The sequence below is a fragment of the Lissotriton vulgaris genome, chromosome 7, assembly GCF_964263255.1.
Source record: "Lissotriton vulgaris chromosome 7, aLisVul1.2, whole genome shotgun sequence".
In the NCBI taxonomy this organism is placed as follows: domain Eukaryota; kingdom Metazoa; phylum Chordata; class Amphibia; order Caudata; family Salamandridae; genus Lissotriton; species Lissotriton vulgaris.
Window position 1 is genome coordinate 575,751,209 of NC_141695.1, and position 288,358 is coordinate 576,039,566.

Below are 288,358 nucleotides of genomic sequence, written 5' to 3' on the forward strand. Positions count from 1 at the left end.
TTGAAGGATGATTCTGTTCTGTAGATTGCCCTGTGAAAATGCAGATGGCAGCCAGTGGAGTGCTTGATGGTTTGTGGTGATGTTGGGGCACATGTTGTAATTGTCTGGCTGCATGCATTTTGCTTTCTCTGAATTCTACCTTGTATGTAGAGGTGTGCTCCTAGGCAGAGGTGATGCAACATTGCTTTGGCGATGGCAGCCTGGAGGCACTGTGGGACAATATGAGAGTAGATGACTGTCAGGATTCGCATGTTAAAAAGGGAGTACTGGTGACTTGATTCACTTGAGTGTTGATGTATAGGTTGGAGTCCATGATGTCTTCCAGATTTCTTACTTCTGTAGATGTCACTGGGAAGGAACTAGTTCCTTGTGCAAAATAGACATGTTGTTTAGTTCTTCCATTCTGGGTGGTGTGCTTCATAAATGTCTGGCCAAAGTGCTCTCCAATTACCATGTGGTGTGTGTCATGGTTGCCTGGGTTTGTGCTCCAAAATGAATAATATTCTGTCCTAAATATCTTGGTGGAAGGCTTCCCAATTACTATGTGACTGGCTCATTTATTTATGGCCTGAGTACATGGGTGGTGTACTCTTTATCTGCCTTCGTGGTCCACTCCTTAATTACCTATGTAGTATCCTTCCTAATTATCTGTGTTGAATGATCTTTAGTTACAAGTGGTGTTGCCTGCGATATTGCCTAAGCAGATTGCCTCTTATTAGGTCAGAGATTTCCAAGACCCAAGGGGCCTCATTTATGACACATGATGGATCGCTGCGTGAAAGCAGCGACGCGTCACTTCTCAGTGCGTACTCCTTGCGACATTCCTGATGCGTCATATTTAATGTATGACGCATCATGTCGCAAGGAGTTACAGATACGTCAGTATTTCTGATGTATCAGTAAGCGCAAAAGTGACGCATTGCTGGAGGGTGTCACAAAAGTGACGCAACTCCAGCAATGCGTCCTTTCACATGGGGCAAGTCCCATGTGAAAGGGCCTGCGTCAGTCTTACGCCTGCTGTGAGGCAGGTGCAAGATTTTGACGCAACGGCGTCCTAAAAGTGACACAGTGAAATCTCATAGATTTCACTGCGTCACATCTACGACCCTTCCTTGCGTCACTACGCCCCCCTTGCATACATTATACCTGGCGCAGGTATAATGTGGTGCAGGGGTTTACAAAGTGACGCATCTACCTCGATGCGTTACTTTTAAAATACGGCACAAAAAGGTGCATTTTTTACGCCACTGGGGAGTCACAAAAAGTGATGCCCCAACAGCGTAAAAGTGACGCACAGCCTCATAAATGAGGCTCAAGGAGCTTCCAGATTCTCCCCAACTATCTGTGTTTAATGTTCCCTAATTACCTTGGTAACAGGAGCCCTCATTTAACTGTAAGAATGGATTTCCTTCCTTGATTATGAAATGGACCCCCAAGTTACCTTGGTGGCCTGCTTCACGACTATCTTCAAGAAAGGCTTCTTAATTTTTAGGATGTCCAGTTACCCACATGCAAAACTGCCAAGTGGTCACATTTCAGGTGTGTTGGAAATCTGCCTTTTCTGTTTGAAAACCACGGATTTTTCACTTTTTGCAGGACCCTATATTTTGGCTTGTTTTATATCTCGGTGCACGTTACCCCTGATAACTAGTACTGATGTGCTTTTACTACCCTTTAACCATTGTTCGAATTGAATACTCCTAATTGAAACATTTAACTTGCCTTTAAGTTGCTAATATATGGCACAAAATGTCCCTAGGCCTGGAAGCTAAATGCACCTATTGTGCCATCATCTATAGTGGCAGTGCAAACGTGTTCAGGCCTACCACTGTAGCCTAACTGTAACAGTGCAAAGCAAGTATTGCGATCAATCAAAAAAACAACATTTAGCGGGTAAAGATCCCCCATTTAAATATTAGTAAATCAGGTGTATGTAATCCTTGTAGCCTATAAGGTAGGGTGCATGATTTCTAAAAGTGGGACATGTAGAAAATATATTATCATGTAACTACAGTGACAAGGCCCATAAAAGCTATTTCACTGTAGAAAGGCTTCGCTGTTCTATGTAGAAAACCACTGAATAGCTTAAAATACTAATACTGTATCTCAGAAATGAGACCAGCTAGAATAATAATTAGTCAAACATTCTGAATAGCTATTATAGTTATCTTCTGGATCTGCAGAAGACCAGAAGTGGACTGGACTTGCTATCTGTGATATGAGAGGAGCCCAGGTTGATTGGACCAGTTCCATCTTGTACCCAAGAAAAAAAAAGACTCCACGGGTCAGTTGGCTGACCTCTTGTGTGGCCACAGGGAGACAATAGGCTGCAAGATGCATTTTCCTGGAAGTACCTAGCTGACAAATGGCAACTGGACCAGGATTGGATCCTACTGTTAGCCTGTGTCTGGCACCCTGTGAGTCTCTAAATGCCTTGTTTGAGGTCTTGTGGGGCTTTAGGAATGTACTCCTGTAGTGGATTGGGTTTAAAAGACTGAATCAAAAGGTGCAATCTTTGGCCAGGACAATCCTGGTTGGTGTGTCTGACCTGCAATCCATTGCGATCTGCCTCAAATTGTGTCCATGTCCCGGTCTGCTGTGACAATTGACTATCTTTGGCACTTTGTGCTTTTTGGTGCTACTTCCAGTTAAAACTTTTAAAAATCATAGCTCTGGTTCCACTATTGGATTTTGGTGTGATTTTGTTTATTACATATCTCTATGTTTCTAATTTGGTTTGAGTCTTTTATTATTTTACATTTTGGGTCTATTACTGATTTAGTACTGAATAAATACTTTCCATATTGCACTATCCTATTCCTAAGCCTGCCTGCTCTGTCCCATAGCTACCAGGGGTTGCACTCAGGTTAATTTACTAACTATGAGAGTTCACCCAGACAAGGGTTGTAATTATTCGCTATGGTGGGTAATGTCTGAACCCAAATAATAGAGCCTCTTACTATGTGCGACACAGTGCTTTTAACTTAAAGTCAGGACTGGTTGTAGGTATCACGGGCAACCTCAGCTAACTGGCAGCAATGTACTTGTGTATTGTGCTCCCTGTATTCTGTGGGCAACTAATTAAGCAATTCATTACAAAATAATGAGTACACTTTCTTTAAAAAAGTAGTGCGCTTATTGTGCACATTACAACCACAATTTTGTCTTGGCACATTCATTGTCTTTTGGAGATATTAGTCATTGTTGCACCTGAATACCCAGGGGCATAGCATGCTCAGTAAGACATGGAGGTTGAGCTTCAGAATTTCCGACAATCACGCTGGCATATTATTTCGATCATTATATGAGAAGCAGTGAGTGGGGGGGATCAAGTCCAGTGTAAAGGGAAAGGAGTGTGGATTGCAATGGTGGTACTTAAAACACACCATTATGAAAATGTATAATGTTTTAAGATCTTCAAAACAGAGACGAGAGAGGGAGAGAGAGAGAGAGAGAGTGAGTGTGTGTTTTTATCTGAGTATTTAGAAATCCCAGGTGAAATCTGACAGACACCTCACCATACCCGGCTGAAAGCTCCTGTACCCATCTATTTATTAAATGATACATTTATTAGGGGGATGTAACACCCCCTCCCCCGAAGCTACGCCCTTTTGAATACCACATGAATATGTATTGGCTCCGAAATGCATATGGAATACATGTGCTAATCCAAACAGCAGTTACATATGGACATGCGTAAAAATGCTTTTGCATTGATAACATGTTTAAATCCCTATTTTTGTGATTATAATTCTTTGGTATGGAACCCAAAGACCATGAAACGCTAATAAACTGCTGACCCACACTTCACCTGGCTGCTCTCAGTGACTACAACATCCACTGTTGATCCGGTGTGGAAAGAGATCCTTTCTATTCACTCCACCCGCCAGTATCTACCAACCCAATGTTTCCCTGCTGGGAATTTTTTTTTCACTAGTTGCATATGGTTTCTGCTGGATCCAGTAGCAACATATGGGCTTTGTGGAACTGGGCTAAATGGGCACAGTGAAAAAAGAGAGGAGTTCTACTGGTTGGATGAAAATGCCAAATGAGACCAATAGGTACCACTGCACACTGATGACCAGTTCCAAGATGCAAACAAAGTGAACTGAAATGTTTCTAATTATCATGCCTGGAGGGTGTGTATGAGCACTGTTGAGGAGGGGGTGGGAGGGAGGTGGGAAGCAACTGGAGTATTTAAACAGATAATAATCCATAGGCAGATAGAAGTGATGAGTTTTCAGTGTCGTTTTGAATGTCACAGTTGGTGGGGAGCAGGGCAGTAGGGATTTTCCAAGGGGTTCAGACAGGGGTGCTAAATTTGCATCCAGATGCTATTCAGGATCATAGTAAACAGATGATGCATGTACTATTTTTCTCTGTTTCTTTTTATGGCAGTCAGTATTGTTTGACTGTAGCAAATGGCTTCAAATGGCTTTTTAGCAGACAAAATACAGTCACTTATGTTTTAGGTCTCACCTAGGCAGCACATGTGCAATCTCTTTCAGGCATGCTATTCCTACAATATGAGCTTTGAGCACTCCCCATGTTTTTAAATGTCTCCTCTTACTGTCCTTTACTAATGCTGGCTTTTGATTGGTGAATAGGCTTAGTAGTCGCTCCTTTTGGACTTTTGTATCTTCCCACGAGGATTGGCCCTGGTACATGTGCTCATACTCTTCAGGTTATTTAGGTTCCTCAGAGAGCATTCTTTTTTTTTGTTGATGGCCTCTGAATGTTTAGTGTTCTGTTTACTTCGTGCAAAGGCTTCATGAAATGCTTGTGGCAGCTGCTTCATTTGCCATGCCGTTTGCCCGTCTTCAGTGTTTATGAAGCTTCGCCACCATTTAATCTCCCCGTACCACCCTTCTACCCACCCACTCACACAACACTGCTTTTTAGTATTTGTACCTGTCTACGGTGTTTCAGCTTTGCCCTCACTGAAAATCCCCCTGCTGCCCAACCGAACCACCCCACCTCACCCCTCCCACAGTACTGCTTTTTTTTTTTTAAATGTGTTTTCTTTTTTTTCAGTATTATATAAGGCGGACTCGACTCAAATGTATAAGAGCTCTTTAAAGAACCACCAGTTGCATTACAGACAGACACAATTAATTTTCTGGCAGGGGAGATTAAGTGATTTATGCAGACTCATAGTGTTGTGTAGTTCCTAAAAAACTACATAGGATCTGCATGTTTAGACAACATAAACTGTGGGAATGGTGTCCAGACTGATTCCTGAAACCCCCACCGGAAATGTTCTCCTGTATAACAACTAGCTCACAGTGCCAATATAAGCCCCTTTTACCAAGGAGCAAATAGTTGCTGGCAACTATGGAACATGACAACCCTGACTCCTCCTGGATCGTGGAAACAAAACAGCACTTTTCGCACAGTCACTTGTGCTCACTTTGTGTCAGAGAGATACACAGAATAAACAATGGGGACGTTTTAAATGAGCATTTATTGAGCCAGCGTCATTCTAGAGTAAAATATGTGTGCTGCAACAACAATAGGACAGAAACAGATATAAACGATTATAAGCACAAAGAGAATAAATGGATGGTGGATTTCTACCATAATGCTAAAACAATAGATATGAGCAGGTATATGGATACATGACAGTAATAATAAGTACTCCTACGATGCTAACCCTAACTAGATGTACCGAAATGTAACTAGCATGTATGTAGGTGTAGAGACAAGAATCCTTCAAGGAAAGAACCAACTCAATTACCTGGAATGAAGGACCCCATCTTGGACTCGAACGGACACCCCGCAAGGGATGTCAGACCACTGCGTGCTTGAGTATCTGTGTGTAGGAACCTCAGCATCTCGTGTCAGCATGGAAGTCTTTTTCCTCTGCCCGCCCCAGCAAAGAAATTGCGTTTATATACCTAAAAAGTACCCTTAGGGGTTTTACCTTGCTGTGTCATGTCGGCTGAGGATGACAAAAGGGATGACCCTAATGCATAGTTGTCATGCAGACGATGTAGAAGATGGTAGTCCTGCTGTGATTCTGAGAATCATAATAAATGAGGCTAGTTTCAGGAGAAATCCAGAGGACGTTTATGCAGCACCTAACTAGGTAAAAGGTCAGCACAAACCCTTTTTGTAGTTTAATTGCACCGTAAATGTAGGTGAAAGGTTAGGTGACTTCCCAACCCTATATTGGGGTATATTATAAATCATAACAACAGAATGCTTGAGCTGACACCGAGACTCGGACATGGTTCCCCAGCTTCAAGCTTGGCCTCTCTGGCCATTACACCACATTTGACTGCTGCTCCCTCCACTCCTGTACTACCCTCTTTGATCCTCCACACATAGTCACTCCTTCTATACACACCTCGCTCAAGATTTCTCCCCTCCAGGCTCCTGCCCTCCTCTCCGGTTTCTCCCTCTTCTCTCCTCCTCAGGTCTTGCCTCTTTCCAACCCCTCCTGGCTCAGTCTTTCACCCCTCCCTTCTTTCCGGTTCCTCCCCCTTCCCTCCACCAGTTTAGCCCCTGCTCATGATGCTTGGTGCCTCTGAACTCAGTATTAGACACCTGTCCTCCTACATTGCTTCCTGCTCAGGGGTCCCTTCCTCCAATGTGCCCCCACAACTTTTTCCTGGCATGCCCCCCTCCAGCCTGCTCACAAAGCTTAGGGTACGCCTGCCCCTGTTTTCATAAATACCTGTTATGGCCTAATCGCCTAAGGATTCCCAGAGCTGGCCGCCTGCTGGGTTTGTATTATCCATATTCACTGTGATAAAGGTGCAAATACTCATTTGAGGACTACATGTACCAAGGACATGTTGCTTACAAAACCTTGTGAGTGTAACTGGCCCCTCCACAGGAAGCTGGACTCAGCCTTAGGTCTGCATTGTTAAAATGATGGTATTGTTAGGTGACTTCAAAATAAGCACAGTTTTATTCTCATGGCCTCTGCATTTGGAAAACTGGACATTCAAACTTCCACTCCAGGGTTTATGAAGTATTCACGTTGGTGATGCAGTGGATAGTGCACAGGCAGCACGTAGCGTCAAGCGCTGACTTAACGCATAGAACACCAGTAACTACTAGGCCTGATAGTTAAAAGAGGCGAAATGGCACCGCCGTGGGTTGAGGGATCTCTGCCTCTATGATGAGCTCAGGTTTGCGATGGTGTTTCATGTACTCCCATTTAATGTTACTGCGAGCAAGCAGGCCCTTTCATCCCAGTGTTTTGCATCTGGTAAGCTTGTATATTTCCTCACTATCTGTTCTGCTTGTGAGGAAAGTTGAGATGCTGCTTATCCATGCTGTATCAGGCTGTTGTGTGCGATGGAAGCTTGCACTTCTCTTTTCAGTTCTGGATCTGTTTCCTGTAAGAGGGAAGCTTGATCTGCTGCAGGTCCTGGTGTATCAGGCGTTGTATGTGAAGCCTGTCCTTCTTTCTATGTAGAATCCAGTGATAGAATGGTGGAGCAACCGTCCTGATTCCGCTTGCAACCGTTATTGATCAGGAACCAGGTTCTGGGCTGCTCCCAGCAGCTTCCCCTGCCTGTGTCCATGGACAGAGCCTATCCTGGGCAAAGGCAGTAGCTCTCTAACACTCATTGAGTGGACCACTGGCGAGCAGCTGCCTGCAGGGGTCTGATGCAACCGCGGTCGGTAGTGGGAGTAGCTGCCAGGTGGTGTCGTGGGGAGGGGGAGGTGCAGTGTGGGGGTAGTAAACTATGGATTAAGGAGGTTTACAGGTAAGTAAACATATAAATAAATAAAATGAATTTTGCTGTGCGCACTGCATCCCTGAATGCGATGCAGTGCACAAAACGAAATTCGTTTTATTTATGTATATGTTTACTTACCAGTAAACCTCCGTAATCCATAGTTTACTACTCCCCACCCTGCCCCTCCCCCTCCATACGTCACCGCCCGGCAGCTACTTCTACTACCGGCCGCGGCTGCTGAGCAATAAAGATCACTTTTGAGACGAACACACGTGAGTGAATATCAGACATTCATCCCTCACACGTGGTGTTGGTGATGGTAGTTTTTAGTTGTATAGTTGACAGGTAATGGCTTTGTGCGACGCATACTTTAATATGGCATTTAATTTCATTTTCAGGTTACAATTCATTTACCCAGCACTGGTGAGTGACTATGACTTGGTTATTTCTCACATGTGGTGTTGGTGATGGTAGAGATTAGCTGCAATAACGCCCACTAAACACTTATGTTGGTTTTTTGCACACCGTTTCACAGATGGCTGATTGGTTGGTCTATCTTACATAGAGTGATTCAGTTGACATTTGAAATTTGAAAGTATTTGTCGATTTATTGATTAATAATTAAATTTATATGACCTTATATTCATGGTCATTTTTATCTATGGTCTATGTAGTGTTGTATAGTTCATTATTGTCCTTCTAGTGTGAGCACACTGTACAGTCTTTTCTTTGTGTCACAGGTTTTGTAGTACTGACATTTTGTATTGTTGTGTTTGCATTTTAGATGTTATTGTGCAACTATTTGTCCTAAAGATGGTCCCAAGGATCCGTGTGACCACCAGGGACCGAAACGTCGACGTGTGAACACCGTTTTTGCTCAAATCTTGTAGTCCGATTTTTGTTGATCCTTTGAAGATGTGCAATGCCCATTTTTGAACATGGCTATTTGTAAAACCCATGTATAATGCGAAAGATGTTCCCCCTACCACTCTATATTGTTTGAAATGATTGGTAGTTTTTGTTGCCAACAATAAATTGACATAAAATTCATGTATTATTAAAGAACTTGATCTTTTGATAATCTGGTGTTATCATTCAAGCTCCTGTGACCATCACTAATTAAGTGTTCATGGATATGACACGATCAAATACTAAAGTTATTGTATGAATGACTCCTTTAGGGATACTCTTTGATATTGTTATTGACGATACCCAGTCCCTAGGGGATTATTGGGTGGCTCTATTGTTTTTGAAGAACAATAAACCCTGCGTACACTAGAACATCCATCACCAATTTCATATTTAGCCGCAGCAGGTGCTTTAACCTCCTGAACTTTATATGCAGGACACAGGGGGACGCAGACATTCACATATACACACTAAGAGACAGACAGACATATACAGGTACATGGTGGCTTTACACACACAGATAAACATGGGCGTACACAAACTGACAGATACATACAGACACAATCATACAGAGACTCGCAGAGATGGACAAAGGCACACACAAACATACACAGATGTACAGGCACAGGAAGATACAAGCACACAATACAAGCACACATTAAAAAAGACACATGGTTGCACGTACTGCACACATGGATAGACATACATACAGATTAAACTCATATTAGACACACTCAATTAAAGACAAAGACATCTACACACACACACACGTACACACACATACACAACCCAACACATATAGATGCATACAGACACAGCCATACAACAGTACACACAATAACACACAAATACAGATACAGGAACACAATTGCGCACCCACTGTTATACAAAGAGGCAACTGCTATACAAATGCTATAATACAGCTGAACACACCCACACATAGAGACCTACACATTGATTCATTCAAAGAGGCCCATGCACAGACTCATAAAGACACATACACTCAATCTTAAACACATATAAAGTCTGGGTTTTGCTAAAATCTATATTTTGGGCGCACCATTTTATCCTAAACATTTTTGTACATTTTATAGAAGTCTATAGTATACGGTGAGTGGTGAAAATTTTACATGATAATGTACATCTTCACACAGGCTCTGACCTCATAGCACTAAAAATACACAAGTCGCTATTTTCTACTGCACCAACCAAGATTTAATTTGGTTTCCTAAGGCAAACATTTATTCCAGAATCCGACTGCATGATCCAGTGTGTAGTAATTGTATAGCTTATTTTTTTTGTGTGGGGGAAGCGGGGGGGAGGGGGGGAGTTATATAGCACAAACTCGACCCGAAGGTATTAGAGCTCTTTACATGAGCACCAGTTGCATTACAGACGGACACATTCATTTTGTTAGGCACTGGGAGATTAAGAGATTTGCCCAGAATCACATGATTTTGACATTCCCTGCCACGACATGAACCCAGTTTCCCAGCTTCGACGTAGATCACTCTAGCTGTTAGATCACATGCTCTCTCCATCCATCTTCAATCCCTGACAGCACAGCACCCAGGGTAATATGCTGTATGGCTAAACACTTATACGCAGGGCAATATGCCGCATGGCTAAGCAGTTATGAATCAAACTGCATGACCCAACGTGGATTAATTTAATAGCTCTTCAGTTCCTGGCGGCACAGCACCCAGGGTAATATGCTGCATGGTTAAACAATTATATGCATTGTAATATTCTGCATGGCTAAAGACTTATAAGGTCCAAAAAGCTAGACATATTGGCTATGCTAATGCTTGTTTTTCTCTGCTGCCAAACACCACTGATAGGTACAAAGCGGAAATGAAACCCAAATAGTAGAGAAGTCTTATTTATAAGCATATGGTGCTTGGAAAGGGTTTGTAGCAAAGCTCTATACATTTTTAGAGTGGTTTGTGTTATTTTGATGAAGCAGTGAAACACAAGACCTATGATTTTTTACTGCCAACCCCAATTATGAAACAGCAGAAATGAAGAACAAAATAGACCAGCTGGTCGGGTACAACTGAGGAGCTGCAGATAAAGATTTACACTCACATTAATCCCGTCCCCCCAAAGCCGACCCAAGGGTGGGCCCTGCTGCCAGTCATTGGATGATCAAAGATTTAATTAAGTACGTTAAGTTCGCCCACGTAACTAGATTGGAGGAACGTAGCGCGGGTTTATTTCAATGTGCATGTAATCTGCATACTTCAAGAGGAAAAGTAAGCAGTACCAGCAGGAAGCGGGAGGGTGGCAGCAGTGAGTCTCAAATGTAGTAGACACAACACCGCGATGGGAAGTATTGGCATTAACACCAGCCTGTTGAGGGTTAACATGGAGTGGCTCGTAATTATTAATAAAGCTCTTTGCAAACACACTACCACAGTGGTAAATAACGGCCAATGTAACCAGTTTGTTGTATCAGAGTTAGCATGTGGTGATTGGTAACTAGCAATAGAACCTGATTAGCTGAATAAAAAAGCTCAATTGTAAATATGCTCACCGGTATTACTAGCATTGCTAGGTAGATTGAAATACAATATAGGTCCAGAAACGTACAGGGTCCACAATAAAGTAGTACAGAAATGTGCTCTTACCGCTGAGGTCCTGCATTTTCACCTGATGTGCATGATGCGCTCTGGTACTTACCTTGGAACCATCTTGTTTAGAGGACACAGTATGGAAACAATTTACGGAATGCATGATATGCATACATTAACCGTGAGTTTCAGATGTATCAGGAGCACCTATGCTGGGTGCGAAATGTTGCGTGAAAATGACTGCACTGAGACAACCTGGAAGTGTAAGCTGCTTGAAACGTAATTCTGCTTAAATCACACCTGTTATATGTTTGGGACTCTCGGGTGATGTTCTCATAGTCCATTGTTTACGCCTAGTTTCAATTTGTGGTAGGATTTCATGCAAAGCCTGGTCATGGTATTTTAGTTGTCTGGCCTACTCTCAAATGCTAGGGCTGTTTGCGCTTGCCTCTCTCTGTTATGCCCCCTTTGCTTGCATTATCGGCTTATTTGTTCCTGAGCAATAGAAAGTGTTTGGCACTACGGCTGCGTCAGCTTGCAGTGCAAAGTTTATTTCTGCAAGACAGATCATTGGCGCGGCCCCTTGTGCTGCTTTACATGCCACACCAAGGCTTAGTGTTGCACGAGGACCCATGCTAAGCAGCAGTAAATCTGGGCCTACGAGCTCACAATTTTCCACTGCTGATAGTCGTGCAAAAGTGTTAGTTATTGAAAAAAGATATAATGAAGTAACTATGGTGCTATACAGGGAAAACGTAAAGAACTAATGGTGTCAATGATTTGAAATGATTTGACCTTCTAGGTGGGAAGGGTGCTTCTATGTGAACCATAGATAAACTGTAGGCACAAGTGTACAGTGTGAACTACTTGTAAGTATCGATGTCTATAATCTGAACTTCGACCTTTGTCTCACAGACATCAGAAATTGAGTTTCTCATTGATTCTAGTATCAATTGTGTTGATAGAAGTGCGAGTTAGGTGGTCATATATACATTTACCAGAGTGGAAAATTGAAGTAAATTCGCGGTGGTCCCAACCCATCAAACTCCTGCTGTCTCCATTATCTTTAGAGTCATGGGGAAGCGCTTGGTTTATTGCTCAGGTTTTTCTTTAACCTTTTCTTTCCCTTCCTTTTCCAACATAGGATATGCTCCTCCAGCTTCAATAACCCTGGCGTCAGGACCAGACAACAGAGAACATGACAGCCCTCAAGAACGCCACCCGCAAGCACCACCAACTGATCCGTACCACCAAGAGAACTACCTACAGACAGCGCCTGGACAACAACACACACAACAGCAAGGAACTCTTCAGCATCGTTAAAGAGCTCTCCAACCCCAGTGCCTACAACAACAACATCACACCATCGCAAGACCTCTGCAACGCACTCGCCTCCTTCTTCCACAGCAAGATCGGCGACATACATGACAGCTTTGGCGCACAGACCAACCACCCATCCACCGAACCAGTGCACTCAACCGCCACCCTCTGCACCTGGAACCCGGTCAACACCGAAGACACCACCCGCACGATGAGCACCATACACTCCGGCTCCCCCACCGACCCATGCCCACACTACATCTTTAACAAAGCCTACGCCATCATCGCACCCCAACTCTGCGACGTCATCAACAGCTCCTTTGCATCTGCCACCTTCCCGGAGAGCTGGAAGCATGTCAAACTCAGCGCCCTCCTGAAAAAACCCACCGCGGACCCCACAGACCTCAAGAACTTCCGACCCATCTCACTCCTCCCGTTTCCTGCCAAAGTCATCGAGAAGACGGTCAACAAGCAACTCTCTGCCTTCCTCGAGACCAACGGAACCCTCGACCCGTCACAGTCCGGCTTCCGAGCAAACCACAGCACAGAGACCGCCCTCATCGCGGCCACCGACGACATCAGGTCGATGCTCGACAACGGGGAAACCACCGCACTCATCCTCCTGGATCTCTCAGCGGCCTTCAACACGGTATGCTACCACACCCTAATACAGCGTCTCAGCGACACCGGAATCCAAGGCACGGCCTTAGACTGGATCATCTCGTTCCTCGCCGGTAGAACTCAGAGAGTCCGCCTCACCCCGTTCCGGTCCGAGGCTACCGAAGTCATCTGCAGCGTCCCACAAGGATCCTCGCTCAGCCCCACCCTCTTCAACGTCTACATGAGCCCCCTCACGGCCATCGCACGCAAACACAACCTCAACATCATCTCCTACGCCGACGACACACAGCTGATCCTCTCCCTCACCAATGACCCGGACACCGCCAGAGCCAGCCTCCAGGAAGGAATGAAGGACGTCGCGGAATGGATGAAGCTCAGTCATCTGAAACTGAACTCAGACAAGACAGAAGTCCTCATCCTGGGACCGTCCCCCTCGGCCTGGAACAACTCCTGGTGGCCACCTGCCCTGGGCACCGCCCCCAAACCCACCGACCACGCACGCAACCTGGGTTTCATCCTGGACTCCTCCCTCACGAGACCAAGCAAGTCAACGCAGTATCATCGTCCTGTATCACCACCCTGCGCATGCTCAGAAAGATCTTACGATGGATCCCCACCGCGACCAGGAAGACGGTCACCCAGGCCCTCGTCACCAGCCGCCTAGACTACGGAAACACCCTCTACGCCGGAACCACAGTCAAGCTCCAGAAAAGACTACAGCGCATACAGAACGCTTCGGCAAGATTCATCCTGGACATCCCCCGCCACAGCCACATCTCCGCCCATCTGAAGAATCTGCACTGGCTCCCCATCAGCAAGAGAATCACATTCCGACTCCTCACCCACGCACACAAGGCCCTCCACGACGCGGGCCCCAAGTACCTCAACAACCGCCTCGCATTCTACACACCAACCCGCCAACTCCGCTCCGCCAGCCTCGCCCTGGCCACCATCCCACGCATTTGCAAAGCCACCGCCGGAGGAAGATCCTTCACCTACCTGGCAGCCAAGACATGGAACTCCCTCCCCACCCACCTCCGGCTAACACAGGACCACCTCGTCTTCTGGAAGCAACTCAAGACCTGGCAGTTCGAGGAGTAGCAACCCCCCGCCCCAGCGCCTTGAGACCCTAACGGGTGAGTAGCACGCTCTACAAATTCCTTGATTGATTGATTGATTGATTGATAACGTCCTCTCTCTATTTTTCTGCCTTTCCCCATCTTTCTTCTTTTGCTATGACTGGGCCCTACTTCAAATTTTGAATTCAAACTTCTTTCTGCTTTTCTCATTTGCCATCTGCTCCCAAAGATTTAAAGCCTCAAATTGAGTGGGTCTTGGTTGCGGGTTTCACTCCTAATTTTTTCTTCTCAAACTTCTATTAGTGGGATGTGGAAGATGCCACTTATGGGAAATCGTAATACCCCAACTTTAGATGTATATTCGTCCCACTGGGTAACCCAGTACATGGTTTGGATGAGTGGTCAGTTGGAATGAGTGGGGCTGAGCAGCAGGATACTGTTCGCTATAGGGCAACTTCATTACCATCTTACTTGTAACTGAATAAACCTACTTAAATAATCTACCCTATTGGCTACTGGACTGACTACATACAAGGGTCTTACTTTGTTTACAAAAGAAACCTTAGCTGACTTTCTGTCAGACACCACTGATGCTGTAGGGCCATTGTGGCAGTCACCGCACCCTATTTTGTGGTGGCGACAGTCGCCATATTTGTCTTCCTTGAACTCCTATGAAAGATATGTGGATCCGAGATAGAGAAATCTCCCCCATCACACCATGCGCTTGGCAAAGACTCCATGTGCATTGCGGTAATTCTTTTAGGTCGAGTCTAGTGGCAGCACACATGCACTGCTCACTCCGCGAGGCATGTTATAATAGAGTATGCTGTGGAAACCCCGCCCACTCTCCACCCATATTTTTAATTGGCTGATATCATTGTCGGTGATAAATGCTGGCTTCCAGTCCATTATGAGACTTAATAGTCCCTCCTTGTTACCGTCATGTCGCCATTTGTTACCACCCACAAGGACTGGACCTTTTACCTGGCACTTTACACAGACTGCTTTATCTAGTAAGTGCACCAACCAGAAAACAATTGCCAATACTAAAAATAAAAACCAACTCATGAGCTTTATGATATAGGGATGGTCAGTTCTTATATCATTTTTGATTCAGTATAGTAATCTGTAGCAGTATTGGCAATTGTTTTCTGGTTGGTGTTCAATTATGCTCAGCCTTGCTGCTTAAGAGCCAGACCCTTTTTAGGTCTCGCCTGCCGATGCGCTTGCGCATTCGAGCTGGCGAGAGATATAGGGGCTTATCCAGAGTTTAACCAAACTGGCGATTTGATGCAGTGCCCGTGAAAAGCGCGTGCACGCATCAAAGCCATCTGCTTCCCTCCCACAGCTTCCCCCAGTGTGCGCTCTGCCCTCAGGCATTTCTGTAATGTAATGTAATGTCATTTTATTTTTATAAAGCGCGACTTACACTCCACGGAGCATCTTGGCGCTGACCACTCGTGTCCAAGAGGTGTTAAACCAGTGAGCCAGTGAGGTCTCAGTGGGATAGTGTCTGGTGTCTCTGGGGGTAGGGTTTAGACTAGGGCTAAACAGGCTGTATCTGTGAGTTTAAAAATCCATGTTTTTAGAGCCTTCCGAAAGAGGTTCTCTGATGGGATCTGACGCAGTTGGAGTGGGAGTTTATTTCAGGCTCTGGCACCTAGTACTCCAAGGGATTTGCCTCCTTTCGTAGCTAGTCTGAATTTGGGAGTCACCAGTAGGTTCAGGTTGGAGGATCTGAGTGAGCGAGAGTGCGCATATCTTCCAAACCTTTCTGACAGGTAGGTGGGGCCCAGCTGATGGTAGGCCCTGAACGTGATTACTAGGATTTTAAACAACACCCTCTTGTGGATGGGCAGCCAGTGCAAGATCTTAAGTGCTGCTGATGCAGATGACTTCCTGGGCCATCTCAGCACGAGGCGGGCGGTGGCGTTCTGGACCATCTGCAGTCTATGCAGTACTGCTTTACTGGAGCCTGCATATAGACTGTTGCAGTAGTCCAGACGGGAAGCAATGAGAGCCACCGCTACCATCTTTCTGGCTGTCAGAGGGAGAAGGTCAAAGAACCTTCTGAGGCCCTTGATTATACTAAAGCAGGACCCTGCCACAGTGCCTGCTTGTTGTCTGAATGACAAAGCCTCGTCAAACCTAATCCCAAGGTTGCGGGCCGTCGTAATGGTGTTTGGGGGGACTTCTGCATCTTGAGGCCACCATGATTTGGGGGAAAAAAGGTTTTGTTGTCCAAATGGAAGGATTTCAGTCTTGCCCGAGTTGCATTTGATATGGTGTTTTCTCATCCAGTCAAATGTGGAGGTAAGACAATCTCTCAGATTTTCCTCTGCCTTTGTTGTGTTGTTGTCCAATACGAGGATAAGCTGTGTATCATCAGCATAAGATATAGTGCTGATGTGGAATGATGTGATGAGTTCTATCAGAGGGGTCATATAAAGATTAAAGAGTAGTGGGCTCAAACTGGAGCCTGTGGTGCCCCTCTTTTCAATGCTTTTTCCTCTGAGCAGTGGTTCCCTAGTATCGTGACTTGCTTCCTGTGGCTGAGAAAGTTTTTCAGCCATTCTAGAGCAACTCCTGCTATTCCTGATTCTAGTAGGCGGCCAATTAATACAGGGTGTGAAACCATATCAAAGGCCGCCGATAGATCGAGCAGAACCAGAACAGCCTTTTTACCTTGGTCTATAGCAGCCTTCAGTGTCTCCACCGTGTGTAATAGTGCTGACTCCGTGGAGTGTTTGGCTCTGAAAGCCCGCTTGGTTGGGATGTAGGATGTCGTTTTCCTCTAAATACCTAGTCAATTGTTTGTTCACTGCTGCTTCCGTAAGTTTGAAAAGAATTGGGAGCAGCGAAATAGGGCGGAGGTTTGAAAGCGTAGTGGGGTCTGCTAGGGGTTTCTTTTGCAGAGGTTTGACAGCGGCTAGCTTCCATTCGGATGGAATGGCGGCAGTGGCCAGGGATGAATTAATGATGGCATTTATACTCGGGTTTACGGTGTCCACAAGAGCATGTAGCAGCAGAGGGGGGCAGGGATCGAATGGGGAACCGGATTTGCTGGATAGGATACCCTGATGGGTTTCTTCCAGACTAACAGGAGTAAATTCCTCCCCTAATTATTCCCTGCCGGCCGGCCGTAATTTCACTTTCACGGCCGCCAGGCCGAGTCTCGCGTTTCTCCTCCCCCCGCCTAGTGTACTTTTATTTTTTTTAACTTGTCATTCTAGGAGCATATCAGAGCTCATCCTTTCTTCATTTGACAACGCAGTACGGTAATACTTTCTTATAAATCAATGTGTTTCTCAAGTTTAAATAATGGTCTGGAGACACAGGCTAAATGCGCGCCAGCATTTTTGCTTGATCACGCTGTTACGCGTTAGACTCACTGGCACTTTTTCACCCGATGCTAAATGGGCACCAGTTTTCCCTTTAAACCACACGCTTCAAGCAGCGCTCTGCACTGGTTAAGTGGACTAGTTCTTTTACTGGATGTTAAATGGCACTGAGAATCTGTGTTAAATGCGCGCCAGCATTTCTGCTTGATCACGCTGTTACTCGTTTCTATCCGGCGTGTTTCTAGACTCACTGGCACCTTTCACCCCATGTAAAATGCGCGCCAGGGTTCTCTTTAAACCACATGCTTTAAGCAGCGATCTGCACTGGTTAAGCGGACGTGTGTGGGTACTACCACTACTGTTAGGCTCACCAGCTTCCTCGTAACCCTTGGATGCCTGGCATACCTCATGAGTTTAACATGTTTATTGCTTAGTTTAACAATTGAAGCCTCACTGCATTCGGTGTTGGCACGCAAATTAGACACAGGTACTCTATCCAGGCGTCTAAGTGCCGTTCTCCAGATGCTGTTAATATCTTTTTAAAGATGCCGAACAAAGATTAATTGCAGCGTTAAAGAAGTGAAGAGTTTTTAGAGGAAAGATGTTTTTTCCCGTGCATGATCGTCCCCCGATGAAACTCTCTTTACCTGTTTGTGTGTTGATTTAACTCGGTTCTCTTGTTGTATCAAAAGGTGGAATCGCGCCAAATATTGTTGCCTCTCTATTTAACTACCGGAGTGAGTTACTATCTTCGATGCAACATTAAATATTAGATTTATTGCATCTCTATTCAAGCATTTTCTGGGACTTGTAGAAAGAAGGCTTGCATATATATATTTTAGTAATGGGACAATCAATTAACTTGATGTACACCAGCAATCCTGTGAGATTCTCTATTTGAGGGTGCTTAATTAGAAAGTAAATGAGCTGCTGGCTTTCACACCCCCTCACCTCACATCCCCACACCCTCACACCCCCTCACCCCCCTCACCCTCACACCCCCTCACCCTCACACACCCTCACCCTCTCACCATCACCCTCACACCCTCTCACCATCACCCTCACACCCCTTCACCCTCACACACCCTCACCCTCACACCCCCCACCCTCACCCTCACACCCCCTCTCATCCTCACACACCCTCACTACCGTCACACGCCCTTACCCTCACACACCCTCACTCTCACACACCCTCACTCTCATTCACCCTCACTCTCACTCACCCTCACTCACCCTCACTCTCACTCACCCTCACTCACCCTCACACACCCTCACCAGCATAGCATAACAAAACAAAGCATAGATTAGCAATACACAGCATAGCATAACAACAAAAAAGCATAGGATAGCAAAACATAGTATAACAAAACAAAGCATAGGATAACAAAACAAAGCATAGGATAGCAAAACAAAACATAGCATAACAAAACAAAACATAGCATAGCAAAACACAACAAAGCATAGCATAGCATAACAAAACACAACACAACAAAACATAGCATAACATAACAAAACATAACAAAACATAGTATAACATAACAAAGCATAGCATAACATAACAAAACATAGCATAACAAAACACAACAAAACATAGCATAGCATAACAAAACACAACAAAACATAGATTAGCATAACAAATCAAAGCATAGGATAGCCAAACCTAACATAGCATAGCATAACAAAACATAGCATAACAAAACATAGCATAGCATAACAAAACATAGCATAACAAAACACAACACAGCATAACAAAACATAGCAAAACACAACAAAACATAGCATAGCTTAACAAAACACAACAAAACATAGCATAGCATAACAAAACACAACAAAACATAGCGTAGCATAAAAAAATCAAAGCATAGGACAGCAAAACAACATAGCATAGCATAACAAAACATAGCATAGCATAACAAAACATAGCATAGCATAACAAAACACACAACACAGCATAACAAAACATAGCAAAACACAACAAAACATAGCATAGCTTAACAAAACACAACAAAGCATAGCAAAACATATAATAGCATAGCAAAGCATAGCATACCAAACACAACAAAGCATAGCATAGCATAACAAAACATAAAATAGCAAAACAATGCATAGCATAATAAAACACAACATAACATAGCAAAGCATAGAATAGCAAAACATAGCATAGCATAACAAAACATAGCATAGCATAACAAAACACAGCGTAGCATAACAAATCAAAAGCATAGGATAGCAAAACATAGCATAGCATAACAAAACAAAACATAGGAAAGCAAAACAAAACATAGCGTCACTCAGCACCACCACAGCAGTACTCAGGGGCACCACAACATCACTCTGCGCTACCACAGCATCACTGAACGCCACAGCATCACTCGTTCGCCATCACAACATCACTCAGCGCCACAACAGCATCAATCTGTGCAACCATTCAACAACAACTGGTTCAAATATGTTCTCTCAATGTTTCAAGCTTTATTACAAATATAACAAAAAGATGTTAATATTTCACTTCTGTTCTTGGATTTTCGTCACAATAAAATACACTGAACATAATCTTAACAAAAGTTATTTTAAAAAGTTTAAGCTATTGCCATTAGAAATTACAATAACTTTTATTTAAGTATTAATTAATTTAAAAAAATTAAAAGCCATTGTTATTTGTGATATCAATACATGTAAGTCACGTAAATACAACACATATTGCATTACAAATGCTATCGGTGTCACATTTGCGAAAGTTATAACTTTTGGCATTGTAAATGACAAAGCTATTAATTTAGCTATTTTCAAAACCAACCAAATATAAAAATTGTCATTTACAAGACAAATAACTCAAACTTTCCTAATGCGAGACCTATTGCATTTCCAATGCTTGCTTGGTATTTAGGATTATGTAGTAAGTGAGCACTATTTTTTGTTATTGACACTGAGGGAGACAATGGCGGCTGCTTTTTTTTTTGTTGTATTTGCATGTTGAGGGCATCGCTCGCTTCAGGGACACTGGTCTCTGTTTCTTTTTAAATTTCAAACTTTAATACTGAGCACAGCGCCCACTTCAGGGACACCAGGCTCAGTTTATTATTATTATTATTTTTTTATTTAATACCGTGCACGGCTCCCACTTCAGTGACACCACGCTCGGTTTATTTATTTATTTTTAGTTAATACCTAGCGCAACAAACGCTTCAGGGAAACCGCGCTCGGTTTCTTTATTTTTTTATTAACTTTAGTAATGAGCGCGGCGCCCGCTTTCTTCTTTCTTTTTTTAACTTTAATGAGCGCGTCACCCGCTTCCCAGACACTACGCTCCACAATGCAATAGGTGTTGCTTTTGGTATTGTAAATGACAATGTCTTTTAATTTTTTTAAAACTGGATTACCATTTACAATGCCAATACCTCAAAAACTCACAGTTGCCAGACCTATTGCATTGTAAATGCTTGTTTCTATTCATTGCAGGAATTAAGTCAGGCTTTGGGAGTTTATATTTGAAAACAAAAATCTTTGCAGAGCTAGTGAATCAAGCCTGGCGCCCTGCCTTCAATGGTAAGGACGCAGTGGTGGCGCCGCAAGGGGCAGAGAATTGCTGCCAGTGGGGTGGAGACACCTCTAAGTACGGCGGGGGGACATCAACCGGAACTATAGAGGCTACTGCTTCCGCCGACCTGCCAGCCTGGCGGAACACCCATCATATTGTGAATGACCACCTTAATCACGCACAGCGCGAGGTGTGATTTAATTTGAGCAGTCTGATCTTTTTATTAGCACGCCTTTGCAATGGGTAAGATTGATGGTAATAAATTGCACCTTGGTGGTAATTAGCATCCGCCTCAGTAACTGAAACTGGATCCAGTTGGCACCATTCGCAACCGGTCACATAAAATGCTCACCTCGGGTATACACACTTAAGTGGTCTGAGTTGACCACAAGTCTGCGCATCCGGCGCTACAGACAACCAATGTAAATACTCGTCTACAGGCGGTGGGGGAGGGGCGAGGCAAGCAGGTCCCGGCGATAGCTCGGTCTCGAGGACAAAACCAGGAGCCACCGCTGCCTTTAATTGGCAGAGAGGGGAAATCTAAAGTGGCACCGCATTCCGCAGGGCCCGCAATCAATCTGTCAGGCCGGCCCGTTCCGTGCCCCTGCCTATCTCATTTGCGGCAGCTGTGTGCCCCGTCCGCCCTGATAACGCGCGGCATTGTGCTGCCGTGTTTATGAACTGTGCAGGCGCCGAGATGATGGAAATTCGGAGCGATATGCAAAAAAGGTAGAAGACCGGAGGAAGGGGGTGAGAGAGGAATAAGTGCCGGTTGCCAAGGCAACGCTGGGGCTATTTCAGGCATTCTGTTTTGCAGACGATGCAATCGGATCCCTGTGATGGGTTTTTTGCCTTGCCGTGAAGGGTAGGGTGCACTAAATCGAGAAGATAATAGGAATTCTCTGTTCATTTGTGGGCGTTTTTATTAGCTTTTGGTGTTACATATGGAGAAAGGATTGTTATCCGCACCTCACTCCCCGTCTTGACAGACCACGCTGTGCTCTGCCAGCTCCCAAAGGAGCATGGCACTCAAGAATGGGTACACATGTCACATTACTCCAAGGCTGGCCTCGTGGTGTTCGTCTTACCAGACACTGTTTTCATGTGTCTTAGGGTCCATGGGGGGAAAAAAAGCAACACCAAAAATGCATTCACTTGTCAAATGTAAGCACAGATTCGGAAGCATCAGTGTTTGCAGACACCTTTATTGCCAGTCACCCGGTTGAGCAGAGCGTCGCTGCTTCCCCGTTGCGTGCTTTAAATCTATGGCTTCAGGTAGCTGGAGGCAGTATGGTGGTGGTTGCTGGTAGGGGCGGGGGTATTGTTCATCATTATTCCGCCCACATTCACTCCTTTCATTCTTGGCCTGGGACAGCCTTGGGTGCTGCATCATTGTTTGTACATTTCAATGTGTGGAGGCCTCGACAGAACTCAACTAGTTGTATTTATTTTGTTTTTATTTAATGCATTCTTATAAAGCGCAGACTTTACCCGAAGGTGTCAGAGCACTGTACAATAGAACCAGTTACGTTACATGAGAGAACTGTCACAGGAATAGAACAAATAAAAATACCATGCCATTTAATCAAAGCGACGCAGGCACAAGGCACACAATCTTAAGCACAGCAAGCACAGACTGTACAAGCAAAAATATGAATATAAATGACAAATTATACAATGACTAAAGTACTTCCTGGCGAAAAATAGCAGGCCACAGAATCAAAACAACGCAGGCAAAAGGAACACAATATCAAAAGCAATAAACACAGGATGTACAAACAAAAATTTAAATATATGTGACAAATTTACAATGACTAAAGAACTTCCTGGCGGGATTCGAGAAGGAGGGAATTAGTTCTGAAAGTGTCTTTGGAATAAAAGAGATTTGAGGTCCGCTTTGAAGATCCGGATGGAGGTGATGGCACGGAGCAAAGGCGGAAGCGAGTTCCAGATTCTCACCGCATTACCTGAGAACGTTAGTGCCATCAATTTTTCCCTTTTGAAGGAGGGGGGCTCAAGAATGAACTTTTCCGCATTCCGAGAAGGCCTTGAGCCTCCAGACAATTATAGTTTATTTGCCAGATAGCGAGGGGAGGAAGGGTGCAAAGCTTTGTGGGTGATGCACGCCGTTTTGTAGATAGCTCTAGCCTCAATGGGAAGCCATCGGAGAGAAGAAAGGATAGGAGTTCTGTGGTCACTTCGTTTGGACCCTGAAATGAAGCGAGCTGCTGAATGGAGGACGGATTTGAGGGGAGAGAGGTGAGATTTGGGAAGGCCAGTCGGAAGAGAATTACAATAATCCAATCTAGAGAGAACTAGCGATTGAACCAAGGGTTTTAGGTAATTCTCAGAGAAGAACCGACGAATCCCCCATAAAAGGCGCAGCTGATAACGTGCGCTCTTGGCCATGGAATTGATGTGTGAGATTAGGTTGAGTCTTTTGTCAACTATGACACCTAAGGATTTAGTGCAGTCCACAATGATGGGTTTAGTGTTGAATAGATTCAACTGATCCATCCAGGATTGAACAGGAGGCGGGGAGAGAGAGCTAGATAAGAGGAGGAATTCCATTTTGGAGGAATTGAGAATGAGTTGGTGCAGTAACATTCAGTTGTGAGTAGCGTTGAGAGTAGAGCTGAGTAGTGCAAGATCATGAGGGGAAGACATCTTGAGGTATATTTGGGTGTCATCCGCATAGAGGTGGTAGAGGATTCCAGATTTGCTTAGGAGGTTCCCTAATGGTTCCAGATAAAGATTAAACAGAGTGGGAGGAAGGATAGAACCTTGAGGAACACCTTGACCAACCACCAGTGGAGACGAGAGACTGTTCGCAATCTTCAACATTTGGGATCTGTCCGAGAGGAAAGAGGCAAACCATTTGAGTACTGTGCCTTCCACGCCCATTCTCTGTTGAAAAATGTTAAGGAGGGTGTTGTGGTTAACAGTGTCAAAAGCTGCAGAGAGGTCAAGAAGAATCAGAAGGCACGATTCCCCCGACTCGAGAATATGCAGCGCATCATCGATCACTTGCAGCAGGGCTGTTTCAGTGCTGCAATTTTGAATAAAGCCCGACTTGAACATGTCAAGGAGATTATTGTCCATAATGTGTTTGGACAGTTGTTTTGCAACACATTTTTCTGTGATCTTTGAAAGAAAAGGGAGATTGGTGATGGGGCGGAAGTTATTGGGGTCATTTGCATCTACAGAGGTTTTTTATAGAAGGGGGGTAAGCTGTCTTGTTTTGAGGACAACTGGGAGGCATCCTTGACTGAGGAAGAGATTGACTAGCCTGGTCCAGTAGGAGAGAGTGTTAGTATAGAAATCAATGGCGATGCCACTGGGTATGGGGTCAGAAGAATGGTTGGAGGGTTTGGTTTTGCGAATGCTTTTGAGGAGATCATCCTCAGAGATGGCGGCAAAGTTCTGCCAGGTGACTAAGGATTTTCGCTCTTCGATGGGGGTGGGGTGGGTGACCTGTTCCGCCAGAAATTTTACCTTTTGATCGAAGAACATAGCGAACTCAGTGGCTTTCTTTGAAGCATCCTCAGGCTTGATGGTTTGGGGAGAACAGTTTGGGTTTTTGATGAGGTCGAAAAGTTTTTTGGGTCTGTTTTTAGCTGAATCGAGCTTCTCCAAAATTCTAAGGTTTTTCCTTTCGTCATAGAGAGCTTTGTTGAACCAAGGAACTGATGGGGTGGGTCTTTTCCTTTTGCTTTGGAGTGGAGCAACCTTGTCAATTTCGACTGCAAGGATTGAGAGGCAAAGAGGAGTGAGATCGTTGACATCCGTATTGGGGTCTAGACTAGAAAGTGAACGCATAGCAGAATCACATAGAGTCTCAAGATCAATGTTTTTTGTGTTGCAGAACCACGTAGAGGCTCTTTTAGGTTGGCCGAGAGTTAAAATGTGAGAGAGGTGAAAACAGAAGGGAATGAAGAAATGGTGAGACCAGTCAACACGGATGGGTGAAGCTGTGGTAATCTGGTCTGATTTGGATATCACAAGGTCCAGAATTGAGCCCTTGCTGTGTGTAATTTTCGAGCAGTGTTGGGCAAGATCGTTAGCTGAGAGAAAGGTTGCAAGCTTGTTGGCAGCCGAGTCTTCCACGGAGCCCCAGTGGAGATTGAAATCACCTAGGAAGATCTGCTTGTCGCTTTGTGAATATTGGTCACTAATGAAGTCGATAAATTCCTCCATGAAGGAAGAGCAATTACCAGGCAGGTGGCAGATGGTATGGAACCTAAAGGGCGAGCCATGATGAACTTGGAGTTCTAGGGAAAGGCATTCAAAGGTGTGAAAGAGGATGGTGGAAAAGGTTTTGATTTGGAGGGCGTTTCTGTAGATTATCGCAACACCTCCCCCGATCTTGCCTGTTCTGTCGTTTCTGAGGATAGAGTAGTCAGTAGGTAACAAAAGATCAAATGACGTGTGAGAGGAGTCATTAAACCAGGTCTCAGTGAGAAAGAGCATGTCGAGATTGTGGTGTGTGATAGTGTCAGAGATTTCCAGTTTGTATTTGGTTGCAGATCTGCAGTTATGGAGCATACAGTGTAGCTCTGACGCAACTGTTTTGGTGATGTGAGTGTCTGGACTGATGAGGGGGATAGGGATTAGATTCTTGAATGAGGGTGCCCCTTGAGGGGGGGGGGGCTGGTAAGTTCTGAAGGAAGAGATGGTCTGAATGGCAAATTGAGTAGAGTTGTTAGGAGAGGCGAGAGGAGGGGAATTGACATTGATTGTTTTGTAGGTAGCCAATAAGTTGGTGATGTCTGTGGAGGAGAGATTGTGGTTGGTTCTATTGGGGCGCGGGAGCAAGGAACTCCTCAGGAGATTATTAGGAGGGGGGATATCTTAGCACATAAGAGTGAAATGGACACTTCAAGCTGGGATATGGAAGAGATGAGAGAATCAAGTTTAGTTTCCAGAGAGAAGTGTGCTGTGCAAGGAGTGAAGGGTGGCTCAATGGTTAAGGGAGAGAGTGGCCTAGGTGAAGGAGGACAGGAGGAAGTGGGGGACCGGGGAGAGTTTTGGGGTGCGAGGGTCGAAGGTGGGGGAGGAAGCAAAGTAGGCGAAGGAGGACAGTGGGCTGTGGGGGACTGGGGAGAGGGTTGTGATACAAGGGTCTGAGGTGGGAAAGAAGGTGGTAGAAAGGAGTGAATGGAGTTACTGTGATGTTTTTACTGGTGTTGAGCAGAGGTGAAGAATAGAGATCATACATAGGAGGAGAAAGTTGAGAAGTAGAAATGGATGGCTGGAGGAGGAGGGGGGAAGGAGTGGGGTTATGAGAAGGCCAAGGATACGGTGAGATGAGAGGAGAAGGGGCTGAACAGGTAGAGGAGGGAGGGAGGTCAAAGGGAGGCCTTAGGAGTGGGGAGAAGAGAGAGGGTGCAGGCCATGTGCCATGGGTAATGAAAGGTGAATGTAGGGGTAAAGGCGCCAGGCAGAGTGAGGGGTCGAGCAAAATTGAAGTTGTGGGAGGAGTGAGGGACTGTGCAGTCAAAGGGAGGGAAGAGGGAAGAATTACCAAGAGGGGAAACAGGGTTGTGAAGCATAGTGGGGAATGTAAGATGAGGAGAGAAGGGGGGTGAGATCAGTGGGAGGGAAGATGATGGGATTACCAATAGGGGAGGCAGGGATGTGAGGCATGGAAGGGGGGAGAGAAGGTTGAAGAGAGATGGGAGAAGTAAAAACAGAAATGAGGGTACGAGGAAAGGGGAAGAGCGGAGAGGGGTGAGAAGAAGAGGGGAGGGAGGGGGGAGGGTAAGGCGAGTTGATCGGTAGTTCAGATTGTAGGAAAGGTGGATTAAATAGGGGGAAATGGGAAGGAATAGGGGAGTAAGGGGGTGGGAGAAGGCAGTGGAATAATGAGGAGGTGCAGGATGTAGAGGTGAAGTGCGATGTAAAGCAGATGAGGTAAAGAGGAGGTCCAGTTGGGAAGGTGGTAGAATGGGAGGGGAGGGTTCTCGAGAAAAACGGGGATAAAGGGTCGGCCTGTGACTCCCTGGGGAGCGGTCTGAAGGAATGTGTGGGGGTCAAGGGGGGAGGAAGGGAGAAAGTAGACGAGCTAGAAGAAGAAGAAGAGGAAGAACCTAGAGCAGAGGTCTTCAAACTTTTGTTGGTTGAGCCCCCCCCAGCTAAATTTTTTTGGATGTTGGGCCCCCCCACCACCTGACAGAAATTTTAAGCGCGTAATCGACACCAATAGGCCGTGGGAGGAGCTAGGATTGTGCCCACAGAGGCGTGACGTGCGCACTACTTGTTTTATTTGGCAGCGCGTGACCGCATGCCTTTATTTTCTTCAGACCTTGCCCCTTTTATATGTATTGTTTATTTATATATTTTGCAAGCACAGCACGCTTTTACTATAGTGGCCTTGCACTTTTTCCCCCCTGGAGAAGCAGACAATGGCAGCCCCATGCCTTTCTTTCCAACAACAAGAACCCCCCCATCCCCTTCTTTCTAAAATAGCCGTTGGAACCAGAAGAAGGTCCCTCCGTGGAAACCAGCAGCTGTGAGCAGCCACATTCTGAGGTAATATTTCACTTCTATTGGTAAGTAGAAATCCTCGTTGTACAAAGAGGCGTGGAGCTCTTACTACCATGGCTTCCCCTCAGTTCAAACACATCTTCAAAGAGTTTATGAATTTTGTTTAAATCAACAAAAAGCACATGGTAACTGGGCTAAGTCGGCGCTAACACATCTGATGTACAGAGTGGGACGAAGCGGTCTGATTTTAATGGTTTTCACACATACATATATGCATTTACAGCCCACAGATGATATAGACTCGATATTAAATGACAACCTCCCACCTACGTGCAATCCATACCATGAAAATAAAGGGACAGAATCCAGGTGAATTAGGCTCCTTAAGATGCTTCCTGAAATAGTTACACAAAGAGCCAGAAACATCTGCTTGGAATGACTTAAATGTGCATTTTTATACAGAACATGAAATGATAGCGGTCTCCTTGATTTCCTGCCTGCCACTGCTCAACACTTACCAAGGAAGCAGTTTATATACCACGATTAGGACTATAAAATCCATTCAATTCATTATATAAATTTGTTACAGGAACCGGACATCATTTATCTGCACTACTACAAATCTGTCCAAAAAGCTTGTCGGATCGTAATAATAATAATTGCTTTGCATGAGTGCTTGCTGGGAACAATATCCCCACTTAAAACAAACACGCCCTCAAAGTATGAACTACCTTGAAACATCAGCATCCCACCCTCTCACTTAAACTCCAAGCAGGCAACTACCACACGCACTCAAACACATACACATTTCATCGCACCATATGCTGGCAGCCGAGCTTTACTTCTCTCAAATCAAAAAGACCGACAAGAAGAGCTAATAGCAACAATGTATTTGTAAGGAAGCAACATTTAGTGCACATAAATATTTGACAGTTATGTCCGCTGCTTGGCAGATGTTCAATGCATGTTTTAAAATGTTTATTCAAGTTATTCATACTGCTTAAAGGGCCCCTTGCGGAATTGGGAGATTTTAAATATAAGCAGCACAGTTTCATGATAGTTGGACTGTTTTGTTAGGCACGGGGAGATTGTGATTTGCCCAGAATCACAGGATGTTCAGCTTTATTGCCGAGACTCTAACTCTGGAAACTTTGTCTTTCTACCAAGAGCTAACTATCCAAGGAAGGGGTTACTTCACGGAGATGAAATGCTTCAGCTGCAGTGGGAGGCGAGGTGTCTCCACTGCTAAAACCGAAAGTCTGTTTGTTTGTTTGTTTTCTTTCGGTTTTAGCAGAGGAGGCTCCGTGCCTCCCACTGCAGCTGAAGCTGTCAGCTCTGCGAATTAACCCCCTCCTGGGAGAGTTAACATGTCAAAAGAATGGGCACGTCCTGCCCCATCGATCTCCCCTCCCTCCCCCTTAGACATACCAGAATCCTACAAGAAGAATGGAGCGACGCCGGGAACAAAGGTCAGATTTAAGTGGAGTTCGCGCCCCCCCTGGGAAGGTGTCACGCCCCCCCAGGGGGGCGCGCCCCACAGATTGAAGAACACTGACCTAGAGAGATAGTAGTCGCAGGGGTGGGATGAAGGGAGTGGAAGATGTGGTTAAAGAGAGAGAGACAGGAGTCAGAAGCTTGGATCATGACAGTGCCATTGTTATAAAGAGTAATGAGGAGATAGCTATTAAAGCGAGCTGAGGGAAACATTTTTAACTGCTTCCCATGCAGGAAAGAAGAGGAGGAGGAGGTTTTGAAGGGACTAGTCCATTGGGAGGAGGAGATTCTCTAACAGGCCAGCGATTCTATGAGGATGGAAGGGCTGGGGCGGGTCAGTACACCTGAATGCGAAAACTTGCATGCCAGTTTCTCTGAAATGCAAATGTCTTTTCACTCACATGCGAAGAATGGGTTGAGACATGATTAACTGCGCACCTTCTTTAGGATCTCAATAGCATCAATATTTCAGGAGGACTTCCCCTCTGTCGCAAATAATGCTAAGATGCTATAATCCATATAGTGTATGATCCAGCACAGGACTAAAAGTAGCAGGTGCCACTATTACCCAACTCCATGGTAACCTTTTTTCAACTTCTGGAGGGTGGAGTGGTGCAGCTCTTTTGGGTTTCAAACATATGATTTTCGAGTTTCATCTATGCACACAAGGGATCTATTGGGAGTCAATAATCCAACCAGAAGTGTACTGCTCCCTATCAATAGAAAACACATAGAAGTATGTCTAGTTATTGAAAGATTGTTTGTGTACGTGATTGCCCGGCTAGGCTCCTTTCCTCTCGCCGATCACTCCGTTTGCAGGATGTGTTTGTTTGAAACAGGTATTTCCATGTCTATTTCACCCCACAGTTTCTCTGTCATTAACAGGCCATGTCACCTCAGTATCAATGGACTAGGCCGGGGACTGCAGCAAGATTTCTACCCACCTTGTGCACTATGATATGCATTACGAGACAAGCATTGCTCCAACTGAGCGATGTGCAAGGTCAAGTTGAGCGATTTGCATTGACAAGTGTTCATGCAACACTGATATGCTAATAAACAACTTTGTACCGAGTGATACTCCAGATAATACTGCCACTGACATTGACAGAGAGTAATGGGGAACAAAAGGAATTCTACTCAACAAGACACAACACATAGATTGTGCGGTGTGTGTGTTGGTATTTCACAATGACCGTACTCCAAAATACATGTCTGTTAGATGCAGCCCAAATAACAGCTAATACCCTGTTTGTTGTAAATTATGTTATAGAGCTTTGCGATCTAGGTGGCCTATTTATTCTTGAGAATGAGCAGACATCCCACTCTGAGGGTAAGAATTCTCACGACTTGGTTATCACTAATACTTACATTAGTGGTGAGCACACTCATTCAGTTCTACTCTCATTAGTTTGGTAGTGCTTCTATTGCTTACTGGTAATTACATTACTCTGAGCCCTGCTCTCGCTTAACTCCATTGTGCAAAAACCTGGCTTTTTAATCAATGAACCTCGGCCCCCCTTGTTGGTTAAACATTGCAGTAACTTTAGCGCCGAGATGCCCAAGGGCCTTCGTTCGCGCTTTACAAATGTTGTTATAAATAAATAAATAAATAAATAAATGAGGCCTCTGTGCTTCGTAGACACACCCCCTAGCCAGGTTAAAAAACGTCCACCTCCACTACGCCTCCTATATGTCCCAAGCCACCAGAGACACAGTTGGACTGTCAACCATGGAGGGAGGGAGGGCCGTAATGGAGATATGCGAAAGTAGGACTCGGAGTAATATATTTACTGGTAAGTAACAGAAGCAGTACATCCTCGTCCCCCTTGCATATCTCTATTATGCAATGAGACATACTAAGTCAAAAAAAGACCAGGCAAACTGTCCAAGCATCAGCTTAGGAACCCACAAACAAGATGCACAGTTATGGACAAACAAACAGGAAAGGTAGCCCATCTCCAACACAGCAGACAGAACCACGGAGTCAAAACCAGCCCCAAACACAGGAAAGAAGGGAGTCACACAAGAGGAGTTGAGGTCCCCCTGCCCGCAATCAGACATTACTGCTACCAGAAAAAAAATACCTGCAAAGCTAGAAGGAGGCGATAGAGAGTTAAACGGGGGCACTGGAGAGACCACACAACCAGATGGAAAGCACAAGAGGGAGTCACCATCTAGGGGAATGGTCGGAGAATGGACCACCCCACAAAGAATCTGGAGATCAGACCCAGACCGATCATCAGACCCCCTCAAGGGGAACGTAAAGCCTCATAAGGCCATCCAAGAGTACCAGCAGCACTTGAGGCACAGAAACAGAAGACTGAACCACAAGCGTATGATCACACCAAGCCCCAAACAACAGCCAATACAGAGTATAAGAAGACCAGGCAAACACCCCCTCGCCCCCTCCTCGACCCAAACCAGCAGAACCAGAATGGCCCACCTTGGGATGAGAGCAGGGAGGCACCTGTAACATGAGAAAGGAAGAATACGTTGATGAGAAGGCAGCTCTGAAGCTCTGAATGGCCACTACACTCACTAGATAGAAAGGCAAACGCCCATTCAGGAAGGAACAGCGCAATATACAATCCGCAGGTCATGCACCTCCCGGACAACCCAAGCCAGGAGCTCCGCCAGAGGGAGCGGCATCAGGATGGATGACCTGTCCCCAAACCACCTGGGCCGAAATCCGCTCCTACAGAAGGACTAGGAATGGGAAACCTCAAGTGGAAAAGCCCTGGGCACCCAGGTAGCCAAGCAATACAAAATGCTGAAAGTGGACCATCAGGATCAGGCATGCAACTAATCCCAGCTACAAAGCCTGGTACACCAAATAACGGTTTACCAAACAGCTAAGCACCTCCAACAGCAATCTAAGAAGGAAGAAGGGACTGCCATAGCCCCCTACCAAGCCTGCAACCAAATGAACCATCAGGCCATGACAGCAAAGGAGGACGCCACAGATGTGACAGAGCGCCATGTTATTTTGAAAAATTGTAGGGGTGCATCATATCTCCCGTAGTCAGCACCCGCATATTTAGATGGTATACTAACGTGTGCTTTTAGAAATATAAGAGTAGGTTGGGAATTAGTGCAATGTGTAAACGATATATTCATAACGTTGCAGATTAGTGTAGAGCCTTAACAGGAGTGTGATGATTTGTATAAGGTAGAAATGCTACTAAGCCTGTGGATTGTAGGATTAGTGAACGTGCCATATTAAGAGGTGCACGTGTAGGAGACAGAATGTAATGCTTTAACATTGAAAAGAGCTTGCGTTTAGAGATGAAATGTAATGTTGTTTTGAAATGGAATAGAGTGCATTGCTTATAATGTAGAATCATTTAGAAATGCATTTAAACGTGTAAAGGCCTGGGACATGAAGAAAAGCCAGTAGAGGCCTAACTGTAGTTTCTTTGGTTAGCATTGGTTTTTCTTGTGAAATAGCTTCTTGCTGGGAAGGGTGCTGTTCTCAGAGAGTATTGAATTATAACTTTGGATGTGCACAAGGTTGCTTCTCACGTATTTCAGTTGCAGGTGCAAAGCCACAGAGCTTGTTAGGTAGAATAATCCATTGTTTAGAAGTTAGGCCGGTAGGAGTGAGGACGAGTAGGTGCCTGAGGAATGTCTATCTGCAACATTTGGCGGAGAAGGTGCCTGGGATCTAAGGACACCTCAATGGATGCTGAATGGAAGAATGCCATGCTGGAAAAATCCGAAAACCAACACCTTCCCAGAGGGGTGTGCGTTGGGGCATACCTACGATTTTGGGAGTTTTGTATTAGGGACAGACCCCGAGCATTTAAGGGAACTTAGGGCAGAGTGGGATGTAGGAAGGAGCATCTTAGAATGAGCTCAGTAGTTTAGGCTACTTACCTAAGAAATGTGAATGCACTTCTCAGGGAGTCTTCATGGCTGACACCTTTACACTTGCCTAAAGGGAATTGTTAAGCAGGGATGTCACCTTAGAGTCAGCGTAGGGACAGGTTAACCTTTTCTTTCCTTTGTAAATACAGTCCAGACATCAAATAGGGACGGTAATTGGATGCCTGATGTTCCTAGAATTGACTTTCCTTTTTATTCTGAGTCGTCTGAGACTCCTTCGTAGGATTATGTTTGTATTAGTGCCAGTTTATCTCATGAACCTCTTGCTGAGGCGCTTGTATGTCCAGCTATTTTTGGCTTTGTAATCAATTCTTAACTTCAGATCGTGGTCAGTGGTTCTTTAAATTGGATTTGATTGCTGATTTACAAAGTTGTTAATTACGAGTTTTGAAACCTCCCCTCTACACTTCTTATGGGAATGGGAGAAAGCATCTTTGACGTAAGGAGCAGTTTAGTGAGTGGGTTGAGCCAAATGCCAAGGTCTGTGGAATCGAGTACTCCGTTGCCGGCTACTGCAGATTCATCCAGGAGATTGATGGATTTGAGGGGGCCGAGACCAAAATCTCTTGGCAAATTGAGGCCAGATTTAAGGACATGGGAGACTGTTGAAGGGGCTCAAAGAGAGGGACCAAGAGAGGGTTGGGACCATCAGAGTGCGGGGAACAGTACGAATTTTAGAGAAACACCCGGAGCTAATAGGTGCCGAGAACAGGACAGTGCTTGCAGTGAATTGAGTGGTATAACTAGCAGAAGTACCCTGTCAGCAGCCATAAAAGCAAAAAGACTGGACATAATGAGACTCAAAGCAGAAGTGGACGAGATCATTGAGGGAAACTTACCCTTAGAGAGAGTGGAACTCTATGAGTCAGATAAGTTGCTGTTTGTAGCGAAGGATGTGACCCGCAAAGCGAGGTCGACACATGAGAAACTGACTGAATTGGCAAATAAATATTATGTGGAGTTGTTCAGGACGAAAATGTTGCAGAGAAGTCATAGGTTGCCATATACCGATCAAGACCTAGAGGAGAAGAGGGTAATTGGCTTAAAGACTCACATTAAAGAGCTGATTATAGGGATATGAGCCTGGAGCAGACTCGACAAATGGGAAGAACGGTGGTCAAAGAAAAAGAGTGTCAGAAGAAGTGTGGTAGAGACACCCAATCCAGGAGGGGGAAATAGCAGGAGTTGGGGCATACACTTTACGGAAGTGGCCAATGGAGAATACGTGCATGTGCCTTGGAATCGAGGAGATTTGGCTGCACTCACAAACGATTTTCCCAAGTTGAGAGAGAACCCAGTTGAGTGGTACAAGCAGTTTGAGAGGTTCATTAAGATCTCCAAGGTGTTGTGGATCAATTTGAACACCTTATTCGACATTGTAGTCCAAGGAGATTTGTGGGTTGCATGTAAGGTTGCGATTGAGTGGCCCACTGCTGAACCAGACCGAGACGTTGTCACAAAGGTGCCATCGCCTTTGGTCATGAAAAAATATGAGCAGGTGATCACATGGCTAAAATCTAAGGAATCCCCACAGGATGTTGACTGGGTGAAGATAAATCAGACGTTTCAGGAACCAAAGGAGACAGTGCATGAATATTACGAAAGACTGTTGCAGGTCTTTAAGCAGTACAGTGGGTTGGATGTAATGGATCCTAACGGCATGGGACAGTTGGTTTCGAAGTTTGTTTTGGGATTTAGGCCTTATATCTGCCTTATGATCCAGCAGCATTTGATTTGTTGGCAGAACAAGCCACTGGATGAAATCTTGAAGTATGCAAGGTACTGTAGTGATGAAATAGACTCGAAAAACAAAAAGGTTAAGGACAAGTTAATGCTGGTCCAGATGCAGGTGGCTGACAAAGGTCTGGTACCAAAGGTCTGGTACAGTCGGGAGGAGGTACGCTGGGAAGGAAACAGAATGGTCAAACGACGGGAATGTAGAAGATTCCAAGCCAAGAGTAGACTTAGCCACGTTGAAAAGGACTACTGCCTGCCGCCAGTGTCATCAGATTGGACACTGGAGACGCGAGTGTCCCTAGAAACCTGCAAATCCAGTTCAGCAGGAGGAAGAGGTAGAGCAGGTACAGGTGTCACAGGTGACAACAACTGTGTCAAAGCCCAAAACTGTCAAAGGGGGACTTTTGCTCCGCGAGTACAGGTTCCCCAGCCACCGAGGATCTCGTCAGGGTCTCGGACATACAAGAAGATGTCTCTTTTTGATAAGAGTGATAATTATTACTTAGACCCGTTGGCATGACGGTGCCTGAGAGGGAAGAAGGACTGCACTCTTGGGGCAGTCTTGGAGGTAGACCAGAGGGGACAATTTGTGGAAACGGATGTTGATGGTCGCCCCACCACCTTTCTTTTTGATACTGGTGCTACCCATTCTACTGTGAGATCTGCAGTAGTCCCTAACCTACCCCTCTGGGGACAGACAATTCAAGTTGTAGGTGTTGCAAATAGAAAGATGACGAATCCTTTGACATAACCGATTCCTGTGAAAATAGGATTGTTCTGTAACAGACACCAGTTTGTCGTGTGCGACTCGAGTCCTGTTTGTTTACTAGGGAGGGATCTCCTGTGTAAACTTAATTGTACCCTTTATTCTACCCCCAAAGGAGTGGAACTGCAAACGAATGATGATGATGCTACCTTTAAGGTCGCGAATCAGCATGTTTGCATAGAGATGTATCCTGTTTTGACAGTGGAGGAGCTTTCACTTGACTTGAGAGATTCAGTCTTGCGGGAAGTGTTGTACTTTACTGGAGAGGACATAGGATTGATCAAAGGAGTTGAACCAGTTAAGATTCAGGTTAAGCAGAATGCTGAATTCCCAAGAACGCCTCAGTACAATTTGACTCCAGAAACAATTGCAGGGATAAAGCTTGTGATTGAGTCCATGGTTAAGCAGGGAATCCTGAAAGAAGTAAGGACAGTCCATTTAACTCGCCTATTATGGGATTGCAGAAACCGAGCGGGAAGTTCAGAATTGTGCAGGACCTGCACAGGTAAACAACATAGTTGTTCCTTGTTGTCCAGGGGTACCGAATCCATCTGTGATATTGTTTCAGATTCCGTGTCAAGCAGAGTGGTTTACCATGATTGATCTGTGTCAGGCTTTCTTTTCAATCCCTCTGCATGAAGAGAGCCAATTTCTTTTTGCTTTTAAGCTGGAAAGCTGTGTCTTAACATGGTGTTGTATCCCTCAGCGGTACACAGAGAGTCCATCAATCTTTAATCAGATCTTGAAGAAGAATCTTGTGAGTCTTGTACTACTGCAGAACTCTGTTCTCGTACAGTACATTGACGACCTCCTTGTAGCGTCAGAGACTGAGGATGCATGCAGGATTGATACCATTGCCTTACTGAATCATTTGGCAGAGAATGGACACAAGGTGTTGCCAAACAAGTTACAGTACTGTTTGAATGAGGTGCAGTACTTGGGTCATCGAATAGAAAATATCAGGAGGAAGGTGTCACCTGACATGATAGAGGCGATCATGGGTATGATGGTGCCTCCTACTCAGAGAGAGGTGAGAATGTTCCTAGGGATGGTTGGCTACTGTCGCAAGTGGATTGCCAGCTTTTCTTTGAAGTCCCAGCTTTTGCAGATACTGACGCACAAGGATGTGAGTGATCCGGTACCATGGGACAACAAATGTATGAAGGCTTTCCTTGAGCTGCGAGAGGATCTTTGTCGTGCTCCGGCACTGGGAATGCCTGACTAAAATAAGCCTTTTTCACTATTCTGCTGTGAACGAGAAGATTGCGCTTTAGCAGTGCTAGTACAAGATCATGGAGGTGTCTGTAGACCAGTTGCCTATTTCTGGGCTACTTTAGATCCAGTAGCTTCAGCGTTGCCCGGATGTCTCAAATCTGTTGCTGCAACAGGTTTCAGCATTGAAAAGTGTGAGAGTATTGTTATGGGTCATCCTTTGATTGTACATGTTCCACATTCTGTTGAACTTTTGATTACCAGGACCAAGACACAGCACCTGACGAAGATTGTGCGGACCACGATTGTTTTGATGTGACTGAACTTTGCACCAAACCCAGACCTGACATTGTCGATGAACCATTGGTTGACCCTGATGAAATTTTGTTCGTTGATGGTTCATGTTTAAGAGACAGTGTTGGTCAATTGAGAGCAGCGTGTGCTGTGTGTACCATTACCAGAGTAGTACAAGCTGCATGCCTGGAAGGAGTATACTCCACTCAGGTGGCTGAGATTATTGCTTTGACCCGCACCTGCTTAGCAGCAGATCAGATTCGGATTACCATCTACACTGACAGCCAATATGGGTTTGGTGTGGTGCATGACTTTGGACAGTTATGGTCCCAGAAAGGTTAAATTACATTGTCAGGATCGTCCATCCGCAATGGAGAGTTTGTGAGGTTGCTTCTAGAGGGGGCTTACAACGTCCCAGAGAAATCGCTGTTGTAAAGTGCACGCCTCATGGTAAGGGGACAGATTTTGTATCACTTGGAAACCGCTATGCGGACGAAGTTGCACGATTCTGTGCCGAACAAGGTTATATCTTCACTGAGAACCATGTTGTAGGGGGCGAAGAAACAACCGATTTTAACATGATGCTGGCCATGGCAGATACTTGGGATGAGCTCAAGTGTTTGCAAGAACAGGTGTCAGACCACAAGAAAAATGTGTGGATCAATTCAGGTTGTGTGAAAGGGGAGGTGGACATTTGGGTCCCTGGTGAAGGAAGAGCAGTGTTGCCGGATGAGTTGCTGAGTCCGATGGCAAGACAGATCTATGGTGCAGTGCATTTAGGAAGAGATGCAAGGGTACGAGTGTTCCACAGACATGGTACAACCCACGGTTTCATTCGGTGGCAGAAGCTGTGTGTCAGAGATGTGTTACGTGTCAACAAATGAATGTCGGAAAGAGGACCGCAGTTACCATGATTCACATTGGGAGGTCAGAGGGGCCCTTCAACAGTATGCAATTGGATTTCGTTGAGATGCCTAGGTGCAACCACTTGAGGTACGTCTTGGTGGTGGTGGTGTGTGTGTTTTCAAGGTGGGTGGAGGCATACCCGACTCACAGGTGCGATACACTCACAGTAGCTAAGCTGTTGTGAGGGAGCTTGTCCCTCGATTCGGGATTCTGACCTCTTTGGAATCGGACAGAGGAACGTATTTTCATAGTGAAATCATAAAGATGCTTTGCACTGCACTGAATATTGATCAGAGACTCCATTGTAGTTATCGTCCAGAGGCTTTTGGAATAGTGAAGCAGATCAATGGTACTCTGAAAGCTCGAATGGCGAAAGTGGTTTCATCTACGTCTCTGAAGTGGCCAGATGCTTTACCCTTGGTGTTGATGAGTATGTGCAGTACCCCAGACAGGAGAACAGGTCTTTCACCTCATGAAGTGCTGATAGGAAGGGTTAAGAGGTTACCTGCGGTGCCAGCAGTGGCCCAGATTAATATCACAGATGATCTGATCCTCGAATATTGCAAGGGACTCGCTGATGTCGTCCGTTCTGTGTCTCATCAGGTGCAGGCTGCTGTGGTCCCGGCATCCAGTGATCTCTGTCATTACCTGAGTCCGGGAGGCTGGGTGTTGGTTCAGAAGCACGTGCGAAAGAGCTGCTTGGATGTTCGGTGGAGAGGCCCTTACCAAGTCATCCTAGTCACGAACACTGCTGTGAAGTGTGGGGGACTGCCGAACTGGGTACATGCTTCCCATACCCATCGAGTTTCAGCACCCTTGGAAGAAACAGCTCCTCTCCCGAATGAAAATCCAGCTGAGGTGGCAGGGCCACAGGAGGGGACAAGTCATGCTGTGAGGGTGTCTGATGCAGCTGGTTGCTCACTAGACCAAGCTGAGGAGGGTCACAACGGCAGCATCTCCGAAACTGACTCCGAAAGGGGAAGTTGCTGTGAAAGTGGTCCAGAGTCAAACCCAGCTGAAGAAAGTCGTGAGCAGGGTGAGCAAGAAGAAGGTGCGAGAGCCAGCAGAGGAACAGTGGCCGGAGAGACAAAGGCGACTGAACTTGCGACTGGTTTCTGAAAGAGACCTTGCTCCTGGGTCTGAGGAATCTGAATCAGACGGAGGCGAAGAAGGGCAAGCTTGTGGAGGTCTAAGGAGATCAAGACGAACGAGGGTGCCTTGCCGGAGGTACGTGACTCCTGAGTGGGCTTACCTTGTGACTGATGCCAGGAGTTCTGAGATCGGGGAGGGGGAGGGCAAGGACAGTGATCAGTACCAGTCCTAGCGTCAAGTTGGATGTGCTGTTGTTGGTGCCAGGACTTGAAATTTAAGGTGTATTGACATCACAGTCCCGATTCCACCGATGTTGATCAGAATTTGCCATCTGATTTTGAGTAGACTGCTTTTTCCTACGTTTGGTCCTGAAATACCATCTCATGAATCTATTGTTCTTCGTCTTGAACTTTTGGAATATGTGCTAGAGGCGGTTGGAACAAATCATATTATGGATGAATAAGACTTTTCTGTAAATAAACTTGTTTTGACAACCTAGGTCCCTGTGGAAGAAGAGAAAATTTAGGGGCTTCCCATAGCGGCCGGAGAAAGGTCAGGGTTGCCTTTGAAAACGGTAAATAAGGAACTGAAATTCAAAGGGGACTTCCAGCCTTCTAAGGTGTGGTTTGAATTGATTCAAGAAACTGAAGTGGGAGGAAAGAGACTGTGGAAACTGTTGCCGAACAGGAAAAACTGTAAATTCTCCTGAGACCATGGGGGCTAGAAACCCGAATCGTAGAGCTAGGTGCATTGTAGGCACACTCGTAGGAGGAGTGATACTCTTCATTGTTCTGGTAGTTGTAGTTTTGTATTTAGTATAAGCATGGGCGAATTTTGCGGATCTCGCGTTCGCGAATTTTGCGGATTTGCGGATTCGCAATCCGCAAAATCCGCGAATTCCCGCGAATTTGCGGATTTTTTTTTTTTTGTGTTCGCCCGTGTTTCTGCCAGTTCGCGAGGGTTTTTACAATTTTGCAATTTGCGAACTTACCTGTCGGGTCGCAAGTTTTGCGAACTTGTTGTTTCTACGTGTCCAGCCTGTTTGGGACACTCTTCTTCATCACTGCCACTCTCTGTCACCACTGCCACTCTCTGACTACTCATGCCACCCTCTGGCCCACCCATGCCACCCTCTGTTTCATCACCACACCCTCTGGTTGTCCAGTGTACATTATTTTCGGCAAAGCAAAGCACACCTTCCCTGCCTCAAGTGACCTGAATTAATTTGGGGCTGATTAATGTGTCACAGAATATTTTTTTAGCTGGCACCTGCTTCCTTAGTGCGCCCTGATTAGTGATCTTTTGCACTTGCTAAGTGCTTTCATTGTTGCAAAATTAGTTACAACACCTGCCCTGCCCCAACTGACAATAATGAATTAGGGGCTGATTAATGGATTTTAACTTCCAGCCTGGCTCCTGCTTGTCTCCCTTAGCTGTAATTCAGGACCTTTGTGGCATATGTGTAACTATTCTGAGGTTCAGAGCAGGGTCACATAATAGTTTCAACTGGCAACTGAACTCTGGAGGGGCCCCTCAGGAAGCACTACAGGAAATGGCTACTAATGATGAGCCTGAACTTTTGAACCTGGTAAGTAGTTACTTTCAGTTTTGCTAAGATCGTATTTCTGCAATTTTGCACTTATTCGCGGGGCGCGAACTCACGTGAACAGTGCGAGCAGTGCGAGCAAAATCCGCTGCTCGCGGATTTGCGGATTTTGCGGGAGATTCGCGAATCTCGCGGATTGCGAATTTCCCGAAAATCCGCAAAATCCGCGAGCGGAACGGATTTTCCGCCCATACTTAATTTAGTACCACATGAGCAGGTAGTGGAAACACCTACACCTACTACTCCTAGCGATAAAGAGGTCAAAATAGGAGACGAAAGAGCTTTGCTACTAGAGGAGAGTTGTAGGTTACATGCAGATCTGTCTAGAGGCAATTTCAAGCTTAATGTGTATGCTAAGTTATTGTATGAGTATATTGAGGCCGTGGATGCGAAAGATTGTTATGTGTGTATGCCATTGAAATTTTGTTGTGTGTTGTCTGTCTTTTCCGGTCACTAATAAAAAGCGCCTGGACACTCTATCGGAGTAGCCGTGCGCTATAGAAGACCAACCTAACATAACATAACATAACATAACATTGCCTGCTTCTGTAGATGAGGGTATTAGATAACATCACCTTCCATTGACTTATGGAATTTCATGTAGTTTGCTGCTTAATAATCATTTTGAGTATTTCTTTTCGAATTACGATGCTGTACTTCCTGAAGTACCTGCCTACAAGGATTTGAATAAGTATGATTATTACAAATCAGAAGACAGACTTGGGACGTATTTTATTCCGACTCAAGAGTTGGATACGTCTTATGCTCATCGCCATAATCTGACTTGTTTGTTGTCAGATACAGAGAAGAAACTCATAGAACAAGTGGATGATAGGTACCGGAAACAAAAGCAGTTGCGAGATTCAGGACAGGGTAAAGTAGACTGGACCGATGAAGAAAAGCTGCACAATTCAAAAGGAAGTTATGGTCCAATAGCTCTAGATGAAGTGCAGAAAGGGAAGTTGTGCATTCATAGACCACAGACATATTATGAGAATGCGTATGTAGGTCATACCACGTGTGAGCATACTTTCACTTTGGAGTATTTTTCAAAGGACTTTTTGCAAAGTGTGGTGCAGATTAGTCCAACTGTGTATTTTGTTTGCGGGAGGAATGCATATGTGCGATTGCCTGAGAAATGGTATGGAATGTGTTATCTAGCAATCATTTCTCCTAAGATTTGCCATGCGGAAGATTTTGAACTTTTAGAGGGAGGACAACATGTGAGAGTGAAGCGAAGTGAAAGTGCAGGAGTCATAGTTGGAGACATTTCTGGAGCAATGATACCAACTTTGGGAGTGATCTTGAATGATGTAAAAATAAGAAGGTTGGCGACTGTTGTGGATGTGTTGTCAATGAATACAGCTAAGTCGTTGGTGTTGGTTGAAGCTTAGATGTTATCGATAAGGACGTCCTTCTAGCGAAAGAGGTAGGAGTCTGTAAACTTTTGAAGGTCCAAGAATGTTGTACCTATATACCAGACAACAGTAAAGATCTGAAGAAATATATAAGCAACATTACTGCGATCCATAGTGAGATTGAGGATCTGAGTGGAAAAAGGTTGGCAAAGGGTTTGGCAAAGTAGGGAGTTGGTTTGCAAACCTTGGAAAGGATTTTCTTGGTTTTGTGTAGAAACCCCTTATTATAGTTGTGGTATGTGTGATTGGATTGTGGGGTCTTGCACAAGCGTACAAATGGTACAGATCAATCAGACTGGAGAGATCATTGAGAGTGCAAGAAAGAAGAATGGAGAGACTGCAGGACATATTAAATATAATATATTAAAAACCTGGAATATTAAAAACCTGGAGTTGCTCAAGAGGGGGAAGGAGGCAACAAGCTCTGTTTAACTCGTTTTTTCCGTAAGGGTGGTGTATTGTGTGATGACACAGGTCATCAAAGGGGGGAACTGAGAGAGCGCCATGTTATTTTGAAAAATTGTAGGGGTGCATCATATCTCCTGTAGTCCGCACCCGCATATTTAGAGGGTATACTAATGTGTGCTTTAAGAAATATAACCATAGGTTCAGAATTAGTGCAATGTGTAAACGATATATTCATAACGTTGCAGATTAGTGTAGAGCCTTAACAGGAGTGTGATGATTTGCATAACGTAGAAATGCTACTAAACATGTGTATTATAGGATTAGTGACCGTGCCATATTAAGAGGTGCACGTGTAGGAGACAGAATGTGACGCTTTAACATTGAAAATAGCTTGTTTTTAGAGATGAAATGTAATGTTGTTTTGAAATGGAATAGAGTGCATTGCTCATAATGTAGAATCATTTAGAAATGCATTTAAACTTATAAAGGCATGGGACATGAAGAAAAGCCAGTTGAGACCTAACTGTAGTTACTTTGGTTAGCATTGGTTATTCTTGTAAAAATAGCTTTTGCTGGGAAGGGTGCTGTTCTCAGAGAGTATTGAATTGTAACTTTAGATGTGCATAATGTTGCTTCTCACGTATTTCAGTTGCAGGAGTAAAGCTACGGAGCTTGTTAGTTAGAATAATTCATTGTTTAATAGTTAGGCCGGTAGGAGTGAGGAGGAGTAGGTGCCAGAGGAATGTCCATCTGCAACATTTGGCGGAGAAGGTGCCTGGGATCCAAGGATACCTCAACGGACGCTTGATGGAAGAATGCCATGCTGGAAATATCCGAAAACCAACACCTGCCCAGAGGGGTGTGCCTTGGGGCGTACCTACGATTTTGGGAGTTTTGTATTAGGGACAGGCCCCGAGGGTGGGCAGCAGACTTGGTTAGGAGGAGGCCAGAGTAGGATGTAGGCAATCTTAGGTAGCATTTAAGGGAACTTAGGGCAGAGTGGGGTGTAGGAAGGAGCATCTTAGAACGAGCTCAGTAGTTTAGGCTACTTACCTAAGAAACGTGAATGCACTTCTCAGAGAGTCTTCACGGCTGACACCTGTACTCTTGCCTAAAGGGAATTGTTAAGCAAGGATGTCACCTTAGAGTCAGCGTAGGGACATATTAATCTTTTCTTTCCTTTGTAAATGCAGTCCAGACTTCAAATAGGGACGGTAATTAGATGCCTGATGTTCCTAGAATTGACTTTGCTTTTTATTCTGAGTTTTGTGAGACTCCTTCGTAGGATTATGTTTGTATTAGTGCCAGTTTATCTCTTGAACCTCTTGCCGAGGTGTTTGTATGTCCAGCTATTTTTGGCTTTGTAATAAATTCTTAACTTCAGATCGTGGTCAGTGGTTCTTTAAATTGGATTTGATTGCTGATTTACAAAGTTGTTAATTACGAGTTTTGAAACCTCCCCTCCACACTTCTTAGCAGACAAAAAGGTCCAGTCGACCTGTCTTGGAATTCTGTGAAATTGATAAGGTAAAAATCCAGATAAGAATCCTAGCTCCTCCAGTCGCCATTAACAAGATCTGCCAACCCAACAGCCAGAAAGGCAATATGTTGAACCATTCAACCCCGGACATCCAACACACTCTCCACCTCTGGAATATTCCCTACCAGAGGCACAAAAACCTACACCAAGGTCATTGCCATCAAAGCCACATATTATGCAACTTGTAGCACCAACTAGAGAACATGAAAGACTCCATCAGGCCCCCATCCACCCGGCGAATCACAGGAACCGAAAGCCCAAAGCCCAATGAAGGAATGGAGCATTGTCAACAAGAGGGGCCAAAAAGGAACCAATAGGAAGGAATGTGGCAACAGTCACACCCTTACCACCAATGGATGGGAGAATTAGAAGATGGAGACCACCGCCTCACCAAAGAGCAGAAAGAGGGTAAAGTCCAAAGTGAACCATAGAAAGACACGAAACACTGTACACCAGGAGCAAACCGAGAATAACACAATAGAAAAGCATAAATGGAGGCCCACACACAAGACAGAACACAATCAGACATGGTATGGTGAGAGGTAGAGCAAACAACCCACTAGAGACAATCCAGGTGCAAGGAAGTCACCCACTGGATTATCCGTCAGTGGCCAAATTGCCATCAGCAAGGAATCCCTAGTGTGCAAAAAAGAGGGTGAAAATGCCTGCTGTGCCCCCTGAGCACTATGTGTAAACAGCTCTTGTGACCACTAATGCGAATTTGGACTGAGGCCAGAACACACTTTTGTATTCAAGTTTATGCTTCCTTAGCGTTGGTGGCTACTCTCCGGATAACCCGGGGATGTGAACTTAGACACGCAACTACAAACTCCACAAGAATAGAAGAAGAGGAGGAGCTATGAAAGCGAAGGCACTTAGCTGTTTGAGACTGGTGCTTTCTTTCTGTATTCAGGTTTCGCGGTGCTGTTAAATCCGCGCTGCAGCCTGCAGCACAGTGTCCTGTCGATTGAACAGGCTCAGGAGCGGGTGGGCCGCTTGCAAGCTGTCACTGCTACACTCTTCTAATGATCTTCAGCAGAGGGAAATGCATGTTAAGAGCTGCACTAAAGGGAAATGTGAGAGCCCTCGCGCATGAACACCGACGACGACACGCTCTGTGCTGGCTACAAAGACCGTGGCTTCCATGTCACTTGCATTCGGTAGAATTTAGACGAAAAATGTAGTTTTGCTTCTGGTTGTTACACAATCGCCGTTCCTGGCCTTTCATTTGGAGAGGGGAGAGGGCCTGCAGTGCCAAGCTCAGTCCCCAGCAGCTGCCATCGAGGCTACAGTGAACTCAGCCAGGGCCGTTTCTACCATTAGGCAGGCCTAGGCGGCCGCCTAGGGCGGCAAAAGGGCTAGGGCGGCAAAAGAGACGTTTACATAGGAAAACGTAAAAAAACATTAGACCTCAAAAACGCCCTACTGTGCGCGCTGCCCGCCTTCCACCGGATCATCAGTCGGCCATTACAATGCTCTACACTCTTAGGAATGGGCTTTGCGGGGGGAGGCCGACCGGAGGGAGGCTTTTCCCCCCCGGGGAAGTTTGGGGCTCCGGGAGGAAGGGGAGGGGGGAAGATTTAGATAGGGACACAGGAAGGGACAGGGGATTTGGGCTAGCTAGTAGGATTGGGCTACATTTGGGCTAGTGGGGTTAAAACCGGCCATTTTGGGTCACTGGGCACCATTTCAGGGAAAGTGACCCAGCAGCCGGTGGGCGTAGTGTAGCGTTGTGCATTTAGTGTAGCGTTGTGCATTTGTGTTGTGGCGTTGTTCGTTTGTGGTAGGGCTGGTTAGCGTGACGTTGTGGGAAAGGGGTGTGCGGTGTTTTTTGATAGGGCGTGTTAGGTGTAGACCGGTGTCGGAAGAGATCAACGTGCGAGGGAAGGCGGAGAGTACCTGACGGCTGATGGAGGCGGAAGCAATGGCGGATCCTCGGGTGCGTGAAGCGCTGCGCCTCCTGGGGGAGGCGGGCAGGACGGATCTCCTGTGTGCGGAAGTTCGGGTAAGGCCACCACGGCGCGCTGCGGATGGCGCCGTGGCGGCGGTGCTGGCGTGTGAGCCTCCGCGGTCTCGCGCGAGGCAGGGGGAGGGGGCGGGAGCTGGAGCTGGGGCTGGAGCGGCGCGAGGCGGCGGTAAGAAGGCGGCTGGGGCGCCGAAGAAAGGAGGAAGCAAGGCGAGGGGGCGCGGCGGCCGGAGCAAGGCGCCGCTTGTATTTGCGAAGGGGGCGGAGGGCCTGGGGGGAGTGGGAGCAAGAGTGGGGGGGGTCGGGGGGCGCGGGGGAGGGGGCGGGGCCTAGCATGGGCAGGAGGAGCGTACAGGCGACCAGGAGGATCACCAGGCAGGGGGGGACGGTGGGGGGTGACGGGGGGTTGGCGGAGGAGGTACACGGAGGAGTGGAGCACAGGGTGGGGGGGGAGACTGAGGGGGCGTGAGGGGGCGAGGAGGGTGGGAGGCAGGACCAAGGGGGCGAGACCGTGGTGGGGGAGGGGGAGGCAGGGGGGCAGGGGGAATCCAGGGGGGGTCACCGTTGCTCATTGACGAATCGGAGGAGGAGGTGGGGGACGGGGAGGGTGGAGTGGTTGAGGTAGAATTGGGGTCTTCAGCAGATGAGGACGTGGTGGATCCGAGTAGACCGGTTTCGCCGCAGGGTCGGGGGAGGGGCTTGGGGCAGGGAGGGTGGGGGAGGGGGAGCGGCGAGGGAGGTAGCGGGTGGGGGGATGCCTCGGGGGTCATGGGGGGATGGAGGAGGGGGATGGGGGAGGGGGGGGTATGGCGGAGGAGAGTACGGTTTCGGGGGGGCCATGGGAGGTCGCGGAGGGGGGCCGAGGGGAGGCGGAGAGTACTGGGGTTCGAGGGGGGGGATGGGGCGAGACAGGGGCTTGGGGGTGGGGGGAAGGGGGTTGGGAGGGGGGGCTTCCGGCGTGGCGAGGAGGACATTCGGCGGCAGGGGGGAGAGGGGGGTGGGGTGGCGACGGGGGTTTTGCCCTGGCATGCTGGACTTCCCCGTTTTTCTCTTGGCAGGAACAGCTGGTAAGGGGCTGGGGTGAGCAGCATGCGGCTCCAACCCGCCGAGAGGATGGGCCGGCTCTGCCTAGTACGGGCGGTCGCGCTCCAACGAGGGACCATGTGCGTGCGGGCAGAAGATGGCAAGGACATAGGTCTCCAACGCCCCCCTCCCGATGGGTCGCTCCGGCCGCCGGGGGACGGGGATGGAGCAGCAATATGACAAGTCATAACGATAACCAAAATGCGGACAGGAGTATGGGGAGTGTGGATTTAGGAATGTTGATGACAGCATGTAGGGACAAGGCAGGTCTGAGTAGGATGTCAACAGGACCGGTCATGGGAGAAGGAGAGCGTGGGATGGAGTCGGAGGAAGAAGGGGAACTGCGGGAGGACGGGGGGGAAACTGGTAATGTTGTTGGCAGTGTTTTGCAGATATGCCCCCGGCAAGTGGTGCCGCGAGTGACGGCCCCCCCAGCAGACCTGGTTAGGCGGCGGGTTCCGGTGAGGACGCTAGCCTTGACGCCAGGTAAGACCAGTACGGGGTCGGGGTGTGGCTTGGGCAGGCCTCATGGAGGTCAGGAGGTGGGAGTGCGGATGGTGGATGCCAGAGGTCCGTGGGGACTGATGCTGGCGGTGGTGATGAGGTGCGTTTGGTGAAGGGCAGATACGTGGCAGATGCGGGAGTGGGCACAGAGGGGGTAGGGGGCGCGGCGGCGGGGAGTACGGCGCCGGAGGACGCGGCGACGGCCGGTGGGTCGGGCGCGGAATCGGTGGGGGGCGCGGCGGCAGGGAGTACGGCGCCGGGGGACGCGGCGAAGGCCGGTGGGTCGGGGGTGTCTAGCGCGGGGGCGAAGGAGAGTTGTGACGTGCCGGTGAAAAAGCTGCCGTACATGGGGGTGGCGAAGCCACTGGGGGCGCACTTGTCGCTGGCAACTAAGGAAAAGATATGGAAGGGGGAGTACGTGGAGATCTTGAGGTTGCTCCACAGGGAGTTGATGGCCAAAGAGGGGTCGAAGGAGGAGGAACAGGAATTAGCTAGGCGTCCGAAGGTGCCGGTCACTATTGAGAATTGGTCGGCTGCTTTTCTGATCTATGCCAGCGTGTACTGTGAGAAGTACCCGGATAGGGCGGTCGCGCTGTTCAAGTATATGGATGTAGTGCGGCGGGCTCAGGTGACTTACGGAGGTAATGCTTGGTCGCATTACGATGAGGAGTTTCGGGCGCGCATGGCGTCGGACCCGGAGGCTAATTGGGGGGAGTTGGACTCCGACCTCTACCAGCAGACGATGAGTGGGGCTAAGTTTGGCCGTACCATTTTCACGGCCAGTGGGTTGCCAATGGCGCCGCCCCCCTTTTCGCCCGCCCCACCCGTGGAGGGGTAGGGGCGGGAGGTGTCGGAGGTACTCAGGGTGTCGGAACCTGTTGGGATTTCAACAGGGGTTCCTGTCTCCGGCAGGCATGCCGCTTTCGGCACGAGTGCTCCGCATGTGGGAGACGACATCCAGAGGCGCGATGCTGGGGGCCTTGGGGCGGCCCAGCGCAGTCACAATACCTGGCTCACGGGCCCAGCAGGGGGAGGGGAGGGGGTAGAGGGGGGGCAGGTACCCTGGGAAAAGGCTCGTACACCGGTTAGGCTGGATCGGTTAGAACCGTTGTTGGAGGCGTATCCGCGGGCGGATGATGCGGCCGTGCTGCGTCGGGGTTTCAGGGAGGGTTTCCGGTTGGGGTACGAGGGTCTGCGGATCGCTCGGTGGGCGGAGAACCTGAAGTCCGTGAACGCACACAAAGGTATCGTCCGGGAGAAGCTCTTTAAGGAGGTGAGGGAGGGGAGGATGGCGGGGCCTTTTGCAGAGGCACCGTTGCCAGACTTGATCATCTCCCCCATTGGAGTGGTCCCGAAGAAAGAGCAGGGCCAATTCCGACTGATTCAACATCTCTCATGGCCGGAGGGCGCATCGGTGAACGACTTTATCTCGGCAGAGTTGGCGTCCGTGTCGTACTCGTCCGTGGGCGTCGCGAGGCGTTTGGTGACGACGGCGGGCACGGGGGCGTTGATGGCGAAATGCGATGTGAAATCGGCTTTTCGGTTGCTGCCGGTTCACCCGGCGGATCATCAGTTGCTGGGAATTCAGCTTGATGGGCAAATTTTTGTGGACAGGGCGCTTCCTATGGGGTGTTCCGTGTCGTGCGCCTTGTTTGAACGATTTAGCTCCTTTTTGCAGTGGGCTTTTTCCTGGCGCACAGGCTCTGAGGCGATTACGCATTACCTGGACGACTTCTTCCTGGTGGGTCGGCCCGGTTCGACGGACTGCCAGCAGAGTCTGGACAGTTTTACGGACCTGATGGGTCACCTGGGGGTTCCGTTGGCGCCAGAGAAGACGCAAGGGCCCAGCACGGTGCTGTCGTTCCTCGGGATAGAGCTCGACTCGGCGGCCATGGAAGCACGCCTACCGGAGGAGAAGCGGGCGGTTATGGTGGAGTTGGTGAAGAGCATGTTGGCCAGGCCGAAAGTGTTGGTGCGCGAGGTGCAGGTGTTGCTGGGGCATTTGAATTTCGCTTGTCGCGTGGTGCGCGCGGGCGGACTTTCTGTCGGCGGCTGGGTTTGGCATTGTCCGGTCTGACAAGGCCGCATCATCATGTGCGGATCTCGGCGGGCGCAAAGGAGGATCTGAACATGTGGTTGGATCTTTTGGAGCGTTTCAATGGCGTGCCCATGGCACCCCCGGAGGATTGGGAGTGGGACGTGACGATGTCATCGGATGCGGCGGGAGTTGGAGGTTTTGGAATCTACTGGGTAGGCAGATGGTGCGCGGAACAATGGCCGGAGCAGTGGCAGGCAGGGGGTAGGAGCATTGCTTTCCTGGAGGTGTTCCCGCTGGTGGTGGCTGTGACAGTGTGGGCACAGGAGTTGGCGCACAGGCGGGTGTTGTTTAAGGTGGACAATATGTCAGTGGTGCAGGAAGTGAACCGGCAGTCCGCAAGGGAACCCCAGGTGCTGAAGCTGATGCGCGTTTTCGTCTTGAGGTGCTTGGACCACGATATTTTGTTTCAGGCGAGGCATGTGCCGGGAGTGGACAATGACATTGCTGATGCTTTGTCTCGTTCTCAGTGGCGGAGGTTCCATGGGCTAGCCACGGAGGCAGCGGCGGTCAAGACGGAGGTGCCGAAGGAGATGTGGTTGGTGGGAGAGCGCGGGTCGTTCAGTTGGTGAGGTCATCCCTGGCAGCGTCCACTTGGAAGAGTTACGAGCAGGCCTGGACGGAATTTCTGCGCTTTGGAGCGGTAAGGCAGCGGGGCAGGTGGTGTCGGGAGGAGCAGGTGGTGCGTTTCATGCTGGGGTTGATGGACAAAGGTTTGGCGAGAGTGACCATCGCGGGTAAGCTGGCAGGTGTGGCCTTCATGGGCAAGCTGTGGTGGGGGTATGCACTCTCGGCGGGAGAATTGGGGGGGGAGACTCCTGGAAGGTTGGGAGAGGGAGAGAGGGGCTTGAGCGCGGAAGAGGCGGCCGATTACGGAAGACATGTTGGCAGGCCTGGTGGGCCAGTTACCACGGGTGTGCAGGGATCGGGCGGAGACGGTGCGGTTTTCCACGTTGATGTCGTGGCTGTACTTTGGAGCTTTTCGTGTGTCGGAGTTGGTGGGTTTGAGGGGCGGCGCAGGTTTGAGGTGGGGGGATGTGGAGATCGAAGGCCGGGAGGTAGCGGTGCAGCTTCGGCGGTCCAAGACTGATCAGCGGGGGAAGGGTACGTGGGTCTTGTTGGGTCCAGGAGTAGCAGAGTCGGTGTGCCCGGCGGAGTGGGGGAGACGGCTGGCGGAAGAAAGGGGACAGGATGTTGAGGAGGTCTTTGGCAGGAGCGAGGGGGGTCGTGTGACGGCGGCGCAGTTGTTGTGGGTCCTGCGGCACGCCCTGCGGTCTATGGGTGAGGACCCGGGGGAGTTTGGAACGCATTTGTTTCGCATCGGGGCAGCGATGGAGGCAGCGCGAAAAGGCTGGGGGAAGGAGGAGATCAAACGGCTGGGGCGCTGGAAATCAGACTGCTATAAGTCGTATGTTAGGTTGCGAGGGGCAGCGTTGGATTAAGAAAGGATGTTGGGCTCGCTGCTTACATGTGTCTCTTTACAGGTGCGGTGGCGGGACCTACGGCGGCAGCAGTGTCCATATATGTGGTGGGCCATTCGTTTGTCAAAAGAGCGGAGAGGGCTGAGTGGGAGAAATGCAGGAATCTCAATCTGGAACTGGATGAGAATTTGTTTAGGTGTCATTGGAGGGGCAAAGGGGGCATGCGTTGGCACGAGTTGGTGCCGGTTTTGAACAATGTTGTGCGGGGGGGATCTGCCCAGATGTTGTGGTCATTCACCTGGGGGAGAACGACTTGGTGCAGTGCAAGGGACTGGCGCTGGTAAAACAAATGAGGAGGGACTTTCTAGAGATCAAGAGGCAGTGGGCTGGGTGCTATGTCATATGGTCCGAGTTCATACCCAGGAGGTGTTGGAGGGGGCCGGAGAGACCAGGGGCTATAGATAGGACTAGGAGGAAGATTAACAGAGAGATGAGGGCCTTTTGTGACAAGGAAGGGGTGGGGAGGATGGAACACCCGGAACTGAGATATGGGGCGGTCTACTTTTTCCTTGAGGATGGTGTTCATTTGTCGAGATATGGGATGGAGCTATATATCGTGCAATTGAAGGAGGCATTAGACCGGGCAATAGGGGTGCGCAGGTATCCTAAGGTGCAGGGGCCATAAGGGGGGGGTCGAAAGCCTTATGGGGGCTTTCGAGTGGCGCTTTTCCTAGTCAAACGGGGGGGGGGGTAGGATAGGAGGAAGGAGTTTTACTGGCCGAGGAGAGGGAGTGTACAGAGGGCTGATGTTGAAACAGTGAGAAAAGTGTTGGTTTATTGATAATGATGTTATGTTGTTGGCGGGGAACTGTTTAGGGGAGGGGGTGGGGGTTTCTGGTCAGGTACATGTATAATTAGTTAGGCCTAGTTTTGTACGGCAAAGGCCAAGGTTGGGGTATGTTTTCAGGATGCACGCGTTTCCCAATAAAGCGGCCTTTATCACACCTACATCTGTGTCCGGTCGGTTCTTCCCCTCCCCGTCTCCCGATGGGCCCCAATGGGCTTTGCGGGCGGAGGCCGACCGGAGGGAAGCTCTCCCCCCCGGGGAAGTTTGGGGCTCCGGAAGGAAGGGGAGGGGGGAAGATTTAGATAGGGACACAGGAAGGGACAGGGGATTTGGGCTAGCTAGTAGGATTGGGCTACATTTGGGCTAGTGGGGTTAAAACCGGCCATTTTGGGTCACTGGGCACCATTTCAGGGACAGTGACCCAGCAGCCGGTGGGCGTAGTGTAGCGTTGTCCCACCCTCCCACCCTTAGATCAGGTTTCTGGGGAGGTAGGGGGTTGGTTGCTCGGGAGATGAGGCTTGGCGGGATGCCCAGGGTTTGTTGTGAAGCAGGTGCTTTCTGTGTTAGGGCTTCGGGTAGTGTTGTCGCTGGGGGCAGGTGCTGCAATGATTATGTCTGATGGCGCTTTTCCTAGTCAAACGGGGGGGGTAGGATAGGAGGAAGGAGTTTTACTGGCTGAGGAGAGGGAGTGTACAGAGGGCTGATGTTGAAACAGTGAGAAAAGTGTTGGTTTATTGATAATGATGTTATGTTGTTGGCGGGGAACTGTTTAGGGGAGGGGTGGGGGTTTCTGGTCAGGTACATGTATAATTAGTTAGGCCTAGTTTTGTACGGCAAAGGCCAAGGTTGGGGTATGTTTTCAGGATGCACCTGTTTCCCAATAAAGTGGCCTTTATCACACCTACATCTGGGTCCGGTCGGTTCTTCCCCTCCCCGTCTCCCGATGGGCCCCAAATAACATCCAGTGGCAAGGTGTTCTGTAAAGTGAGAAGTGAGGCGCACATTTCTAATACCTGCGCACACCCAAAAGGGCTCGCGTATGCCTCTGCACAGCTCCAAGCTACCTTTCCACTTAGTCACGCCTGCTCTCTTGCTGCACTTTTAACAAAGCACGGTAGGAGGTGTCATGACAAAGCTGAGGTGCTTCGCCACTGGGGTGTCCCCAGTGGCGAAGCACCTCAGCTTTGTCATGACACCTCCTGCCGTGCTTTGTTAAAAGTGCAGCTGTCATCACTGGGGTAAGTGGAGAAGCAAACGTCGCAGGTTTTTATTTAGGTAGTCCAGTCACTGCCCACGGAGCCTCGATGTCAAACGTTCCCTTACACTGCGGGAGAAAGTTTAGCAAGATACACATTGGCTTCTCACCTCAGCTTCGTTAAGTAATCTGCATATGCTAAGTCAATAATGATATGAATAGTTACAGGTAAAGGTCCAGGCTCTTTATAAATCATTATGATTCTATATTTACCTGTATTTTCGAGGGTGCCTTTTGGCCTACAGATGACTACATACCCTATAGCATGACTATCAAAAATGGTTAGGTTGGCCAAATTACATTATGACTAATGTGAAGAGCAGACAAATGTTGTCTATGTAAATCGAATTTGAGTAATTGAGTTTTCTCTTTTTGACAGGTAACCTGTATATTTATGTAGTTGAAAAGTAGTTACCGTCTGTCATCTTTCCTCCAGGTCTGTAGTTTCCCTGCCAATCATTTTTTGGATTGAGGGCAAAACACGTAAGGGGAGTGTTTCCTCTCATTAGCCGAGCTTGGGAATATTGAATCATATCACAGCAACCAGAAACTCAAAATGTAAAGCATGGAGTGAGAGCTATACATAAACATCAACATTTTCAATCACGAAGCTCCTCACCCAATTGTATCGCTTGTTTTTCTGTCCGGTTTATAGCAAGAATTTGTTTTTTTGTGTGTCAAACGCTGCTTGCTTATTCCTTTTTTGCTCAGTTTCGACTATTGAGGTTTAATCCAAAAGGATATTCCACGTGGGCCGGATTCACAAAAACATCATTACCATACATAAGTTCATGCATATGTACTGTATAGATTTACAAATGTTTAGATATTTTTGGTTTCAAAAACGTGCTTAATTTTTACCTGTAGAAATTCAGTTTTTCTTTTATCTTAAGTTTTCTTTTTCACTAAAATTTTGTTTTTCCTTTATTGTGATCTCCCATTTCTACTGCTTCATTGTGATGTGTGTGCCTTGTGGCACGCTGCCCAAAACACTTAAGAGGTGCACTTTTATCTCAGCCATACGGTAAGGGCGTTGAGAACACCCTCTCCTGCTTTGTCTGCAACAGGAGGTATAGGTCGTTTTTAAGACGTTCAGAGCAGAGCTCCGAGCTGATGAGATTATCTAATAAATAGACTTGTGGCCAGGTATGGAGTCGTAGCTGCAGGGTGTTTGAAATATGTCTATGCTCTGGACTAGTGTGCATCCTGCAAACGAGTGAACAGGGTTTCTGTGCAAAAGTGATAGCAATTTTTCGAATATCTTTTCCCAATCTCAAAAGTAATGGAGGTAAAGTGGAGGAAAGAAATTCCGTTGGAGAGTAAATTATGTTTGTCACCCAGATGGTCCTAAATTAGAGGCAGCCCAATGCTGCAGGTTCAAGTCCAGGTGTTCTGTTTCACTAGCACCCAGGAGTTGTCAGTGCTAAATAATTCAGGTTGCTGATTCCCTTCTCCCTTGGTGTTAAAGTTAGAAACTCTCTACTTTTTGCCAGACACACTGCAGTGTCTGTCTAGCACGTATATGCAAAGGGGTAACGGTGGCTCCTTCGTGCGTTGGAGCGCAGTGACCTACTACAGTTTGGCAAGGGTACCTTCTGAGAATACAAACACACTTTATTTCAGAATGATTTTTGCAGATGTGTCAGCATTGTTCTCCATGGTCATAAAAGTATATACAACAAATATTTCCACTTTTGGGAAGTTCTGTGCCCTCGAGGACTTGCGGAACTTGTTTATCCAGGTCTAGAAGGGCGAACAACAAGGACAGGATCCAATGGTCATATTTGGTGGTGAACTAAACATGGGGATGTAAAGCACATCAGGATGAAGAGGAGACTTGGGATTCTCTTCCTTCAAGATAAGAGTTCTATCCTGATTAGCATGTAAACAATGGAACTGGCTCTTCCCTTATAGCATTAAAAGAATACTGATTGAGAGATCATTTCCCATGCCAGCTCCAACAAAGCAGATAGTGAACAGCGTTCTATTATAGTAATGCACATTTACTAATGGAGTATGTGAGTGTGAGGCATGCATCCCAAACACGTCAACACCATTCAGAACACATTGTTTTTCTGCACTCTTTATTATTTCCCTTTACAAAAATGAAAGAAAATAGTAAATGGGATGCACTCAGATACACTTGTCATAAATGAACAACTTTTTTGTGTAATAGTCAAGTTTACTGTACAATACTGAGTCCTGCCAATATGTTCCTTCTATGGTTTGCTAATATTCAGGAACAAATTCACCCTCATTTTCACCATCCCAAATGGAGGTGGGAGGCTATTAGGAAGAGAACCTTTTATTGGACGCATATAATTTTTTCCTTACAGATCGGACCCAGACTGTCACCATGGGCAAATACAGATCAACTGAGGTGGGGATTACGAAAGGGGTGCCACAGGGCTCCTGCCTGAGCCCAACACTCTTTAACATCTACGTGGCACCCCTGGCAAGAGTGATGCGCAAATACGGTTTCATCCCCGTGTCATATGCGGATGACACGCAGCTCCTCTTCCCATTTCGTAACCTCACCACAGAAACAAGAAACTCCTTCTCCGCTGGCATGAAAGCCGTCGCACTGTGGATGTCCACCAACTTCCTACAGTGCATTGTCAGCAAGACGGAAGTAATGCTGTTTGGAGACGCCAAATTACTGTGGACCCCCGACTGGTGGCCCTCTGATCTCGGTGTCGTTCCAGAGCCTAAACAGATTGTCAAAAATCTGGGGATACGCCTTGATCAGGACCTTTCGCTCAAACAGCACAGCAATATGGTAGCTGGTGCATGCTTCCACATCATAAGCATGATGCGTAGAATTTTTCCACTGCTACCGGACTCCTCCAGAAGAACATTGGTGCAAGCCCTTATTTTGAGTCGTATTGACTATTGTAATGGGCTACTCCTTTCTGCCAATGAAGGAGTTCTAGACAGGCTTCAGGTGGTCCAGAACACGGCAGCCCGCCTTGTTCTAAATGCTCCCCCTAGAACAGCATCTAAACCTCTGCTGCAGAAACTACACTGGTTGAGCATTAGACAAAGAGCCAAGTTCAAGATATGTTGTATCATTCACAAATGCCTGAATGGAAATGGCCCTACATATCTGGAGCAGAAATTTACCTTCTATACTCCCTCCAGATCGTTGAGATCTAGTGAGAATTTTCTGCTGACTGTACCTCGTGTAAAAAAAACTAGACATGGAGGGAAAGCCCTATCTGTTGCGGGGCCTACACTGTGGAATAAACTGCCCCTGACCCTTAGGCTCTGCACAGATCATTTAAAATTCAGGAAACAACTCAAAACTCTGCTATTCACCGATAAAATCTAAACCCATTCTTTCATCTGCATAGTGTTGGACTCTATCTGGTATCACAGCGCAGAGATACTCCGGTCGGAGTCGATTCCAGCGCTATAGAAACCCATAAATAAATAAATAAATAAATGAAATTATATCATTTTTGTGAATACATTACCAGCTCCATGTTATGTGTAACTAAATAAATGCCTCCTGCTGCCTCCTTCCATGGCAACCATTTGGAGATATACCAGCAAGGTACAAGAGCGTGCTATTTCGAATATTAAGCTTTGTGACTTGAGCAGCTCAAGATGTATGCCAGTGTAATCATGAACTGGGCAATATAGCTGGTTCACTGTAGTAATGTGGCACCTGCTGTTTATCTTGCTGTAATATGCTTTCTGGGCAAAACACAACCATTTTGTCACTTCCAAACTTTCAAAGTTCTTTTATATCTAATGCATTACTTCTTCTAGCCTGGATGACAGGGGGAGAGAGTGATGGGAGTAAAAGGGCGGGGCGGCATTTTTCAATTCTCGCCTAGGGCGGCAAAACACCTAGAAACGGCCCTGAACTCAGCAGCACTGGAAACTGCTGGGATGGGGAGGCCGGGTCAACTCATGATTCAGGGCATCATGCACTCATTGCCTCAGGTACATGACCACCAAGGTCATCTGAAAGACTTTACAAAAAATGATCTGAGTGGAAAGTTCTCTTGGTACACCTGATTCCGACGTTCCGGTAGGGGCGAACCTCCAGGTGCACCCCACATTTAGTCCCACAAGCGGGGGTGGGTGGTGTGGGATGTTTGCTGCCCTGACCTGCAGGGTTTGGCTGGCAGCATTTACCAAGAGGGCAGCTCCTTATGGTTTCAGAGAGTGTCGAGGACGAGTATTTCCCTAGTTTTGACTTGTCTGACCTCAACACATCTGCAGAATGTTGGTGAAGGTTAGTGTCTTGAGACACGTGCCTACATCTGTGGTCCATAGAGGCACCTGCTTACTCGGGTGAGCCAGAATTGATGTTTTCTTGGTTATCGTTAGTTTATGCGGTAAATGCCAGCAAGGAAGCGCCTTAATGTTGGAGGTGTAAGAAAAATCAAAATTGTATTTCCATCAGAATGTTTCTCAAATCAAAGCAAAATGTACTTCGCTCAAACTTATGAAATATTCCAACTCTGAACGCATGGAGCCCACTAGCGTAGGTAGAGCTATGTGAATACAAAGGTGGAACACGGAAGCTCCGTTACGACTCAGTGCCAGTGAAAGTAGCATTTTGTTTGGTATGATTAATGAAAACCCTTGCAACACGAATAAAATGGCATTGTATCTAAAATTGGCATATTTCATACGCGGGTGTCTCTTTATAAAATACACGTATATTCAGAAATAAGAAATAAAATCCTTGCTACATTTAGAGATAGCCATGTGCCCAAAATTAATCATTTCAAGGGCAAGGGTGCTTCTTTATGGGATACGTACATAAAAGAAAAGAAAGAATCAGACTATTAGCACCATTGCACAAAAATACGCCTGGTTGAGTGATGTAGTGCAGTAGGTTCAAGTATATAAGGGCTAGTATGGCCTTGTGCTGTGCAGCTTTAAACTTTACATTCTTTAAAAGCAAGTAACAGTGTCTGAGAACAGTTTAAGGGTTGGCCTTTGACACAGCGGAAGGAGTTTGTGCTCTATGTAGACGCCTGCCCTCCCTGACCGGATGGTGGCAGCTTGGGCTTGTTTAGTGCCTTCAGAAGAATGCGTTCAGACAACATAGGTTTGAGGGGGCCAGTCCCAGGCACATTGAGAGCCAGTTAGAGCAGACATTTCACCCCCAAGGCCCATATTTATTAAGGTTTGTATGGGCGCTTGTGCACTACAACACAATTTAGCACTGTGACAGCAGGATTTGACAGAGTAAGTTAACTGGTGTGAAATCTTGCATCATATTGCGTCATGCAAATATTTAATGTGCTTCTTTACTCCAACACATTGTTGCTTGAACATCTTTATTATTGATGTATGTGGCCTAGTGTTTTTTACACCAGGAGAAGGTTTTCTACGGGTTGCACTCCTCTGTGAGGCATTACCAAGGAAAGTTAAATTTTTAGGTCTCGCCTCTCAATGCGCATGCACATTGAGCAGAGCGAGACTATAGGGCTTTAAACAGACTTTACCCAACTGGCGATTTGGTGCTGTGCCCGTGCGGTTTTAGGTCAATGCAAGCGCATTGACCTAAAATGCGCGTGCACATCATCAAATCGCCGTCTGTTCCCTCAGCCGCACTCCTCTCACACCCCTGCTCCACCCCCTCCCCTGCCTGCTGTGTCGCATTTCTCCTCCCCCCTCCCCACAGCAATGCCCTCCGTCTTGGCTTGCTGTTCTTTTAAAAACTCCTTAATTCGCTCTCCCTCCTCCCACACCCCCGCTCCGCCCCCTCCCCTGCCTGCCGTGTCGCATTTCTCCTCCCCCCTCCCCACAGCAATGCCCTCCGTCTTGGCTCGCTGTTCTTTTAAAAACTCCTTAATCCGCTCTCCCTCCTCCCACACCCCCGCTCCGCCCCCTCCCCTGCCTGCCGTGTCGCATTTCTCCTCCCCCCTCCCCACAGCAATGCCCTCCGTCTTGGCTCGCTGTTCTTTTAAAAACTGCTCGCATTGTTATGGGCAGGACTAGTACAATCCTGGAAATTGCCAGATATCTCCGTTTGCAGAGATTCAGTATTGGAGGCCCTCACCTGTAACAATCTTGTGAGCAGAGAGCAGTTCCAAAGTGTAGTCTATAAATATCAAATCATCAATATGATGCCACATCATGCTTTACCTACAGCAAGCAATCTGAAATCTTGTCAATGTGAAGACTACTTCATAACTGATCAACTTTATGGGAAATATAAAATCGCCTGGGGAGACTTATACAGTCTAACGCCTGAAACCGAATACCGAGACGTTTTCACAGAACTGTGTTAGGCTTGAAAAAGCGATAATGTAGGGACACGGGAAACACATGGCTGTCTTAGGATTTATGACTACTCGTAAGGAAAATTGATGAAAAGAATAAAATCATATGTGATATTTACGTACAAAGCTCTATCTTTTTAAATTGCAAGACATGTGTTTACATTTGAGTGCCAGCACGTGCCAGCATTCATTAGCTGAAAACTCCTTTCTTCAAATATAGGTTTCATAGATGTCCCACCTAAAGCAGTCCTGGCAAGCAGTGCTGATCAGAACATCTTGTAATATGAATGCATCGTCATCATACACCAGTAGTATTACACATGCCCACCAGGAAATGGATGCTTACCAGTTCCCTCTTTACCGGACACCTCAAACTCGGTACAGTACTACATTACATGTGTAAGCTTAATTTCTCCTCCCCCCTCCCCACAGCAATGCCCTCCGTGTTGGCTCGCTGTTCTTTTAAAAACTACTCACATTGTCTGAGATAAATGAACGAGCGTTGCTGCAGACCCCTCTAAACCTGCCAATTAGCAGCCCAGCTTGTGCTCGACTAGCTCCCGCTCAGTAGGCATGTCTTCACGGACCACCAAGACCTCCCGGGCTCCCGTAGGCTGCCTGGAACCTGAGCGGCGCTCGTTAACATCGCATCCCTAATTACTGCTCAAGAGGCCTAGAGCCTCTTTGTTGTACCGCACTCTGCTATTGGTCAATGCGACCTGCGTGTTGTCAAGCAAACTAGGAGCAGCGTTAGCTAACGTATGCTCAGAGAGTCAGAGTAGCTCCACTTTACGACTCCATTTTTGTTGTTGTTATTTTAAGGTTAAGGAATATAAGAAAAATAGCCGCTGCTAAAAATCACTGAACCCCTACTACACCAGTTGCTCAAAGCTACCAGCTTACTCAGGGCTTTAAGTGGGATGTAAAAACTGGGGGGGGGGCGGGTGTCTCTCAAAGGGGCGTGGGCAATGTAATTAAGCAAGCTACAAATCTGTGCTTAGCATAGTGTGCCGCCCGACTTGTATTTTGCAGTTTCTGTCATTACATCCAGATACATGATGCAACAAGTAACATCAAGTCAGGACTATTGGCTTTGTCAATGGTTGTTAGTCACTATCACTCTCCCCTCCCTTCTCTTTTTCCCCTCACTCCTCACTCTCCCATCACTTTCCCCTCCCCCTCTATCCCCACTATACCCTCCCTCTCACCACTCTCCTCCCTCTCACCACTCTCCACCCTCTCACCACTCTCCCCTCTCACAACTCTCCTCTCTCCTGTCTCCTCTCTCCCCCCTCTCTTCACTCTCCTCTCCCCTCCCCTCTATCATCTCTCTCCACACTCTTCCTTCTCTCTCCTCTACCCTCTCTCCTCTCTCTCCACACTCTCCTCCCTTTCTCCCCTCTTTCCTCACTCTCCCTTCTCTCCCCTCCCCTTTCCCATCTCTCCTCAAGGTACACACGATTGTCAATGAGCACTAACACAGCATAATTTATACCATTTTGTCAATGAGCACTAACACAGCATAATTTATACCATTTTGGCATTAGTCAACACCACTAGTTTTTCCCTGTTGTTCTCATCTTCATCTCCCCCATGGTTACTCCTTTCCCAGGTCTATCTCCATTGCTCTGCGTTCTACCTCTCATGCCTCTCTCCCAAACTCATCTTCTCCCTTTCTATACTCAACTCTCTCCCTTTCTATAATCTCAGACTCCCTCTCCTGCTTCTCTCTCTTGCTTCGCTCTTGGGCTCCCTGTCCGTACTTCTCGCCCCTGATACACTCTGTCTCCCTCTCCATGCTTCTGTCCCCTGCTGCATTCTCAGGCTCCCTGTCCGTGCATCTCACCCTTGCTTCACTCTTGGGCTCCCTCTCCGTGCTTCTCTTCCTTGCTGCACTCTCTGCTCCCTCTCTGTGCTTCTCTCCCCTGCTGCACTCTCGTGCTCTCTAGAGATGTGGCCTAACGACCAGAGCTGCCATCTAAGTCATGTAAATACAAAACATGTTGCATTCCAAATGCTATAGGTGTCACATTCGCGAAAGTTATAACTATTGGCATTGTAAATGACAAAGCTATCCATTTAGCTATTTTAAAAACCAACACATAAATAAAATATTTGTAATTTACAAGACCAATAGCTCCAACTTTTCTAATGCGAGACCTATTGCATTTCCAATGCTTGTTGTTTGTCAGCATCGTGTTGGGAAAAAAACCTACATCCCCAAATTATCAATCTGATTTAAATACATATTCATCTTCCATTCAACCTGAAGTGTAATGCAATTTGTTGTTAATGATTACCCTTTCTACAGCGCATATCCACCGTATTGGTACTGCAGGCCTGAAATGGGAGAAGAGCTTATTGGGGTCAATGACTGATTTTTAAAGCTTACCTAATAGTTGGTAAGTTCCCTGCGGTGCGTAGTAATACAGGTGTGGAAATGGACGAAAGAGGTGATGGTCGAGGAAGTTTTCTTTTTTTTTCTTTTTAATTTATTTTCTACAATGTATCAAACTTTATTTCTCATTAAATATCTTTTTGTACAGCCAATCATGCAGTGAGGGCTGCACAAGTGTACCCCATCCAATGTTGTTGCGGGGCCCATGGTGCTCCAGCACATGGTATGAAACTCAGTGCTAAGATAATAGGAACTAAGGGCCCGATGTAGGTGGCCCATTACTGGTCGGTAAACCTGAAATTCGGTAAATTTCAGGCTTACTGACCGGTATTGAGCCATTTCAGATGTAGGGGATGATTTGGTAATTTACCGATTCTGTATTTACCGAATCATTATTTACCGATTCAGTATTTACCGAATCGGTAAATGGCATGTAGGAAGCACTTTTAAGACTGCTTATGTGCTTTAAGGATTCATTATTTACCACCAACTATTAGTTGGTGGTAAATACCGAATACCTTTGAAAATGCAAATCTGTGAATTTTCAACAGTGCCATGTGGCAGACATACATGCCCTTAGGTCATGTATGTGTGCCACATGTGCACACAAGCACTATTCAGGGGTACAACAGGGTGTCAATGTGACACCCTGCCACCCTTGAATGTTTCCCTATTTTACCGAATCGCACATTCATTCCTATGGGCCTCCAGGCCCATAGGAATTAATGTGAATTACCGAATCGGTAAAAACCGATTCGGTAAATACTGAATCGTACCGATTCGGTAATACTTACAAAAAAATTTTCTACATAGCTTTTACCGATTCTAAAATACCGAATCGGTAAGATTCGGTATTTTAGATTCGGTAAATTTGGATTACCTACATCTGGCCCAAAATAACCACCAGCAACAAAGCAGATAAATGCGGACATGCAAAATCGAAAACACAGAAGGCATCACATTTAAATTTCACTTATCATGGGGACAACTAGTCTGATCTCTGTTTATCTCATTCTAAGGCAGGTTCAATGGGACTGGTGACATGTAGTCAATGTTGAGTCTGGTTTAGAATTGAAATCTGTTTATTAATCCTCTGAATTTTACTAAATCCTATCTCATCCTTGAAGTCAAATCTGGTGGGATGGTCCATGTTCATGTTCACACAATAGTTTGCATGCATGGGGTTACTGAGAGGCTAACAAAGATGCTTGGAAGAGTGGATATCCTTTTTGTGCCTGTCACATCTCTGATGTGAGCCTGTCACATCTCTGTGATGGGGATGTGAGATGTTGGGTTTAAAGAACTTTTGGAAACCCAGGCTGTGCGGACATGTACGCACACAGTTCTTCTCAAACTCGACTTGCTTGTGTCACATTTGGTACATGAATATTTTTATTTGTAATTTGAGAGACATTTCTGAATAATTTCCAGTTTTTGGAACGGATGAGGAAAAACCATGATCAAATAGTTTGTTCAAGTGACTAGGAGAAGGTATGTGGACCAGTCTAGTGGGAAATCAGAAGAGTTCCTAACAGGTTGGGGTCTCCATGGGTTTTAGAGGCACCGGCACACTAGCAAATCTCTGAGATTCCTCCCGGGCTACTCCAAGACTGACAGACAGTAAACCTGAACAGCATTCATGAGAACGTCTTCAACTCCTTTGTTCCTCCCTCTCATAGTAACGCTAGGCATGACAGCAGATCTGCAGGATCTTTTAAGAATGGATATGTGACATTCTTCACTAGATCCTAGAACACTTATTGCTCAGAGATGGTGAAGCGCACAAAGAAGTTTAGGAGCAGTAATTGTAAGATATGATTTACATTATAAATCCTAGTAGCACATGGACTGCAGTGACCCCATCTTCTTAACCACTTCTTTTCCAGGATATGGAAGTCTCTGCGTGGGATCTAACTGCCAAAGAAAATCCAAAGAGGTGTGCCAAAAACAGGTAATTGTGACTTTTTTCGATGTTGCCACAGATTGGAGGGAGAAATGAATTTCAGTGAAGGGGTGCACTTTCTTGTCATATATCAATAACAAACAGTCATGGGCATCCGCAGAAATTTTTCCAGGGGGGGGCTAACCTGGCAAATGAAGGGGCGTGGCTAATGTTAATCAAAGGGGCGGGGCTAAAATGGCAGACAATCAGGCCAAGCTGAGAAAAGAAAGTGGTGAATTCTGCATTTGAAACTGGACAACAATTACAGCACACATAAACCCTAAAATTACCCCCCTCGCCCCTTAAAACTCATACATTCCCTGATCCCTAAAATTAGCCCCATGGCTTCCCATAACCCATACCCACCCTGACCCCTAAAATTGTCCCCCTGGCACCCAAAAACCCATACCTGCCCTGAACCTGAAAATGTCCCCCCTTGCACCCCAAAACCCATACCCACCCTGAACCCTAAAATTACCCCCCCCCCCGGTACCCCAAAACCCATACCCACCATGAGCTCTAAAATTATCCCCCTGGCACCCAAAAGCCGTACCCACCCTGAACCCTAAAATTACCCCTGCCCCCCCAAAACCATATCCTCCCTGAACCCTAAAATTATCCCCCTGGCCACTTAAAACCCATACCCGCACTGCACCCTAAAAATACCCCCCTGGTACCCCAACACCCATACCCACCCTGAACCCTAAAATTATCCCCCTGGCACTTCAAAACCCATACCTACACTGAACCCTACAATTACCCCCTGGACCCCAAAACCCATACCCACCCGGAACCCTAAAATTACCCCCTGGCACCCCAATCCACCCTGAACCCTAAAATTACTCCTTGGCACCCTAAAACTCACACCCAACCTGAACCCTAAAGTTACCACCTGGCACCCCAAAAGCTGAACAATAAGAGCTTAGACTACATTTGCATATTCGGAAGGGACTGTCCTTGACGTTTCCACGCATGTAAGTCTAGAACACTGTTCACTTAGAGTAACCTAGATATGCACCCAGTAGGCAATGCTGATGCTGTAGAATGCATTAAAGTTACTTACAAACTGCTGCCTGCTCTTCTGATACTAATCAGTGGAGTCGGGCTGATCAGGAGCACTGTCGTCCTGGCATCCAGCCCCTCCTGAAGGTCTCACTGTGTAGATAGATGTGGGTCAAATGTCTCCTGGTTTCTCCTTGCCAGGGCCTCCTCTGCTTCTTCGTCTGTGTACTTGGATGCAAAAAGAGACAAACCCATGGCACTGTTCACCATTCATCTGGTGAGCAGCGCCGTGGATGTATATTCCATACACATGCACAGACAGCAGGGGGAAAGGGATGACAGTGCAGGTTACGCTTTTCCTTTGAAAAGTAATTCCTGCTGGTGTCATAGCCCAGTGTTTGATGTCTGTGCACCTGTACAGTATACACATCTATACAAGTGCACAGACAGCAAACCCTGGGCTATGACGCCAGCAGAAATTCCTATACAAAAGTAAAGCGTCACCTGCACTGGCCATCCCTTTCCCCCTGCTGTGCACATCTTCCAACTCCCACCCCATGCTCATATTCACAACACATCATGTGCTTAGGTGAAATCCCTGTCTTCAGGCAAGGCTATCACCTGGTGGCACCAGGATAAAAGAAAACAAAGGGTGGGGGCAGGGAGGGTCGCTGAAACCGTTCATAGGCGGGCTGGCTCGGGCTGGTTCTGGGCCTCTCAGGAGGGGTCATAAAAATCACATTCTCTGATGCTTAGCATTCAACCATGGCTTGTTCTTAGCACCTGGTGGTGGCTCAGATCAAAGTAAGCGCTTTACAAGCGTAATATGCTACACGGCAAAAATACAGAAACACAACATCCGGGAATAATAATAAGGACCCATTGCAAAGTCCTCTGCGACCCGGGGGACCCGGCCCATTTAAAGCCCTGGCTGAGGGGTCACTTCAATGTGAGATGAAGATCGGCAACAAAAGGGCCCCCACATGCAGAAGATTTCTTGAGAAAACACTGTTCTGGAATGGGGGCTGAGCAGGACGTTTGTGGCGGGGAAGGAGGCTCATGGTTCCTGCGCGGCTTGTTGCGTATCTTTTCCCTGCTAGTGGAGGTGCGTGCTTCAGTTATGCTTCTGGGCTTAAGTCCTGTCCAGATCTGCGCATCCGAGCATTTCACATTGTAAGTACCATGGATGCGTTGGTGAATGCTTTGCAGACACGTTCGGGTGAACTTGAAATTTTGGTGACGTCATGTGTGAACGCTGCGCCCCGAAGTGAACTCACAAGTTAATGTAGGGTGACCAACTGACATGGTCGCAAATTCAGGATGGTAAGTGTAAAAATTCAGGACAAAGGGTCAAAATTCAGGACGAAAATTCAGGACAAAAATTCAGGACAGAAGGTCAAAATTCAGGACGAATATTCAGGACAAAAATTCAGGACAGAAGGTCAAAATTCAGGGCAAATCTTCGGAACAAAAGGTACGTTTTACAGACACATCAGAGGAAGTTGCGCAATAGTATAAAAGTAAGTAAATAGACAACCACTTAAGTACAAGTCAAAATAAGTTTACATTAGGTTGAGACAATCGTGCACTTCACGTTTTTTTGGTATGCGCTCCGCTTTGAGCAACTGTGCAGCTCTTTTTGAGGTATTTCATATGATAATAATCTATTTATATGGTTACCCGCCTGGGTTAGCCAGTCTGATATTTTGTTTACAACTCATGGTCTTGAGCAGGCATGTTTGGTGAGAGAAGTGGTCCGGAAGATCTGCCCGGATAGACTTTGTTACTAGCATCTCATATCTGAGTGCCATTGTGAGATGTAACGTGGCACGCAGAGGTGTACCAAAGGGAGGATTGCTGTGATGAATCCTCTATAGGGAACGCATTAAGGTGTTTCAGTAAGTGGAACGTAAAATATGGAATCTGACTTTGCTTATAGGGGCTTCGCAGAGAGTTGCACCAGCTGCCGGAAGTCACAAAGATACTTTCCCCTGCAGCTTTTATAAAGAACGCACTGTCACTAGACTATTACATAGTTTATTTTTGACACCTTGCCTATTGTTACAAACACAATATACATCGCAAGAACAGCTTATGGTACTCTGAGGCTCTCCCTAAAACCTTACACCTAAAACAAAGCAAACATTTACAATTACTAGTGTAACATTCAAGTAGCAGTAGGGTGTCACTTGAAATGTCGTGTTCATGATGAATGGATCCCACACATAAGCACACAGCAAATACAGAATAGTAATACAAAGGCAAGGGAGTAGCCAGAAAAGTGAAATTCCTCCCACTTTGTACTAAAGCTCTTATGGCACTGAGAAAGCGAAGTAAGTCATCACAACCCTCCCCAGAAGAGCTCTCTTGTTCAGGGATCTAGCTATTCATCCTTCCATCAAACCCCTGACATCCACCATTTCAAATGTACTTTATGTTATTTTTTTTTCCATCCACCATTCAGTCTTTCACCATTCATTCTGTCCTTCCATCTGTGTTCCCATCCATATCCAAACCTTTTCAACCATTTGCAAACCTATCCAACGTCTATTCTTCCATCCATCATTTCACTTATCCATCCCTCCATCCACCCTTTCACCCAATCCATCCATCATCCATCCACCCTTTCACCGAATCCATCCATTCACTCCTCCATCCACTCCTTCATCCAACCACTTACCCTTTCACCCATCCAGCCACCCTTTCACTTATCCATCCATTAACCATCCACCGTTTCACCCAATCCATCCTTTCACTCATCCATCATCCATCCACCCTTTCACCCAATCCATCCTCTCACTCATCCACCCACTCTTCCACTCATGAATTCCATTCACTCATCCATCCAACTATTTACCTTTTCACCCAAGCTACCCTTTCACTCATCTATCCACTCTTCCACCCATCCATCTATTCAGTCATCCATCCATCCATTCATTCACCCTTTCACTTTTTAATTCATTAATCCATCCATCCTTTCTCTCATCCATCCACCCATTCACTCGCCCATCATCCACCCTTTCACTCATCAATCCATCCTTTTACTGATCTATATTTCATAATTGGTGGTGTGAAGGGTGGTAACCCCCAGGACAGCACACACATGTGCACATTACTGTTCTTTCACATCCCCTACCTTTCCAATCCCAATCCAGGTGAACATGGCACGGAACATGAGGCGCTGCAAAATACAGTGAAGGCAGCTTGTGTTGCATCTCATAAAATCAAGGCTTCAGCTGTAATGAACTTACCACAATCACCCTCTGGGCACACACTACGCCCGGTACCTTGGAGATGAGATTGTAATGTTTCTCAGGGACTCTGGGGCTCGACTGCGGTATTGAAATGCAGCCTTACGAGGTTGCAGGACAGTAGTGGAGATCGCGCTGCTCCTCCTTTACAGTACCTTGAAAGTGAACCTAGTTGATCTCCTTCATGCCCCGAGTTTCGGCACTCACACACCAGTATTGTGCATGCCTGCAGGAGTGCGAGCTCTTCAAAGGCTCGTCACGATCAGCTGGATTGGCCCACACACTTAGACAAAGATCAGGTTGTTAGCAAAGTGCTTTCTCAACTCAAACTGACCATTGTCATTCTGTACGGGATAATCAGCCACAGACAGAAGGACAATGGGCGGGAGGGGCTGCGAGGAGGAGTGCGAGGTGCCCCATCAGGGGGTTGAGGCCTCGGGCAGGGCACAGCTCTGCTCCCTGCAGGTCCTAGAATTATAGACAAAAGGCGTCCGTAAAAGCATGGGCGTCTGCAGGGGGGGGGGCAAGGAGGGTGCTCCAGGGGGGGGCAAGCGCCCCTCCTTGCCCCCCCTGCGGACGCCCATAAAAACAGTTGAGTTCCAAACACCGAAATCTATCTCATCTACAAGATTGTGTGAACCATTGCAGTAATTGATGGAACAATGGGGTGTAATGTCTGTCTATTTTCTTTTTATATGCTTTGTGTTTTTCAGGTCTCGCCTAGATGGTGCTTGCAATGTCTCTTCGAGGCATTCAGTATTCAGGATATGAGCTTTAAGCTCCGCCCGTGTTTTTAATTGGCTTCTTTGACTTTTTTCCAAATGCTTTTGTTTCTTTGGTTAATATCTTTACTCGACCCTCCTTAGCACCACCTTTTCTCCTGTTGCACCCTCTCATAAGGACTGGTGGCCATGCATTTTTAGTTTTCTTATGCGCGGCTTGGCAAACTTTGGTAAGCAGACTGGCATGTGACCTTTCTTATAACGTGGCCTTCCCAAATCCTTTTTTTATTCTAGTTTTATTTCTTTTATGCAGCAGAGGACACCGTGCTTGATCTTTCTGCTGGGCATGCACCTTTCTTTTATTTTGGCCGGCTCGTCAAACAGTTTTTTAAATATATTTTTTTAAACAAGCGCTGTATACTGCGCTTGTTTTATCGTGTGCCTCGGCTCCAGTATCAGCACATGGTCCGCTTCAAAGACGCCGTTCTCCATATTTCGGTCTCTCATTCAAATGCAAAACAAAGCTGAGTGGGTGCTCGCCACGGCTTGAAAACAAGCCAGTAAAACTTTCCATTTCGAAATTTCCATGGGCAGCCCCTCCTGCATGTCACTGCCTGTTATTTTCAGTGACTTCATATGCTGTGCCAGGCCGTCAGCACTCCCCGTTAACTACTCTCCCACTACCCATCGCTACGACAACACCACCCTACTCGCACTCAACTCTGGAAGACTTAGAGAATGCCAACAGGCCTCACCGAACATCACCCACGGCCAGTTCTTCTGCCTCCACTGCCGCCAGACCATCACCTCCAACACCGGCGACCCCAGCACCGGTCACACCCTAAAACGCATCCTCTTCAATGTACGCTCCGTACACAAATTCGCCATGGAAATCTAGAACCTACTCAACTATCTCTCGCTCGACATCGCCTTCTTCACAGAGACCTGGACCAACGCATCCTCCGCTCCCGACATCAGCACCACCATCCCAGACGGATACCAGATCCCGAGGAAAAATCGCCCTAACCACCCAGGAGGGGGTCTTGTCATTGCCCACAAGAGCACCCTCTGCCTCACCCCCCCAGCAAAACCTTCCCCTCCGCCGAACACCTGCACTTCCTGACCCAGACCACTCCCAAAGCCACACTCCAAGGAACCCTCGTCTACAGACACCCCGGCCCCCGAACACCCCTCGCCACCACCATCACTGACTTCATCGCACCCCATGCCATCGCCTAAACAAGCTAAATACTCATTGGAGACCTGAACTTCCACCTCGACAACCCCAGTGACCCCAACTCCACTATCCTTCATGACAACCTCTCCAGCATTGGGCTTAAACAACTTGTCAACACACCGGCCCACAGCGCAGGACACACCCTCGACCCCATCTTCACATCAGGAAACAGCGTCCAAGTCAGCAACACAAGGCAGCTTCCATGGACCGACCACCACTGCGTACACTTCACCATCAACAAACCCAAGGCACCCAAACCAGCCCCCGCACCCCACGAAGGAACTGGAGCAAGGTTATCAACAAGCAACTTAACTCCACTCTCACCCAAGACAACCGCGCCTGGGCCTGCGACGCAAACAATGCAGCCAGAGAACTCCACACCTGGATCTCCTACTGCGCAGACAAATTCGCCCGCTGCGCAACCCCGACAGACAATGACCCAGGAAAGCCGCCTGGTTCACCACTGCTCTCCTAGAAGCCAGACATACATGCAGACACCTGGAGAAGAACTGGAGAAACACCAAGACAACTGAAAACCACACCACCTACAAGGACGCCATGACGGATTACAACAACCAGATCAGAGCCAACACGGTGAAGCCACAGACATCACCCCATCCCAAGACCTCTGCAACAAGCTTGGAACCTATTTCCACCTCAAGATCAAAAACCTCTATGACAACTTCATCGACCATCTACCAGGTGCACAGACGGCCCGTTCCCCAGAAACACCAGCCAGCCCACCATCTCCAACCGGACATGATCATGGCCGAAGGCACCGCCTTGACCATGAAAAGCATCCACTTGGGGGCCCCACTGACCCCTGTCCCCCTCACATCTACCACAGAGCTGCGACCGCCATCGCATCAGAACTACAACGCACCATCAACACCATCTTCAAAACAGGCACCTTCTCAGACGACTGGAAGCACGCAGAAGTGAGAAATCTGCTCAAGAAGCCCACCGCTGACCCCACTGAGCTCAAGAACTATTGGCCCATCTTCCTCCTCCACTTCGCAGCCAAAGTTACAGAGAAAACAGTCAACAGGAAACTGACATGATTCATTAAAGTGAACGCCATACTCGACCCATCCCAATCTGGATTCTGAAGCAACCACAGCACAGAAACAACCCTACTCCCTGCCACAGACGACATCCGCCCCCTCCGGGACCAAGGCCACTCCACAGCCCTCATCCAACTCAACCTACCAACGGCCTTCGACACCGTCTCCCACCGCAAACTATTCGCCAGACTACACGACGCAGGCATACAAGGAACAACCCTGGACTGGATCCGATCATTCCTTACCAGAAGATGCCAAAGTATCAGATTCCCACCCTTCCTCTCCGACCCCACAAAAATCACCTACGGAGTCCCACAGGGTTCATCCCTGAGCCCCACCCACTCAAATATCTACATGGCCGCCCTCGCAGCCATCATCCGACAATGCGGCCTCAACATCGTATCCTACGCCGACGACACCCAGCTCATCCTCTCCCTCACCGAAGACCCCACCACTGCCAAAGTCAACTTCCAGAAATGAATGCAAGACGTTGCAGTCTGGATGGCCAACAGCTGCATGAAGCTCAATGCTGAGAAGACAGAAGTCCTCGTCCTCTGTACCACCCCGTCTGCATGGGACAGCACCTGGTGGCTGACCGCCCTCGGAAGCCCACCTACCCCCTTAGACCACACCAAGAACCTTGGCATTGTACTCGACTCATTACTCACCATGAACCAACAGGTCAACTCTGTCACCTCCAGCTGCTTCAACGCCCTCCGCATCCTCCGCAAGACCTTCAAGTGGATCCCCCCTGAGTCAAGGAAGACAGTCCCCCATGCACTCATCAGCAGCAGACTGGACTTTGGAGAAGCACTCCATGCCGGCATCAACAAGTCCGTCTTCCAGACAATACAGAACACGGCCGCCAGACTCGTCCTTGGCATCCCCTGACACAAATACATCAGTCAACACCTATGAAGTCTCCACTGGCTCCCCGTGGAGAAAAGAGTCACTTTCAAAATCCTCACTCACGCCTACAAATGCCTACACAACAACGGACCCAAATACCTCAATGACCAAATCAACTTCCACGTACCCAAAAGAAACCTCCGATCTTCCAACCTCGCACTGGCTGTAACCCTGCGCAGCCACAGAGCCAGAGCAGGCGGAAGATACTTCTTTCACATTGCAGCTAAGACCTGAAACGGGCTACCTGCAAACATCAGACGCGCCCCCTCCCTGAACACCTTCAGGAAAAGGCACTATTCTTTCTGTTTCCATCTCCACAAGTCAGGATGCCCCTCACACGATGGGCCTAAGCTGTCCCCACAGTGATGGCATGCAGGGCACTCCTGATTGCCCCTGAGTACCCAGAAACCTGAAAACCACTGCCACAAGCATAAGACAATGGACACCAGGAGGCTCAGTTAAATCACTGCATGAACTAAAATATATCCTACGTACCCAAATCAGGCTTCTACGTTAAGTCCCCAGACTAAATAGGGACTCGCTCACATCATGTTTGGAATACAATATCAATTACTACAGGTGCAGGAAATGTACAACTTCGTACTTTAAAAAGTAATGCAAAATGTGGCCTAGCTAGTAATGATGTTAGTTTGTGCAAACTGTAAAGGTCTGCTGGTGCTTGTCTGCTAGGAATATCTATAGATCATTGAGAATAATGTGGTGGAAACTAAACCTCGAACAGCCTCCTATGTAGAATTTAGACAAGTACAGTACTTTTCAGAATGCTGCATGCCTGCAATAAAAAAATTCGGTGTATACAAAAGTATATTTAATTAAATAGCTTTTTTCGTAATCGATATCAAGGTCTGGATCGACCTTACCATCACCTCCGTCTTGAGCATTAAGAGCCTATAAATCGCCACAGCAGGCTCTCAGAAAGTCAATATTTGCTTATAATAATCCTAAGTGGAGGCGAGGTTGCCATGCTGATAGCAGCGGCTGTGCGAAGGAGGCGGGCTGAGGGGTACTGAGCTGTTCACAGTCCAGCATGGTCATGGCATCTGGGATGTAAGAGATGTCCCTGGCTAGGTCTGAATGCATGAGCAGCAGAACGGGGATTTACTCAAAATCTCTCCTGAAATGCACATTTTGTCTGCGACGTACCGTTCCCCAGTCCTGTCAGCTGCTCAGCCAGCCTCCCACATCAGCAACAAGCATTTGCAATGCAATAGGTCTTGCATTAGGAAAGTTTGAGCTATTGGTATTGTAAATGACACATTTTTTATTTATGTGTTGGTTTTGAAAATAGCTAAATTAATAGCTTTGTCATTTACAATGCCAATAGTTATAACTTTTGCAAATGTGACAGCTATAGCATTTTTAATGCAATATGTGTTGTATTTACGTGACTTACATGTATTGATATTACAAATAACAATGGCTTTTAATTTTTTTAAACAATTAATACTTAAATAAAAGTTATTGTAATTTATAATAGCAATAGCTTAAACTTTTGTAAATAACTTTTGTGAAGATTATGTTCACTGTATTTTATTGTGACGAAAATCCAAGAACAGAAGTGAAATATTAACATCTTTTTGTGACATTTGTAATAAAGCTTGAAACATTGATAGAACATATTTGAACCAGTTGTTGTTGAATGGTAGCACAGATTGATGCTGTGGTGGCACTGAGTGATGCTCTGGTGATGCGATAGATAGATAGAGTGAGTGCGATAGATAGATATAGGGAGGACAATAGATAGATGAAGGGAGGGCGATAGATAGATAGACAGCTAGAGTGAGGATGATCAATAGATAGATAGAGTGATAGCGATAGAGTGAGGGCGATAGATAGATAGATAGATAGATAGATAGATAGATAGATAGATAGATAGATAGATAGATAGATAGATAGATAGAGTGCAATAGATAGAGTGAGGGCGATAGATTGAGTAAGGGCGATAGAGTGAGGGCGATGGATAGATAGAGTGAAGGCAATAGATAGATAGAGTGAGGGCGATAGATAGATAGAGTGAGGGCAATAGATAGATAGAGTGAGGGCGATAGATAGATAGAGTGAGGGTGATAGATAGAGTGAGGTCGATAGATAGAGTGAGGGCGATAGATAGCTAGAGTGATGGCGATAGATAGAGTGAGGGTGCTAGATAGATAGAGTGAGGGCGATAGATAGATAGAGTGAGGGCGATAGATAGATAGAGTGAGGGCGATAGATGGAGTGAGGGCGATAGATAGAGTAAGGGCAATAGATAGATAGATTGATAGAGTGAAGCGCAATAGATAGATTGATAGAACAGAAGTGAAATATTAACATCTTTTTGTGACATTTGTAATAAAGCTTGAAACATTGATAGAACATATTTGAACCAGTTGTTGTTGAATGGTAGCACAGATTGAAGCTGTGGTGGCACTGAGTGATGCTCTGGTGATGCGATAGATAGATAGAGTGAGTGCGATAGATAGATATAGGGAGGACAATAGATAGATGAAGGGAGGGCGATAGATAGATAGACAGCTAGAGTGAGGATGATCAATAGATAGATAGAGTGATAGCGATAGAGTGAGGGCGATAGATAGATAGATAGATAGATAGATAGATAGATAGATAGATAGATAGATAGATAGATAGATAGAGTGCAATAGATAGAGTGAGGGCGATAGATTGAGTAAGGGCGATAGAGTGAGGGCGATGGATAGATAGAGTGAGGGCAATAGATAGATAGAGTGAGGGCGATAGATAGATAGAGTGAGGGCAATAGATAGATAGAGTGAGGGCGATAGATAGATAGAGTGAGGGTGATAGATAGAGTGAGGTCGATAGATAGAGTGAGGGCGATAGATAGCTAGAGTGATGGCGATAGATAGAGTGAGGGTGCTAGATAGATAGAGTGAGGGCGATAGATAGATAGAGTGAGGGCGATAGATAGATAGAGTGAGGGCGATAGATGGAGTGAGGGCGATAGATAGAGTAAGGGCAATAGATAGATAGATTGATAGAGTGAAGCGCAATAGATAGATTGATAGAGTGAGGGCGATAGATAGAGTGAGGGCGATAGATAGATAGAGTGAGGGCGATAGATAGATAGAGTGAGGGCGATAGATAAGGTGAGGGCGATAGATAGAGTGAGGGCAATAGATAGATAGATAGAGTGAGGGCGATAGATAGAGTGAGGGCGATAGATAGATAGAGTGAGGGCGATAGATAGATAGAGTGAGGGCGATAGATAGATAGAGTGAGGGCGATCGATAGAGTCAGGGCGATAGATAGAGTCAGGGCGATAGACAGATAGATAGATTGATAGAGTGAGGGCGACAAATAGATTGATAGAGTGAGGGTGATAGATAGTGTGAGGGCGATAGATAGAGTGAAGGCGATAGATAGAGTAAGGGCGATAGATAGATAGAGTGAGGGCAAAAGATAGATAAAGTGAGGGCAATAGATTGAGTGAGAGCGATAGATAGAGTAGGGCGATAGATTGATAGATTGATAAAGTGAGGGGCGATGGAGAGATTGACAGAGTGAGGGCGATAGAGAGATTGATATAGTGAGGGTGATAGATAGACCGCCGAGGGCGATAGATAGATAGAGTAAGGGCGATAGATAGAGTGAAGGCGATAGATAGAGTGAGGGCGATAGATAGAGTGAGGGCGATAGATAGATAGAGTGAGGGCGATAGATAGATAGAGTAAGGGCGATAGATAGATAGAGTGAGGGCGATAGATAGATGGAGTGAGGGCGATAGATAGAGTGTGGGCAATAGATAGAGTGAGGGCAATAGAGATGGATATGAGGAATGTGTAAAGAAGTGTGACAAAGGTGGATCTGAGGAATGGGTAAAGACGTGTGAGAAAGGATTAGTGGTGAATTAGTACAGTGAAATGTGAAAGTACTTTAAGTAGTGGTGGATATGTTAGATTGGTAAAAACAGCACGAAACGTGATTTGTTTTTACTTTTAGCACAAAGGTGCTCAAAAGAAAGAAAAAAAAGAATGGGGGAGCAGGTTGGGGCAGGGAGTGGACGGTGGGCGAAGCAACGTGGGGTGTGGGCAGGGGACAAGTGCATGGGTGAGAAATCGCAACGTTGAGTGCCGGCCAGAGAGAAAACACGACACAGGCAAGAAAGAAGACAATGTGGATCACTGGGCGGGGGAAGAGAAGGGTGTGAGAGAGATCAAAGTGGGGAGATCAAAGTGGAGCGCTGCATAGGGATGGGGTGAGGACTCTGAGAAAACAATGTGGACTTCACATTTAATGGTAGAACGGGGAGCGGGGGAAGGCACATACATGTGACAGTCACAGGTCATGTAAATCACAAATTACATCCACGTGTCCCATGTCCTTTGCGTGAATCTTAGCACTGTTCTATTTTGCAAAGGAGGGACGGAACGGTGAGTCAAAGTGGAGAGGAGCAAAAGAGATTCCCGAGAGGAAAAGAAAGGGATTCCTGTAGGGAAGCTTGAAGGGTCAGTGTTCATGGCTGATGAGTAATCCAGGGGAGGGGAAAAGGGGCCTGGGTTTGAGGTAGCGGCTCCTAAAAATGCGGGAGGTTGGGGGACATCGGCGCTTAAATGTTGCTATAGAGGCAGCTGCCAGGGGATAGCTTTGAAAACTAAGTGAGACACACAGTATGAAGGAGCATACCAATTTTTTATTCCAATAGAGAGGGGCCTCGTGATTGCCAACGGGGAGCGGTATGGGAGTAGGAATTGCCGAAGGTAATTGATACATATAGCGCAGTAGTCAAGATACCTCTCCTTGTAAAGTTTCAACCCTCACATTAATTTAAAAGAAGCTCTCGGCATTGCATGGCGGGGGGAGGGGAGCAGATTCCTTTCAGTTCAGATGCGCCCATATCCCCCAGCAGTGGAGCGAAGTAAGCGGCTGGAAAGAAATCACATTTCCTGATGCAATCCCAGGTTAAGCGTCTGTGAGCCCTAGGGGCGTGCTGCCGAAACCTATCTGTCCGTGTGAGAGAGACAAGCAGGGGAGTGATATAAAGAAATGCAGAAGTTAAGGGAGGCCGCGAGGGAAAGAGTGAGGGTGGGAAAGAAGCAGGGAGTGAGAGAAAAGAGGAAGTGGAAGAATGGCAGAAGGGATGATAGAGAGGAATGAGGCAGAACGACGATGAAAGAGAAGTAAGATTGGGAGAATGACTGAGGGAGTAAGAGGTGAGCGAAAACAAGGAATGTGAGGGAAGAGAACACGTGGAGACAAGAGATTGAGGAAGGTAGTGAAGGGGAAGAAGTGAAGAAAAAGGGGAATGTAACAAATTAAAGAAGGAAGGTATAATGGAAACATAGAAGGAGAGAGGGAGAAAAGATGGGAAGGAGCGCAAGAGAAGTAGGAAAGGAGAATGTGAGGCTAAAGGACGAAGGGAAGGCAGGAGGGGAGATGAGAAAAAAGAACTGTAGGTGAATGGATTGGAAAATACAAGAAGGGAAGGGAGGAAAAGAAACAATCTCTCGGCATTGTGTGGCGGAGGGGGGGCGGGGAGCAGATTCCTTTGAAGTCTGATGGAGGGGTGGGGGAGCGGATTCCTTTGAAGTCTGATGCCGAGGCTCAGACAAATGGTGTGCGATGTGGCTGGCGATGTGCACGTGCCTGGCTCTCATGAACTGTACCTAATCCGCAGTTTGGGTACACTTTTGAAAGCCTTACTATAATCTCACCAAACAAGCAGTGCTAGAGCAATGCCTGAGGCTCGACTTAAAAGGATTCACCGCATTGACGTCAGCATAGGGAGAATGTCATGATTGTCCATCTCTTATCCCCACAGGAGTCCCTAGTCGTTCCGTTTACTAATGATGCCTCCTGCTCCCGACTCCCTTGTATTGTACAAAATATTTCTCATCCTCGCGTTAGAAATCTTCTGTGCTAAAAGTTTACTCCTTCAAATTTACACAAACATCAGCACAGCCAATCGGTATCATCTTGTTGGCCTATTGTCTTTGTCGGTGCAGTTTGCCACTATTGTGCAGCATCTCCAACAGCAAAATGTATTTTTTTTCGGGAAATGCTCAACAACATTGGCGAAAAAAGAGAAAAAAATGGTCAGCATCATTGCCACTGTTGATGATCACATATTTGAGCACAAATGAACATGCATCACCACACATACACGCACCTAATAAATAGCATCAGTTGTATTTTACTTTTTTTTTTTATTTACTGATCCAACATCGCAGATACCATCTGGGATCATCACAGAGAGCTGGGGAGTTTAGCAGGGTAGAAGCACATGAGAGGGCAACCAATATATGGGAGATAGAGCAATACAGTGCCCGGGAGGGGCTTATTTGGTGGGGTGAGAAACACACGAAAGCGAGAGCTGGAAAAAACATGCACTCATAGAATGCTTATAAAAAAAGTAGTTTTCTAGAAGTGAACAATGGAAGGATAGAAATCAATCAAATTGACCAATTAAAAGGTTGGCAATGAGGTACTCTCCATGGGAGGGACAAACACAAAAAGGGGAAGGGAAGACATTGAATGGGAAGAACGAAATTAAGTATGACAGTAAAGCCAGCCAATAGTAAGCAATGGGCAAGCTGTGAGACCGGTGTTTGTACACAATAGATCTTATGCAATAAGACAGCTTGCTCTGGTAGGCGAGATTTAATAAGTACCTCTTCTTGCTGGTGTTTGTAGCAAAATTCGCCATTTCTTTTGTTTTCCTTGCCTGGTATGAAGATCTCACCCACTCATTGTTCTTGGCTGTAGTACAGCTCATTCCTATAGTATTTCCCTATATGAAGTGGTGTGGCTCCTGAAAACCGAGTCCAGGAAATCGTGGAACACTAATATCATGGACAAAATATTGAGGGACAGAATTTTGAAAGGTATGTATATATAGATTTACTATACCTAACTCCACATCTATGTACCTGGTACATAATGCCCCCTCTAGTCACACCCTTCTTGTGACTACCCAGGCTGGAAGCCGCAATTAAGGTGAAGCATGCTGAATCGTTGACAAATTGTGAATAATTTCTCATCAAATCTAGGAGGAATTTCTTCCGAATTCTTATGAAAAAAAGCAATTAATCTGTGAAGGAAGTAAATACTTTGTTAAAACACATTCCTGAATATTCTGTCCATACCTAACTTAACTGTGGCCCTTGCATATTGTTGTCCTCCTTGACATTATGGTGGCCTAGACACATTGAGACCCAATTGAAATAATGGTGCCTCAATTTGGCAAAATGGTGGCCACCCGTTAGCATAATGATGGCCATGGCAAGCATTGTGTGTCCACACCAGGCATTACTGTAGCCATTCACATCGTTGCTACCCTTAACAAAATGGTGGCCTTGGAATATTGTGTCACCCGTAGCATAATGACGGCCAACCTGTTGGCATAACACTGCTCTTTACATTACAGCCGCCCAAGACTGGAGTTATTGTTCCCCCATTCCCTCCCAGCACAATGATTGTCACCCATGGCCCAATAGTTGGTCTGACATATTTTAGTACCCTTAACTTTAAGTTCATTATGCTGGCCACTCTAGGCATAATGGTGGGTATGGCAGGCATGCTGTGCCACACATAGCATATTGGTGGCCATCAAGTTTCAAGAGGCGACTGGGAGGACATATGTAGGTGTGAGTAGTGGTAGAACACTAAGAATAGGAACCTGTAACATATTGCATGGGATAGACAGTTGTCTCCATTCTCCAGTTTCCTGTAGTTCAAGATTATCAAAATCATATGGATTACGGGCTGGTTCCGACTGGCAGATGGGCTCTTTGAGCACGTCGGAAGCAAACTGGAATGACCTATGGTGGCTGTGCAGCAGGGCTAAAACATAGTGATGTAAAAGAGAGTGGCTTGGCATGGAGTGTTGTAAAGTAGTGTGTCATGGAGTGGTGAGGAGTAGAGTAGCAAGCATGAAGTGGAGTATAGTGTCATAGAGTGGAAGGGCACAGAGTGGAATAGAGTGTCACAGAGTTTGAGTGGTGTAGAGTGGAATACAGTGTCAGGGTGGAGTAGAGTGTTGTACAGTGGTGTGGCCAGAGTGTTGTGGAGCGGATAGAGCAAAGTGGAGTGGCGTAGATGGTGTTGCGGATATTGGAGTAGAGTGTTGTAGAGTTGCATGATGCAAATTGTTGTAGACTCAAGTGGCAAATAGTGGAGTATTGTAGTAGAGTGGAATGGCACAGAGTGGGGTAGAGTGTCGTAGAGTGGAGTGGCATAGAATGTCAGAACAGAGTGGTGTAGAGTAGAGTACTGGAGTGGCATAGGTTGGTGTACTGGAATGGTGTAAATTGAAGCAGTGAGTATAGTGGAGTAGTGTGCCATAGGATAGAGTGGAATAAAGTGGCATATAGGGAGTTTAGAGTGGAGAAGAGTGGTGTGTCATAGAGTGGTGGAGAAGAGTTTCATGCAATACAGCATCATAAAGTGCAGTGTTGTAGAGTGGAGTAGAGTGCCCTAGAGTGAAGTGGCATACATTAAAATCATGCAGAGTGGAATAGCACAGCATAGAGTGCAGTGGCATAGAGTGCAGTGGCATAGAGTGCAATGGCGTGGAGTCAATCAATCAATCAATCAGAATTTATAAAGTGCCGTTAATCACCCAATAGGATATCCAGGTGCACGTTTCCCCTGTATGCTTATTTGAGCAGCCAGGTCTTGAGGGCCATTCAGAATTCCAGAAGTGAGGTGATGATCTGGAGGTACGTAGGTGGCTGTTCCAGGTCTTTGCTGTGATGTGGGAGAAGGCGCGTTCTCCACTTTTGCTTCGATGGTTGGGGGGAGTTTGAGCAAGTGAAAAGGAGGTACAGCATAGTCTTCTCAATAGTTGGTGGAAGTTTTGACGGTGGTTAATGTAGGCAGGCCCTTGGTTGTGTAGAGCCTTGTGTGCGGGGGTCAGCAGCTTGAATTGGCATCTCTTCTGTATGGGGAGCCAGTGGATTTTCCTGAGGTGGGGTGTGATGTGGGTTTTATCTTTGAAGGTTGAGGATGAGAGCGGGATGGCACAGAGTGGAGTGGTGCAGGGTGGATTAGAAGGGCTTTGAGTAGAGTAGATTGTTTCACAGTAGAATAAAGTGACACGGGGTAAAGTGGAGTGGTGCAGGATGGAGTGCAGAGGTGTAGAGTTTAGTGATGTGGAGTGCTTTGACGTTGAGTGATGTGGCGTAGAGTGCAGTGGCATACAGTGCAGTGGTGCAGAGCATTATAGATTTCAGTGGCAGAGAGGGCAGTCTTGTTGAGCAGATTGCCATAGAGTGCAGTGGTGTAGAGTAGAGTGTTGCAGAATAGATTGCTGTAGAGAGAAGTGGCATACAGTATAGTGGTCCAAAGTAAAATAGAGTGGCATAGAGTGCAGCGACATAGAGTGCAATGGTGTGGAGTGGCACAGAGTGCAGTGGCGTACAGTTAAGCGGTGGAGATTGCAGTCTTTCAGAGCAAAGTGGAGTGAAGTGCAGTGGCATAGAGGAGAGTGTTGCAGAATAGAGTATATTGCCATAGAGAGTCGTCGGCGTAGAGTGCAGTTTAATAGAGTGCTTTGGTTTTGAGTAAAGTGGTTTAGAATTGAGTGGCGTAGAGCGCACAGTGGTGAAATTGGTGCAGAGAAAAAGTGGCGTAGAGAGCAGTGGCATAGAGTTGCATAGAGGCATAAAGTACAGTGGTGCAGAGAGTGGCATAGAGTACAGTGGTGCAGAGTAGAATTGATTAGCGTAGAGTTCAGTGGTGTAGAGTGCAGTGGCATAGAGTGCAGTGGCATATAGTGTATTAGTTTTGAGTGCATTGGCATAGAGTGCATTAGCATAGAGTGCATTAGCATAGAGTGAAATGGCATAGAGTGCAGCGCCATAGAGTGCAGTGTCGTACAGTGCAGTGGTGCAGAGTATATTAGAGTCAGTTGGCGCCAAATGTAGTGGAGTGGAATGGTGCAGAGGGGAGTGGTGCATGGTAGAGTGCAGTGGCATAGAGTTTAGTGATGCAGAGTAGAGAGGTGTAGAGTAGAGTGGTGCAGAGTAAAGTGCAGTTGCATAGTGTGCATTGGCATAGTGTTCAGTGACAGAGGGGGCAGTGACAGAGGGGGCAGTGACAGAGGGGGCAGTGTTGCAGGACAGACGTGTTGTAGAGTGCAGTGGTGTAAAGTGGCATATAGTACATTGGGGTAGAGTGCAGTGGAGCAGAGTAGTGCATTAAAGAGTGATGTAGACAGCAGTTGCGTAGACTACAGTGGTGCAGAGTAGAACAGAGTGGCACAGAGTGCAGTAATATGGAGTACAGTGGTGTAGACTGCAATAGCATTGAGTGTTGTAGTGTATAGTAGCATAGAGTGCAGTGGTGCAGAGTAGATTGGTGTAGAGTGCAGTGGAGTAGAGTGCATTGTTTATGAGTAAAGTGGTATAGAGTGCAGTGGTTAAAGCAGAGTACGGTGGAGTAGAGTGGTGGGGAGTGGTACAGCATAGATTTCAGTAGCCTAGAGTGGAGTGGAGTGGTGTAGAGTTTATTGTTTCAAAGTAGAGTCAAGTGGATTAGAGTGGAGTGATGCAGGGTATAGTATAATGCCATAGAGTGCAGTGGCATAGAGTGAAGTTGTGAAGAGTAGATTAGAGTGGCATAGATTGCAGTGGCATAGAGTAGAGTGGTACAGAGTGCAGTGGCATAGAGTGTATAGAGCGTGGTAGCATAGACTGGTGTGGTGTAGAGTGCAGTGGCAAAGAGTGCAGGGGTCATAGTAGATTGAGTAGAGTGCATTGGCATAGAGCAGAGTGATGCAGAGTATAATAGAGAAAGCAAAAGACACACAATTGATGGACAGAATGCAGAACAAATCAAACCATTCACCCCCAGTCAAGAGATCTGAGTTAAGTCCATCACTCTTTCGCTCACCATGCCACCCCAGTTAAGACCTGGTCATATGCAAATCAGTCTTGACCCTGTGCCTCATAGGAACAGTCCAGTCCGAACTGCCAAGCCAGCCAGGTCTTCCCTGGATCAGAAACGCATCTTAGGACCAGTTTCGGGGGTTCCCCCTCATCAGCCAGGCTAGCTTGCATCCAGTGTGTAAGAACAACAGGAGAAAACCCATAAACCTCGTTGGGATGGGTGTGTCGTGTAAGCAAAAACAATTCCCAACAGGTATCATGTAAAGACAGTTTCAATAATGTATGCAATATGCATTACGAGAAGGAAGAAACCAAGGAGTCATTTGAATTTTTTGAGAAAGGCAGTATTATTCACCAAGAGGCAAAAGGGAATGGTCTTTCACATGACAATACAGTTAAAACAGCACTGTACAGAGCAGATCATGTGACAACCCAGTGGCACTTGGTGCAAGGTGCTATATACAATTGGTGATAGTGAAGGTGCAAGTGCTAAAGTGAACAGCGTGATTGACGCATGAACTAAAGTATTTACATCAAATAATGGCTCCACAGAAACAAGTTGTAATCACTTAAAATAAGATTGTCAAAAATTGAACAGGAGCACAAAACGTGATATGCGTCATATGATTCAGGCTGTGAAGTCGACGGCGTTTCGATCCCCTTTAGTCGGGATCGTCATCAGGACAGGGTTGTCAATGGAACCAGTGAGTGGTACCCAGCATTAACTGCTCGCAGCCGCCCACCAGAAGAGCCCCAACTGCCTTCCGCCGCCCTGATTCACTCAGGCGCAGCAAATCCCGCCCGCTGATCAGATACAATACAATCAACGATCAGCTTTCGACTTTTGAGCGACCGCTTGGACTTCAGCTACCCACGCTTCCCTGCCTGGGCACCACTCACTGGTTCCATCGACAACCAATTGTATATAGCACCTTGCACCAAGTGCCACTGGGTTGTCACATGATCTGCTCTGTACAGTGCTGTTTTAACTGTATTGTCATGTGAAAGATCATTCCCTTTTGCCTCTTGGTGAATAATACTGCCTTTCTCAAAAAATTCAAATGACTCCTTGGTTTCTTCCTTCTCGTAATGCATATTGCATACATTATTGAAACTGTCTTTACCTGATACCTGTTGGGAATTGTTTTTGCTTACACAGCTTGCATCCAGTGGCACAGTGAGGCCGTGACCCACGTCTGGGCATACCCGGTACACTTAGGGCTTTGGGATAGAGGAGAGTGAGGCAGAGTATAGTAGAGATTCAGAAAAGGGGGTGGTGATGGACAGAGTATCTGAATTAAACAGAACACTCGTACCCAGTCAACAGATCAGGGCTTGATCCATCACCGTTTTTTAGCTCACTGCACCATCCCAGCTCAGAACCTGGCTACATGCAAATTAGTCTGTCCCTGGCCCAGTGCATCATGGGAACAGGGCAGACCAAACTACCAAGCCAATTCTTATACTGGAAAGGAAACAAGCTTCCGGGGACCGGTTTCTGGCATTACAGCCGCCTCCTGATGGTGTAGTGAGCAAGGGACTCACATCTGAGTATACCCTTCCATGCTTATGGTGGACAAAACGATTCAGAAAAGGGGGTGGTGATGGACAGAGTATCTGAATTAAATAGAACACTCGTACCCAGTCAACAGATCAGGGCTTGATCCATCACCGTTTTTTAGCTCACTGCACCATCCCAGCTCAGAACCTGGCTACATGCCAGAAACCGGTCCCCGGAAGCTTGTTTCCTTTCCAGTAAAAGAATTGGCTTGGTAGTTTGGTCTGCCCTGTTCCCATGATGCACTGGGCCAGACACAGACTAATTTGCATGTAGCCAGGTTCTGAACTGGGATGGTGCAGTGAGCTAAAAAACGGTGATGGATCAAGCCCTGATCTGTTGACTGGGTACGAGTGTTCTGCTTAATTCAGATACTCTGTCCATCACCATCCCCTTTTCTGAACCGTTTTGTCCACCATAAGCGTGGAAGGGTATTCTCAGACATGAGTCCCTTGCTCACTGCACCATCAGGATTCAAGCAAGCCGGGCCGAAGACGGCTGTAATGCCAGAAACCGGTCCCCGGAAGCTTGTTTCCTTTCCAGTTAAAGAATTGGCTTGGTAGTTTGGTCTGCCCTGTTCCCTTGATGCACTGGGCCAGGGACAGACTAATTTGCATGTAGCCAGGTTCTGAGCTGGGATGGTGCAGTGAGCTAAAAAGTGGTGATGGATCAAGCCCTGATCTGTTGACTGGGTACGAGTGTTCTGCTTAATTCAAATACTCTGTCCATCACCACCCCCTTTTCTGAATCGAGTTTAGTAGAGAGGCTTAGAGTGAACTGGCGTGTAATGGAATGGTGCAGAGCAGAGTGCAGTGATGCAGTGTGGAGTGGCATGGAGTGGTGCAGAATAGAGTGCAGTGGCGTGGAGTGGTGCAGAGAAGAGTGGAGTGGGGTAAAGTGGAGTATTATTAATCACAAAAAAGGGGAGAGGGTCATTAAGCTCGCCTACCCCGAACATCCTAATACACCATGAGAACACCAAGAGGGGTAGGGAGAAGATAAAGAAATATGATAGAGTCGCAGACATGTAATGGCACAAATTGTGTATTAGAAAACTGCCCTCACACACAAATGTGTGTGACATGCTTCATCATCGGGTCTGCATCCTGGTGTAGCCGCGCTCAAGATCGAGCATAGGGAGGGGGAAGACAAATAAACATAAAAACAAACAATAATATCAGGGTGTCTGTCCCCTGGTGACTGGGTGCTGTGATAGAAAAAGTGCAGTGTCAGAAATGCTTAAAACTAGCTCATGGGTGCCCTATCCAAACCCTTTTATTCATGGGCCCCACGACCAGGATTAGTAAGTGGTACAGGATGGATGTGTTTATAGAGAATTAAGGTTCCCAAAAACACCCCTCCTTAAACTGCTCGTATCAACATGTTTCGACCATTTAATTGTGCCCCAAAACTGGTCACGTCGGTCTTACTCAGGACTTCTATCTATCCCAGTCTAATCCCCACCTTACCTTACTCTGGTTAATTTAAGGTGTGGACCAAAATTCATCACCCACATGTGGAGGTAACTCCCACCAACACGGGGTACAAGTACTAGATTGACAAAACAAAACACACAAACGCCTCTAAATAATGAGCAGTCAGTTTGGTATTTGACCTCCCACATCTGATAGTGCTCCGATGTTCCATGATTCGAGTTTTTACTCTGCGGCTGGTCATACCCACATAATACTTCTGGCATGGACAGGTGATCAAATAAATAACTCACTCGGAGTTACAGTTGGTATGGACTAATAGATCGAAGAAGCTAGTTGAGAGGGGTTATCCTGAAAAGGTGATCAAAAGGGAGGTCAAATACCAAACTGACTGCTCATTATTTAGAGGCCAGACACACAATTGAGGATTTGAGCTGGACAGTTATTGAAAAACTACAGCTGGGATCAGACACTCGGGACAGGAATAGAGCACTCCTTCTGAGGGAACAAAAATGGGTATTTCGACTTAAAAGTCACTTGTGGGGACTGAATGACGATATTCCTTGGCATGCTCTAACATGGTAAAACCCTGCTCCGCCTACTTGGGTGTGGAGTAGGATGTACTAACATGACTTGTAGACTGTGGAAGTTATGGCACAGGTGTGACTTTTCCCCTGGGGGTGATAGGTTATGCCTCCTGTCCTTTTGGGAAGGTGATGACTATGTAGTGTGACATCATCCAGCTTAACGGCCAGAATATTGAGGGCACGGCTGTGTCCCTCATTGGTAGAACTACTAGGTCTGGGGTGACAAGTTATACACAGGTAAACAGACATACTAGAAATCTATCGGTATAGAGTTTTAACATACAAGGGATCTCCTCCCCCCCCTGTTGTAGTTTATGATGAGCTCCTATGTAGAGAGTGCAGGTTCCCTGCCATATGCAGACCATTCCTTTTTACTGGGATCCGCTGTACGATCACTCCGCACTAGTTAGTGTCGAATGGGTCGTGCAGGGGGTTGCTGATTATTTGTAAACAAATGCCCCCTCATTCATTTCTATTGACGGCTGAATGCCGATGCGCTCCTCCTACCCGTACATTTGACAGGGGTGGATGCGGAAGAGATGCGTATATTGGCATGGCAGCGGCGTCTTCCCGCACTACACGGCGGAGTGACGGCAGGCACGAACTAACGTGGTTTCCCCTTCGGAACAGTATGGAGGTGTGCTAACAGAGCAAGTTTGGGGGTGCCTTTTGGGTGTTAACATCATAGAAATTTTACGAGCTTTCAGTTGAATGTTGACGGTGGTTGTACTATCATTGTCTTTTTCCGAACACAGGTTGTGTTTTAGGGGTCCTTCCTGCCCGCGCCAGTTCGGGCTTACCATTGTGATAAACTCGGTGAGTACGGGACGTTTTCGCTTTGTGTTTTTGTGGGGGGAGACTTACAGGTATGCCCAGAGAGGAGGGGAATGCCTGTTTTGAATTATGGTTACAGCCGAGAGTGGATATACCTATGTTTATTTTCTGTCAGCAAATGTCAGGACTGCACAAATAAATCCCCTGTTAGGCTCTAAATTCCATTTTGCATTGACCAAAATTAGGCAAGATTGTAAATTGGGGCCAAAGATACATAAGGTGCATCGTTGTTCAGCTTTGCTGAATAAGGAGATACAGACATTTCTCGGGCGGAATTCCAAGATGGCCGCCGCTCTTTCCATTTAAATAGCAGTTCTAGTTGTTCAGCCTCGCGACGATCTTCGGTTGAGTTCGCGGTTCTAATTATGAGGAACTGCGCACTTCAACTGAAGATTTGGCAGGGACGGTCGTGTCTGGCTGTTTCTGCTCTCGTTTTGTCGGAGGTATGGTTTAATCCTCCATTTGAGTTTGTGAGCTTTCAGAGAACACTGTGTGCTGCTAAATTACCGCAGCTGTGGTAAGTGTCGATATTTTGTTTATTAGTTGCGAGTTTAAACCAACGAAGACATACTAAGACATTTTGTTCTGCAGCATAAAGAGTTTGTGCTTTACAGAGACATTAAGACAAGTATACAGCTGTAAATAGGGTTTGAGTACTATAGTGACATAAAGACAATTTTGACTCTCGAGAAAGGATTAAGATTTGAGCAAGAATCGTTTCCAGGATTTTAGTAGTTATCCAGTTCTGTAAAAGAAAAAAGAAGAAAGGGAATAAATACAAAAAAAGCTGAAAAAGGGAATAAATAATTCAAGTCGTCAAGTATGTGTGGTTATATATATATGTATATATATATATATAAAAATACTTACCATCTCTAAGGAAGATTTCCAGTTGTAACCAGCTTCAAGAATTCAAGACTAGTCAACCTATGAGAGACAAGGAGAGAGAATAGTTACACAAGGGTGTTTAAGGTAACCTGGGTACTAAGGGAGACTTGGAAATTAGTCAGAGAGCATAAATAACACGGTTATTTGTATTTATAGAGCAAACATCTTTGAAGATAACCAAAAGACTACATAATCCAACTGCATAAGACAAAAGCTAGCCACACTGCAAGGGCAGGTACCCAAATAGAAGTTTAAGGTATAATCAGTTTAGAGTATAAGAAAAGGTTTTTAGTGCATTTTGTATTTTAGGAAGAAAAGACAGAAATAAGAAGATGATAGGAAGAACTGTCCAGAGCAGTAGAAGCAGACGTGGTGTGTTTCTCTTTACTCCCAATCCCATTTCCCCCCTCTTGGATGCTGACGTCCATGCGACGTTGGTATCTAGGAGTGGGGTTGGAGGAATAAGCATCTGTTCCAGCGGAAATTGAAGATTCAGGATTTCAGATACTTGACAGCAAATATGAATTTATTGGGGAATCCCAGGGTCTAATTATGAGTTGATTCCTGAGGAGGGTTGAAATGAACCTCTGACCCTGCTTGCAGGCAGGTCTCTCCCCACGCCACCACAAGGCCGCCAGCTGCCTCATACCTGCTCCCTGCCTCCTGCATGTTTTCCCGCTGTTTCCCGCTCCTTCCCGCAGCTGCGTCCCTGCTCCCCATTCGCCACCCCGCTTCCGCCTCCCAGCTGCTCCTCCCTCCATATACCCCTCCTATGGAGGCTGCGCAGCGGGCGCACTGCTGGCGTGCCAAAGGCAAGCCCGTCTGCACCCGTCTGCACCAGGACCATGCCCAGTACCCCTGGACCCTGCGAATGCCACAACACCAGATTCCGCTACGACGCCAGCACCCTCTACGCCCTCAATGCCGGCCGAAACCACACCTGCTTCCAAGCCACCCCGAAACGGACTCCCGGACCTTTCTCCTGCCACACCTGCAGCTTCACCTGTGACAGAGCCACCAAACCTCCAAGGACTGGACCCAACCACCTCCGCTGCATACTCCTCAACACTTGCTCCGCACACAAACACGCTGTCGAGCTCTGGGATCTGCTCAACACCTCCTCCCCAGACGTGGCCTTCCTGACCGAGACCTGGTGGAACGACTCCTCGGCACCCAACATCGCCATAGCCATCCCCGACAGCTACAAGATCACCCGCAGGGATCGCGCCAACAGAATAGGAGGAGGAATAGCCATCATCCACAAGTCCACCTTCAAGATCGCCACTCACGTAGACGACACCCTCAACACCGCCTAACACCTGCACTTTCAGATCCACACCGACCCCAACACCACTCTCAGAGGAACACTCATCTACAGACACCCCCGGACCCTGAGCTCAATTCAGCGACTCATCTCCGACCTCGCCAGCACCCACGCACTTGCCTCCACTGACTACATCCTCTTCGGGACCTGAATTTCCACCTCGGGAACAACAACAATGCCAACTCCACCACCCTGATCGACAACCTCGCCAACCTCGGCCTCAGGCAACTCGTCATCGTCATCGCACCCACCCACGCCGCCGGCCACACGCTTGACCCCATCTTCTCCACAGGCTCCCACGTCGCCTTTAAACACACCACCGAACCCCACTGGACCGACCACCACTGCATCTATTTCATCTTCAAGAAACCAACCACGCACCACCGCACCCAATAGCTACCTCGCCGCTGCTGGAGCAAAGTCACCAAAGACCAGCTGTTCACCACCCTTGCCCAAAACCCACCCACCGACCCCACCAACCCAGACACCGCAGCCAGTAACCTCAGACAGTGGATCGACGACTGCGCCAACACCCTTGCCCCACTCAAGTAACCCTTCAAGAACCATGCCAGCAAGAGAGCCACCTGGTTCACCGACGAGCTGCAGACCACCAAACGCGCATGCAGGAAACTGGAGAAGATATGGCTCCACGAACGCACTCCAGACAACCACGCATCCCACAAGAACTCCGCCCGCAGACATCACCACCTCATCATATTAGCCTAGAGATCCTCCTTCAAAGACTGCCTAGGTAACAACGCACACGACAGCAAAGAGCTTTTCAGCATCGTAAAGGAACTCTCCAACCTTAGCGCCAACGCCAACAACATAACGCCCTCACAAGAACTGTGTAACTCACTGGCCATCTTCTTCCACCGCAAGATCGCTGACATCCATGACAGCTTCAACACCATGACTGCCCTGACTATGCCAGACCCCACCTCCCCTGTGAACACCACCAGCGCCAACCGCCTGACCTCCTGGTCCAACGCCAACGACGACGAGACACGCAAGGTCATGAACTCCATCCACTCAGGGTCTCCGTCAGACCTGTGCCCACACCACGTATTCAACAAAGCAGACGCTGCCATCTCACCCCAACTACGGAAGGTCATCAACATCTCCTTCAAATTACCGACATTCCCGGAAAGCTGGAAACGCGCCGAAATCAACACCCTCCTCAAGAAGCCCAAGGCGGACCCCAAGGACCTCAAGAACTTCCGGCCCATCTCCCTGCTCCCGTTCCCGGTGAAGGTCATCGATAAAATAATCAACATGCAACTGGCCTGCCACCAGTAAGACAACAACATCTTGGACCCGTCCCAGTCTGGGTTCAGACGAAACCATAGCACCGAGACAGCCCTCATCGCCGCCACAGAGGACATCAGGCGCCAACTAGACAACGGCGAAGCATCAGCCCTCATTCTCCTGGACCTGTCAGCAGCCATCGCACTCTAAAGACACGCCTCCTAGAAGCCGGAATCCAAGATAAGGCCCTTGACTGGACCACATCCTTCCTCCCCCGCAGAACCCAGAGCGTCCGCCTCCCCCTTCCGATCCAAGGTCACCGACATCATCTGCGGCGTCCCCCAAGGCTCATCCCTCAGCCCGACGCTGTTCGACGTCTACATGGCCCCCCTCATACAAGTGGCCCGCCAACACAACCTCAATATCATCTCCTACGCTGACGACACCCACTTCATCCTCTCCCTCACCAAGGACCCGCACACCGCCAAAACCAACCTCCACGAGGGAATGAAGGCCGTCGCCGACTGGATGAGGAACAGCCGTCTGAAGCTGAACTCGGAAAAGACGGAGGTACTCATCCTCGGACCCACCCCCTCAGCCTAGGACGACTCCTACTGGCCGACCACACTGGGAACAGCACCGACACCCACCGACCATGCACGCAACCTAGGATTCATCCTCGACTCCTCCCTCTCCATGTCTAAACAGGTCAACGCCAATTCCTCCTCCTGCTACAACACCTTCTGCATGCTCTGCAGGATCTACAAATGGATCCCGACCGAAACAAGAAGAACGGTGACACAGGCCCTCGTCAGCAGCAGACTGGACTACGGCAACGCACTCTACGCAGGAATCCCAGCCAAACACCTACGATGACTACAACGCATTTAAAATGCCTCTGCCCGACTGATCATCAACGCCCCTGCCGCAGCCACATCACCTCCCACCTGAGAGACCTACTCTGGCTCCCCGTCGACAAGAGGATCACCTTCATGCTCCTCACTCACGCACTTAAAGCACTCCACAACGCCGGACCAGCCTACCTGAACAGCAGACTCAGCTTCTACACCCCCACCCGCCAGCTCTGCTCCGCCAGCCTCGCCCTCGGTGCTGTTCCCCGCATCCAACGAACAACCTCCGGCGGCAGATCCTTCTCCTACCTCGTCGCCAAGACCTGGAACACCCTCCCTACCCACCTATGGCAGACCCAAGACCTACTCGCCTTCAGAAGACTCCTCAAGACCTGGCTCTTCGAGCAGTAGCGGCACCCCCTCCCCTCAGCGCCTTGAGACCCTCACGGGTAAGTAGTGCGCTTTGCAAGTACTCTGATTGATTGATTGATTGATTTCAAACCGACATGGGCAGCATGAATTATACTGCTTATTATATATGATGAAAGAGACATTTTTCTCTGCATGTCAAGTCTTTGTGTGTTTTTTGTTGTCATTCTAGTACTTGTATCCCGTGTTGGTGGGAATTACCTCCACATGTGTTGAATCAATTTTGGTCCACCTTAAATTAACCAGAGTAATTAAGGTGGGGATTAGACTGGGATGGATAGAAGTCCTGAGGAAGACCGACGTGACCAGTTTTGGGGCACAATTAAATGGTCGAAACATGTTGACACGAGCAGTTTAAGGAGGGGTATTTTTGGGAGCCTTAATTCTCTATAAATACACCCATCCTGTACCACTTTTTAATCCTGGCCGTGAGGCCCATGAATAAAAGGGTTTGGATAGGGCACCCATGAGCTAGGTTTAATCACTTCCGACACTGCTCTTTTTCTATCACAGCACCCAGTCACCAGGGGACAAACACCCTGATATTATTGTTTGTTTTTTGCTGTTTTGTCTATCCCCTCCCCATGCTCCATCCTGTGCGTGGCTACGACAGGATCTTTTGTAAGCAGACCCGATGATGAAGCATGTCACACACATTTGTGTGTGAGTGAGGGTAGTTTTCTAATACACAATTTGTGCCAATACATGTCTGTCTCTCTATCATATTTCTTTCTCTTCTCCCTACCCCTCTTGGTGTTCTCGTAAAGTGGAGTATGCCTGGTGTGGTATTGCACTTCCATTACAGACAACACATATTCAATTGAAATGACCATTACAACTGCACAAATATACAGTTTTACTGACAAAAATATACAGCGCACAAACGATAATGTGTGGAAATGTAATCATCTAGTCTATTAATTTATTTTGATGGTATTAAAATATTTATTTCCTCCACACTTCATTGTTACCAAAATTATCTCCAGCAGCCAGCATGATTGTCACAAAAATCCTCTCAATTTGAAGTCTGAGAATGAAAAGTAAACACTGAACTTCTTTGGAAAACAGAGCCTAACATTTGACCACTGTCTGTAAATGCACAGCAAATTTGACGATTATAACAAGATTTAAAGGCCTGTTTACAGAAACCCAATACGGGTGGAAGAGTATAGTAAATAAGGTTTAGGCAAGAGAAGGGACAAATTCAAGCTGGACCGCCTAAAACAAATAGAACCCGCAAATTGGAAACAAGCAAATTTGAGTTACAAATCAAATGGCCAATGATAAGCAACGGGCGGGATGCATTCTTCGGGAGGCTTTCCAAATGTTCCCAAGATATCGTTAGCAAACCAGACATTAGGCTTAGACCTAATAAAAAGGAAGGGAAGAAAGAAGTGAAGAGTTGGTATATACTACTTAGGAAATGATAAGAGCCCATGTTAAATTGCATGCACAGATTATTTGAACTGTTTGAAGTGTGCCTAACATTCCCGCATTTTGCAGGTTTCTCTTGCAATCATGCTTCTCTTCCACTGCCTACACAGAGGAATTGCAGTATGTCCATTGTCCTGCATTTTGGTTCCGCGCCACTTATATCCCTCTCAAAGGACAAGGAATTCTCACTTTTTCAGCACATTCCGAACTGTAAAAAAGGGTGCCTGTCAGTGGCTGTCAGGGAAGTGCTGCAGTGCGGGAAGGATCCTGGAAAGTGCAGCTTCGGGAGCCTGTTCATCTGTTGAAATACAAATCCAGCCACTTGCCAATAATTAGCCCTGAATATCTGAATAACAACCATACTAGGGACCTGTCCTGGCAGTATGCAATTGGGGCCTTATTTATGAAGGTCTTGCGCCGCCGGGTGCGTCACTTTTAAAATGGGAAAAAGCGACGCACCAGTGGCGCAAGGCCTTCATAAATGAGGCACTTGGTGTTTGTTTCTTCCATTAAGCCTGTTTCAAAGTACTGACATAATGTTAGATCAGGGGACAAATGCATAGGAAAAGTATGATTTGCCCAAGATCAAACAGTTTGTTGAAGTAATCGACCAGAGACTGCAGCACACCGCTACTAGCTGCAAAAGCTGTACATATGCCACCATTTCACTGAATTTACCCTGTTTCTGGAGGTTTTTCCCCTCCCCAAGGTAATATCCAGGCAAGATTTTTACTACACGCTTACTGCCAGTTTTTACATTGATTCTAAATAATCCCAATTATCCCAAAAATGGGAGCAAGGGAACACGTTCACAAAATGATTGCTGAAGAACACATACTTTTGTCAAATGGGAGGAAGGGATTAACAATCTTGTCTACTGGTTCTATGTTGTTTACTAGCTCAGCAGTGTTTTTGATGGCAAGGGAAACAGGGAAAGGCCACTGGGTTGTAGTCGTGCCTCTCTTTCGGTAATATTTACTTCTAGCATATTTAGGTGAAGCTGTAAATGCGGAGATTAGAGATCCGTTTTCCTAATTCCATGGCTAAAACAAACCCGCTGGACTAGCGCAAGTAGCAGCAGATAGTTACCAGGCAGTATGTGTAGCAGATACTGATCTGCACTGTCACTGTTTGAAAGCTTAAGACTATCTCTCAAATGAAGTAATAGTAAGCAGCCACAGTTTACTCTAGGAGGTGATAAAGGGATTAGAAGTAAAATTCAGTGTAAATAGTGAACACACTCGATAAGTACAATAGCAGCCAGGGTATATATTTTAAAATGGCTTAATTCAGAGGATGAAGATTACGATTGAAACCCTAAAAATGTGCTACTTGGTTATAGTCACCCCAAACAAATGTCTTCTAATGCCTCTGCATCTGCAAACTGTCATGCAAAGTGATAATGGAAAACTGGCCCACCTAACAATACTCAGACCCTGATAAATTGAATTGAAACCGCAGCCCAGCACCTGGATACCCGTACAGGTGATAAGCAGCGCTTTACAAGTACCGTATGATTGTTTGATTATACCACCATATTTCAGAGTCCGTCTTTCACCGCCTCCCGTGGAAGCTTGAGCTTGCTAGGAACACCCTGAAAATCCTGAAACATTGATGAGTGCACCCTACGAGCTGCATGTAGAATCTTTGGCTTTTAAGAACATTTCTTTTCAATTGTGAGGCACAATTCGCATTTGGTCCCATTATTGTAACATTATGTTATACAATCCAATGGGAGAAGTTGAACTTGCTCACTTCACTCGCTGAAATTTAGCACAGCTATGTACACCCAGCCCTTTCAAGGGTCCCCGACTGCCACAGAGGGGAGTATGAGGACCCTGGTGCCATGTCACCATCGGACAGGAATACACATGAGCAGTCTAACTAAGGGGCTCATTACGATCGCAGACGGACTTGCGTCCGTCCGCGAGCCCTGAGTAGGAGGGAACGTCCGCATGTGCTGCGGCGTTCCCTCCTGTGTAATTAGGATGTGACCGCCACCCTGGCGGTCACATCCTCTATATTTAACATTGGGGCGGGTTCAAGCTGCACCCGCCACAATGTTAAAAAGGCATGCATTGCATTTACATGCAGAAAGCAGAAGGCACCGCGTGGTGCCTGCCGCTTTATACATGTAAATGCAGGGGGGTACCATAGTTACCCCCCATGTGCACCCCCACCCAACCTTCACCCAGGGTGTCCGCAACGGGCCCCCAAAGTGAAGATTCATATGCTTTTCCACAGCGGAGAATCCACCGCGGAAAAGCATGTTTTAGAAGCCATCCTAATATGTCTGGCGGTGTCTGAGAAACACCGACACCATATTAGAGCTTTTCCGCCGCGGTTGTAAGCCGACCGCGGCGGAAAAGCAGCGGACTGAAACCAAGACCCACCAGCCATCCTAATGTGGCAGTGGGTCTTTGGTGGGTCCGTAGCGGTTTTCCCGCATCCTCCGGGCCGGCGGTGGCTTCCACCGGCCCAGAGGATGCGGGAAAACCGCATTCATAAGGGGCCCCTATGTTTGGAAACCATGGCCTATGCACAGATCTCAACAGGGGATGTCCAATCCCTTATGCCACTGTACTGGGCGTGCCCAATGTGAACTGCAGCTCATGGGCGGATCTCTGCATTGACACTCAACCAAATGAGCCTTCATATTGTGACAGCAGCCTTTGTAGTGTAGTTTCCAAAAAAGGTCTGTGCTGTATTTGTTTAATCCACCAAGCTGGCTGAGATCCAAACACGTGACGTGATTGTCAGTTATCTCTGGAGTGGGCACGCATTACAGTGTGCTGCTTCACAGGAGCGGGAACGGCCGTGAGCTGCTCTTCACTGACATCTGCAGCAGGTGCCCAGCCCTACCTGCTATTTTTTCTCACCGCCATGATTAGCTGCAGTAGAATTCTGCGTCACCTACCTCTACTGATAGGGGCAGATTTACAATAACTGGCGCATCTCTGCATATCAGCAGGGATGTACCAGTTATTGTGCGTCACAGCAGGCACCTCTTGCGCCACCATGGATGCGCCGCCTTTACAATGTGGTGCACCATGGGGCAAGAGTAGACAGATGTGTGACGCATGTGCTGCCGTAAAGGTGACGCATTGCTGGAGTTGCGTCGCAGGCGCGCCGCTGCTCCAGCAAGGCTCGGGGTGCCCCTATGCCTAACATGCTACGTCAATCCTTACGCCTTCTTCAAACAGGCGCAGAGTTTTGACGCAGCATGCCCTGAAAAGTGACTAAGTGAAATCTTGTAGATTTCACTCAGCCACTTTTAGGAGACGTTCCTGCTCCGGAACGCCTCCTTCTGCGCCGGAACGCCCACATGTGGCACAGGGCCAACGTTACGCATCTCCCAGATGAGTCATGTTGTAAATACCCAGCAGCATGGTGCTTGGTTTGTGCTGCTGCTGCGTCTCAAAAGTGACGCAACGGCGGCGCAAATGTGGCAAATGTGGCGAATGGGGCTTGTAAATCTGCCCCGTAGTGCTTCCGCAAGCCACATTTTAATGTTAGTTTTGAAGAGCTCTCTGCTTTCAAGCACTTAATTAAATTCTTAAATAAACTTCCTAAGCCCCTGCAGCGAATGGCTGCACGTTTGCCCCTGGACTGCAAGGCCCGGTGCCGCATTCAGCAGCAACACCAGCAGCTTCATGCTGATGTGCTCGCTCTATGGAGCAATAACCCGTAATCTTGTTTCTAGGCGAGAATTCACTGCCCGGGTACACGCGCCAGCCTAGACTGAGGCCTAATGACATTAACCTCGCTGCCACGGCACCGTCTCCGAGAAGGGACGGACCCCAAATTCATTATACTCATTTTAATGTTTTCCTCTCAATAAGATCCCGCGCCACCGAAGAAAAATGCTTCAGTTCTGTTCTGTCAGCTTGGCTGCTGGAAGAGTGTATGGGTTGCAGAGGAAACGCCTTCCTATAGTTTTCATACCTGTTCCTATATTATAGCGATGGAAAAAGAAAACGTTATTGATGCATAAAGATAGTGCAAGGAAGGATACAAACAAAACCATCATGGTCATAGACAGTCAGCCAGGTTTTAATGTGCTAGCACGTGCAGCGATGGCACGTGGGAGCAATGCATTTGAGACAACTAGTGGAAGAGGGTAGAGAGAGTCATAGCTGCAAAGCAGCCCCTCGTGCAGTTCAATGCAAGGACTTGAATGGAGTTGGATAGATACACTGAAACAATCAAAAGCATTAGGTTTCTTTTCATGCTCAGCGACCTTCTTGAGATTTCCAGTGGAGTGGAGTGGAGTGAACGCTGTCGCAGGCGAACTGCAGCACAGGCACATCAAGAAAGGACTCATCTCAGACGAAGATAGCTCAAATCCAAAGTATTCCATCCTGCAAACGGCTGTAACTCTGCAAACACCCTATCTAAATTGGATGCTTCATCAGATTCCTGTTTCCTTGCCTCCCCGCCCCCGTTTTGCTGTTCATGATTACCCCACAAGCCAGCATTATCCCTTCGTTTCAAAGCCAGTGATTGCTTCCCATCATAACCCAGCTAGGGAGCCTTCGAGAAGTTCTTATCTCACACATTTCCATTATAGGGGACTGAAAAAAGCCATTCCCTGCTTCTGCTAAAACCTCGGGCTAATGAAAAGTGGTCGAACCTTGCTTGGTCCTCCGATTGTTTCACCCAACTCCACCCTGATCGGCAATAACGAGAGGTCCCAAAGGTAAGTCGCGACAGCCCCTGAACCTTCTCTCTCATCTTATCCATTATTGAAGACATAAGTTGTCTATTGTCTCATAACATAAAAATGCTGCATGGACCCACTGCTGGGCAGGTACACTTTGATAGTCTGCTTGGCCACCTCTCATGGTCTGTCGCAGATCGCGGTACCCAGAAACAATATTAATCTCTAGCATTAGACCTGGCCTCCAGTACAGCAGCTGCTTCGTGCCCCAGCCAGCCATGGTATTGCTATCACTGTATGCATGCCTTTCCTGACTGCCATGCACTTCATTTCTCAATGTCTATGTTTCTATGGCCAGCGAGAGGCAACTACATTCATTTACACTTAGTACATGTTGGTTATGTCAGGTGTGAGTTGCCAGTCATTGTAACCTTCACTTGTCACAATTTATGTACACCCAAGCGGACAATGCTGCTGTGCACCCAATGAACGGGTGTATTATTCAACACTTTTAACAGTTTTTACTTAAACAAGCTGGGCCAAGCCAATAGGTATAGCTTTCTGTTTGAGTCCTGACTAAAATAATTAATTAAAAATGTCAGCTGCGAAAAATGTATTAATGATATGAAGAATTTAACGTGCGAAGATCCAGGACTCTTGAGATGTACCTCACGCTTTACAATGTAAACTTCCCATAGAAGGCAGACGGGTACACAAAAGGGCCAATAGCATGAGGTGATACTGCACTACTCCTCTGGGTGGAGCCTAAACCCACTCTATGTACACTAATTGTTCAGCAGCAGCTCAACTATCAAGCCAGACCTAAACATATGTACTTGAGGCCACTGAGAGGCAATACCTGATTGGTGATACATATGTTTCCATGGCCATGAAGGGGCACACTGCGTTCGGTCAGTGTGAGGGTATACATGGCCATTTAGAAACAACTTTCTCGATGTCAGTGTTTATATTTTTGTGATCAGCGAGTAGTTGGGGACTCAAGAGTGAACAACCCACTTCCAACTTGACAGGGGACATTTCTTAATATTTGTTCATGAAAATAGACATTCATTAGTGCTCTGTTTCTATAGTCTCCTGGAATAAGATTTGTATTTATTTACCTTTATGAGCTACTAATGAGAGTGTTCAAGTGCAATAAGCTACCATTACTGTGATCAGGAATAGACATCCGTGGATAGTGCATGCATTTTTCACAAGCAAGAGTGGGAAGAGGTGGAGCGCACACCGTACATCTGTTATTTGGGTGGCTTAGACATATCCCATGGTAGTTCAAACTCTGGAATTACCATTGTTCTCAATTTCGATAATTCTAGGGGGTTATTTTCCGCCCCACTCATAATGTGTCACTTTGAGGGAAAACCCCAGCTGCAGCCCTTCTTGCTGTTGACTTCATGGGAGACAGGGGGGATGCCTTCCATATACTTCCGGCATTCTCTTGTTCTTGTAACGTACTATCATGTGATCTTGTATCATTTGGACAGTCTTGTTACCAAAGTCGCGCTGGAAGGCAAATTCTCTAACCCTAGCTCTCGTGGCTCTTCTGAAATTGTGTGTAGAATTTATACCTCTGTATGTCCATATTTTCCGATTTTCCAAAATGAGTATCAAGTCTCTTTTAGCCTCCTCATGCATATTTTCAATGGCAGCATTATTTGAACCTACAGCACCCGGCAGGGCCTTGAAAACACGTTGGCTTCTTTTCCCAAGGCACTGGCTGGGAGCACTGTTTTCCTTGTTGGTCGATATTCAAGCCATCGAGAGCTTCTAAATAGTTGTTCAAAAATATTGATTCACTCTTCCAAGCCTATGAGTGGTGGATTAAAAGCACAGTGGAGGCGGAGCAGGAAAAATACTTTGCCTATTCTTAAGAGAGCATGCAGCCAGGAGACAAGCTAAAGTGCTTAGGAAGTCCACTTGACTTAACTGGCTTTACTGTTGAGACCTGAAATTTTCACAAAACTCCTCTTGAATGCCTTAGAAATTATTGTTTCTTTTAGGACTTCTTGTATTCCCCTCTTTATCTTTGCATTGGCGTGACTAGTGAAGAGTAGTCCGTCCTTTATGTTAGACTGAAAGACCCCTCTCACTGTTTATCAGCCACGGCCCCGTGCAAGTAAGAGCGGTGGGGCAGCAGGGCCAGGTTGCAGGGCGGGGGGATTCGACAGATGACCACGAGGAATACATAAATAAATAATTAATTTGCCCTCGTTGTTGTCTGTCGAAATCCCACCTCACCTAGTGTGACCAGCATTTTAAAGCCAAAAACAGGGTCATTTCACCAAAATAGAAGAAGGACTACAGTTTTATTTCAAGCGAGCGCACAAAATGACAGCGCTCCTCAGGAGAGAATTACAAAATAGGCAGCTAGAACATACATAAAATGCAATTTTTAAACCCAGAAGCTTGCCTGGTAATTAGACTTCTTTCTTGAAACAACTGTTAACTATCCCTGCTCTGTAAAACATAAAAAAGCACCTCCCACAGTTTTTAGTCGCCCCTCTCTAAAAACCGGAACAAGAGCTCAATTCCCTGAAATTTGCCTGGACCAGCAGGTGAAAAATAGGGACCGTCCGGGCAAATCCGGGACGCCTGGTCACCCTACCCTCACCCCGCCGCACTGCTCTTACCTGCACGGGCGGCGTTTCTGTTTATGCATACACCCCCCCCTCCTTCCTACATACATGATGAGGCAATGGCAAGTCAGCGATGGACGGCTGCAGCAGCGAGAGGTTGTCTGTTTCTTCACAGCCAGGAACATACACAGGCGGCAGGTAGATGTAAACATGACTCTGGAGTGCAGTGAGTGGCTCATGCCCACCAGCACTGATATTGCACATTCCATTGCATTACATGCCAGCCTGGAAACTGACCAGAGGCTCCCGTACCCAGCTCACCTCCACCATACTCCCACTGCTCATGGAGCCATTGGCTGCAGCGGTGGCGTACCCAGGAGACTGATAAGCCTCACCTGGATGTTCCAATATCCAAAAACACTGTCTAAGTGTTGTTGGGATAGAGAGCGGCTTTCCCGCTGGCTTCACCACAGCACTTTGACCCAACCCACTTGGCATTCAGTGACCAACTCACATGGGTTGAGCTCCATAAGTGTGGTTATGCAGTCCAGGCAGGTTTTAAATCGTCTCCAAAATGCAGTATTGAGCCCACACATCAAATAGGTAGATTGTGAGCTTTTTCCCAGAAGCAATGCTGCAGTTCCGCCGAGCCTGCCCAAAAGCAACTGCCATAGTCAGAACCCAGTGACCTCACAATACGTGTCGCAGTGCTTAAGTCCATACATTCTGAGGTGAGCAGTGGCCCGGTGAAATTGCCACCTCTAGGTACAACAGGAACCACGTGAGAGCTCCATGTATGTGTTAACATGGGGATGGATACAAGGCCAGGTTGAGGTGCCTTGTGAGTAATTACTGGATATTTTGTTACTTTGAGTTCACTCCAAGATGCATTTTGTTACTTTGAGTTCACTCCAAGATGCATTTTGTTACTTTGAGTTCACTCCATGATGCATTTTGTTACTTTGAGTTCACTCCAAGATGCATTTTGTTACTTTGAGTTCACTAAATGATGCATTTTGTTACTTTGAGTTCACTTCATGATGCATTTTGTTACTTTGAGTAAGATGCATTTTGTTACTTTGAGTTCACTCCATGATGCATTTTGTTACTTTGAGTTCACTCCAAGATGCATTTTGTTACGTTGAGTTCACTAAATGATGCATTTTGTTACTTTGAGTTCACTTCATGATGCATTTTGTTACTTTGAGTCAACTCCAAGATGCATTTTGTTACTTTGAGTTCACTCCAAGATGCATTTTGTTTCTTTGAGTTCACTAAATGATGCATTTTGTTACTTTGAGTTAACTTCATGATGCATTTTGTTACTTTGAGTCAACTCCAAGATGCATTTTGTTACTTTGAGTTCACTCCAAGATGCATGTTGTTACTTTGAGTTCACTAAATGATGCATTTTGTTACTTTGAGTTCACTTCATGACGCATTTTGTTACTTTGAGTCAACTCCAAGATGCATTTTGTTACTTTGAGTTCACTCCAAGATGCATTTTGTTACTTTGAGTTCACTAAATGATGCATTTTGTTACTTTGAGTTCACTCCAGGATGCATTTTGTTACTTTGAGTTCACTCCATGATGCAAGTCATGTCAAAGATTCTCTAATGGAGACCTGCAGAGATCTCGTAGCTCAGAACTGTAAGAGTCGTTCATGATATACCAAGAAAGAGCTGCACTGTGAGTGTTCTAGGGATGTTTGGTGGTGGGGATTGGTTTATGACAGGTTAGGATAAAGGGGTACTGTGAGAGCTTTATAGATATCTCAGTTCTGGACATCAGTGCATGACAGCTCAGGAAAGAGGTGGATTTTAAACCTTCCCAGATACCGTGGTTCTGGAATATAGGTGCATACTGCTGGTGAGGGAATAGATGCGTTGTAAGAGCTCTACAGATGCCTTAGTGCAAGGGTAGCAATCCACCCTGAGGGTCCGGAGAGAGATGAACTGTGAGTGATTAATGGATGTTTCATTACTTGAAGCCCATTCCACGAAGCAAGTTAGGATATAGTGGAGATCTTTAGATACCTCAGTACTGGGTAGAGATGCATGATGGACTACAAGGAAGGACACTATGGGAGCTGTATAGATGTCTCACGGTTGTACGATGGTACAACGCAGGTAAATACATTGTATGCCTTTACGACGCATTTTTTACCATGTATGTTTTTACCACGAATACGCTTTTACAACGCATGCCATTACCATGCATTGTTTTTATATATAAAAGCAATGTATTTGTGGGGGAAACCTCCCACCCCACCAACTTACCTTAAATGCGAGGTAAAGGCATGCATGGTAAAGGCATGCATGTGGAAAAAATATACGTGCTAAAAAATGCGTGGCAAAGGTACAGCAAGGTAAAAACCTCATTGTAAAGGCTGTTTCTCACATCTCATTAATGGGACCATGGTGCATAACAGGCTAGAACAGAGGTGGAGTGCATGGGCTATGTAGATGTCTCTGTACTGGGAAATCAGCGCATGGCAATTCAAGATAGAAGAGAACTGTGACAGCATTTGAACATCTCAGTTTTAGAATAATGGTGCATACAGACATACAGAATTTAGGTGTATTTTGACTGCTCTGTAGATGTCTTAGTGTAGGAATACAAGACCATGCGAAGGCCAGTACAGAGGTGCATAGTGAGTGATTAATGGACCGTGACATAGCAAGGGGGCGGGAGAGCCGTCCGCCCAGGGCAGCACAAGTTTTGTGGGCAGCAGCTCCTGCCGCCTCAGGGCGACAATTGCCAGGGATTCCCCCCGCGTCTTCCCCGCTCTTCAGCTGTTGCAGGGCAGCAATTTCAGGCAAACGCAGGGACAGCCACGGGCGGCCAAAGGGCGAGCTACGCCACTGTTAATGGATGTTTCATTACACAAAGTCCACTACATGATGGAAGTCTGAATATAAGTGCACTGAGGAGTTCTGTATATATCTCAGTACTGGGAAAGTGATGCATGCCAGGCCAGTAAAGATGAGGTGCACTGTGGGAGCTGTTTACATGCCTCACTAGTGGGATGATAGTGTATGACAGACTGGAACAGAGGTGCGCTGTGAGAGTGCTATAGACTTCTCTGTCCTGGCATACTGGTGCATGACAGTTCAGCCTAGAGGTGACCCGAGACAGCTCTTTTGCTGTCTCGGTGCTGAGAAGTCAGTACATGCTGCAAGTCAAAGTAAAACAGCTTTGCAGGATCTCCAACAGCTGTAAGATTAGCATAGTAATATGAATGTTTTATAAAGGTCATTGATCATGTAGGAAAATATTTGTTTTTTAATACATGCATCTCATAAAATTCTAAAGCCTTAAGTATTATAAGAGGTCCTTTGCGCTGTAACACTTTACTGTCCTGTGCATTACCATTTATTCATTCAGATGCGCTTACTGCCTTTTCCTGCCGGAGTACAGTGCAAAGGAATTGATTTTCAGAATAGATGAGCCAGAACAAATGTGTGTGTTATCTCAATAATATGACACACTCATACCACCTCTTGACAACTTCTAAGTGCAAAATTCATGTGACCTAATGCTCAATGGTATATTTCGGACTTTGGGTATATTTACCATTGAATAGCGCCACCAGAATGTCATTTTTAGCAATGTTCAGCTTGCAATATGCCCTTCTCCATATTTACAAAGCAGCACTAAGCCACGTTGAGTGGCTTAACGCCACCATGCAAATACGGCCTCTTTACACGCATCACTTTGCGTGATAGGGGCGTACATTGGGGGTTGCTTTGGGCATTTTGCTGCAACACCCATTGCTTTTTGACTGTGCCCCAGATTTGCAAGCACGTGTAAATCTGAGGCAGCTCTAAAAACTAACGCCATGCAGTAGCAGGCGTTTGCTTTTTCTATGTGTGCTGCATTCTGCACCACACATTGAAATAGCAAAAAGCCATTAATGACTGTTTATGTGCAGGAAGGAACACCTTCCTGCACATAAACAATAGTTCCCTGCTGTGCAGGTACCCTTGCACTATAGTGCAAGGGTGCCTGGGTTGGTACTAGGCTGCTCATATTAGTACCAGCGCTAGGGAAATCACAGGGGTGCATAGTATTGTTGTAAATACGGCACATCCCTGCGTTTTGGAAATGTTGGAGTGCGGTGCTGCCAAAATTCCTTATGAGCAACCACAATATCCTGCAACACTCTGTTTTACAATGACTCCAACAATAAAGGTCACTAAGTGCCAGGCTTTAAAACCATACCAAAATAGCCTTTGTAACTCTCTCCTAAAATGTTATATCCTATTTTGGTAACATTAATCTTTGAGTTAATGTGTCTATCCTTATGTTACATTCTTCCAAAAAATACTCCATCATGTCAATTTTAGTACCCCCCCCCCCCCCAACTTCCCATCAACAGGATTAATATCAAGTGAAATGAACACTACATTTGTCAGTTTTTGCCAAAAATAAAATGTCTGAAATTATAGTAAGTGAGTAACCAGAACCAGTGGTAACCGACATTGCACCAACAAGAATATCACAAACAGTATCACCCTTCTCTCTTTTTTTTCTTCATTTTAAAGTTTTTTATTTTATGCAAGGAATGGAAAAACAGCAATTACAAATCAAATATTTCGAAATATTACAGAATTATTAAATAAGTTCATCTAAAGCAGTAGATAAATAATAATACATATCGAACCTAAGACATTGCCATTTCCTAAATCCATTCCGTAATAGGTGCCCATATCTTTGCTCCCATAACCCTCCTGTTTATCCCTTTAGTTTTATAAATGGCCAATTCCAGATTATACATTGACTGTAGTCTTTCACGCCAACTAAAAAAAGAGGGGGGCTCGGGATTAATCCAATCTCTTGTAATACAAGCTCGTATCACAGTCATACATATAAAAAGAAAACATGTCATAGCTTTTGATCTTGGCTGACCCACAGTTCCCGAGCCACAGCCAATCAATACCAACTCACCGGTTATACTAATCGTACGCCCTAAAATTACACCCAAGAAATGTTCAATAAGAGAAAAGAATTCAGAAAGTTTGGGGCATTGAAAAAAAATATGTACCGCATCTGCGGCGGGTTGACCACACCTGTTACATTTTGTCCCTGTTGTCATGCTCCATTTAGAAATCTTCCTAGGGGTATAATATAAATCATGTATGTACATAAAATATTGTGATTTCATCATCCCCGTTATAAGAATTCGTTTGGCTAGCATAGTAGATTCAGGAATGTTGATTTCGGGTATCCCAATCTTGTTTACCCATTTTCATTGACAATTTCCCAGATCATCCGGAAATTCCTGAATCAAACAAGAATAAAATAGGCCAATTGATGTCTTTTCCGCCATATATTCAATAAGAGGAATTTTATTAATTTTATGTTCTAATGATGGTCTGAGATATTTTAAAAAATCGCTTTTCGATGAAGCAAAATAAATTAGTAAATCCTGAAAAGAAACTAAATAACCCTATTTAACCAAATCCCCTAAACAACAAATTCCTTTGATACCCCACCTAATAGCAACTTGATCCCGAAAAATATAAGGTAAAAGATCAGGTGCGGTAAAAGGTATATATACGTTTAATTTTGATATGCCCAAGTGTCGCCTAACTAATTTCCACACTACATATGCCGCTTTTAGGGTCTTAAATTTAGTCTTCTTGAAGTAGCTAGGTTCGACTAACTTCAAGAGACATCCTTTCATCTCTTCGTCCATAGCTAACTCGTAAATTGATGGAGCATTGCAAAGAGGAATTCGAGCTTTATCCCCAATTATGAGTGGACTAATGGGTTGTAGAGACACAGCAATATAATAGAATAGAAAATAAGGAATATTCCACCGGCCAGCTCTTTAGGAAGAATCATCTTTTTGTGAGCTCTACGTTGCCGTTTATAACCCCACAAAAATCTGGAGGTTACCCTCTCTAATTTTTTAAAAGAAGCAAGAGGGAATTCGATAGGAATCGTACGGAACATAAATAAAAATTTAGGTAAAATCAGCATCTTCAATACGTTCGCTCTGCCATATAAAGATAAATGAAGATGGTCTAATCTTTCCAATATCACGTTGACTTTAACCACTGCCGGATTAATATTTAATTCTGGGATATTGGAAACTGGGAGTGAGATCTTAATTCCCAGATGTGTAACTTCTGGGACGGTTGATATAGTGATGCGCGGGTGACCTCCAACATACAGGATCTGAGTTTTGGATAGATTCAACCTATACCCTGAAAAAGACCCGAACTGTGCCGCTAAATCAGTAATAGCTGGTAGCGCAGTTTCAATATCTGTTGTGACTATGATCGTCCGCATAGGCTAGGGCTTGGTAATCTGTGTGGGCTAAATGAATTGGTTTTATATTTTCAGCGAGATTTAAACGATTTAAAGAAGGATCAATATAGAAAGCAAAAAGTAACGGTGAGCACGGACACCCTTGCCGCGTGCCACGGGTAATTGAAAACGGCGAGGATGTTTGACCGTTCAGACGAATAGAAGCAGTAGGGGACTGAAACATAGTTTTTAAGGCTGTTATTTATTTATTATATTTATTTATTTAATGCCATTTATAGAGCGCGTACAATTACCCTTAGGCGTCTCGGCGCTGAAATTGCATTAGAGTTTCACCCTAGACAGGAAATGCGGAGATGAGAATTACTGATTGAAAAGCCAAGTCTTCAGATTTTTTCTGAACTGAAGAAGAGTAGAACTGGTTCTTATGTGGATAGGCAGGGTGTTCCAGAGTCTAGGGGCCGCAATTGAAAAGCGGCGATCGCCCCAGGAGGCTGTTCGACTGCGTTGAATCACCAGTTGATTAAGAGAGGTGGATCTGAGCGCTATAATATCTGGACCAAGTCCCTTCTAGTTAAGATATCCCACATGTATGCCCAGGCAAGCCTATCGAATGGTTTTTCAGCATCCAACAGGGTTACACCAACAGTAGAGCCAGTTACCTGCGCCCAATCTAAAAATGTAATCAAGCGGCGGATATGGTCAGCTGTATCGCGTGCAGGAATAAACCCATGTTGGAATTTTGATACAAGTGGTGTGATAATTCTAGAAAGGCTTGAGGCTAAGATCTTGGAATATACCTTGCTAGCCGTGTTGATCAATGAGATGGGTCGAAATGAAGACGGGAATAAAGGGGATTTATCTTTTTTAAGAAAGACAGTGATTACTGCGTCTTGCCATGAGGATGGAGCCTTTCCTTTTTGGGCCTCCGTAAAAAGTATGGTCATTTCTTTTTTTAGACTGTTTCGAAAAAACCTGAAGAACTCGAGAAAAATAGTATTGGGGTCCACTGCTTTACCTGACACGAGTGACATAAGGGATAATTCTATTTCTTCCCAAATAATAGGGGTGTCCAATTGTTCAGACTCTTCTGGTGATAAAATAATATTGGGTAAAGAATCAATAAAATCTATTACCCTTCCTTCAATATCGCTAGTAATATCTTCTGTATACAAATTACAGTAGTATTCACGAAAAAACCCCAATATATCTGATGGATTATCGTGTAGCTGCCCTGAATTATCCATGGTCTTATCTATATTTGCGGATACCACCTTCTGTCGAAGTCTTTTCGCTAAAAGCCTACCTGAATTTTTCCCCACCTCATACATCTCTGATCTGAAAGCTGCGATTTGTTGAGCCAGTTTTGCGGCAAAACTCTGATAAATCCTTGCTTTCTGTACAGCTACATTTTTTAAAATTTGCTCGGTACATATCCCTCTACTGCATGCGGTCATCAACTCGATTTCAAAATCTCGCAATTTGGCCATCTCAATATTGTTTGCCTTCCTAATTTCACGCTGTTTATTTATTGAGTAACCTAACTTTCTCCCCCAACCCTTGATTTAAACACATCCCACACAATCTGGATTGATGCTGAGCCTTTGATTAATTTCAAAAAAATTCTGGGATCCACTTCCCCATGTGTTTAATGTAAAGGGGTTCGAAAAGTAACTTTCGCTCAAAAGACCACAGCTTAGGGGATTGTCTAAAGTTAATATCTACATCGAGAATAATAGGGTTGCAGGCAGAAATTAATTTGGGCACAATTTCAAACCTAATGCTTTTGGCGGTATTAATGTATCCAGCCGTAGCAAAAAAGTAGTCTAAACGAAAATGTTTCTAGTGCAGAGCAGAAAAAAAAGTGCTTCCAGGAGTACCCCCTCCCTTTAAGTATCCTACATCCACTAGCCCAAACTCATCAATGATTCCTTTAGTGGCCTTAAATACGTTTTTTTTCCTACCACCATAGATGTAGTCACTAGAGATGTCATATTTCCCATCCAAATATAAATTGAAATCCCCACATAAAAGTAAGGGGGACGGCCACAGTGCTAGTTCAATACTCAATTGGTTCAGCATATCCAGATCATCTGAATTGGGGCCATAGATGGTAAAGATAGTCAAAAGATTGGCCTCCAACCGTAATTCAATAATTCCCCTTTGCCCCAAAGGATCTTCTTTAACCTGTTTACTCGAGCCTATCCCATACCTTTTTAATATAGCAACTCCTCTTGTGGTGGTGCCCTGCCGAGTGCATCCTACTGATTCCAATCCTAAATCTTTAAGCCAATTTCTATTCGTCCAGGGTATATGGGTTTCTTGGATACACAAGACATCAATTTTCATAGTTTTCAGTATTTGAGCCATTATACCCCTTTTCCTTTTGTCATTAATACCACAAATATTCCAAGAACATATTATAAATCTGCCCATTTTCAAATCTAAATGTAACATAAAAGACAAAGCAAGCAATGCCCACAGCAGCTACAGCTACAACAAAAAAATGATCCAGATTGACAACATCTCCAATTTGATTAGCACAAAATATTCTTTTACTGTTTTTCCTTGCCCCACACCCCCAACCCCCTCCCCCCTCTCCCTCTCCCCCCCACCCTCTGTGACCCCACCCAATAGAGGCTTAAGGACTGTGTCCTCAGTGATGGTAAGTGATCGTGTACTGAGTGAGTCCCACCGTGTCCTATCTGAAACCCATCACCCCAAGCTACAATTCCCTCTCTTCATTAACATATCTTCCCATTAACATGCCACCACACGCTACAGAAAAAAACTAACAACAGCCTCTACTAGCACAAGATAACTAAGCCTAACAAATTTCAAAATTCACATCACATCCAAAAACTCCTGTGCCTTAATTTCTGAAAAAAAAATGTTGTTTTCCCATTATAAATCACTTTCAGTTTGGCAGGGTTTAATAGAAACACCTGCCCTCCTTTAGCTTGAATTGGTGATATCAGTTGCCTTAAGCGCCACCTTTGCTGTACAGTCACCTGACAAAAGTCCGGGCGCACAAAAAAATCCCAACCATTGCCTTTCCTCGGACGGGCCGGCCTAGCCAAATCATAGAGAATTTCACAAAGCAGATAATTATGAAGACAAATAAGGATTGCTCTGGGTTTCTCCACCCCACCCCCTGAATTTCGTTTCTGCACAAAGGGGAATCTGTGAGCCCTTACTTTAAATCTGAAAAGGCTGCTGTGAATAGTTCCACCACGAACCGTCACGTATCCTTCCCCTCACTACCTTCTGGCACGCCTACAACACATAAGTTATTTCTGCATGCACAATTCTCCAAATCAGTGTGCTTCCAATCCACGTCCTGCCCGCTTTTCTGTATTGAGGTAATTGAGGATTTTTGCAAAGAGAGTTGATCCTCCACTGATGAAATCCGTTCCTCTGCTTCGTGAACTCTAGTAGTTACCTCTGTGCATGACTTGTCAATACGACGTACAGTATTTTCTAGCTTGCGTACCTACCCCCTGGGTCCACAGCCCTTCAGCTTAGGTCTCCTCCCGGTGCACCATAATGATCTTATAGATAGTTATAAGAGTGATCTCGCCTTCTGTTTCAACTTCATCACTTGTTTTGCCTTGATCAATCTGTATACAAGGCGAGGTGTCCCATTGAGGTGGATTAACCATGCTGGGTCTAGCAGCTGCCAGCGGTTTTGTTGAGACAAACACTCTGCTGACTGTCTCTTGGCAGTCTTGATTAGTTTCAGAGTCTGGACTAAGGATGTCATCTTCTAATGATAGACTGCCATCATCTGCCCAATCGCCCAAATAACTTAGCCTGTCATTCTCGATCTCATCGGAAGTAATAGACACATCAGACAACGAGTAAAATTGCCTCCCTGAGCCGGCTGAATCTCCATCATTTACAACTACCATTCCTATGTCAATATCTGGGCATCCTTCAGTACCGTCAACAGCAATTTTTGGAGAAACTCTGACTTTGTCCACGGCTTGACACAATTCGACCATATTGTCTTCCCCCACACCTCCAGGCATAGATATAGGGGTAGACTTAGGTGTTGTCCGGACCATTACTTTACTGCCTGCAGAAGGAGATGGAGATGTATGCGCTGTTTGTTTAACCGGAGGTACGGTCTTTTTTCTGAATATATCGGCTACTGTACGCTCCTTCGTCGCAGTTTCTGATTGAACCCCAGTGTGCCTGTTAAGCCCAGTGTGCCCATTTAACCCATCCACGCCATTATTACTACTAGGTGGCTCAGCCGTCTTAAATGGTTTAGCACATTAGGTACAGATGGACTGCCAGGTCGCCCTGCCCCTTCTGCAGCTGTCCCGGTTGTTATTGTAGTTACAGTCGAGCTAGTGGGCGCCATTGTTACTGCCGTAGTAGCTGCATTGGCCGCAGCTTTTGTCTTTGACCCCCTTCCCTTTGGAGCCATTGCCACAAAAAAGCACAAAAGGAGCAGGGAGCGCGCAAGGAATTCTACTACAGTCCCAAGATATGCGTAGACAGAACCGTAGCCAACAGTCTCCTCAGTGAAGAAATTGACCTAAAACTCACTGTGCCGTGCTAGGGCTCCGACCAGCTCCGACCAGCTCCGACTGAGTCTCCTGCTCTCTGGCTGCCTCTTCCCGCAGCTCCTACTCCGCTATGGCTTCACCACGCCTCTCCACTCGCTTACTCTGCTCCGCACACTCTACGCACACTGCTGCCATTCTGGCGTGAAGCCACGATCACTCCAGCTCCAGCATCTGAACGCGCCACCTCCAGCGTGCAGCAACTCCCATCCGCTCCAGAAAGAGCCCGGCACAGATCCTTCTTCAGCACGCCTGCCGTCTGCCGGACACTGACCCTCGTCTTCACCACTTCAATACTCAGCAGCAGACCGCAGGCTACAGGTATGGACGGGCTCCGGGCAGGACTCCACTCTCACGACCTCTCACTCGGCCACATACGCGGCCGCCATCTTTCCCCTCGCTCCTCCCCGAGTCCCAGTATCACCCTTCTGAATGCTTCCATTCTGTATAGCCAAAACACAACTCAATTGTTCCCTGCCCTCTGATATACATGCTTGCAAGATATTCATTTTAACATTCTTATCACCCTTTGCAATAGCAAGATAATTACAGAATCACACCTGAAACAAAGATTAGGTTTAGATAATTGATTTTCTCTCAAAACAGTATTATTTTTGCCCTGAGGTGAGTTTGAAGAATTTACTACAAGCCCCACAGAACAGACGAATTGTCTACATTGTGCTCAGATACTCAGAACCTACTGCAAATCATTCAGTTCCTTTAGCAATTTCAATAGTTTCCCACAAAGTAGGTTTTAAACAGCACAATAGTTGCTCCTTTTCTGTTGGAACACCCTGCGACAATTTGGTCATGAAAAACTTGCTCAACGGACCCTTCAAATTCATACGAAGATGACAAAATGTGCAACTCTGCAACCAGGCACGGATTGGCTGTAGTGGGCACCGAGAAATCCCCCGGTGGGCCGCAAGGGTGGGGGCCGGTTTTGGGCTCCTGGGGGGAATTTTTTTTACAGGGCTGTAAATAAATCGTCCAAAAACCGGCCCTGGCAAGGAGCTCAGCGGCACCCCCAACCCCCCGGCGGGGGAGTGCGGGGGGATTGGGGGGCCGGCCGAGCACTTTGCCAGAGGCGGTTTTGGTTCCCAGTCCGGCCCTGTCTGCAACATAACTATTGATTTACTCCTCACTATGTTGTCTGCATTAGAAAAACGCATGTCTATCAATAAAAATACTAGTTTCCTGACTCATATGTTTGCCAAGTCTTTGAATTGCTTCCAAATACTCATCCTAAATACCAAAATGAGCAATATCAGCTTCAACCTCAGGATGATGATTGAACTTGTGTTGTCCTTCAGAGCCAAAACAACTGTAGAGTGGCAAACTTCCTTTCATTATCAATCGCCTTCCAGTCAATCATGATAAGATACATTTCAAAATGTCTGTACCGCTGTCTCCACCCTACAATTGGGGTTCCAGGGTTCGCTAAAAAGGGTGAAGGTGCATTTACACCCTGCATGATACTGATACGTAAAAGAATAGCTTGTAGAGAAGTGAATGAACTGAGTAAAAGGTCTGCTATGAAGTAAGCAAAAACTGGCTAGCTGGCATTCCCCCCCCCCCCCCCCCCCCAAAAAAATAGCATAGTACTAAATACCGTTACCCCTGCTTTACTTGAGTGTTTTGAATAATAACCTCCGTTAGTACAAATAAAGCTTAATATTATGTTATCGCCATTTCTAAAGCGCAGCAATTACCCAAAGGTGTCCTGGCGCTGACCACTAACTCTCTGAGAAATTAAGAAAGGAGAACAGGATTAAAGCGTAAAGAGACAGGTTTTCAATCCTCTCCGGAAAGTAAGAGGTTCCTGGGCCTTTCTTAGTCAGATTCAAGGGAAGACCTTTCCAGGTCTTAGCTGCGCATACCGTAAAGCTTCTACCTCCCCAAGAGGATTTTTTACCTGGTGGCGCTATCGCCATCTTGGCTCCTACAAAGAGCAAGGTTCTTCTTGGTATATACCAGTGCATTTGCCATTTTAAGAAGTCTGGGCCTATACCATGAAGTGCCTTGTACATGGTGTACAATTCCTTAAAGAGCAACCGTTTCCTGACCCGCAACCAGTGGAGTTAATTTTCTTAGAAATGGAGGCCTATTTGGGAGTACCAGTAATCAGCCTTCCTGCTGCATTTTGCAGCAGTTGCAATTTATTAAAAAAAATCCTGTACATTTAAATACAGGCTTTTGCAATAATCAAGTCTGAACATGATAAGTGCAGTGACAACAGTCTGCTTGCTATTATTTGGCAGAAAAGGAAGAACTTTTTAAATAATTCTGATTATGATGTAGGCGAAAGATGCCACTGCATTGATTTGGTCCCCAAAGTTGAGTTTCTCGTCAATGATGACTCCTAGGTTTTTCACCTTCCTGACAGGAATTAGAAAAATCCCCATAACTTCTGGCCACCTCCTTTGGGTCCAGAAATTGGGATAATTGCCAAAGAAGATGACCTCGGTCTTACCTGAATTCAGTTGCAGGCAATTTTGTGACATCCAGCTCCCGATTGCTACCATGTAGTCGTGGAACCTGTCTTCTATTTCTGTTGCCTGACCAGGGCGCAGAGCCACCACAATTTGTGTGTCGTCTGCGTACAATGTCAGGCTAAACCCAAAAGAACTAATCAGGGTAGCCAGGGAGGAAACATATACATTAAAGAGAGTGGGGCTAAGGGAGGACCCCTGAGGCACTCCACTTGGCAGTGAAAAAGGTTTGGAATGGAAGTCTCCCAATGCCACAGTTTGAGATCTATCCGACAAAAAACATCTTAAGAGTTCATATGCTTTACCATGGATGCCGCATGCCAGCAAATGGTCCATCAGTACGATATGATGGGCCGTATCAAAGGCTGCAGGCAGGTCCAGCATAATCAGAGCAGCTTTGCCTCCCCTATCCACAGCCTCCTTTATCCCCTCCGTCGATTTTATCAGGCCAGATTCTGTGCTATGCCCTTCTCTGAAGCCATATTGAGTAGGGTCCCGGACATTGGTTTCACAAAGGAAAAGAGGTACGTTGAGAGTTCATGGTTTTCTCAACCAAATTTGCAGATATTGAAAGGCGTGATATGAGTCGGAAGTTATTTTGGCTCCTTTGGGTCCAAATTAGGCTTTTTAAGCAGGGGCAATATCGAGGCCAGATCCATGGCCAGGGTAAGTGCCCAGTTGCAAACATTGTATTGAGCAAAGGGGTGAGTATTAGGTCCACGGGAGCCCAGGTCTCTTTAATTACTGAAACTGGACAGGGAGCAGCTTCCCTGTGTCAGTTGTGGACAATGGTCCAAATTTATCAAAAACCAGGGAGGGGTCAGAAATTGGGCTCTTTCCCTCCTACCGCACTCCTGCTCCCTCCGGGTTAGGTTTACTAAAGTCCGCGAAAATGACTTCTACTTGTTCTGAAAGAACCTGGTGATGTCATCACAAAATTCCTGACTTGCCTTAATTTTTGTCGTGGTGCAGGAAGCCAGACTCGAGACAGTTTTAAAGAGTTCTTTAGTAGAGTTAGTTGCACAGTTAATTTGATTTGTAAAAAACGTTTTTTATAAGAGTTGCTTATAAGTGGCAAGGCTTGGTTTATAACTCATTTTCTTCTCTCCCTTAATCTTTGATAATGTGCATTGCGACACCGGCCTAATGTGCAAAGCATAAATTGAACACTGAGCTATGTCCACAAAACCCCAATGTCCCTTACTAAAGGGTTTGATATTGATGAAGCTTAAAAGTTGGATAACGGTTGCCTCCATGATTCTCACTTTTAAAAGAGATTTACTATAATTATTTTTGATATGACATGTAAACTGGTTAAGTCAAAAAATGTGAGATTTCATGTGTCATCATAAATGCATGCAGAAGAGTTTTGGAACATGGAATTGTGAAACTGTAAAGAGAGAGAGAAAATATGGAAATTTACTTATGAATAATCACGTTTGAGAAATTAAATAATAGCTAACATAGAAAATGTACTGACGATAATTTTCTAAATGTGTCAAATGAAAGTAATAACTGTATAATAAAAACACCTCAAATAATAACATGCTTAATTCAGAGATGACTGGATAATATGAAGAGTTGCAATTTCCTTTAGTATTGTGTGACACAAATGTGTATTTTAGAATGACATGTAAATATATGTTGAGAAAAAATTATAAATACGCAAATAATAACATGCTTAATTCAGAGATGACTGGATAATATGAAGAGTTGCAATTTCCTTTAGTATTGTGTGATATACGCAAAAAAAAATTGTGGTTGTGCTTAATACTGATGTATAATCTGTAAAGAAAAATGATGATTGAACTTAATTAATGTGATGAAATGCAAATAATAATGTGTGTTTTATATATTAATCATGATGTGGTAATGATTCAGCGAAAATTCATGTAAGCCTCAGGTGCTTTTCTCTTTTCTTCCTGCTCAAAGGGTAAAATCTAGTTGAAGCAGTCACTTTAGACGCTGTGAAAACTTTTCGTGAAGTGTCTTTCCTGTGCTCTAGGACAATGGACTCTCTTTTGATTCAGTAACACTTTTGACAGAATTTGCATCTATAAAAGGACAGACTGTGAACAAAGTGAAATTTCTTACTTCCGAGGAAAGGATGAAAATATTAAATAATTTCATTTGATGATTTTGCAAAAAGAATACTAAATGCTTCAGGATATTTTAGTGAGGTATTGATAACACCATAAGCAGTCCACTGTGGACAGCCAATGGAAACCATATGAGATGACAAAAAAGATACTTTGTGGGCATAAACTGTAAACCTTTGGAAGTATAATTGCTGTCACATGGCTGATGGGGATTTTGTCGACATCACTAAGTTAGCATGAGCCCTGAAGCCATGATGAATCGTTTGCGCACATTACTACATGGCTTTATTTTTGCAAGACTCTGTTTATGCCTTTTCACATGAGAACTGTCTTCTGTATCATTCTCTTCCTGTTCCCCTTGTTATTCTGTTCTGGTCAGACCTTGGCACCTAGACAAAACATACTAATGCAGCTGCTGCTGGAGACTCGTACTTTGATATTAGGGGATACATGTTTAGGTGACACACACTTGGAGAAGGACCTATCCAGGGAGAAGAGCAATACGCACCTACGATGTAGAAATATAATCTATTGTCTAAAGTATGGGGTCTGCTGACAAAGCCCAGAGATCTTCTATTATATAATAATACTTATTCTTATCAAGAAGAGGGAGGTTAGGCACGAAAGTCCTTTCTCCTTTGTCTTTATATGATGACATCTCCCTTTATGATATACGGCCTAGCGGCAATGCTAACTATATTCGTGTTATGCATTTTTCTGCTTGTTGTGGCCCGTATACTGCATCTTGAGGCACAATAGTTAAAATAAACATTTTAAACTATATTCATGTCTCGGTCAGATCCTATTGTGGACAGGTACGAGAGTGTGAGCGAAAAGGTGTGTCTTGTTACCGCGATTCTGAGAGATCTGGGAGTGTTGAGTTCTGGAGTATCTAATCATTTGTTTCTTCGTGAGTGTGTAGGAGAGCGAGTGAGACACTATAGCTACTCTGTCCTGGGCTCGTGGGCACTAAGTTGGAAGGAAAGCACTGTCCCTATAATCCCTGCAACATTGCCCCCTTGGAGGAGGAGTCGGCCTGGCTTTCATTTTTCTAATTTCCTGCCTGGCATGCTGTCAGATTGAACTCTGATTTCCCTTTAATGCCAAGCCATTGAACTGAACTTCCCTGAACTGATTCAAACCTGCACTTAAAGTGTGCAGGAAATAACCTTTTGCCTGAAAAGTTTTCTGACTCCTTTCTGTGGCACGCTGTGCTTCAGTTCTACATATTTGTTTTTTATGATTTAAATGCTGAATCTCGAGTATTCCCATGTATCTCTCTCTCTCTCATTCTTTTCCTAGGCAACCAGCAAATGTTTTTATTTTATTGAATTTGTATGGCATTGTGTGGCTAATTTACTATCTGATTAAGAAATGCGATTTCATGTTTCTGACCATTCAGATTGAGGCTTCAGATAAATGACATACATGAGCAAACTTTATCGTAGTTGAGTCATTCTTGAAGTGAACTTTTTTGTCCTAAGATTTATGGATGTTTGTGACAACTATGAATTGGTGACGGAAATTAGCATGTATTTGGCATTTCTTATTCCAGATCCTCTTAAGACATTGCCTTACGTTCTCTAAATATCCAAGTCCCTGTTAGCTCACATAAAAGATCCATTGGAGGACCAATGATTGAAGTAAGTTATATTATGGGCCCAGTTAGTATAAATGATCTAGTTGAAGAATTTGTTGTGAAATAAAAGCTTTGCCCGGTTTCCGCTGCATCAATAGTTGACCCTGCGCGCTGATGTTAGCACTCATTAGACACAGTGACGTATGTCCGAGGGCTATATGCCTGCAGTGCTGCTAGATTAGGCAATTTCCCGTACAAATGGGCAATATTTTTACCATTTGTGTGGAAAATACCTCCCCTGGTGGGGTGCACAAATTTGAGCCTGTGTGCAAAATTCCTGTGTCGCCAATCAAAGTGTTGCAAGGCTCCTGAACTCAGCAGAGCAGGGCCGTCAATCATTCATAGCATGAAAGCGTTACCTATGACGCCCTGCTTCATGCCTGTTATATTCTTTTATTGATTGCCTCGTGGTTTGTGCAGACATCTGCTGTCTTGGAAATCAATCTCGTCTGGTTATTGTTAAGCCTGCCCAACAGTCTGCTGCTATGCTGAGACCCTGTGCATGTTCCGTCATTTTCAAGGGATAAAAGCAACAGTAAGACGACTGTGGAGATTAAGAATTTGGCAGGAGAGAGCTTTGTTTTGTCTAGCCACCGCTTTGTCTCATAAAATAGCGTAGAGGGTCAATGTGTCTGCTGCAAAGCACCACATTTGTCACCTTTCCTAGAGAAAAGATTTACCTCCAAGCAGCCATAAATTCTCTTGCGCTAAGAGATCTTTGGGACTCGAGTTGCACACACAATTGCTTTAAGCGTCTGGTCAATAAATGTGTGAAAATAATTTCCTTGGAGGATGGCAAAACAGCACTAACCAAGAGGTCTCACGGGTGGTTTGTGATTCAAGGCTACACCAGCGCCTCACCACAACCATACCTTAGCACCCGCTTTTCAAGGAAGGCGAAGGAAGACTTTTTGCGGTTGAGGATGGGGTTAATACCAACTCAGCCACATCTTGCCCCCTGGATGCGCCTGGACTGCAACCCCAAGTATAGACTTTGCGAAAATGCTAAGGACGACGTTCTGCATCTGCTGTGTAGTTGCAAAGCTCTAGATAGTATCCGAAAGAGCTTACTAACACAGCTTTGGAATCAGAGACGTGTGCGAACCCGTAGACAAGCTCTGTTGATGAGCTTTAAGGGAGAAAACATCCAACTAGCATGCAGGCTAGTGCACTTTATGAAATCAGTCAACACGGCCCTAAACTCAACAGTTAGTAATTAAATTTGTCGTATTGTGAATGGCTTCCGCTCTCAAGACTATTTTCCTTTGAAAATCAAAGTCACAATTGATCGTGAAAGACCTTTTTTTCCAACGTATAGTACTGTACTTCCCGCAGGATTCTTCTCTCACCTTTTTAACTCTTCTAAATGTCTTTTTTTTTTTTTTTACAAATTGCTTTTTAAAGGCTTTATTCATGTACTTTTCTTTTTTTTTGTTTTTACTGCCTAATTGCAAAGATTTTAATTAATCATGCAATAAAGATTATTATTATTATTAGAGAAAAATAGTGGACATATTTTAATATTTGAAGACTCCCTAAAGGCCTGGGCATGTTACTTTACATATAACTTTACATAAAATCCTGTGCATTAGTTTACAACAAGGCTTTTCTGTCTTTCTTTATTTTAATAGCCAGTCAGGAATCCTTAAGGTAGCTTTAGAACTCATTGTAAAGTGCTTTCTTGTCATAGTTACTGTTGAAATGATGTACTGATGAGGGGAAAAATACTAGCCTTTGGCGATTTTGCTAATTTTCTACGGACTGGGACCTTAAAATACTTGTCATGCCGATACAAATCCAACCAGGTGGCAACTCTACTTGGAACATGCAGATCCCGGATATGTATTGTATATAGATCGGTGTCAGTTATCGTGTTTGTCACAGAGATCCTTTAGTTACTGGTAGTTGATAAGTTAAAATCAATCTAACCTAGCACAATGAACAATAAAAGGGCATCAAGGAGCTATATACAAGCTGAAAGGCATAGCTTTAGGCCTTTTTTTCCTTTCAAGCATTCGTTAGTCTAACGTTAAGAAAAAAAGGAACATTTTGCTAATAATAGAGTCTTCTCAGCACAGGCAATCACTGCATTATGTTTTAAATCCAGACTTTGTGCTTCTTCACAGCAGGTACTCTAAACATATAATGCCTACCACTATGGATGATATGTGGCTCCTATACCTTGGAATGCTGATTGCCTTATGTAAAAACCCCAAGTGCATTGATTTACACACTTGTATTATTCATTGTTTCTGCGTTATATATTTCTGTGTTGTAAGGCACTCTTACGCCATACATTAGAATGAATAGCGCTATAAAACAAATTGAATAAAAAATAATAATTAGTAATTGGTATTTACATCATTAGCCTAATTACTCATACAGACATACATCTGTCATTCTTACAGTGCATGCATATCTATTAGAAACAGGTGATGAACAATGTGCCTCAAAACAATAGTGTTGTTTAAGCACATGTGAAGTGATAACAAGCTGAGTGACTTTGTTACTCTCCATGGGCAAAAGGAACAGATGATGGACGGAATGCGGAACAATGGAAACATTCCCCCCCAGTCAAGAGATCTGGGTTTAATCCATCATTCTTTTGCTCACCACGCTGCCCCAGTTTGGACACAGCCACATGCAAATCAGTTTTGACCCAGCCCCGAATCTGGTCCCAAGATGCTTGCTTCCTGTCCCGTGCTCACTGCACCGCTGGAATCAAGCTAGCCTGGCTGTTGTTGCTGCTCTGAAAGTAAAGCAGACAATGTATGGTTGTTGTAGAAAGAGTCCTGGGGTCAGCAGATTCCACTGGAACAAATTCAATGTATTTTATTGGTGCTGCTCCTGATCCGAGATCCAGGTCAATAATAGCTGCCAGATCCCCCTTACCTCCTGCCCTGATGAAAGGAAACATGTACTGAAGGAGAAAGTGGAAACTGGTGCTGAAGATGAAAGAGATGACGGGCCCGATGTAGGTAGGCATTTACCGGTCGGTAACGGCTGAATTCGGCCGTTACGGACCGGTAAATGCCTTTTCCGATGTAGAGGGCATGTATTTACAGATTCTGTATTTTTACCGAATCTGTATTTACCGAATCGGTAAAAATACCGAATCTGTAAATGCAGATGTAGGTGGCGCTTTAAACAGTGCCACATGCCCCTAAGAATTCGTTATTTACCATGTAATACTATTGCATTGTAAATAACGAATTCAGGTGTACATGCGCATCTGTGCATGTACACCTGTGCCATGTGACACACAGACATACCCTTAGGGCATGTATGTGTGCCACATGGCACACAAGCCTGACATTGGGGTGCTACAGGTTGTCAAAGTGACACCCCGTTCCCCCTGGCAGGATTCGGTATTTAACGATTCGGTAATTACCGAATCAGTATTTGCCATTGATTCCTATGGGCTTCAAGGCCCATAGGAATCAATGGCAAATACTGATTCGGTATTTACAGAATCGGTAAATACCGAATCTTACAGATTCAGTAATTGAAAAATGAAAAATTACCTACATCTGCCTACTTCCAATTTACCTACTCTTAAATACCGAATCGGTATGATTCGGTATTTAAGAGTAGGTAATTCGAGATTACCTACATCAGGCCTGACGTGAGGTATGCAAGCACCGGATTTCAGAAAGATGTGGGGATAGAACGTGCCCTGTAGCCCTGGACTCACCTCACCCAGATGGTATGTGAAACTGGTTGTCACCCAGCATCTGCTGTACACGTGTAGTGCTGCTGTCATTTGAAATTTGCATATATGTGACCATTGATCTTTGTGCTCTGCAGAGAGGTGAAGGTTTGCATGTGCATTTAATCTGAAATCCTTAATGACCCGCTGGCAGGCACTGTGAGAAACTCATATTTCTTTTAGCCTCAGGGCTCTCCATCCTGAACACTCCTCCACAATCTGAACTCCCCCAGACACCAGCAATGGTCAGAGTAAGTGAATGCCATTCTTCTAGCCTCTCATCTTACTGCAGTGACCCTCGCAGCTGTCAAACCGGACTCTTCTTAGAGGGCCAGATGTAGGAAGCGTAATTCCGGTCGGTAACAGCCGAAATTACCGAATTTCGGCCGTTACCGACCGGAATTAGGCTACTGAGATGTAGGTGCCCAAATTGCTAATTCGGTATTTTAAGGAATCGGTAAATTACTGATTCCTTAAAATACCGAATCGGTAAATTACTGAATTAGCAATGTAGGGAGCACTCAAATGAGTGCTTTCCCCTTTTTGGGATTCGTTATTTACCACCAACTACAAGTTGGTGGTAAATAAAGAAAAAAAAAACACAAAGCAATTTTATGTAAATTGCTTCAGTGCCATGTTGCAGACATACATGCCCTTAGGGCATGTATTTCTGCAACATGTGCACCCATACACAATTGAGGGGTCAACAGGGTGTCAAAGTGACACCCTGACACCCTTCAATGTTTCCCCCAATTACCGAATCGGTATTTACCGATTCGGTAATTGACATTCATTCCTATGGGCCTCCAGGCCCATAGGAATGAATGACAATTACCGAATCGGTAAATACCGATTCGGTAATTACCAAAACGTACCGATTCGGTAATTTTTTCGGTAAAATTGCCTACATCCCATTTGCCTGTTCTTAAACACCGAATCAGTATGATTCGGTATTTAAGAATTGGTAATCTGGGATTACCTACATCTGGCCCTTAGTCTTTTAAGTTTTCACACTGTCCCTTAATATTTAAGCACACTTGTTAATTGTCTGCCACAATGTTTATTTTTGTTGTTGTCCCATACTATCATGAATGGCTTGTAAAAGAAGCATTCCTTTTCCTTCAAATAACTTTAGGCAAATACACAGAATGTAAACCTTGCCAGACAATCAAACTGGAATTACTTCAACACAAGGGTTGATTCTTAATACATGTATCATTTTGTGGTGCTACCTCTGCAAGATCCATTCAATGTTTTGGGGACACACTGCTGAAATAGCTTTAATGTTACAGGTCCAGGCTTCATTAAGGCTGATTATAGTCTGCTCATGTAGAGTTAATTCATGAGTAACATGCTGCGATTTATATATGTGATGACGGAAGCTCCGATTAAAAGGTCTCAGTGGGGTCATCAAAATGAGTGCTTTTAATAGAATTTAGGCTTGATTGCTGAAGTCCATTGGTGCCTATTGTACCTTCTCCAACTATATTTATATTGAATAGACTTCAGAATTAACTTCAAAATGTTTCCTGAAGGCTATTTTTGCATAGTTTGAGAGTTTTATCTTTGGACATTTTTTGGGTGGATACTGTTCTGCATTGGGCTGAATTTGGGCTTGTACTTGGAAAGCTTTGGGCTTGGTATCAAAATCTAGCAAAACACCATATGCCTGAACCTCGTATCAACTCGGCAGCTACCAGTGCGCCTCACCGCCGCAGATCTGTCAAAACAGCTAATAGTGCCAGTACCACCGCCCATTGGCTCTCTCTCATGGGCACAAATGACTGCAATGCAGGACAGGTTGTGTCAAATCCTCCTCTTCAAGAGTTCAGCTCTGGTGTCTCAGATCTCCAATACTGATTGACAATAATCCACAGACTCCTCAACCAGTGCCGGGGATCAGCTCCCACCATATGTTAAGTGTACTCATACATAAGAGTTTAAGAGTAAAGTAGCAGTCGAAATGTATTCTGTATACTGAAAATGCCAGCCAGTAAGAAGCATTCCCAACGCTGGCTCCAATCTCGCTGAAACCCTGTTGTTAGTTTGAATCTCCTTCCGCATTCTACCCCAACAACCTACTGATGAACAACGGTTCTACATGCAATAAACATAGGATTTACCAACTGAGTTATTGTAAAGGTCTGCACTTAACATATTTCCTGAAGAAGAACAAAGAGGTGCATCATTTAAACAGTGTTATTTATAAATAAAGAAACAAATAAATAAAATAAGCGCAAGGACCAAGGTTTTATTAGGAGTTTGGCATTGTCTGTGCTGAACTCCGGGATTGCCTTATACCATGGTAGCCTCTATGACTCTTTCTTCCTGCCTCTTTATCTCACTCTGGCAGGTTTTTCTTCATGCCTGCTTTCACCCTTACTCTATGTACCCCCTTATTTTTCTTCCTTCTTTCTCTGCGTCAAAGTCAGATGACGAAAAATAAGTCCTGATACCAAATAAGGAGTGTCGGTGGATACAACCAGCAGTTACTAAGCACTGCCCCTAAGGGCCACCAGGAGCTAATTTGTGATGATGAGTGCCTAATACGAAGAAAATCTGTTCCCTTTGGGCATGAGATTAAATCTATGGATGGCCAGTAACATCTGCTCTGTTGACCTTAAAGTTCTGGGCAGAGAAAAACAGCTATTTCCCTCAACTTTAGTGTGGCCTGCCTGAGACATCTGTGTACCAGACAAGCCACTTGGGACCAAAGTCCAAAGGCTGCTGCGTACCAGCATAGTGACGCCCATACTGAAGAAAGTGAAGGTGGTTCTGTTTGCTTAAACCACAAACTTATCTAACCTAGGATTCTGGAAGTCTGTTACAGTGGTTGAAGGAGAATGCATGAGTGCACTAAACCCCACAACTTATTTCCTTTCCGTAAGACAGGTGATAATACTCATTGCACTGAAACAAAACTGCCATAACCACTAGGGGAACCGACAGAAGAGAGATCTTATTACACCAGCTCTATCCTTGTGTCATCACGGAAAATTCCCTCTCATGGTGATGGATGTAAACCCCTGCCTTGAGTGCCCCAACTGTAATTCTGTTGGATCCCTGATGCTGATTCTTGGCGTTCTCTGCAAACATGGAACGTGTGTGTACCATGACATAGGCCTTTCTCATAGATCCTGTCTTTTTTGACAATGAGGTGTGCCCAAAGTGCTTCCCTGATAGTGATGAAAGCCTGCTGCCTTGAGTTAAGCAGCGTGAGAGGGGTGGTGGTAGCATACCATGCAATGATCAGTAGGAGAGAACAGGCCTTTTCCACCTGTGTCAGGGGAAAGACGCATACAGGATCACTTATTTAAAGCTATGCTGTTGTGTGCTTAACTTTCCCTGGTCTACACTTGTTTGGTGTGAAGTGCTACACAGTTCTTCTGTGTCATACAGGTGCCGGGTGTATGTGTGCCTCTGAAAGGTACAATAAATAGGAGATGTAGAGTGTGGGCGTTATGTGCATGTGCTGGGTGTAAGTGTGGCTGTGAATGGTACAATACATAGGAGGTAGAGGAATCCCCCCAGACAGATCTATTGCTGCATTCCTTTGAGCTGGGTGGGTCACAATGCAGAGAGGTAGAGCCAGACTCTTCAGTATAATTCAAAGGGTGCTCTCTGATTCACAGAGAAGTTACTAGGAAGAGGTGTGGCACAACCCAGGAAGATGTGGATGATAAGAGAATCATAAAGAGTAGGGCTGAGGACCTGGGGCAGCTTTTTGATACATACATGAGATTTGGAATCACTCCTGAAGTGGCAGACTGCTTTGTTGAGGAAGGGCAGGGCAGAGGAGAGGGCACTTTTAAAGATAGCAAACCCCCAACATAGACTTCAAATACTAAGGGCCAGATTTATTTGTTGGTGGTTGGGCTGTCCTCCCCTAGGGCGGAGGTCCTAACTTCTACATTTATAAATGTCAGTCAGGCTGACAGACATTTAATGCATTGACAGGAATCCTATCAATACATTTTAACTTTGCTGTCTCTGTCCAACATGACGGAGTTGTATTTTATTTATTTTCAAAAACAAAATTACAAAGCGGGATTTCCTTTTCAAAAAAACGAAAAAATGCCCCCCTTACCCAGGGAGTTATCTTTCATGACAAGGTAGGCTTTTTGCAGTTTTATTGCCCCTTACCACTAGGTTTTTCTTAGCAGTGACAGGCAGTGAAAAAGGACTTTTATGTCCACCCACCTAAATTAGTTGGACGGACATACAGTCAACCTCCGACAGCTGTTACTCTGTTGGGCAATTAGCAGGGGTCTAACCATGGCAGAGACAGAACAGTCTCTGCTGTCTTTACATCAAAGGTCTTCCCGCTTTTAAATCTGGCAGGAAGACCATTATGTTGGCAGGAAGGGTACTCTGTCACTGATGAATTACCTTTATTATTATTATTATTATTATTAGTGTGTTTTGTAAAGCGCGCAGCGGCCCCAACGGGGCATCCCGGCGCTGGAAGACTCTGAAAACGAGAGGGACAGGTCGGAGGTACCAAACTAGGACGAAAAAAGAAGGGTTTTAAGGGATTTATGAAATACTGGTTCTGTCTGGCTTGTGCGAAGAGCTAACGGAAGCTCATTCCAGTGCTTGGTAGCACAGACCTCAAAGGTTTTTCCACCAGCACGGGAACGCTTAAATCGGGGAGTTTCAAGGAAAAATAAGGAGTTGGAGCGTAGTGCCCTGGATTTGGTATAAGGGCGAAGAGTATTTTTCAGATGGGCCGACCCATTGCCTTTAGATGCACGAAATGCCAGCGTCATTGCTTTAAATACGCATCTTTTCGCAATGGGCAGCCAATGCAGTTTACGGAGGTGAGGGGAGATATGGTGTCTGGCAGGAATTCTCTCCACCAGCCGGGCAGCGGCGTTTTGAACCGTCTGCAATTTGTAACAAAGGCCAGCTGTGATACCAAGATAAAGGGCATTGGCATAAACAAGATGGGATATGATTAATGCCTGGATCACAGTCTTGCGGCATTCCTCCGGCAGATAGTTAATAAGCCGTTTGATTGTTCTGATTTTGGCAAAGCATGAGGCTGCGACTGTTTGTACCTGGGTATCGAAGCTGAGGTGGGTATCCCAGCGTACTCCTAGGTTTTTCACCGAGTTTTTAGGCGTGGGGGCCTGGCACAAGTCTTTGGGCCACCACAGGCTGGCATCCAAGGGAGAAGGAGAGTTGAAAAACAGAATCTCCGTTTTTCCTGCGTTGAGACGGAGGGAATTAGCATCCATCCAGTTGGAAATGTCTCGTAGGCAGGATTTCAGCGGGTCGAAAGCAGATGCAGAAGGGGTATCGAACGTGAAAAGTAGCTTGATGTCATCAGCATAAGATGTAGATTTGATCCCAGTCTGGGAGATCAGCTTAGCCAAAGGGGTGAAATAAACATTAAACAAAAGCGGGCTAAGGGAAGAACCCTGTGGGACTCCCCATTTAAGTGGCCTGGCAGAGGAAGTGAAGGGAGGGGTAAAGACTTGCTGGGTGCGATTAGACAGGTACGATGCCAGCCACTTCAGAACAGAGCCGCCTAGCCCTAAGTCCTCCAGCCTTCTCAGCAAGATCTTATGAGAGACGGTGTCAAATGCTGCTGAAAGATCCAGCAGCACCAACACCGCCCTCGATCCTCGGTCGAGTGTCCATCTCACAGAGTCGGCCATTTCAATGAGGGCCGACTCCGTGCTATGGCCCGACCTGAAGCCATGCTGGGAAGCATGGAGGAGCCCATTTGATTCGATGAAACTAGCCAATTGGGAATGAACCAGCTTTTCCAAGACCTTAGCTGGGGCAGGCAGGAGGGAAATGGGCCTGTAATTACAGGGAAGATCAGGATCTAAATTGGGTTTCTTCAGAATGGGGACTAGGGAGGCATGCTTCCATTTGGTGGGGAAGCATCCTGTACGGAGTGAGTCATTCCAAATGTGGTTTAAATAGGGGTTAAGTAGAGGTGCCAGTTTTTTGTATTCCTTGGCTGGCCAAGGGTCGTTAGGGGAGCCTGATTTACATTTAAGGAGCTCGATCATAGAATCTGCTTCCGATATTGCCGCAAATTCAGTCAGAGAGAGTGGCGATGGTATGAGAGGAGTAGATCGCTCGTCATCTCCTTCTGTATTAGAAGGGGGAAAGGATGTTTGGATGTTTTCAATTTTGTCCTCAAAAAATTGAGAAAGCTTGTTGCATAATGCCTGTGAGGCGGGCTGGGATCTGGTCAAAGCAGCGGGGTCTGTGAAGGATCTAACAATGTTGAAGATCTCCCTGGCTCCATTGCTGGCGAGTTTTATTCTAGAGGCCAGGAAGTCCCGTTTGTGCTCCTCTATCATTCTCCGATAGTCTTTGAGGGCAGTTTTATAGAGGACTTTACTGTCCGGACAGTAGTTCTGTCTCCAGCGGCGTTCAAGAGATTTACAGAAGGTCTTTTTCTGCCGAAGTTCATTGGAGTACCAGGGGGCAGAGGGTGCCGTCCTGTAAGATTTGACGGGTTTTATGGGGGCCAGTGCGTCTAAGGCCTGACTTATCCATGTGTCTAGTTCGTTAATAGCTTGGTCAGGGTCGGTTGACAAGCAGGGTTGGGAGTTGTTGAGATGTTTCTGGAGCGCATCCAAAGTGATGCGACTCCAGTTTCTTCCTGAAGATTTAGGCGTGATAAAAGATCGGCAGGGGCGGGGAATATCAATCTCAAAGGAAATAAAAAAATGGTCGGACCAGATGACCGGGATGGGGGGGGCCACCCGGATGGAAGAGAGGTTGGAGCAGATTAAGTCCAGTGTGTGACCCGCATTATGCGTGGGCAAAGTTATTAATTGGACTAGGTTACAGGCCGCTAGCATGGAGATAAATTGACTACTGTGCGGACATGATTCATTGTCGACATGGAGGTTGAAGTCTCCTAATGCGGTAAAGTTGGAGTATCGTGTACTGAGCTGGATGATATAATCCGTCAAAGCCGGTAGGTGCGATAGATTGGAATGAGGAGGACGATAAATAAGTATTCCCGAACAGGAGGAGGACGGTGAGGTTTGGATGCTAAAAGGCAGACCTTTTATACAGTCGATGTGGTCAAATGGGGGAAAGGTGGCTGTCCAGGTGGATTTATGAATTAGGGCAATACCACCTCCTAGTTTGCCATTAGGTCTATTGGCACAGCTGATACTGTAACCCTCCGGTAAGGCAAGGGAAATGGCGGGGTTCGTAGTGTCATTGAGCCATGTTTCCGTTAGGAAAAGCAAATCCCACTTGTTATCTCGGAGGGACTGCCAGATGTCAAACGCATGTTTGGTCAAAGATCTGCAGTTAATAAGTGCAGATCTGAGGGTCAACGGGGGGTGATCGCTAGAAATAGAAGCTGGGGTGGGGGCGTGGATTGGGCGGGGTGTTAAGCCAGCAGGTGACAAGGAGAAATGACAAGTTCTGCAGACAAAGTCTCGGCTTTGGGCGTCCAAGACATTTCCCCCTAACATATAAATCAGGCCCTCATACTCAAAATCCCATTCAGTTTCTGGGAAAGGATTATAAGAAAGGGAGCTTGACGCCCCCAAAATTGTCAACTATCAAGCAGCCAGTCATGCTGTGCAAGAGTAGGATCTATGTAAATCTTCTGCTGGTGACCAGGACTAGGGGCCAAGTCCTGCCAGTCTCCCAGCTGAGTAATGAGACATAATGCAGGGAATCCAAGATCAACTGCTGCTGGAGCACTAGTGCCTGCCTGTTTACCAAAGCCAGTGTGCCCTGTAAGAAAGAGGAAAATGTTGGCGGCAGCGAGGTACAGTGTGGGAATCCTGACGACTGGACCTATGCAGCAAGGAGATGGCTGCTGCACCGTTTAGGTTGTGGCCTAATACAGGTTAAAGTCGGTGACCCCGTATGCAAGAGGAGGGTGACTGTAAGGTGAATCGTGAATGTTGCTGCACGGAGCGGGTCGTTGCTTGTGTGCACAGTTTGAAGTTGATGACCCTGTATGCCATGTGAGGTCTGCCTTGAAGATTGTTGCTGTACTGATCGGGCAGTTGTCTGTGTGCAGATTGAGGAAGGTGACCCGTCTGCCAGCGGGGCCATGGGAAAAAGGCAAGGAGCTTGGCCTGATTGAGGCTGTTTTCGAAAAGAGGGGGCCACTGTGGTGACTCAGGCAGGCCCAAAACCCTGACTGAGGACTAGCACCAGGAGCGTCGCCAACCCCATCCCTCCCCCCCCCCCCCCAACCTGCGGGGAGAAACCCAGGGAACTTGCCAGCATCGGAAAGGAATCAAGGTTTACCTCCTGGTGGCTTCCCTCACAGGACCGTATATGAGGAACTTGAAGACACCCGACTGCTGCCCCTCCAGGGCCACGTATGAAGAACTTACCAGAAATACTCCCTGTAGCTTTAGTGCTTGTGTATGAGGCGCTCTGAGATTCAGATCGAGCAACTTCTGCTGGTGTTGGTAAGACTGATTTAGGGGTTGTATTGCCCTGGAGGAACTAACCTGCAGTGTGATGCTTTGGCACTGCGACACTTTCAACTTTAATAAATGTTGGAGTCAGCCTCCTGAGACAAGGACCACTAGTGGGGCTTAACCTGAATCTCACCTATAGTGAATGACGGATAACCATGTCCCCTAGTGATGAAGCATGATTTTTGTGAAATAATACTGCTTGATCAAATCTGCTCATATATGTGTTATTCACGAAACAAATTACTAATGGTGTGAAAACTATTATCATGAGTGACTTTTTACAAGTTTATGTGAGAATGTGCAAGACAAAGCACAACACATTTAGTAATAAATGTAGAAGTTAGTAATACATTGTAGAAATGCAGCAAGCATGACTAAAATAATGTATTCTACTTATATGGACTAAAACATTATGAGAGAGACTTGAATAAAATATTGCATGATAAATGTTTTCTCGTAGAATTATGAAATAATAATAACAAGAGCGCTTATGGAAAATGTTATGTGACATGCTTATATCTTTTCATTATAACATGAGAGAGACATAATTATTATTAATGAGTCTAATTAGATTATGCTTATGAGTTTAATCAGAAAAATTAATCTTTTGCCATAACGAATTCCTTATGTATTTTTTTTATATTTCCTTTATAATGGAGTGTGTTTTATTCCTTAGGAAAACTATATGTTTTTTTATAAAGTCCTCAAAACTTTGCTGGAGTGATATTCTTTCTTAAAATGTAGGCCGCAAAAGAAATTTATTTTGTCCTTCACTAGTTCTGAAATACTGTTTTGTTTGTTTAGATGTGCATAAAGTAATCTTTAGGAAGTTCCTCTCTGTGCTAAATATTTATCCTTCTATGAATGATTTAGTTGACTATTGTAGCAAGCTGATGTGGAATGTGCACGAGGACGTGGATAAAGTTGCAAGATTCTTTTCCTGCTTCCGCGGAAGGATTACATCTTTCGTATTAACAATGGACTGTTTAAAGGAACCTGGCTGAACTGTATGGGTTGATGATCACCTCATTTTAAAAGCCAATGAGATTGTGAAGAATTTGTGAATGTAACTTTAGGTGGTTGGACATTTGACTTTTAGGGTATAATTATCACTGGAAGAAAGAATTTGCTAGTAGCTGTTTCTACGAGACGAGAGGCCCGTGCTGTCACACTCTCTATGCTACTCTGGCTAGCTATCCTTGCAATTCCTGAAAAGTCTGTCCTGAGAACTTTGCACATCATCCGCTGGTGATGTTGCTCTAGCTATACCTATTCGGCCGAGGGGTCAGCTATTTTCTGACTTTTGCACACTGTGCATTAGTAATTCTTGATCCGGTTTCGTATGAAATCAGAATTGCATAATTATATTGCAATGATTTTTACTTTTGTCTCTCTCATTTGCTATTGATCTGATGTATTTTGATTATGCATTGTTTCTTTATTGGTATTTATCTGTATTAATGTATAAAGGAGATTGAAAACACTAATGTACTTTTGTAATTGACCATTCAGACATTTTGATATATTAGATAAAGGTATCTTGATAAGTAATTCTAAATCCGTCATTACTAATGTATAATAGACAATATCTATTGATGACAAAACTGTTTAGTTAGGCTATTTCTTCATCGTGGGTCCTCAAGAGGGAAATAGCATCTGTCTCATATTTGTCAATTCCCCATCACCTCTACTAAAAGATCTATTGGAGGACCTAAAGTCTATGTTGGCCCAAACCTTGTATTTTGGGAAAGTAGTAAACTGCTCAATGGTAATAAAATTACACTGCTTCCGCTGGATCACTAGCGAGACAGGAGTCGGACTCAGGAAACCTCCTGCAAAAACACTAGAGTCCTAATCTCCGGGATTGTGTTTATTGACTGTGAATGCTGTATTTTTCTTGGGATTAGTATATAAATTCTCCTTTTTAGGTCTCGCCTCTCAATGCGCATGCGCATTGAGCGAGACTATAGGGGCTTAAATAAGGTTTACCTAGACTGGCGATTTGGTGCTGTGCCCGTGCGCTTTTAGGTCAATGCGCAAGCGCATTGACCTAAAATGCACGTGCACATCATCAAATCGCCATCTGGTCCCCAGCAGCACTCCTCCCACACCTTTGAAGTGAAGCTTAGCTTCACTTCAAAGGCCCCTGCTGCTTCACACCCTCATCGGCCCTCTCCCCGCTCCGCCCCCTCCCCTGCCCGTCGTGTCGCATTTCTCCTCCCCCCTCCCCTTCTCTGCCTTCTGTCGTAGTTTGGCTTCCTTTATTTTATTGTTGATTTACTATAAAAAAACAAAAAAGGGAAAGCTATGGCTACACTTGTAATGGGTGTGTTTCTATGAGCAGTGCTCCCTGCTGTATTTCATCCATCATTGGCCGTTAATTGTCTCTCCTGTATTCCCTGTGATGAGCAGCGGCTCTTTCCAAGCACTGCTCGGATTACAGCTCTCCCAAGTCTCGCGCTCACGTACCCCAAAGTTTACACATGACACCAAAAAGGCAAGGAAGTTTTGCGTTTAATAGCTGCTCTCGAGCGCTCGCTTGCCCCTCCAGTTGTTTTACAATCACGAATTACAATCTGAAAGGGCCGCTTCGAGTGTCCCGGGCCCAACATTGATTAAGGAGTTGTTTGTTGGTACTATTGTCACCCTTAAAGGGGCCGCTGCCTCTTCAGTGTATTTAATGGTGCCCGCTCCCTCAGTTTTCTTCCAGAGCATCCCATTACGGGGCATTACAGCACCGCATCCCCTCAGCAGTGATAACTGCATCACAACTCACCTCTCGCCCCCTAAGCCTCCCGTAAAGGCCATATTAAAAGCCGCTTCTCATTCTTGTGTCTCACCCCTCGCACCAACAGTCTCTTACCCTTGTGTCACAGCAGTGCCGTCCCATGCCTCACAGTCTTACAACTGTATAACATAATAACTCCACGGGACACTCCTCCATCAAGTGCTTCGCATCTCAGTCACCCGAGAGGCATATTTTGCGCTTTTTTAGCCGCCTGTGCGTTACAGCACAAGTCAACACCTCGACAGGAATAGTAAAGCGCTATGTAAATAAATATAGACAGCCACCCTGTTAGCCTATTGCAATTGCGTCACCGTACATGGCAATACTGCATCCAGCGCATCTCACCAGACACCTCTAACTGCGTCAGAGGTGACATCAACAGTATATGTGGTGCTCCACAGCCTTGTGAGTGGCACTCTACAGGACATTTCTGCAACTAACGCATCCTTTGCAATCTCCCGTCTTCCCCACTGGGACACACAAATGAAACAGCCCGAGGGAGCTCCCTGCCAGGAAGAGCTTCAGTATTCAAGCGGAGACCCTGGGGTGTTTATGAAGCCCCCAAGGCTGTTTTAGCAGGATCTATGATGTTACAAGGCGTTATTTTACAACGCATGCTGTAACATCGCAACTTTTACAACGCAGGTTCCATTACAACGGATGTCATTACAACGCAGGATATTACATAGCAAATGGTATTACAACGCATACCATTACATCGTAAGTATAGGTAAGTTTAATTTATTTAAAAAAATGAAATTAAGTTAATTGTATTAATTTTATTTTACTAATATAATTAAAATAATTTAAAAATGTAATTAATATAATTTATTTAAATAAGTTTAATTTAATTTTAAATAGGAATTAATTTAATTTAATTAAATTAATATAATTTTATTAATTTAATTTAATAAATTTAATAATAGTAATTAATTACATATAATTAATTTAATTTAATAAATATAATTGTATTAATCTTAAAATTGTAATTAATTTTATTAAATAAATTTAATTAATTTTAATTTAATAAATTATTTTAATTTAATTAAAGTCGTACTTTAAAAAAAGAAACCCTAAAAATACCCCTGTACCCCAAAACCCAAACTCAGCCCTAAAACCTAAAAACACCCCTGTACCCCAAAACCCAAACCCTGCCCTGAAACCTAAAAACACCCCTGTACCCCAAAACCCAAACCCAAACCCTGCCCTGAAATCTAAAAACACCCCTGTACCCCAAAACCCAAACCCTGCCCTGAAACCTAAAAACACCCCTGTACCCCAAAACCCAAACCCTGCCCTGAAACCTAAAAACACCCCTGTACCCCAAAACCCAAACCCTGCCCTAAAACCTAAAAACACCCCTGTACCCCAAAACCCAAACCCTGCCCTAAAACCTAAAAACACCCCTGTACCCCAAAACCCAAACCCTGCCCTAAAACCTAAAAACACCCCTGTACCCCAAAACCCAAACCCAGCCCTAAACCCTAAAAACACCCCTGTACCCCAAAACCCAAACCCTGCCCTAAAACCTAAAAACACCCCTGTACCCCAAAACCCAAACCCTGCCCTAAAACCTAAAAACACTCCTGTACCCCAAAACCCAAACCCTGCCCTAAAACCTAAAAACACCCCTGTACCCCAAAACCCAAACCCTGCCCTAAAACCTAAAAACACCCCTGTACCCCAAAACCCAAACCCTGCCCTAAAACCTAAAAACACCCCTGTACCCCAAAACCCAAACCCTGCCCTAAAACCTAAAAACACCCCTGTACCCCAAAACTCAAACCCTGCCCTAAAACCTAAAAACACCCCTGTACCCCAAAACCCAAACCCTGCCCTAAAACCTAAAAACACCCCTGTACCCCAAAACCCAAACCCTGCCCTGAAACCTAAAAATACCCAAACACCCCAAAACATTTACCTCAGTACCCCAAAACATATACTCCTATACTCATACTTATTTTAAAAATTACTTACATTAATATATTTAATTTATAACATTAAAAACATAAATAAATATATTTATTAATAATTAATATTAATTAAATTAATTAAATAAAATTAAATAAAATTTAAAAAAATTAAATACTTACCAATACTTACGATGTAATGGTATGCGTTGTAATACCATCTGCTATGTAATATCCTGCGTTGTAATGACATCCGTTGTAATGGAACCTACGTTGTAAAAGCTGCGTTGTAACAGCATTACGATGTAAAAGTTGCGTTGTAACAGTAACGCACCGTTTTAGCATGCCTGCTGGGCTGGTTCTTCACACCACCCCCAATGGCCCTCCCGTTCCTCCGCCCAGTGGGTTTTGGGGCGAGTTTACCCACACATTTCCGTGGACTCTGGTCAGGTTAAACTCCTAATGGCTATGCACCCCAGCGGGGGAGGGGTTTACAGGAAACTGAAACTGAGCTGTCACGTAATTTTGTTTTCCCTCCCCCATACTGGACTACGAATGAAATTCCCCCCCTCTCACCCCCAGCCCCCACACAGAATTTACCCATGTCAAGTGTGTGTAGCTGACTCAGTGTGATATGTGCATTGCTACACTCAGTCCTATTTTTCTTATAATAATAAAAATAATTGCAACAATCTTATAGCGCTTATCACCCAAAGGGCTTTTTCAGAGGTCTTTTAAGTTCAATAAACCCAATTGAACTTAAAAAAATGAATTTCTTTTGCCCAGGATGGTTCATAAAGATCTGTATCATCCGAGTGTAAATAAATGGACGGGACTATTTCAAAACGGAATAAGCCCCCTTTTACCATCATATTAGAAAAGCAGATTTCTGGATGTAGCAACGTGGGACAAGAATGTTTGTGAATATCTGTTGGGTGTCACTTATTGTGGTGGAGATATGCTTTTACTTTAGAGATGTTCACAATTGCTTTTATTTCAGTCTTAATTATTTAAAAAAATTAAAAACCATTTGTATTTGGTAAATGAATACATCTAAGTCACGAACATACAAAACATTTAGCATTACAAATGCTATAGGTGTCACATTTAAAAAAGCTTAAAGTATTGGCATTGTAAATCACAAAGCTATTACTTTTGCAATTTTAAAGACCCACACATTAAAAATAAATTGTGAATTACAAAACCAATAGCTCACCAATAGCTCCAACTTTTCTATTGTGAGACGTATTGCATTTCCAATGCTTGTTTCATAAAAGCAAATATTTGACTGGAAAATCATTTATTGTTGCTGCGGAAATGTATTTTGAGTTGTGAGCCTGTGTTCTCCCCCTTTGTCGAGCCGCCTCCACCTCAAGAGCCTTGGACTGCTCAACCTGCACTACCTTTGCTGAAAGGGTACTTGGTCCAGTTGCTCAAGATCCATAGTAGGCCAGGCCCCGGGACACCAGGAGTAAAAGGCCTCAATCCCCATGGTTGGGCCCAGTAACTCCTGCTTGCTATGGGTGTCTGACCCTTCACTACCTTGGTTCCCCTATAAACAACAAATGGTGTTCAAGTCTATATACTCAGTTTATTAGGCTCTTAACTATCAAGAAGATCCCCATTGTTGGCTCACTTCATTTAGTAATGCTCTATGTCAACGCCTAGAGCAATGGAGCAATTCTTATTGCATGTCTCAAAAAACAAACATGTCAAAATGAGGGAAGGCGGTCGTTTTCAGTATCAGTGTATTGGAATTGTCTTCTCTCACCTATCTGCACTTCAGGAACATTTAGGAAGGCCTTGAAAATCTTATTATTGCCCTCCCAAACAATCAAACATGTTTAGGATTGTTTCTAGTATCAGCTTTAATCAGTTACTGGCATGGGCCCACCGGCTGTAAATGCGCTTACTAAATACAAATACAAATAGAAGCAGAGAACAATGGCTGTTTAAGCAAGAAACAGATATGATACTCTCCCTTTCACAGGGGAAACCTTTAAAGAATCTCCCACATTAGAATGTTGTCTAAGTCATGAAAGGGATTGCAAACAAACCTCTTAACCACTCCAAGATGGAATCTTGTGAATGGATCACAAGTTTGCAAAGTTGCCTGATGATTACTTACAGCAGTGAGCTGCAGGGGGCAGCAAGTGGATGACCAGATGCTCTGAGCGGTCAGCACCCTTGCTACCCAACCCTCCCTCAAAAAGGGGTCCCCATAAGTGAGCCCCTTTCCCCCTCACTCCCACATGCTCTCCCTGAACAGCACACCTGACCAAAACTCAGAAACCTTCCATGCCCCCACCCAACCTGTGCCCTGTGGTCCTCCCCATGTTATAGCTTAGGGTATTCTTTTGGTTGTTTTACATTTGCAGGATGTACCGTCCTTGATGGGCCTGAGGTTCTGCAGCTGAAAAACAGTGCATTTGTCCATTTAAAGTCAGGCAAGTTAGCCTGGTTTTACCAAGACCTCTGAATTCATACATACCCACCCTTACCCAGTACTATGGAATTTATTTATGTTTTTTTAATATGATAGCGCGGACATTACCCAAAGTTGTTAGAGTGCTTTACAATAAAAAAAGTTTAATTACAAGTGATTCAAAGTTACAAAGTGGGGGGTCGCTGTATATGGACAGTTGCTTGTTACGATCATTGCAAAAAGCACAAAGTGGCAGGTAGATACAGAGGGACAGTTGCTTGGTACTATTGTTGAAAAGGCACTGACTTACAGTTGTTAGAGGATGTAGGTGGTATAGGTATTTGCAGCAAGAGCAGGTTAAGTGAAACAGGCAATGCTGTTAATCTCAACCTCAGGGAGGGAACGTTACCAATTGAAGGTTGGCTAAGGTGACATCTGACAAAAATCGGTTTGTAGGAGGAGGGCTTTAAACCTGTTTTGAAGATCAGCAATGAGGTAGTGGTCGCATGTTTGGGGGTAGGGAATCCCATATTCTGGTCTCAATACCTAAAAAAGATTGTGCTATGAGCCATTCATTTTTAAAGCTAACGGTTCTAACAATGAAGCTTCAGCATTTTATGACAGTCTGGTACCTCCCAATAACTTCCGTTTGTTCACTATGTAGCAAGGAATGGATGGATGTAAGGCCTTGGGGTGATCAAGGCAATCTTATATATTGTTCTGGCATCTATGGGGAGCCAGTAAAGAGTGACCAGCATTGGTCAGATATGGTTGTTAATGTTAATGTTAATGTTATTGATATTTCTAAAGCGCAAACTGCTACCCGAAGGTGTCCTGGTGCTGCATGAAGTCCTACCTGGGTCCAAAAGGCGAGAAAGGGGAGATAAACCAGACATTGAGCCTAGCCAGCAAAGAGCCAAGTCTTCAAAGCCTTTCCAAAGGCACTAAGCTTGACAAGGCTCTAAGATGCTTTGGGAGACCATTTCATGCCTTAGCAGCCCTCATCACAAAGCTGCTTCCCCCACAGTTCGCTTTTTTTGCAAAAGGTACTGCCACCAGTTTAGCATCTGAAGAGCGTAAACATCTGGTTGGTGTGTACCATTGGATTAGCTTTTTGAGATGGTTGTTACTTTTCTCCCCAGAGACAGAGCATGTTGCTGAATGTAGGATTGATTTCAGAGGAGTGAGGTGGGTCTTTAGAAGACAACAGAGAGAGTTCAATCGTCGATTCTGGAAATCCCCAGTGATTGAACAAGAGATTTCAGATCTTGCTCAGGAATGTAGCGGAGGATTCCCCAAAGCAGACACAGTTGATATTGAACATTCCAGGCCATGGTGCTGATTTTGTTTGAAGGTTGAGCCTTTTCTGTAGAGTGACTGCTAGGTATTTGGCACTGTCAACGATGGTGAGTTCGCTGTTAAAAATGGTGTGTATCCATCCAGGCTTGTACTGGGAGTGGCGAATTCGAAGAAGAAATGAGAAGGAATTACATTTTGGAAGGGTTCGGTTTTATATCATAATCAGTCATCCAGTCTTGAAAGGAGTTTAGAGTGGTGGTGAAATGATATGTCAATGTGGAGGAGACCTCTATGTAGAGTTTGGTGTTGCCTGCATATTGATTATAGAGGATCCTGGGGCCTCATTTATGAAAAGTGACGCATCGCTGCGTGAAAACAGCGATGCGTCACTTTTCACTGCGCACTCCTTGCGACACCAATGATGCATCATATTTAATGTATGACGCATCATGTCGCAAGGAGTTACAGATACGTCAGTATTTCTGACGCATCTGTAAGCGCAAAAGTGACGCATTGCTGGAGTGTGTCACAAAAGTGACGCAACTCCAGCAATGCGTCCTTTCACATGGGGAAAGCCCCATGTGAAAGGGGTTGCGTCAGTCTTACGCCTGCTGTGAGGCAGGCGCTAGATTTTGACGCAACCGCATCCCAAAAGTGACGCAGTGAAATCTCATAGATTTCACTGCGTCACTATTATGAGGCTTTTTGCGGGGGAACGCCCCCTCTGCATACATTATACCTGACGCAGGTATAATGTGGCGCAGGGGTTTAAAAAGTGACGCATCTACCTAGATGCGTCACTTTTTAAATATGGCGCAACAAGGCGCATGTTGTACGCTGCCGATGCATCACAAAAAGTGACGCATCAGCAGCGCAAAACTGACGCAAGGCCTCATAAATGAGGCCCCAGGTCTTTCCAAAGACTTGATATAAAAGATGAACAGGGTCAGAGCACAGATAGAACACTGTGGGGCTCCTTGATTGACTGCCTTTCATAAAAATTTTGATCCTCTGTCTCCGACCCACGAGGAAGGATTCAAAACATTTTAGAACCATGTTGTTAATACCAATAAAAAATGTTTGGGGGGGAGAGGGAAAGCGTGTCAGGAAGCGTACAGTGATTTACTCTATCAAGAGCTGTCGAGAAGGATTTGGAGGCTAGATCTACCAGAGTCTAAGACTAGAAGAGCATCATTTACTACTGTTTCGGTGCTGCACCCTTGTTTGAAGGCCAGATTGAAATTCATCCAGAAGGTTGTGTTCAGTGAGCAACTCCACTGTACACCTTTCAATGATTGTTGCAAGAAAATGCAGGTTGGAGATACAGCGACAGTTGTTGAGATCATTCTCATCTGTAAAGGTTGTTTTTCTTAAGCGCGGTGATTTGACCAGTCTTGAGGGAGGCAGAGAATATTCCTTGGCTGATAGGGGGAGCCACCATTTTGTCCAGTAAGGGAGCATGTGTGTGCAAAGGTCGTTGGCAATGTTACTTGGAATGCTGTCCACAAAGTGATTTGAGATTCAGATTTTTGTGATGTGTTTAACTAAGACTTACTCTCCGAATGTGTCAAATGCTTGCCAGGTGTTCTTGGCTTTGCGAACCATGGTGGGGGTAGGACATTCATCTTGGCATAAGACCGACTTCAGTTTGGGGGTCAAAAAATGATACATACTCTTCTGCTTTCTTGGATGGGTCATCACATTTGGTGGAAGTGGGCAAGGAACGGCTGCCTGCAGTTTTGATCAGATCAATGAGTTGATTGGATCACTTCTTGGCTGAGTCAAGGAGGGATCTAAAGTGATTTGATTTCTCACAAAATATATGCCTTTGGTATAGTGAGGTTCCATTACAGTGGCATGACACCTAAGTGGTGGATAGTGTCTGTCTCCATTTCTAATACAGAGTTCTCAACGTTTTTATTTCCCCATATTAGGCGGTATTGACCATGGAGCAGATGGTGTGGGTCTTTTCTTTTTGCTTTGGTGGTGGGCTGGCAAAACAGAGACACTGTTAAAACAGTGAGCAGTTGAGATGTTGGCATCTGTGACAAGACTAATAGGGAGTAGTACCTTCTTGCGGATTTGCTGAACATGCTGATATTAATGTTACTGGTGTTGCAAAACCAGGTAGTTCCTCTTTTTGGTTTGCAACTGAACAAAGAATGCGTAAGTTGTAGCAAGAATGAAATAAGAAAGGTCAGACCGAGCTACTGAGTTGGGTTCATCAACTGAGAGCAGGTCACCTTTGGAAACTATTACATCAAGTATGGAGCTTTTCGTATGTAAATCAGATCATTTTCAGATAGAAAGTTGGAAGGGTTGTTGGCTACAGAATCTTCTGTTTTGCACCAAATGAAGATTAAAATCTGCTAGAAATATCACTTTGTCAGTTTGCATTATTTGGTCACTTGCAAGACCGATGTATTCCTCAATTACTGTGTTGTCACCTAGTGGATGCCTGACAGAATGAAATCTGAAAAGGGAGTTATGTTGCACTGATAGCTCCAAAAGTAGGCATTAGAGTGTGAATAAATGCCGTTGGGTAGCTGTTTGTACTGTAGGAAGTCTCTAAAGATGTTGTTTCTGATGATGGAGGAGTTTGGTGAAGAGGAAGATCGAAAATAGGATGCGTCATTGGACCAGGTCTATGTGAGAATTAGCAGATCTAGGGTGTAGTATGTAATAGTGTCTGAAATTTCAAGCTTGTGTTTCATTGCTAATCTCTTGTTGTGAAGCATACATTGTAAAGATGATTTGGTGTAAAGGGTGTCCGGGGTTTTGGTTGCAATAGGAAGGATATTTCTGTTGGCCCGTGCCTACTTTGGGAAAGAATGGTATTTGGATAAAGCCAGGGAAATAATTGGTATTCTGACATGAACATCATTTTGGAGTTGACAGGGGTCACATCTGCAACCCCTTGTCCTGCCCCTTGCAACCCCTGGCATTGTCTTTGCGACACCAGGAACACTGGGGCAGGTCGTCCTTATGGAGCTACACTTTCCTTGTTTATTGTCAATGTTTTATTACACTAATCCTAAATATTTTTTATTAATCATTAATGTAATAAAGAGCAGAGTACAATAAGCTGGAATATGACCCTTACTAGCAGCTGAGGTGTGTAAAAAAATACTTTTAAATATATGTTATGTGCGTGATTGGGGTTGAGCATCTGTTTATGTGAGAGAGTGTGTGTGTGTGTGTATGTGTGTGTGAGTAAAAGTAAAGGTCAAATGGCATTTTGGTGATTTGACGTTCATATATTCTGTGTTAGTTTGAGTTGTCTGGAGTAGTGGCCGTAGGGGTGCTGATAATGTATGGTGTAGTCGCTTGCGGGTAAGTTTGCAATATCGGCTTTGGAGAAATAGGGGGGAATCTTTTAGGGCAAAAAAGGTGACTGCTTCTTGGTATTGAGTGTCTGGGGGTAGTGTGCCTTCTGCTGGGTAATTATAGAGTCGAATATCGAATGCAGTGGACAGCCTAGAGCCTAAATGGGATACAGTGACATCAATTTCGGTGAGTGTCAAGTTGAGGTGATCAAGTTTGTGTTCTAGACTCTGCACAGAAAAGGAGTATTGTTTTGTTCTAAGGCACTGAGCAGGGATGTGAATAGGAGATAACATAATGAGAGGCAGGATTCGTTGGAATGAATCTTTATCTTACCATTATATGTATTGGGAGATGGTGATTGATCCATTTTAGCAGGGGGAAGGAGACATTTTAAACTCGCAACCTTGTGGGATGTAACATGACAATGTAACATTTAGTGTGATGTTACAGGAGAAGAAAATGAGGTTGGTTTAGAGATTCTCATATCGGCTGGTATGTATTGATCAGCAAACAGGGTGTCTGGAAATTCTTACATGGCATTGTGTTTGTACTTTCTTTTTTCTGAATGCTTTGGGGAGGTTTAAAGGTTATGTAATCTTATATCAGTTGATTCGTGAATTCTCCTGCTTAATTGGGATTGTTGATTGATTGTGGGAGTTGTGCGATGGATGGGGATGGAAAGAGGGAAAGTAATTTGAGGTTTTGGAGTAATAGGAGAATGTAAACTCTCATTATCTGGGTATTCACTACAAGAATCAGGATAGTAGGCTTGAGTGTGGCTCAAACAAACGGTCAGATATCTTAGGGAAAAGTAAAGTTTAGGGGCGTTTTTAATGGAAGATATGCTAATCTTTGATTTGATTTGAATTGGGCTGGTGTAGTTTAATTGGGTTTGCTTTGTTAGATAAAGTTTCAATTATGGCTTTTTGGCTTGAGTTTCTTTTCTGATTGAGCCTGACTTGGTAGAGGAATGGTTTAATTTGTGCTTCTTTGTTAGTGGGTTGTACTTGTTTTGGAAATCTGACCTGAGGTTTTGCAATTTGGCCGGTTATGGTAGGGAAATGCTACATTGTTCCTTCTTTTGCCCATGCTATATGCCCCAACATTGCTGATCTAGTGATTGCTCCCTAGGGCCCCTTTTCTTCCACTATGATCAGATGCCCTGTGGAAAGATAAGATGTCTGTTTAAGATAGAGCCTATCACGTCCAAATTCTATTTCTGCAGCCTGTTGTTTTCTCCTATATACTGGACCTCTTCAATAGCCTATCTAGTGGTTGCTCCTCTTTCTACCACCATGATCAGATGTCCTCTGGAAAAATAAGATGGCCTCCCTGGCCAGTGCCTCGCAAGTCCTCTTTCTATGTTTACTGCCTATTTACCTTTGTTATCCAAAATGGTCGACCTCAGGGTGGAGAATAGCAAGTCCACTTTCTATGACTGCTGTCAATTTCCTGATGTCCTTCACTGTGTTGGTTGGACCTCCAAAATGGCCAATATCTAGGAGGTATTTTTTTGTTTTTGCAGTTTCATATAGCGCCAACTTTACCCAAAGGTATTGGAGTGCTTAACATGAGCACCAGCCACGTTACAAAGATAAATTCTTTTTTTTGGTAGTCCAGGGGAGATTACGTGATTTGCCCAGAACCACAGGATGTTGAGCCGAAGCCGAGGCTTGAACCTGGTTCCCCAGTTTGAAAGTCAGCAGCTCTGACCGTTATTTTACTGGGACCATGGAAGGGGGTTGGACGGGGGTGGGCGAGAGATGGGCCAGGTTATCAAGACCCTGCCACAGACCGCCTTTTAGCAAGATGCTGCACTGCAGCGAAGCATTCGCAATCACTCTGTGTTTTTTGCCGTGATTTGTTCCCTCAGTGCAGCAGTGGGTGTTATGAACACTGAAAGATCAACATTACTATTCTAACTCCAGGCCTAGAATATTTGGGGAAAGAACAACCTTCCCCCCAATACTTCAAGAGACTTATTTAGTATTCTAACCCCACTCCTGGAATATTTTGGGAAAAGTTATACATTTCCCAAGTATTTTTTAGGAAGGGGTGAAAATCAGTAATTTTGAATTCCAGAAAGTGCTGCCCTGTGGGCGAAGCTCAGGGCAGAAAAATAGGAATACCTCCTAAATCGCAAGCATGATACAGAGCTCCTGTTCCAAGGAAGTGCTGGTGTTGAGGGAGCTTTGGCTTGTACCATCCACACTAGCCTCACGGTGAACAGCAGAGGGCAGTGGGCTGCTCTGGCATAGATTGTTTCTGGAACCACAAAGTAAGGGAGGCCTGGACTCACCCCTTTAGATAGGATTATCCACGTTATCAAATATTACGTTATTGAGGAGAAGCAAGATGGTAGGAAACCCTCATGAACTGTTCCTACTTGGTGATCCTGCACTTCCGAGAGTGCAGACTCAGTTCAGCGTGAATGTCTGAAACTATCATAGATGAGAACCAGTCATGAATAGGCATCTAGGAAGGTGCACTTCTACATCACAAATATATTTTATGAGAGCACAAAGTAGAAGTATTCATACAGTAACACTTGCACCTCAAATATTACATATTTCTGACTTACATCCTCCCACCTTCCCCCGGCATTAAGTGGTCCGGGTCCTGCCGGTGCTCTCAGCACCGGCAGTTCTAAAAAGAAGGTGCTGAGATGGGTCCCTATCAGGCTCTCTGTTTTTGCCCTCACCATCGGGATGAAATAAAAAATCTTACCTCTGTAGCAGTACCAACCTTCACTGCCTTTGATGTAACTTCAAAGATACTTGTTATAGTTCTTTTACAGTCTCGTCATTTCAGAACTAACGCATTTCCAATATTCTGTAGAACGAACCCTTCAGTATTCTATACAACAAAGCCATAGTTGTTGCTTATTTATCCTACGCAACTAACAACCATTGGCAAAGCCAATTGTCCTGGCTTGTTGTAGGTGTAATTGTACTTGCTGCACTACTTATCTGGATGCAATGACAGAAGCAGCAAATTAGCAGCCAGGCAGCACACTATGCAACGCATACATTTTTTGCTTACCTTTTAAGCCATGCCCCAATAACATCGGCCAAGCCCCTTTGAGAATCTCCCCGTCCCCCCCCCCCCCACCCCAGTTTTTTCATCCCACTTAAAGCTCTGCACCTCCCCCAAGACTTGAGCTGTGGTTGCTACCCTGTCTATATGGTCTGTGCGGCTGAGGCAGTATCTATACCAACCCATGAATGGCTCGCACAATTAAAGCCTCTGATGCGTCGCACATTAGCTGAGCCGTGAGCCATGCCGCCCTTGAGGGCGCTGGCCTGCCTGGCGAGGCCGCCCTATATCCCTCTATGCTCGCCCTTCCTTGCTGCAGCCGCAGCGTGTGTGAGCCGCACCTGTTCATCAGGCAACTCATTTCCTCAGTCAGCCTGCTCCGTAATGAGGTGTATGCAAATAGCCTTCCCATGAGGCTTTGCAGCAAAACAATTTGTGGTGGAGAAAAACCCACCTTGTTAGTGTGGCTGTCAGGAGTGGCTGCGCTGCCTTGAGTAGCTGCGGTGCCCCTCAACGGCTCCCCTGTGACGCTCCTCTCTCTGCCAGGCAGGCGAGCGGAATTCAGATCAGGAGCGGTCAAAGGAGGAGGGAAAAACGTGGCGACCACAAGCCCCTTGGAAAAATAAATAATAAAAATGCGTGGCAGGCCTCTCCTCTCTTCCCTGTCTCAGCGGGCTCTGCTCTGATGCACTAAGGAGTGAATCTGTTTTGAAGGGGTCGGCTCAACACCCTGTGATTCTGGGCAAATCACTTAATCTCCCTATGTCTAAAAAATGAACGCTTTCCTTTGTAATGTAGCGGGGGCTCATGTAAAGCAACGCCTTCGGGTCGAGTTCCCACTTTATAAAACTGAAAAAAACAAAGGCAGTGACTGCGGGCCTACAAGTGCGTGTCATGACAGCAGTGTCGATAGCGCTTGCCTCTTTAAGCGTATTTATATGATACAACATAAAAAGTGACGTGTTATGTCCACAGATGGCGTCACGGGTAACCTTCTAGCGCCCCTGAAAATGTATAAACCTAGCAATGACCTCCGATTCTGCTCTCCTTACATCTACAAACGAAGAAAGTCAGACATTAACATCTTTCATTGGCGTCATGCATTTTTACACCAAAAGTTTAGACGATGATTTAAGGTGACATGCTATTTGAAAGCCGAGTTCTCACAGTAGACTTTGGCAGTGCAGTAGTCCAGCACCTGGAGAACAGTTGGTCGGTAAAGACCACTTTAAGTGGGATGAGAAAGGTGGAGGGTCTCTAAACAAGACGATCAAGCATGACTATTGATCCTGTCCAATGGCCGTGGCTTAAAAACATGTATTGCTTTATCCAGACATATCATACAATCATGGACATGAGCCCAAAACAAGCAAGACCGTGTGGCTTTGAAGATGCTCGTGAACAGTTTTAGATGAATGAGTACCATTAATGATGTGAATAATTGGAATTTAAAATGTTTGAAAATATGAGGCTGTGACTTAAACACTACGGGCCTCATTTATGAGGCATTGCGTCAGTTTTGTGCTTACAGATAGGTCAGTATCTGTAACTCCTTGCAACATGATGCATCATACATTAAATATGAAGCATCAGGTATGTCGCAAGGAGTGCACACTGAGAAGTGACGCGTCGCTGCTTTCACGCAGTGATGTGTAATTTCTCATAAATTAGGCCCTACTGATGTCTCTAGAAGGGGTAGTGCTGTCCTGTGTCAGTTAGTCCTGCTCCACCCTTCACAACACTTTCCTCTGCAGTCTGTCTGGGAAATTTTTATATCCCTTTCCCCCCATAGTATTCTGAAATCTTTCACCTGTATAGTTCACAGCTCATCTTTCTTTTTTATGCATCACTTTTTTACTCTCTCATTCTGCACATGCTTCCTTGTGTCTCCTGCACTTCCCAACCCCTACACACACATGCGCATAATTCACCACTTTCACATGCAAGCACTGCATTTTCTTCTACTTTTGCCATAATAGTATTCTAAGAACTTTGCACCTCCTTCACTCCTTTTGCATATTATCACAATTACAATTGTCACACACCACCATTGCCTGTGCGCTCTCCAGAGGAGCCAAGGATTGGAAGAGCATGTATTGTGAACACCAGGACTCAGTCGTGGCCCTTCATAAACACTCACCCACATCCGGAATTCACAACCTCCTGAATGCGTCCTAGGCCACAGAGGAGGAGAGTAGGGTCTGCTATCCTATGGTCACACCAAATGTTTGCTTTTTGATTCACTGGTTTATGACTTAATGTGGCTGTGGGCCTGCTAATCAGACCCACAGCCTGCTATTCTCTCTCAAAATTATTACCAATGCACTCTAGGTGCATTACGAATTGGATCTGGTTCTCCTTATAGGCCCCTGTAACAGTGTACCATAGGTACCCAGGGCATAGGTGTAGCCAAGGCCTACCAGGAGCTGCAGCATGTATTGTGCCACCCCTGGCCTGGCCTCCGTATTTGACACAACTGGCTGATCCCTCAGCTGGGGTAAGTTGGTGTAATCACCTCTTACTTAGATATAGTATCTCTATATCTAAACCTATATGGACACATGTTAACCTACAAGCCACTCCTATGGAAGGCCTCGACAATCCTGGAGGCAGAGTGCTTGGTTTTATGTGAGATGGTGCTCTAGCATGAGCTGAGCCTGTCTGCAGTTGTCGGGAAAAACTCCCTTAGCTGTTCCGGGATATTGCCATACCATATACTCTTAAGTGCATTATAATCCTTGCGGTTATGTGCTAACTTTGGTTTGGCTTTATCAAAACATGTCGAGTAAGGTGTCATACGATTTGGAATACTATCCCCTCGACAGTCCTGTCGACGGGGATAGCATTCCACCCTTCTAGAGGGACACGACATGTACATAACCTGAACCCCAGTTAAAGTTAAACTCGAGCCTCAGCATCACAAAATGGATGCTGCCACCTCAGACTCAAGTCTGACCTCCTGCTGCTGGGAGTCCTTCCAGCGAGGGAGGCTTCGACAAAGGGTTTCCTGCCTTGGGAGATGCGAGCACCACCCCAGACAGGATTTTGTGTATTGGGTAGGACAGGGCTGAATAGAATGAGACATGCCTGGGGCACACAATGTGTCCCCGTGCATAAGCCAGTCCAAACCGGTGCTCTGGCTTTCCAGAGGAGGGACCTAGCAGGTGATCCACCCCTCAGATTGGGAATAAGAGTGGGAGCAGTGCCATAGCACCTCAGATCATCCTGAAATCAACTTGAAACTAAGAAGACGCCTGGACTTCGACATTCTGCTGCACCGAAGACTGAAGAGCATCTCCCTTGTGGCCAATAAGTGACCGCCCTGTGAATGCAGGCACCATCCAGCAACTCGACGTCTGCTTTGCCGCTGCCTCCTGCCGGAGCCTGATCTTGGAGCCCAACAAGACCAAGACTTCCAGACATCTCCAAGCCCGATCCACAGTCCCTTCAAAGAAGAGACCTGTGGAGGCACCGAGAGATGTGGGACCGGACATCTCGAAAGACCCCCAAGAAGCTGACTGTGCAGCACCCAAGGCACCCTTGATGCTGTGCTTTGGGGTTTAAGAAGCCCCACAACCGAGCAGCATTTGCACCAAAGATCAGCACCCCAGCATCTCCACAATCTGCGTGGGGCCCTTTTGCACTTTGACACTCAACGTGCCATCCCAGCCACTTGCCATGTGGCTAGCGGCCATCTTGGCAACGAAATCTACAATCAACACTGCTGGTCTGATTGCTCCAGACTGGGCCTCACTCCCCTGAAAAGGAGCACTCGCTCTGACCTTGCTGGTCCGAGTGAGAAGCTTGCATCGATTCCTGCGTGGCTTGCATTAGCCAAGGCCTGTTTACTTCTATCAAGAAGCTGACACAGCCATCAGCTAGAGCCTTTGTGGGACAGCTCGTGACCAATGCCTGGACATCCTTGACCTTTTCGTGTCCACGTGGCTGCAGAGACAATCTTCACCTCTTCGCCTGTTTGCACCCGACATCGCCTGGTTCCATCCTGGTTCCACGGTAGTCACTGGCTAGTGACTTTGAACATTGTCCCCTCTGCTTTCAGGTCTTCACCTCTTCAGATCCACCCCTGGATCCACCGGAACCCTCCTCGACGACCCGCCTGCAGCATCTTCATCTTCAGGCACCATCGACCTGCGTGACGAAACCCGACACTACTTTGCACCTGTGCACCCGCTTCCTGTGGGTGAGGTAACTCAGCAACGCCGGTGTTCCTACACTGGTACACACCTCTAGTGTCTAGGTCTTAAGTTTTGTCCTTCCAGGTCAGTCGGAAGGTTCCTTAAACAGTAACTTTATAACTTTTACGCACCATTGACATTGCATTGGTGCATGCGTGTGCTTTAAGCGCTGCACCCGAGTCCCGCGGGCCTTTCCCGACTTCATCACTGTTAGTCCCGAACAGCTCCAGTGATTCCCCAGGCCCTAGGCCTACCTCCTTTCCAATTAGTGACTCTTATACCACTATTTTAGTATATGGTTTAGGTGGCCCCTAGGGCTCATTCATATTGTGCAGCTTTTGTATATTTAAACTGTGTTTTGTTTTATCGCATTTGCTTCTGTGCTCATAAAGAGTATACGGGATACTTGTAGTAAATAAATATATATATATATTTTCAATATATATTTGTGTGGTGTCCTTTCATTTGGTATTCAAGGGGATTGTGTATGGTAAAACAGCTTGCTTCACATGCCTTACAGAGTTTAGCCTAAGACTGCTTTGTCCACGCTACCTCTAGGATAGCTGGTCTATAAGGTTGACTTACAACCAATCATCATAAGGGTTTCTTGGCATGGTACAAGGTGATCACTAGAACTAGTAAGCATCATATACCAGGCCAACTTCTCACATTGGTGAGCAGCGGTTGGGATTTGAGCTTGCTGTTGTTTTACCTTTACAATCTTTGAGGGTATCATTTGAAAGATCATACAGGTACCTGCTAGGCACATATAAAACAAGACTAGTATACTTAAGTTTTACTGAACTTAGTTGTTGTAGAGGATAGGGAGTAGCAAACCCTGACTACAACTACTAGATAGGTTTAGTAGGTAAACACCAGTGTAGGTAGATTGCAACATATCCACCCACACTAGAGCAATGTCAGGAGCAGAGGGTCCACTTGACCTACCCCTGTTGAGAGTGACCCTCCAAAGGCACATCCAAATTTGCTATGCTTAACTTTAAGGAATTAAGGCAGCTTTGCACCTTAAGAGGTCTCAGAACGGGTCCAACTCCTACCACAGACCACCTTAGAGAGCATTTAGACCAGTCTGAAGCTCTAAAGACCTCTAAAGCAGACCCCACAGGGAATGTTGAAGGAGGCTTTCCCACTGAAGATGATAGTACTGACCCCCCTGTCCCTGTTGTCCAGATAGATGAGAAAGTCCAGGTCACTGGAGATTCTCAGCCTGAGGATGAGGAGGAAGAAGAGACAGAAGGGGAGAGCAGTGATTCTGATGATGGCAGACTTAGTCAGGTGCCAGCCAGAGGGCTTAGCATGGCTAACTTAAGCCTATTTGGGACTGAGTCAGGGGTAAACCCCCTCAGACCCCCAAGTGGACTTAACCAGGAGCACAGGAGGAGGAGGAATCACTCAGGTGAATCCAATACCTCCCAAGCTTCTAGAGGCTCTCATGGTCACTCCAGAAGGGGGATGACTAGCCCTCAGAGAAGGAAACATGAGGCCAACATGAGAGAGGCTGAGCCTAGGATCCAGAAGAGAGAACTGGAAGTTGCCCTGGCCCAAGAGAAACTTGCTAGAGCAAGACAGCCTAGAGAGAGTGGATTAGGATCCACTGGTGGCAGCATTATCCCTAAGGATAAAGACAAGTCCTATGATAGTAGAAACCTGAGTAAGATTGTGCCCCCCTACAAAGCTGGGGATGATATCCACAAATGGATGATTGCACTTGAGAGAGCCTGCAGAGTACAGCAGATCCCTCAGGAGCAGTGGGCAGCAATCTTGTAGCTCTCCTTTGAAGGTAGAGGCCGAGACAGACTCCTCACAGTTAGTGATGGGGATTCTAGAAACTACCTGGTCCTGAAGAGTGCTCTGATTGATGGGTTAGGCTTAACCACTGAACAGTACAGGTTAGTGTTCAGAGAGACCCAGAAGACACAGACTCATGACTGGTCTGAATTTGTTGAAAGTGCTACTAAGGCTCTGGAGGGATGGTTGCTGGGAAGTAAGGTTACAGACTATACAGGATTGTATAATTTAATTATGAGAGAAGAAATCTTAAATAATTGTCAGAACCAGCAGTTGCATCAACACCTGATTGACTCAGATCTGACCTATCCCCAAGAATTGGGAAAGAAGGCAGACAAATGGGTTAGAACCAGGGTTAAGCAAAAGAACCAGAATCAGGGTGGTGACCAGAAGAAAACAGACCAGAAGGGTGGGGAGCAGAAAACTAAAGACCAGAAGTCTTCAACAGGGCCCCAAACTAATACAGAGGGTGGGTCCCAAACTTCCAAGAAGAAGAAGAAAGAAGGTCAAAGAAAACCCTGGTGTAGTACATGTAAAAACACCTCTCACTGGACAAGTGAGTGTAAAAAGGGTGGAGACCCCAACACTGCAGCCCCTAAGGCACCTGCACCCACTAGTACAGTTGGCAGTGTTGGTCCACAAACTAAGGGGGTAGTGGGTATCACCTTGGGAACTGAGGGAGATTCTGGCCTAGTCAGAACCCCTACACAGGCTGTTCTGATTTGTGATGGGGACATAGATTTGACCCCTACTATAAGCCCCAGTAATCTGGGCAAGTACAGACAGACACCTTTGATTAATGAAAAAGTGGCTCAAGCATACAGGGACACATGTGCCAGTGTCACCATGGTGACACCTAGCTTTGTGAACCCTGGACAATAAATACCAGGTGATAATTACCTGGTGACCAATGCCAGCAATGTCACTACTACACATAGTGTGGCAATTGTTAATTTCTCTTGGGGAGGGGTAACTGGCCTAAAAAGAGTTGTGGTTAGTGCTGATCTCCCAGTTGAATGTTTGTTGGGCAATGACCTGGAGAGCTCTCTATGGTCTGAAGTTGAGTACAGGACTCATGCAGAGATGTTAAGGATATCATCACATGTCCTTGCTGTGACCAGGTCACAGGCCAAAAAGTGCCTATCTGAACCTCAGGTCTTGGATCCTGGAGTAATGTACCAAGCACCTTCCAAGAAGAAGAACAGGAGGGTAAAGGCTGTGCCTTCCCACCTGCCTATAAGTGAGGATCAGCCTACCCATGAAGATGATCTTGAGAGTTGAGACCCCTGAAGGAACTGTCTCTGAAGAACTTGAACCTGATCAGGTTGGGTTTCTGGGGACAGGGGGACCTTCTAGGGCAGACTTGGGGCAGGCTCAGTGAACCTGTCCTTCCATTGAACCCCCCAGACAGCAGATTGCTGCTGAGGCTGCTGGGAATGCTCAAGGTACCCATAAAGTGTATTGGGATGATGGGCTCCTTTATTCAGAGGGTAGAGACCCCAAGCCTGGTACAACCAGGAGGTTGGTTATACCTCTGCAATTTAGGGGCTTCCTTCTTACCTTGGCCCATGATATTCCCTTAGCAGGACACCTATGCCAGAATAAGACTTGGGACAGGCTTGTCCCTCACTTTTACTGGCCTCACATGTCTGAAGACACCAAGGAGTTTTTTCGCTCCTGTGTAACCTGCCAAGCCAGTGGTAAAGCAGGTGGCACAACAAAGGCCCCCCTGATACCACTACCTGTGGTGGGGGTTCCCTTTGAAAAAGTGGGGATTGATATTGTAGGTCCAATGGATCCCCTTATAGCATCTGGGCACAGATTCATACTGGTGGTGGTGGACCATGCCACCAGGTACCCAGAGGCAATTCCCCTTAGGACCACAACAGCTCCTGTTGTGGCCAGGGCCTTACTTGGAGTTTTCTCCAGAGTGGGGTTTCCTAAGGAGGTAGTATCTGATAGAGATGCCAACTTCATGTCAGGATACTTAACAGCTATGTGGAAGCTACGTGGTGTCAACTACAAGTTCACCACTCCTTATCATCCACAGTGTAATGGGCTTGTTGAAAGGTTTAACAAAGGATTACCTGAAAAGCTCAGGCGAAGATGGGACATCCTTCTACCCTGCCTTCTGTTTGCTTACAGAGAGGTCCCACAAAAGGGGGTTGGCTTCAGCCCCTTTGAATTGTTGTTTGGGCACCCTGTAAGAGGACCCCTATGTCTGGTGAGGGAAGGATGGGAGTTACCTCTCAAAAAGCCTAAACAAGACACAGTGGACTATGTACTTGGTCTCCGCTCCAGGATGGCTGAGTATATGGAGAGGGCATCCAAAAACCTTAAGGCCAGCCAAGAATTACAGAAAGCTTGGCATGACCAAAAGGCTGTCTTGACTGAGTACCAGCCTGGACAGAAAGTATGGGTGTTGGAGCCAGTGGCCCCGGCAGCACTCCAAGACAAATGGTCTGGACCCCATACTATTGTTGCAAAGAAGGGAGAGGTTACCTACTTGGTGGACCTAGGAACTCCCAGGAGCCCCCACAGGGTGCTCCATGTCAACCGACTGAAGGCATATGTTGACAGGGCAGACATGGGTTTGCTCATGGCTACAGATGAGGGGCAGGAGGAAGAGAGTGACCCTCTCCCAGACCTGTTAACTCAGAACCCTGAAGATGGCTCAGTTGATGGTGTGTCCTTAGATGGCAGCCTCACTGAACATCAGCAACATGACTGTAGACAAGTTTTGCAGTCATACAGACATATGTTCTCATTGACACCCAATCAGACTAACTGGTGTGCCCATGTGGTGAACACTGGTGACAGTCTTCCTGCAAAAAGCAAGATTTACAGACAACCTGACCATGCCAGGGACTGTATAAAGACTGAGGTGCAAAAGATGCTGGAATTAGGTGTTATTGAGCCTTCCGAGAGCCCCTGGGCTAGCCCAGTGGTTCTGGTCCCCAAACCTCACACCAAAGATGGCAAGAGAGAGATGAGGTTCTGTGTGGATTACAGAGGACTCAATGCTGTCACTAGGACAGATGCACACCCTATTCCAAGGGCAGATGAGCTCATAGACAAGTTGGCTTCTGCCAAATATTTGAGCACATTTGACTTGACAGCTGGCTATTGGCAAATCAGATTATCTGAGGACTCCAAAGTCAAGACAGCATTTTCTACCCCAGGAGGACATTACCAATTTGTGGTGATGCCCTTTGGTTTGAAAAATGCACCTGCCACCTTCCAAACTGGGTTGGATGACTTTTGTGCAGCATATCTTGATGATATTGCTGTCTTCAGCTCCACCTGGGAGGATCACCTGGTCCACCTGAAGGAAGTGCTTGAGGCTCTGCAAAAGGCAGGCCTCACTATCAAGGCCACAAAGTGCCAGATAGGGCAGAGTAAAGTTGTATACTTGGGCCACCTTGTAGGTGGAGGCCAAGTTCAACCCCTGGAGAGTAAGATCCAGACCATCAAGGACTGGTCCCCTCCAACTACCCAGACTCAGGTCAGAGCTTTCTTGGGCCTGACTAGGTACTACAGGAAGTTTGTTAAGAACTATGGGTCCATTGTGACTCCTCCTAATGATCTGACATCCAAGAAGATGCCCAAAAAGGTTCAGTGGACAGCAAGCTGTCAAAAGGCATTTGATGACCTGAAGAAGGCCATGTGCTCTGCACCTATCCTGAAGAGTCCTGACTACTCAAGAGAGTTCATTGTCCAAACAGATGCTTCTGAGTTGGGAGATGGAAGCTGTGCTTTCACAACTTAATGTAGATGGTCAAGACCAACCCATTGCTTTTATTAGCAGAAGGCTGAACCACAGGGAGAAACGTTGGTCAGCTATTGAGAGGGAGGCCTTTGCTGTGGTGTGGGCCCTGAAGAAGTTCAGACCATACTTATTTGGCACTCACTTCAAGATTCAGACCGACCATAAGCCCCTCTTATGGCTTAATCAGATGAAGGGTGAAAACCCCAAACTACTCAGGTGGTCCATTTCCCTATAGGGGATGGACTTTATAGTGGAGCACTGCCCAGGGACTGACCATGGTAATGCAGATGGTCTCTCCAGGTACTTCCACTTAGAACATGAAGACACAACTGGTCAAGGTTAGTCTAATGTCCCTGCGTTTGGGGGGGGGGGGGTTGAGTAGGAGTGCAGGGACTGCTATCCTATGGTCACCCCAAATGTTTGCTTTTTGCTTCACTGGTTTATGACTTAATGTGGCTGTGGGCCTGCTAATCAGACCCAGAGCCTGCTGTTCTCTCTCTAAATTATTACCAATGCACTCTAGGTGCCTTACGAATTGGATATGGTTCACCTTATAGGCCCCTGTAACAGTGTACCATCGGTACCCAGGGCATAGGTGTAGCCAAGGCCTACCAGGAGCTGCAGCATGTATTGTGCCACCCCTGGCCTGGCCTGGCCTCCATATTTGACACAACTGGCTGATCCCTCAGCTGGCGTAAGTTGGTGTAATCACCTCTTACTTAGATATAGTATCCCTAGATCTAAACCTATATGGACACATGTTAACCTATAAGCCACTCCTCTGGAAGGCCTCGACAATCCTGGAGGCAGAGTGCTTAGTTTTATGTGAGATGGTGCTCTAGCATGAGCTGAGCCTGTCTGCAGTTGTCGGGAACAACTCCCTTAGCTGTTCCGGGATATTGCCATACCATATACTCTTAAGTGCATTATAATCCTCGCGGTTATGTGCTAACTTTGGTTTGGCTTTATCAAAACATGTCGAGTAAGGTGTCATACGATTTGAAATACTATCCCCTTGACAGTCCTGTCGACGGGGATAGCATTCCACCCTTCTAGAGGGACACGACATGTACATAACTTGAACCCCAGTTAAAGTTAAACTCGAGCCTCAGCGTCACAAAATGGATGCTGCCACCACAGACACAAGTCTGACCTCCTGCTGCTGGGAGTCCTTCCAGCGAGGGAGGCTTGGACAAAGGGTTTCCTGCCTTGGGAGGTGCGAGCACCACCCCAGACAGGATTTTGTGTATTGGGTAGGACAGGGCTGAATAGAATGAGACATGCCTGGGGCACACAAGGTGTCCCCATGCATAAGCCAGTCCAAACCGGTGCTGGGTCTTTCCATCCCCAGTCCTGGTGCGGAGCTGGACAAAGGAAAGGGGGTGTAGCCGCCCCCCTTCCTGGTCCCACCCAGAGGAGGGACCTAGAAGGTGATCCACCCCTCAGATTGGGAATAAGAGTGGGAGCAGTGCCATAGCACCTCAGATCATTCTGAAATCAACTTGAAACTAAGAAGACGCCTGGACTTCGACATTGTGCTTCACAGAAGACTGAAGAGCATCTCCCTTGTGGCCAATAAGTGACCACCCTGTGAATACAGGCACCATCCAGCAACTCAACGTCTGCTTTGCCACCGCCTCCTGCCGGAGCCCAAGGTCAGAGCCCAACGAGACCAAGATTCCCAGACATCTCCGAGCCCGATCCACAGTCCTTGCAAAGAAGAGACCGGTGGAGGCACCGAGAGACGTGGGACCGGACATCTCGAAAGACCCCCAAGAAGCTGACTGTGCAGCAACTGAGGCACCCTCGATGCTGTGCTTTGGGGTTTGCAAAGCCCTATAACCGAGCAGCAATTACACCAAAGATCAGCCCCCCACCATCTCCACGATCTGCGTGGGGCCCTTTTGCACTTTGCCACTCGACGCGCACACTTGCCATGTGGCTAGCGGCCATCTTGGCAACGAAATCTACAATCAACACTGCTGGTCTGGTTGCTCCAGACTGGCCCTCGCTCCCCTGAAAAAGAGCACCCGCTCTGACCTTGCTGGTCCGAGTGAGAAGCTTGCATCGATTCCTGCGTGGCTTGCATTAGTCAAGGCCTGTTTGCTCCGATCAAGAAGCCGACACCGCCGTCAGCGACAGCCTTTGTGGGACAGCTCGTGACCAACGCCTGGACGTCCTTGACCTCTTCGTGTCCACGTGGCTGCAGAGACAATCTTCACCTCTTCGCCTGTTTGCACCCGATATCGCCTGGTTCCATCCTGGTTCCACGGTAGTCACTGGCTAGTGACTTTGAACATTGTCCCCTCTGCTTTCAGGTCTTCACCTCTTCAAATCCACCCTTGGATCCACCGGAACCCTCCTCGACAACCCGCCTGCAGCATCTTCATCTTTAGGCACCATCGACCTGCGTGACGAAACCCGACACTACTTTGCACCTGTGCACCCGCTTCCTGTAGGTGAGGTAACTCCGCAACGCCGGTGTTCCTACACTGGTACACACCTCTAGTGTCTAGGTCTTAAGTTTTGTCCTTCTAGGTCAGTCGGAAGGTTCCTTAAACAGTAACTTTATAACTTTTACGCACCATTGACATTGCATTGGTGCATGCGTGTGCTTTAAGCGCTGCACCCAAGTCCCGCGGGCCTTTCCCGACTTCATCACTGTTAGTCCCGAACAGCTCCAGCGATTCCTCAGGCCCTAGGCCTACTTCCTTTCCAATTAGTGACTCTTATACCACTGTTTTAGTATATGGTTTAGGTGGCCCCTAGGGCTCATTCATATTGTGCAGCTTTTGTATATTTGAACCGTGTTTTGCTTTATTTTATTTGCTTCTGTGCTCATAAAGAGTATAGGGGATACTTGTAGTAAATAAATATATATATTTTCAATATATATCTGTGTGGTGTCCTTTCATTTGATATTCAAGGGGATTGTGTATTGTAAAACAGCTTGCTTAACATGCCTTACAGAGTTTAGCCTAAGACTGCTTTGTCCACGCTACCTCTAGGATAGCTGGTCTATAAGGTTGACTTACAACCAATCATCATAAGGGTTGCTTGGCATGGTACAAGGTGATCACTAGAACTAGTGAGAATCATATATCAGGCCAACTTCTCACACACAGTAGACATAATACATGATTAATATGCAGCATGAAAAAATTACAGGCTAGCTACAGCCTGGAAAAAGTGAATACTCTTAGGGAAGTCAATTAAAGTAAACGTGCATTTAAACTTTACCCACCTCATTGAAATGGATTACAGTCATGCTTTTAACAAGCATTGTTGAGCTATTGATGTGTTTTACCCTGAAATAAATGTAGGGCCCAATATGGACCAGTTTCATAGACAGTTTTTACATTTCTACTAGGTCTGAGAATTACAATGATAATGCAGTACTGTTTTGTGACAATTCCACTCACCATTCGTCAGATACCCCTCAAAAAAGTGATGTCCATTCACAAATTGGAAGCACCTTATGATTGTAGACTGTTGGCAGAGAGGAGAACACGCAGTGGTCCATGGGACAGCTGCATGGTCCCCCACAGCCACCCCCATGCAATCCACAGAATGTCAACTTGTTTGTTTAATGGAGTCTCATCTGTTTAAAAAACACACAAGTAAGAGTTCTGAAAATCCAGGGAGTCAGAGCTGCTGTCCCTCACAGGCCTTCATCCCTGCATTTGCAGCCAATTTGGTGAGATTCACAAACAGAATCCCGCCTCTTTCATATTAATGGATCAGGGCAATTGTGATCAACATTGACAATCTGTGGTGACACGCTTCCCTTCCACGCATAGAACAGCTGCTTATCAGCCCACATTAGCACAATGGTGTATACGTTCTCAAATTGAAAGAGCAAAGGAAGGTTTGGGGGCACAGAGATATAATAAAGCCAGTGAGTAAAGAGGGTGGTTGTGGGACAAATGTGCTTTGTACTTATGATTTACCTTTACACTGGTATGGCCCTATCTAAGTTAGTGGTGGATGAGCCAACAAATTAACAGGGGGAGCCGAGACAAAGCAGAGTCAATATTTGACTTGTAAATCATGCAGCAATAATGTTACATAATAAGGTGTCTTCAAAAGTCAAAAAAGCAGATTTCTTTAAGGCATGAAAGCAATTCTCTTTAGTAAACAGATTATATCTATGCATCAAGGCATTTATTAACCCCTTCGCTGCGGCGGGAATTCCGCCACAGCGCTAAGGGGGCGGGGGGTTGAGCGGCGTTCGCATGCTCGTGACGGAGCCGCTCCGTCATGAGCCGCGGTTGAGCTGTGCTCGTGACGGAGCGGTTCCGTCACGAACGCGCCCGCTCAATGGAAGGCTCAGCGCAGGCGCGAAATTCGCGCCACGCAGGCGCGCCGAGCGGGCCATGACGGAACCGCTCCGTCATGAGCACAGCTCAGCCGATGTTCATGATGGAGCGGCTCCGTCATGAGCATGGGAGAGTTATTCAAATTCACTTTTTTCAAACTCCTCTCATATGTGATAATGAAGGAAAGAGGACTTGGTGAAATAAAATATTTGCCTAGGCTCACACATTTTGGCAAAGCAGTGTAGCCAGGACTGATCCCAGGTTTTCTGGTTGCACAATGTCCAATTCGGCCACTAGATGGATATCTCTGTCTGACATCAAAGGTTTATATCTTGCTCTTAACAGTGGCAGCTGCTGCTGAATGGAGGTGCTGAGGGCAAAGGAATAAAAACAAAAATATAGCACTAATCAGGGTATGGCTGCCGCCTCTAATCCGTTCTCTTTTCTTCTCCCAGCAGCACGGCAGCACACAGGCTCCTAGACTCCCTAGCCAATCATGACGCTGCTGTCACCAGCATGACAAAAGCATCATGATTGGTCTGAGCAGCCTGGTTCAGCGCTCAGACTGGGAGTAGGAGCCTGTGCATGTTCTCCACCTGGCTGTGCAATACAGCCAGGTGGAGAAATGCTAAGTGCGCATGACAGTTTGGCCGAACCAAAACAGCCGGCCAAACCGTCTTATGCACGTAGAGAGTGCACATCCCTCCTCTCCCTGTTCTGGACAGCCCAGCCCTGCCCTGTACCTAGAATGTTAACCAACTGAGCCAGCATGAAAAAAAATGATAATAACATTGCATTACTATAATTTTTTCTCCATTTTGAACTGCACAGAGAGCAGTGGGGTGATGCTCCACCCATTGTAGCGGAGGACCCGTCACTGGCCCTTAATGCTCGTAGGATGAGATTAGATCAGAGGTCTTCAAACTGTGCGGCGCGTCCCCTGGTAGGCGTGAATGTGGTCCCAGGGGGGCGCCAATGAGTCTGCAATTAAATGTAAAAACAGCCTGGAAGCGCGAAAGGCGTGTTTCCAGGCTGTCTACGTTTACATGCAGCAGTTAAAGCCCATTGAAAAGTGAGAGGAAGGTTTGCTGTATGCTTTTGATATGGTCGGTCAACAATATTGTTTTAAATGGTGACAAGTTATTGTTTTCTGTTTTAAGAAGTGGGCTGTTTCCTGTAAAATAGAATGAAATATGGCAGCATTACAGAGTTCTCGTCTTACTTGATAAGCGCCTCATTAATTAGGACATGCTTAGTATATGCCTCAAAGCATTAGTTGGTTTAGCGCAGCATTTTAAAATTTACTGTAAGAAGCATTGTACGCTAAACATCGAAAAGCGTAGATACAGCCATTAAACAGCATTAAGGAATTGTTGATTTCTCTTTTAAGGGTTGGATTGCTTTCCTCTATATTCCAGTGAGAAATCATGTGGGGTTTTTTCTTTGCGTTTTACTTACTTTTTACGGTTGAAAGATATTCTGTTGTAATGATTTTAATTAATCGGACAATAAATGTATTCTGGTTCTGATTCCGATTCTTTCTGTAAGTAGTTGTTTCTGTGTAGGAAGGAGAGCTATATATGTAACTGGTCTATTTAAAATTTGTTTATGCTTATGGGTGTCTCAGAGAAAGCTAAATATTTGTAAGTGTTACTTTCCTGTGTGCATGTAAGAGAGTAAAACATATGAAGAGTGTGTGTGTGCGTGTGTAGGTGTGTGTGTGTAAGAGAGGGTTATATATGTAGAAGGTGTATTACAATTGTGTATCTGTCTGTCAGACTTTTTCCTTAACCTATTAATGGCAGGGACAGTCAAGAACTATCAAAGCTGTGAGTACTGGTGTTGGCCGTGAATACTGGTGTTGACTCTCTGGGTCGATGTGGACAAACAGCCATGGTCTAGCTGAAAAAAAATGGCTTAGGGTTAAGGCTAGGCACAGTACAACAACACTGTCATAGTTGCATTAACTAAGTGAATTTTCAGTAAGAAATGTGAGTATTTGTAAATACAGAGCAGTTGAATGGTGTCACATTGTATTTTTCATTTATAGTAGAAATGGCAATTAAATCCCAAAAAATCACACAAAACATAATACAGCATAAGAATGTTACTGCAACACCGTACAGCAACATTAGAAGCCAACATCTATAAATGTTATATATTGATCGTTTTCAATAACTGATCACAGACACCTGAATTCTTTGAAAACAAGAAAATAAAAGATGATACTAACGAGTACTACTGAGTGGTATGGGGCAGTGAGTGTGAAGTCAATGTCAAAGTCATGCCTAAAAAGACAAAAAAAATCAGCATTTCATTGTAATTTGTTTACCTCTGGGTAACTGCATATAAAAACAAGCACACACCTCAAATGAAAAAAATGCAAGTTAAACTAATCAAATGGAAATATACTTTTTTATCTTATGAAACCTCAGTTGGCTAATGTGATCACTGCAGATCGATAGATCCAAAAAAGAAATCCTCGACTTATCCATTTCAAGGGTGAATCTAAGGTAGTCAAAGGTAATAAATATGTGTGTTCAACCAAGTATGAAATGATTTGACAGACTCTTCATTGCCTTGCCTCACCACCAGGATATCGTCAATGTAACGCTTCCATCGTCTAATCGACTTATGGAAGGGGTTTGTGTTAATCAGTACATGGTTCTGCTCAAAATTGTGCACGTACAGGTTCGCCAAACTTGGAGCATATACACTGCCCATACTGGTGCCGCCATATCCTTATTAAATCCCTCACTAGTATTTGCACTGCACTATACTAGGCCTGTGTATATAAGACTATAGGCTGTCTGTCATATTACGGTGGCGTTCATGGTTTTCTGGCTATCTGGTTCACACTCTAGATCACAGTGTCACCTCCTGAGCAAATGGGGTGCTGTGACAGGGAAGCTGGAATTCCAAATGATGACACTGGCCACGAAGGGCAGTTGATGGAAATCCAATAATCATCTTCCCGTTTCAGGGATAGTCCAGTCTCTAGGGTTTTTTAGTTTTTTTTGTTTTTGGATGTAATACGTCTGGAAAGAATCACAGTTTTACATTTTCTCTCTATCTTAGATTTGTTTGTTTTTCAGACCACCAGATTTTCTTGTTGTTGTAATGAATATGAATTGGGGATTGAATCTGATGTAGGTCGTTAAATGTGTTCCCTATGATCCTTTCTTCCTTGTGAAGTTGAGTTTTGCATAGCTCATTTTAACAAACCTCAGAGATGACAGGAAAGCAGTACCTATCCTTAGTGAAACCGGTGCAGTGACACTTTTGCCCAGGGGCCCATTGCATCACAAGTATAAATGACTTGCAATACAAAGTGGACATGGGGGCTCATTTTCTTTGCTAGTGTTAGGGCAGATGTCGTCCTTGGCACAGAAATGTGGGGCAGCATGCAGTAGCTCATTTTCTTTCAGAAAGAGACAAGAATTGTTTCGCGTTTGAAGTGATGGTCAGACAGAAGGTGGGGAAGGAGTGAAAGAACAGGTTATATCCTGCTTCTCAGGTCTACAGCCATCATGGAGTGCATTTGGGCCAACAGAACCCAGACTATGCGCAGTAGTGTTTTTGTTTAATTCTTTTCTTGTTTAATGCTGTTGCTTTTTTTATAAGTCCCACATTTAGTGTGGATTGTGAACTACGGAAACACACCACTGAAATGATCTCAAGATCCCCGCCCTCTGTGATAATCCCTACTCCTCCTCCCCAAATCCTTGCCATATAGTTTTGGAGGGGAGCCCCCACTTCAAAACATTTTGCTTAGGGGGCTCAGAGCAATAAAGTTTGAAGACCTCTGGATTACAGTGTGGGTGGCAGACAGCACAATCCTCATCCACGGACATAAGAGCACTTCAAAACATATACAGACAACATTACACTTTTTTTTGTTTTAGCACAAGGAGATTAACAGGATCCTGAGGTGAGGACAGGACTCAAAACTTTCTCTGCCTGGTGTATAGTCAGCAGCTGTAGCTGCTAGGACACATTATCCCCTGAGAAAGCTCTGCTTGTTTTGGGCTCTAGGTTCTAGGAGGACCTCGAGCTCAGCCAGAGCCAAGTTTCTAGTTGTGAGCTTTCAATGCCTCGGCCAAATCAAATCTGAGTACTGTGTGCATCCTGAATTGCCCATGTGGAATATCTTTTTTAATGGTCAATGTCTCACCTTGTGCAATACTTAAAGGTCACATGTGGCATTCTTCAAGTTCTGGGAGGCTATGTACATAGTAAGGGCACTATTCTGAAGAGCTATTCTAGCTTCATTGTGTTAAATGAGGTCCTTCCTGGAGTGTGAAGGCCAGTATTCGATGCTTCCTTTGGAGTACTGCTACTAACCACACCTGACAATCTCGAGGCCTCTTCAGGCCCATGATAGTTCGTAGTTTTGACCACATCTAGAGTTTTGTGTCAATCACTGACCTACAATAGTAAGAGCCAGTATATTGTGCTGTAAAGGCCTAGAAAACCAGGGTGTCTTACCCTGGTGCATTTGACCGCTACTCTCCACCATTCTCACTCCCACTTGTCCAATAGCTCCCACCTGGGACCCACTGTGGTACAGACCATTTTCATCTCACTTCCTAATGAGGTGGAACGTTTGGGTATTTAAAGAGCCAGACGTATCAAAGAGTTTTACCCATTCTGGGTCTATGGGAAAATGTTTTCAAACACAAGGCCCTTGGATTCTTGGCATTTATTGGATTCTTCTGTTCAGAATGTCTCTACAGTGCTCATTTTCCACATTAGACAGTCTAGCTGCACTCGGTTCTATGTTCTACAAAAGCATCCCTTCTTTTTTCTTTCTGTGAACATTTGCATGGCTTTAAGTGTAGGTTATTCACTCGTTGTTGTGTTGAGTTGCATTGCCCTAAATTGTGTGACATGGTGCTGTACCTTGTTGTTGTACTGCCACGTGTGTGGTGTTGTGCTGTTATCTTATGATATGATGATGTGTTGCAGTGTGGCACTCAATATTGTGTAGAGTTGTGATGTGGTTTGTAGCGATATGGTGCTGTCATGTTGCACGGCAGATTGTGTTGTTCTAAGTTGGTGTATTGCGCGGTAGCCATCTTTTCCCGCCATGCATAGCGGTCCACGCAATCACTGAACGCACGTCGGTGATATAACCGAGGGGTGCTCACCTCTTGACTAATTACCGGCCTGACAGCTTTCTGATAGCGACCTTGTTGGAGCTGGTAATTCAACCATCTCCGGGTGTCAGAAATAATAAGCGATATGGCCAGGCGAAGCCGCCAGTTCGAGGCTGAGCGCAGATTAATGCGCTTTTAATATAACTAATTTAATCACCCCCTTTCTGTCGCAGCGTCGGCAGCATGATGTAGCAGCTAATTTGTTTCTTTTTGGCTTCCCTCTGATGAGCGATCTTTGATTCATATTTCACATTTTTTACACGAACGAAAAGAGAGCTGTGATTAATAGAAGGAACAAGTGAGGGATTGGTACCTAAATTTCACGAAAAAGGTCCACGTTTCATCTATGTAGGTGGCTTGGCTGGGCAGGTGTGGCTATCAGGCACATACAAGTAAACAAATAGGCACTTAAACAGGTCGGTGGGGGTCGGACTCTATCTGACTCGTTTCAGGGAAGTAGCCTCGCCCATCTCTAGTTCTGGCTGAGGGTAGCAGGATTGTCCGACTCTAGTACTGGTTGAGTGGAGTAAGCATGTCTGCATCTAGTACTGGTTGAGTGGAGTAAGCTTGTCTGCATCTAGTACTGGTTGAGTGGAGTAAGCTTGTCTACCGCTAGTACTGGTTGAGTGGAGAAAGCTTGTCTACCTCTAGTACTGGTTGAGGGCAGTAGGCTTCTCTGCCTCTAGTACTAGTTGAGGGCAGTAGGCTCGTCTGCTTCTACTACTGGTTGAGGGCAGTAGGCTTGTCTGCCTCTAGTACTGGTTGAGGGCAGTAGGCTTGGCTGCCTCTAGTACTAGTTGAGGGCAGTAGGCTTGTCTGCCTCTAGTACTGGTTGAGGGCAGTAGGTTTGGCTACCTCTAGTACTGGTTGAGGAGAGGAGGCTTGTCAGCTTCTAGTACTGTGTCTGCTAGATACGAGGCTGCCAGACAGGACAGCATCAAGCATCTGCGTCTCCCACCAGATGAGGACATTTGCATTCCTGGTGCCCATGTATTGGGGAAGCAAATCACCCTTCCCCCAAGCATAGGGCTTTTTCTTTATACATTTGTTCTTCAGATTTTATTGGAGGAATGGGGAGGTTCATGGTACTGCGTTGAGGGATGATGTGCCAATCAAAAAGTCACTCAATACATCTGTTTATTTGCTGTTAATCCATCTCTATAGCAAGCTCGGTAGGGGCAGCAGAAAAGGAGGGAAGGTTTAGCAGCATGCACACAGCACCTACTCATTCATTGTGGAAACCTTGATAGAAAAGGGTACTTGCTGATTCATTTGTTAAAGGGATCTCCGGCACCAGCTGAAACATGGGGGACCCAGGACACTAGGCCTTGTGAACCTTGATGCAAGGTCAGAAGTCTTGTGAGCAACTTGTGCTAAATGCCATGGTCCAGAAACGGCAGTAAGGTTATGTTGGTCATTAAGCTTGGGACAGCCCAGGTCAGAGCACCCCTTGTCAAAAATCACAGAATAAAGATTACTTTAGGACTATCAGTGGCTTAAACGTCTGTTAAAGAATGCAGCGTGTAATGAGGTATGAAAGGCTCATGCTGTCTTGAGTCACGTGTTTATCTGGTAATACCAAGGCTGGACTTGTCCAAAGCCATGATCTGTAGAGTCTATTCTCACATTACTAGAGGCTGCTGTGTTGGCCTGAGTTCTACTCCCTGAGCCAAAACAATCAGAATTCGTCCCTATGGCAGGCGTTACAGACTCGGGCCCTTATTTATGAGGCCTTGCGTCAGTTTTGAGCCGCCGGTGCGTCACTTTTTGTGACGCACCAGCGGCGTAAAATATGCGCCTTGTTGCGCCATATTTAAAAAGTGACGCATCTAGGTAGATGCGTCACTTTTTAAACCCCTGCGCCACATTATACCTGCATCAGGTATAATGTATGCAGAGGGGGCGTTCCCCCGCAAAAAGCCTCGTAATAGTGACGCAGTGAAATCAATGAGATTTCACTGCGTCACTTTTAGGATGCTGTTGCGTCAAAATCTTGCGCCTGCCTCACAGCAGGCGTAAGACTGACGCAAGCCCTTTCACATGGGGCTTTCCCCATGTGAAAGGACGCATTGCTGGAGTTGCGTCACTTTTGTGACACACTCCAGCAATGCGTCACTTTTGCGCTTACAGATACGTCAGAAATACTGACGTATCTGTAAGTCCTTGCGACATGATGCGTCATACATTAAATATGACGCATCATTGGTGTCGCAAGGAGTGCGCAGTGAAAAGTGACGCATCGCTGTTTTCACGCAGTGATGCGTCACTTTTCATAAATGAGGCCCCTGGTGTTTAATTTGTAAAAAAACTTAAGTGCCAGGGCTCAAGTCAGGAGGCCTCCACAGCTTGCACCACCCATTGCTCCCGCCAGCGTTGCCAATGATAGTACCTACACAACTACTAACCAGCACTCTGCTGCAAGTGTGAGAATTCAAACTATTCCAGGCCCCCAAAGTTTTCAAAATTGCTTTAGTTCTTTTTAATGGATATCGAATTATTAAACAAGTGCTGTTCTGCTCGTCTCCAAATTATAGAAACAGCGCCACCGTGTGTCAACTGTCATAAGTGTTGGTGTTGACAATAAAGTTCAGGTGCCAACACTGGAAAACACGGCACAAATTAAGCACTGGTTACTTTAATCTGTAGCTGATTTACTCCGCTCAAGAGAATGACATTATGGCCCTCACTGTTTTATGTTCTGTTTGCATTTAAGAATTAACCTGTGGCAGCACAAGCATGGCATTGGAGGCAGCATCCACATAACGAGCAGTGAGTCAGAAGAGATAGCCCGGCCGATTGTCAGTAAACAGTCTTAACAATACTAAACAGCCAATTCCAGTTTCTCCTATACCTTGGTTTTGTGAGATGAGACCAACAGAGCTCTGCAAACAAAACGAGGAAAAATTTAAGAGATGGTAAAGAGACACTGGGCTCATGTTTCGACACAGGTGATCTGTTGAAGGACGATGGGTATAATGACTTTCAAAAGTCAGAAAGCAAACAAGCAGTATGGTTCGTTTTTCAAAGCTTTAATTGCCACCCTTTTTGGAGAGTTAGTTTGTTGCTGACAGGATATAGAAGCGAAAATTCTGGAGATCTGCAGGAAGAGTTCCACAGGTAGAACAGGTTGCAGCATATAATAAAACAAAAAAGGAGAATTCAGAAGGAACCAAAATACAACTAGGTGTTATTGTCCATGCCTCTAAATGGGGGAACAGCCATGACAACGCGGGGATTACCCCGCAATGCCATTACAACGCAAGGAATTCAACGAAAGTCGTTACAACGACTTTCGCTGGAGGGCGCTGGTGGATAGGGAATAGTTTAATTTTCTATACAACACCTTCCCTACTGTCAACGTGGGCTGGAGTTGGAATAGAAAATTAAACTATTCCACTATCCAGCGCCCTCCAGCGAATGTCGTTGTAATGACTTTCGTTGTAATACCTGCGTTACAATGGCATGCGGTGTAAAAGCCTGCGTTGTAATGCCATACAACCCTCTAAATATGTTTCTCTTTTTATTAATCAAGATGCACTAGTGTCAACTGCCCAAACAAATGCAGGCATCCTGAACATGAAAGAACCAAGCTACAAGAAGGGGATGTCACAACGGCAATGCCTCTGAAGCCTGGACCAGGAAAGCACAACTGAGTAGCAGGTACAGAGTACAGCCTGGGTCCTGGCATAGAACCTTTCTCCCCGATATCGTTGTCTGGGTGCCCTACCAGGAAAAGTTACTTTGACCCAGCACTGTCAGAGATGAGCTCCCATCTGTTGCAATATAACATTTGAAAAGCACTGAGCTGGTCACTAGCCAATAGGACTATGGAAACACCCTCTACGCCGGAATCACAGCCAAATTACAGAAAAACTCCCACGCATCCAAAACGCTTCAGCCAGACTCATATTGGACATCCCTCGCCAAGCTCACATTACCGGTCACCTGAAAGACCTCCACTGGCTCCCCGTCAACAAGAGAATAATGTTCCGTCTCCTTACCCACGCACACAAGGCCCTATACAAACTAGGACCCGAATGCCTCAACACACGACTATCCTTCTACACTCCCACCCGCCAACTTAGATCCACCAATCAAGCCCTCGCCGCAGTTCCGCGCATCCACAGATCCACCATGGGAGGAAGATCCTTCTCCTACTTGGCGGCCAAAACCTGGAATTCTCTACCCACTCACCTCCGCCTTACACAGAATCTCATTTCCTTCAGAAAGGAACTTAAAACCTGGCTATTCGATAAATAATGCACACCCTCCCCTAAGCGCCTTGAGACCCTCTGGATGAGTAGTGCGCTATACAAATTTCTGAACTTGAACTTGAACTTGAGATCTTTGCATTCAGAGATCAAACCCAAACCTTTTGATTGATTTACTGGTCTAAGTAACTTGCGGTGTTGGTATTTTTATTAAGGGCGTCAATTTTTGTATAAAAACAACTTGCTGTTTTACATAGCACTTATATCCACAGTTGTCAACATCACATATTAAATGCTACGTGGTATCATAATCATTGTATCAGCATATGATGCCACTGGATCGTGTCAGTGGCATAATATTCCCAGTACTTAATATCAGAAAATAATTGCACCATGTGTAATAGTGAATTATTGGTGGCATAACTTGTAGAAATGCATGACGTGCCAGGATGGACTCATGATTAGACCATGGGGTTTCCTGAAATCAGTTAACCAAAGATATGCCTGATGCAGGTTTTCCTTTTTTCTTTTTTAACAAATGCTACCTTTAACGTCACAAGCCAACCTGTGAAGTGACAATTCAGACTTCATCTCTCCACGGTTGGCTTTGGTTAAGAAGTGTGGCAGGTAAGAAGAAAATATCTGTCACACACATTTAACACTGTAGTCTTGACTTCTGTGTTTGTTGCAGTGCTATGACGTTAGTAGACAGTTCTTAATGCAAAGATTGGGTTGAACAAAAGCCTGTAGATGATAGATCAGTATTTATGCCCACACCAGAAACTACTTGCACTTACCATGACTGCAGACGGAAGTATTAAATAGTGTCGTGATACAGAGTGGTCATTCTCTGTTATTCTTCATCAAAAGGATTTTTGGCAGTCCCATTTCCAGTGACAAGTGGAAGAGCATTTCAAGTCCTGTTTTGTCTTCGTTGAAGCAAAAAGCGATCAAGGCGAACCTGAATGTCCCTTTAAGCTGCTGCCTACACTCACTCGTAGCTGGGGACACACGTCAGTGAACTTTGTGGTAGCTCTAGCGGAGTACAATACCATCAATGTGCTTATTGGTTCCTTGACACAGATGTATCACTTTATGATGTGCTTCACAGGTAGAATTGACTGCTGATCTCTTTTAAAAAAAAAGCCTGTCTTCATAGTCTACAGATTGTGATCACCACTGATCAAAGGTCATAGTTCATATCCAAATTCTGGAATCCCTTGTAACACATACTTGATGCGGCCACGCACTAGTCAATGTGTTGTCATTATCCACAATCGCAGTCAGACGGAAGTAGTTAGTCATAGGCGTGGTTTGTTTCTTGATCCAGTATTAATAAGATTGTAGTCATTGGATTTCCACTGTAGAATTCATCTATAACAAATCCTTATAGATCTCTGTGAAAATGTCCTCTATTTTATGTGCATTTGGTTTACGTTCCCATATGTTGGTTTTGTTCCTCTATGTCCATATCATCGGTGCTGTCACACGTTGGAAGCTTAGGGCTCTGCGCCACTCAATTGTGAGCAAACATGCTGAGGCTAAAGCAACCTACTAATTCTTGTGCGATGTTAAGCTTTCTCCTGCTTCCAGTTATCCCTCTTGTGATACCATCCTACTATTTTTGGGAGTGGATGCTATACATGTAAGGGACATCACCATTAATTCTCAGCATAGATGCATGGTGCTATCAGTTCTCAGCAGTGCTGTTTTGTTTTAATTGGACAATACCAACACCTCTGCCATAACACCTATATATTTGATGGGATAGCCCCAACGCTTCTCAGCAGTATAATACAATCACTACTCATGAGAAATGCTGCACTACGAATGGAATACACTTCTTGGCAGAGAAATGTGCTCCTGTTTGTTCTTGTCAAATGCTACTACTGGCTGCTACCTTTAAACACCTACAACAGTTTGCTTCATTGCTTAGACAGTGCATCAGTTGGGAAGTGCGACAGATAAGTGACTTCCCAATCACCACTAACTCAAGATGGCTGTCTCATCACGTCCTACAAAAAGCATCTTATAAATGCAAGCCTGCACATTGCAATGTGCATGTCTTCACGTTGATATGAGGGTGAGATTGTGATGTGATGGTGGCTGTACGGCAGGTTCGTTGGGTGACAGTGTGGTTAGACTCTGTATTATGAGAACAGGTGGGAAAGGTAGTGCTAGGATGACTTTAGTAAGAGCGTATCTGGATGAGACTGCTCAGGGATGGTGGCATTGCGAGAGTTGGGTGAGACAGTCCAGAGATGGTAGCACTAACAGGATGCCTGAGTGAGACCGTGTCTCGCGAGGTAGCTTAAGAGGAAAGCTGAGTGAAGCAGTCAGGTAGTACAGCAGTAAGAGGATAGCTGAGTGAGACAGTGTGAAGTGTGACAGTATGTGGCTAGCTGAGCGAGACAGTCTGGGGTGGAAGCTGCAAGAGAAACTCAGTGAGATGGTCTGGGTTGGTGGTAGTAAGAGGGGATTGACGGTGAGAGAACAGCTAGATGGGACCGGTGGAATGAAAGCAGTAAGCGAATAACTGAGTAAGACAGTCCTGGGAGGAGAGCAGTAAGAGGATACCCAAGGTTGATATTGTGAGGGGTTGGCAGTAAGAGGATAGTGGACTCAGGTTGTGGTGGGATTGTGGCAGTAAGAAGGTAGCTGAGTGAGACTGTGAGTACTGGTGAAAGGAATAAATGGATGAGACTGGTGGAGTGAATGCAGTAAGAGAACAGCTTAGTGAGCCCAGGGACAGTAGCGTAAGTGTGTTGTTGTTTAGGAGATGGAGCCAGAAAGAGTCTCTTGGTGGGCTGTTAGAGGAATGCTGGCAGTAAGAGCATAGATGCATGAGACTGTGGTTTGATGATGGTGGCAAGGTGATAGCTGAGTGAGACTGGTAAAATGTCTACTAAGTTCATCCCTTGTTGTAGAACATTTTAGGACCCTAGTGTAATTTTCCAGATTCATGCCCTTATATAGGTATAAATCACCATGTCCATCTATAGGCATAGAAATCATAACCATATTTAGACATAGCTCATGCAGTTCAAATACGGCATGGCTACTTCCACTAGTTCCAAAAATCCATAACGATTTCTTGGAAAACTTGGCTTCAGCAGCTAGGGACTTCCCCTTGCCTGAATATTGATTTACCCAAGAACTCATGGAGTTTTCAAAGAACTGGGACTCTTTGATGACGTTATTATGTCCACCTTTACGTCCTGCTACAGCAAGTGCCGAAGGAAGCCGACCCTCCAGCAGACGCACTGAGAGAGACGCTGTCTTTTCTCTGGCCGAGAAATCCAGCTCCAGTGTTTCCAAGCTACCCTTGTGGGTTGTTGGGAAATCGAGTCCCGAGACAGAGATACCAGACCTCCTTCATTCTAAACCAAGGTACGGAGCTGATTAGACCCTAAGAGAAATCTTGGATAGATTCTTGGCAAAGAATACAAAATGTATGCTACACCTCACTTACTTCTTCCCTCGTTCTAGATGTAGGTTAGGTACATCGGGGCAGGCGTATTTTAGAAGCACTAGTTGAGTACTTCTTAGCCTTTGTTGTTTATGTATGTATTTATCTATGGTCTCGAAACCATATCATGCTTTTAAAGTATTATTTTATAATACTCTTCTTGCTGTATGCATTATACTTTACAGCCAGTATTACCATTGTAGCAGTTCATTTCTTCTGCATGAGAAAGAAGACTTTTCAATAAATACTTTTATTGAAAACGCCCATCTCTCTATTTCTCTGCACCTCTGGTGAAACAAAGCATGCACGAATGACTGAGTAAAATATCTATCTTTTGTTTCCACGACTCTGAAGATCAGTTTTATCTTAGGAAACAAAACTGTCATGTTTATGAGGTTGTCAGAAACTAAATCCCGTCTTGTTTATTCGAGAAAGTTTCTAGTGACCTCTGAGCTAGCTGGCACTCACAATTAAGTTTAATATATTTGATAGAGACCTAGTAGACATAAGTCCTACGTCAAATCTATAGGATATATTACTCCAATGCGCAAAGCCTATTGGGAACATAGGAACTACACTACACCCCGTTCCTAAATAAGGTTGAGGACGCCTAGCAAAGGGCATCTCCACAAAAGTCCTTGGACCAGATGGGGTGCCCTTGGACATATTCAAAAGCAATCCTCAACTATTGGGCCCCCTGATGCTAAATGTTTTTAATGCGGTCATAGTGGGTCGTATCCCATTATCATGGAGTAGTGCAGTGATAGTCCCGATTTTTAAAAAAGGTAACAGGAATGACCCCACATGCTATAGTCCGATCTCTTTAATTGACGCCACGTGCAAGTTAATGGGGAGGGTAATCCTTGCACGTTTGGAGTCATGGGCCAATGCCTCTGGACTTATATCAAATATCAAATGTGGCTTCAGACAGGGGATGGGAACAAATGAACAGTGCCTCTATTTGTCCATGATCAAGGGCAGGTACATGAAGGCCAGGAGGGTGTTGATCCACCTGGCCTTCATAGACTCCAGTGCTTTTGTCACAGGGATCCATGGGGAAGTTGTGCACACTGATGGTGTCGAAATTTGGCAGAGATTACTATTAGCATGAGATAAAGCCGTTTTTTGGCATCCATTTTAGTTAAGCCATGTGTTTGCCATGTGATTCTCCTTCTTTGCTGTTGCCTGCTTCTCTATTACTATACTGTTCGTACTGCCAGATGCTCCACGACCGAGCAGCGCCGGTCATGCGGACCTAGGTACAGAGGTAACTTCCTCGCGCCATCTAGATTATCAGTTGATAGCTCAGGTCCCACCCAAGCAGTCTGCGGGGACCGCCAACAGCTACTGAGGGGAGGACTACGATACAGGAACTCCTCCTGTTCCAGTTCCTGACCCCTCAGGTTGTATTCATTAAACTCCGCAACCCACCTTTTTCAAGTTTATGAGCACTTTAGGTCCTGATGAATTGCCGTGATGGCATGAAACATGTCGGCCTGATCACTAATGAGGGTTGAACGGGTCTCCCACACATAGCCTGGTTGAATCCCCATACCCCTCTTATTTTTAACAAGGTAGTTAGCTACAGGAATAAAATGCCCAGAGTAGACTATACTAACTTTTTTTAAATTCACCACACTCCACGCTCACTACTTTATCACTTGGGCCCCTTACACTCACTCAAACATCGGTCAGGAATAAAAGATCTCCACTAAAGTGTAGCACCCAGTGCTACCCATCAGGCATTGCAGCACCGGCTTGACGCAGGAGCAGGAAGCCGATGATGACACGAAACAATCGGTTGGTGATATGACAGTAGCCGTAAAACCAGCCTGTTGTGTGAGGTTTCCCTAATTCCGACAAGGGACACTTGCCCCTGACTTCCACATACAACCATACCTGGAGAGAGGAAGGCAGACCACTCCTATATATACCAATACTACCCCCTAGGGGAACTTTGTGCATCTGTTTTGAACGCCACCTCCGATCAGCCAACCACGCCCTCGCCGCCGTCCCCCGCATCCGAAGAGCGACTACAGGAGGAAGGTCCTTCTCCTACCTGGCCGCCAAGACCTGGAACTCCCTCCCTCCCGACCTGCGCCTGACCCAAGACCACCTCTCCTTCAGGAAGAAGCTGAAGACCTGGCTGTTCGAGCAGTAGCGGCACCTCCCCCCCCCCCCCCCCCAGCGCCTTGAGACCCTACGGGTATGTAGCGCGCTTTATAAGTGTCATTGATTGATTGATTGATTGAGTGCTTCTCTATTACGCCTGAGTCATCATCTATAGTTAACTCCTCCAGCACTGAGCCTGAGCACTGCACATGCTCAGAAAGGCTTGCTGTTAGAATGCACCTGTTACACACTTTACTGGCAGGCTATTTTAACTAATGTCAGCAACATAGTGACTCCTCCCATTCTGTTGACTAAGCAATTCTCATGTATCCTTGTATGTGAAAGTCTATTTCTGTGTACACTTGTACTGCTTCTTTTGAACCTCCATGCCACTTCTAGGACGCAACTGCGTCAATTTCTTACGCCTGCCTCACAGCAGGCGTAAGACTGACGCAGGTCTGGAGTTGTGTCATTTTTGTGACACACTCCAGCAATGCGTCACTTTCGCGCCATACAGATACGTCAGAAATACTGACATATCTATATATATATATATATCTACTTTGTCACTTCTAGGTAGGATGCAACTGCGACAATTTCTTACGCCTGCCTCACAGCAGGCGTAAGACTTACGCAGGTCTGGAGTTGCGTCATTTTTGTGACACACTCCAGCAATGCGTCACTTTCGCGCCATACAGATACGTCAGAAATACTGACATATCTATAACTCCTTGCGCAATGATGCGTCATCCTGTAAATATGACGCATCATTGGTGTCGCAAGGAGGGCGCAATGAAAAGTGACGTATCGCTGTTTTCACGCAGCGATGCGTCACTTTTCATAAATGAGGCCCCAAGGATTTAAAAACAAAAGTTATGTTAGCTCAGGTTAATGGTCCATCTTATAGAGGTGGTTGAAGAGGCCGATGTGCAATGTTTCGCCCTGAGGCACCCTCTTTTCCTCAAGCTACTTTGTCTTCTGATCAGTGTGCTTATTGTAAGGCGATAGGACATTGGCGCTCTGAGTGCCCACTTTTGCGAGGTGAGCCGTATCAGCGTGGTAAAGGACAAATGAGAAACCGCCCAGGGAACTCAGGAAATAGGGGCGGTATGAATAATCGTGCAAGGTTTGAGGCATTTGAGCATACTCAAAATTCTCCTAATACTTTTGACAGGCGTAATTAATATCAAATGTCTGATTATTCGACCAATGATATGAAGGATTCTAACTATGCATAGGAATGCCTAGGGTGGGGTAAGGAATCAGTTGAAATCCCAGTTGATCAGAAGGGGCCCTATGTTAATGCAAATGTTTTGGGTTCCACTGATTAGTTTTTGGTTGACACAGGAGCTACTCGTAGTGCCCTGTCTAAACAATTGGTTCCTAGGGGTCCCCTGCCTGGCTTAACTATAACATCAATAGGATTCGATAGAACACCTTCCCTCAGCTCGCTTGCATTCCATGTTGATAAATTCACTGCTGCATGTCCATTCTTGCTTTCCCCGACACACCGGATATCATTGTGGGTCTCGATATGCTCAAACATTTTCATGCCACGATACGATGTTACCCAGAAGGTGAGCGTGTAATTTTAAATGACAATTACACTCTTGTTGAAAGATCTTGTCTCTTTAAAGAGGATACTGCTTTGGCTTTACTACCTAGTACTTTGTGGGCCACGTCAGGCGCTGATGTGGGGCAAATGGTTATTCCCCTAGTTCACATTCAAGTAAAGGAAGGTGCTTCATTACCAAGACTACCCCAATATAAAATATCTTGAAAAGGTGAAGAGGCACTAATACGTATTGTTCAAGATTTGATTGCAGTAGGTGTTGTAGAAGAAGTCCCTTACAATGTTTGTAATAGTCTTGTTCTTCCGATTTAAAAAAAAGACACTGATACTAAAAGATACAGGTTTATCATTGATTTGCGAGAGATTAACACGTTTGTAGTGCCCCAATATGCAGTAGTCTCTGACATCACAACACTTCTTACTATGGTTCCTCTGACTGCTACTACGTTTAGTGTGATTGACCCAAAGAATGATTTCTTCTTGATACCTATTCATCCTGTCAGCCGTTATTTGTTCGGCTTCACTTTGAATAATCGATCCTTCATATTCTGTAGAGCTCCACAAGGGTATACAGAGAGTCCTAGCATTTACAGCCACGCATTGAGAAGACAGCTTGATTCTTTCCCCGTGCCAAAAGGGGTGGTTCTCATACAATATGTCGATGATATCTTGTTGTATGCAGATACCCCTGAACAGTGTGAAGAAGGAACACTGTCATTGCTTTCCTTTCTTGCCTCTCACCATTACAAAGTTTCCAGGAAGAAATGAATTACTGTATTGTAGACAGCAGTTTACCTAAATAGGTCACCTCATGTCTAAGGAGGGACGTGCACTCACACCAGACCGCATTCAAGCTTTTTTAGACACACCTGTGCCCCATACTCAGAAGGATGTTTGTGCACTGATCTGCCTTACTTCTTTCTGTAGGCAGTGGATCCCTATCTTTTCTCACATTGTTAAACTCTTGTTGGCCCTGTTGACTAAAGACACTCCCATGCCCCTTCCATGGACTACTGAATGCCAGAATGCTGTCCAACAGCAACAAACTCTATGTTCTCCACCAGTATTAAGCACTCCAGACTACACTAAGGCCTTCACACTCTATGTACATGAGAGGGACGGTTGTGCGCTCTCGGTCTTAACTCAGACACATGGTTATAAGCAGCGTCCTTGTACATATTTTTCAGTTGTCTTTGATCCAGTCGCCCGCGCATTGCCTGGGTGCTTTTGTTCTGTGGCAGCTGTGTCCATACGTCAGAGTGAGGGAATAGTTTTGTCGCATACACTGCTTGTGTTAGTGCCCCATGCAGTTGATGCCCTTTTGAACCAAACCAAAAAGCAGCATTTAACTAGGGCTCGCTTGAAAGGATATGAATTAACACTTTTGGCCCCTCATATCACCTTGAAAAGATGTTCAACTCTTAATCTGGCTCCTCTATTGCCATTCCCAGCTACTCAGTCCCAGTCACAGGAGTCTCATGACTGTATATTCCTAAATGAGGAACTGACAAAGGGTCGTGTTGACCTGCAAGATACGCCCCTTTCAAGTGTTGATGGGGAATTGTGGGTTGATGGGTCTTGTTTGAAATTACCTGATGGCAGGACATCAGCTGCATATGCAATTACAACACTGCAGATGGTAGTTTAGACAGCTCGCATGCCACAGAAGTCAGCTCAGGCAGCTGAGTTGATAGCACTGACGAGGGCATGTCAATTTAGCACTGACTTGTCTGTTAACATCTACACCGACAGCCGATATGCCTTTGGAGTGGCTCACGATTTTGGGCTTCTGTGGAAGGAAAAGGCTTTCTTACATCAGATAGGACACAAATAGTGCATGGAGAATTAGTGCATAATCTCCTTACGGCTTTGACATATCCTAAGAAAATAGCGATTGTTAAGTGCAGTGCACATAATAAAGTTACTGATAAAATAGGACAGGGCAATGCCTTCGCAGATCACACAGCTCGTGAGACTGCAATGCAGCGAAGCACTACATCTATGTATGTGGTGAAGTCACAGGCTGAACTTTGGCATGATGCCAGGCAAGAGGTGCTAGACATGCAGCGATCTGCCTCTACAGATGAATTAGGCCTGTGGTGTAAGGAGGGAACATTGGGTGATAAGGGCTGTTGGAGAAATAAAGACATGACCAAATGGAAATTGCCCACAGCCTATTTGCACCCTATGATTCACATGGCACATGGGCCGGCACATGTTGGAGAAAGCTCAATAGGAATGTAACTTATGCAAGTGTGGAATCATCCAGAAATCCCAGACCTGTCTGATTTGTCTCTAGTATAATCCTGGAAAGGGAACACAAACTCCAGTAGGAGGGTTTGCCACACCGACTGCACCTTTAGAGGTTCTGCAAATAGATTACATCCAGCTAGAACGCTGTAATAACCTGAAGTATGTCCTTGTAGTGGTATGTGCCTTTAGTAATGGATTGAGGCATACGCTACGAAACATAATACAGCTCTTACTTCAGCAAAGGTGCTTCTAAAGGAGTTCTTCCCTCGATTCGGCGTTTGTTGAGTTCTGTGGAGTGACAATGGACCCCATTTTATTGGGCAGGTTGTTGAGTATGTCTTGAAAGGATTAGGAATCAAGCAGAAGTTCCATGCTGCTTTCTTCCCACAATCAGCAGGGTTAGTGGAATGATACAATTCTACTCTCAACTTAAATTAGCTAAAATCCAGGCTTCCACATCTCTGAAATGGCCTGATGCGCTACCCCTTGCCCTGCTTTCCATTAGATCGGTGCCACATACATGATCTGGCCTTACACCGTATGAGGTGGTATTTGGAAGGCTTTCCCCATGTGAAAGGACGCATTGCTGGAGTTGCGTCACTTTTGTGACACACTCCAGCAATGCGTCACTTTTGCGCTTACAGATACGTCAGAAATACTGACGTATCTGTAAGTCCTTGCGACATGATGCGTCATACATTAAATATGACGCATCATTGGTGTCGCAAGGAGTGCTGTTTTCACGCAGTGATGCGTCACTTTTCATAAATGAGGCCCCTGGTGTTTAATTTGTAAAAAAACTTAAGTGCCAGGGCTCAAGTCAGGAGGCCTCCACAGCTTGCACCACCCATTGCTCCCGCCAGCGTTGCCAATGATAGTACCTACACAACTACTAACCAGCACTCTTATGCAAGTGTGAGAATTCAAACTATTCCAGGCCCCCAAAGTTTTCAAAATTGCTTTAGTTCTTTTTAATGGATATCGAATTATTAAACAAGTGCTGTTCTGCTCGTCTCCAAATTATAGAAACAGCGCCACCGTGTGTCAACTGTCATACGTGTTGGTGTTGACAATAAAGTTCAGGTGCCAACACTGGAAAACACGGCACAAATTGAGCACTGGTTACTTTAATCTGTAGCTGATTTACTCCGCTCAAGAGAATGACATTATGGCCCTCACTGTTTTATGTTCTGTTTGCATTTAAGAATTAACCTGTGGCAGCACAAGCATGGCATTGGAGGCAGCATCCACATAACGAGCAGTGAGTCAGAAGAGATAGCCCGGCCGATTGTCAGTAAACACAGTCTTAACAATACTAAACAGCCAATTCCAGTTTCTCCTATACCTTGGTTTTGTGAGATGAGACCAACAGAGCTCTGCAAACAAAACGAGGGAAAATTTAAGAGATGGTAAAGAGACACTGGGCTCATGTTTCGACACAGGTGATCTGTTGAAGGACGATGGGTATAATGACTTTCAAAAGTCAGAAAGCAAACAAGCAGTATGGTTCGTTTTTCTAAGCTTTAATTGCCACCCTTTTTGGAGAGTTAGTTTGTTGCTGACAGGATATAGAAGCGAAAATTCTGGAGATCTGCAGGAAGAGTTCCACAGGTAGAACAGGTTGCAGCATATAATAAAACAAAAAGGAGAATTCAGAAGGAACCAAAATACAACTAGGTGTTATTGTCCATGCCTCTAAATGGGGGAACAGCCATGACAACGCGGGGATTACCCCGCAATGCCATTACAACGCAAGGAATTCAACGAAAGTCGTTACAACGACTTTCGCTGGAGGGCGCTGTTGGATAGGGAATAGTTTAATTTTCTATACAACACCTTCCCTACTGTCAACGTGGGCTGGAGTTGGAATAGAAAATTAAACTATTCCACTATCCAGCGCCCTCCAGCGAATGTCGTTGTAATGACTTTCGTTGTAATACCTGCGTTACAATGGCATGCGGTGTAAAAGCCTGCGTTGTAATGCCATACAACCCTCTAAATATGTTTCTCTTTTTATTAATCAAGATGCACTAGTGTCAACTGCCCAAACAAATGCAGGCATCCTGAACATGAAAGAACCAAGCTACAAGAAGGGGATGTCACAACGGCAATGCCTCTGAAGCCTGGACCAGGAAAGCACAACTGAGTAGCAGGTACAGAGTACAGCCTGGGTCCTGGCATAGAACCTTTCTCCCCGATATCGTTGTCTGGGTGCCCTACCAGGAAAAGTTACTTTGACCCAGCACTGTCAGAGATGAGCTCCCATCTGTTGCAATATAACATTTGAAAAGCACTGAGCTGGTCACTAGCCAATAGGACTATGGAAACACCCTCTACGCCGGAATCACAGCCAAATTACAGAAAAACTCCCACGCATCCAAAACGCTTCAGCCAGACTCATATTGGACATCCCTCGCCAAGCTCACATTACCGGTCACCTGAAAGACCTCCACTGGCTCCCCGTCAACAAGAGAATAATGTTCCGTCTCCTTACCCACGCACACAAGGCCCTATACAAACTAGGACCCGAATGCCTCAACATACGACTATCCTTCTACACTCCCACCCGCCAACTTAGATCCACCAATCAAGCCCTCACCGCAGTTCCGCGCATCCACAGATCCACCATGGGAGGAAGATCCTTCTCCTACTTGGCGGCCAAAACCTGGAATTCTCTACCCACTCACCTCCGCCTTACACAGAATCCCATTTCCTTCAGAAAGGAACTTAAAACCTGGCTATTCGATAAATAATGCACACCCTCCCCTAAGCGCCTTGAGACCCTCTGGGTGAGTAGTGCGCTATACAAATTTCTGAACTTGAACTTGAACTTGAGATCTTTGCATTCAGAGATCAACCCCAAACCTTTTGATTGATTTACTGGTCTAAGTAACTTGCGGTGTTGGTATTTTTATTAAGGGCGTCAATTTTTGTATAAAAACAACTTGCTGTTTTACATAGCACTTATATCCACAGTTGTCAACATCACATATTAAATGCTACGTGGTATCATAATCATTGTATCAGCATATGATGCCACTGGATCGTGTCAGTGGCATAATATTCCCAGTACTTAATATCAGAAAATAATTTCACCATGTGTAATAGTGAATTATTGGTGGCATTACTTGTAGAAATGCATGACGTGCCAGGATGGACTCATGATTAGACCATGGGGTTTCCTGAAATCAGTTAACCAAAGATATGCCTGATGCAGGTTTTCCTTTTTTCTTTTTTAACAAATGCTACCTTTAACGTCACAAGCCAACCTGTGAAGTGACAATTCAGACTTCATCTCTCCACGGTTGGCTTTGGTTAAGAAGTGTTTATCAAAACAACAAGTGGTCCTGAGCTTACAAGAATGAGGGAAACAGATATATATAGATCACAATGGAATTCTATATAGTTCAAGATTCCTTGACCAGCCGGCCAGGGAATGTTTATTTGTTCAATGAGTATAGGATTTCAGAATACAACATATAACCCAAAACATACGGGTTACATTAGGGCACAATCCTGTGCCAAGCGAAGGGAGAGAGGTGAGAAAGTGAGGGCAAGTGAAAGAAAATATCAGGCAAACAGAGTGAGCTTGCAGGTCACTGAATTAAATTCACATTGACAGTGTATCCTGGAGTCATTCATACAAGCAATAATAACAGGGAATTAACTGTATGAATTACTCTACGGTCGTCGACGTTTCGATCCCCAGCTCAGTTACAACGGGATTGGTTAAGAAGTGTGGCAGGTAAGAAGAAAATATCTGTCACACACATTTAACACTGTAGTCTTGACTTCTGTGTTTGTTGCAGTGCTATGACGTTAGTAGACAGTTCTTAATGCAAAGATTGGGTTGAACAAAAGCCTGTAGATGATAGATCAGTATTTATGCCCACACCAGAAACTACTTGCACTTACCATGACTGCAGACGGAAGTATTAAATAGTGTCGTGATACAGAGTGGTCATTCTCTGTTATTCTTCATCAAAAGGATTTTTGGCAGTCCCATTTCCAGTGACAAGTGGAAGAGCATTTCAAGTCCTGTTTTGTCTTCGTTGAAGCAAAAAGCGATCAAGGCGAACCTGAATGTCCCTTTAAGCTGCTGCCTACACTCACTCGTAGCTGGGGACACACGTCAGTGAACTTTGTGGTAGCTCTAGCGGAGTACAATACCATCAATGTGCTTATTGGTTCCTTGACACAGATGTATCACTTTATGATGTGCTTCACAGGTAGAATTGACTGCTGATCTCTTTTAAAAAAAAAGCCTGTCTTCATAGTCTACAGATTGTGATCACCACTGATCAAAGGTCATAGTTCATATCCAAATTCTGGAATCCCTTGTAACACATACTTGATGCGGCCACGCACTAGTCAATGTGTTGTCATTATCCACAATCGCAGTCAGACGGAAGTAGTTAGTCATAGGCGTGGTTTGTTTCTTGATCCAGTATTAATAAGATTGTAGTCATTGGATTTCCACTGTAGAATTCATCTATAACAAATCCTTACAGATCTCTGTGAAAATGTCCTCTATTTTATGTGCATTTGGTTTACGTTCCAATATGTTGGTTTTGTTCCTCTATGTCCATATCATCGGTGCTGTCACACGTTGGAAGCTTAGGGCTCTGCGCCACTCAATTGTGAGCAAACATGCTGAGGCTAAAGCAACCTACTAATTCTTGTGCGATGTTAAGCTTTCTCCTGCTTCCAGTTATCCCTCTTGTGATACCATCCTACTATTTTTGGGGGTGGATGCTATACATGTAAGGGACATCACCATTAATTCTCAGCATAGATGCATGGTGCTATCAGTTCTCAGCAGCGCTGTTTTGTTTTAATTGGACAATACCAACACCTCTGCCATAACACCTATATATTTGATGGGATAGCCCCAACGCTTCTCAGCAGTATAATACAATCACTACTCATGAGAAATGCTGCACTACGAATGGAATACACTTCTTGGCAGAGAAATGTGCTCCTGTTTGTTCTTGTCAAATGCTACTACTGGCTGCTACCTTTAAACACCTACAACAGTTTGCTTCATTGCTTAGACAGTGCATCAGTTGGGAAGTGCGACAGATAAGTGACTTCCCAATCACCACTAACTCAAGATGGCTGTCTCATCACGTCCTACAAAAAACATCTTATAAATGCAAGCCTGCACATTGCAATGTGCATGTCTTCACGTTGATATGAGGGTGAGATTGTGATGTGATGGTGGCTGTACGGCAGGTTCGTTGGGTGACAGTGTGGTTAGACTCTGTATTATGAGAACAGGTGGGAAAGGTAGTGCTAGGATGACTTTAGTAAGAGCGTATCTGGATGAGACTGCTCAGGGATGGTGGCATTGCGAGAGCTGGGTGAGACAGTCCAGAGATGGTAGCACTAACAGGATGCCTGCGTGAGACCGTGTCTCGCGAGGTAGCTTAAGAGGAAAGCTGAGTGAAGCAGTCAGGTAGTACAGCAGTAAGAGGATAGCTGAGTGAGACAGTGTGAAGTGGGACAGTATGTGGCTAGCTGAGCGAGACAGTCTGGGGTGGAAGCCGCAAGAGAAACTTAGTGAGATGGTCTGGGTTGGTGGTAGTAAGAGGATAGTTAAGTAAGACAGTGGTCAGATTGTGGTAGCAAGAAGGTAGCTGAGTGAGACTGTGGGGATTGACGGTGAGAGAACAGCTAGATGGGACCGGTGGAATGAAAGCAGTAAGCGAATAACTGAGTAAGACAGTCCTGGGAGGAGAGCAGTAAGAGGATACCCAAGGTTGATATTGTGAGGGGTTGGCAGTAAGAGGATAGTGGACTCAGGTTGTGGTGGGATTGTGGCAGTAAGAAGGTAGCTGAGTGAGACTGTGAGGACTGGTGAAAGGAATAAATGGATGAGACTGGTGGAGTGAATGCAGTAAGAGAACAGCTTAGTGAGCCCAGGGACAGTAGCGTAAGTGTGTTGTTGTTTAGGAGATGGAGCCAGAAAGAGTCTCTTGGTGGGCTGTTAGAGGAATGCTGGCAGTAAGAGCATAGATGCATGAGACTGTGGTTTGATGATGGTAGCAAGGTGATAGCTGAGTGAGACTGGTAAAATGTCTACTAAGTTCATCCCTTGTTGTAGAACATTTTAGGACCCTAGTGTAATTTTCCAGATTCATGCCCTTATATAGGTATAAATCACCATGTCCATCTATAGGCATAGAAATCATAACCATATTTAGACATAGCTCATGCAGTTCAAATACGGCATGGCTACTTCCACTAGTTCCAAAAATCCACAACGATTTCTTGGAAAACTTGGCTTCAGCAGCTAGGGACTTCCCCTTGCCTGAATATTGATTTACCCAAGAACTCATGGAGTTTTCAAAGAACTGGGACTCTTTGATGACGTTATTATGTCCACCTTTACGTCCTGCTACAGCAAGTGCCGAAGGAAGCCGACCCTCCAGCAGACGCACTGAGAGAGACGCTGTCTTTTCTCTGGCCGAGAAATCCAGCTCCAGTGTTTCCAAGCTACCCTTGTGGGTTGTTGGGAAATCGAGTCCCGAGACAGAGATACCAGACCTCCTTCATTCTAAACCAAGGTACGGAGCTGATTAGACCCTAAGAGAAATCTTGGATAGATTCTTGGCAAAGAATACAAAATGTATGCTACACCTCACTTACTTCTTCCCTCGTTCTAGATGTAGGTTAGGTACATCGGGGCAGGCGTATTTTAGAAGCACTAGTTGAGTACTTCTTAGCCTTTGTTGTTTATGTATGTATTTATCTATGGTCTAGAAACCATACCATGCTTTTAAAGTATTATTTTATAATACTCTTCTTGCTGTATGCATTATACTTTACAGCCAGTATTACCATTGTAGCAGTTCATTTCTTCTGCATGAGAAAGAAGACTTTTCAATAAATACTTTTATTGAAAACGCCCATCTCTCTATTTCTCTGCACCTCTGGTGAAACAAAGCATGCACGAATGACTGAGTAAAATATCTATCTGTTGTTTCCACGACTCTGAAGATCAGTTTTATCTTAGGAAACAAAACTGTCATGTTTATGAGGTTGTCAGAAACTAAATCCCGTCTTGTTTATTCGAGAAAGTTTCTAGTGACCTCTGAGCTAGCTGGCACTCACAATTAAGTTTAATATATTTGATAGAGACCTAGTAGACATAAGTCCTACGTCAAATCTATAGGATATATTACTCCAATGCGCAAAGCCTATTGGGAACATAGGAACTACACTACACCACGTTCCTAAATGAGGTTGAGGACGCCTAGCAAAGGGCATCTCCACAAAAGTCCTTGGACCAGATGGGGTGCCCTTGGACATATTCAAAAGCAATCCTCAACTATTGGGCCCCCTGATGCTAAATGTTTTTAATGCGGTCATAGTGGGTCGTATCCCATTATCATGGAGTAGTGCAGTGATAGTCCCGATTTTTAAAAAAGGTAACAGGAATGACCCCACATGCTATAGTCCGATCTCTTTAATTGACGCCACGTGCAAGTTAATGGGGAGGGTAATCCTTGCACGTTTGGAGTCATGGGCCAATGCCTCTGGACTTATATCAAATATCAAATGTGGCTTCAGACAGGGGATGGGAACAAATGAACAGTGCCTCTATTTGTCCATGATCAAGGGCAGGTACATGAAGGCCAGGAGGGTGTTGATCCACCTGGCCTTCATAGACTCCAGTGCTTTTGTCACAGGGATCCATGGGGAAGTTGTGCACACTGATGGTGTCGAAATTTGGCAGAGATTACTATTAGCATGAGATAAAGCCGTTTTTTGGCATCCATTTTAGTTAAGCCATGTGTTTGCCATGTGATTCTCCTTCTTTGCTGTTGCCTGCTTCTCTATTACTATACTGTTCGTACTGCCAGATGCTCCACGACCGAGCAGCGCCGGTCATGCGGACCTAGGTACAGAGGTAACTTCCTCACGCCATCTAGATTATCAGTTGATAGCTCAGGTCCCACCCAAGCAGTCTGCGGGGACCGTCAACAGCTACTGAGGGGAGGACTACGATACAGGAACTCCTCCTGTTCCAGTTCCTGACCCCTCAGGTTGTATTCATTAAACTCCGCAACCCACCTTTTTCAAGTTTATGAGCACTTTAGGTCCTGATGAATTGCCGTGATGGCATGAAACATGTCGACCTGATCACTAATGAGGGTTGAACGGGTCTCCCACACATAGCCTGGTTGAATCCCCATACCCCTCTTATTTTTAACAAGGTAGTTAGCTACAGGAATAAAATGCCCAGAGTAGACTATACTAACTTTTTTTAAATTCACCACACTCCACGCTCACTACTTTATCACTTGGGCCCCTTACACTCACTCAAACGTCGGTCAGGAATAAAAGATCTCCACTAAAGTGTAGCACCCAGTGCTACCCATCAGGCATTGCAGCACCGGCTTGACGCAGGAGCAGGAAGCCGATGATGACACGAAACAATCGGTTGGTGATATGACAGTAGCCGTAAAACCAGCCTGTTGTGTGAGGTTTCCCTAATTCCGACAAGGGACACTTGCCCCTGACTTCCACATACAACCATACCTGGAGAGAGGAAGGCAGACCACTCCTATATATACCAATACTACCCCCTAGGGGAACTTTGTGCATCTGTTTTGAATAGTGCTTCTCTATTACGCCTGAGTCATCATCTATAGTTAACTCCTCCAGCACTGAGCCTGAGCACTGCACATGCTCAGAAAGGCTTGCTGTTAGAATGCACCTGTTACACACTTTACTGGCAGGCTATTTTAACTAATGTCAGCAACATAGTGACTCCTCCCATTCTGTTGACTAAGCAATTCTCATGTATCCTTGTATGTGAAAGTCTATTTCTGTGTACACTTGTACTGCTTCTTTTGAACCTCCATGCCACTTCTAGGACGCAACTGCGTCAATTTCTTACGCCTGCCTCACAGCAGGCGTATGACTGACGCAGGTCTGGAGTTGTGTCATTTTTGTGACACACTCCAGCAATGCGTCACTTTCGCGCCATACAGATACGTCAGAAATACTGACATATCTATATATATATATATATCTACTTTGTCACTTCTAGGTAGGATGCAACTGCGACAATTTCTTACGCCTGCCTCACAGCAGGCGTAAGACTTACGCAGGTCTGGAGTTGCGTCATTTTTGTGACACACTCCAGCAATGCGTCACTTTCGCGCCATACAGATACGTCAGAAATACTGACATATCTATAACTCCTTGCGCAATGATGCGTCATCCTGTAAATATGACGCATCATTGGTGTCGCAAGGAGGGCGCAATGAAAAGTGACGTATCGCTGTTTTCACGCAGCGATGCGTCACTTTTCATAAATGAGGCCCCAAGGATTTAAAAACAAAAGTTATGTTAGCTCAGGTTAATGGTCCATCTTATAGAGGTGGTTGAAGAGGCCGACGTGCAATGTTTCGCCCTGAGGCACCCTCTTTTCCTCAAGCTACTTTGTCTTCTGATCAGTGTGCTTATTGTAAGGCGATAGGACATTGGCGCTCTGAGTGCCCACTTTTGCGAGGTGAGCCGTATCAGCGTGGTAAAGGACAAATGAGAAACCGCCCAGGGAACTCAGGAAATAGGGGCGGTATGAATAATCGTGCAAGGTTTGAGGCATTTGAGCATACTCAAAATTCTCCTAATACTTTTGACAGGCGTAATTAATATCAAATGTCTGATTATTCGACCAATGATATGAAGGATTCTAACTATGCATAGGAATGCCTAGGGTGGGGTAAGGAATCAGTTGAAATCCCAGTTGATCAGAAGGGGCCCTATGTTAATGCAAATGTTTTGGGTTCCACTGATTAGTTTTTGGTTGACACAGGAGCTACTCGTAGTGCCCTGTCTAAACAATTGGTTCCTAGGGGTCCCCTGCCTGGCTTAACTATAACATCAATAGGATTCGATAGAACACCTTCCCTCAGCTCGCTTGCATTCCATGTTGATAAATTCACTGCTGCATGTCCATTCTTGCTTTCCCCGACACACCGGATATCATTGTGGGTCTCGATATGCTCAAACATTTTCATGCCACGATACGATGTTACCCAGAAGGTGAGCGTGTAATTTTAAAGGACAATTACACTCTTGTTGAAAGATCTTGTCTCTTTAAAGAGGATACTGCTTTGGCTTTACTACCTAGTACTTTGTGGGCCACGTCAGGCGCTGATGTGGGGCAAATGGTTATTCCCCTAGTTCACATTCAAGTAAAGGAAGGTGCTTCATTACCAAGACTACCCCAATATAAAATATCTTGAAAAGGTGAAGAGGCACTAATACGTATTGTTCAAGATTTGATTGCAGTAGGTGTTGTAGAAGAAGTCCCTTACAATGTTTGTAATAGTCTTGTTCTTCCGATTTTAAAAAAAGACACTGATACTAAAAGATACAGGTTTATCATTGATTTGCGAGAGATTAACACGTTTGTAGTGCCCCAATATGCAGTAGTCTCTGACATCACAACACTTCTTACTATGGTTCCTCTGACTGCTACTACGTTTAGTGTGATTGACCCAAAGAATGATTTCTTCTTGATACCTATTCATCCTGTCAGCCGTTATTTGTTCGGCTTCACTTTGAATAATCGATCCTTCATATTCTGTAGAGCTCCACAAGGGTATACAGAGAGTCCTAGCATTTACAGCCACGCATTGAGAAGACAGCTTGATTCTTTCCCCGTGCCAAAAGGGGTGGTTCTCATACAATATGTCGATGATATCTTGTTGTATGCAGATACCCCTGAACAGTGTGAAGAAGGAACACTGTCATTGCTTTCCTTTCTTGCCTCTCACCATTACAAAGTTTCCAGGAAGAAATGAATTACTGTATTGTAGACAGCAGTTTACCTAAATAGGTCACCTCATGTCTAAGGAGGGACGTGCACTCACACCAGACCGCATTCAAGCTTTTTTAGACACACCTGTGCCCCATACTCAGAAGGATGTTTGTGCACTGATCTGCCTTACTTCTTTCTGTAGGCAGTGGATCCCTATCTTTTCTCACATTGTTAAACTCTTGTTGGCCCTGTTGACTAAAGACACTCCCATGCCCCTTCCATGGACTACTGAATGCCAGAATGCTGTCCAACAGCAACAAACTCTATGTTCTCCACCAGTATTAAGCACTCCAGACTACACTAAGGCCTTCACACTCTATGTACATGAGAGGGACGGTTGTGCGCTCTCGGTCTTAACTCAGACACATGGTTATAAGCAGCGTCCTTGTACATATTTTTCAGTTGTCTTTGATCCAGTCGCCCGCGCATTGCCTGGGTGCTTTTGTTCTGTGGCAGCTGTGTCCATACGTCAGAGTGAGGGAATAGTTTTGTCGCATACACTGCTTGTGTTAGTGCCCCATGCAGTTGATGCCCTTTTGAACCAAACCAAAAAGCAGCATTTAACTAGGGCTCGCTTGAAAGGATATGAATTAACACTTTTGGCCCCTCATATCACCTTGAAAAGATGTTCAACTCTTAATCTGGCTCCTCTATTGCCATTCCCAGCTACTCAGTCCCAGTCACAGGAGTCTCATGACTGTATATTCCTAAATGAGGAACTGACAAAGGGTCGTGTTGACCTGCAAGATACGCCCCTTTCAAGTGTCGATGGGGAATTGTGGGTTGATGGGTCTTGTTTGAAATTACCTGATGGCAGGACATCAGCTGCATATGCAATTACAACACTGCAGATGGTAGTTTAGACAGCTCGCATGCCACAGAAGTCAGCTCAGGCAGCTGAGTTGATAGCACTGACGAGGGCATGTCAATTTAGCACTGACTTGTCTGTTAACATCTACACCGACAGCCGATATGCCTTTGGAGTGGCTCACGATTTTGGGCTTCTGTGGAAGGAAAAGGCTTTCTTACATCAGATAGGACACAAATAGTGCATGGAGAATTAGTGCATAATCTCCTTACGGCTTTGACATATCCTAAGAAAATAGCGATTGTTAAGTGCAGTGCACATAATAAAGTTACTGATAAAATAGGACAGGGCAATGCCTTCGCAGATCACACAGCTCGTGAGACTGCAATGCAGCGAAGCACTACATCTATGTATGTGGTGAAGTCACAGGCTGCACTTTGGCATGATGCCAGGCAAGAGGTGCTAGACATGTAGCGATCTGCCTCTACAGATGAATTAGGCCTGTGGTGTAAGGAGGGAACATTGGGTGATAAGGGCTGTTGGAGAAATAAAGACATGACCAAATGGAAATTGCCCACAGCCTATTTGCACCCTATGATTCACATGGCACATGGGCCGGCACATGTTGGAGAAAGCTCAATAGGAATGTAACTTATGCAAGTGTGGAATCATCCAGAAATCCCAGACCTGTCTGATTTGTCTCTAGTATAATCCTGGAAAGGGAACACAAACTCCAGTAGGAGGGTTTGCCACACCGACTGCACCTTTAGAGGTTCTGCAAATAGATTACATCCAGCTAGAACGCTGTAATAACCTGAAGTATGTCCTTGTAGTGGTATGTGCCTTTAGTAATGGATTGAGGCATACGCTACGAAACATAATACAGCTCTTACTTCAGCAAAGGTGCTTCTAAAGGAGTTCTTCCCTCGATTCGGCGTTTGTTGAGTTCTGTGGAGTGACAATGGACCCCATTTTATTGGGCAGGTTGTTGAGTATGTCTTGAAAGGATTAGGAATCAAGCAGAAGTTCCATGCTGCTTTCTTCCCACAATCAGCAGGGTTAGTGGAATGATACAATTCTACTCTCAACTTAAATTAGCTAAAATCCAGGCTTCCACATCTCTGAAATGGCCTGATGCGCTACCCCTTGCCCTGCTTTCCATTAGATCGGTGCCACATACATGATCTGGCCTTACACCGTATGAGGTGGTATTTGGAAGGCTTTCCCCATGTGAAAGGACGCATTGCTGGAGTTGCGTCACTTTTGTGACACACTCCAGCAATGCGTCACTTTTGCGCTTACAGATACGTCAGAAATACTGACGTATCTGTAAGTCCTTGCGACATGATGCGTCATACATTAAATATGACGCATCATTGGTGTCGCAAGGAGTGCGCAGTGAAAAGTGACGCATCGCTGTTTTCACGCAGTGATGCGTCACTTTTCATAAATGAGGCCCCTGGTGTTTAATTTGTAAAAAAACTTAAGTGCCAGGGCTCAAGTCAGGAGGCCTCCACAGCTTGCACCACCCATTGCTCCCGCCAGCGTTGCCAATGATAGTACCTACACAACTACTAACCAGCACTCTGCTGCAAGTGTGAGAATTCAAACTATTCCAGGCCCCCAAAGTTTTCAAAATTGCTTTAGTTCTTTTTAATGGATATCGAATTATTAAACAAGTGCTGTTCTGCTCGTCTCCAAATTATAGAAACAGCGCCACCGTGTGTCAACTGTCATACGTGTTGGTGTTGACAATAAAGTTCAGGTGCCAACACTGGAAAACACGGCACAAATTAAGCACTGGTTACTTTAATCTGTAGCTGATTTACTCCGCTCAAGAGAATGACATTATGGCCCTCACTGTTTTATGTTCTGTTTGCATTTAAGAATTAACCTGTGGCAGCACAAGCATGGCATTGGAGGCAGCATCCACATAACGAGCAGTGAGTCAGAAGAGATAGCCCGGCCGATTGTCAGTAAACACAGTCTTAACAATACTAAACAGCCAATTCCAGTTTCTCCTATACCTTGGTTTTGTGAGATGAGACCAACAGAGCTCTGCAAACAAAACGAGGGAAAATTTAAGAGATGGTAAAGAGACACTGGGCTCATGTTTCGACACAGGTGATCTGTTGAAGGACGATGGGTATAATGACTTTCAAAAGTCAGAAAGCAAACAAGCAGTATGGTTCGTTTTTCTAAGCTTTAATTGCCACCCTTTTTGGAGAGTTAGTTTGTTGCTGACATGATATAGAAGCGAAAATTCTGGAGATCTGCAGGAAGAGTTCCACAGGTAGAACAGGTTGCAGCATATAATAAAACAAAAAGGAGAATTCAGAAGGAACCAAAATACAACTAGGTGTTATTGTCCATGCCTCTAAATGGGGGAACAGCCATGACAACGCGGGGATTACCCCGCAATGCCATTACAACGCAAGAAATTCAACGAAAGTCGTTACAACGACTTTCGCTGGAGGGCGCTGTTGGATAGGGAATAGTTTAATTTTCTATACAACACCTTCCCTACTGTCAACGTGGGCTGGAGTTGGAATAGAAAATTAAACTATTCCACTATCCAGCGCCCTCCAGCGAATGTCGTTGTAATGACTTTCGTTGTAATACCTGCGTTACAATGGCATGCGGTGTAAAAGCCTGCGTTGTAATGCCATACAACCCTCTAAATATGTTTCTCTTTTTATTAATCAAGATGCACTAGTGTCAACTGCCCAAACAAATGCAGGCATCCTGAACATGAAAGAACCAAGCTACAAGAAGGGGATGTCACAACGGCAATGCCTCTGAAGCCTGGACCAGGAAAGCACAACTGAGTAGCAGGTACAGAGTACAGCCTGGGTCCTGGCATAGAACCTTTCTCCCCGATATCGTTGTCTGGGTGCCCTACCAGGAAAAGTTACTTTGACCCAGCACTGTCAGAGATGAGCTCCCATCTGTTGCAATATAACATTTGAAAAGCACTGAGCTGGTCACTAGCCAATAGGACTATGGAAACACCCTCTACGCCGGAATCACAGCCAAATTACAGAAAAACTCCCACGCATCCAAAACGCTTCAGCCAGACTCATATTGGACATCCCTCGCCAAGCTCACATTACCGGTCACCTGAAAGACCTCCACTGGCTCCCCGTCAACAAGAGAATAATGTTCCGTCTCCTTACCCACGCACACAAGGCCCTATGAAACTAGGACCCGAATGCCTCGACACACGACTATCCTTCTACACTCCCACCCGCCAACTTAGATCCACCAATCAAGCCCTCACCGCAGTTCCGCGCATCCACAGATCCACCATGGGAGGAAGATCCTTCTCCTACTTGGCGGCCAAAACCTGGAATTCTCTACCCACTCACCTCCGCCTTACACAGAATCCCATTTCCTTCAGAAAGGAACTTAAAACCTGGCTATTCGATAAATAATGCACACCCTCCCCTAAGCGCCTTGAGACCCTCTGGGTGAGTAGTGCGCTATACAAATTTCTGAACTTGAACTTGAGATCTTTGCATTCAGAGATCAACCCCAAACCTTTTGATTGATTTACTGGTCTAAGTAACTTGCGGTGTTGGTATTTTTATTAAGGGCGTCAATTTTTGTATAAAAACAACTTGCTGTTTTACATAGCACTTATATCCACAGTTGTCAACATCACATATTAAATGCTACGTGGTATCATAATCATTGTATTAGCATATGATGCCACTGGATCGTGTCAGTGGCATAATATTCCCAGTACTTAATATCAGAAAATAATTTCACCATGTGTAATAGTGAATTATTGGTGGCATTACTTGTAGAAATGCATGACGTGCCAGGATGGACTCATGATTAGACCATGGGGTTTCCTGAAATCAGTTAACCAAAGATATGCCTGATGCAGGTTTTCCTTTTTTCTTTTTTAACAAATGCTACCTTTAACGTCACAAGCCAACCTGTGAAGTGACAATTCAGACTTCATCTCTCCACGGTTGGCTTTGGTTAAGAAGTGTGGCAGGTAAGAAGAAAATATCTGTCACACACATTTAACACTGTAGTCTTGACTTCTGTGTTTGTTGCAGTGCTATGACGTTAGTAGACAGTTCTTAATGCAAAGATTGGGTTGAACAAAAGCCTGTAGATGATAGATCAGTATTTATGCCCACACCAGAAACTACTTGCACTTACCATGACTGCAGACGGAAGTATTAAATAGTGTCGTGATACAGAGTGGTCATTCTCTGTTGTTCTTCATCAAAAGGATTTTGGCAGTCCCATTTCCAGTGACAAGTGGAAGAGCATTCCAAGTCCTAAGTTGTCCTAATTTGTCTACGTTGAAGCAAAAAGTGATCATGGCGAACCTGAGTGTCCCTTTAAGCTGCTGCCTACACTCACTCGTAGCTGGGGACACGCGTCAGTGAACTTTGTGGTAGCTCTAGCGGAGTACAATACCATCAATGTGCTTGTTGGTTCCTTGACAGAATTGTATCACTTTATGATGTGCTTCACAGGTAGAATTGACTGCTGATCTCTTTTAAGAAATAGCCTGTCTTCATAGTCTACAGATTGTGATCATCACTGACCAAAGGTCATAGTTCATATCCAAATTCTGGAATCCCTTGTAACACATACTTGGTGCGGCCACGCACTAGTCAATGTGTTGTCATTATCCACAATCGCAGTCAGACGGAAGTAGTTAGGCATAGGCGTGGTTTGTTTCTTGATCCAGTAATAATAAGATTGTAGTCATTGGATTTCCACTGTAGAATTCATTTATAACAAATCCTTACAGATCTCTGTGAAAATGTCCTCTATTTTCTGTGCATTTGGTTTACGTTCACATGTGTTGGTTTTGTTCCTCTATGTCCATATCTGCGGTACTGTCACACGTTGGAAGCATAGGCTCTGCGCCACTCAATTGTGAGCAAACATGCTGAGGCTAAAGCAACCTACTAATTCTTGTGAAATATTAAGATTTCTCCTGCTTCCAGTTATCCCTCTTGTGATACCATCCTACTATTTTTGGGAGTGGATGCTATACATGTAAGGGGCATCGCCATTCATTCTCAGCATAGATGCATGGTGCTATCAGTTCTCAGCAGCGCTGTTTTGTTTTAATTGGACAATACCAGAACCTCTGCCATAGCACCTATATATTTGGTGGGATAGCCCCAACGCTTCTCAGCAGTGTAATACAATCACTACTCATGAGAACTGCTGCACTCCGAATGGAATAAACTTCTTGGCAGAGAAATGTGCTCCTGTTTGTTCTTGTCAAATGCTGCTACTGGCTGCTACCTTTAAACACCTACAGCCGTTTGCTTCACTGCTTAGACAGTGCATCAGTTGTGAAGTGCGACAGATAAGTGACTTCCCAATCACCACTCACTCAAGATGGCTGTCTCATCACGTCCTACAAAAAGCATCTTATAAATGCAAGCCTGCACATTGCAATGTGCATGTCTTCACATTGATATGAAGGTGAGGTTGCGATGTGATGGTGGCTGTACGGCAGGTTCGATGGGTGACAGTGTGGCTGGGCTCTTTATTATGAGAACAGGTGGGAAAGGTAGTGCTAGGATGACTTTAGTAAGAGCGTATCTGGATGAGACTGCACAGGGATGGTGGCATTGCGAGAGCTGGGTGAGGCAGTCCAGAGATGGTAGCACTAACAGGATGGCTGAGTGAGACCATGTCTTAAGAGGAAAGCTGAGTGAAGCAGTCAGGTAGTGTAGCAGTAAGAGGATAGCTGAGAGAGACAGTGTGAAGTGTGACAGTATGTGGCTAGCTGAGCGAGACAGTCTGGGGTGGAAGCAGCAAGAGAAACTCAGTGAGATGGTCTGGGTTGGTGGTAGTAAGAGGATAGTTAAATAAGACAGTGGTCAGATTGTGGTAGCAAGAAGGTAGCTGAGTGAGACTGGGGGGATTGATAATGAGAGAAAAGCTAGATGGGACTGGTGGAATGAAAGCAGTACGCGAATAACTGAGTAAGACAGTCTTGGGAGGAGAGCAGTAAGAGGATACCGGAGGTTGATTTTGTGAGGGGTTGGCAGTAAGAGGATAGTGGACTCAGGTTGTGGTGGGATTGTGGCAGTAAGATGGTAGCTGAGTGAGACTGTGAGGACTGGTGAAGGGAAGAAATGGATAAGACTGGTGGAGTGAATACAGTAAGAGAACAGCTTAGTGAGGCCAGGGATAGTAGCGTAAGTGTGTTGTTGTGTAGGAGATGGAGCCAGGTGAGTGATAGCTGAGTGAGACTGGTAAAATATCTACTAAGTTCATCCCTTGTTGTAGAACATTTTAGGACCCTAGTGTAAATTTCCAGATTCATGCCCTTATATAGGTATAAATCACCATGTCCATATATAGGCATAGAAATCATAACCATATTTAGACATAGCTCATGCAGTCTAAATACGGCATGGCTACTTCCACTAGTTCAGAAAATCCACAACGATTTCTTGGAAAACTTGGCTTCAGCAGCTAGGGACTTCCCCTTGCCTGAATATTGATTTATCGAAGAACTCATGGAGTTTTCAAAGAACTGGGACTCTTTGATGATGTTATTATGTCCACCTTTACGTCCTGCTACAGCAAGTGCCGAAGGAAGCCAACCCTCCAGCAGACGCACTGAGAGAGACGCTGTCTTTTCTCTGGCCGAGAAATCCAGCTCCAGTGTTTCCAAGCTACCCTTGCAGGTTGTTGGGAAATCGAGTCCCGAGACAGAGATACCAGACCTCCTTCATTCTAAACCAAGGTACGGAGCTGATTAGACCCTAAGAGAAATCTTGGATAGATTCTTGGCAAAGAATACAAAATGTATGCTACACCTCACTTACTTCTTCCCTCGTACTAGACGTAGGTTAGGTACATCGGGGCAGGCGTACTTTAGAAGCACTAGTTGAGTACTTTTTAACCTTTGTTATTTATATATGTATTTATCTATGGTCTAGAAACCATACCATGCTTTTACAGTATTATTTTATAATACTCTTCTTGCTGTACGCATTATACTTTACAGCCAGTATTACGATTGTAGCAGTTCATTTCTTCTGCATGAGAAAGAAGACTGTTCAATAAATACTTTTATTGAAAACGCCCATCTCTCTATTTCTCTGCACCTCTGGTGATATGAGGCATGCACGAATGACTGAGTAAAATATCTATCTATTGTTTCCACGACTCTGAAGATCAGTTTTATCTTAGGAAACAAAGTTTTCATGTTTATGCGGTTGTAAGAAACTAAATCCTGTCTTGTTTATTCGAGAAAGTTTCTAGTTACCTCTGAGCTAGCTCGCACTCACAATTAAGTTTAATATATTCGATAGAGACCTAGTAGACATAAGTCCTACGTCAAATCTATAGGATATATTACTCCAATGCGCAAAGCCTATTGGGAACATAGGAACTACACTACACCCCGTCCCTAAATGAGGTTGAGGACGCCCTAGGAAAGGGCATCTCCGCGAAAGTCCTTGGACCAGATGGGGTGCCCTTGGACGTATTCAAAAGCAATCCTCAACTATTGGGCCCCCTGATGATAAATGTTTTTAAAGCGGTCATAGTAGGCCGTATCCCATTATCATGGAGAAGTGCAGTGGTAGTCCCGAATTTTAAAAAAAGGTAACAGGAATGACCCCACATGCTGTAGTCCGATCTCTTTAATTCAAGGTAATGGGGAGGGTAATCCTTGCACGTTTGGAGTCATGGGCCAATGCCTCTGGACTTATATCAAATATCAAATGTGGCTTCAGACAGGGTATGGGAACAAATAAACAGTGCCTCTATTTGTCCATCATCAAGGGCAGGTACATGAAGGCCAGGAGGGGGTTGATCCACTGGCCTTCATGGACTCCAGTGCTTTTGACACAGTGAGCCATGGGAAGTTGTGGACACTGATGGTGTCGAAATTTAGCAGAGATTACTATTATGATGAGCTAAAGCCATTTTGTTTTTTGGCATCCATTTTAGTTAAGCCATGTGTTTGCCATGTGATTCCCCTTCTTTGCTGTTGCCTGCTTCTCTATTACGCCTAAGTCATCATCTATAGTTAACTCCTCCAGCACTGAGCCTGAGCACTGCACATGCTCAGAAAGGCTTGCTGCTAGAATGCACCTGTTCCACACTTTACTCTCATGCTATTTCAACTAATGTCAGCAACATTGTGACTCCTCCCACTCTGTTGACCAAGCAATTCTCATGTATCCTTGTGTGTGAAAGTCTATTTCTGTGTACACTTGTACTGCCTCTTTTTGCACCTCCATAGCTAGTTGCCTAAAGGCCAGTGAGAGTTCATGGACTACGTCTTCCCCAGTTTCCCTTTTGACTTTGGCCCAATATTACGAACAGCAGGAATTGGAAGAAAAAGGCAAGGAGGATAAAAAGACTAAGGGCCTCATTTATGAGGCCTTGCGTCACTTTTACGCTGCTGGTGCGTCACTTTTTGTGACGCACCAGCAGCTTAAAAAATGTGCCTTGTTGCACCATATTTACAAAGTGACACATCTAGGTAGATGTGTCACTTTGTAAACCCCTGCACTACATTATACCTGCTAAATGTGTAAAAAGGGGCCCCCTGTAACTAGTAGAAGTTCCTAGGACAGGGCAACAATATTTCAAATATAGCAAATTCCTAGGCAACTATAACCCTGCAGGATGGCAAGTACAACAACACAAAAGATAATAACAGAACTGCAGTGTACTGGACTAATACCAACAAAATCTATAGAGAAATATTGTTCATTTATTATTATCAAAAGTATACATAAGAGAAACAAATAAAAACAATCTTGTTATCAAACATATAAATGATCACAATACATGTCAAATCATGTGGGGCATAAAATATTAAAAAAACAATATATGCAAATTGGATACACATTCAATGATAAAAATACAATACAAAAAATTGAAACCACAAAGTGGGTAGGATGTTGATCTCTATGCGCGTTTCGGCGCATGACACGCCTACTTCTGGAGAACCACTTCTATCAAAAAATACATAATAAAAAAATAGCTAAACATCACATACCACATACTGTAGTACACTGAGACTGTTACAAAACAGGTTATAGTGCATGATGCAGTTAACTAAAAGCTGGCTGGTGCTGAGGTAGAAAAAATTTAATGTGATAAAACTGAGAAGCTTTTAACCACACCCAGGTGAAAATAGCCGGAGATAGTATACTACATTATACGTACGCCAGGTATAATGTATGCAGGGGGGGCATTATGACTCAAGAAATGGTCCTAGAAGTGACGCAGTGAAATCTATAAGATTTCACTGTGCCTCTTCTAGGACGCAAATGCGTCAATTTCTTACGCCTGCCTCACAGCAGGCGTAAGACTGACGCAGGTCCTTTCACATGGGGCTTGCCCCATGTGAAAGGACACATTGCTGGAATTGCGTCACTTTTGTGACACACTCCAGCAATGTGTCACTTTCGCACCATACAGATATGTCAGAAATACTGACATATCTGTAACTCCTTGCGCAATGATGCGTCATCCTGTAAATATGGCGCATCATTGGTGTCGCAAGGAGGGCGCAATGAAAAGTGACGCATCGCTGTTTTCACGCAGCGATGCGTCATTTTTCATAAATGAGGCCCCAAGGATTTAAAAACAAAAGTTATGTTCGCTCAGGTTAATGGTCCATCTTATAGAGGTGGTGGAAGAGGCGGACGTGCAATGTTTCGCCCTGAGGCACCCTCTTTTCCTCGAGCTACTTTGTCTTCTGATCAGTGTGCTTATTGTAAGGCGATAGGACATTGGCGCTCTGAGTGCCCACTTTTGCGAGGTGAGCAGTATCAGCGTGGTAAAGGACAAATGAGTAGCTGCCCAGGGAACTCAGGAAATAGGGGCAGTATGGATAATCGTGCATGGTTTGAGGCATTTGAGCATACTCAAAATTCTCCTAATACTTTTGACAGGAGTAATTAATGTCAAATGTCTGATTATTCTACCGATGATTTGAAGGATTCTAACTATGCATAGGAATAGGTGGAGTAAGGAATCAGTTGAAATCCCAGTTGATCAGAAGGGTCCCTATGTTAATGCACATGTTTGGGTTCTACTGATTGGTTTTTGGTTGACACAGGAGCTACTCGTAGTGCCCTGTCTAAACAATTGGTTCCTAGGGGTCCCCTGTCTAGCTTAACAATAACATCAATAGGATTCGATAGAACACCTTCCCTTAGCCCGCTTGCATTCCATGTTGATAAATTCACTGCTGCATGTCCATTCTTGCTTTCCCCGACACACCGGATAACCTTGTGGGTCTCGATATGCTCAAACATTTTCATGCCACGATACAATGTTCCCCAGAAGGTATGCTTGTAATTTTAAATGACAATTACCCTCTTGTTGAAAGATCTTGTCTCTTTAAAGAGGATACTGCTTTGGCTTTACTACCTAGTACTTTGTGGGCCACGTCAGACGCTGATGTGGGGCAAATTGGTATTCCCCCAGTTCACATTCAAGTAAAGGAAGGTGCTTCATAACCAAGGCTACCCCAATATAAAATATCTTGAGAAGGTGAAGAGGCACTAATACATATTGTTCAAGATTTGATTGCAGTAGGTGTTGTAGAAGAAGTCCCTTACAATGTGTGTAATAGTCTTATTCTTCCAATTTAAAAAAAAGACACTGATACTAAAAGATACAGGTTTATCATTGATTTGCGAGAGATTAACAAGATTGTAGTGCCCCAATAAGCTGTAGTCTCTGACATCACAACACTTCACAACACTATGGTTCCTTCGACTGCTACTACATTTAGTGTGATTGACACAAAGAATGATTTCTTCTTGATACCTATTCATCCTGACAGCTGTTATTTGTTCGGCTTCACTTTGAATAATCGATCATTCAAATTCTGTAGAGCTCCACAAGGTATACAGGGAGTCCTAGCATTTACAGCCAAGCATTGAGAAGACAGCTTGATTCTTTCCCTGTGCCAAAAGGGGTGGTTCTCATACAATATGTCGATGATATCTTCTATGTGGATACCCCTGATCAGTGTGAAGAAGGAACACTGTCATTTCTTTCCTTTCTTGCATCTCACCATTACAAAGTTTCCAGGAAGAAATAAATTGCTATATTGTAGACATCAGTTTACCTATTTAGGTCACCTCATGTCTAAGAAGGGACGTGCACTCACACCAGACTGCATTCCAGCTATTTTAGACACACCTGTGCCCCATACTCAGAAGGATGTTCGTGCACTGATCTGCCTTACTTCTTTCTGTAGGCAGTGGATCCCTAGCTTTTCTCACATTGTTAAACTCTTGTTGGCCCTGTTGACTAAAGACACTCCCATGCCCCTTCCATGGACTACTGAATGCCATAATGCTTTCCAACAGCGACAAACTTTTTGTTCTCCACCAGTATTAAGCACTCCAGACTACACTAAGGCCTTCACATTCTATGTACACGAGAGGGACGGTTGTGCGCTCTCGGTCTTAACCCAGACACATGGTTATAAGCAGCGTCCTTGTGCATATTTTTCAGTTGTCCTTGATCCAGTCACCCGTGCATTGCCTGGATGCTTTTGTTCTGTGGCAGTGGCAGCTGTGTCCATACGTCAGAGGGAGGGAATAGTTTTGTCACATACACTGCTTATGTTAGTGCCCCATGCAGTTGATGCCCTATTGAACCAAACCAAAAAGCAGCATTTAACTAGGGCTCGCTTGAAAGGATATGAATTAACACTTTTGGACCCTCATATCACCTTGAAAAGATGTTCAACGCTTAATCTGGCTACTCTATTGCCATTCCCAGCTACTCAGTCCCAGTCACAGGAGTCTCATGACTGTATATTCCTAAATGAGGAACTGACAGAGGGTCATGTTGACCTGCAAGATAAGCCCCTTTCAAGTGTTGATGGGGAATTGTGGGTTGATGGGTCTTGTTTGAAATTACCTGATGGCACAACATCAGCTGCATATGCAATTACAACACTGCAGACAGTAGTTGAGACAGCTCGCATCCCACAGAAGTCAGCTCAGGCAGCTGAGTTGATAGCACTGACGAGGGCGTGTGAACTTAGCACTGACTTATCTGTTAACATCTACACCGACAGCCGATATGTCTTTGGAGTGGCTCACAATTTTGGGCTACTGTGGAAGGAAAAGGCTTTCTTACATCAGATTGGACACAAATAGTGCATGGAGAATTAGTGCATAATCTCCTTACGGCTTTGACATATCCTAAGAAGATAGGGATTGTTAAGTGCAGTGCACATAATAAAGTTACTGATAAAATAGGACAGGGCAATGCCTTCGCAGATCACACAGCTCGTGAGACTGCAATGCAGCGAAGCACTACATCTATGTATGTGGTGAAGTCACAGGCTGAACGTTGGCATGATGCCAGGCAAGAAGTGCTAGACATGTAGCGATCTGCATCTACAGATGAATTAGGCCTGTGGTCTAAGGAGGGAACATTGGATGATAAGGGCTGTTGGAGAAATAAAGACGTGACCAAATGGAAATTGCCCACAGCCATGTTGGAGCATCCTCAATAGCAAAGTTACTTATGCAAGTGTGGAATCATCCAGAAATTCCCGGAACGGCTAAAAAGATAGTCCAGACTTGTCTGATTTGTCTCCAGTATAATCCTGGAAAGGGAACACGAACTCCAGTAGGAGGGTTTGCCACACCGACTGCACCTTTTGAGGTTCTGCAAATGGATTACATCCAGCTAGAATGCTGTAATAACCTGAAGTATGTCCTAGTAGTGGTATGTGCCTTTAGTAAGTGGATTGAGGCATACGCTACGAAACAGAATACAGCTCTTACTACAGCAAAGGTGCTTCTAAAGGAGTTCTTCCCTCGATTCGGCATTTGTTGAGTCCTGTGGAGTGACAATGGACCCCATTTTATTGGGCAGGTTGTTGAGTATGTCTTGAAAGGATTAGGAATCAAGAAGAAGTTCCATGCTGCTTTCTGCCCACAATCAGCAGGGTTAGTGGAACGATAAGATTCTACTCTCAAACTTAAATTAGCTAAAATCCAGGCTTCCACATCTCTGAAATGGCCTGATGCGCTACCCCTTGCCCTGCTTTCCATTAGATCGGTACAACATACATGATCTGGCCTTACACCGTATGAGGTGGTATCTGGAAGGCCAATGAACATTTGTGGGATTCCTAAGCCACGCCCTATACATGATGTACCTTGTGTCTTGATTAGTGACTACCTGTCCCAGTTGACTGACAGCTTGCTTTCTATTCATCAACAGGTTCGAGAAGCTCTTCCTGAGAGGTCGCAGGGTGATGGCCATGATCTACGGCCTGGCAACCAAGTGATGATCAAAGTCTTCCAGAGGTCGAATAGCCTGGAACGAGGTGGCGTGGCCCTGAGTAGGTGCTCCTGGCGACAAGAACTGCAGTCCGAGTGACCAATCGAAAGAACTGGGTCCACACCACTCACTGCAACAAAGTGCTGTCAATCCTGGTGGAACCTGCTGCCCTCACCAACCATTGAGACATCTTGGACACAGAGAGAGGCCAATCCATATCACCTAAAAGACCTGAAGAAGTCTTCCCGGACCACGCGATCCCTGGTGCAGCTCGATATCAGGTGCGACCCTGGAGAGAAACTGCATTGCTGAAAAAGACTGGTTTAGCAACCGTCCTGGGTTGGTGAAAGGCTAAGCTGAGGAGGAGGGGATCTTTTTCCTAGTGACACCCATCTAAACTCTCAGTGAAAATCCAACGGCTGCCCAGGACTTTAGAGCTCCATATGGATTTTTTTGTTCAATGTTGAGATAAACATACCCATGGAAAAGACATTGACTGTTGCGAGAATCTGCGACAAGAAAACTATGTTCATTGCTGGGTTTATTTTCATTGTGAGTATTATGGCAGTAATAGCTTGGTTTGTAGAGGAAGTGGCTCCTGTTCGACAAGCACTGATTGCCACTACTCCAGCCCCCATTGAGCATCATTATTTCTCCCTTCCCTATCATGAGCTGCAGCATAGAATGTCCTACCTCAATAATATGTTCCTTCAGATGTTGCATCACACTCATAATGCTAGGAACGTCACCAACTGTTGGGTGTGTGGAATGATGCCAGCTCTTCAGAAAAAGGGAGAAACACCTTTTATTCCTCTGCTGTTCTCACACAATGGTTCTTGTCCGGGTTGGTTTGCCTTGCTATGGGCATCTGAAGTTGCTATCATTACTGGTGCTGATGTAGGGCGACTACATTTTCAGCTAAATAAAGTGTGTTACTCTGATATGGAAGGAGATCCACAGGCAAAATGAACTGTATGGGAGATGGAGGAGTATTGTTGAGGAAACTCCTCCATGCCCTATGTTTTCCCAAACACTCGAACTGTTGCTGTAACTAGAGCCCGAGCAGACTAGTGTGTGAATAGTGTTGGAAAAATTCCTGTGGGGAAGAGCGACTGTACCCTGGTACTGAATATTACTGGGGTGACTAACAGTAGCTTTACGGCCTCCTACAATACTTTCTTCATCTGCGGGAGTAAAGGATACTACCATCTACCCACTGGATGGTCAGGAACTTGCTATATGTCCTTTTTGTTGCCACCTGTACTTCTGGCTCCTGCATCTTGTCACAAGGACTATAGATTGTTCAATGATATTTCCAAGAACCGATATAATAGGACAATAAATCATGATGAGGTGGATCAGCCTGACACCGCATTGCAGCAATTTATTGACTTTAATTTGGGATTGTTCTTCTTTGTTGGTGCGGCTTTGAACAGCAGGAAAATCAGACGCCTAACACGTGTCATAGAGGCTGTGGCCAACCAGACAGCTATGGCAATTGGAAACATCACAGAAGAACTGCAAATTGCAAGGATTGTGGCACTTCAAAATAGAATGGCCCTGATGTTGTGTTGGCTGATCATGGTGGTACATGTCACATCATCGGGAGCAATTGCTGTGTTTATATCCCAGATCACGCCCCTTCAGTTTTTAATGCAATCTCTAAACTACATAAAATCGCTGGTGAGATTCACCCTGATAATGGAACATGGACTTTATCCGGTTGGTTATGGACATTGTTTGTTACCTGGGGCTGAAAACTATTAGCGATCTTGTGTAACTTTTTTGTGATTCTTCTATTATGTTGCTTATGCCTACAATGTGGCCCAATGCTTTGTTCCCTCTGTATCACTGCTTTTATACCTACCAAACGAAACATTAAGAATGTAAACGCCCAATATGTATTAGACCAAGAAGTTCATGAAATGATGTTGATTGATGTACAAGATGTTTTCTTTGTTCCTTCTAAGTCACAGATGTCTTCAGCTAATGCTAAAAGGGTCGTTGGTCGAAACGTGGCAGAGATTACTGTTAGCATGAGTGTAAGCCATTTTATTTTTTGGCATCCATTTTAGTTAAGCCACGTGTTTGCCATGTGCTTCCTCTTCTTTGCTGTTGCCTGCTGCTCTATTACGCCTGAGTCATCATCTATAGTGAACTCCTGAGCCTGAGCACTGCACATGCTCAGAAAGGCTTGCTGTTAGAAGGCACCTGTTACACACTTTACTGGCAGGCTATTTTAACTAATGTCTGCAACTTAGTGACTCCTCCCACTCTGTTGACTAAGCAATTCTCATGTATCCTTGTATGTGAAAGTCTATTTCTGTGTACACTTGTACTGCTTCTTTTTGTACCTCCATGCTTACACTGCACTTACTACAGTATATAAGGCCCATGGTTTCTGTACTCCATGTGCTGCCTCTTACATTGCCTGGGGGTTATGTATAGAATCTATATGTAGTTCCACCTCATGAGGTTTAATAAACTCTTTGTTTAATATTACAGATTCTGTGCCAATCTCTACTTTGTCAGTCTACAGGACCAGTGTGCAAAAGGGTGAACCCCTGCACCAGGTGAATCCCTAAAAAGGCTCACCCACAATGGAAAATATGGGTTTTGAAGAACCCCTCATTACCCTGTTGTGTTGGCTACATGCTTCTACTACTGTAGCCATTCGCTTTGGCCATGGAGGAGAGAAGACAAGGCCAATTGCCTCCACCAAGGGGGTACACCACAGATGCATTCTTTTTTATTCCTAATATATACCAATGGATTGGAATCATTCCTGTTAGAACAGCAATTGGACTTCCCAAGCATTGAAGGTAAACGGGTTCCATTGCTGTCTTATGCAGACGATACAATGTTGATGTCCTTAATGGCCAATAGCCTCCAAAAGTGTTTGAATGCATTTACTGAATTTATGATGGAATTGGATTTAAAGGTAACTTTTAGTAAATCATTTATAATGGTATGCGGTCCCAATTCGACAGAAACAAGGTAATTTACTGTAAAGGAAAAAATTATTGCTAAGGTGCCAAATGTTACCTACTTGGGGAATGTTTTGAATAATAAATTAAATTGGGATAATCTAATTGTGGCTCGGAGTCAATATACTAGCAGAATAATAGATGGGCTTTTTCGCTTTGCTGGTAAACGCGGACATAAGCATGTAGCAGAAATGTTAACATGATGTAAATCGAAATGTCTATCAGTAGCCACCTTTGGTGCAGGAGTATGGGACTACCATAAAAGGTTCCATATCCAGATTCTAGAGAACACATTTTTAAAAAGGTTACCGATGACTCCCAGCAGTTCTTCAACATTTTTTTGTCGGTCTGGATTATGTAAAAGATAGGATAAACACTGCCCCGTTGATTCTATGGGGGGAAATCTGGACCTCAGAGGACTTATTGTTTTCAAGAAGTATTCTAAGAGATTGTATGAATCTTGATAACACAATTTCAATCCCTTGGCTACGTTATATTAAAGATACCTTTTATAAAATTGGCTTGTAAAATTATTATGATAACCCCGAGGGAATCCAACAAAACATGAAACAGGTTATTAGAAAAGCTTTTTGTACTGAAATATGTATGTCTAACCCGAATTATGGATTACTAGATTGTTTCCTAATGACCAGATTCCGTCTCTGCACACTGCACTTTCTTGTGGCTTTCCCCAATTGGGCAGGTTGGTGTGAGAGAGTAACGCCCTGTCCTTGTAATAATTTAGCCCAGCAGAGCACAATGCACTTGATGTTGTTTTGCACACTTTATAAAGACCCAAGGGCGCGTTTTATCAAGCCCATTTTAAAGGAAATCCATCCCTGCTCCTATCAGGAGAGTCTTAATTATTTGTGGTCATTATCTACTGCAGTCATTTGCAGTGCTGTGCTCAACTTCATTAGAACTGCACGTTTAATCAGGAAACGTTATGAATCGTAAAATGAACTTACATTTTTTGTGATTTTAGGGGTTTTTAATACCTAATATAAATATGTTGTAGAATGGTAGAGGGCTTCCTTCAAACTCTTAGAATCTGTGCTGGGATAAGATGATCTAGGAGAAGAAAATAGGTGTACCGCATATTTAATCTTTGCACACTTTTTTTTCCAATGCATATTAAGTCATGTTTTTTAAAAGGTTTTTAATGTATGAATATACATTTCAATCATTTCAGGGTTTTTTAATATCTTGCATAAAATTGTCGTAGAACGTTAGTAGGTTTTTCTTGAAACTTCTAGATTCAGTGCTGGAATAATATGAACTAGGAATAGGAAATAGATGTACTGTATATTTAATTATTGCACAAAATTTCCCTATGTATATTTTGTCTTGTTTTTTATTAATGTAGGTATGCAAACATTTATGATTCAAGTGAATCAAATAAAGTTATTTGAACCTGAACCTGAACCTGGTGAAATGTTGGCAGTAAGAAGGTAGCTAGGTGAGACCATAGCAGGAAAGTATCAGTGATGGGATAGTTGGATGAGACTCTGCTGGTCTGGTGGCAGTAAGACGATATCTGGGTGAAACCATAGGTGGAATGTGGCACTGAACCGATAGCTGGATGAGACTGTGCTGGTCTTGTGACAGTAAGAGGGTAGCTGGGTGAGACCATATGGAGAATGTGCCAGTGAATAGATGGTTCGGTGAGACTTTGTTGGTCTGGTGGTAGCAGAGGGTAGTTGGGTTAGCCTTTGGTGGGAGTATGGCATAGAGACAATAGCTGGGTGAGACTACGTGGATTATATGTTGAAAGGAATGAAATAGTTTCATGAGACTGAGTTGTCTTACCACAGTTTTATTCAGTATGAGGATGGTTGAGTGAGACTGTGACCATACATTAACAGTAAGAATATAGTGGGATGAGACTGTGGTGGATTGTCTGCAGCAAGAGAATAGTTGGGTCAGATGGCGGGTGGATTGTATCAGTGAACATATAGCAGGATGAGACTGTGATGGGATGCTGGCAATAAGAATAGTAATGTTGAAAAGAGGTGGAATTACGATATTAAATTGGTAGCTGAGTGAGACCGTGAATGTGTGTACTGAAGCTATGTGAATAGAAAGATGCCAGTTGAAGGAGACTTTGAGGGTCAGGTGGTTGCCTTACACATCTTAGTGAGTGAGAGGGTGGTGGCATGACGGCAGTGAGAATAGCTGAGTGAACTTGTGAAGTGATATGACAGCAGCAGGGGCATAGCTGTGTGATATTGTGGGGGAGATATAATGAGTGTAGGAATTTAGCTGATGTCAGGCTCTGTATACTTACTCTGTCGCAGAATGTAACCTAACACTACCCTAACCTTAGAGTGGGAGCCATCAAATTAACTGAACGGCACACCACTCCAAGATCTGGATTAAAGGTTTTAAGGAAAGGAAGACGAGAAGGAGTACATTTTGTTGACAAGTCAGATGATGCATGTTGAGATCACTACCAAGTTGGTTTCATACAGTTTTAATTTGATAGGAAACATCACCCCTACCTGTTCTGGTGGCTTTAAAGCAAACACAATTCACAGGAGATCTGCTCCAAAGCCTATGATGGATCATTTGACAATGAGGAAGGGTGTGAGCTAATCCTTGGTAATGAAATAGGACAGTTAGAAACATTCTTGACTAAGATTAACTCCCCATACCTCCCAAGCTATAGAACACACACCTGAAAAAGAGTAGGTTTTATCAGAATTTTCCCAATACAGTCTTTTTGCTGAGACTTTCCTTAACCAAATAATTCTGTTTTCATCTAACAAGGAGAATGGGTGACTTTATGCTAACCAGATTTCTTAAGTTGGTTGATTTTTCCAACCAATCAATGTGAAAATAAAATAGTGTGCTAAAAAGAAATGAAGGCATTTAGACTTTTCCTCAAACTTTCTTAACACTTGTTCCCACTTAACTCTCTTTTCCCAGTCTCCTTCAATTTACTTTTACTGGATAACAATAGTTAATGGGAAATTGCAGGAGTTATGAACTCTATTACTATCGGTTCAAGGATTTACTATGTTCAGGAAGGGGGTGGAAAAAACTCCTCCTCAGTCTGGTTTGACCAAACTAGATTGTTAAGAAAAGTCAGATTTCTCCTACCAGCAAAAGTTCGTTTTTCTCTTTAAAACCTTCCAGGCTTCTTGGTATGAAATCATGAATGGGTGCTGCTCTCTCTGGGTGCTCAATGGCTGCTATGGCTTACTAGCAGCTTCAATAACTAGCAATCTCACTCAGCTGGGTCTGCTTTTTGAAGTCCGGCTCTGCCCGAGGAAAGAATATGGCCACCAAATCTTGCGGGAGACCAAAGGAGGATAAGTGAGAAGAATTGCTTCTTACCGGGGCACAATTTTATAGCTCCCTGCTGCCTCCTGTGATGTCTTAAGCCACAACGGGCCTTTAGAAAAAGATAGCACCCATCACACAATGCTGATGCTAGGGATCCAGGTTATTAGGTTATTCTTCTGCCACCAACACATGTCCTTCTCCGTTGAAATAAATGATGGGGTAAAGGATGAAATTCTCTTTGTTGACTGCAGTGAAGTGAGATGACCTTATATAGGCGTATCTTATGTAGGCTTTTAACAGCTAGACAGATTGTGGTAGAATCCTTCCACTAAGAGGATAGCTAGTTAGATTATTGATGGCGTGTTGGAGCGTGGTTACAATTTCCATGCAGCAGACATTTGCGATTGGTGGAGGGGCAAAGAGAGTTAACATAAACAACACAATTCAATTACGTGTAACCCATTTGGCCACGCAATAAGGACTCTGTACCTAAAATTAAGTAGGTTTATTACAATTGGAAATAAATTTAAATAAATTGAAATTAGGCATTACTCAGATACAAAATTCAAAAAGAGGCGTTTCTCAACAAAGTAAATCCAGTTCAATAGCATCAAAATGTGACAAGCGCAGCCAAATAAGTACAGATGACAAAGGTTTAAAACCATCTATTCTGGGCCCTAAGTTTAGAGTGAGGATGGTTAAGAATGGGAAAGCTCATGGAATTTAAGAAAAAAAATTGAGTAATAGGAAGGGTGTCAGCATAGCAAGGATTTTAGTAGAAAACTTCTAAGAAAGGACAAGTGTTTAGCACACAGTTCAAGCTCTCAAGATTAGGGCAAGCAGAAAGGTCTGTACCTTCCAAAGTCTAAATTAATCTGCTCTAAATTCTAACAGTGCATACATTAATTAAAAGATACTGATACATTCTCATAGTATGATCCTCGTATCGCCCTTCCAGGAACCAATAGAATCACACTTCATATGCCCATTGGGAATATCATCAAACTTTCACATCTCATGAAACTTGGACATTCACATGGCCTTGGATGGACCACCATTGCTGATATACGATTAATAGACACCTTTCTCTCATTCATTAGCTCCTCACATATCTGCCAGGATTTTCTTCTCAGGCCTCACAATCACTAATACACAATACTCCTTTCTCTAAACTGATGAAGCCTTAGAACCTCATCTGCAGAGGACCGAACTTGCAAGGTGGCCAAAATGCACTTCAGATTCAGGCCTAAATTAGCATGGTTAAACACTAAAATGTGCACTTCAATGACATGTATACCTTCAAAATAAATGCAGCAATGTAAATGTAAATAAGTTCATGCTTATCTATACTACTATTATAAAGGAAGAACTTTGAACCTTTGAGGCGGGTAAACTCGGGAACCACAGCGCCAACCCACACACCCGATACATCGTTGTAATCGGCAGGGTGTGCAGATGGACATAGGCTATATAAACCTAATAAATATACGTTATTTAAAAAATGTACCGAAAAAAAAGTAGTCCCTTGGAAGAAGCGCCGGCCGCGACGTGCGTGCCCGACGTGAGGAGCGCGGGGAGGAGCGGCGTCCAGGAGCGCCAGGAGGACCAGCGGACATGGCGTGGTGAGGAGCGGCGGACAGGCGGTTAGGAGCGGCAGACAGGCGGTGAGGAGCGGCGGACAGGCGGGGAGGAGCGGAGGACAGGTGGGGAGGAGCGGTGAGCGGCGGATGAGGTAGGTTATTTATTTATTCATTTAGGAGCGGTGAGCGGCAGAAAAATTAAGCAAAAATGAAAATCGTGAGCAAGAGGAAGCAAACGGAGCATTACAAAAGTGAGCCAAACAGTGGATTACAGGAGGAAAAAGTTATGTGTGCAGGTTACAAAAGCGTACATCGTGAGCAAGAGGAAGCAAACGGAGCATTACAAAAGTGAGCCAAACGGTGCGTTACAGGAGTAAAAAGTTACGTGTGCAGGTTACAAAAGCGTAGAAAGTAAACATAGAGGTAAGGAGGAAAAAGTGACGTGTGCAGGTATCAAGAGGAAGCAAACGGAGCATTAAAAAAGTGAGCCGAACGGTGCATTACAGGAGGAAAAAGTTACGTGTGCAGGTTACAAAGGCGTACAAAGTAAACATAGAGGTATAATACTGCAATATATGGAGGAAGGCTCCGGGGGACCCACGGACAACGTCGGGGCGGGCGGGGGCCCTGAAGCCTAATTGCTCCCGGACAACGTTGGGACGGGCTGCTAGTATTAAGGTAAATCATACAAGCTAAGTGTCCAAGTAGGAATAATTCACAGCATAAATTTTGCTTCCAACTGTGTCATGGCAATGATCACTAAATTTAAAGAAGGTAACCCGAGGGTTTCAACAACAGCAAATAGTATCAAAAATATATTTTTATTTTCTGCTTTTCAATTATAAACTTTTTTTGTTTTACAGTTTTTCACGAATCAAAAAGTCCGGCAACATTAGACCACCAAAACCATATCTCATAAATCATATGGTGGCATATAAACACCTTTACCACATAGTGTGGACACACTAAAGGACCACATGCACGTTATTACATATGCAGCCTAATTCACAAATTGTAATTTCAAGTGAATTATACAGTATGGTTGTATAAAAGGTGTTAGGCGTCGACGTTTCGGTCCAAGTAGGCCGTAAAGATCCGGAGGACCATCTTCAGGACAAAAGAAGTTGCACAGGGGTATCTGTGTTTTAAATCGTGTTTGTAAAGCCAACACAAACGCCTCACAGGTCGTTCTGTAAATCAAACAATCTGGCAGCCGCCAAAAGCTCAAAAGACGCCGGCTCTCAAGAGTCCGTGTGTCTTCAGACACACGGACTCTTGAGAGCCGGCGTCTTTTGTTTGATTTACAGAACGACCTGTGAGGCGTTTGTGTTGGCTTTACAAACACGATTTAAAACACAGATACCCCTGTGCAACTTCTTTTGTCCTGAAGATGGTCCTCCGGATCTTTACGGCCTACTTGGACCGAAACGTCGACGCCTAACACCTTTTATACAACCATACTGTATAATTCACTTGAAATTACAATTTGTGAATTAGGCTGCATATGTAATAACGTGCATGTGGTCCTTTAGTGTGTCCACACTATGTGGTAAAGGTGTTTATATGCCACCATATGATTTATGAGATATGGTTTTGGTGGTCTAATGTTGCCGGACTTTTTGATTCATGAAAAACTGTAAAACAAAAAAAGTTTATAATTGAAAAGCAAAAAATAAAAATATATTTTTGATACTATTTGCTGTTGCTGAAACCCTCGGGTTACCTTCTTTAAATTTAGTGATCATTGCCATGACACTGTTGGAAGAAAAATTTATGCTGTGAATTATTCCTACTTGGACACTTAGCTTGTATGATTTACTTTACCCAGTCCCGGTGGGATTATTGGGTGGCTCTGTTCTAATACTATAGTATTAAGGTAAAGCACTTTCAAATATATGCAACATAACATAAAATATAAGCAGGAATATGAACTACATTACTTCATCATGATTAAGCTAAACACTAATGTGGACACATTTATGAATCTCTAGTTTCTACAATGAATGCAATTAAGCAATACATTAAAATACTTCACTTGTCATTAATAAAGTTAGTCACGCAGAATATATAGTGGTAAGTGCACGTAACTCTGATACTTCTGTGACGTTTAAGGGTGGAGCTAAAATAACGCAGCTCCAATGTCAAGTTGCATGTCAGCAGTCAGAAAATAGGTGGTAGTAATGTGGTAGATGGGTGAGACTGGTAGGATGGTGACACTAAGTAATTAGCTGGTGAGTCTGAGAAGAGAGTGACCGTTAGTAACAAGCTGAGTGAGGCTGCATAGAGAGAGGTGGCAGTCGAGGTCGACTGGATGAGACTATTTGATTAGTTGAGTGTGCGTTGGGTGCATGGATAGTTTCAGTTGATGTGTTGCTGGTGACTGATGGATGAGACTGTGAGGCTGTCAACGCTTTTTCCAATGTGAAAAGTTTGGTAACAGATAATTTGTGCCTACTAATGATTTTCATAGTGACTATGGTTGTAAATTATAAATTACTGATGTTTCACTTGAATCTATCTATTTATTTATGATGTATAGCAGTGTGATTATTAAGGTTGTTTAGTTGTGCTGCCTTTCTTGGAGACACCCTTTTATGAAGATGGATGCAGTGTTTAGTGGCATACTTACAAGCCACTATTGCCACCATAGCATCACTTTACCAGACGTTTTGGTGGTGATAGTAGCTTCCCCCTAATTACAAGGCAGCGTTAAGCCACTGGCTACCTTAGAAATGGGGTACTGTTATAAAACGTTTAATGATGATCTTACTTCTGATTTGCCCAATATATGCATTCATTTGTCATGGCATACTGGGTCTGCAGTTTTGTTCATTTTTTATGTGTAAAATGTGTATAAAACTCCCTGGTTTGGGGGCTAAGCATGGAGACTTTTCTTTCTCCCCATGGAGATGCTTGTCAGTGTTCCTTGTGACTTTTCGTTTTCCTCTGAGAACTCTGTCCAGTTATTTAGATTATGACTTTCCTCTGTCTACCAGAGATGCTGTTGTTTTATTTGTATTATTCTGACAGTTACATTAAAGGGCCTTTCTCTTTTTTCTTCAAGGATTGCTGACTGTTCCATTTATGATTTTTTGTTGTTTTATGGAACTCAATTCATTTCTGACTATGCACTCTGTATCTGAGGCTTTATAGCATTTATTGTATTTTTCTGTACCACCTATTTTGAGATTTTCAGTAAAACTCTTTAGCTTTTCATCTATGTAGAACTTACAGCCTGATTCATCATAGTGCCCTTTTGCGAGTTTGAAATAGCGAATCATAAGGAATCGCTATTCCAGACTCGCAAAACAGCATTCATGTAGGAATCGCAAAAACAAAAGCGATTCCTACATATTCCCTATTTGCGATTAGCAAATTGCTAATCACAAATAAGGAATAACTCCCCAATCATTCCTATGGGCCAAAAGGCCCATAGGAATGAATGGGGAGTATTCCTTATTTGCGATTAGCAATTTGCTAATCGCAAATAAGATTGCGATTTAAAGGGTGCCAGGGGTGTCCAAAGGACACCCTGTAGCACCCCTTAAAAGTGAATACGAACAGGTGTTGCGCACACACATGTCCAAAGGACATGTGTGTGTGCAACATGAAACTTAGAAAAATGGTTTTAAAAGCAAAGTTTTTGCTATTTACCACGAGGTTTGACCTCGCGGTAAATAGCGGGCCGAAATTGCGAATTCGCAATTTTAAAATGGATGATGAATTGCATTTAAGGAATCTCAAATTGAGATTCCTTAAATGTAGTTCATCGCAAAATAGCGAAATCGCTATTACCGATTTTTGCATTTGGGATGATGAATCCCAAATGCAAAAATAGAGCTCGCAAAGGGCCAGATTCTCAGAATCTGGCCTTTTGCGAGCCCATTTCGGCTTGATGAATCAGGCTGTTAGTTACTGAATTCTCCCAGTCACTATTTGTTTTTAATTTTGATGTCATGCAGGGTGGTGATGCTTATCGGTAGATCAAGGGTGCTGGAGCCTCGAGCACCAGAGATACATTTTGGTGTAATCGAAATATTGGAGTTCAGTGAATTACTGGGGTTCGGGCCCCCAAAGTGTAATTATGGTAGAAAGTGAATAATTGGATGGAAGAGATGGATTAAAATGTGGGAGTGAAAATTGATCCTGGATCAGATTTGGAGAATGGCGGCTGTCAGGGGTGTGAGTGTATGTGGACTGACAGCAAAAATCGTTCTGTTTTTAAATTTGATTCGCTGACCAGACAAGTGCTTCGGTACGTTCGTTTCAACAAGCTCTTTTGAATCTTAATGCTTTGGGGACGCGGGTGTGGGGGACGCACGTTTCTTTCTGATCGCTGCTTCCTCTCTTGCACCGTCTTCTCTTATCTATTTACCACACAATTTGTGTCACTTTGATAAGCCGCTGCTGTGAGCCAGCATTTATTAAAATCAAGTGCAGGGACAGCTCTCTGGGTCTCTCAAGTGCAGTAATAAATGTTTGAAATCAGCCATTACAGTGTTTGCCATGGTTCATCTCGTGCTCTGTATCTAACTGACAGATGACGATCCAGGGCAAGCCATTTTCATGCCGCGAGGGCGATGAAAGAAACCTGCCTCAATTTACAATATGTGCATATGTGTGTATGCAAATAGGCCTGCAGGGTGTTTATGCCAGTCAGTGTTGATTTGTGTGCGTGCACGTCTGTGCGCCTGTGTGCTTGACTGACCAAGAAAGACCAATGAGAAATTATAGGTGCTCATAACGTGGGCCGCATCAATATGAGGAAAGGCAGCACCCCTGGGATACCACCAAGTGCCAAAATACTACAAAAGGCCGAAACTGGCCTTTCTTTAAATTAGATCATGGAGAGTACTTGAATAGACAAAGCACTCTTTTGCCTGGAGTACCGAAAATCATGGCACTGGTCCTGTCTTGTCAATGAAGACAATTTGCTTTTCTCTTAACAAAAAGCTCTCATAGCTTCACGCTGCCTCAGTCACCCAGTCTATCCTAACAGGAAATAAAAGCCCCGGGCAGGCTGTAGCAGACGATGTGCTCCTGTGGGAAATGGCACCTCATCCGAGGATTTAAGTGGGATGAAAAAAGTGGCGGGTCTTTAAAAGGGGCCGAGGCTTTGTACTTAGGGGTGACTTAAGCATGTAAACTAAATTTCTGTCATTTTCATAATGAGGTTCCTCTCTGAACATTCCTGTCATTGCATCCTGATATATAACACAACTGACATACACCTAACACCAGTCAGGGCTACTGATGTCGCCAATGATTGTTTGCTGTGTAAGATAAATCTGTAACAGCAATGATTTTGTTGTAAATGATTAATATTGAAAATGTTACAATTCTGAAATTGTGACACTGTGAATTCAACATACTGTGCCTGGGGAAGGGTTAGTGGTCTTCAAAGTACCTCAGTCAGTTCTGTTATTTTCTCTCTATGTTAGACATGTATACCCTTTAGTTGTATGTCGCAAGCACGCAATCCCCAACCAAAGAATACCTGAACAACGCGGTCTTAGCAACAAATTAAGCTGTGATGGCATAATTGGTAAAGGCATATGAGTGGTTAGGTTTCTGCCCTAGCCCCCGCCCTAAGTCCTAAAACCCAGCAACCTGCCCTGAATACGGCCCCGACCCTAGCCCTAATGACACCTAAGCCCTCCGCCCTGACTCCTAAAAGTGGACCCCAACCCTATAAACAAACCCCACCCTAGCTCCAAAAACAACCCAGCCCTCCCGCACTCTGAGCCCTAAAACCTGGACCCCAGACTTGAAATTGACTCTGACACTCCCAGCCCTGAGCTCTAAAACCTTGCCACCAGACCTTAAAAACACACCAGGCCCCTGACCCGAAAACCATCCCTCCAGCTTTGCAATCGACCCAACACCCCCACCATGAGCCCAACATTTTTGACCCCAGCCCCTGCCCTGAGCCCTAAAACCCTAAAAAGATCCCCCGACCCCAAAACTTCTAAATAAAAGAATCTTAATCACCAAGCCGTTCCTGGCCTGGCAGGAAGTCACCTCCGACCCTCCACCCAGTCTGCAACACCTCCAACCTTATGCCCATTCGCTCCAAGTCTAGCACACTAACAACCCCAAATGTTTAAACACACATATGCGTGGTTTAGACATGCATGGTTCCACCTGCCTTGTTTAGCCATGTGTAGTTTAGGCTGCATGGTTAAGACTGTGCCCCATGCCCTTTTTTCTCTCCACAGCTCATCCATCCATGTATCTTACACCTTGTCTCTTTCCTCTTCGGTACCATCTTTTTATTCTCTACAGAATGTACTTCCTTGCATCTCCTTTACTTCACCAACTCTCAAACATAATACGCACCCACTCACCTGTAAGCATTGCATTTTCTTTTACTTTTACATTGCAATATTTTGTCACCTGTGTACCTTCTTCACACACATTTGAACAGAATCACAATTGCAACTGGAATACGTGACCACTGCTATGTGCACTCTGAAGAGAGACCAGGGATTGTATGACTGCCTTCAGCGTCAACTTCAGAGCTTTCTATTGTGTCCCATTATAAACACCAGGAGGCGATTCTGTTCAAACCATGCTCTATACAAGAGTAATATGCTACTTGAAAAAAATAAACAAACCACAACATCCTAGAAATAGCTAACACTAAAGGCATGCAAGATTAAAAAAAATATGAAATATAAACAGGAACTAATTGCTGACATGGATTACCTTAATGTTTTTTCACAGTCATTGTTATCATCAATGTTTTTGCCAGTAAAGTGAAGGTCATGACTACAGGGCACGATAGGGACCCGTCTCATGTCTGTTTTTAATTAGTACCAGGTCTGAGAGCCAGGGGGACCCAGCCCACTTAAAAACCTGCCTCATCCATCTAAAGACAGGGCTCTGTATTTTAATTTTACCCATAATTCCCCACAGCTGTAACAATGTAAGCACATTGGGCCAGATGTAGGTAATCAAGATTTACTGATTCTAAAATACCAAATTTTACTGATTCAGTATATTAGAATCGGTAAATGGGATGTAGGTATTCATTCGGTAGGCCATAGGAATGAATGTGAATTACTGAATCTGTAAATACCGATTCGGTAAAAGGGAGAACACATTGAAGGGTGGCAGGGTGTCACTTTGACACCCTGTTGTACCCCTGAATAGTGTATGGGTGTACATGTGGCACACATACATGCCCTAAGGGCATGTGTGTCTGTCATGTTATGTTATGTTACGAGGGGTTTTATAAAGCGCTCAGCTACTTAAGCAGAGTGTCCCGGCGCTATCAGACCCAGCGGGCAAGGAGCAGGAAGACCTGATGAGATTATTGTCCAAACAGCCATGATTTAAGTTCTTTCCTGAAGGCAAGGAGGCTATCTATCTTCCGCAGAGACAAAGGCAGTTTGTTCCAGAGTTGGGGTGCCAAACGTTTGAACGAACGGCCCCCGATACGGGCTCGCCTAATTGCCGGAACCGTGGCCAAAGCTAACGATGCAGAACGTAGCGATCTAGAAGGGAGATAAAAGCCTATTCTTTTCCTAAGATAACGGGCGCCCGTACCATGGAGGGCCTTAAATGCCATGGTTAGGGTCTTAAAGGAAATGCGTTTGCGAACAGGCAGCCAATGGAGAGAATTAAAAAAAGCTGCAATGTTGGACCTCTGGCTAAGGCCGAAGATCGCTCGCGTGGCAGAGTTTTGAACCGTTTGACGGTGTGAAAGAAGATATTCTGGAAGGCCCAGATATAACACGTTGGCATAATCCAACCGTGAACCTATCAGGGCCTGGACCGTGGTCCTCCTGTGGGCAAGGGACAGATGTCGGAGAAATTTCCTCAGCATTTTTAGAAGGCCAAAACACTGCCCCACTAAACCCAAGATCTGCGATTTAAAAGTAAATCCATTGTCCACTTTTACTCCTAGATTCTTTGCCGCAGAATGGCGGAGGGAGGAAACATAGCCGCAGGCCACCAAGACTTCCAACAGGGGTCCGGGGGGCAGCCAAAAAAGAGAACCTCAGATTTGTCCGAGTTACATTTAAGATGATTCAGTTGGAACCAAGAGAAGACGGCCCTTAAACAGCTCTTAATGCTCTCTCCATTAAAATCAGCTTTCTCATCACATGTGAAAAGAAGCTGTGTATCGTCGGCGTACGATACAATCCGGGCACCATAGGACTCCGCCAGTGCCGCCAAAGAGGACATGTAAACATTAAAAAGAGTGGGGCTCAGGATCGACCCCTCAGGAACTTCCACCTCCAGTGGCGGCACTAAGGCTGAGTACGGAGGGGCCCAGATTGTTTGTTGGCGGTCCGATAGAAAAGACTCGAACCAACTAAAAGCCTTCCCCCTCAAATCAATCTCATAGAGTCTTAAAAGGAGACGGTTGTGGGGGACGGTATCAAAAGCCGCCGAAAGATCAAGCATCACCAGCATCGCCTTTCCTCCAGCATCCAAGACCTCCTTAATGGATTCCGAGACCTCCAGCAGCGCTGTTTCCGTGCTCATATTTGCACGGAACCCGGACTGGGTATGGTGGAGGATATCATGTGTCTCTAAAAAATTAGAGAGGGAGGGATGAACATGTTTTTCCACAACCTTAGCAAAGGCCGGGAGAAGGGAAATAGGTCTGTAGTTATCATGAATGCTGGGGTCAAGGTTAGGTTTTTTCAAGAGAGGAAGGATAAGAGCCTGCTTTCAGGCATGAGGAACAACTCCAGTATTGAGGGATTGATTTAAAACCGGATTAATTATAGGATTACTAACATATGCTATTTTGGCCAGAAACTTGGCAGGGATCCATCAGTGAGCCCGATTTTAGTTTAGATAGAAGATCCAGCGAGGCCAGTGGGGAAAGGGGCGGGAAACTTGAAAGCGAGGGCCGCTCAGGGGCGAAGGAAGGTGAAAGGAGAATAGGATTAGGGACCAGAACCGGATCTGACAGCAGGAAGGGCACCTGAATGTTTTTTATTTTATTGGTAAAAAAGTCTGCCAAGTTGAGTAACCCAAGGTTCAGAATGGAAACACTTGGATGTTATGGATGAGGGCGATGTACATTCCTTTAGTATGACAAAGATTTCCTTGCTAGTATTGGCAGCCGCTTCGATCCTCTTGGCAAGATAAGATTTTTTCTCCAGAATAATATCTTTGTGGTAGATCTTAGTGCACTCCCTATAGGCTTCCTTTAATAATCCATCATAGTTTCGACGCCATGCCCTCCCGGCCTTCTTGCAGAGCCTACGACTTTCATTAAGCCCAGGCGTAAACCAGGGTGCCGAGGCACGTGCGGTGTTTTTGCAGGCAGGTGCCAGCTCGTCAAGGCGCTGCGCGAGCCAAGTTTGAAACAGATCTAAATCAGCCTCTAAATCGCCTGTAAGCAGGCAAGGATGTAACAAAAGAGATTGTACTAGCATGTCAGGTGACACTCCATGAAAAGCACGCGAGGCCGGGGACTGATGACTAGAGCCACTATTTATCGATCTAGTTACACGTAAAATTTCTAAATTCACCAAATAGTGGTCAGACCACAACACTGGTACAGGTGTGGCAACGACGATGGGAGTGGTGGGGAAAATTTGGTCCAAGATGTGGCCCTTATTATGAGTGGGGGTGGCAAGATAGGGAATCAGGCCCAATTGATTAGTGATATCCAGAAGCTTAACAGTATCAGCAGCATCTGCCACATCCATGTGGATGTTAAAATCACCCAAAAGCAGGCAGTGATTAAACTTGGCAGTGTGAAGCTCCTCGTGAAATGAACCAATCAGACCGGGGGTCTGCCACATGGCACTGAAATAATTTGCCAAAAATTGCTTCTTTTGGGGTTTTCGATATTTACCACCAACTTGTAGTTGGTGATAAATAACGAATCCTAACATGGGAAAGCACTCATTTGAGTGCTTCATACCTTAAGGATTCGGTGATTTACCGAAAAGGTATTTAAGAATTCGGTAATTTACCGATTCCTTAAATTACCGATTCGGTAAATTACTGAATCCTTAAATTAGGCCCCTACATCTGAAAAGCCTAATACCGGTCGGTAACGGCCGAAATTCGGTAATTTCGGCCATTACCGACCGGTATTAAGCTACCTACATCTGGCCCATTGACATGACATTCCCGGTCTTACCGAATATGAATGGTTTTTTTAGGGATTAAGGGCCCGATGTAGGTAAACGCGATTTTCCGATTTCAAAATACCGAGGCGGGCCGAATCGGTATTTTGCAATCGGAAAACGAGATGTAGGGAAAAAAAAACGAATGAATACCGATTCGGTCGGCATCGGTAATGAGAATCGGTACGTTCCGAATCGGCTCGGTCGGAATCGGAAAGTACCGAATCGGCTAACAACGAATCGGAACTTACCGAATCGGCTACCACCGAATCGGATATTCCCGATTCGGCGAATACCGATTCGGTACAAGCCGAATCGGTAAAATCCGATTCGGCAATCATAGATTCGTAGCCATGAAAACACACCCATGGCGAAAAAGCCCATAGGAATGCATTGAAGGAACCGAATCGTCTTTTACCGAATCGGTTAATACCGAATCGGATTTTACCGATTCGGATATTACCGATTCGGTAAAAGCCGATTCGGCAAAAGCCGATTCATCCAATGAGGTGGCTCCCCCTCCCCCACCCAAACAGGGAGTGGCAACACTGGCAGGTGCAGCTAATTAAGAAGTTTCTGGAGAGCCAGCCTGAGCTCAACACTCACAGTTTGCAGCAGTGGGAGTAGGAGGTTGCCAACTGAACTGGAGAACATGGCAGAGCAGTCAGAAAGCCAGAAGTCCTCCCAGAAGAGGAAGCCCAAGTTCACCACCACCGAACTTCAGGTGCTGGTCGAGGAGGTGGTGAGGGTGCACCGCCAGCTGTTTGGCAAGCTGTCCCTGAACGTGCCAGACAGCACCAAGAGGAGAATCTGGGCCGACATCGCCCAGAAGGTGAATGCTGCGGGTGTCACCCCCAGGTCTGTCGAAGAACTTAAAAAAAGATTCTATGACATCCGCAGCCTCACTAAGAGGAAGATGGCCGAGATACAGAGGCAGGCTGGAGGCACAGGAGGAGGCAGGAACCCGGCGCCACCCCTCACCGAGCTGGAGGAACTGGTCTCCAGCACCATTGAGAGGGAGAGTGTCGTTGGAATCGGGACCCTGGACAGCTCTGCGAGAGCCACAGCTACAGGTAAGAAGCATGCGCATCATGACACACCCTACCAGACACCTCCCCATTAGACACAATGCATAGGCAAACCCCAGCACTGTACTGTCACCAACATACAAGAGACAAGCATCATGGTACATGTAGTCAGCAGAAGTTAGCTAAATATGGCAGTGCAGAATCACAAGACAGGAAACAGTGTGACACAGTGTAAGAAGATGCAAGGACATGTGGAATGCTATAATTGTACTGACTGTAATACATCGGCACTCAGTTTACAAATGCTTCTTTGTACCTAGGGGCCCCATCAGGCGGAACAACAGTGGCATCAGAGGGAGCAGCACCGTCCGACACTGCAGTCGCAGGGCCGAGCACCAGCCAGGCAGGCCAGGAGGAGGAGGAGGAAGGAGACACCCCAGGGCTAGGAATGGAGGGAGTCCTGGTCATTGACTTCGATACACTGCACTCCCCAGTAATGCCCAGCACACCCCCCTTGCAGTTCTCCCCAGAGAACTCCCCTACAAGGGACACCATTCCGCCTACCCCAGCTCCTGCCACAACCGTGGCCATGCCACCTGTTCAACCTGTCCCGGGAGCAGGGGCTCAGGGACCGCCCAGCATCACCCCCCCACCAGTGGCACCCCAGCCCACTCAGCAGGCCGGAAGCAGCAGTGCCCGGCGCCGTACCATCACCACCACTGCTGCACCAGCACGGGAGGGCAGTGTATTCCTGGGCCTGGAGGGACAGATGGTTAAAATCCAGAGGCAACAGGCAAGATCCACCATGGCCTGCCAACGCCAGCTCCTGCAGCACAACATGCAGATGGGAGAGTTGGTCAAGGGATTCCAGGCCGTCGTGGAATCCAACAAGGAGGTGGCAGCAGGGTTAGGCAGGCTGACCACTGCCATCACCCACTCATCTGCCAGACAGGAGGAGCATGAGCTGGTGCGCAGGCGGGATGCCCGGGTGCTGAACCGGGCCATGGGCCGCCTTGCAGCGGCGACGGCACAACTGTGCCATCGCAGCGCCAACCAGGAATCTGTCCTTAGTCAGCATACAGCTGAGCTCACTAGGGGGATGGCCAGGATCACCACGGCTATGGAGGCCATGATTATTTCAAACACCGCCTCCAATCCTGCCCTGGACCTGGGTGATGCTGGAGACAGCAGCAGCCGCAGCAGCCCGGCCAGCGCTGCGTCTGAGCCACGGAGGAGCACCAGGCGCTCCGCTGATGCTGCTGGGCATTCAGAGGGGGCTGAGGGACACCCCAGTGGGTCTGGCAAGCGGACAAAAAAATAGCCTGGCAAGGGCGGGTGAGGCAACCAGAACCCTGGACTTTATTTTATTTACCATACTCCATTTTTTGATGCACATCAGTGCTGTAACTGTGGTGCAACACTATTAAAATTGTTTTTTCCAAGCAACATTTAGCTGTCTTTGCATCTGTACTCAGTCAGAAATAGTTCTCAGTGATCTCCTCACGTCTGTATCTGCCTTCACTTGGCGTACACACCCCAGCTGGCTGTGTCAGTGGCACAGCTTCGTCGTCGTCATGGTCCTCGTAGTCAGACAACTCCACCTCAGTGCCCTTCTGCACCGCAAGGTTGTGTAACATTGCACATACAGCTATGATCTTGCAGCAGGTGATGGGGGTATACTGCCTTGCACCTCCACTCTTGTGCAGGCATCTGAATCTACTTTTCCAGATGCCAAAGGTCCGTTCAACAACATTCCTTGTGCGTATGTGGGCCCGGTTATACCTCCTTTGGCTGGGTGTGGAGGGGTTGAGGTAGGGGGTGAGTATGAATGAGCGGAGGGCATATGCACTGTCGCCTGGAAGAGAAAGGGGTCACATTAGACACATGCATACATGTATTCCACCTACCTACTATGTGTTATGGAGGTCTGATGATGTGTCTCACCTAGGAGGTATCCTTCTCCAAATTCGCCAGCCATCAGCCGTGCATATATGCCGCTCTGTTGGAATATATAGGAGTCATGGGTACTCCCTGGAAATTTTGCTACCAGGTCTGTGATGGTGCACTTTGCATTGCAGATCACCTGCACGTTGATGGTGTGTGTAGATTTCCGATTGCGGTATATGTATTCGGTGTCCGCTGGTGGGCAAATCGGAATGTGCGTGCCATCTATGCAACCGATGATTTGGGGAAATTGTGCCATCTGGTAGAAGTCAGCTTTAGTTTGTAGCAGTTCTGCGTGGGTTGCAGGGAAAGAGATGTATTGGTCCATCCTGTCTATCATGGCGTCAAGGAATGTGTGGAAGAACCTTGACAGGCTGCTCTGGCTCACCCCTCCTGCTGCTGCTACTCCACTTTGATAGCTGCCAGACGCTAGCAGGTGTAGGCTGCATAGCACCTGGACGTGCGCAGGGATGGCGTGTGCCCTTGGGGTGTGGTGGTCCAAGAATGGCTTGAGATCCCTGATGAGCTCAAGTATGGTGTCAGAGTCCAGCCTGTATCTCTGTAGTATCTCTGCCTCTGTCAGCATGAACAGGGTTATCCTCTGTCTGTAGACCTGTTCATTTCTTAGCCATTCCCTCTGTCCTTCCTGCTGTAGCCGTAGCCGCCTCGCAATGACATAGAAAGCTGCCATCCTGCAAGTTGCAATGCATTTTGGGACTGTTTATATGGGTTGGAGTTGGTTACCACCTGATTGCAATCCATGGTAAATACCGAGTGAATTCTACCGATTTTGAGCCGATTTCGGTGTTTGTGTGCCTCCCTACATCTCCCCAACTGTCGGAATCGGGGAATTTCCCGATCGGCGATTAATACGAATCGGCATGTTTTCCGATTCGGCTCATGTCCGAATCGGTCTTTGTACCGATTCGGTACATGGACCGATTCGGTGATTTTCCGATTCGGTGTCACTAACGATTCGGTACATGGACCGAATCGGTGATTTTCCGAATCGGTGTCACTAACGAATCGGTACATGGACCGAATCGGTGATTTTCCGATTCGGTCTTTGTACCGATTCGGTACATGGACCGATTCGGTGACTTTCCGATTCGGTGTCACTAACGAATCGGTACATGGACCGATTCGGTCTTTGCATCCGAATCGGTGTTTTTCCGATTCGTTACATATCCGATTTTCGGTATGTACGTATCGGATTCTTTCCCATTCGGTACTCATTCCGAATCGGTTTTCTATCCGAATCTTTATGTTTTTGGTTCCCTACATCTCGATGCTGTTTACCGATCGGTAAGGGCCAAAAATCAGTATTTTCGGCCGTTACCGATCGGTAACGCCCTACCTACATCGGGCCCAGAATTCCTACTTTAATATGGCATAAGTTGTGTTTAAATGAGTGCAGTCTGGTTTAATAGAGTAGCATATGAGGCCTGTGAACAGAAAATTGCAAATTAGTTTGAGGCAAATTGTAGAAATGCATTAATAGCTGTTTAATTGTGGTACAATCGGAGCGTGTGATCTGTGGCCATTATCTGTGCCCAGTGGTTTGTGACTTATTGCTATGGCAAGTTGCCTGATATGGGTAAGAAGTGGCGTCTGGTGAAGAAAGGGTGTATAGCATAAGGGAAACAGGAGAAGCAAATATATTTCAGGAGGTGGGGCCTTCAAAGGCTAGCCGGTGTGGACTAGCAAAAGCATGAGTTGTGGTCTAATGCCAGAAGGAGTAGTGTAGGGATAGATGTTGTGATCTACAGAGGGCAGGATGTATCAAACAGAAAGGGCAAAACAGCTGCCTACCCTGTGCAAGTGATATGATCCTGAGAAGGAAAGCATGGTCTAGTTAGGGAAGAAGACGTGGTCCAGTAAATGTAGCAAATATTGTATTTTAATTGCATTTATAGAGTGCTCACTACCCCTCACGAGACATGGAAGCACTATACCCTTGGTAATGTTCTGCTATCGAGCCCAAAATGAGTAATTAATCCAGTGGTGATGGGATATTATTGGTTATTGGGATTAGTCTAATGCTGTCAGGGAGACCATTCTTTGCATTTACTCGATTGTCTTTGTAGTAAATGAAATGTATAGGAGTTAGGTGTGATCATTAGTGGTGGGTACATGAGTTCAGGCAGATAGTATGTGGGAATAGTCGATAAACGACAGAAGATTAGGTATTGCTAGGTTGCAGGGTATGACTTTCAAATGGAAATAGATTGTGTTTGAGATGAGGAGTGGGCATATTCAGTGTCAAATGGTGAGATGGAGGGTGTTGCTAGTCACATGCTTGCAGGTATTGCTTGTCAAGTGAGAACAGCGGAGGAATAAGCTGTGGTCTATAGTGTAGATGGAGGGCAAGAGGTTTGGTCTAGTGAGGACTGGAGGTGCTATCTAGTGAGGTTACAGTAAGTATAGTCTAGCAAGGGCTGGAGCTTTAGTCTAATGAGGGAAGAGATGTGGCCTAATGAGGACATGAGATGTTTTCTAATGATGACAAGAAATGTATCCTATTTAGGACAGTTGGTATAGTCCACGAGATCAGGAAATTTGCTACTGTGAGGACTTAGGGAGTGGTCTAACTAGTGCAGAGCGTGTGTTCTAAGGAAGGCAAGAGACATACAGGCACATGCATAATTGTTGGCGTTTGCGATTTCTTAATTGCGATTTTTAAGGAATCGCATTTAGGAAATCGCAAAAGCCTATGCATGAAGAAATCGCTGAAAAATTTGCGATTTCCTAAAATTCCTTAATTGCGACTCGCAAATTGCGAATCGCAATTAAGGACTACCTCCCCATTCATTCCTATGGGCCTCGAGGCCCATAGGAATGAATCAGAAGACATTCTCAATTTGCGATACCCTGTTGCACCCCTGAAATCAATCTGTGCACATGCCTTAGGGCATGTGTGTGCACAACATGAAACTTTGAAAAATTCACAAAAGTGCATTTTTTCATAGTTTTCGCAAATTACCATGAGGTTTAACCTCATGGTAATTTGCTCCCCCTAATTGCAAAGTAGCAATTTTTTAAAGTTTCATGCATTGCATTTAAGGAATCGCAAAATGTGATTCCTTAAATGCAATCGCAATTTGAGAATTCGCAAATATTTGCGAATTCTCAAATTGTGAGGGCCTTCACCCGTCATGCATTCCAGACGCAGATTTTGCGATCTCAAAAGGGCCAATTTTTGCGATTCGCACCGTTTGCGATTGCAAAATCCTTTGATGCATGTGCCTGATAGTCCATTAAGGGAAAAAAGTATAGTTTGATGAGGACCGGAAATATATTCAACATGGGCAGGGGTATGACTTAGTGAGAGCAGGCAAAGTGGTCCAATGAAGACAGCTTTGGCCAAAAAGGCTCTTTTGTGGTAAAAAATAGAACCCGTAGATGTGGATTAAACTGCGATAGGTGAGTGGAAGGATTTCAAGAGAGGTAGCCTAACAAAGCCTTACGCTGTAGGTACATGGTCTTGGGATGCAGCCTAGTCCTGCCTTTTCTGATGACAAAGGGTGTGGTCTGGTGGTTTAGGAAGAGCGTTTGGAGTCAAGTAGTTAGGAGTTCAGTTCATGACATGACACACTGTAGGAACTAAATCCGGGGCCACAGGGCACGCAAGGGGTTTCTGCACCTCACCCATGGTGATTGGGACCATTCATCACTGCTGCCCAAGGGTTTGTCCTTCTATAGTGCTGCAAACTGGGCAAAGAATATCTGTACTGCTCTTTAACCCCTCCCATGCTCGTGACGGAACCGTTCCATCACGAGCCTCTCGTGGGCTGTGCTGGTGACGGAACGGTTCCGTCACGGCCCTCTCGCCGCGCCTGCGCGGCACGAATTCTGCGCCTGCGCTTACGTTCTGTAGCGCGGGTGGGGCCGTGACGGAACCGTTCCGTCACAAGCACAGCTCACCCGCGTGCCGTGACGGAGCGGTTCCATCACGAGCACGGGACCGCCGCGCGGCCCCCCCACCTCCTTAGCACTGCGGCAGAATAGCCGCCGCAGTGAAGGGGTTAAACTCAGTGTAGCAAAGGCAAGCAGTTCAAGGCATCTAACGGGTCTTAGAGACTAAGAAATAAAGCAAGCAAACATTAGGTGCAGATTGCAAATGTCCAGATCAGTGCTATAATCACACCAAACATAATAAAGAAGAAGTAGCATTACTGGGGTTTACACATCAGGTTTGTGGGGTTCATTAGGCAGAGAAACAGAGGGCCATAGACTTAAGTGCATGTGTAGACATTATGGCAAAGTGAAGAGCTTTCTTGTATTCTATGACCTGTAAGTCTGTAATCCTTAACTAGGCAGTTCCTGTATGCCAGTTTCGATTATCTTACAAAGTTCCACCTACGTTTATTTAGACCAATTCAAAGTCAATATTTCAAGCATTGTTGTTTTACCGGGGAGTAACAGAAACTTTGAACTTCAAAGCCTCATTTTCTCCCTGATAGTGACCGTAGTGGCTCAGCAAAAGCATGACGACCAATGATGCCAGCCCTCTCCGTGGAGAATCTTTTTCCTCCACTCTGTGGTGCTAGAGAAGGGTCATGGAGTAAGATGAAGCCACGAGTAAGGCGAAGCCAAAGTCAGCACAAATCTTTTGCCGTCCTTTGCGGCGGTCACTGGAGCGGAGCCTCAGGTGGTTCATTGCTTGGTTTATTGGTCAGGTAGGAAGCTCAAGTGACCCTGGGGTTGACATAGCAATCTGCTTCTTCAGGATGATTTCTGTCCCTGGACTGAGTAGCGGGGCCTTTCCTCTATGGGAAGACAGTTCCTCCGTTACAAGGGCTCCCTTCACCGCACTCAGCAGGAAGGCAGTCTGAGAGGTCTCACACACACCCACAGCTTCTCTAGCTAGATTTGCTGATTTGAGGTGAAGTCTTCTTGTCTCGGGGCGATAATCTATCAATTATGACTTCCATGGGCCATAACAGCGCTTTGAGTGCTCTACAGATACCCTCACCCTTGGTCAGTGAAGAAGGTTGGAACTGGAACAAAGTAGAAGGTTTGGATCCTACTTTGATGCATAGTTTCCAGACAGGTGAGGCGGATCCCTATCTACAGTTCAATAGGGATGGTTCCTTTTCAAACTTTCACATTCTTCCAGCAGTGCAGACAACTAAAAAAAAAAATGATGGACCCCACATTAGGAAGGGATAATGCTGGCTTCAATCGGGGGTACCCATAATATGAGCACAAAGCATATAAAGCCCAACACATGACTCTCATACAGTGGTGGTTCACATAGTGCGTGCTGGGGGTGGTGGGGCGGTGGGGGGGGCAGGTGAGGGGCAGGATGGGGGGGGGTAGTAAACTCGGACAGAACAAAGGAAAGTAATTATTACGTTCCTCCGTTCCGTTGTATGTCCGAGTTTACTACCCCTCCAACCTGCCCCTCCCCTGCCCTGCCTCACCACCCCACAGCATGCCCCATGCGAGCTGCATCTGCACTCATATGCCTTCCTCTCGGCCACTCGAGGAAAGCACAAAAGGCACACATCCAGGCTAGAAACGTCCTCCCAACAATTCACTCAGCTGCCTCACACATGCCCCTACCATCGCAAAAACTTCAGTGCTCAGCAATCCCTGTATAAATAGGTTGCATGGAATTTCTAAAGGCAGACCTGTCTTCTTCCTTTCCACACTTGAGCTACACCATCCAACTCAAGAATGCAAGCAGTGCACTTCCACCATCTTTGGGGACTGCGTCACCCCTCTTTCTTGTGTCATGTCAAAACAAGGAGCAATCCAAAATGGATTCCACTGGCTACAGCAAACATGCACTTTCAAACAACATAGTCTTGCTAGAAGACATCATACATACATCAGGGGATGTCAGTGCACGACTGCATGAAAGTGGAGCTGAACAGGAGCTGGTCATTGGCCATCAAACTCTTTCTTGGAACAGGGACAAAGACCTGCCCAACCACTTTGGATTTAGAAAAAGTATGCCGCCACCACTGCCCACTGTATAAGACTCAAGACACAGACAGCAGTCTTAGAACTCAGCGGATGGGTTACTCCGTTGACGGCCATCCCATCTGCCGGTAAATAAATCTCATAGGATGTAATGGATTTATATTTCGGCGGATGGGATATCCATCACCTTTGTGGCGGAGTAACTCCTCCGCCGAGTTACAAATCAGGCGTTTAGTCTTTGGTCCAGTAAGCTGTTTGCTTTTGGCATTTCCCACTCTCATGGTCAACTTCAGACTTTGGGCTCAGTCTACGGTTGTACCTGCTTCTCCCTCTATCAATGGTCAGTCAAGTGTCCATAGAACATGAATCCCCTAATGTTTACCGTATTCGGAGGTTCTACAAATGGACGTGTGCACCAGAAATACTGCTGTGCTGCTGCTGGTATCTTGATGCCTTTCAGTGTGATTCTTTTATCTGCCCCTTCATTTTCCACCTGCCGTGAAATATTAATTATCCAGGTGTGCGCCATGATGGCATTTTTTCAATTGCAGAAACTGACATATAACAGGAGCTCGGAAAGAAGGTAAAATTAAGATAGATATTCAGTGCGGATGGTTTCCCCGGAGGAATGTAATAGCTAAATTGATAGCACTGGCTACTGGGTAATACATTCTCGCCGTTCCACTGACAGGATCAATTATGTAAGCCTGTAAAAATTTCTGCAAATGGAAGGGGCCGACTCGAGACGGCAATGCCTCACGGAGGAAAAAAAATGGAAAGGAATTCTTTCGCTCCGACCGTAAAGGTGGCACTCTTGATTTCACCTATGTTTTTTCCAAACCTCATTTTAGCACAGTCGTGCCTTTTGAAACAGTTTTCTTTAAAGTAGCCCCAAAATGCCACTGTCGTTCAGAAGAAATGGACATCAATTTCTCCGACTTACTCCTCTCCTGAGTTGCTTGCCAATTTTGTTTGAACAAAAATACAGAGTATGTTGGCGTCCTCTCCCTCTTGTGCCTCGTTCCCCCTGAGTCCAGTGTCTAGAAGCTGCATTTGACCTCTGTAGCCACTCCCAATGTTTTTAAGCTTCTTACTGTGAAGGAATCCTTCAATATCTTTGCCCTCATCTTCCACCCTGTCCCCAGAATCTGCGCCTCTATTGTTTCCAGTTTATGCGACTTAATAATTTCCACTTCTTGTGTGCCTGACTGATAAAAAATATGCCCTTGTAGCCCCATTACTAAAAACTTTCGGACAGTCCTCAAGTTCTAAGCAACTTTTCGACTCCATCATTTCTTCTCCCCTTCACGTGAAAAGTTGCAGACTGTGAGATTAATCAGCAGTTCTCGGATCATCTAATGCCAAATAGCATTTGGATGCATTGTAGACTGAGTGTAGACAGGCCCATGGGACTAAGGTAGCACGTACTTTGAAGATGGTCCAGTTGTGCTCCATCACTGATCCGGGAGGTGTCACTACCCTGATACGACTGGACATCTTTGCTGCATTTGTTACTAGACCTCATCACACTCTGCTGATGCGTCATATTTCAGACAGGGCAGAGACCTTTGTTGCAGGGCTCCACACTCTTCCCTACTTTTTGGGGCATATTACCAAGCAATAGCGATAATTATCGCTATTGCTTGGTTAGAGACAAAAATTTACCGCTGAACTGCGGCGATTTTTATCGCAAATGCGATAGAAATCGGCCGCAATGCATGAATATCGCTGAAAAGTCAGCGATATTCATGCATTACTGAGCTAATGCTCTTAGCCATGTTATCCACCTCCCATTGGCAGGTGTTAGCTTTTGGAGATATTCGCGCTTAGCGCGAATATCTCCAAAAGCGATTTTAGCGACTGTTTCCAGTCGCTAACATCTTGGCACGCCCACTTTGCATGTCATTAGTGATAAATATCACTGACATGCAAAGCGGGGCCCAAGATGGTCGCTATCTCCTACTGGCTGTCGCTAACTGATGTTAGCGACAGCTAGGTAATAGGGAGATAATTTTATCTCCGCTTTCTTGGCTTGTAAAGCCAAAAAAGCGTAGATAAACCCCCTTGATAATTTTAGCTCCACTTTGGGCACTTATAAAACGACTTGACTTATTCAAGGCCTAACTGAAAAGACACAACTGATGCTTTGTCTTGATGAAGACTCGTCTGACTCTCACAAAACTTTCCACACTGCCTGTCTCTACATGTCAGCATTGGTAAGGCGGAAGTCCTGATCGTAGGAGGACATCCCTTCATCTAGAGCAATAAGTGGTGGGCTACTGAACTTAGCCAATCCAGCCCCCTGAAATTGAGGACCCTGGGTTTTATTTTATCTGTGATTCCACACATCAGCAAGATCACCTCCAGCTGTGCGTTCTATCTGAGGGTGATCACTAATGTTTTGCTTCTGTGTCCTAGAAATTGTTGCATCACAATAACCCAACCTACAACAGGTTCCTGCTTGTACCTCTTAGTACTCAGGACTTCTCCACTCTCTCATAAAACATTGTAAGCCATTTAGAAAGCAGCGAATAGGCTTCTACTTGTCCTCCTCCACTGGACCCACATTTGGCACACAGCCACACCACAATGGCTTCCGGGCCAAACTTCTTTGCATTTGCCTCAAGAACCAGTCATGGGCAATGCCCGAATTTTCTTGAGGATACTTTCAAAGTATAAAACCATTCTAGGAGCCTGCATTCCTACACAGCTGCACCCCTGGTCGTGCCTAAGAACAAGTCGGCTAGACGAAGGTTAGATAAACCCATTTCCTCACCCAACGGCATGTTCTTGGAATTCTTTGTCCCAACCTCTGAAGAAAGTCTCCAACCATTTGAGGTTTGCCAAATAATTGAACACAGTGTTATTTAAGCATTAGTCAATAGGACTCTGGCTACCAATGAGAAAGTCCGCCCAGAGACACTAAGTGTGCGCTCTGTAAGAAACGTAAATAAATAAATACATCAGTGTCACTGAAGCTGTACATCAGTATAATACAACGTTTTCCTTAATTCTTACGACGTTGTTGCCGGCTCCCAAATTGGGGTGGCATGTACAAGAAACATTGCTTTTCCTTCATCACTGCAGAGGATAAAACGCTCATTGGTAATGCATTATGTGCTGTTCGGAGGGGCAAAACCCCCAAATGGTGAGATAATTGCACACCCACTAATACCGCAGTCACGGTATGCAATCTTCCGGGGTGCATTTAATGCTCCAATTTAACCCTCAAGACAGAATGGAGCAAAACCTTCCAATGAAGCTTGGGAAAGGGGTTACCTTGCGATATGACAGGCGTCGCTCTATAGGCCACTGAAGGCGGACTGAGAAACTGCTGAGTAATTTAGATTTGGTGACATATTGTGACATGTTTCGGCAGCCACTTGTGAGCATTTAGCCTGAGCAAGGCTGTACAAAACCAGAATATATCAGTACAGAAGTCATTCCGGTGGACAGGCATGAGTAAACAGGTATGTACAAAGCTTTTATTTCACCAGCATAGTGTTGTGAAGTTCCCTATCACCTTCATGAAATTTACAGTCTTTCTCTCTTTTCCTCACGTCCAATCACAGTTTTCACTGTTGTTTGACTGGTACATTGATTACAATAAATAAAGTTTTCTAATAAAACCCTGCCCCAAAAGCGAAATAAGTTTCCTTTTGACTCTCTGCATAATGGAGTTTGTAACTATCAGCCTGATTCATCAAGGACCCGTTTTGCGAGTCTATAATAGCGATTCATAAGGAATAGCTATTACAGGCTTGCAAAACGGGATTAATGTAGGAATCGCTAAAAAAATGCGATTCCTACATATTCCTTATTTGCGATTAGCAAATTGCTAATCGCAAATAAGGAATAACTCCCCATTCATTTCTATGGGCCAAAAGGCCCATAGGAATGAATGGGGAGTTATTCCTTATTTGCGATTAGCAATTTGCTGATCACAAATAAGATAGCAATTTAAAGGGTGCCAGGGGTGTCCAAAGTAGCACCTCTTACATGCAAATTCAAACAGGTGTTGCGCACACACATGTCCAAAGGACATGTGTGTGTGCAACATGCAACTTAGAAAAATGCTTTTAAAAGCATTTTTCTAAGTTTTCGCTATTTACCACGAGGTTAGACCTCGCGGTAAATAGCGGGCCGAAATTGCGAATTCGCTATTTAAAAATGGATGATGAATTGCATTTAAGGAATCTCAAATAGAGATTCCTTAAATGTAATTCCTCGCAAAATAGCGAAATCGCTATTACCGATTTTTGCATTTGGGATGATGAATCCCAAATGCAAAAATCGCACTCGCAAAGGGCCAGATTCTGAGAATCTGGCCTTTTGCGAGTGCTATTCTGCATGATGAATCAGGCTGTATGTCTCCTCCACTGCCAAGCTCTTGCAGAGTGGAGGTACCCAGCAAGTATTCATAGGCATATTGTGGGCCAATGCATAGCTTGGTAGCTTTTCCTCACAGGTTATGGAGCACTTGCAAGGCAAAGGTACGCTACATAACACTGGTGTATAGAATAGTGAAAATAGTCAGGATATGTAATATGAAAAGCATTGCACAATTCCTGATTGTCATGAAAAAGAACTTCTCAACCTTTGTCTAGATTCATGATCTTTGCAAGACATAAATCCTCACTGAGTGGCCCTATAAGATACACATACACTTGTGATTTGGATAGCTTTTGAAACCCAAAAATTTACATTGCTTGAGCCTTAAGAACAATTTACTGTGAGCTTAAACACATGATTTTTAGGTCGAGCCTGAGCCAGGGCCCATGCACTGCTCTGCAAGGCTTTTTTTAAGCACTCTAAACTTCTTTTTGTGGGTCTGACTCCCCCCACACATTGGGTTGGTTGTTGCCTGTGTCATTCCGTTATCAGAGCCTGTAAATGGCTAAAGGCGGGCGCATGTCCCACCTCTTTAGTAAAGGTTCACTTCCATAGCATTTTGCTTGCGGAAGCGAGCAGCCGCGCGCAGGGTGGCAGCTGCATTCCTTGTTTTTTTCTTCCTTGCAGAGCGTTTGCACCACTCGTGGGAGACAACACAGCGTCCTTTCGCTTTTTTTTAATTAACTTTTGGTTAAGAGGGTGATCTGTATTATATATAAGTAGATGGGTGCTTTGCTGTAAGGTTTTTTTCAGTAATACGCCCAACATTCGAGAAAGTGTTTTTTCTTGTACATTTCGAAGGTAAAAATAATTTTTCGGATGAACAAAACATGTTGACATTCTTTTAAAATCATTGTATTGTAAATCAGTGGGGGGGGGAGAAAGGAAATATGATCCATTCAGCTTCCTTGCCGTAATATCTAGAATCAAAGGGGAATTAATCACTTGACCTGAGTAACCAGGGCTACCTATCTTTGTGATTAAAAAGCCCTCAATCATGTTTAGTAAGGTCGTGCGGCTATATATCTTGGCTCTCAGCCAGGATAAAAAACTTGTAAGCATCATCATTGGGCTCCTTTTTTGTAGTTTGCTTGCCTCCACCAGGAGGAATACCACTGGTTATTGCAGTAGTGATTAGAGAATAAGTCAGATCGCTCAAGTGAAGTGGTTTTAAAAAGCTTGTATATCCTTAACTGAGTTTTAATGAGTCAGAAATCAAGAAATAATAAAAACAGCGTGGTGTGAACGAGTTACTTGTCCAACGCAATATTTGTGTCCAAAAAATAAGTCGACATGTTTCTGCACTCTATATTCACCGGGTTGGTCGTTTGGGGTTTTTTCAGGACCTCAAAAGAAAGTGGGGGTAACCTGTGTGTTACACATGTACCTATTAGAACAATTCTGGTTCCAATATGTGAGGAGAGCAATGTGTTCTCTTAGTCCGATGATACGGGCTTCAACAGGGGGCCGGAGGGCACATTGTACCTGCTTTAATGGTAGCGGGTGGTGGCGACTTGTGCTCACTCTTCCCACGGCACAGGTTGCCTCCGGTGCCGTCGAGTCGTCCAAATCCTCCGGCTCGGTTCCTGCGTGGTCCCACTGAGGTATCATCCTCCATTATAGCTTTCACCTTCTCTGATTGGGGTTCAATGACTCCATTGCCTAAGAGGCATCCTAAATATTTTACTTTCGGAACCCTGCTCTTGATCTTTTTGCATTAACATGTAACCCCGCGGTTTGGAGGGAGGAAAGAACCTGAGTGCAATGATGGAGATGGGTTTCCCAATCTGGACTGAATATGACTATATCGTCAAGGTAGGCTGACAAATAGTCCTGGTGTTCTCGTAATACCCTATTTATGAGGCGTTGGAACGTAGCAGGTGCCCCGTGTAACCCAAAGGGTAAGACAGTGAATTCATATAGGCCTGGTCTTCCGGTTTAAGGGGTACCTGCCATTAACCTTTGGTCAGGTCAAGAGTGGTTATGTATTGGGCTTCTCCTAGTTTTTCTATTAACTCATCGACTCTTGGGATGGGATATGAGTCGCATTTTGAGATGGAATTGACGGCGCAAAAGTCAATACAAAAACGTACCGACGCTTATGGTTTTAGCACTAGTACTATAGGAGAAGACCAGTCGCTTTTTGAAGGTTTTATGACCCCCAGCTCTAGCATGCTTTTTACCTCCTGTTCTATGGCCTGTCTCCTTGCTGCTGGGATGCAGTAAGGTTTCTGCTTCACTATCTTCCCTGGTTGGGTATCGATAGCATGTTCCGCCATTGTGGTTCTCCCTGGTAAGTCGGAAAAGAGTTGTTGAAAAGGGACCAATGTGTTTTGGAGAGTCCTGTTCTGCTCTTGGGTTAAGTCATTTGTTCTAGGCTGGTCTCACCCAAGGGAAGTATCTCAACCTTATGCACATCACGGGGAGGGGGCCCTAACCACTTTTTAAGGAGATTTATATGGTACAGTTGTTTTTTTCTTGGCTTGATTTGGACCCTCTAGGAGGTAAGTCCGACCTTTTCTATGATTTTGTAAGGCCCCTGCCAGCTTGCTCGTGCCTTTGCCGTGCCTGATACTGCTCGACCTGTCAGCAGCGTTTGACACGGTTTCACACGATTGCCTAATAAACACCCTCCGGAGCAAAGGAGTGCAATCCACAGCTTTGAGCTGGATTAAATCATTCCTCAGCAATCGTACCCAAGCAGTCCACATGGGACAGTTCCACTCGAAACCCTATCCCATCGGCTGCGGGGTCCCACAGGGGGCCTCGCTGAGCCCGACTCTCTTCAATGTCTACGTTTCATCTCTGGCTGACATTGGTAGAAAGTGGGGCATCGGCATATGTTCCTATGCCGACGACACACAGCTGATGGTAACAATGGATGAAGGGTCGGAATCAACAAAGAAAAAGCTACATGGCTGTCTCTCCGAAATGGCGGATTGGATGCGCAACCACTGCTTGAAACTAAATGCCGGCAAATCGGAGATACTACTGTTCGGAGGAGCCAAACTTACATGGAACGACACGTGGTGGCCACCATTACTAGGGTCAGCCCCTACCCCGAAACAGCACGCCAGAAATCTAGGTATCATTATTGACGACGCACTGTCCATGAAGGACCATATTCGATCACTCTGAGGCAAAGGATTCGCTATACTCAAACTCCTGGCAAAAATCTTTCCCTGGATACCCTTGGACTGCCGACGTACAGTCACTCAGGCCCTTTTAGTCAGCCGCCTGGATTATGGCAATGCCCTATTCGAAGGGATGAACGAACAACTGTTCTCCCGCCTACAGGTCCTACAAAACCAGGCAGCCAAACTGGTCTGTAACAAAGGCAAGCGCGACTCAGCGTCCGCATGCCTAAAAATACTTCACTGGCTACCAATGCGCCAGAGGGCTACTTTCAAGATTCTCTGCCACGCGCACAGAGCTCTCTATAAAACGGGTCCCACGATCCTCCGCGAGAAAATCGAATTCTATATCCCCAACAGGAATCTAAGATCGAATCACCTGGCTCCGGCCAAATCCAAGCGCATTCACAAGGCAAGGACAGGCGGACGCGCCTTTTCATACCTGGCGGCCAAAAGGTGGAATGAGTTACCAGTAGACCTTAGACACACCATAAATTACCTGCAATTCCGCCAAAAATGAAAAACCCATCTTTTTCCCAAAAACTAATTCCCCAGCACAGCCCTCAGCAGTCTCCTCTGGTTTACAGCGCCGTGATATCCTATGGGATGAGTGTCGCGCTCTATAAATACCGGAAATAAATAAATAAATAGAAGGTAGGAGGACTAACACCCAGTCTCCCACCTGTAAGTGTCGCCACTTTTTCCCTCTGTTATACAACAGCTGCTGTTTAACTTGGGCCTTTTCAAGATTTGAGTCAGGAGATTTCCTCAACTTGTGTAATCTAGAGCAAAGGCCCTGTGTATAGTCAAGAAAAGATTTCGCCTCCTCCTCTTTTTCCTGTTCCCAGACCTCCTTGGTGATTTCTAAGAGACTCTGTGGTTCTCTTCCATATAAAAGTTGGAAAGGGAAGCATCCTAAGCTGCTTTGAACCTGACTTCTCACCACATATAAGGCCAAAGGAAGTAACATGTCCCACTCCTTGCCTTCCACAGTGAGAAGTTTTTTCAATGTTAACTATAAGGTGGCATTGTATCGCTCACAGAGGCCATCTGTCTGAGGGTGATAGACAGGCGTTTTGATTTGCGAGATATCTAGGGACCTGCAGATTTGTACCATAAGTTTTGAAACAAAAGGTGTTCCCTGGTCAGTGAGAATTTCACGAGGGAATCCAACCCGGGAGAACAGTTCCAGCAACTTCTCAGGGATGTTCCGGGTTGTGGGGGCCCGTAGAGGGAAGGTTTCTGGATATCTTGTGGCACAATTGACCACGACCAAGGCATAGATGTGGCCCTTCTTGGTACGTGGAAGAGGTCCAATAAGGTCCATTCCTACCCTTTCAAACGGCTTACCCACAACCGGGAGAGGCTGTAATGGAACTGCAGGTGGTTTATATGGGTTCTTTTTCTGGCAGACCTCACATTCCTGACAAAACCGGGTGACATGTGAAAAGATTCCCGGCCTGTAAAAATGTTGTAGTAACATTTGGATGGTCTTTTGAGCCCCCTATGTCTGGCCAATAAATGTGAGTGTGCAAAGAAAAGGATCTGCTCTCTAAAAGTTTGGGGAACTAATAGTTGTGGGGTATCCCCTTACTTCCCAACCCTATACAGTAACCTGTTTTTTGTTTGGAAGGATGGGTAGGTAATAGGGTTTGTCTGGGCTGTGCTTTGGGCTTGATCCCAGGCTGCTCTGAGGGTTGGATCATTTGTCTGTGCATATCTAAAGCTTTTATCCCCCAACCAGGGAGCTTGTGTTAGGAGACTAGGTCGCGTCACTGTTGTGGAAGGAAAAACAGTTCCCTGAAGCTTGCCCTTTAACATAAAAAGAAAGGAAGGATTATCCTGCCTATTATCATCTGTTCAGGTAGAGTAGGGACAACCCCAAGCCTAACATCTATAGTCTGTCGAGACGGAAGTGTCACAGGAATGTGGATCAGGTGATACACCTTGACGTCCCCATGCACACATCTTATAGGTACCGTCTCTGTGGTCCTATCCTGACAAGGGGCTACAACCGACTGTAAGACTACTGATTGTTTGCATCCTGAGTCAAGCAGAGCTTTCACCCACACTCCATTTACCTGTGTACTTACGTGGAAGCTCGGTTCCATTTCCGCAGAGTACAAAATGGAATGTGGTATACACCCAATAACCATGGGTTCCTCTTGGGGTTTGGTTTTGTTCGCGAGCAGTTCCTTGCGATATGCCCCCACTCGCCACACTCAAAACATTGTGGTTTGCGGAGCGGAGGTGGGTCTAATCGGAAAGGTCTGAGTTTTACTACCTCTAAGGAAGGTTTCACTGGTTTTTTCTCTTGTTTCTCTGCAACTGATGTCTGCTTTGGGGTTTTATCTGTATCCCAGGGTAAAGCCCTAGGTTGTGCCCTATAAAATGTCATGGCCATCTCTACTGCTTGTTCTGGGCTTAAGTGGTGATGTTGTTTAAGTCACCTTTGGATAGGGTATGGAAGGGCCTCAAGGAACTGTTCAAGATATATCATTGCCATGATCTCCTCTTTTGAGTTCATCTGTGGCTTTAACCACTTGTCTGCAGCTGCTTTTAGCTTGAAATACATGGTTTTTGGATTGTCTGATGAGGTTCCCCTTTCTTTTCTGAACTTCACCCTGTAAGCTTCTGCGTTCATTCCCATATGGTCTAAAATCAGCTCCTTTATTTCTGTATATGGTGTGTTACCATTAGGGTTGGCCACCTGGGTCACTGCTTGCACTTCTCCCGTAAGGATAGGGGCTAGAAAAAACAGCCATTTTGCTTCAGGCCAGACAGAGCCCCTTGCTGCTCTTTCGAAATTAAGGAGAAACGCGGCGGGATCCTCTCCTGCAACATATTTTTGTAAAGAGACATTAGGGCCAGTTCCAGCACGTATTTGCAACTGGGTTGTCAGTTCTCTGCGGTCGTCTGCTACTTTGAGCATTTTGTCGGTATGATTACTAAGACTGTTCTTCATGAGTTGCCGGTCAGCCTGGGCGAAGGTTATCTGTTTTTCTACCGCCCATTCTAGCTTCTCCTGGCCTCTTATCAGTTGCTGAATCAAATTTTGCATGATGAGGCGACCGCGATCCCACTTCTGACACCACGTGTGGCGCGGTGGAGAAGCAGACCAGGACAACTGGGAGTGGTTTGCACTTGCTAAGGTTTATTTTAAAGTTCGAAACAAAGGATTCTGGGAGACGTAGTTTTTATCACTGTGTCTTCACTCTTCTTCTCGTGAGAGTTCCCAATTCAAAGTGGCCCTCTGGACTGGCTTGCTGGATTGGTAGAATCTTGCAGAGGCCGGAACATAAAATAAGAAACAAGAACAAAGAATGGGCGTAAGGGAATGGTATGGGACTATAACAAGTGTCGCAGGAAGCCAGGGGGTGTAGAGTGGGGGGGGGTTGTACACCACTACCTTCACCAGTGTTCTTGTGTGCTCATGCAGTCGGATGGTCCTATGGCGCCCTTACACTACAGTGCCTACTGGTTTTCCCCCAGTACACTTCCTCCCTTGCTTTCCTCAAGTGCGCGGCCCCACGGCAAACGCCCTCATAAATTGTTTAGCCACGTCCCTCCTGGGCCGTGGCGGGACTCCTAGCGTTGCCAGGTAGGGTCTGACTGCCCGTCTGTTCCTCCGGTAGCTCCTCCGACGTCACAGGTTTCCTCAAGTGCCGTCGAGTCATCCAAGTCCTCCGGCTCGGTTCCTGTGTGGTCCCACGGCGGTATCAGGAAGGTCCTCACCAGCGTCTCCTCCCGAGTTGCTGAGTGGCTTGGTTCTAGCGAACGACTCCATATTCCAGCATCTCCACTCTTGAAGCCCTGGAAGTCACGTGATGCCGTCACATGACCTGGAAGTCCCAGAGAGTTAAAGGGACAGTACTCTTCTGTGGCAGTCTGGAAACAGAGAAGAGGAGAGGGAGAAACGTAATGTGGAAAATGTTCTGTTGGACTGTCCGAGGTGTCCAGATTATGTGTGTCCGCGATGTCTGGGGTATGCGCGTCATCACATAGTGGTATTCCTCCAAGCAAACTACAAAAAAGGAGCCCAATGATGATGCTTACACATTTTTAATCCTGGCGGAGAACCAAGATATACCGCCGCACGACCTTACTAAACGTGATTGAGGGCTTTTTAATTACAAAGATAGCTAGCCCTGGTTACTCAGGTCAAGTGATTCTTTAAAAATCTGCAAGACTTGCTTCATAAAACATCACTTTGGGCCTGACTACGTCCACAGATTGGTATTGACTTTAGCTTACATTAGCATGTATTTTTTAAAACGGTGTTACATTTCTTTCCCCCTTGCCCTTGGACTGGCACCAGATCACGAACAGTCCTCCGTTTATTCTCCTGCCGCCTTTCCTCGGCTGCCTGGTTACAAAGGCCCTCATTCAGGGATCTGTGAACGATTTTTTGTGATATATATTAAAAACCTGATCGACGAGTAAGTACTGTTATATTTCCTCTTTAGTTTGACTCAAAGGGGTTATGGTTATGCACGCTTGGCCGTTTTAGTCATGTGGTTTGTTAAAATAAAGATAACCAAAACATTTCTGTTATGCCCTATACTAAGCAACAGGGGGCCATGGTCATTGATTTTACATTGGAAGCGGCCTTCCTGTGGAACTGAGTTCTGCATCATTTGACACAGTCCTACTTCATTACTTGTGTGGGATTTAATTTTACCTATTGCATTAACTTGTACTAAACCTCAAAAGTCTTAGAAAAAAACTCTGAAGTGAAATGTAGCATGAACAACCCCCTTCACCTTAAAATACCATCAGTTTGACCAACTGTGATTGCTTTAGTGGCTGTAAAGTAATGTGGCCACTTTGAGGTCGAGCCCCGTTGCTTTCTCATCCTCTCTGGCCCTCCCCACATTGCTTTTCTCTCTTCTTTAGTGCTGCTTCGGCGTAATCCCCACCCTTCCACTTTAAAAAACACAGGGGCATATTATCAAGGGGGTTTATCTCTGCTTTTTTGGCTTTAAAAGTTAAGAAAGCGGAGATAAAATTATCTCCCTATTACCTAGCTGTTGCTAACACCAGTTAGCGACAGCTAGTAGGAGATAGCGACCATCTTGGGCCCCACTTTGCATGTCAGTGATATTTATCACTAATGACATGCAAAGTGGGCGTGCCAAGATGTTAGCGACTGGAAACAGTTGCTAACATTGCTATCTCCCATTACCAACTTTTGGAGATATTCGCGCTAAGCGCAAATATCTCCATAAGCTAACACCTGCCCTGAGCAGTTCTTAGCCATGTTATCCAATGGGAGGTGGATAACATGGCCAAGAGCATTAGCTCGGTAATGCATGAATATCGCGGACTTTTCAGCAAGATTCATGCATTGCAGTCGATTTTTATCGCATTTGCGATAAACCTTGGTAATACCAAGGTTTATCTGCGATAAAAATCGCCGCAGCTCTGCGGTAAATTTTTGTCTCTAACCAAGCAATAGCGATAATTATCGCTATTGCTTGGTAATATGCCCCACACACTTTTGCATATTTTCTTTTCTTTTTTTGTTATCGATCCACATGGGATCGGTAGTTACAAAGGAAAAACAAAGCATTTAGTAGGCCGAGGCCAAGGCTTTTATTTGTTTTGTGTGTATGTCCCACCTGCTGGCAGCTCACATGCGCTTTGCTATGGCGACGATCTTTTGTGTCTTTGAAAAATAAGCATTTGCAATGCAATAGGTGTCGCATTTACGCAAGTTTAAGCTATTTGCCTTGTAAATGACAAGGCGTTTTATTTATGTTTCAAAAACCCAAACATAAATAAAAGGCATTGTCATTTACAATGCCAATAGCTGAAACTCGCATATGCTTGTTTTTTACAGTGTATGCACAATAAGAACATTTAATCAATCAGAAAATAATAAGACATGCCTTGCCAATGTGTGCAGCCTGTCGCTGTTATTTCATCTGTAATGTTAACTTCCAGATGTTGGTGTGTTATGAGACACAGTGGTTGAGCTTATAAAAAAGAAAATTAGGTGCACAATCCTGATGCTAGGGAGATGTAGGTGATAAAGTGATTCCAACTCGGAGAACTGAAACTTGTGGATAGCCCCAGAACCTATAGAGGGACTAAAGACTTTTTTAGTCCAAGGACCCCTTCACAGACCAAGTAAAGAAGTTAGCCAAGGGCCCAAACTTTCATCTGTTCATGTAATAACAGATTCTGACAGTCCTACAAACTAGCAGTGAAATGGCGAGCATAGAGCACTGGCTACAGTGATCCTGGACTAATGTAACATAATCAGTGTGCCTTGCCAAATAACTCCCTGCTACAGTGAGACTGGAGACAGGATGCCAGAAAACCATTCAATGTGGAGGTGCTTCAGGGAACACAACCTATTTTGAAAACCCTACTCAAGCTCCCGGTAGAGTTTACAGCTACATTACTGCACAATGGTTAAGGTCTTCTGAAGCATGGGGCACAGCATCTGCAGAAGATGGCCCCCAACCACACCCCCGCCAGCAAAGAACGAATTCAGTTGCAAAAACCAGGGGACAGACTCCGCTGGATAAAATCTCTCAAATGCTCAATCCAGCCGTGACAGCCACAAGCCTTCTGATCTTCAGATGTCTTCTGAAGACAACGTTTTCCAAAAAAGCCTCCCACTGATGACTGGAGCAGGTAGGTGCAGTACCAACTAACTTAGCATGGAGGAAGCACCTCACAACCAGCCAGACTCCATCTGCCCTTGACACTTGGCATATTGCCACCCTTCAGTTGATCACTAGCCCTCACTAATATCTCCCCACCCTTTCAAACAGAATCTTCACAGTCACTATTCTTCCCCAACCACCAGTGTGTAAGGAGAACTGTTTCCCAGAAAGCCAGCCTGCATAGGGCCATGTAGAGGCTCTGATCCCCATGCTGGCATCTTCTAACCCTCCAATACGGTTGCATAAACCCAAATGTGGCTGTGTAATTCTGATGTGGAACAAAGTGCTCTGGAGTACAAAGCCATTTAGCATGTCTTAACGGGCCGAATCGCTATTTCGGGCCCTTGAAGAAATGCCTAATGGCCTTTTCAGATGTACAAAGGCCCGTTCGCGATTGCCATTTGCAATTTCTACCTGGTAGAAATCACACATTGCGACAGCGATTCGGGAATTGCAAATAGGGACTCCATATGTGCTTTTTCTAATGCACATGTACCTAGCATTTTCTAAATGCAAATCGGGCATTTAGGAAATTCTATTACCATCGACTTGAGGTTGATGGTAACCATGTGTAAAATTAAAAAATGCATTTTGTAATGTGGCACAAAGCGCACATATTCCCTTTGGGCATATATGTACTGACATACACAATACATTAATGGGTGCCTCCAGAAAGGCCTTAAGGCCAGAGGCACCCCTGCGTTCGGATTTCCTAAATTGCGATTTCCTATTAAGAATTCTCAATGTGAGAAATGCAAACCATTTCCTATGTTACCTATAGATGGGAATGCAATTGCATTTGCTATTTGCGATTCCCTAATAGCGATTCCTACTTTGTTGGAATCGCTATTAGGAAATAAAAAAAATTGTACATATAATTTTGCATTTTCTAAATAGCGATTCCTAAGAAGTGATGTGTTGGTAAAAGGTAGATATTTTAATTCACAGGCTAGCAGTTCGAGGGCCTTTTTATTATAGATTTGTGGTACCAAACATTCTGTTTAAGTTCTAGAGAATTAAGTGACACTATGCAATTAATTTTCAAAAAATAACACTTCCTGTGAGCTACCTCCAAGGTTTTGAGTTTTGCATGAAATACTGGAGTCGAGAGAGAGGCAACCTATTCCGCAAGAGGTTTTAGGAGCACAAGGGCAGTGTTTGCTCCCTTCTAAATGTCTGCATTATTTGCACTCATTTCTCCACTAAGCCAAGACTAATTATGAATCGATACACAGAGTTTTATATCTAGGTCTGTGTTTTGTCACCATGACGCCGGTGCAGCTTGACAGTATTGAAGGCACTGACTGATGTCCTACGAAGGCCAGATAATCCTTCCAGAGGGGGAGTGATGCTGTGCTGAGCCCCCCGCCCCCTCCTCTTCCCTGAAATACATGCAGATGCTCTTTGGGTATGCAGATATGCGCGCTGCTTTGCATGAGTGTCTAACCTTGGGCAGCGCGTCGTCGCAGGATGGATGTGTTCCTTCCGCCTTTAATCATCTCAGCCTGGGAGATGAAGCCTTCGCCAAAGTGCAGAGACAAACTGGTACCCAATTACCAGGCCAGAGATAGCACTGAACTTCTGAGGGGCAGGCAATCAAGGCAGCGAGAGGGCTCGCTGCTGACTCCCACTCTGTCACTGGCTTGATTAGAATCCCAATCACAATGTACACGTCCCTCCCCCTTTCGTTAGCCAAAGTACAGAAGCATTCTCTGCTTTTCCTGGAGTAAATGCAAAACAGACATTTTCTATAGGATTTAAAACTGGGGGTAAGCCAGCTTGAGAGACCCGAGGGGAGCAGAGAACCACAGAGCAGATTCAACTTGAACCACAAGGAATTGCTCGGCTTTCCAGGTACCAGGGCCGTCTAAACAGCATTATCGCCACCCCCCCCCTTACCCCCGGCAAAGCAGTGCACTGGGCTCTGCCTGCACAACCACTCACAGGAATAACAATTTGAATGGAAAATTAGTGTTAACTTCTGGTTAGAGTGGGGTCCTTATGCTCGTGGGGCCCCCTGGCAACTGCCCAGTGTGCCATGCAATAAGACGGCACTTCCAGGTACCCTCGGTTGGCTCCCATTAACAAGCTCTCAGAACCCAACCCTAGTGCCTCTGATGGGTGCCAAACCAAACATCTGAAGCACATCCACCGTGCGCGGTATTCTGAGGACATCTCTCCCCATCAAGCAATAAAGCCAGAATCTCAAAAGAAGTACCAAAAAATCATAACCACAAATTATTTTGAGAGTGAAAGGACTATTCATGACCTTACCAGCTGTGACCTACACAAGCATAAAAGGAGCAATGAAATCAAACATAATAAAAAATAGTGATAATGCTTTCTTAATATGTTTAATGTAATATTCATGCTATATCCCCATGGTATCAGGCTGTCAAATTAATTCGCTGTCAAAAACCTGAGTCCTCATTGTGACACGGGTGCATCAGGTCCATAACCATGACTTGGATTGAGGAGCCATCGACTTCTGGGTCCTAACTTCCCCAGCATATGTCTTTTAGAGAAACCTGTCCCTGTCGGAAAGATAAAGAGATGTGTCTTAAATCAAGCAATGTGATCAAAAAGGGATCCTCACTGCTCAATCAATCCATCAATCAATCAGGGTGCTTATAAAGCATGACAACACACCTGTAAGGGTCTCAAGAGGCTGTGGGTGGGGGGACTACTGGTCCATAAATGGCATCGCAGTTCAGTCGAAGAGCCAGGTGTTGAGGTACTTCCTGAATTGAGGCAGTAACGGTGCTTGCCTGAGGTGTAGAGGCAGGGTGTTCCAGGTCTTTGCAGCGAGGTAGGAGAAGGATCTTCCTCCAGCTGAGGTCTTGTGGATTAGTCACTTGACGTGGTTCCCCATTAGCCGAACAAGCAACTGGTCCCCCTCATTACTGACAGTGAAGGGACACAAAGATATACACGATCCGTGAAGTTGCTTTGCAAAAGCAGGTCACTGTAAAGAGTATCTACCTCGGTTACTCCTATCTAGTTCTGAAAATAATACAGCAGAATTAGGTTCAAGACAGCATTACAAGGAGGATTGTCCTAGTATGTTGCTTTAACATAGGATGGTCACAAGTTTCAGGCTTTTAGAGGGAAAACGCAGAAAATCACTGGAAGGAGTTCAGCAATGTCCTTCAGAACCCACTGAATTCATTTTATTTAAGAAAGTACATATAACTGTCTATTATTATTAGTCACTTAAACAACTTTGCAGATCTGTAGTGGCTTATTAGTGTAGATATGGTCAATTGTGGGATATTATTGGCCGGGAGGAAACTGTTTTACCCAATACCGATTATCCCAGTCACACTATGCTCACCCTACACTTCCCTATTCTTACGTCATCGCATTCCTTGAGCCACTCAATAATCTTTGGCCATCAAGAAAAGCCCAGTATCACACTTCAATCATTTAAAGATATCAAATCAAGTTAGAACTATGAGTATTAGAACACTTGTTCATATGTCCGAGAGTATTGCCCCAGCTGTACCCACGGAGAAGAAGGGTTCCTTACGTTGCACTGAACATCTGCCTCCCAAGTCAATGCCTAACTAGACTATGCTTAGGTCATATGTATCTGCTGACCTGAGGTACTTCCACATTCCTTTCCAGCTGAGAAACATGGAAATGTGCTCAAAGGCTAAGAGGAATGAACAAAATTCACTTTAAATTAACCTGCTTGTTATATACTTGCCTGCCTGGCAATACTACTTTCTCCCAGAAACAATCTGATTCACTGTCCTCCTCAGGCTCACTGTCCTTCCATCAGTGCAAGAAGGCGTGGGACACAGGTGTGTTCTATTCTTAGTATAAATTATATTGCCCTGTTGCTTTAAAATATAGTTGTTAGTAGTTTACGCTTGAAGCTGCAGCGGTTGCCATGGCTGTGTATCCTGATTCTATGATCAGATCAGTTGGACCTACTGAACTGACCAGAAGCGGTGCTGTGTTCTTCTTCAAATAAACTTATTTTTGTATAAATGTTGAATCCTGATTACTACAAAATTGGCGACGATTTTGTGTTTGGTCTGCTACATTGGGAACACAGGAGCGACCAACACCATGAACCTACGTGGGATTTATTTGAAAGTGTTTTCTTTGGGAATTGGACAAATTCATTTTTGGATTATTGGATTTATTTGCTTTAGGATTATTGGAGTTATTTTCCCTTTGTTTTTATTCAATGTAGACTTGGATGTCTCTATTTTTGGATTTATTCATCTGCTCAAATTGCTTCATTCCATCATCCATTACTTCCAATTCAGTTCCACCTATTGCTGATATTGCCGCTACTGCCGCTACTGCTTACAACCTTGATTCATCAAATTAAGGGAACTTTATATATTCTATCACTTGTTATTGCGGCCTCATTTCTACCTTGTATATATTTGAAGCGCTCACCTCGCGCCATCGCTTGCGCGCTTCCAACGGGAACCAAACGCTAACAGCACTCCTCACGTTCTAGCTTGCGACGACTGCTCCTCTCTATGGTTTCACGTAGCGCATTACATCATTGCGTGTACGTAGAAACCATTTTGTTGTTGTTTCCATAGCAACGACTGAGAAGGACGATACGAGTCAGAAATCCTTCTGAAGAGCTGACGAACGTTGAGGAATTTCTCTTTTACACGATTTATCATCTTCATAGGCATAATAGGTTTGGCCTGTGGTATTTATTATACATGTTTGGATTTAATTTTGTGATGGTCTTTGATGAAAGCTATTTTCTTCTATTAAGACTTCAATGCACATTTACTACATTATTTTTTTGTGTCAATATTTACTCTAGTTAAACTCAACAATTCTATATCTTTCATGGACATTTTCTAAGTAAGTGTATATTTTGAACATTGTTTACTTTTACTAAATGCAATTTGATCCTCCATCAAAATTTTTACAAGTCAAATGGGAACATCCTATACCTTGGAATCGCTGGAAAGAAGAGTTTTTAACCTTCTTAAAAGCAATAGATGGCGATAGGTTCTCTGCAGAAAGGAAAAAAAACATACTCTTACATTCATTGGGTTCTGAAGGATAAGTTATTTTCAGAACACTTCCACAATATGATGGAGGAGGAGATAGGAATGTTTTTGAAGATGCCAGGATTTGCTTAGAGACTAGATTCAAACCAACGTTCAGCATTGCTTTAAATAGATACAAATTCTATACAAGAGTTCAAGAAGAGTCTGAAACTTTTGATGATTTTTAAACTGCTCTGCGTTACCTCTCTACAAATTGCAACTGTGGTCCTATCACCGACTAAATGATTAGAGACCAGATTATTGTTCACACTAAGAGTAAAAAGATACAAGAACAACTATGGATTATGGGTGACCCGGATTTAAAAGATGTTATTGTCACAGCAAAAGCTATGGAACAATCAGACAAGTGGATGAAATCGTTAGACCAACAGTCTAAGGATATATCTGATGACGTTTGTGCAGTTAAATCGGAGACCGTCCCTAACTCCTCTAATACCAACAATTTTCAACGTAGCACTAGTGGTTTTCAACGTACCTTCAAAAGGAATGACATGGAATTTCCTTGTTTTAAATGTGGTAGTACAAACCATGCCGCTTCTTTCCCTAAATGCCCTACCATAGGTAAAGAATGTAAGAAATGTGGTAGACGAGAACATTTGGCAATGTGTGCAAGAATTATATTGCAAGCAATATTTCCACAGGGAATAGTGGTAGAGGTAGAGTTTCTTATTTAAACAATGAGGAAGGATGTGTGCACAACACAGACAGTGATGAAACAGAATGCAAGAGAGGAATAGTTGTATGTATCACTGATTGTGGTGATCAATGTAATTCTCATAACTCTTAAACAACCTTAGTGCTGTGTACAAACTCTGGGTGTTTCCCTCAAACTCATGGCAGATTCTGGCTCACCTTGGACCATAATTACGAGGGATTACTTTAGTGAAGTATTTAAGGGTATTATCACATTTTAAGGACCTTAAAAAATCAGACATTATTACAAAGGCATTTGATGGATCAATTATTGACATGGAAGGATATGTTGGTGTTGACGTGCATTTTAAAGGACAGGTTGCTTTTGTGAAATTATATATGGCTGTAAAAGGTGTGAATGTACTTGGATGGAGAGACCAGGGGAATCTCAAAATCATGCTCAATCCCAGAAAATGTGATCCTGTAATGGTCATGGACAATGACCAAGATAGATGTCAGACAGTCAAGGGTGTGGTTAATGCTTGTGATCGCATTGACAACGATATTAATTTGTTACCTAAAGTATTCTCTAAGAGTTTAGGGAAGTTACATAATTTTCAACATAAAATTAAAGTTAATGAAGGAACTGTTCCTGTCAGACAAAAGTTGAGAAATGTACAAATCAACGTCAGAGAAGTTCTCAAACTTTTTGTTGAAGAATTTTATTGATGAAGATATTATTGAGGAGATTGAGTTTCCGGAATGGGTTTCTCCCATTGTTTTGGCTTGTAAGTCTGATAATAGTGTGTAGATTTGAGAGCTTTGAACGCTAATTTAGTTGTGGATTGGCATCAATTGCCAAATATAAACAAGGTTGTTTGTATGTTGGAAGGAGAAAAAGTTTTCTCCACTTTCGACTTACGTTCAGCCTATCATCAAGTGGTGTTATCCGAAGACTCCAAACAATTAACTGCTTTTCTTTGTGTGAGGGTCTCTTTCAGAATAAATGAATGCCCTTTGGACTAGACTCTGCGGCGTCTGTCTTTCAACGTGCAATGCATCATATTTTTAAAGATCTCCACTGGTTTGTCAAGTGTTTCCAAGATGATATTCTTGTGTTTTCTCCCAATGATGTGTCTCACAAGGAACATGTGATAGAAGTGTGTAAACGCTTGGAGTTGCATGGTCTTATATTGAAAGATAATAAATGCAAAATGTTTCAAGAATCCCTAGAGTATTTGGGACATACTCTATCTGGAGATAGAGTTGTTCCCAAAACATCTCTGGTGGAAGCAATTGTGAAAGCTCCTTGTCCTTGTCCTGACAACAAAGAAAAACTTTTATCTTTCAATGGATTGTGTGAGTACTATAGTAAGTTCATTAAAGGATTTGCAACTAAAATAGAACCTTAAAGAGAACTTACCAGACAAAAAGTTGAGTTTCAGTGGGGGTAGAAACAAGAGTCAGCGTTTCAGTTAATCAAAGAAGAAATTGCTCATTCTCCTACATTGAAGCCGTTTTGGGTCAACAAAAAATGTGTTGTCACGGTTAATGCAAGCGAGTATGGACTTGGAGGTGTCTTATCCCAGAAATGTGGAAAGGATGAATGGTGTGTTGTGTTTGCCTCTAGAACTCTCAATGAGATGGAGAGGAAGAACTTGGTTATAGAGAAAGAACTGTTGAGATGTGTGTGGGGAATAGAACATTTTCTGAATATTTTGTGGGGAAGTTAGTTCCTATTGAGGACAGATCACAAACCTTTAATTTCAATATTATCTCCAGGTGGTGGTCATAATGCCACCGCACGCATTGGTAGATTGATGTCTAGACTACAAGAGTACAGTTTTGACATTGAGTATGTTCCGGGTAGAAATAATGTAACAGCAGATTGTCTTTCCAGGTTACCTCGTGACTCTGAAAAACAAAAGGTGGAAGATGAGGGAGATGATGTAGAAATGATCGCTTCTTTAGGAGATTTTGTAGCCAATACATTTTATGCAATTTCTGAACTTGATTGGAAAGATTGCATCACGAAGGACAAACATTGGGAGTTGTTGAAAAAATTTATTGTAGAAGGTTGGCTTAGAAGTAATATGATCTTTCCTGAATTGAGACCTTTTCATCAAGTATTGAATGAACTAGTAATAGATAATGATTTCATTTTCAAAAGTGGGAAATGTGTTCCTCCTTAGGAGATGCAGGAAGAAATGATTAAACTTGTCCATGAGAGTCATCTTGGTATGCCATCTACGAAAAGGTTGGTGAGAACTAGTTTTTGGTGGCCTGGCATGGATAAGATGATTGATAGAGAGGTTAGAGATTGTATTAACAGCGACAAGAGGTTGAGAGTTCATTCAGCTCCTCTCATACCCATTACATGGCCAGAAAATCCTTGGAGGAAATTAGCGGTTGACATCTCTGGTCCTTTTAACTGTTTGCCTCAAGATGCTCATTTTGCCTTAGTCCTGATAGACTATCACTCGAAGTGGCCGGCCTGAAGTTAGATTTGTTTCTTATGCTACTTCACAAGTAGTTGTGGAATTCTTCAGAGAAGTTATCGTTACTGATAATGGAGTGCAGTCAAAGTCTAAAGAAGTATCGGATTTATTTAGTTCTTATGGTATTAAACATATTACCACTCCATTGTACGAACCACAAGGGAATGGCCAGGTGGAAAAATTTAATTGTGTGTTAAAAGATTGTGTTGAGTGTGCCAGGAAGTGTCCTAATGTGTGGAAGCGTGTTCTACGGGAAAGATTGTGGATGTATAGAATTACTCCTCATTCTGCCACAGAACGTAGCCTGTTTCGTTTGTTGAGAGGGAGAGAACCAGTTTCTAAACTTTGTCCTTGGTGGATCAAAGAAAAACGTAATTGTTCTATTCCTACTGATGCCCATAGTACATCATTGAGGGTCAAATGTCACCAAGATAAAATGAAAACATATCATGATGTGAGAATTCCTGAATTTTCAGTTAGTGATTTTGTTAAAATACATAAACCTGGATTTTTGATTAAGAGTTTTTCAAAGTATGGACCCATACGAAGAGTTGTGAAAGTTAATCTTAATAGCATTGTTACTAATGATGGCAAAGTATGGAATGTCAGGCGAGTTGTTCAATGTCAAAATGTACCACCTCCAAGTAGTAATGGAACATGTCATTCAAAGAATGTATATAATGAGGACACTGTATCTTCAAGGGTTAAAGCAGAAAAAACGATTATACAAATTCCTGTTAGATTTAGAGACTAGATGTATTTATTTATTTATTTTATTTTCCTTTTTAATTTGTTAGAGTTAAGATGTGTTGTATTCTTAGTATAAATTATATAGCACTGTTGCTTTAAAATATAGTTGTTAGTAAATTACTCTTGAAGCTGCAGCTGTTGCCATGGCTGTGTATTCTGATTCTATGATCAGATAAGTTTGACCTACTAAACTGACCAGAAGCTGTGCTGTGTTCTTCTTCAAATAAACGTATTTTTGTATTAATTTTGAATCGTGATTACTACAAGGTGCTTGTCGGTCCACGTCACCAGATTATAGAAGTAATCTCTTGATGTACAAATAAAATCCTCCCAACTGTCAGCTCCTTCAGGAGAGCAAGGAGATTGCCATCTCCTTTCACCCGGAGCTCCAGCAATCTATGTGGAGGGAACAGTCTGCACATATGCAAGATTCACTTCACCCTTCGGATAATTCATGTTTGGTGCATCCCACAAGAATCACATCATTAAAAATCAAAATATTGTCAAAGTCAAGGAAACATTTGAACCCTGGAGAACAGTGTTTAATTCCAAAGTTTCCACTGTTTCAGCAAAGATTTGAACACTGCTAGGAGACTGATTTGAGCATTGTCACCCGAGATCTATGAAAGACAGGTGATGTGATGTTTGTAGCAAGAGAGGCGACTGATCCGCAGAGGTTGGGAAAGGTAAATTAACGTCTTGATGGTGCATCCATTTGTAACTATGGCTGCACTTGCCTTTGCTGTGGTTGATGTTATGTGCGAATCATAGCAGTGAAGTACTGAGCCTGCCTTCTATTCTTTTGTCCGCCTTCTCTTAATGTTAGTGCCAGGGCAACCAATGCTCGATATGTGCTGTGCACTATAAAATATCAATCAATACCATTTTTAGATCCACGTTTATTAATTACATCGGTTCTGAAGAACTGTAAATATATAATTAACATCTTTCTGTAATACTTCAAAATATGTCTGAATAGCAAGTATGTAAGCGGAAGTATGCCTACCCTAGAATACACACCAGTGGAAGTGTTCTATAAGGGAGAGGTGGTCCAAAAAAGGAAACCAAGTCCACATTGGTTTTCACCGATTTTTTAAAAGTGATAACACACTCAAGAAAACTCTGGACCTCTTGAGTTTTCAAACAACAAAGTCTTTAGAGAGGGTGATGAGTGTGTTAGGCATTACATCATAGTGTTCTTAGGCTCAATCCTTTTTGTATACATAGAATCAAAGGAGTCCGTTCTTTATAGAAAAGTTGCTCTTTATTTGTGAGGACAAGGACGTAGACAGCCGACACGTGTTTCGCCCCTGTGGCGTATTGCGCCAGGGCTTTCTCAAGGCTGTAATAAATCACAGTAAAGAGATGTAAATTGAATCATTAAGAAGAAGGAGCGCCTAAGACCACAAGGAAACCGTGCGGAAGTGCAGAAAAGGAATTGGTTTGAAGTGCAAGTTTCTTTGTTTGTGAAAGCTGGCATGTGATCACCAGAAAGGAGAAATCCCTTTTAAGGAGAGAGTGTGTGCATGCAGGCGAGAATCGCCAGACAGTTAGGATTATAACACCTCGGGTTATTGTGCTCACTAAGTGCAGGACTCTTGAGATTTTAAAATAATATACAGTTGGATAAGATATGAGTGATCAAGAAAAGACAAATGCCACCACTAGTGTAGTTGTAGAGGGGGTAAGGATGTTTTGTCCAAGAAAAAGACAAGTTGGGGGGCGTGAGAGAAGAGAGGAATTAAGCATTGTTCATACCATACCTATTTACAATTTTATGTATTTTGTGTGCTTCGTCATTCTTTACACAGTAAGTTTTCACATTTGGTCCAGTTTGTAAATCTGTTAACACAATATTTTCTCTTTTTAGATAAAAGTCTGTTGTATTATAAAAAGCCATTATGTACTGTAGACATTGGTAATCTAGGTTAACCTGTTTCCAACTCAGATGACAGTCTAATTCAGCGTTTGAGGTTTGAAATACAGTTGTTATGTTAAACTATACACATTCATTTTATCTGTGATCATTGGTATAATATTTACATAGATTTCCTTATCAAATGACAGAGAGCATTTTTGTTAAACAAACAATTAAGTCGCTTACAATTTAAGATCTTGTTTATAACATGATAAGGATCGATTTAGCATGATTCAGAAAGGGAGATTTTTTCAACCCAAAGGGGTTAAAGTCCTACAGAGTACTGCATAACGGGCTAGATAGATTAATTCCAGGACAGGCAGAGTCTGCGCAGTTAGTTACAGAGCATGGGCAGGCGGTATAATCACCGGAGGAGTGGTTCCGCATACTCCATAGTGGAGGAGTCAGCCTGGTGGACGTTCGAGGGAAAGTGCATCGGTAGCGCGGCTTCGTTGTCAAGACCGCTTTACCGATGACAACAAATATTTTGTGCAGCGCGTTCGTCTCTGAATACGCGGGAGCTAATTCTCGGGCATTGAAGCTCTAGCTCTCTATATGAACGAGAGCTTAATAACGGGCGTCGGAACACTTACTTATTAAGGGATTAAATCCTTGGCGTAACCCTCAAGGTTTCTCGTCTCTTCTGCCGTTTCCGCGTCTTGCGTGTTTGCGGGACTCTTCCATGTTTTAACCGGAAGATGAACCTTGACCCGGAAGTGCTGGTTTGAGCCGAAAAAATACACGGCTTGTTTTGATTTTATACTTGTAGGTCTGAAACAAGGGGGGAGCAGTCTGAGAATTGTCTCAATATCGACAGATTCATATAGGATAAAAGTTTGTTTATGTGTTATTTTTATGTTTAAAACACACGTCACTAAAGGGATGTGTGGGCGTGAGAGGTGAGAAAATGGAAAACGGACTATTCTTAGTGACTGAAAATGTGTAGAAGTGTGCTTACACTAGAATACACATCAGTGAAATTTTGCCTACACTAGAGACATGTCTGTGGATGTGTGTGTGTCTACAACAAAATATATGTCAATGGATGTGTGACTACTCTAGGATGCACACCAGAGGAAAAGTGCGTAAACTAGAATACATATCAGTGGATGTGTGCCTGCATGAGAATACACATCAGGTTGAAGTGTTCCTGCGCTACAATAAAAATCAGTGGAAGAGTTCCTATACTAGAATACACTTCAGTGGAAGTGTGCCTACACTAGAATACACGTCAGTGGATGTGTGCCTGCATGAGAATACACGTCAATGGAAGTGTGCCTACACTATAATACACGCAAGTGGATGTGTGCCTACACTAGAATACACATCAGTGGAAGAGTGCCTACACTACAATACACGTCAGTGGAAGTGTGCCTGCATGAGAATACACATCAGTGGTAGTTTGTCTACACTAGAAGACATGTCTGTGGATGTGTGTGTGCCTACTCTAAAATACATGTCAATGGATATGTGCCTGCATGAGAATACACATCAGTTTGAAGTCTTCCTACGCTACAATACACATCAGTGGAAGAGTGCCTACACAAGAATACACATCAGTGAAAGAGTGCCTACGCTAGAATACACACCAGAGGAAAAGTGCCTACACTAGAATACATGTTTCATACACTAGAATACACATCAGTGGAAGAGTGACTACACTAGAATACACATCAGTGGCAGTGTGCCTACACTAGAATACACGTCAGTTGATGTGTGCCTACACTAGAATACACGTCCGTGGAAGAGTGCCTACACCAGAATACACGTCAATGGAAGTGTGCCTACACTAGAATACATGTCAGTGGATGTGTACCTACACTAGAATACACGTCAGTGGAAGAGTGCCTACACTAGAATAGACGTCAGTGGAAGTGTTCCAATACTAGAATACACATCAGTGGATGTGTGCCTACACTAAAATACACGTCAGTGGAAGAGTGCCTACACTGGAATACACATCAGAGGAAGAGTGCCTACTCTAGAATACACGTCAGTGGAAGAGTGCCAACACTAGAATACACGTCTGTGTAAGTGTGCCCACACTAGAATACACATCAGTGGAAGTGTACCTACACTAGAATGCACGTCAGTGGAAGTGTGCCAACACTAGACTACATGTCTGTGTAAGTGTGCCTGAACTAGAATACACGTCAGTGAAATAGTGCCTACACCTAGAATACACATCAGTGGAAGAGTGCCTACACTAGAATACACAGCAGCGTAAGTGTGCCTACACTAGAATAAGTCAGTGGAAGTGTGCCTACGTCAGAATACACGTCAGTGGATGTGTGCCTACACTAGAATACACGTTGGTGGAAGTGTGCCTTCACTAGACCATACATCAGTGGAAGTGTGCCTACATTAGAATACACGTGGGTGGAAGTGTGACTACACTAGAATACACGTCGGTGAAAGTGTGCGTACACTAGAATAGACATCGGTGGAAGTGTTCCTACTCTCAAATACACGTCGGTGGAAGTGTGCCTCCTCTAGAATACACGTTGGTGGAAGTGTGCTTACACTAGAATACATTAGTGGAAATGTGCCTACACTAGAATACATGTTGGTGGAAGGGTGCTTACTCTAGAATACACGTCAGTGGATATGTGCCTACCCTCGAATACATGTCTGTTGAAGTGTACCTACACTAGAATACACGTCTGTGGAAGGGTTCCCACACTAGAATACACGTCAGTGGAAGTGTGCCTACACTAGAATACACGTCAGTGGAAGTGTTTCTACACTAGAATACACGATACACATCAGTGGATGTGTGCCCACACTAGAAATACACACCAGTGGAAGAGTGTCAACACTAGAATACACATCTGTGGAAGTGTGCCTACACTAGAATACATGTGGGTGGAAGTGTGTCTACACTACAATAAACATCAGTGGAAGAGTGTCTACACTAAAATACACGTCTGTGGAAGTGTGCCTACACTAGAATCCACGTCAGTGGAAGTGTGCCTACACTAGAATACACATCAGTGGATGTGTGCCTACACTAGAATAGACGTCGGTAGAAGTGTGCCTAAACTGAAATATACATCAGTGGAAGTGTGCCCCTTCTAGAATACATGTCAGTGGATATGTGCCTACACTAGAATACACGTTGGTGGATGTGTGCCTACACTAGAATACATGATAGTGGATGTGTGCCTACACTGGAATACATATCAGTGGAAGAGTGCCTTCACTAGAATACAAGTCAATGGGAGAGTGCCTACACTAGAATACATGTCAGTGGAAGTGTGCCTGAGATAGGTAGATAGAGTGAGGAGATAGATAGATAGAGTGAGGGATGTAGATAGAGTGAGGGAGATAGAGTGAGGGCGATAGATAGATAGAGTGAGGGTGATAGATAGATAGAGTGAGGGAGATAGATAGATAGAGTGGGGAGATAGATAGATAGATAGATAGATAGATAGATAGATAGATAGATAGATAGATAGATATAGATAGATAGATAGATAGAAGATAGATACATAGATAGATAGAAGTCAAAGTTTCTAAAATTCAAGACTTATTGCATTGTGAATGCTTTTTTTTGGTAGACACGGGGAGATTACGTGATTTGCCCTGATTCACAAGATATTGAGCCAACGCTGAGCCTCGAACCTGTCTCCTCAACTCCAAAGTCGGCAGCTGTTGCCGTTAGGTCACATCCTTTTTTAATTAAAAATATCCCTAGTACTGACTGTGCAGTACACTATGAAAAAAGGGCTCTTGGGAAATAAATACATGAGGTGCAATAAGATGTGCGGAAGGCTGATTGGCACATAACAGAATATGCTGCAGCATGGGGGGACTAGTAAGTATGCAGAATCTGGACCTGTCCCATACCTTATAAAACCTGAAAGGAAGAGTTGGCGGAAGGATTTGGCTTCGAACAAAGATGCTGACTTCCGTAATGACGCCCCGCCCCCTGTGAAATGTTTTACCCTCAATCTATATATGAATGGTAAAAAAAAGGAAACATTTCAATTCCAGCCAACGCACACCTCTGGAAATTATTTAAAATTCCATTTTTAAATGCATGTCACTTTTGAAATGTTCTTCTCACGAGGTAGAGGTCCCAAAATAAACCAAAATACAAAGCTGGAAATAAACATGCAAAGTGAGAACTGTAAGGTGCAATTTTGGACAAAAGGCATATTCACACTACTTATGTAACATTTGAATGTGGTTCATGCTACTTACATAGTGCAGGCAGATTTGTGACCTGGCGGAGCAGGCAGACCCCCCGGGCAGAGGGAGGCGGTCGTCCAGACATGAAACGCAGCGTAGGAGGAGTGAGTACTGCAGAGGCATTGCCGCTTCATAAAGGGGAAGGTTGCATGTGTGCTAAGTGGCGGGAGGACTTTTAAGGCGAAGCGCGAGGGGTACAGCAAACAGTACTTTAAGGAGCATGGGGGAAGGTGGCGTCTTAGTTGGGGGGAATGCAACGGAGATCTGCTGAGAGCCCCCGGTGGAATTTACAATGTCAAATATTGTTTTTTAAAAGCCTCCCAGCCAGTGCACAAGTCCTGAAAAAAGAAGTGGGGGGACGCTGTCAGCGGACGTGACGTCACAACAGGAAGTGACGTCCCAAAAGGTGCCAAGCTCCTCGTCCCAGAGAGGCCAAAAAGTGAAGTCCAGCTGTTTGGCAGGGGGTATAGCGTCCCCCAGTAAAAATAAGTGGGGGGACGCCGTCCACCCGCGTGGTACCTCAACTCGAGCCCTGCTCACAGCTGGTGAACTGTGTACAAAAAATTAAGTATAAAAAAACAAAAAAACAAGAGGTACCGTGCACAGCAGAAAGACTGCATGCACTTCCTGAGCTAGCTTGCCCCCTCTGAAGTCGTAACAAGCAACAAGCTTTCTCACGCCGAATTGCACAAGAGCATGTAATACCTGACCTGATAAATGAGTTATCAGGAGGTGAGATATAAACAGCCATTTGTAAACTGATAGGGTGACTCAGTGTAAATGTTCTGCGGATGTTTGTGTGTTCCTTTAAGCTGTGAGCACATGCTAACAGAGCAGCTCATAAGACTACATTAGAGAGATTGTGTTCCCGGGCCGGCGGGGGAAGTAAGTACAAGCCAGCTGTTGTGCCTTGAACATGGTGTGCTCGTGGCTCACGCGCGGCCCAGGCCTTCGCTAGATCAGGACTGGTAAACAATGCACGCACATGGCAACAAGCAGGGGTGGTCTTAGCCATATACCGGGCGAATGGGGAAAGGACAGGCGGGAGGAGGAAGGAAAGAGGCAGACAGGAGGACATAGGAATGAGAGGAGACAGTAGGCAAATGGCCAGACAAAAAGATAAGAGGAAATGGCTAGACATCCGGACAAAGGCAAAGGGACTGAAAGAGGAGAGAAAAGAAGACAAACAGAAGATGAGAAACGTTGGAAAATGGAAAGAGACAGAAAGTACAGTACAGAGGGAGCAGGTACAGTTTTCTCTTTTTGCATGGTGGGTGTGGTGTATGGAAGAGTTGTAAAACAGCAGCTGAAGGGCACTCAAAGCTCCTCAGTGTGAGTCGTAGATGCTGATGCCAGATTAGCCGCCAGGGCAGTGCCGATGCTGTCTGCAGCCTCAGCCAGCCACATTCAATGCCTTTAATGAACAAAAAAAAGCGATGCGCGCTCTGTGTTGGGGGAGGGTCATTAACCTGTGAAACTCGCAGAGGAGATCAAAGGAAGGGTGGGAGGGGCATTGGCCAGCGTGGGGAGAGGGGGTGTGCAGTCTGGTGAGCTGAAGTGGCAGCAGGGGTGGAGCGCGGCGCACGAAATGCACTTGGTTGTGCTCAAATGCACTGTGCCCGATCCGCAGTTTGGGTAGACTTTTGAAAGCCTTACTATAATCTCGCCAACAAGCATTGCTAAAGCAATGCCTTAGGCTCGACCTAAAAAGGGGGTGGGTGAGCTGCGCAAGAAAGTGACGTGGCCTCCATACGGGCTGCATAAACAAATATAATATTGAAAAAAACAAAAAGGATTTGTGCAAGCTGCGCAAGAAAGTTGCGCAGCTGCCATTATTCAAGCTCCAACACAGCATACCAGTGAGCTTCAAACAGGAAATAACAGATCCTGAGTACCAACACATGCAACAGGGGCATCCTTATGGGAGGGTACAACAGGAGAAAAGGCGGTACTAAGGAGGGGCTATAAAAGAGATTAACCAAAGAAACAAAAGAATTTTGAAAAGACAGTCAAAGGAGCCAATTAAAAACATGGACAAAGCTTAATGGCCATATCCTGAATGCAAAAAAAACAATTGATGGACAGAATGCAGAACAATGTAATACATTCACCCCAGTACAGAGATCTGGGCCTAAATCCATTGTTTTCCTGCTCACCATGCCATTCCAGTTTGGATCCAGCCATATGCAAATCAGTCTTGACCCTGCGCCCTATGGGAACAGTCCAGCCCAAACTGCCTGGCCAGGTCATCCCTGGACTGGAAACAAGCATCCTAGGACCAGTTTTGGGCTTTCAGCCCTCATCAGCCAGGATAGCTTGACTCTAGTGGTATGGAGAGCACGGGACCCACTTCTGGGCATACCTTTCCCAATCGGGGTGACAAATGCAAAAAGAACAATTGATGGACAGAATGCAGAATGAGGTCAAGACTGATTTGCATATGGCTGGGCTGGCATGGTGAGAAAAAGAACAGTGGATTTAACCCAGCTCTCTTGAGTGGGGGTGAATTTATGATTTATTCAGCATTCCGTCCATCATTTGTTTGCATACTACTTTTCACCTTAAGTGGGATGGGTATTCCCAGATGTGGGTCCCTTGCTCACTGTGCTCCTGGATTCCAGCTAGCCTGGATGAGGAAGGGTAATACCCAGAAACCAGTCACAGGATGCCTGTTTCCGGTCCAGGGAGGACCTGGCTTGACAGTTTGGTCTCGACTGTTCCCATGAGGCACAGGGTCAAGACGGATTTGCATATGGCTGGGTCTAAACTGGGGTGGCATGGTGAGCAAAAGAACGATGGATTTAACTCAGATCGCTTGACTGGGGGTGAATGTATGATTAATTAAGCATTCCCTCCATCATTTGTTTGAGTAGCACATATCCTGGATGCAGCTTGTCTGGAATGCCTAGGCGAGACCTAACAACAGGATATCACAGACAAGGCAGCCCTGCAGTGTAATTGAGCTATAAATATCTGAATCAACTATTTTCTAACTTAAAGGTATATCGAACTCTGAAGGATGAAAGTCTGAATCAGGGATTTCGGAATTGAAATCTGTCACTTGCAAGTTGCCAGGGCTATAAATGGGGCCAGTCCTCAAAGACTATTAAACCGACGATTAAAAAAAGACTTTGAAACGGGTTTCTATCGGTCTCTATATTCATGTCCTTAACTTTATTGCCCAAAACAATGATATATTTAAAAAATGAATGTAAAAAAACACACAAAAGCCTTTGAGGTATTCCATAGTAGCAATGCAAAACCTATTACATTACACATTTTACTTCATCTTGTAATCCCTAAGAGTATTTGCTTTTTCCAAGATGTGCTTATGTATATGACTCTTGATTGGTGGTGCATGCTTTCAACTGAGTTCCCTCCAGGTGCATGAGTGATTTCAGGTTGTGGGTGGGCGTTTGACTGCACAAGATTGAGAGATCTGGAACTGAGATAGAAAGCAATGTGAGTTTCTCACAGTGTCTGGTAGCAAGTCAGAGGTGTGAAGACTGCATGCACTTCCAACCTTTGGCCTCTCTAGAGAAGCACACAGAGCGATGGTCGCACATATGCCAGTTGGAATAATGGGGAAGATTGAGATATGCATTTGGAGGTTTTTGAGAAAGATGTGTGAAGAAAATGGGTGTAACTGCCTAATAGAGTGAGATACCGTGGATGAAAGAGGTGTGAAGGGGTTAATATGAGTGTCTGAGGCAAAGACTGCATTAATGCTTACTTCATTGTTTCATAGTTTCAGAATTTAAACATTTTTAATTTTAGTTACTCACAACAAAATCATGGTTTTCATTTATTTAGTACAACCAGCAGTGGCAAAGCCAATATGTCTGGCTTGTTTTATGTGCATGTGCTAGCTGTTCTGTGATGTGTGGCTGCAATAACAGAAACTCAGAGAGGCACAAAAATACCGGCCAGGGTGCATGCTATGTGAAGCAAAGTTAGTATGTTTTAAGCGACATCCTTAATTACACAGATCACACATCTTGGAAAAGATTCCAAGTTATGCTGCTTTGGCCACACCCAGTTTAAAGAACCTCCCACCTTTTTCATCCCACTTAAAGCACTGTAAGTTGCACACAGATTTCTGTAGCAAAAACATCAGCTTCTCGCTGAAGTTAATGTGGTGCATTGATATGTTTATTAATGGCCATGACAGGAGAAGAGGTTTAAAAGCATGAAAGAACGCTGGATTTGTTGAGAATAACGAAAGAATAAAGACACAAAACGTAAATGAAGAACTAGTAAAGGGGCTTAAAGGATGAATTCATGAACATACTCAAAAAGAAGATAAAGCCACTCAGTCTCCACAGACTCATTCATCACTATATGAAAACAATAATATTTCAATGAAAAATAAGCATACATGTAGAACAGATGTCACAAGAGTATTGGTATGAACCGTATTATCACTACAATAGCACAAAGTTGCAATAAAAACAATCTACTATTCAATATATAGACCAACCAATCGCCTCTTGCAATAAAGACTATATCCAAAGAGCGACCAGGAGGAAACGGATCACTGAGTGTGCACACACCCCACCATGGTCAAGAGCCGGCAGGGCACAGCCACGCAATGAGAAGAAGCATTGACAAAAGGGCAGAGAATTACCCATTACTCTTTCATTGGCTGTGCAGTTGGCTTCAGTGGTATTCTAGCATTATGCTGGAAATCATGGTTTAATCAGAGAATGTTCTAACATTGGTAGCATCTCTGTATTCCCACGTCTCCTGGAGGTAGCCATGTTTCCATACTCCTTCCCAAGGGCACCGGGGGACTCAAAAATGTGTGTTGATGATTCACTATGTTCTATTGTGACTCCAGTTCTCAAACATTTGTGTAAAGTGTATTTTCTGTAACCTTGCTGCACTTCCAGCACAGGCGGGCTGGGGAGTAAAAATACAGACATGCAAGTGTGTTATGATATATTAGCTTGTTATGCATGTTCATGTCACCTTAACTGTGATGCTCACCTTGGGATCTTTGAATACATCATTTTGGAATGTGACTGCTCTCCTAGGCAATGGCGAGGCATTGAAGGGTGAGCTGACCTGGTGGTGGCTGAGCGGATTCATGTTGGATGCAATAAAGAGCACTGAATAGGTTTCACAGTTTAAGGGTGCTCTTTTAACAGAGTGTGCATGCTCGCAATGCTTCCACATGTGCAGCAGAGGCGTGGGGCAATTGCAGGAGGGGAACCTGATGACTGACCCTATTATGTCCTCCCACTGATTGGTGGTGTGCAGGAGGAAGTGACGATGAAAGGGCATGGAGGAGTGAGCTAGCGGAAGCCATGTTGCTGTCTAAGCAAGCATTCCCACCATAATTAATGGAAGAAAGTTTGGGCAGGTTTCCTGAAGCACGCCAGTGCACTGACAGCTGCGCACATATGTGCCGCCAGTCGGTGAGCAAGATAAGGTGCACGTTGTTCCAGCCGGTAGGGAGGCTGCAGCAAGGAAGCATGTGACCTCCGATAAGGGAGAAATGTGGCCACATGACCAGGATGTTTACTCGAACATAAAGTTTGCATAAGTAAGGTATGGCTCATCTCGTAAAAGTTTAGTACAAGCACATTCTGACGAAGTGCGTCAGAGCGGACCTGCGAGGGAAGGGTGCACGAGCAGCTGGGGTGCAAGTCTGAAAGATTGTAAAACAAGCTCTCGGCATTGCTGTGGCGGGGGCGGGGAGTGCATTCCTTTGAAGTCTGATGGTGGGGTGGGGGCGGTGGAGCGGCTTCCTTTGAAGACTGATGCCGAGGCTCAGACAGATGGTGTGCGATGTGCGTTGTGGCTGGGATGTGCGCGCGCCTGGCTCACATGAACTGTACCCGATCCGCAGGCAGTTTGGGTAGACTTTTGAAAGCCTTACTATAATCTCGACAAACATGCATTGCTAAAGCAATGCTGTAGGTCGAGACCTAAAAAGTCAGTGGAAGCGTGTCTACACTAGAATACATATCAGTGGAAATGTGTCTACACTGAGTTAATTAACTTGGTATTAATAACCATTTTGCGGTTCATCACACTATTCTTGAATTCCACTTTTCACAATGAAGGTTACAATTCATTCCCATCCACATGATTGGCATTTAAAGCTTAGTGATATGTGATCATAGCATAAAATGCCTGCTCTTCTATGACAGACTATTAGTGCTGTCTGTAACAGGTATAATAATATGTTGAAGAAGTCTAGTGTTCAGCCCAGATAGAAAAAACAAATATATGTGCCTTAGCAATGTGAAGAACCGGGTTTTAGAACCCTGCGGCGCCAGGGGCACGCCCAAAGTCTTCGAGTTCACCTGTCTTAGAATACAGAGACAGGGGATACTTCTCGGTGACGTCAAAGATCAAATTTATTGGCTGCAACCAGGAACAGAAATCTACGAAGTACGACACGGGTAGGTTTGCTAGAGACTGCTCAATTTTCATATTGCGAGACATAGTCTTTTATGCTAAAAATCACATTCCTGACAAACACCCATTATTTACGAACTATCCAATCATAGGTGACATTGCAAAAGGTATCACATAACGACAATCCCACTTTTCAGTTGTCCAGCCCACCATCAATTACACGGGAAAGCCCACCATTCTTGCTCGGACAGGCCGGACGAACCCATAATAAAAGGACCACAACCCAAACCATAAACAGGCCATAAAAGAAGGAACAGAAACAGATGTGAAGATAGAAGGAGTGTGTGCGTGTACCATAAACTCAGCAATGTCCTGCTCTTTGATCTCTATCTCGACCAGCTACCGGACAAGGAACTGGCTCAGCAAGGTTAGCTTCAGGCAACAGGGTCAGTTCGCTCAGGTCATCTAAAAGTCAGCTAAAGGTGTACGTGTCCCAAAGACTCGTTCGGCCGTAGTCATCGGCCTATGTGAGGGCAACCACAAAATGGCTGCCATATACAAAATGGAACCCGAAGGTTCAGAACAAAATCCCTAAATACATAGTGAATCCATCAATCGAACGGGATGAAAACACTCGTACTAGCCGCACTTGTCATTTGCGGTTCGCTACTACCAAAATCATAACGATACCATGACCTTTATGAAACGGGTTCAGAATTACGGAACCTCAGACCCTCCTTTTGCCCTTACATAGGCAATAACCTAAACTCACGTCAATCTGAATCCAGGTCTATATTCATCAGATCATCAAGATGTTGCTGAAGCATCATCCTATTACTTAGTAACTCTCTCTGGACAGGTCTCCTTGCACACGAAGTAGTACAAAGGCCAAACATAGCAGAAGCACACTGTACGCAAAGACAAAACAGGAAAAGGATAGCTAAAACCATCCCAATGATCATCAGAATCTTCCATCCCCAAGTGGATAACAAGCCCCAAAGCCATCCCATTAACGACCAATCTCCTTCGTCCACATGTATAGACTCGGAGATCTTATGTAGCTTGGAAATGGCCTGGTACACTGTCGGAGCATTGTCTGGAATGAAAACGCAGCAGCTCGATTGAATCAATTTGCATACCCCTCCTCTATCTGCAAGTATGACGTCTAACGCAACTCTGTTTTGCAGCGTCATAAGGCGATCCGATTGGAGCTCCGCAGTCAAATTACTAAGGGCACCAGCAGTCTCAACTATCGTGGACTCAACCACTCTCGTCAATTGCCGTATGTTCCTGCTGTTGACCATTGGTCCCCAAAACGGCAGAAAACCCTTCAAAAAATATCCAAATTCTTGTCTAGTAGTATCTTCCTTACTGAAGACACCTCTAACAACTCTCGTTCTATGGTAATCTGCCGTAGCAGTATACGTAGGGGGCAACAGGAACGAAACATAACATGTTCCCGAAAAATCAGGGGGCAACCATGTATATGCTCTATCGTAACAAACAAAATAGGTACCCTTAGCTGCAAAAAACGATGGGGAATTATGGGACGCAAAAACATACGTCTCAGTGCAAACACTCTTCCCTAATTGAGCTCTCGGATTCTTGCCATTACCTTGCAGACAAAAATGACCACAATGGGGTACGATCCAAATTGGAGAAGATCTTTTTACTTGCTGGTTTCCACTCAGACTAACACCATATCCAGTCACGTTCCATCCAATATACGCTAGTGTCTCATCTTTCGGGATAGTCTCATAGGAGTTAATTCCTCTAATCATGTCTACTATACCCTTATCTGGAGCACTATTCTTTGGATTGTCTTTCACAGAACGCAGGAGGTAAACTTCACGAGCATAAATGAACATCGTTCTGTATGCCCACACAGAACCATTATAGCTAAATGGCAGGACCAGGTAAGGAATACCCTTATCAGTAGTATGAGGCATAATACCACACACCCAACAATTAGTGGTGTTAACTACTAACTGATGCTGGTGCAAAAGTTGAACAAAAGAGTTATTATCTAATTCCAATCTTCTAATGGACTCGTGTTCAGGCACAGGATGAAAAGAATGCGAAGAAATAGTAGGAAAAGGCATAGGTTGTGTAGTGGGTACAAACGTCACTTGAAAAGAGAAAATAACATATCCCATCAAAAACATCGTCATACTAAATAGCATTAAAAGACATGCTATCAGAAAACATTTTCTACTCATTATTTTACATAATCTTGTCTTAAAGTTAATTTCTTCAACAGCTCTCTCCATCTCAAAAAACTCCATCCTCTAACCGTGCTGTTCGCGGCAGTTGGTTCTCTTCGGCTCAAGTGTACCTCTGAATGTTCCAGAGAGCGCCCTAGAACCAACCAGAAATGTCGACCTTGTGTCTTCCAGCTGTACACTCTGAGTCTTTATACCGTGACCCTACAGCTGAACCCGGATGGCGGTTCGAAAAACAAAAATAGATCAAAACAGTTTCTCAGATGAGAGAGCATAGTTCCAAAAATAACAAGAAAAGGTTTTAATTTATTTGTCCAACGACTCTCGGTCAGGAATTATAGCGGTCTTTACCAGGCAATATCTGTTCACGAAATAATAGCTCAGGTTCAGTGGTGTCCAGTCGAACTGATGGAGGCACAGCTTCCTGCAAAATGTTGTTGTTTTCACGCTCAGAACTTATCCCAATCAAACGTGCATCGCTGAACGGCACAAAATGTGGCGCGGTCTCAGTCTCTGAATCGCCTACACCCTCCTGGACCCACCGGTCGTACGGCAGAGGCAAAGGGGCCCTCTTACAATGTACGCCGTGGATCCAGTTCTTTTTACCGTGCACTCTTACTGCAGTTCGCGGTGCCAACAAGACCTGAAAGGGTCCGGTCCAGCGGGGCTGATTGTTCTTTGTCCGCTGAAAATTCCGGATCAGTACCCACGAGCCAGGATCAATGGCGTGTCCTGGATCTTCAGATGCTTGTGGCAGTGTATCATGAACCTGTTAGTGTAAGACACGCAATTTAGCCGTCAAATCGTACAGATAGTCAAGCAAAACAGGATGTTCAATCTCGCTAAACTTTGTCGGCCTCGGCACTCCCCATACATTTGCCGGGCGATCAAACACAATCTCAAACGGACTAAGACCCACTCGAGAATGTACTGTCGTTCTGGTTGACAAAAGTGCCAATGGCAAAGCATCGGGCCATTGGAGACCAGAGCTCGCCTGAATCCTGGCTAATTTCAGCTTTAGGGTGCCATTATAGCACTCAACTAAACCAGCTGACTGGGGGTGATTTGCAGCGTGGAACTTCTGTCTGATGCCTAAACCTTCACATACTCTCTTCATGACTTGACCCACAAATTCACTCCCGTTATCACTCCAGACCATTCTTGGCAAACAGTACCTAGGGAAAAATTCCTTAATTAGGGCTTTAGCTGTGGACAAGGCAGTATTATCTTTCAGGGGATATGCTTCTAATCATCTCGAAAAAGCACACACAACCACAAGGACGTACTTCAAGTTGTTACATCTCTCCATATGAATGAAATCTAATTGCAAAACCTCGAACGGATACGTCGGAGGCGCAAAGTGACCATCTGGAGTTGGAGTTCACTTGCCAGGATTATACATCAGACAAACCATACAATTCTTAACCAGATTCTCTGCACACTTGGGAATTCCAGCATTCTGCCATACTGGAGACAACAACTTACAAATCCCTTTCACACTAATGTGAGCCATTCCATGCACCATTGTAACCACTGCAAGCACATACGCATCAGGTAACAACCATCGCTGATGCTCTGACAACTCAATCCAACAACCAGTCGAATCCAATTTTCCCTTACTCTCTCTCCATACACTCAATTCCTTCTCCGTAGCTTCAGCCTGAATTGACTTCACACTCTCTATCATATCTTCACACATTCCTCTATCCAGAACCCATCTTGCTGGACCCCCAACATACATTCGACTCGTCACATCTTTTGCCACTTCTTTCGCAACTTCATCTGCAAAAGCATTACCACAACCAACGTCATCGGTAACCTTCTTATGTGCACTGCATTTCACGATCGCAACTTGCATCGGTAACGTAAGCGACTCAAGAAGTTCATTCACCAACTGACCATGCTGAATTTCCGTACCATGAGACGTGAGGAACCCACGTTCCTTCCACAGGCGACCAAAACTGTGAGCCACACCAAACGCATACAGACTATCGGTATACACAGTCACTCGTTTTCCTTTCGACAACACACCCCGCTCTTGTCAATGCAATCAACTCTGCTGATTGAGCTGAATTTTGTGGGATACGTGCAGCTTCAACAATCGTATGCAAAGTTGTAACATCATATGCTGCAGTCATATCACCATTCGGAAGCTTGAAACACGAACCATCTACCCATAAGGTACCATCACACTTTGCAAGAGGAGTGTACTTTAAGTCTATTCTACCCTTCGATTCCTCCTCTGTCCTAAGAAAGCAATCATGCTGTTCAGGAACATCTGTCTCTATAGAAATCGGCAACAACGTAGCTGGATTCAACGTGTTGCATCTCTTTATATGCACATGACTCGCCAAAAGTGTCAACTCGTAACCTGACAATCAAGCACTAGTCAAGTGCTGTGTCTTGGTCCTATTTAACAAGGTATCCACTGCATGTGGAACCATCACAATCAACATATTATCCATCACTAAACTAGCAGACAGTCGAATAGAAACAGCTGCTGCCGCTGTAGCTCTCAAACAACTCGGCAATGCTCTAGCTACCAGATCCAAAGTCGACGAGAAATATGCACATGGCCGCTGTTTATCGCCAAACTGCTGAGTCAGGACTGACAATGCACATCCCTCTCTCTCGTGAACATAAAGTGTAAAAGGCTTACAGTAGTCGGGGGTACCCAACACAGGAGCCGAACACAACGCATCACGTAATTCAGAAAAACTCTTCTGGCATTCGTCAGTCCAAGGAGGAGGATTCGGAGTTTCCTTAACAGTAAGTGCTAACAAAGGTTTCGCAAGAAGCGAAAAATTCTGTATCCATTGCCTACAGTATGAAGTAATACCCAAGAAAGCATGCACTTCTCTCTGTGTAGTTGGCATATTCATTTTCACAATCGCTTGAATTCGTTCTGGAGGGAATCTTCTTCCCTCCTTCGATAAGAGATAACCTAAGTAGGTCACTTCTTGTCGACAATACTAAAACTTCGAAAGAGACACTTTATGATGGAGGTTAGACAAATGTCGCAACAAAGAAAGAGTAGCTTCTTTACAAACCTCCTCTTTATCAGCAGCAACTAACAAATCGTCGACATACTGAACAAGAGCAGCACCATCAGGTAAGACAATCGTATCAAGCTGTGTTTTTAAAGCCTGACTATAAATGGATGGACTCTAACAATAGCCTTGAGGAGTGAGCTTGAACCGGAAACTTCGGCCTCCTAAAGAGAAGCCAAAAAAATATCTACTCTCCTCAGCAATCGGGATGCTGTAGAAAGCATTCTTCAGATCAATCACCGAAAACCAGGTAGCAGAAGCAGGAATCATAGTCAGCAAAGCAGTAATATCTGGAACAACAGGAAATTGCGGTACTACAATCTTATTCACTTCGCGAAGATCGATCACAAACCTATACACAGGCGGTTGCGAAGAATCAGTATGTTTCAGAACAGGCAAAACCGGACTATTGCACACATTACCTCTCGTTTCCTCAATCACACCCTTTTCAATTAGATCATAAATGATCGCTAAAAGCGCTATTTCACCATCACTAGAAACCCGATAATGAGGAATACGTGGCAATCTAACATTCGCTTTCAACGTCACAACATATGGTGGAACCTCCAAAAGACCCACATCATTAGGACCAGTAGCCCAAAGAGTATCAGGGAGAGAACGCAATTCCAATGGAAGTCGATCTTTGGACAAATACATCGGAGAGATCACTCTCTTACCCAATGTAAGCTGTACTCCTGAAGGAGAAAAATTTAGTGTTGCATACAATCTTTTCAGCAAATCCAATCCCAACAAATTCTCACCACAACCTGTTGTTAAAATGAGGGGTGCTTCAAATTCACAAGGTCCAACAGAAAGAGACAAAGGACTAGAAACCGGATTACAAACTGGGGCGCCAGAAAAACCTACTGAAACATTCGTCAAGCCAGACAAAGGTGCGCCAGGGAGTTTAGAGTGCATGATAGAACTCTTCGCAGCACCAGTATCCAACAGAAAAGGCTCTGACACACCTGATGTAATCACTTCAACATAAGGTCCACTCTGATCTACTGGAACTGACACAACTCCCTCTCTTTGTCTATGGCTGTCCTAGCAATCATTACCGTCGACATTCTCACCTTCAACATAGTAGTCGTCAGCATAATACTGAGTCGTCCTACCAGATGCACCATTCTGTTGATCAAAACAGTTTATAGAATTCTGTGGAGGAAAGGATTGGGCATTCTGGGGGAACACACCACGTCCTCTACCTCTAGGAGCTTTTTGAACACCTCAACCTCTCACACCAGAAGCACCACTCATACACTGTAGCAGAACCGGACAACTATTCTTAAAATGACCCTCTTCTTTACAGTACGCACACTGATTAGGGCCTACAGGAAAACGCTGTTGAGAAGGCTCAAACCTCTGAAACTGCTGAGGTTGCTGATATTCACGCTGATTATTACGAGGCGGATACGCTTGCTACAAAAGAACCTTCGTCTTCAAATCTTTATTCTTTCTATCTGCTTTCTCTTTCTCATCCTTATCCCTATTCTCATAATATTGTGCAGTAGCCAATATCTGCGCCGACGAAGAAACAGCCCATGAACTCTCTGAATCCTTCAACTTAGTACACAACTCGGGAAGCAAATTATGCACAAACTTATCTACAAACAACCATTGGCCACCTTCCGTACTCATATCTTGACCACTATGGTCGATAAACGTTTCTTCAAACCTAATGAAGAAATCAGACACACTTTCGTCTTTCTTCTGCTTACATGCTGATAACTTATCCCAATTCACTCGTACAGCAGGCATTAAAGTCTTCATATAAGTAATGATCCTACCAGGGAGTTCTGCAACTAAAGCTTCAGGTTTAGCTCCTCCACCTTGAAGACCATCTGCAGCAGCAATATTAGTCCATGTATCACCTAACTCTTGCGCATGATCCACATGATGAATCATTCCCCACAAGGGTTGAGGAACCACATTCCCAAACAACATATCTATATCGGCTAGATTCATAACACATGAGTCTGCTGTCTGCGACAACTCCTTATAGTACCCTGCAGGATTCTTACGAGGATCAGGTAAAGTCTGCTTAAGAGCCAAAACTTCAGCTCGCTTCCACGGAACATGTACCCAAACACGCTGAAAATGAGCCGGTACAGCTAGAATACCCGCCTGAGTATTAGCCTGAACTGCATCTTTCCATACCGGAGGAACCTCTCTCATAGGATATTGTCGTGCTTGTCTCCTAACGGAAGAATCAGGCTCAAACAACGACTGAGAAGGACACGCATTCCGAAATGAAAGCAATGTCGCAACTGCTTTTTCAACTTCAAGACCCACTATCGTTCCTTTCGCAAACTCGGACTGTACACAGAACAACTCAGACGGAGTATGTCCCAATTCACCATCTTCCCATTCCTCACGGAGGAAAGTACACATCATGTCGAAGACATACCTCTGCTTTGGTGCTTCCCATTGACAGAAGACATCCATAACCGACTCTAAATCATATCTCGAAGAATTGGCAACCAACTTACGAGCCATATGATCCAATACTGCCCGCTCTTCGGGACCAGGCATCTGGCTACGCAACTGTTTACGCGCAGAGGCAGGGGTCATACTCAATGACCCAAAGAAAGGAGACAAAAGACCAGTAACAGTATCAGTCATTCTCTGTCAAACAGAAGGAGAAGTTGCCATAAGGACAGGAGACAAAGCAGGTTGAGACAAAGTATTCGTAGAAGTAGTATCAGAAGGAGTGTCAGAGGAAGTAGGAAATACAGGAGAAAAAGTCGTAGGAATTGGAGACGGAACTGATAGCAAAGTCGGCGGCCCTTGAGAAGGCTGCGCCTAAGGAGTAGGAGCCAACTGAAGAGGAGCTGGCGGTTGAACAACAATCGGAGGCACAACTGGAGGTTGCGCAACTAAAGGTTGCGGAGGTGCTGTAGCACTCTGCACATAAGGGGGTGGAGAACTCAACAAATGTGACATTAAAGGATCCTTCTCAAGGTCCTTTGTCGCACCCTGTTGAAGAGGTGACAAAGCTGGATAACATTTATTGATAGCCATTTTACGTTGCCTGTGCAACTGCTCACTCGCTTGTTCTTCTTCATTATCTTTAAACTGTATAGCAGCCTGCATTATCGATATACCCTTCTCTCTTTTATTTCTCTTTACTAGTTTAATTTCTCTCTGTTTGGCTTCCTTTAGCCAAAGGCGGAAAGAGTCAAACATCGCCGGACGGGCTTTCTTCTTAAATAGTTTAACTTTCAGATTATCTAAAATCTCTGTGTCATAGCTACCATGTTGGGGCCACTTCAGGACACCGTCCTTTCTCGTATATCGGACCCATTCTTCATTATAGGTAATGGGGCCCAAACCATGTTTCGAATAGAGCTCATAAGTTGGAGTTCCAACCGGGGGTATCGGACACGAATCCTCCAATCGGGAATCCCTTTTACAACCACAACAAAATATCTTTCCAAGTCTGCTAAGACCAGGCATCTTCACTCACTAGTCTAGCTTCAAACTTCAAGGGATTACCAAACTCGATAGTCTCGCAAATATACGAGTCCCTCGGCTTTGGCACTTGCAAGTTTCAAATCAAAGATCCCGAAGGATACCCAAAAACTAAGGACTGGGAGACGCTCCACTCATACTTAACTGAGGTATCGATCACGTCACCAGAAGACCAGTCAATCATCTCGCTCTACAAATCGTCAAAGGGTCCAAGACAGGGCGACAGTCAGGGCAGCAGTCCTTCGTAGCCGTCGGAAAGCGGGGAACCCCGCAGCAAAAACCTTCTGACCACGACGACATATACAGCGGTCGATGAAGTGGTTGGCCTTCCTCCAGCTCCTCACGATCTTCAGGCTTGGACCGGTACCACTGAAGTCGCCCCACGTTGGGCGCCAACTGAAGAACCGGGTTTTAGAACCCAGCGGCGCCAGGGGCACGCCCAAAGTCTTCGAGTTCACCAGTCTTAGAATACAGAGACACAGGATACTTCTCGGTGACGTCAAAGATCAAATTTATTGGCTGCAACCAGGAACAGAAATCTACGAAGTACGACATGGGTAGGTTCGCTAGAGACTGCTCAGTTTTCATATTGTGAGACATCGTCTTTTATGCTAAAAATCACTTTCCTGACAAACACCCATTATTTACGAACTATCCAATCATAGGTGACATTGCAAAAGGTATCACATAACGACAATCCCACTTTTCAGTTGTCCAGCCTACCATCAATTACGCGGGAAAGCCCAACATTCTTGCTCGGACAGGCCGGACGAACCCATAATCAAAGGACCACAACCCAAACCATAAACAGGCCATAAAAGAAGGAACAGAAACAGATGTGAAGCAAGATAGAAGGGGTGTGTGTGTGTACCATAAACTCAGAAATGTCCTGCTCTTTGATCTCTATCTCAACCAGCTACCGGACAAGGAACTGGCTCAGCAAGGTTAGCTTCAGGCAACAGGGTCAGTTCGCTCAGGTCATCTAAAAGTCAGCTAAAGGTGTACGTGTCCCAAAGACTCGTTCGGCCGTAGTCATCAGCCTATGTGAGGGCAACCACAAAATGGTGGCCGTATACAAAATGGAACCCAAAGGTTCAGAACAAAATCCCTAAATACATAGTGAATCCATCAATCGAACATGACGAAAACACTTGTACTTGCCGCACTCGTCATTTGCGGTTCGCTACTACCAAAATCGTAACGATACCATGACCTTTATGAAACAGTTTCAGAATTACGGAACCTCAAATGCCATAAAATGGTGTACTCATACCCAAAATGGTGTACTGGGACAGGCTGTGTCACTACGGCTAGGTATTTGTTATGGTTTCACCGTTAGAATGGTTGTCGAAATGTCAAACATTTAAAGGTCTTGGGAGCTATGTTAGGTCAAGCGTGTGTCGCCCTATTGAAATTGTGTTTTTAGAGGTATAAGTATTAACAATTTCCCTACTGAACACAGACTATCATCACAAGCGTGGCAACGGGGTATTTCAGTAAGTGATACATAAGAATAGCCAATAGGAGAAGGTGCACACCCTCCCCCCACAAAATGAGGATCCCATGGCGGAATCAGTAGTGGGTGTATTTACCATTCAGAAACCTATTGCACTTCAAATAGGGGTGTCGAATACAGAGCAGGTGGAGAGGCATAAGTCCCATCCTCAACCTTCTCTAAATGATTAACATTTTAAATGTAATCTTCACTTAGTCTTGGGGGTGAAAAGGTTCCAAAGACCAAAAGCCGTATTTTCTAATTTGAGAAAACTGCAAACAGACTCATAGTAGCGACTCCTGGAATGCATCAAGGAGATTTTGGAAAGTCCCAGTGTAGACGCAGAGTTCAGGGTTGAAAAAGAGCAAATGAAAAAAAAAATTGGGCCAGTCACTCAGTAGCAGAATGGCAAAATCCTGACTAATAACCTGTCCTTGATAAGCATTATCTGCAGCCAACCTTTTAATTGAATAAACCTCAACCGATTGTACTCTGTCAATCCATGTGAGTAAAACACGAGTGAGTAAAGCATGGGCTGAGGATTAGTGGATCTCTTGCAAGTCAAAGTGGAGACCAATTAAATGACTATCCCAAGACTTTGGAAAGGCGAGTAAAAATGGTGTCTTGGTAGCCTCCGCCAGGTAAAGTTGTTGATCTTGCTGGCAAGACCTGCCATTGAGTCCTCCTCCTTACCATTGTCAAGGCCTGATCTCTCCATGAAGTGGTATGTTGTTTGCCAAAAACAGAGAAGATGCCATCTACTCTCACAAATGAAGTGGGACCTTACAGGCACTTGAGTGGTTACCTTCTCCCAGTGTCATCTGGATATGGGAACAGTTACCAAGTCCTGGACCTATACTTGAACTTTTTTTTAAAGTTTGTCCGCTTTGCGGTCCTTGAAACTGGTGTGTTTTTAAAAAGGGCCAATAAACGGTCCTATACCGGGATGTACTCAGCTGGGAGTGCCCCAATCAGCAGCCAATGCCACTGTACATTTACCCCACAGTCCCAGAGTCGGATATGCAGCAGTGCAGAAAGGCCACAGCGCATTTCAGAGTGGCGGTTCTGTTTTTGACTCCGCTTCCACAGGCGACAGTGAGTAATGTTGGAGATGAATGAAGATGAACTATGCTATTCACAGGGGATTTTAAGAAACTTTGCATTTTTTTATTCAGTGTGAAAATCTGTGGCGCTTCAGACTATACTAGCCCAATAGTTATAGCCTCTTCTTGCTTCTTGAGGCTAATGGCAATCACTAGGTGTTGCAATGAATAGAAAACAGACTGATGCAATCGGCGCAGTTATCTCTTTCCACCCCTGTTTATGTGCAGGTATCTGACATTGCCTCCTTTAACCGTGCTAGGGGTTAGGGGGTTTGGTGGACTCACCCCTCCCCGATTCCCAAGCACTGGTGATTTGAAACTGACTGTAGCCCTGCTATCCTCCGAGCACAGCTGCAGAAGGCGAGATATGCTGACATGACTGTCCCTTCTTTTGAATTGTATTCCGAAATTGTATGCCCAGAGTTATCTGCACAGGTCTGCAGGGTTCAGCCGCAGAATTACATTCGACAAGGCCCCGAATCCACACGAAGTCCAAAAATATGTTCTTAGGGACATCAGCATAAGCTCGGAAAATGAGTTTATTGAGGGTAGAGGGCAAAGAGTTTAATATGAAAAATGTTTACAGGGACGGTCTCCTGCTGCAGGAGCAGCATTTGTGAGGCTGGGAATTAGTCGGAGCTGCAATATCCCCTGTGCAGAGGCACTCCATTAATAACACACTGCATTTCGAAGGAAGATTAAATCTCCTCTAGGAGTGGAGTGCAGGAGGAACTGGAAGGAAATCAAGTTGTGGAAGGGAATATAAACGCATTATGGAGGCCCCCGGCTCGCTGGAGATGCCCGGCTCGGAACGCACACGGCCGCATGTTTACATTTATATATGAGAAATGGGAGCCGCATCTGTCAACCTGTCAAGCTCCTTTCAGGGGGGCATGGGGTTCCTCTGGTGGCAATAAATGGCGTGATAGCGGCGAACGTGGCACCCCCACATCGGTGTACAAGCTCGGGAAAGGGCCACAGTCCGTTCGTCCCTTGGCTAAATTGTCAGCTGTGGAATCAGGACTCTGGAGTTCTAAACTTGGCTCATACATTTGACAATATGTTTGATTCTGGACAAATCACCTTTTCCCAAGTACCTCACTGGGCGCGTTTGCAAGCAGGAATCCCCCAATATGCAGTGGGCAAACTTGTTATTTACTTTTAATTTGTCGATTGGCAGAGAAGGGGAATTGTTACATGTTTGTTGTAATTTCTTTAGCCACTCCACATTTAAATCAATATTTAAAAAAATCTCTATTATTTCAAAATCAGAGCACATGAACATGTACAGTTTATAGAGCTCAGGGAGACAATGATTTGGCAAAGATGACACACTGCGTCAAGAGCAGATGCAAGATTATGACTGAGCTGTTGACGGTGAACGGAGTACGAGTGAGAAGAAGCTCTATTTAAGATGCAGGATGGTTATCAGTGCCCCATTCCCCAGAAGACCTTGCTTGCAGTGCTTCATATTTTCAATAGACAAGATTTGCAACTACACCTGGTTTTCATCCAGACATTGGTATATGTGGTCTCCCAGCATTTCCGTTAGATGTCTCCTTTACATAGTGAAAACACAGGGACAGGACTGAACACTGGGGGTTGTTGAAGGGCTTTAGGACATTCTCTAAATCTGCCCACTCTCTTCATAAACAATCAATCAATCAGGATTTATACATGGTGGCTAATCACCCGGTAGGTTATCCAGGCGCTTGCAGGTCCCGGTGGCTCCTTCCAACAGCCAGGTCTTGAGGGCCATTCAGAATTCTGGAAGTGAGGTGATGGTCTGGAGTTATGTGCTGAAGCAATCCAGGTCTTTGCTGGATGTGGGAGAAGGAGTGTCCGCCACTTCTTCTCCGGTAGATGCTGGGAATATGAGCAAGTGAGAGGGAGGTGGAGCTTAGTCTTCCCGAAGGTTGGCGGAAGTTTAGGCGGTGGTTAATGTAGGCGGCTCCTCGGTTGTGTAGAGCCTTGTGTTCATGTGTCAGCAGATTGAATTGCATCTTTTCTTTACGGGGAGCCAGTGAAGTTGCTTGAGATGGGGTGTGATGTGGATTATTATTTTTGTACAGAGTTTTATATAGAGCATTACATGAAGACACATTCATTTTTGTTAGGCACAGGGAGATTAAGTGATTTGCCCAGAATCACAGGATGTTCAGATTCATCAGGGAAGGCAGAGGATGAGTCTTACTGAGGCATTTTGTACGGTCTGAAATCTCTGTTGGAGATGTGTGGCGATTCATAGTTAGAGGCTGCTGCCATAGCCCAATCAACTGGTGATGAGTGCCTGTGTCATGGTGCGTCTTGTGTGTAAGGGTAGCCAGTTAAAGATCTTATGCAGCATGCACAGAGTGAGTAAGCAGGCAGAGGAGGTGGCGTTGATCTGTGATTTCCTGATGAGCTTGTTATCAGCGATGATTCTGAGGTTTTTAGAGTGTTCGGACTGAGTCGGTGCAGGCCCTAGGTCTGAAGGCCTCCATATGTTGCTGCTGTTGCCAAAGATCAGTACTTCTGTCTTGTCTATGTTCAGCTGCAGGCAGTTGTTCTTCATCCAGTCGGCGATGCTGGTCATGCATCTGTGATTCTGGAGGTAGTGGGGTCCTTGCTGAGTGAGAGGATGAGTTTGGTATTTTCTGCATAGGAAATCATGTTGAGATCGGGAAATCTGACGATGTTGGCCAGCAGAGTCATATATGCATTGAAGAGCATGGGGCTGGAGGATGAACCTTGAGGGACACTGCAGGTGATCATCCTGGGTTAGGAGGTGAAAGGTGGGAGATGGATTCTCTGGGTTCTTCAGGTGAGGAAGGAGGTGATCCATCGGAGCGGGTGCCCTTGGATGTTGATGTGGTATAGAGTCTTTTGATCAGCATGTGGTGCGACACAGCGTTGAAGGCTTCCTAGAGGTCGGGAAGGATCGAAGCTGCTGTTTCTCCTTGTTCAAGGAGAATTCGAATGTTGTCAGCGACTGCAATCAGGACGGTTTCAGTACTGTGATTGCTGCAGAAGCCGGATTAGGAGGAGTTGAGAAGCTGGTTCTGCTCCAGCAGTGGCGTAACGAACGTTGAGGGGGCCCCCCTGCAAAGCACATGGAGGGGGCCCCCACGACTGCTAGACACACCACCTACCACTTTGCCCTACCACCCAGAAATCTAGACGGGAGCTAAAGGACAAAGCCAAGAAGACAGGGGATGGAGCGGTCTTGAATGTATTTTATTGTTATATTTATAGAGGGCCTACTACCCCAATGTGGAGCACGGAAGCACTTGCCTACATGAGTAGCAAGCTACAATATGTGTAGGGTGTTTGGTTGGAAGGGCGTTGTATTTGTTTTGATGCTATGTTGGAAGTGTGCAAATTCCATGTTGTGCATGAGGACCACTGACTAGGGTGCATGAAGCTTATTGTGCAATAGGATGCAGCGCTTAGCATTGGCTTGCGAGGTGAGAGATATGCACACTATTTTGTTTTTCATCTCTCTGCAGGTCCCTTTATGGTATTTATTTTGTTCAAATCCCACCCTTGTAATTACTGCACAGAGTCGTCCATTCTGAAAATACTGTGCCTACTAGTTAACGGGCATTCTGAAGAGTGGGCGGGGCTGCGTCGGCTGTTGAACGTTCGCAGCACCAGCCAGGTAGGGCTCCAAACGTTCAGCGGCCGAGGGAAGCACTGATAGGGTTAATGGTCTAGAGTAGGCATAGATTAAAGAGTGCAAAGTGAGTGATGCAACAGTGTGAGAGTAGGGTAAGAGGCGCGGGTGAGTGAGGTGACCATATGTAAGTGCAGAGTTGGACAAAAGAATGCATTGTTAGTGAAGGGCTTGTTTAAGTGAGTTTGCAGATTGAGCAGTGAGAGGGACAGGTGGGTGAAGTGTGACATGAGTGCAGGGTGAGTAGTGTGCTCGTGTGACTGCAGGGTGAGGTACAGGGTAAACAGTGCACTTCACAAGTGCACTGCGACTGCAGAGTGATGACTGAGTGCAGGGTGAGCGTGTGAATGGTGTGAGTGCATGGTGGTCAGTGTGAGTGCATTGTGATTGCTGTGAGTGCAGAGTGAGCGTAAACGTGAAGGGCGAGAATGAGGAGTGAGTTGTGTGAATGCAGGGTGCATTCCCGGACACTTGAAGCAACTCAGCATGTTATTGACACCGGCACCGGGTTTCAGGTACAAGTTAAACTATTGTTATTCTCGCATTAATAGGGATAGAGGGCAGTAGGAAATAATGTGCTGATCGTGCAAAAAACCTCCAGTCTTATGATTAGGGTTGCCAGCTCATTATTTTGATGCCCCTACAGAACAAAAATAAACATCACCTAATGCCGTATTTTCAGCACTTATCTGTGCATACTTTGAACAGCAAATATAAAAAGAAAACACTATTAATTGTGGTCTAGGGCTGCCTGAATGATCCATGACTGATAATTAAAGGGAACTAAGACAGAAACGTCACATTACAAATGAATAAATACATTTGTGTTATATCCCTGTTTAGTGTCAAGAGGAGGTCTTTCAGTGTCTTTAAACAACACATGGCTGGCATTTTTCTTTTGGCAACCCTACTTTATATTCTTTTTCATGAAATGCATTTTAACACTACAGCAGTAAATGTACATTTCAAATGTAAGGAATAGGCAGAGTGGGGGCCCAGCGGGTACCGGAACCAGAAAAAACCTATGCCTAGATTACCAGTTTACAAAGGTATGTAAATATGCAACTGGTCTCTGGCCTCTAGGCAGTTGCCTTCAACCTCCTTGCTTCTTGGCCTGGTACCTTTATCCTAATCAACAACCTTTGATACTGTCTATCATCAGACACTACTACTGTGACTTGAGAAGCTGGACCTATAAATAAATGATCATCTCCCACCTCAGCGACAGATAAAGCTTTGTATCTAAATCAATATTTACCTCAGCTGCTCTGCGGCATCCCACAAGCGTCACTCATCTCATCAGTATTGTTCAACCTCTACCTTACCTGATCAGATCAATCAACCTCACTCGCTACAACTATGCAGATGACATGTAGATTATTCTAAAACTAGGAGTCTGATGTTCTGTCTTTAAGGCACTTTACAGTTCCATAGAGACCTTCAAGGGGAAGGCACACAGTAGCTACAAGTGAAATTCCAATGGTACAGAGAAGAACACTACTGTTGAAACTACCACCTCAGCTCATCACATCTGCTAATTAAAAAAAGACCATTGGTGGAGCTACATTCTCAGTACAGGTGGAAAACACTTGACCTGCTTGCCAGCAAAGATATGAAATCTACAAGTCCACCTTAATTTCAAGAAGGGAGTAAAAACCTGTTTCTTCCAAAAATGAAAACGACAATAAATGGGTCCCCTGACTTCAAAACTAATGAACAGGACAGAAGAGAACACTTTAGTCAAGCATTCCGAAAGTCACAGAAACACCACCATTAGATTGCATGAGGGGTGTCTGCACACCGCGCAGGGTACATGAGAATAGTCCTCAGGTAGCACTGGAGTCTGACGCAATTTGATTCTATCACTGCTGAGTGTAATGATTGCAGGCTGGATGCTAATTATACTCTCTCAGTGGTGCCAAAATGTCACAGGACCATAACCATTGCACTGGCAGTTGGAGACTGAATGGTAAGTATACGGATTGCACATGGTGATAAATCACTTGTAGTTCAGCTAAGTATTACCATAACAGATCGGAACTGCAATTGGACACTGTCTGGAAACCACCAATACACCGGAACCAAACCACTCAATACCAAAGAGAACATGCGCCTAATGCGTGAAGAGATCTGCCATATGTGGCTGCCATCTTTGAAGACTTTAAGATATTCCTTCCAACCAGAAGCTTCACCCTTCCAGTCATCACTGACTCATAGGACATGAATGATAATAAGCAAACCAACCAGGCAGATCTCTTTCTTTGCTGTCTTTTCTTCCTCTTTACTAGACATCCAGGATTAAACTAGGTTACTGAATTGCAATTAGGCTTTTGTTAATTTAAAAATGCCTTTTTGCATTCAAAAAAGCTTTAAGAGTGCGGAAGACCTAATTGGTATGCTCAACAGAGGAAGTTGAATGAAAATTGTTTGTAATCACCATATTCTACACACTGAGCTTCTAGAGTGAATTGTAGCTTTCAGCTATTTATAACAAAAGTCCTGTGCCTCACTTACCCCTTCTCTCTTCACACTGTAAAGAGCTGTGACATAAGACACCATAAGAGCATTATTCTGGTCACACACACAAACATGCTGCCCACATAGGCTCATAGAAAGCACATCCTTCCAGCCAAGCACTCCCCTATAGTGTTGTGTGCTACTCATCCGACATTGCAATATGGCATCCTAAAGGGCATGAAGCGCCATATAAATGTAGCTTTGATTTAATGCAAAAGAACGCACTGTCTATCCATGTGGCACAAAGTCCTTGCACCATTTATTTATATGCCTCAAGCTACATCTTATCTGTCCTTGGGTGCAATGTTTATGTGTGTGTGTGTGTGTGTATATATATATATGAGTTACAGTGTTAGGCATTTAAACACAAAAATTGCCTTCAGAGTCTGCGGCGAGAATGCGTAAGCAGCAATTTCAGTCATTCAAAACACAAACACTGGCAGACGCGCAGCAGCACTTACCTACTGATATTCTTTGGTGTACGGAATAAACGTGGCTCACGGATAATGATCCGACCTATCTCCACACATAAACGCCGACATGGTAGACACGCCGACTTGTTTATGACACATGGGAGACTGGGATACACAGGCAAACCAGATGGCCTACCAAGAGAGGACCCTATATAGGGCACATCTATGGCAAGCACTCGGGGTAAACAGCGGCAATAAGTGTTAACTTATAATTTACACATTGAAAAGGCAGCAAATGTTTTTAAGTCACCTTTTTGTCAGCTGTGATTTTAAACATGCTAATTGATGAAAAGGTTGTCAATATTGTTTGTAACACTTGTTTAGGTGATTTACGAATTTTTTAATTTGTTTGCAAAAATATTTCTGTAATGAATACTCGTAAAAATGGTAAAAACGGAAAAAAGACTCTTTGAAACATACAAAATTTACCACAATGTAACCATGGTAACATCTGGATTTAACCTGTATGTTAATTGTCAGACACGCCCATAGCTCTTCAGTATATATGTATGAACTCATTTTGAATGCAGATGTAGTGAACAAGGCGGCAACGCCGAAACGCGTCTAAGCAGATACTGACTAAATAAATCGAGTTTGGATTCAGAAAAAAAAAAAAAAATAAATAAGCAGATACTGACTGAATAAATCGAGTTTGGATTCAGATTCATGGTGTCAGCGCCTTCTTCTTATCGGATAAGTTTGGCAAGACTTGATATATATATATATATATATATATATACACACATACATATATACAGGAAAGTGACAACATTTTGGAACAGGGCAGTGGAAGATTTTGAAAATAAAATCATGGTAACCGATTTTTTCCTCTGACTACTAATGAAGCAGAAGCAATTTTAGGAGTGAGACAGGTGAAATAAAGCCTTTTTGGCTTTAAAATCTAGAGCCTCTCGCCTGAATCGGGTCGATTCTGTAGCATGCGTTTAACAGTTAATTCCATAACTATCTCTTCAATCCATGTTCGCTAGACAAACCACAAACAAATCACAGAATTCCCCAGTGTATTATATGAAATTTGTGTACTCTCGAGAGTGTTTTGCTAGTTGCAATTTGCTTTAAACTTGATAATAAAAACGTTTTTGTAAGGATGAAAGGCTGGCTGCTGAGGATGCCGCTCTGTTAATGCAGCCTCTTGCAAACAGGAGGTGGCACTCCTCGTTATGTGCGTGTCAAACACAAAACAAATATCACCTTACTGGTGCAGGTCCAGGGTACTGCATTGCTCATCCTGTAGTCGACCCTGTGCTCCTCACACTGTAACGCATTGCCGGATGGAAGTCCTCTATTCATGAGGGACCCAGGGGCCTTATCCTCCACTCGCTCCGAATGTTCCCCTATGTTATTGGTTGAAAGTACTCTTACTTTTTGAGAGGCCTTGCTTGTTGCTCTTCCTCGTTTCCACATTGGTCCAGACTCTCTTGTGGGCAGGACAGCAGCATTCAGCAGGGCCGTCATAGGTAGCGCTCTCGCGCTATAGATGATGGACAGCCCTGCTCTGCTGCTAAGTTAGGAAGCTACAATCATTTGATTGGTGGCGGCGCCGCCTCAGTCTACATTTTGCGCGCACAGGGCAAAATAAAAGCCCATGTTTCTGCATTCTGCCAGGAGAGTTATTTCCCCGCACAAATGGAAAAGTATCACCCATTTGTGCATGAAATAGCCTAGCCTGGAAACACTGTTAGAGGCCCGGGTGCGCTGCCGGCCGAGACGCGAGGCCCGGGCTTGGAGACGAAGGATTTATTAAGAGGCTGGGGCACCATTTAGGCTTGCTGTCTCTGCTCAGACTGAGGGGCCCCCAGGGGCCCCCCCCGCACCGCGTGGGCTGCGTGGGCCTGTGTTACGCCCCTGTGCTCCAGGTGTGTCATGAGGTGCTTGTTGATGATCTTTTCCAATAGCTTCGCTGGGAATAGGAACACAGAGATTAACCAATAGTTTTTGAGTTTGCTGGTGTTGGTGGAGGTTTTTTTGAATAGTGATCTGTCATCAGCATGTTTCCAGATGTCAAGAACTGTTACGTTGGTGATAGAGGTGTTGAGTAGGGGGTGAGTTCTTGGTTGATCCTTGGATTTCCGAGGGTGAACATGTGGTGTGGGCATGGGTCTGTGGGAGCTCCAGAGTGGATTGCATTTCATGGTTGGGTTGGTTTCCTGGGTGGAGAGGAGTTTCCAGGTGGTCAGTCTGTGTGTGTCTGTCAAGGACGTTCGTAGGTGTGGGTTGGGGTTCAAAGTTTCTGTATATGGTTGCGATATTGTCATGGAAGAAGGTGGCGAGGTTGTCACACAGCTCCTGTGAGGGTGTGATGTTGTCTTCATTGGCAGCCAGGTTGGGAAATTCCTTACCAATGTTCAAAAGTTCCTTGGTGTTGTTGGCGCTGGTTTTGATGTGTGTGGATAGGATGGTCCTCTTTGTTGACCTCAGCAGGCAGTGGTAGGATTGAGGGAAGTCTTGAAGGCTGCTCTGTCGGAGTTGTCCTTGCTGGCGTGCCATCTCCTCTCTAGCTGTTTGCTGTTTCGTTTTGCTATTCTGAGTTCATGGGTGTACCATCTGGCCTTTTTGGAGGATTTTCTCTGGATGTTAGTCTAGATGGGGGCAATGCGGTTGGAAATCGGTGATCCAGGCATTGACGTTCTTCACTCCCTGTTCGGGGTTGGTGATAGTAATGGGGTTGGAGTTGTTGAGGTTATCCATCCAGCTCATCCCTAAGATTTTGTTCCACCTCTGGTGGGGGGCAATTGTTGTCTTGGAGGTGTGGGGACTAGAGATGCTGAAGTAAATGATTGAGTGATCAGCTCATGTAAATTCTGTGACATGGCTGTATTTGACGTGTTTGCTGGAGGTAAAAATGGGATCCAGCATATGCTCTGCTCTGTTTGTAGGGTCATCGAGGATCTGGGTCAATCTGAGGCTGCTCATACTGTCAAAGAGGTGTGCGGTGTTGTTGTTGCTGGGGTTGTTGATGTGGAAATTAAGGTCGCAGAGGAAGATTTAGTCCTTGGAGACTAAGGCTAGGGGTGCAATGAAGTCTGCAATGTTACTGCAGAAGCTGGAGTGCTGGCCTGGGGGTCAGCATCTAAGGATGCCTCTAATGGTTGTCTTATCATCCCTGTAGAGCTTGAAGTTGAGATGTTCCTTAGGGGTGGTGGTGTTGTTGGTGGTGGTGCACTGTCTAGTCTGTTTGTGGATGATGGCTGTTCCTCCTCTTGGCTTTTAGGTGCAGTCCTGGTAAGTGATTTTATATGTATTGAGGTTCACCGTGGCAATGTCTGTATGGACATGGTGCAGAGCCAGGTCTCGGTAAAGAAGACAATGTTGGGTGCGAGGGTAGTGATGGGGTCCCATAATTCAGTGGAATGCTTGCATAGTGAGCGTGTGTTGAGAAAGGCGCAAGCGAACCGGGTTTTTTTTTAAGTGGGGTTTGTGGTGTGTTTGGGGGGCTGTTCGGTGGCTAGTGTGTGTGCTGTAGCAGGTGTATTTACTCTGGGTGCAGGTGGAATGTCCTACCTTGTAGTGAGGGTTGGCATGGTGGCAGTGTTTGTTCTGGCGTCTGGGGTCGAGGGTGTAGTGCTTGGTGGTTGTGTATCTTCAGGGGTGGTTGGGCCAAGTGTTGTGCCGCTGTATGCGGTACAGGCACAGACGAGTGCCGATAAGCTTGCCTTTGGAATGATTGTTGCAATCAGTGGGGTGCCCTCTTTACGGTCATGCTGCACCCTGCATTAAGGAGGCCCTAAGCTGGGCAGGGTTCTGTTGGCAGGAAGAACAATAAGTGGGAAAACCTCAGCGGGAAAACCCAGGCAGTGGCGGTGTCACTGGATTAGTCTGGAACACGCAGGAACTGGACGGTCCAGGCAAGTAGCAGGCTAGGGACTATATGTTCAAGCCCCTATCACCACCGGAGCATCACTTTTTTTGAGACTCCTGCAGTGTAGCACCATTTTTAGTATTTACAAGGTGGCGTTAAGCCACCTAGCAAGGCTTAACGCCACCATGTAAATATGCCCCTTTCCACCACAGTCCTCTGCGGCAAAGAGGTGTGCAATGGGTGTTGCTCTGTGCGTTCCACCGCAAAACCCATTGCTAATTTACACTGCCCCAGATTGACAAGGAGGTGTAAATCTGTGGCAGCACCAACAACTAATTCCACGCAAGTACAGGCGTTAGAATGGCGCACAAGGAGAAATGCTTTTATTTCTCCTCGTGTTTGCTTTTTATTTGTGTGCTGCGTTCTGCAGCACACATAGAAAGAGCAAAAAGCCATTAATGATTGTTTATGTGCAGAAAGGTGTCCCTTCCTGCGCATGAACAATCATTACACAATGACGAATTGCTACTTCTATGTGTGCTGCAAAATGCAGCACACATAGAAGTAACAAATACCCATTATGGACGGCTTATGTGCAGGAATGGGTGCCTTCCTGCACATAAACATACATTAATGGCTTTTGGTTCTTTCTATGTGTGCTGCAAAATGTATGTAAGGCCGTTGTAAACTGGCATCTCAATGAAATGTGCTTTGAGTCTTCTAAATTGGCCCTCTGACTTTACAGTGTGACTCATAAAAAACACAGTTCTCTTTTCCTGAATGTTTCTATTACAAATTAGTCATCTTTGAGATGGATCTTCTGCAAGATTTCTGAAGTTTGTTTTGAACTAGTACATTCTGAAAATAATACTCATTGAGTCAATTACAAATTACAGGCCATTGAATATAGTATTCTCTAAGGAAGAACATATCTATATCACAGGAGTGAGCCACACATCTTGGTAACTCTCATTAAAACCTAACATTTCTCACCTTCATTTCTCATACTTTGGTATTACGTCTTGGAGATACCTTAGTTTACTTTATGGCGTCTGTATCAGGTCCAACAAGAAACAATTTACATTGTTTGTACTTTAAAAGAGAACGTTCACTTCATTCATTCTGTTCTTTTTCTTGCATTACAATTTGCTTAGTTAACCTCTCAGCTGCATTTTCAAGTTCACAATATCTCAACATTTGGTCAGCATATTTGTTTTCAAGTATCATCATATCACCAGCAGCCTTGTGGGAGGCATACTTGACCACTGCAATTTTTTTTGGTTGTTGTGTTGCTTCAAACTAATCAAGAATAAAGCAATTGTTCCTCATGAGCATATCATAGGATGTCCTAAAATCCCTTTGTGATCACAACTGCTTAAAATCAAGTACCACTCCAAATCTATACTGGCTATCTGTATAAATCAATTCAAATGATCTGTAAGACAACAAGCTCTTGTCAGGGCAACCAACTCTGCCACTTGTGCTGATGATACAATACCTTCAACATTTTCAGAAATGGAACAGACTCTAAAGGCAGCGTTCAATGCTTCAAGATGGTCTCTTAGACAAGTACCGTCTACAAATAAAACTAGATCAGCCATTTTGAGAGGAATTTCTTTGATGTCTGGTCTTGGTTTGGTACATAATTCTGTGACAGTCACATAAAAATGT